At 42.7% G+C, this 282942-nt stretch overlaps 2 protein-coding genes and 1 long non-coding RNA gene across 4 annotated transcripts; 1 reads left to right on the plus strand and 2 right to left on the minus strand.

Moving 5' to 3' along the window:
* Positions 1–34501: 34501 nt before the first annotated feature.
* Positions 34502–36263, minus strand: LOC130121461 (uncharacterized). The gene is made up of 3 exons (XR_008811071.1): positions 36228–36263; positions 35841–35999; positions 34502–34683 (listed from the first exon to the last, which is right to left on the minus strand). It is a non-coding gene; the product is annotated as an uncharacterized LOC130121461 (long non-coding RNA).
* Positions 36264–51622: 15359 nt separating this feature from the next.
* On the plus strand, positions 51623–56828 carry klf4 (Kruppel like factor 4). Of its 2 annotated transcripts, none has more exons than XM_056290777.1 (5): positions 51623–52158; positions 52289–52400; positions 53250–54108; positions 55023–55193; positions 55752–56828. In XM_056290777.1, the coding sequence occupies exons 1-5, from the start codon at positions 52121–52123 to the stop codon at positions 55925–55927; spliced, it is 1356 nt and encodes a 451-aa protein (XP_056146752.1). In that variant the 5' UTR covers positions 51623–52120; the 3' UTR covers positions 55928–56828. The 2 variants fall into 2 exon arrangements, with proteins under 2 accessions (XP_056146752.1, XP_056146753.1); XM_056290778.1 differs by having other exon boundaries at positions 53535–54108.
* A 64999-nt stretch (positions 56829–121827) lies between these two features.
* Positions 121828–219124, minus strand: znf462 (zinc finger protein 462). The gene is made up of 13 exons (XM_056290832.1): positions 219039–219124; positions 178101–178342; positions 171193–176429; positions 170852–170986; positions 164986–165404; positions 161086–161212; positions 150561–150750; positions 143370–143625; positions 135986–136125; positions 135365–135588; positions 128754–129051; positions 123650–123779; positions 121828–122562 (listed from the first exon to the last, which is right to left on the minus strand). Exons 2-13 carry the CDS (start codon positions 178303–178305, stop codon positions 122355–122357), a joined length of 7569 nt encoding a protein of 2522 aa, XP_056146807.1. The 5' UTR covers positions 178306–178342; positions 219039–219124; the 3' UTR covers positions 121828–122354.
* Between the last annotated feature and the right edge of the window lie 63818 nt (positions 219125–282942).

The following is a 282942-nucleotide window of genomic DNA, read 5'->3' on the forward strand; positions in this document are numbered from 1 at the left end:
TAATTTGTACAAGCATCGTTAAAAATCTTGCAGCATGTCCTACCTGGGTGCAGTACCCCGCTGACCCAACAGCACTGGCAATAAACGACAGGCCAGACAAGCTTCATAAACCACAGAATTGAACTTTTAAGAGCAAAACTTTCTCACTTCAGTTGTTCGAACACACACCCTCCCTTCTTCATGTCATGTTAAAACGAGAGACACAGAGAAGTAAATTCATAAATCCTGGTTGTTCAGACACCAAAACATTACACACACTGATGGTGCACAATATTGCCCCTTGAGTGAAACCAAATCCTCATCAAAACGTCACTACTATGGCTAAAGACATAACCGTTGTCATGAAATAAAGGAAATGCAACTGGTGTGTTTTGTTTTGATGCTTTGTTGTCCTGAAAACAAGCCCTGTGGGACACCAGTCTTCTATTTTATTTTTGTCGTCACAACGACAAATTAGCATTAGATAATCTGCAGAGTGACAGGGACATGATCTTTTTTTGTTTTTTAAACAGGAGGAAGGATGTAAGGATTTAATAAAAGCACATTGGGGCGTAAAAATATGTTAACTTTATTTGCGCAACCATGAGATTTTGAAAAAAAAGAAGTATTTTTTGTCGCTTCTCTATTTCTTTTTCTTTTACTTTCTCTTTCTCTTTCCCAATGTCATTAGTTACTTTTCTCTGGAATGGAGTCACACATGGCATGACCCTCTTAGCAGGACCACTGCCCACTCTCACTTCTGACACCACACACACACTCACACACTACACTATGGTTCACTAAAGTAAAATTACTTGTTTTTCTCATCAGTGCTTTATCAATGTTAAGTTTTGGTTTGTGTAACCCAATGGATATTGCACATTGGGAAAGCACGTGAAGTTATACTATCAATATTTTCATACTGCATCCTATTCACATTGATCCTAGTGTTGTGTAGTCATTTGGCCTTTATAATCTAGTGTTGTTGTTTTTTTTGTTTGACTCGTAATTACTTCCCAAAACATGTTGTTGTTTTATGACTCAAAAGAACATTAATATGCCAAGCAGAAGTCAGAAATCAAGATTTGAATGGCAAACTTTATTCATACCCGTGTAAAATAAATGTTAACTATGTAATTTTTATTTAAAAAAAGCAACTTCCTGCCAAAGTTCTTTACGAGGGCGAGGGGGGGGCAAGATTAAAAATGCAAAATGAAAGATTAAAAGTTGGGAGTGATTGCAGTGGCATTCTCAGTCGATGTATCTGATGGATTGCTGTTTAGAGTAAATTACTTTTATTGTGCATCATACCACAGATGTTGCCTGATGTAACAGTGATGAGTTCATACCACTGGCCCAGTGACAACTCAAGCTCCTCTCCACTCGCACAAAAAAACCTTCTCTCATGTGATCGCCTGAGGTATTTGCGAGGATTTTTCGTCAGCTGAGACTTTTTAACCCATGACCTCGGTAAGAGAAGCTATATCGTAATATGAACACGCATTCACAGTTAGGGTCCTCGGAGCGGCCTGGAGGTGACGTGTCAGGTTAGGAATCTGCTGATTATGGATGTGGTGAATGGCAACCATGATGATTGTCAAATCTGTACTGTGCTCTTATTGAAACCATATTTCACTCTGCAGGAGAGCCACTATTCATTTTGAAGAAGGCCTTTGAACCACAGCAAAAGTAACAGTGGATAATTGGTAGACTTTGAGTGGTGATTTAAAAGCTTGTTAAGACTTGATCCAGAACAACACTTGGATCGGGTAATGGTGGCACATGTTCAGAGAGAATAAAATAAAGTGATTATTCTCTGTGACTATTTGGGCCTCTGTGCTCTGTTTTTGATCAATTTATCTATCAGTTTCTCTTTTTTTCCCTGCAATGATCCCCCCCCCTCTTTTTCTCCCCAATTGTACCTGTCCAATTACCCCACTCTTCTGAGCCATTCCAGTCGCTGCTCCGCCCCTCTTGAATCGCCAGCCGCTTCTTTTCACCTGGCTGTGAGGAGTTTCACCAGGAGGCCGTAGCGTGTGGGAGGATCACACTATTCCCCCCAGTACCACCTACCCCCCAAACAGGGGCCCCCACTGACCAGAAGAGGCGCTAGTACAGCAACCAGGACACATACCCACATCCAGCTTCCCACTCGCAGACACAGCCAATTGTGTCTGAAAGGACGCCTGACCAAGCTGGAGGTTACATGGGGATTCGGACCGGCGATCCCCATGTTGGTAGGCAGCAGAATACACCGCTATGCTACCCGGACGCCCCCTTGCAACTATTTGTAACCACTTTGCCGTGCACTTGAATCCCTAGATCATGCTTAGTAGTCTATACTCAGATTTAACTCTTTGCATTACCAATCATCGATTCATAATGATCATGCAAACATATTTATCTATCTAACCAGCTCCATCTGCAAACGTCCTTGTTTGTCTCAGGAGAAATCACATTACCTTAAACTGTCAACAAAATTTTACATCGTGCAAGTTTTCTGTGTGTTTACGCAATGGGCCTCCATTCTCCTGTTCTTCCTCATCATCAGAGTCCTTCGGGAGAACTTTCTCTGTCCAAGCGGATGAATGTGATGAACTCTTCATTGCTGTTTCTTTTGTAAAATTTCAAAGTTAGTCTAATTGTACAACAGACCCATATTGAGGCTACTAAATGCTTAAAATGTGATATCAGTTTGTATAAAATGTGTTTTTTGTATTTTCGAATTACAAATTACTTGTAGGGCAGAATAGTTGCGCAGTGGTTAGCACAGTAGCCTCATAGCAAGAAGGTCTTGGGTTTGAGCCCTGGGGTAGTCCAACCTTGGGGGTCGTCCCAGGTCGTCCTCTGTGTGGAGTTTGCATGTTCTCCCCGTGTCTGTGTGGGTTTCCTCCGGGGGCTCTTGTTTCCTCCCACAGTCCAAAGACATGTAGGTCAGGTGAATCCAACCATCCGTCCATTATCTGAACCACTTATCCTGCTTTCAGGGTTGCTGGGATACTGACGCCTATTCCTGCAGTCATTGGGCAGCAGGCGGGGAAACACCCTGGACAGGCCGCCAGGCCATCACAGGGCTGACACACACACACACACACACACACACACACACACACACACACACACACACACATTCATTCCTAGGGACAATTCAGTATGGCCAATTCATCTTACCTACATGTCTTTAGACTGTGGGAGGAAACCGGAGCCCCCGGAGGAAACCCATGCAGACATAGGGGAGACCATGCAAACTCCACACAGAGGACGACCCGGGATGACCCACCAAGGTCGGACTACCCCGGGGCTCGAACCCAGGACTTCCTGCTGTGAGACTACCATGCTAACCACCGTGCCACCGTGCCACCGGTCAGGTGAATCAGCATTACTAAATTGTCCCTAGGTATGAATGTGTGTGTGTGTGTTTGTGTGTGTGTGTGTTGGCCCTGTGCGATGGCCTGGCAGCCTGTCCAGGGTGTCTCCCTGCCTGCTGCCCAGTGACTGTTGGGGTAGGCTCCAGCATCCCTGCAACCCTGAGAGCAGAATCTGCGGTTCAGATAGTGGATGGATAGACATTACTTGTATTTTGATTAAACACATTTTCTCATACCAGTATTTTGTATTTAATTTTGAGACATTTGATGAGTAAGTATTTGTAATTTGTAACAAGACACTTTTATTTATTTATTTTTGGTAATTTTCACCCTTTTTCTCCCCAGTTGTATCCGGCCAATTAACTCACTCTTGCAAGGCAGCCCGGTCGCTGCTCCACCCCCTCTGCTGATCCAAGGAGGGCTGCAGACTACCACATGCCTCCTCCGATACATGTGACATCACCAGCCGCTTCTATTCACCTGACAGTGAGCAGTTTCACCAGGGGGATGTAGACCGTGGAAGGATCGCGGTATTCCCCCCCCGGTTCCCCCTCCCCCCTGAACAGGCGTCCCAACGGACCAGAGGAGGCGGTAGTGCAGCGACCAGGACACATACCCACATCCGGGTTCCCACCCGCAGGCACGGCCAATTGTGTCTGTAGGGATGCCCGACCAAGCCGGAGGTAACGCGGGGATTCGAACCGGCGATCCCCGTGTTGGTGCCACCTGGACACCCATAAGATATTTTTGATGTATTTGTGCCAATCTCTGACAATGAGTAATGAAATGAAATGAATACTGATAATTTATGGTTGATAAATAAACACTACAAAATATACTGTATAGATTCACACTGTTTGTTGATATACAAGTCCTATGATGCACTCTATAACACCACGCTAACATAATACAGTAATATCTTCTAGAATTCATAAAGGATCAATGTAATTTTTTTCCTTTTTTATTTTTAATTTTTCCCCCTTTTTCTCCTCAGTTGTATCCAGCCAATTCTCCCATTCTTCCGAGCTGTGCTGGTTGCTGCTCCACCCCCTCTGCTGATCCGGGGAGGGCTGCAGACTACCACATGCCTCCTGTGACACAAGTGTAGTTGGCAGCCGCTAGAGTAGCCGTTAGTTGCCAGCTGTTATCCTCCCGCAGTGCGGGAGGATAACACTATTCCCCCAGTTCACCCTCCTCCCTGATAAGGTTTCCGACTGACCAGAGGAGGCGCTAGTGCAGTGACCAGGACACATACCCACGTCCAGCTTCCCACTCGCAGACACGACCACTTATGTCTGTACGGATGCCTGACCAAGCCGGAGGTAACGCAGGGATTTGAACGGGCGATCCTCGTGTTGGTAGGCAACAGAATAGACCGCTACGTGACCCGGATGCCCAATTTAATAAATTTGCTGTTTGGAAAATGGCCTTTAACCAGAATTACTGATTACTGGCAGCATTTCCCCCCCCCCCATGGATAACTGCCTCTGTCGTTAATGAATGTTACATATCTATCTTATCTATCTATCTATCTATATCTATTGTAGCGAATTCGGGGGGCAGTCCAGAAGACCGTCATCAGAGGCGGGGCGCGAACCCGTGTTTCCCGCTCCGCAAGCGACAACGTTAACCAGTCGACTAAAGGGTCCGACTTGTTACCCAAGGGCTAACCTGTCTACTTATCCATGCACGATACAATATCTATATATCTATATCTATATATATAGATATATAGTGGGTTTTTTTCCGGAAAACATCCAACAGTGTTGATAAAAGTGCTCAACAAATGAGAAGCGGAATATTAAGATAGATGTAGAAAAAAACCTTTAATACATTTCAGTATGTATGTGATGGGCTGGCGGCCTGTCCAGGGTGTCTCCCTGCCTGCCGCCCAATCACTGCTGGGATAGGCTCCAGCATCCCCACGACCCTGACAGCAGGATAAACGGTTTGGATAATGGATGTATGGACAGTTCAGTACAAGCTTGTTTCGTGCGTCACGCACTCATAAGCTGCCAATTATTTATTCTTTATTTCAGATCCCCATTAATCACCGCCTCAGCAGGGACTATTCTTCCTGGGGTCCAAAGTGTTTAATCACATTGATTCATAAGGTGTCCTTGAGTGCTCTGAAAGGCGCTTACAAATAAAATGTATTATTATCACACACACACACACACACACACACGCACACACACCATCATCATCAGCGGTCACTCGGGGTCGAGTATGACCTGTCCTCCTTCTTGGTCTTTGTGGGTCTTCAGGTGGGTGAAGAGGCCGATCCTATTTTGGTGCAGTGTGGTCAGGGGTGGGCGGTGGTAGTCGTGGGATTGGTTTGGGCCTTTTTGGTGGAGCTCCCTCCTTTCTGAGTCTGCACTTGTCTTCTGCAGTATGGCGGAGATCATTATTATATAGTGCAGCGCCTTCCCGGACAAGTTTTCTCCAGGTCGCCCTGTTGCTTGCTGTGTCCCCCCAGGTCTTGGGGTCTATGTAGCATTTTTTGATGTTCGCTTGGATGTTATCCTTATACCTTTTCTTTTGACCTCCCGGGGGCATGTTGTCCTGTGAGAAGCTGGGAGTATAGGATTTGTTTTGGAAGGCGAGAGACAGGCATACGGATGACATGGCCAGTCCATCTGAGCTGGTGCTGGGCGATGGTGGCAGTGATAGTGGGAATGTTAGCCTCCTCCAGGACGCTGGTGTTGGTGCGTCTATCTTCCCAGGTGATCTTGAGGATTTTTTGGAGGCACCTCTGATGATGTGCCTCTAGTGCCTTCAGGTGCCTGCTGTATGTGGTCCAGGATTCTGAAACATACAGTAGGGTGGGCAACACTACCGCTCTGTAGACCAGAATTTTCATCCTGGCCTAGAGGTCAGTTTTCAAAGATCCTTTCCCTCAGTCTTGAGAAAACCCCACTGGCACAACTGAGGCGGTGGTGTATTTCCTCATCAATATTAGCTTTGGAGGATAGGAGGCTTCCAATACACACACACACACACACACACACACACACACACATATATATATATATATATATACATATATATACATATACACACACCCATATGACATATTGGGCTACTAATTGTCATTGATTTAGAGTTGTAGTGACATGCCGCTCCTTAAGGGGCGCACTATGCAACTCGCTACGGTAGAGACTGCTACACGCAGTCGTCATGTTTTTTTCTTTTCTTTTTGTGCGCTTCCTGGAAATTGTGCTCGTGGACTGACGGCTGGATTTAATTATACGTAGCCTCAAAAGGTTAGAGTATTGACATTTTTTTATTCTGAAAAGTGTTATGCATAATCAGAATCTCACTCTCTGAGCTTACGAGACGAATGTCTTGTCGAGTTTTAAGTATTTGGAACTCCGATTGTTTTTTTTTTTTTGTAGAATTTGGAAGATTGTGATGGCGAGCCCAGCCCAGTGAGACTGGACGATCATAGAAGCGGTGGCCTACCGTAGGATCTGTCCCAGGAAACATCTGACAAGCCTGAATCATTCATCCAGACACCAGATAAGAACCCATACACACTAGCCTATTTCCTCTACCAGGGTAGAAATAGTCATCGTTGAAGTATATTCAATACACTCACGGATCAGGAACTGAACTCTTGGACCAACACATACACTCAAGGACAAGGAACTGAACTTTTCTTTCATCTCAAACTGCTAACACTCGTTGAGGGTTTTGCTTTGAATGAGGTTTTCTTTGGTTTAGTATTTTATTTACTTTAAAGAGCTCTTTTTATGTAAAAGTCGGCGTTGTGTATATTTTGCTGTTGTGAGGCAATGAAATTGCCAACTGTTCAACTACACGTCAAATCCTCTCGTGAGTTAGTCAAGGCAAACCCCTCACCGAACCTAGTTAGACGTTAGCGCCTTTACTGCTACCCCTAGTTTGCACTGGAGGCGCTACACACACACACACACACACACACACACACACACACACACACACACACACACACACACACACACACACACACACACACACATATCAAATCCAGTGAGTCCAGTAAATTCTTTATGAGACAGTACCAGCCTGTTTCATGCCATAAGCAATCATCAGCTGTCAATAAAGCTACACGGGAGAGAACATACCATTTACTTCCTCGTCATGCACATCACTTGCACAGCGTCCAATGGGGAAGGGAGAGGTGCGATTCTTGTGTTGTGGGACGATATTATTTGTTGAATGTTAGGCATGCAGCTGTAACTAATTTTGATGGTGTTCCTATTGAATATCTTCCTCAGTTTGATGGTCCGGGGTAAAGCGCTTATACAAAAGCAAAAAATAAAAAATAAAAAACTGCTTACAAATGTTTGTGGCCACGGTATCACTGTAGGGTGGGTTGTACCAGGCGATGTTTCGTTTTCTGCTACCTTTGTTGAGTTGCTGGCAGTCAGTATTTAATGGTGGGTTGTACTTCAGCCTGTTTCGTAATGCATCTTGGTATGGGGGTGTAGCTTCATTGAAGATGGACTCACTAGATGATAATTTTGAGAGTCTTCTATTAATGCTTTCTGGGATGTTCTTCAAGATGGAGGTGGGTGGTTACAAAGTTACAGCTGCATGCCTAACATTCAACAAATAATATCGCCCCACAACACAAGGATCCTGAACAAATCATTGAAGCCTTCATCACAACTGGACTCCCCCAACTGCAACTGCCGTGTGAACGACCCATGCCCCCCCGAAGGAAAATGCCAGATGACAGGAGTTATCTACCAAGCTACGGTGACGAGAAATGACAACGGCAAAATAGAGACATACATCGGTCTAACGGGGGGGACCCGTTCCACAAGGGGTTTAATGCACACATGTAGCTTTAGAAACAACAGTTTAAAGAATGTAACATCTTTACGCCGTTATATTTGGACATTGGCGGACAGAAACATTAATTATTCACCCACCTGGGAAATCCTCTCAAAGAACAAAGCATATTCAACCAGCAGTAAAATGTGCAATCTCTGTCCAACTGAAAAATATTTTATCACTTGCAAACCAGAAATGTCCACATTGAATAACAGGAATGAATTGGCCAACCGTTGCAGACATAGATATAAGCTCCTATTTTGTAATTATATATAAATCATGCCAATAGTCACATACCAACCCCCCACCCCCACGCACTGGACCGTTAGCGATCGCGTGTTTTTGATTTTTGAATATCGCACCTCTCCCTGCCCCATTGGACGTTGTGCACGTGATGTTTGTGACGAGGCGGTAGATGGTATGTCCTTTCCCGTGTAGCTTCACTGACAGCTGATGATTGCTTATGGCATGAAACAGGGTGGTACTGTCTCATAAAGAATTTACTTGAACCACTGGATTATTTTGCTCCTCATTTGTTTGAGCACTTTCCCTACCGTTGAGTGTTCCTTTCAACAAAGTTACTTCACTTAGTCAGGCATTTTCAGGGATAGCTCAGAGATTAACTTGTAATGCTGTACATGGAAAACCTTGATATAGTACACGGATTTAACAAAATCCATGACGTCTATGCTTTTGCTTATAGGTCAGTATGGGCTCATTCCTACAGATTCAATGTGAATTTTTGTGTGTGTGTGTGTGTGTGTGTGTGTGTGTGTGTGTGTGTGTGTGTGTGTGTGCTCATGTACGTCTGTCTTTGTGAGTCCTCACTTCTTTAAGGGTCTATTTAAGGTCAGGACTTGGGTTAGGGTTAGGATTAAGTTAAGGTTAGACATTTAGTTCTGATGGTTACGTTTAGGGTTAAGGTTAAGGTTAGAGTACAGTTAGAAATATGTGTTTGTTTGCATCTTTATATTTGTGTTTGTGTGGTTACATTAAGTAAGGACTAATCATTTTAGGTCTAATTCTATCATCTCATCTCCCATTTAGTATCATACAAGGTATATGATGCTATCTATGGCTGTGGTACTGTAAACTGCAACCAAAGCAATGTCTTTGGAAAAGTGGCGAAACAAATTTTGAGAAGTTTTACAGTTATGGTAAAGAAACATAAGAACTTAAATCACATTTTCTGTAGAACTTTTTTACTCTTTGCATCAGGGTAATCAGTAGCATTATCGACCACAGTGGATTTAAAAAACAGCAAATTAATAGCTTTTACATCAATCATTTGTCAGTAAGTACATTGAGTTTTGTAATCTCGGGTTGTCTGTTTAGACCTGAATATGATGATACAACATCGAAACTGCTACTATGAAATATGTGATACAGCAGTTCACTATTGAAATATACAATCTCATATTTACAGTGTAATAGTAGCTTTTAGGGAAACGTTATTTTTTTCATTTGTTTTATATTGAGCATTACAAACTACAATGGCATCCGCATGTAGTTAAGCCCCAAATTTTAACCCATGAGTCCTTCCATCCATCTAAAACCTATACTCAGTTACTTTGATTCGGGTGAAGTGCTCTGGGTGCAAGGCAGGGCATCACCCCGGTCATTTCGCCAGGCCATCACAGGGCCCACACAGTCCCTCACACACCATCAGGTCATTTTCCACCAGCGGAACTACCCGAACCTTTTAGGGGGCCGGCAGCTTTGCTCGTGTTTCCACTAGAGGAACTACCCCTGACCGGAACTCTTACTGGGACTTTTATGTGAACGTCTGTAGTCCCTGTTCTGGGGTAAGTACTTCTGAGCGGCCCTTAAAACCTGCTGGGCGGGACTCGACGCTGATTGGTTGAATGTCAGAAGCAACCAGGCTACTACTTCGGTGTTCAACAAACGCCATTTTTATAAGCCAGCAACCAACCTGTGTGGTAGCAAGCACAACACGAGAGAATTTCGATCAAGTGAAACGGAGAAATCAGCCGATAGACTAACACAACAAACAGCAGTGCTGCATCCATCTCAGTTCCCTCCATGTTGATCTGTTGTTGTCATAGGCACTGGGGTGCGCTGTAATTACGTCGCGGTGAAAGCTGTCGCAAAATGTTGACATCAACTCATTAGCCTGGTGGTTCCTACATCGCTATGGAGACACTCGAGAGGGCCAACTACGGGTTTGTTCCACTTGTAGTTCATGCCAGCCTGGGAGTTCATGTAGTTCTTCCTATGGAAATTTGCCTATTCACACCTATGGCTTAATTAGAGACTCAAATTCACCTCACCTTCCAGAGGAAACCTATTCAAATATGTTAAAGAAGGTTCAACTGGATACAACTTTTATTGACAGATATGTTTCATCACCCAACTAAGTGACATCTTCAGTCTAAACTGACTGCAGGTATCCCCACCCTTATGATCAATACAGTACAATACAGGCGCATAACGACCGAAACCAAAGACCAGTTTCATACGCAAATGTGGGTGTGACCATTAACTAGAGTTTCAATGACCATGGAGGGTACGACCATCCCTGAACGGAGGGGATGGGCCGCAGAGTACATCTGTCACCATGTTACAATGCTGTGATTGCAACCATTCCCAAGTCCACTGTGAATAGTACTCCTGGCCATTGAAACTCTAGTTAATGGTCACACCCATATTTGCATATGAAACTGGCCGTTGGTTTCAGTCGTTATGCAACAGTGTTGTACTGTGTTGTTTATAAGGTGTGGGGATACATGCGGTCAGTTTAGGCTGAAGAGGTCACTCAGTTGAGTGATGAAAGTGCAAATGCTACACTCCATACAAAGTCTGGCTTGTCGACCTGGAGTGGGTGGCACGACACTGGACAACTATCTGTCCTGAAAGAGTAATCTTTCCTTTCAATATTCTTCCTGAGGTTCTTCCCATTTTTCTCCCTGAAAAGTTTTTTTCCTTTCTGGGGAATTTTTCCTCATCCTGGACTGTATAAATAAACATGACTCGACTTAACTCGACACAGACCTCTTAGGTATGTATGCATTTCCAGTTTCTTATGGCTTGGTAGCTGTCATTCACGGCCTATGTTGGCAAAGGAATATGCCAGTTTCCTCAAGCAAAGCTAATCCTTTTACTCCCTACTTACCACAAATGCCAAGAAAAGAGTCCAACTTTGGCTCTTCAAGAGGGGATCCTATCCAGGTCCTGGTCTCAGTGGCCAATCTTGTTGTAAAGTAATTCAATAACCTTGGGGAAGATGGATATCACTTTCAGTGTGCATGAGACTTTCCTTGAGGAGCTATAGCATAAAAAAAAAGAAAAAGAAAAAAAAGATGTATGTGATCAGAATATGCTCACATATAAATTAGTTCATGTTAATACTTCCAAATGAGACTTAATAGTCAGACACTAACTACACGTTTAACAATACTATAAGCTGTTGTTTTAGACATAAATGTTTAATGTCAATCTTAATTATGGGGTAGGTTTACCACCATTACCAACATTCACTTACCAACATTAAATATGTGACAGTAATTATTTCCTCTTCACCATGCAGTGTTTATCATGTCTGGTATGCATACTGTGTCTAGACTTGATTTGGCTGCATAACATTTACACCTGACATTGTAATGTGTTTTTGGCATTGTGAACCAAAATCATATTTCCATTTCATAGTCTTCGCATTAAAATAGGTGCCATGTTGGGGCGTCTGGGTAGCATTGCGGTCTATTCCATTGCCTACCAACACGGGGATCATCGGTTCGAATCCCTGTGTTACCTCCGGCTTGGTTGGGCGTCCCTACAGACACAATTGGCTGTGTTTGCGAGTGGAAAACCGGATGTGGGTATGTGTCCTAGTCACTGCACTAGCACCTCCTCTGGTTGGTTGGAGTGCCTGTTCAGAGGAGGAGGGGGAACTGGGGGGAATGGTCCTCCCATCTGCTACGTTCCCCTGGTGAAACTCCTCACTGTCAGGTGAAAAGAAGAGGCTGGCGACTACACGTGTATCGGAGGAGACGTGGTAGTCTGCAGCCCTCCCCGATTCGGCAGAGGTGGTGGAGCAGCGACCAGGATGGCTCAGAAGAGTAGGGTAATTTGACAAGTACAACTGGGGAGAAAAAAAAAGGGGGGGGGGATAAAGAATAAAAATAAAAAAAGGTGCCATGTTTAGATTGTGAACAGAGTGTGTTTACACTTTGTTGATATGGCCCAGTGTAGGATTGACCACCTCCTGAGATTTTTTTGTGTAAGCAGATCAATCTGTCTTGACTGCACCTGCTCCTTGATTTGCATATTTCTTGCTCTATCCAATTACAATCTGATCTTTTAGTCATATTGGGCGACACGTTATTACCATCTACTTTTGCATTGCCATTGTGGTTAAGGTGATTCCCAAGCGAATCTATTTTGGTTCAAACAATTTTGGTCTGAGGTTCTTAATTTTGTATTTTGGTTCCCAAAATCAGCACCTCTCCAACGCTACTTCTCACCGGTAACATGTCCCCACCTTCCCCTGAGTTTGTAGCTATAAACCTGATAGTGCCAAGTCCTAGCATAGGGTGAAGGAAACGGGTACTAAATTAAAGGCCTCGATGGATTTGGGTGGCTGGATCTGAGTCTGATGCATTCATGTTCAAGCATGTTTGAAGTCCAAGGACCACAAAGATGGTTTACAAATATGTACCAGAGCAGACATTCTTGCTGTTAAATTACTATTCTATCTTGATTGAATATTTTGTTGAGACTAAAAACTTCGAGACGCATGATTAAGAGCCACCACCGCAATAGTCAGGATATTGTGTGTCTGACCCAAACCCCAAAGTGACAGAGACCTTAGGGAAGATTTGTAGATTCGTTTTTAATGAATTGCTAAGCGGTGTGAAAGATTCACTCTAGGTGAATATTAAAGCAAATACTATGGTTTGTGCGTTAGAAAATGTAAACAGCCTGGATTTAACTCATATCTGTGCCTCTATGTCTCCCTTACTTTGTTTCACTATCTGCATGACTTAAGATGATTTACACCAGCTTTTAAAAGTGATCTTGAATTTAATTGCTTGCTTATTTGGCTTCTTTTTCTTGAACACTAACACAACAAAATCCAATTGTTTCACTATTAACATGCTGTAAGCTCAACAGGGATGAGCCAATGTATTGGCTTTGTGCTTTTGGATTGCCAAGAATAAGCACGTTGTTAAGATTTAAAGATAACTTGCATTATTATATCGATAATACCGCTTCTTTCATTCCTTTTATCACATATGATATTGTGGTGAACCAGTGGGGAAGAATGAGTCGAGAGGCAGAGATTTCTTTTTAATCGCAACTCTCGTGCCCCATACACCACACAACCCAAGGAGTGCTCTTTTTTTCCCACACCGGCTAGAACCGACCACAACACAACAATTTCCCCCCTGATGTTGCAACTGGTGACATCAGTCTAAGTCACGGTCCTAAGGTCAGTCAGTCAGTAACAGTCCAACAGTCCATATGGTAGTCCTTTACCCAGTCCAAGTCAAACCCCAAAACAAACACCACAATAACCCATATATAACAATATATTTTGATAAAAGAAAAAAAGAGATCGAGGTTGACTTCTATGTCAGGGAAACGTTTTGTAATACAGGCCAATTTAAATTCATGGTAATAAAACTGACTCAATATCATAACAGCTAAAGCAGGACACAGAAGAAGAGGAGATAAATAGACTTACAGAAAGAGAGACAGAGGCAGAGGTATAGATAGAAAGAAAGACATATACTAGAGACATTAAAATGTGGCGGTCACAGATACTGGTGAAATCAGTCTAAGTCACGGTCCTAAGGTCAGTCAGTCAGTAATAGTCCTCTACCCAGTCCGAGTCAAATCCCCAAACAAACATCACAATAACCAAAACATAAACGCAACATTTAAACACATAAGTCATAACAATTTCAATAACATCAACAGTCCCGTGAGCCCCTGCGCTTCCCTGGCACGGAGCCGCTGACAGTCACAGCAACCGCCTCTTGCAGTCGCTACATAGCCTCCACCCATCACCCAACACATACTCCCTCAAATATCCATGGTTTTGCTGCTGGCGAACAGCCTGTCCATCACACTGTGTGGCGTATGCCTTCTTCTGCCACACTTTGGAGCTGGCCCGGGCCCAGCAGGTGCAGGAGTCACAGCATTGCACATACAGCTCCATGTCTCATCCACAGCTAGGCCAGTAGAACTGCCCCCAGAGATGGTGGAGGGTCTTGGCATTCCCATAGTGCCCTGCCCCCACCGAGCCATGAACCATCTGGATAACCTGAAGATGGCGCACACGGGGCATTAAAAGCTGCCTCCTGCTGCTGCCTCAGTTGCTGCATGGTCAATGGGAATCACCTCTTCTCGTTGCTGGCAGTGTGGATGGCCGCCACTGTTGTTGTCATCTGACCCTGTGCCTCTTGCCGCTGGCAGTAGCAGTACTCAAATGCCGCACTGAGGCTCTGTGCCTGCTGAGCAGCAGCTGCTCAGCTACTGGCTTGCGGGTCCCTGAGCCTGCTCCTGCCCCGGCCGGACTGGAGAACCACGATCTTTGTGCCGAGGGTGATGGTTGCCTCCAACATGGTAACAAGGGCTCCCCAGTGGGTCAGCAGGGTCCAGGCCAATGATGCACGGGTCCTGGGTGTTGGCAAGCCAGAACTCATGTGTAAGCTCCTGGTAACAGCCTGGATTCACAGTGACCTCTTCCCTCTCATACCAACCTTCTCCCCTGTCACCGTCATCAGCTGGGTGTTGATTGAGGACCATGCCACTGAGAGGGGCCAGTGGTGCCTGAGAGAATGCCAGGTCGAACCAGGGAAATGGTAGACCCCGTGTCTACCAGGGCCAGGCAGGATTCACTGTCGAGTTGATAGTTCAAATACAGTCCCTTGGTGTGAACTAGGTGGCCAACCAGCGTGCATTGGTCTTGAAGGGTGGCTGGACACTGGAGTGGCAGTCCCCTGACTACGTCACTCAGCCGTTGTTTCCTCACTGGCCGGTTGACTCTGTCTTTTAGCGCCAGTGCTGGGAAGTCACGGGCTATATGGCCAGATTTGTCACACTGGTAACAGTGGTCAGTCGGTCGGGTGGACATTGCCTGGATGTTGGAGGCCATTGCCGAGACTGCTGTGGTGGAAGCCAAACTTGGTAGACCTCTTCTACCTCTTCCTTTTCATCATTGTTGGCTAACCTGACATGCAGTTGGAGAGCGGGGGCCTTCTGTTTGGTAAGTCATGGAGAGTACCAACATGACCCATTCAACTTCACAGAGAGCCTCGGTGAGGGACTGGGGTATGGAAAGGTGAACATGTTGGCACAACTGCTCCAGCGTGTGGGAAAGCATGTTGGGCCAGCTCCTCTTGGGCGGCTGCATTGAACTGCAGGTAACCATGTTGGGCATGTAGCTGTACATCTGCGGCAAAAGTACCCAGGCTCTCTCCCTCTTGGCAGTGGCAGCTGGCTAGTTGCTCCCTGCTCTGTTCAGTGAAGACTCATTGCCTGAATCTCCTCTCCAACGCCATGGTCAGGGCTTGGAAGTCCCGCTGCTCTGCTGGGGCTAGGTCGAGGAGCCCCTGCAAAGTCTTTCCCTCCAATGCCAGGGCCAGGTAGATGGCCGCTTCCTCGCTGTTCCAGTCATTGTGCCATGCCTCTAATTGGACTTGCGAGAGGTACAGCTCTAGCTAGCTATGTCATCCCATTGTACTTTGGCAGCTTGACTGGTGTTCTATGTGCAGTATCTCTCCTGCTCACTAGGGGGTAATCGGTGGCAGCGGGCAGCATGTGCTTCCCGGTACTGGTCCTGCTGGCCTCTAGAGGGCGATCAGTAGTGGTGGGAAGCATGCACTCCCCGGTGCTGGTCCTCCTGGCCTCTAGGGGGCGGCACTGGAGCCATGGGCTGGAAAACTTCCATCTCTGGTGGACTCCGTCTTCTGCCATGCCAAGTTTTCCAAAATGCAATGGGTCTGCTCAATGTCCCGCTCCAGTCTCTGGATTTTTTTCTCCATTCTTTAGGTCAATTCCATTTCTGACACCAATGTGGCGAGCCGGCATAGAAGAATGAGTAGAGAGGCAGACATATCTTTTTAATCGTTACTCTCGTGCCGCATAAACTGCATGACCCCGGGAGTACTCTTTCAATTACACACCGGCCAGAACCGACCACAACACAACAATTTACCCGCTGATGTCGCAACTTGTGACATCAGTCTAAGTCATGGTCCTAACGTTAGTCAGTCAGAAACAGTCCATATGTTAGTCTTCTACCCAGTCCAAGTCAAACCACCAAAACAAACACCACAATAACCCATATATAACAAGATATTTTGAGACAAGAAAAAAGAGAAAGAGATTGACTTCTATGTCAGGGAAATGTCTTGTAATATAGGCCAATTTGTGTTCATGGTAATAAAACTGACTCAATATCATAACAGGTAAAGCAGGACAGAGAACAAGAGGAGAGAAATAGACTTACAGAAACATAGGCAGAGGCAGAGGTATAGATAGAAAGAAAGACATATAGAGACATTAAAATGTGGAGGTCACAGAAAGCTGACCAGCATTTTATTACTATCATCTATCAGCCACATATGGTCCAGATATTTTGAGGTCAGGGTCATCATGCATCTTAATTTGCCTATAATATGTATCAGCACAATCTCTCACCTCCGCCATCTCAAACATCTAGACTCCAATATATTTTGTTTTTCTCCATCGTTGTGCTTCATCAAAACTTGCTTCTCTCTTATACTTACACCACAAACACCCTTTTCTTTACTAAAAATCGCCTTTATTCCACAGTGGTAAGTTAAAATATACTTCTCCCTTTTTAAATATCCAAACAAAGATGAGGAACTATTGGAAAGAGAAGGTACCAAAAGAATGCAAAGCAATCCTCATCTGTCACTCCCTTCTCAGAGGGAGGCCTTTAAAGAAGATACACATGTACTGAGAAGAACTATTAAGACTGAGCCAATACCATAAAGAAGGAAACACGCAAATATGACACCCTCAAGAGAGACAAGTCCAACAAGCCCTCATAAATCTGTGTGTTTAGCAAATGTGATTAGGGATCAATTAGAAGGAGAACATTTTGACATGTGTCACATATTTGGGGTGATAAGAATCAGTTATCAGGGATGGGGGGGGAGATTGGATGGACAGTTGAGGTGTGGTATACTGTTAATGGTATAGTGCTCAAGATAGCAGAGTAGACACCGTAGCTTTATACTTATGTTTAGGTCATTTGAGTTCCTTTTGTAATTTTTGATTGGTTGACAAAAAACAATCATCACATTTGTGGCCTAGTTACAATAAATCTGACCTGCTTTGATTCTGCAAGGCTTTAAATACCCAGCCCACAATATTGTTTCTCATTTCTTGACTAAAACTATTTTCAGTGCACTGAACTATTATGGAGGTGCTGTTTGATTTCACAAAAGCACCTGAGTGCTGGCATTTGTGGTCTATTCCGTTACCTACCAACACGGGGCTCGTCGGTTCGAATCCCTGTGTTACCTCCGGCTTGGTCGGGCATCCCTACAGACACAATTGGCCGTGTCTACAGGTGGGAAAGCGGATGTGGGTATGTGTCCTGGTCATTGAACTAGTGCCTCCTCTGGTAGGTCGGGGCACCTGTTTGGGGGGGGGAGGACTGGGAGGAATAGCGTGATCCTCCAACACGCTACATCCCCCTGGCGAAACTCCTCACTGTCAGGTGAAAAGAAGCGGCTGGCGACTCCACATGTATTGGAGGAAGCGGAGGGGGTGGAGCAGAGACTGGGACAGCTCGGAAGAGCAGGGTAATTGGTTGGAAACAATTGGGGTGAAAAAGGGGGAAAAATCCCCCAAAAATACCAAAAAACCAAAAACTATCTTCAGTGCACTGAACTTTTATGGAGGTACTGTTTGATTTCACAAAAGCACCTGAGCGCTAAGCTCAGCTGAGTTCGATTGTCAGTCAACAAGGGAATAATTATTCTAAAACTATTATATCTTCAGGAAATCCTGGTAAGAAATAGGATTAACTTTTCTTGGGAGGCAATCCAAACCATTGTAAATCCCGGTGAGAAAGTACACTTACACATGACCTCACATTTCTACACACATACATAAAGCCAATAATATGCTGGATCCTTCTACGTCACTGAATAGCTCTGTGAAACCACAAAAGCAGAGTTGGAAGTCTTGTTTTGGTAAACACTTCTCTAGAAACCACCATGATCAGAATGTTGCTCAGCTGCTGCTGCCAGAATTAATAGGACGTTAATGGCATGGTTTGGCCAGTTTCTTGGTACCATTGATCAAATGTGGGTTCTTCCAATCCGCTTTATTACCCTAATGTAAAACATTTGCTGTGGAGGATTCTCGCTGTTCAACTCATCTGAATAGAAGGCGAAGCTTTCCTCTGCCAGCAGCAAGATTCTCAGATGCAAAATGCATATCAGATATATCAGAAGTAGCAACAAATTTGCATCTAAATGTTTTGTTGGTCAGCCATTGGTTATACACTTAGTATTGAAAGGGTGTTCCTGTGGCACATATTATGCAACATTTGGTCATCTTCCAGTGGCTAAGTGACCATACAGTACAAACCTTTTTGATGGTATATATATAGGCCCCAATCCATTACCAAAAAGACCGCAAAATAGCACAAAGCAGGTTCACTGCATTGCAATTTACATCTAGCAGTATATGCCTGGTCAGACAGTACTATATCCTTAGTGCAAGTGAACAGAACGCAACAACATCTGGAGGTGATCTATGGGGAATGGCAACATGATGTTAGTGCTAAGGCCTGACAGCCGGCAGGATGGAGAGAGGGTCCCTAAAGACAGGCTGTATTACTTGCTCTGAATGGAAACCAAAGAATTATCTATCAAAACATAAACATAATCAGTCCCATCACTCAATCTTCACAGAGCCTTCAGAGACACCTTGCAGCGCTTTTGTCTTGCATTCTTCAGCAACAAGATAGGGACACTTAAGGGAACCCGGCTGCTATGGAAATCCCCCTCATATGTGGGACTGTGAATCAAAATGATCAAAAATTAAAACCCTAATCTGATTTTATAGTGTAATGGGTCTGTCATATTTTTTCTAAAATTCATTACTTTTTATGATACACTTCCAAAGATAATTAGTCCTTTCCAAAAAAAAAAGAAAAAAGAAATGCCCTCTTTCCTCTGGAGCCCATCCAGCTGGGAATAGTTGAGTTCATGTATTACGAGGTTTTACAGCTCATATTTTTTCAGGGCAGCAGACTTCATTTGCAGGCAGAAGAAGCTATGGGCCACATAATGACGCAACAGTGAGAGCTGAGGTGCCGTCAGAGGCGTTTAGGTTATAAACTCTGCCGTTGCCCCAACCCCGGTCTGGCTCCCTCCCTCTCTCACTCTCTCTCTTTCTTTATTTCTGAGTGTTTTCTCTTTCTTTTTTGTGTCTTCCTGATCTTTATTTCTCTCTCTCTCTCTCTCTCTCTCTCTCTCTCTCTCTCTCTCTCTCTCTCTCTCTCTCTCTCTCTCTCTCTCTCTCTCTCTCACTCTCTCTCTCTCTCTCTCTCTCTCTCTCTCTCTCTCTCTCTCTCTCTCTCTCTCTCTCTCTCTCTCTCTCTCTCTCTCTCTCTCTCTCACTGCTCCAACTCTCTCTCTCTCTCCCATTCTTCCCCTCTATCGCTCTGTCTCTGGGCTTGGCTCCAGGTGTGTTGTAATACTTTAGAGGGTTTCGGGGCAGGCGCCAAAGAGCTGGACTTCCTCAAGATAACAATTCATGAGCAGTTGGTTTGGACTGACCAGAGCTCTGTGCAGTGCACAGCGACACAGAGTCACCTACTAAGTACCACCAAATAAGTTTGCGGATTCCAGTTTTTTTTTTTCCACATCTGTGGAAAACTTTTCTGTATTGAATCCACATAGAACTGGTTCTACTCTTAATCGCTTACCTCATTACCTAAGTCTTAGATGGTAATATATAATTAAGATAATGAAAAGTGTTGTGACCATGAAAAAGAGTTAGAAAAAGAGTTAAATAGAAATAAATGAGTATACCTTAATGTATGCTGAGATCTAGTACTGCAGGTGTACTCAATGGATCGCTCATTCTGGTTCCTCTGATCTTGTTCCCTCCTCTCGAGTCGGTCCATATATCCTCTCTGAGTTTACTTCTGCTGCCTTGCCAAGCCCTCCTCTTCAGCGCTCCTCTCTCTTTCTTAGGTTTTAACCTGTCCTGTCCTGCCCTGTTCAGTGCAGCACTACCCCATCATGCCCAATTTGCCCAAATATACCTTACCGTGCCAGGCCCTGTCCTGTCCTATCATATCATTTTCTCAGCCCAGCCCCTATGGCATCCCATTCCAGTCTTGTCATAGCCCTATCATGTGTTGGCCTTGGTTTACAGCTAAGTTTATCCTATCCCCCTCTCCTTTCTCCCATCACCGCCTCACTGATTCCTTTTTCCTTCCCCTCTATCCCCCTCTTTATCCCATTTTTAACAAGAAGCACTGTCACTGTAATATTTACCTTACAGTTGAAATATTGAAAAACAAGACGTGAATCTGTCCAGAGAACCCATTATAAACAGGGGTAAGTAGCCAAAGAAAGCCCAGCTCCGTCTGGTTCAGATTGTTTGAATTAGAGCAATTGCGTCTTTTAGACTCCCCTTTGCTCCCCCTGCATATACCAACACACACACACACACACACACACACACACACACACACACACACACACACACACACACAGGTTCTAGAAAACATTATGGTCCAGCTGCCTCCCATCCGGGTCTCATCTGCCACTGCCAAAGGACAATGATGCTGATGATGAAGTTGCACTGGACTTCATGTCTTCACTGGTCCCATGATGACATCACAGACTGATGTCATGTAGACGGGTGTGGTGATTGGACAAGCAGCTGAGTAGTGTTATGTGTGTGTGTGTGTGTGTGTGTGTGTGTGTGTGTGTGTGTGTGTGTGTGTGTTCTAGGGCAGGGTAAAAACTATGCACTTTTCCCTGGGGTTCTCTGTAGTCAGTCAGATTTCTGGATGAACACTCTATTACGTTTGTGGAAGAGGAGGAGTTAAAAAGACGAGGAGGAAAAAAAGAGTGTAGAGGGCAGTAGGAGGAATCAGGATGGTAAGTGAGGAGGCAGAAAAGTAGAAAGTAGAAGAAAAGTAGGCTAGCTGGATACCTCAGTAGGTAAGAACACCGGCTTTCCTGCTGGAGTGCCGGGATTTAAACCCTGGTTGAGATGAGTCTCCAGTAAGAGTCTGTGGCTTACACTGCTAATGCTGTACAAGCCAACTGCCTCTCAGATGTCTGTCGCTTTGGATAAAAGTGTCTGCTAGATGAAATTGTAAATTGTAAAAAGTTGGACAATGGATAGAGAAATAGGATGTCAACAGGGGAAAATATGTGGGGGCGTCCGGGGAGCATAGTGGTTTATTCCGTTGCCTACCAACACTGGGATCGCCGGTTCGAATCCCCGTGTTACCGCCCGCTTGGTCGGGCGTCCCTACAGACACTATTGGTCCTGTCTGCGTGTGGGAAGCCGGATGTGGGTATGTGTCCTGGTCGCTGCACTAGCGCCTCCTCTGGTCGGTCAGAGCGCCTGTCCGGTGGGAATAGTGTGATCCTCCCATGCGCTACGTTCCCCTGGTGAAACTCCTCAATGTCAGGTGAAAAGAAGCAGCTGGCGACTCCACATGTATTGGAGGAGGAGGCATGTGGTAGTCTGCAGCCCTCCTGGGTAAGACGCTAAACTGCAACCGCAGGCTGTAAAGGGGTAGCACCTTACTTCAGCAAGGGAAAGGGCCCTTTGGCTAAGGACGATGTCCCTACTGATAGATCTACACTCATTGGCCACTTTATTAGGTACACCTTGCTAGTACCGGGTTGGACCCCCTTTTGCCTTCAGAACTGCCTTAATCCTTCGTGGCATAGATTCAACAAGGTACTGGAAACATTCCTCAGAGAGTTTGGTCCATACTGACATGATAGCATCACGCAGTTGCTGCAGATTTGTCGGCTGCACATCCATGATGCGAATCTCCCGGTCCACCACATCCCAAAGGTGCTCTATTGGATTGAGATCTGGTGACTGTGGAGGCCATTTGAGTACAGTGAACTCATTGTCATGTTCAAGAAACCAGTCTGAGATGATTCGAGCTTTATGACATGGCGCGTTATCCTGCTGGAAGTAGCCATCAGAAGATGGGAACACTGTGGTCATAAAGGGATGGACATGGTCAGCAACAATACTCAGGTAGGCTGTGGTGTTGACACGATGCTCAATTGGTACTAAGGGGCCCAAAGTGTGCCAAGAAAATATCCCCCACACCATTACACCACCACCACCAGCCTGAACCGTTGATACAAGGCAGGATGGATCCATGCTTTCATGTTGTTGACGCCAAATTCTGACCCTACCATCCGAATGTCGCAGCAGAAATCGAGACTCATCAGACCAGGCAACGTTTTTCCAATCTTCTATTGTCCAATTTTGGTGAGCCTGTGCGAATTTTAGCCTCAGTTTCCTGTTCTTAGCTGACAGGAGTGGCACCCGGTGTGGTCTTCTGCTGCTGTAGCCCATCTGCCTCAAGGTTCAACGTGTTGTGCGTTCAGAGATGCTCTTCTGCATACCTCGGTCGTAATGAGTGGTTATTTGAGTTACTGTTGCCTTTCTATCAGCTTGAACCAGTCTGGCCATTCTCCTCTGACCTCTGGCATCAACAAGGCATTTTCGCCCACAGAACTGCCGATCACTGGATATTTTCTTTTTCAGACCATTCTCTGTAAACCCTAGAGATGGTTGTGCGTGAAAATCCCAGTAGATCAGCAGTTTCTGAAATACTCAGACCAGCCTGTCTGGCACCAACAACCATGCCACGTTCAAAGTCACTTAAATCACCTTTCTTCCCCATTCTGATGCTCGGTTTGAACTGCAGCAGATCGTCTTGACCATGTCTACATGCCTAAATGCATTGAGTTGCTGCCATGTGATTGGCTGATTAGAAATTTGCGTTAATGAGCAGTTGGACAGGTGTGCCTAATAAAGTGGCCGGTGAGTGTAGTCCTCCTGCAGGCCTGTATGGTACTTCCCATGGTGCCCTGTCCAGCCAACACATTGGGATAGGAGAAGGGAACTCTGAATTCAAACCCCCAGGCACAGTCTACTCAGCTTTCAGTACTCGGAAAGGGTAAACCATTCCCCGGGCGCTGCACGGCGGCTGCCCACTGCTCCTAGCTACACAGCTAGGATGGGTCAAACACAGAGAGTGAATTTCATTGTATGTATGTACAACTGACAGATAAAGTGTATTCTATTCTATTCCCCGGATTGGCAGAGGGGGTGGAGCAGTGACCGGGACGGCTCGGAAGAGTGGGGTAATTGGCTGGATACACCTGGGGAGAAAAAGGGGGGAAAAAATCCCCAAAAAAAAAAAAACAGTGGAAAATATGGAGGAAACTCAGGATGAGAAAAGAGACCAAAAGCAAGAAAGAATCACTGGCGAGGTGCCTCTGGGCCTCTCATTTGTTTACTTAAGGAGAGTCAAATAAACCATATATCAGCTGCATCATGCCTCTTTTAGAGAAAATTATTTGTGTTACTTTCACTTATATGGTTCTCTCTGCACCGCTACAACTACCTGTATAGAGAACACGAGGGATTGTGTTATTTTGCTCAGTTTTACAGAGATTGATATCAAAATGGGGGATTTTTCCTGACTTGCCCTATTAGCAAGTCACTGGGCGTAATTACAAAAGTATAATTTTGTGAGGAACCTTCATTGACTATCCTCACTCCCTAGCTCTTAACCCTTACCTTAACCAAACTGACCCTAACCTTAACCCAATCCTAATTCTAACCTAGCCCTAAACCCAAGTGCTCATCATCATCAGCGGTCATCAGCGGTCACCCGGGGTTGAGTATGACGGTCCCGGGGGGACGCCTGCGCGTGACAGCTTTTTATGTGGAGTGGCTGATGTGCCTGCAGCCACCACATAGACCTTGGCAGGGGATGTCCGGAGTCCAATGGCATGTACAACCAAGACAAACCTTCATCCATCTTCACTGGCATGGAGACATCTTCCACCAGTTCCGCTGTTGAGGAACTGGACCCTTTGTCTGGACCCTCCTCCTTGACCTATCCACCTTAGGTGGCTCTACCAGGAGCCAAACTCCAGACGGCATAGCTCTTGGGATCATCGGTACACACAAGTCTCTCCGTGGCGATCCAGGTGCTAACCCTAAAATGGACCCTTAAAGGAAGCAAGGCCAAAATGTCCTCACTTTGTAAAAATGTCCTCACTCTGATGTTTAAAAACTTAAATTGGCACTCACAAAGATAGAAGTGCACACACACACACACACACACACACACACACACACACACACACACACACACACACACACAGCTATAATCCTATGTCACACACAAATCGATCTGGCTAATCTAATCTCCCGCCATCTTCCCTCACAGACACGAGGGCTCTTCGGTTTCCTTACAGCTTGTTGTTCCAGAAGTCTCTGCGTGAGTAGGGCGTACCTGATGGCATTGGTTAGATGTGAGTTAGCCTCCCTGTGGGCGTGCAACATGCCACAAGCATCCCACGCAGTCCACAGACAATAACCCATATCAGCAGTTGTGCTCATATACCGGTGTATGTTGTCACAGCAACTCGGTAGATACACATACACAAATCATGGTACAGCCGATGTATAAAGTAGAAGAGAACAAGCTAAACAACTTGTTTTAAGGATTTTTCTTTCTTTGTTCCCCCATTTTAGCCTTTATCTAATGACAATAATAGAGAGCAATTGAAGAAACTGGTGGAAGAAAGGTGGAGTGGCGGGGCGTCCAGGTAGTGAAGCAGTCTATTCCGTTGCCTACCAAAACGGGGATCTCCGGTTCAAATCCCCCTGTTACCTCCGGCTCGGTCGGAGCGTCCTTACAGACACAATTGGCAGAGGGGGTGGAGCAGCGACCGGGACGGCTCGGAAGAGTGGGGTAATTGGCCAGGTACAATTGGGGAGAAAAAGTTGGGCAACAAAAAAAAAGAAAGGTGGAATGGCATGCTGCAAAGGCCACATGGCACACATTTATCTGATTAGGCCGCCTGCACGGCCTGAACTACACAGCATTTATCATTGGAATGCATGTAATAAAATGAGATACAAGCACGAGTGAAGGTAGGCAGCCAGGTAGGCAGGTACACAATCCCAGTTGTCAAGATGGAAAAAAAAAGGATCATAAACGTTTTACTAGGTGACAGTTCAGTGATGTCATATCCAGGTTAAAGCAAAGAAGTAGGGCAGGGTTAGACCGATAAAGACGGGTTCAGCGAGACGTCAGCACGGTGTTCATATCTTCTATCAATCACGATGGTAGACCAGCAGTTTAAGTGATTGCATGCTGCAGGGGAACGTGTGTGCGTGGGCATGTGTGGCATGTGTGTGCGTGTGCTCGCTTGAGGGTGTGTTTGTGGGTGTGTGTGCACGTACAGTCTGTGTAGGTCAGTAGTCCCAATTCCAGCGTTGAAGCATTGCCATTACCAACTTATTTCTGCAGATCACAGCTGCATGTTATTTTTTCTGGACAAAGTCTAGACCGGGGTAAATATTAGGTCATGTCCTTGATTTTGAAATCAAGGGAGTTGCCTGCTCAGGGATACCTGTGGGATTCACAGAGAGCTTAAGTGAGTCAAAAGGAGCATTGGTTGTGTCAGCAGGCTCTGATCTACACATTCATTTTTTTCTCACTCTTCATATTTGTGCCTACAGTGCCTGCAGGGCAGTCAGGAGATGGCTGGTTTTAAATTAATGCAATTACGAATTGACTCACATCCAATTCATTGCTAAACTGAATTTGATAAAAGTGATTTAGCGTCACTGCAAGCTTTGCTCAATCTAGTCTAACTCATCTAAATATGCAAACAACATCAAAAACATGGTCAAATGTCAAACACGGACGCTAGCGAAAGCTACAATCATGGACGAGATGAGCACTTATGTGTTTCAGTCAGATCCTCTGGATGTGTTTCACAACATTAAAGGAATGTGAACGTTGTGAAACACAAATGAGAAATCACACATTACTGGTGTTTTCTGACAGGGAAGCTCTGTGGTGAAAGATAAAGCCGTGACAGGCTTTTGTCTTCCATGGCCCATTGACGCCAACACGATGCTAATGACTAGCCTTCAATCACTGCTCGTGACTCTTCCTCTGACATGGGTCATGAAAATTATGTTAATTTGCTTAGACTGTAATGATTTATAGGACACTATTTTTCTTCCCAGTTGTACTTGGCCAATTACCCCACTCTTCCGAGCAGTCCACCCCCGCTGCTCCACCCCCTCTGCCTTTCCGGGGAGGGCTACGGACTGCCACATGCCTCCTCCGATACATGTGGAGTCACCAGCCGCTTATTTTCACCTGTCGTCCTCAACAAGCGTCCATATGTGACGAGCTGGGAGTGAGAATGTGTAGGACAGTGAGGCGTTTCGCCAGGGGGACATAGCACCCAGTGGGACGGTTGCTTTACTCCTGATCGATACTGTTGAGCTCTTTTTTTAAATTTTATTATTACATTACTACAGAGGAGGCTATGTATTAAATCAGGAATCAGGCATCAGCAATCAGGAACACTTTATTTGTCATTTCATTTCAAGTACTTTCATATACATGAAATGAAACGAAATATTGTTTCCCCCAGCCCACAGCAATGCTACACAAAGACAAAAACACATCCAAAAGCTACAAGAACAACAAGAACACATATATCCAAATTACACAACGAAAAAAAAATCACCATCCAGGGGAACGAACACCAGGCGATGACTGTCGGAACTGCCGGTCTGCATGGGATAGCAGTTAGCTAAGCCTGCCCCGCTTCCACGTCCTGTCAGACCACCCTTGGTGTTTCCTCTTCAGGCGCAGCTCCGGGCAGGGCCGTGGTCCTTGGTCCCACAGGACGCAGCTGACCAAGCTCCCTAAGCCGATCCAACACTAGCTCTCCCGGCCAGACACCTTCGACGCCCTCCCTGCACTCCACACGACGAGGCTAAAAACACAGCCAACGCTAAGCGAGGCTGCCGCCAGACCACCCTCGGTGTTACTTCCTCTTCATCGTAGCTTCGGGCAGGGCCGTGGTTCCTGGGCCCACAGGACGCAGCAGACCAAGCTCTATCAGCCGATCCAGTGCCAGCTCTCCCAGCCATCAAACGAAGAATCAGACTTAGAGACTCAGATGTGGACAAAGACTGCATTATCGGTACTGGGTGAGGCTGCCGCAAACGTGAATTTGTGCCGCCATTTTATCAGAATAGGAAAATAAGAATCTTCTCAAAATGGTACAGCTGAACCAAAGCAGATGCTGCTTTATACCCTGATTTTGTTTGACTCAAAGTTCTGCATCCCTCTACAATGCATTAATATTTTGTGCTTTTGAGCTGAGAAAACCATGGCTCTGAGTCTTACACAATTAGGGGGATTTTTGCTGCCGTCACATAACTCCAAATATGGCCCAGCACACCCCGGAGGTTAGTTTATGGACTTGTAATTTACATTTATAAGCTCAGCTTTAGTGGTTGGAAGTTGAGGGCGAAGACAAGAAAACAATTCTGACAATGTTTGCTTGGCCCATCTTGGCAGGGCAGTAGTGTTTCACAGCAACATGACAAAATAGATGTGACACACTGTTGACGCATCAGCTCTTGAAATAAGAGGATATTAACATTGAACCACTAAAATATGTTTTCAAGTGTTAAATTGATATCAGACATTGTTCAAGTGTGAATATACCCGGGACTCTGTAAATATGTGCATTTAGCAGCTGTGTAAATCTCTACATTGTCTGTATTCTACATCTGTTCTACATCATCTCTACATTAGAGACTTATTTTTAGACAGGAAGACTTTTGACACAAAACTGTTGTAGGCAACCGGGGGTTTTCAGCCTGTCTGCATCAGTTATGCATCTAGAAAACAATAAAGAAAGAAAATAAAGAGAGTGAGGTCTGACAGCGAAAGGGGGTTTGTGTATCTATGACGGGAAGGCACATTTCATATTTCAGTCTTGGTCTGTGCTGAGAAGTGTGACACTAAAGTCTGACAGCAGTATCGCCACTGAGGGACCTCATGTTGTGCAAGTCTTAGCTCATTCAGCATCACTTCTGTCGGATGTTGAATCACAGGACCATTTAGGTTTGGTAACTTTCAGGTGTCCAGGTAGCGTAGCAGTCTATTCCATTGCCTACAACACAGGGATCACCGGTTCAAATCCCCATGTTACCTCCGGCTTGGTCGAGTTAACACACAACAGACACAACTGGCCGTGTTTGCGGGTTGGAAGCCAGATGTGGGTATGTGTCCTGGTCGGTCGGTCGGGCCGCCTGTTCAGGTGGGAGGGAGAACTGGGGGGAATAGCGTGATCCTCCCGCGTGTTACGTCCACCTGGTGAAACTCCTCACTGTCAGGTGAAAAGAAGCAGCTGGCGACTCCACATGTATCGGAGGAGGCATGTGGTAGTCTACAGCCCTCCCCCGGATCGGCAGAGGGGGTGGAGCAGCGACTGGGACGGCTCGGAGGAGTGGGGTAATTGGCCGGGTGCAATTGGGGAGAAAAAAAAGTGGTGAGGGGAGTTTTTTGAAATGTAATCTCCACTGGCTCCAGAAAAAAAAACCCCGAGGCAATGGTCAAGGAATGGCAAAGGCACCACCCTGGTTAAACATTGTAGTTTAGTTTTGGCATAGTGCCAACTAGCTTTGAAGCTAACCGCACACATACATGAGCTAACAATGCATCATTCAATCTCTCTGATAATAGTGTACATTTAGTAAATTGTGTTAATGAAATCATCATATATATAATCAAGCAAATGCCACGTGGAGCCTCTTAAAACTGTTTGTACAAAAACGAGAATAACAAGGAACGAGGGAAATTCCATAACATCACAATGAAGTAAAATTATGCATGCTTGGTCAGTATAGCTATCTCTGACAAAAGCTTGAACATTTGCGGCATAGGAGTCCACACATCACTGGATCCACCCACTCAGAGTAAGGAGCCGGTAGCTCAGAACTGGTTTAAATGCTCTCAACATGACAAAACCTCAAGGCAGCATCATAGACCGGGATCGGAGCGGAAGTGTTGCTGATTGTTTACTTCCAGTCAGCGAGGGGCTCAAGGAATTTCTGCCAAATTAGCCAAGTCAAATTCAAATAAAGCCAGATTTATTTGTATCGTCCTGTATCACTCTGTCTCAGACAGCTTTACAATCACACAACATTCTCCAAAACAGGTTAATGAAGTAAATTACAACCTACGGCAGACCCTGTCCTTACACTCTCATTTCAGATGGGAAAAGCTCCTCAGTAAAATGGTCAGATTGACATTTTTCACCAAGAAATTACATACATACATGTGAACTTGGATTTTAGGAATAACAAGCAACTAGCAAAATCTTTTAAAATCTAAAAGTTCAGCATGATGAAAAAACAAATAATGTGGGCTCAGTCATTTTTTTTTCTTTTTTACCCCCTTTTTCTCCCCAATTGTATACAGCCAATTACCCCACTCTTCCGAGCCATCCTGGTCTTTGTTCCACCCCCTCTGCTGATCTGGGGAGGGCCGTAGACTACCACATGCCTCCTCCGATACATGTGGAGTCGCCAGCCGCTTCTTTTTCTCCTGACAGTGAGGAGTTTCCCCAGGGGGACGTAGCGCATGGAAATATCATGCTATTCCCCCCAGTTGCCCCTTCTCCCAAACAGGCGCCCTGGCCGACCAGAGGAGACGCTAGTGCAGCGGCCAGGACACATACCCACATCCGGCTTTCCACCCACAGACACAGCAAATTGTGTCTGTAGGGACACCCGACCAAGCCGGAGGCAACGCGAGGATTCGAACCAGCGATCCCCGTGTTGGTAGGTAACAGAATAGACCGTCCGCCATGCCATCCAGACATCCCAGCTCAGTCATTTTGCTGGCTTATTGGTTCACGTTCATGTTAAAAACAATTGCCTCAACCATTTTTGAATTTTAGACTTTGAAGGCAGAGGCTAATAATGGCTAGCGAAATCCTGAAGGGTCTCCAGTGGCATATTATACACTTTTCCTTTGCATAAGACAACATATCAGTATATCAACGCCAAAAGATCTTATTTGGCAACTTAAACTGCAATGCAAGAAAAGCACCTGATCAATAATACAACCCACAAAGTGGTTATCGTCAGCGTCTGAAAGAAGCTGTTCACTGCCCACATACATTTGAAGCCATGGGTATTATGAACTGGTCATCAGATTGGCAAGCTTGGCAGACAGACAGGTAGTGAGGTCTGTTGAGTTTGATTTCAGGCCAGAAGGGTGTTGGTTCTTTTTGTCTGTCAGCTCTCTGGCGCAGCACTCCATTTCCTCAACTGGGTGGAGAGATCAGCTTGGTCAGCTGCTGAACTGCTCTGTCATGATAGAGGAATGAGGGAGAGAAGAGAGGCTGAAGTGAGCATGTTTTACACTGTGCGCATGTGTGTGTGTGTGGTGTGTGTGTGTGCGTGCACACATATGAGGATGAGGAGAGTAGTTGGATTGGGCATTTTCTTGCATTGGGTGTATGTATGTGTGAGCATGTGTGCATGCACCCATGCGTGTGAGTAAGCATGTCCATGTGTGTGTGTGTTTGTGTGTGCATGTGAGGGTGAAGAGAAAAGTTGTACTGGGTATGTTCTTGCAGTGCATGCATGCATGCGTATGAGTAAGCATGTGCATGTATGTGTTTGTGTGTGTGTGCGTGCGCGTGCGTGTGCGCTCCTGGTTGTATGCAGATTTTTGCAGTGAAAAAAATACATATGTATGCAGGAACTTGTGCCTTGTACAAGTAGCTGGGCGTGCATGCATTCCTTTATCAGGGCTGGGCCTTCCTTGTGTATATCCCTCCAGCTGACAGTAGCTTCCTGTTGTGGTAATTGTCTTTTTATAGTCTGAGGCGCCCCTTGCTGAGGGCAGACAGACAGACTTCATAATCAGCTCCTAGTCAATAAGAAGGATTAGGTAAGAGAAACGATCAGAAAAGTGTACGGTTGCGAGCAAGTAGCTAGTAGTGTGTAGCTACAGCAGAATTTCAGAAAGTTGAAACGATGCGAGGCTCTAAAGACAACTCTGCCAGCCTGAATCAGCAGTTGTGCCTCAAAAATCATGTAATTTCTGCTTCATGAGTGCTCTTGAACCTCACCCCCTTAATAGGATCCCTGTATTGTTGGCTTGGGAGTATTAACAAGATTAGATTTTGTCTGTGTGTGGAAAACCCCCACCTCTGTGCTACTCATTGTCATAGTCATGAGGTAGAGAGGATAAAGCAGTGGCTATGGCCTTATCCTATGCTCCCCTCCCTTTCCCTTTCCGTCCTGCAAAAATCAGATCGGAGTGTTGGCCTGTCTCTCTCTACCCCGGCCCCCTAGAGAGAGAGGAGGATCTGTCTATCCACACTGCTCCCTTCTTGGCCCTGCTGACTTGGGTGGCGCTGGTTTCTGTTGCGTAACTTCAGGTTGAAGGCACAATGTGATGAGGTCATCATCCTGTGACCAAAATTAATCCTGCCTACATTTCTTAAATTGAGCTCATAGTATTGCTCATACGTTGCTGGTTCCTCCTTTTCTGTGTATCCAGTGATGTAGTGAAGGTAGGCTTCTCAAAGGATGTAGGTGCTGAGGCTGTGTACAAACATGATGATATTAGGCACTATGGTCTTTCAGATGTGTAACTTTCCTCTTCAAATCAAGTTGAAACTTGAATGCTTATTTTCAGCCTTTCAAAAATCATATTTTCCTTTTAACAGTCACTTTATTGAAGCCAGCAAAGACCCGAAAAGACGCAAAAACGTTGATTATGCCACCTTCCCAAAACTCATGCACCAGCATGGAAATTCACTCTTTTTAGCTGGGCTTTTTTCATCTCTCTAGAAATAAAACTGTATGCCTTTGTGCTTATCAATTGAAGCATCTACCAACCCCAATCAGGAAGTAGTCCTAATGGCCATGCTGCCCCTGTACCGTAACGCCGTATTAGCCTAGCCAATTAGCTGCCAATAAATACATGCTTATGTGTCTTTCAGAAATGGACCTTGGCACTCAGTACAGTCTGAGTATTGGTCTGGTCCAGACAGTGAGGGACGGAGTCACATAAGCGTTCTTTGAGAAGCTAAATTTTGTCATTTTGCAGCCCGTAGCATTATCAGATGAGCCGTGAGGCAAATCTAGCTTTCTGTGGTCCACGCCACCATTGCCTATTACCCTCTCAAAACTGTGAGATTTTGTGTCACAAATGGTTGCAACATGGAAAAGAGACTGACTGGCGCACATAGATGGTGATAAACATCAAATTGCCCATGTCAGTGACAGAAACTGGCTGTGTTCTCTCAGAGCGAGCTACTCCAGCCTTGGCCCTGAGAAGAAGGATGCCTTTTGAGATCAAGGTGAGCAGGATGTGGATGGAAAATTGAGAGAAAAGCTATTAAAGCAATTAGGCAAGGGGATAATTAGACACCACAGCATTTACATAACGTGCTGCCATGCATTATTGACTGCGTTTAATATATCCGTCACTTATCCATCACTGGGATTTTTTTATTTTTTGACATTTTTGATGTCAATAGTGTCAGAGCCAACCTTGATGAAATTAAGTATTCAAACGGTGAATGTGGACAAAAACACACTTAAAGGTAGAGTTTAAAGGAACTTAAACAGAAAGGTTGGTTATATTTATGATCAAAGGGAAACAATAATGATTTTCAACACTATCTACGTATATGTTGTGGGGATGATACTCCTTCAGCAACCATAATACTGTCGCATAATACGTAAGTATGCGTGTATCTGAAACACCACCAAAATTGGGCAGAAAAGGGGCATCCGGGTAGTGTAGCGGTCTATTCTGTTTCTTACCAGCTGGTTCGAATCCTCGTGTTGCCTCCGGCTTGGTCGGGCGTCCCTACCGACACAATTGGCCGTGTCTGTGGGTGGGAAGCCGGATGTGGGTATGTGTCCTGGTCGCTGCACTAGCGCCATCTCTGGTCAGTGGGAGCGCCTGTTCGGGGGGGGGACTGGGGGGAATAGTGTGTCCTCCCATGCACTACGTCCCCCTGGCGACACGCCTCACTGTCAGGTGAAAAGAAGCGGCTGGCGACTCCACATGTATCAGAGGAGGCATGTGGTAGTCTGCAGCCCTCCCCGGCTCGGAAGAGTGGGGTACTTGGCCGGATACAATTGGGCAGAAAAAGGGGGAAAATACCCCCCCCCCCCGAAAAAAAAGTTTTAATTTTAAAGAGAACATATGTCATGACAAACTGATTAAATGTCTTTAACACTGGCCTTCTAAGGGTGCTCTACAAACCAGATCACCCTGTGGAGGAGGCTGGTTACCTGACTGGATAAGACGGGGCACAGTTCATCTCGTGTTCTGAGCACGTCGACTTGCGCCGTAACGAACTCTTAATTCAGGCGATCATTTTCGGTCAAATCGTTATGTACTTTATTTGCAAATTGTGTCTTTGGCACGACATTTCCTCCCGGTATTTTCACATAGCTTAAGGACACTACATCGGTCTGTTCTCACAGTTGCGTTGGGGGTAATTATTCTCTTGTTTTAGTGTGTTACAGAGCCACTGTGTGCATAGCTTTAGATAAAAGGCTGCTCCTATCAGTGGCACAGGGTGTGTACACCAGATCAGCACATAGATTATCATCAAGTGAATATTTACTCTCTGGCCTGCTGCCTTTCAGCCAAGACTTGGTGTTGTTGTGTCTGCATTGTGTAGGTCTTAAAGTATGGGCACTGCAGTTCTTTATCTGATGCCAAACAATATGTTTTATTCACTCTTACACCCTCCCCTAATTTTACGACTCGGTGTCGTCAACAGTGTGTCGTATATTGTCACAGTCGAACTGACACAATGACAGTCTACAATGCACTTCCTGAAGCCAAGTGTAATAGTGTTGCTGACAGTGTCTAATATGACATTATAATGGAAGCAACACCCTCATTAGGGGTTAATGGGGTTATGAGGGTGACATAATACTACAGAGACCCGCAGCTCAATGGAAAACCCCTCTAAAATGATCCCTGCGTGACCCGGAGTTGAGTAATTACTTCTCTCGTTCTTGCCTGTCACCCTCTTACTTTTTTATGCTTGCACTCTCCTGCATTTCTCACTTTCTCCTTTCCCTCTATCTCTTCTTTCCTCCACCCCCCACCCCCCACCCCATCCCCCCCACACACACCCCTTTCCTCCCCTTTACCACTTGTCAGTTCTGTTACTTTTAAATCTTTCCGCGTTTTTCCATCTGGGCATAACTTCACCAGCTATATGCTCTGGTAATTTCGCTTGTGCCCTTTGACCTCGGCTCGTGATTCCTCTCCCGTTCTCCGCTTGTCCATTACCGCTTGTTTATCCCCGATCCCCCCGGTCCCGCACTTCTTTCGAGCTCCCCACGTTTGCCTGCGCTGAAAAAGAAAGCATGCACCACGCTGGAAAAAAAAAAAAAGAGAGAGAAAAGAACCGGTTGAACATTTCCATGGCGATGCATTATCTACGTTATGATCTAAGCCTTGGCCGATGTAACGAGTTGCTCTTTGTTTTGAACACAGGCGCCGTTAACACCAGTGAGGCCCAGCCTTGCGCGGGGGGAATGACAGCGATGGTGAGGAAGATGAAGACAACAATGACGGTAAGAGTAATGGAATACTACTCGTATGTCTGCTTACGCACGGATCAGCATGACTCACGGGGAGTGGGGGGGAGGGGTGTCCCTCTCTGTGCGAGCTGTGGTTAAGTATTAAAATAGTGAGGAGAGAAAAAAAAAAACAGGTTCGGCAACCACTTACTCAATCTGTATTCTCGGGAGGGAAACAGGTAAAGTAGTTCACATAAGTCGACGTGTCAAGAAGAGTAAACACGGCGCAGTGCTGTACCTGGGCCAGTACCTGGGTAAGACTCGCATAAAAACGGGAGGGGAGCATGAAATGTGATGGTTTTAGGTGATTTTTCAGTTTTCGAAGTATGCAATTACATGTTGGTGTGGTGCAGTAAGTCATACTCTTTTTTTATATATATATATCCACCCCCCCCTTTTTTTTTCTCCCCAATTGTACTTGGACAATTACCCCACTCTTCTGAGCTGTCCCGGTCGCTGCTCCACCCCCATCTGCCGATCTGGGGAGGGCTGCAGACTACCACGTGCTTCCTCTGATACGTATGGAGTCGCCAGATGCTTCTTTTCACCTGGCAGCGAGGCGTTTCGCCAGGGGGGCGTAGCGCGTAGGAGTATCATGCTAATCCCGCCAGTTCCCACTCCCTCCCGAACAGGCACCCCGACCAACCAGAGGAGGCGCTAGTACAGCGACCAGGACAGACCCACATCCAGCTTCCCACCCGCAGACATGGCCAATTGTGTCTGTAGGGACGCTTGACCAAGCCAGAGGCAACACGGGGGATTCGAACCGGCGATCCCCGTGTTGGTAGGCAACGGAATAGACTGCTACACTACCCGGACGCCCCGAGTGATTTTCTCATCCTACTTGGGTACTCAGCAAGGTATTAAACGTGCCCATATACACCCTTAAACATGAATAAGATATTTTACTTGGTGAGAATAGTAGGCTGTTTTGTCATGAGTTCAAATCACCTGGTCCAAAGTCGTAGTCCAAAGGCCAGGTCCAGAGGCCTGGTCCAAAGGCCTCCTGATCACATTGACGTACCAAGGGACATGCGGTGAGTTAGTCCAAAAATAGCCGTTTATTTGATAGCTTTGCTTGTGTGTCTTCCCTGCAGTGGTTCCCAGCTCCTCGACAGATGTGAGAGAATGACACAATAACCCATGTTCTTCCAGGGCATACACCTCTCACTGCTCCACTGTTTCACACACACACACACACACACACACACACACACACACACACACACACACACACACACACACACACACACACACACACACACACAGTAAAGATGCACACATGCACCCTGAAGCACAGACCACGAGGGAGACTCACAATGGCTCCTCTCTACTTACACTGCATAGGCGCACAGTAAACTAAGACACCAACAGTTCGGCTCCAGTGACACCTCAGTCACAACAGGTAGGAACACTGCTGCACTGTTCTTCTCCGTGACGTCATGCTGCACTACACGCAGCCAGTTCCTGCACTTATTTGCTTTGCACAGGAAGGAGCCCCTGACTTATTTAACCAGAAAATACAAATAAAAGGCTCGCTGAATAGGACCTTTATTGTTCGCGAGGGTGCGCTTTAAATAGCAAGATGACTTCTACTTGCCACATCTGAATGTGGTGACATTGGTACCAAATCCTCCAAGACAAACAAAAAGATATATTTTCCCCCCCAGCCAAATACAGCAGAGGTGTATTTCTGTGTGTGTGTGTGTGTGTGTGTGTGTGTGTGTGTGTGTGTGTGTGTGTGTGTGTGTGCTGACATGGTGTGTGCATACCCACATCTCAGTGGCTTTCTGTGAAGTTCCATTATATGTAGACATTTCAGCACAGCTCACTATCCTGCATCACATTTTCCCTGGGCCAAGCGTTGCTAGCTCATGTCTGCCATGTATGTGAGCAGGCGTACACAGCTGTGCACAGGGGGGGTAGTGGAACAACTCGGCACACAAACACAAGTCAGAAGATGGAGAGAGTCCATTCGGACTGTAAACCAGAGCAGGGCAGCAGGGTCACATTGTCATAAACACGGCTGTCATGCGAGTATCACAGCACTCAACATGTCAGGTGGGTGGCTTATGATGCCTCTGGAAAATCACACCTGCAGTCAACATTACACCGCAAAACAGCTTGATGTTTTACAGGAAACATGCATGCACCTTTTTACCTTTTTTTTTGGGTGTGGGGGGGATTCCCCCCCCCCTTTTTTTTATCCCCAATTGTACCTGGCCAGCAGCACGGTGGCACAGTGGTTAACGCGGTCACCTCACAGGAAGAAGGTCCTTGGTTCGAGACCTGGAGTAGTCCAACCTTTGGGGTTGTCTGGGGGGGGGGGCGTCCTCTGTGTAGAGCTTGCATGTTCTCCCCGTGTCTGCGTGGCTTTCCTCCGGGTGCTCCGGTTTCCTCCCACAGTCTAAAGAGATGTAGGTCAGGTGAATCATCAGCACTAAATTGTCCCTAGGTGTGACGTGTGTGTGTGTGTGTGTGTGTGTGTGTGTGTGTGTGTGTGTGTGTGTGTGTGTGTGTGTGTGTACACCATGTTTTTCTATACTAATGGGGTCCAAATGTCCCCATTAGTATAGAAAAACCAGAAACCACCTAACTTGTGAGGCCATTTTATGGGGCCCCACAAGTAAAAGGGTCTATTTTAGGGTTAGGACTTGGTTTTAGGGTTAAGGTTAGAATTAGGGTTAGGTTAAGGTTAGGGTTAGGCATGTAGTTTGCGCAGTTAAGGTTAGGGTTAAGGCTAGGAAGTGAATATAGTCAATGAGGGGGCCCCACAAGTATAGTTTTGCGAGTGTGTGTGTGTGTGTGTGGGCCCTGTGTGTGTGATGGCCTGGTGGCCTGTCCAGGATGTCTCCACGCCTGCCGCCCAATGACTGCTGGGATAGGCTCAAGCATCCCTGCGACCCTGAGAGTAGGATGAGCGCTTTGAATGATGGATGGATGGATGTACCTGGCCGATTACCCCGCTTTCCGAGCCGTCCCGTTCGCTGCTCCACCCCCTCTGCCAAGCCGGGGAGGGCTGCAGACTACCACATCCCTCCTCCGATACATGTGGAGTCGCCAGCCGCTTCTTTTCCCCTGACAGTGAGGAGTTTCGCCAGGGAGACGTAGAGCGTGGGGGATCATGCTATTCCCCCCAGTTCCCCCTCCCCCCTGAACAGGCGGACCGACCGACCTGAGGAGGCGCTTGTGCAGCGATCACACATACCCACATCTGGCTTCCCACCCACAGACACGGCCAATTGTGTCTGTAGGGATGCCTGACCAAGCCAGAGATAACACGGGGATTCGAACCGGCAATCCCCATGTTAGATGCATGCATCTTGCTCTATTTTTGCACTGTCACCTGATGAATTGATTCTTAGAAAATGATTTTTAAGTACTGGATTTAACTTTCAAGTCATTTATATTCCAAGTCACTGCAAATTAATTTGCACTTGGCTATGATATTGATCCGTGGAAAGAGGGATTTTGAAGATGGATGGCTAATAACTGCTGTTATCACGGATATATACCAAGTCCAGTTGCACTTGATTCAACTCCTTTGGATAACCATGACCTGGATGATGAGAACATTCACAGACAACTGCTGTTACGCTTTTGATAGACAGGGACAATTAAAGCCAAAAGCCCAAATCAGGGCATTATTTGAACTCCATAATTTCATAATGTGTATAAATCTGTCACTGGCAGAGGGAGAGACTGTCAAGGCATTTTTTCTTTTAGAAAATCTTCCAGTAGCAGTGACGGAAAAACTCTATCTCATCTAATCACATCTCTCATAATGAGGCAGATTGTCTTTGGGATTTTTATGCAAAATTTGTACAAATAAGTCACAAGGTCTTGTAAAACACAACGGAATCATGGGAAAAATCAAACTTTTCAGATTAGTAAGACATATTTTAGTTGATGTCCAGAACTTAATAATAACCATACTTTTGACATATTTACGGATATTTATGTAGAAAATGTTGCCAGGGAAATCCTAATTTAATTCACAAATACTTATCAGTGTTTGCTGTCTTTGATTACAGACATGTATCAGACAATCCATGGCGCGAGTGGTCATTAACTCCTGCTGAAAAGAATTAAATGCCTCCGCAGTCCCCTATTGATCGCAGTTGGTATGAAATCAGAAGTCTCTGATGTCTTTTCAAAAAAACTGCGCAAATGAAGATTGTTTTGCTGATGTGGCAAATCTCCCATCATGGCTATAAACAAAACATCCATGTGAACCTACTAATTTAGCTCTCTTTTATCAGCCCATATTCTTTTCAGACACATTAAATCCATGTGTCTAATGAACAGTATTGTGCATGTGCGTCTGTGCATATGCGTGTGTATGTGTGTTAGTGCGTGTGTGTGTTTTCACAAATATGGTAAGAAGTTGCATTTTCTACTAAGAAATGTGGTGTAAGTGTAGCAGATCTTTGTTGACCTCGGTGTGTTTATGTGTGTCAAAGAGTTCTATTATGGTGTTTGTGTGTGTGTGCGCGTGCGCGTGAGTGCGTGCGTGTGTGTTTGTGTGCGTGTGCATGAGTGTGCGTATGTGTGTGTGTGTGTGTTTTCACAAATGTTGGAGACATGCTCCTTAGTGGAACATTGTTATGCTCAACAGGGAATTCACTCAGCTGTCTCACAGTAGAATCAGACATGGAATCCATGGAGTTTAATTGTGAAAAAATGCCTATCTGCCAGTTTACATGGCCTTAACGATGAATGGTCGGGTATCAGATTTCCACGATCAATAAGACTTTCACTAAAAAGGTCAGTTTTATGAGCTTTGTACATAGTTACGGTATCCCACTGTGGGGGGAGGGGATGTTGTATATGAGCTGGTGGCCCATCTGGTTCGAGTTACCGAGTCCCCCTCGTCAATTAAACTCAGCATGATGTCAATAAAATGTCAGGCTGGAGAAGCCATCACTTAAATTAGGCCTGTCAAGTATTGTTCTTTCCTCAGCATTCCTGCAGTGCTGATCAGTTTTGAAATGATTTGTAGTTTGATTAAGGTTACCACAATGTGGCATTTCTGATTTCATTTAGTCAATTTGCCTTGAGACTTCCTCAAAAACATGTTGTCTTGCTAAATATGAGGACAACCGCCCAATGGGGTCATTTTCGCACTTTACGTGACAAAAAAAATAATGATTTTTTTTTTCAGTGAAAAGAGAATGTAAACATTTTCATTTCTCCTTTTTGATCTGCTAATTGATTTTCTGTGACCATAATTTTCCATACCTTCAGAGCTTTCAAACATTACAGTAAACTTACAGTAAACCATACCAGGGTTTAAGAAACAGCAGTGGGGATTTTTAGTCCTCCTCTTTCATTGTAAATGAAATTTATTGGGCGTTTCCTGGTTTTTAGTGAGGGGAGTTACCCTTACAGGGCTGCCCTTCCCTCGCCTTCAAATGATGGATCATCCATCTATCTATGTGCTGATATTCAAGATCACCATTGTCATTTTACATTTCTGGATGGCTGAAATAAATCCAGGCATGTTTCCAGGCCTTCAATCCAATCCTGAAAAAAAGCAACAAAAAAAAAACTGATCCATGGAAAAGGTCACACATTCCTAACCACTCCCGGAGGGAAAATAGGGGAGTCCACACCTTCTCAAGAAGGCCCAGGCCTAGTGCCCTGAAATCTGACAGCAATTACCACATGAGTTTCTGCAGATTATAATGCCAAACTTTATCTGCAGTCCTCCACTCAAGAGTTCTCAGTCTGGAGTACATCATCAGAAAGAGAGGGAGGATGTGTGGGCTATTTGGATGCTCTGTAACTGCACAAGATTCAGCAATCCTTTGAGCATAGGTCACTATGATGAAGACATACAACATCCGCTTCTGTCACATCAAATCACTGTATTTTGATTCCACATCTCCAAACTCATACTGGAAAAAGTCTAAATCTATTGTGTCATGAAGATACCCCACGTGCACAAAAGCTACAGGTATATATGCAGGCAACCAATTAGACTGCCTCATAGTTCTTCACATTTCCTTGTGTTTCAATAACACTAATTTAAATAAACCTAGTCATGGGCATCCAGGTGGCATGGTGGTCTATTCCGTTGCCTACCAACATGGCGATTGCCGGTTCGAATCCCCATGTTACCTCCGGCTTGGTTGAGCGTCCCTACAGACACAACTGGCCGTGTCTGCGGGTAGGAAGCCGGATGTGGATATGTGTCCTGGTCATTGTACTAGCACCTCCTCTGGTTGTTTGGAGCGCCTGTTCAGGGTAGAGGAGGAACTGGGGGGAATAGCGTGATCCTCCCACGCGCTACTTCCCCCTGGTGAAACTCCTCACTGTCAGGTGAAAAGAAGCGACTGGCGACTCCATTTGTATTGGAGGAGGCATGTGGTAGTCTGCAGCCCTCCCCGGATTGGCAGAGGGGGTGAAGCAGCGACCGGGACGGCTCAGAAGAGAGAAAATTAAAGGGGGAGAAAGGGAGAGAAAATTAAAAAAAAGAAGGGGGGGCTCTGAACGGATGTCCTCAGTAGAATCCTCATTCATCAACACGTTGGCAATCAACATATTTTGGTGCTTGCAAATATATTGTATACAAACGTTTTGTGTGTGAGACTGCGCTGATTTATACAATTATTATGAAAAACTGAAGGCTATAGTCTGCTGGCAGTGTGTTGAGCTGTGAGGCGATAGATGATCCATTAGCGGCCTCTGAATCGGTGCCAGCAGGCTCTTGACTGTTTCAGACTGCTGGTGATGATTGCTGTGCAGTAGGGCCCTGATTTCTGGGACTCTTGCAGAACCTTTAGGGGAAATGAAAAAGGGGAAAAACAGTAACTATTCATTTGTTTCTATAGGAACCACTCTTAACGTTGTAAAGATGTGGTTTTGGAATTATTGAGCCATATTCCTTACGTTTTGGATTTAATAGTCCAATAGGCTTGGTATGGGTACTGATATGGGTACTTGGCATGGTTTTTATGATCCAAGCAGGACTAAAATTGTTCATTTTAGATTAGATCATCTTACTGATGCATATGTACACCAGTAAGAAGAGGTGTATGTGTGTGTGTGTGTGTGTGTGTGTGTGTGTGTGTGTGTGTGTGTGTGTGTGTGTGTGTGTTTGCGTGCATGTGCATGTGCATGCATGATGGGGAGGTTTCTTCATAGAAAAAAATTCAAGAAATAATTATTACTGCTTCTATACTCCAATTTTCCATGTAACTACTGCAATAGATGGAGGTTAAACACTATGGCTTGATGGCTGAAATCTTTTCTTTTCTTTTTTCTAATTTTGTTTATAACTTTTCTCATCAGGAATCCCAGCTGGTAAAAAGAGTCTGTTAAAAAGACTTAAAAAATACATTATTATTATTGTTATTGTTTTTATTATTGTTATTAGTAGTAGTAGTAGTAGTAGTATTAAAAATACTTAAAAATGTATCGTATTCAACTGATTATTTTTCAATAAACTGGAAGTGAAAACAACTTTAAGTACTCTGCAGAAGTAGCTACATATACAAAGGTTAGTACTGCCTGGAAGGCCCAATGTTACCTTCATATTTTGTGGTAAATTTGCAAAATGTGACCCAAAAAAAAAATATATATATATATATATATATATACACACACACACACACACACATACACAGGCAGATGGATACAACGATAATTACTTACACACATGCACACTTACATGCACGCAACACACACTCACAGACACACACACACAAATATATACAGGAAAATATATATAAAATATATACAAAAAACATATATACAGGCGAGTGAATACAAAGATAAGCTAGATAGATAGATAGATAGATAGATAGATAGATAGATAGATAGATAGATAGATAGATAGATAGATAGATAGATAGATAGACAGACAGACAGACAGACAGACAGACAGACAGACAGACAGACAGACAGACAGACAGACAGATAGATAGATAATTTTATTAGCCACGCGACCAAGGCTGGTGGAATTTGTTTTTGTTTTTGGTACAAATTCCACACACACACACATATATGTGCGTACACACACACACACACACATGCAGACACACACATCTCCTTAACTTTTGTTCTCCTTAGCAATATTTCTGACCTAGGATGATGGTCTCTATTAACCATGTAGCTCAGATGATATGGTTTGCCAGAGGACATCGACTCCCAGTCCTTATTTGCCAGTTAAAGCTGACTTAAACTCAGTACAACACATCTACGTGTCAATCATTTTAACATCGAACCAACACTTATCAAACATTTAAAACCCATTTTGAAACCGAGGGGTGGACGGGTTGCAATAGTCAAAACTAAAAATGCTGACATAACAATATACCGAAAATACGGGACGATAATTAAAGGTAACTCATTATGGGCTGATAGTAATGTTATCCACAGCGTTCCGCAGCCGTAATGTTCTCAGCCGCACCGGGCTGAATGAGGCCATTATCCCCCGGAAACCACACAAATGTTCTGAGCCTGGCGTCTCCATTGGCAAACAACTATAAATAATACCTGTCGTTACGCTTGTCAGCGATGCGTTGCTGCCCCACGTCTCCCCGCTCACCCTCGCACTGACGTAATGTGGTCCACACACCTGCGACTTCACCTACTACAGACACAATGTAAATATTACACTTACCCTAAAATTGTAAAGTAACATGTAAGCACTATATTATTATAACACATTTAACACATATAACGTGTGTGTGTGTGTGTGTGTGTGTGTGTGTGTGTGTGTGTGTGTGTGTGTGTGTGTGTGTGTGTGTGTGTGTGTGTGTGCGTGTGTGTGTGTGTGATTGCTGTAGGTTCAGCACATAATAGATGTTCAATGTGAATGTCCAATAGCAGAAGTTAGCTCAACACAGACTTCACGGCCCAGGGTGAGTACAGGTTTGGGTAATTGGGAGGTTAGTTTTGTGCGTATCTGGTACGTTCTCGTTCTGTATGTTAGCAAAAATGACCTCATGGGAAGACCTTAGCTGTCGTTTGTCAGACAGACAGGGACACATGTTCTTACTCCCGGCCAGGCAGAGAACCAAGTCCAGCCATCCAGCGCTGGACCTTTTCTTTTTAGAGCTTTCTAATCCTGGCGGGGCCCGGGTCTGACGTCACGGGCCTTCCACTCAGCCCTCCGTCTGCTGCGCGCCGTACCCACACTCTCATTTCCTCCACAGCTCACCGGCACCAATCTCCTCTGTTTGTTTGGCTCCTGACATCCAAGTGTCTTGATTAAAACGGGCTTAGTACATCTGAGGTCCCGGCCGGTCTGTCTGCTCAGACACCGAGAAGGTGAAACTATGAAAAGAGGAAGAGCTGGTGTCTGTATGAGACGCGGTGCCAAACTCTCTTTCCTCCCCTCCTTCATTCTTCCCCATTTCCCCTGTTGTATTCCTCTCACTTGGCTGCCTGCCCTGCGTCATGTGACCAGGAAGTGTGGCTCACATCCATTTCCCCTCCTGACAGAAGGGAAACATTGTAGGAGTGGGCCGGCACAGGGCCTCGTTACGTCGCCGGTTAAAAATAACTGATATATTTAAGGCTGCCGAGGAATCCCAGGGAAGGCAGAGACTGGACAGCCTGCCGCCCAGCAGGAGCTCTCTCCTCCCTCTCAGTCTGTCTTCCTCTCTATCGCTCACCCTTTCTGTCGCTCCGTTTTCTCCTCTGGCTCACTTTCACTTAATTCAAGCATGATCCCAGCCATCCAGGCTCCCCCACACCGGCTTCCTCACAGCATTAGAAACCCACCACTCAGTCATATGGAGTGATGCAAGCACGGAGCCGGCTGGCTGCATCGCTACCAGCCGGCTGCCTTGCCCGGCTGTTGAGGCTTGGCCGCGGGCCTATAAACAAAACAGCCCCCATGGGGGTCAGGGCAGCACATCCATATGCATACCATCACAAAGCATTAAAAAGCTATAAAAAAAAACCCTTGGTGTTGTTTTTTTATTCAGGTTTTCCAACAATTTCTGTTCTTTTTTTTTCTTTTTTTTTTGGGATTTTCCCCCTTTTTCTCCTCAATTGTATCCGGCTAATTACCCCACCACATGTCTCCTCCGATACATGTGGAGTCGCCAGCTGCTTCTTTTCACCTGGCAGTGAGGAGTTTCACTAGGGGGATGTAACCCGTGGGAGAATCATGCTATTCCCCCCAGTTCCCCCTCCTCCCTGAACAGACGCCCCGACCGACCAGAGGAGGCGCTAGTGCAGCGACCAGGACGCATACCCACATCCAACTTCCCACCCGCAGACACGGACAATTGCTTCTGTAGGGACGCCCGACCAAGCCAGAGGTAACACGGGGATTTGAACCGGCTGCCACGCCACCCGGATACCTCAACAATTTTTGTTTTGTCATGAAAAGCACCACAACCAGTCTTCCACTGGCGGGGGTTGAGCCATGTGGTTATGTTTGGTGGTAAATGTCAGCAGTAAAGGGACAGATATGGTGACCACTCTGTTGTACATGTGCCATAATGAGCATAATGGTGTTAAAGACCAGGTCGGTTTTTGTAATTATCCTCTTAAGGAGCCAGATATGACATTTCTGTGATAATGAATGAAATGGCTTGGTCACTCGGTCCAACTGTGTCCAGACAATTTGTTTGTATGTGCCGAAATCTGTAAAATATAAATATAAATGAAAATTTGAGACCAAGAATGATATAAGTCCATGCTAAACACCCAAAGATTAATTAAGCACTTGTTTTTATCTTTTTTTCTGCCCACTCACATTTTGAAAAAGGTGCGAAGAAGGTGGTGTAGATGTAGAGGTGGGGTGGATTAGACGGAAGGTGGCAGGGTTGTAGTAAAACACCTTGCCTCAGCTTCTCACAAGTCTACCCAGAGTTTAGGAGTTAGCCAACTCAACTCAGTTAGCCAAGTTAGTTTAGTTTGCCTGTTGCCTTTCTACTCGCCGTTTTGCCTACATCACATGGGCCTTGGGGTCTTTAATGCCCCCATACTAAGTAGGGAATTCAGAGGGCATTGACCTTAAGGCCCAAATGCACTGAAAGCGATAATTGACACACCTCATTTGATGCGCATCATTTGATGCTCCTGTGGCATACTGCAGGCATCAGATTTGAAATGCCAACACCACAGAACCGGCAGTATTCTGGGAAAAGGCCGCTATTCATATGTAGGCAGGCATGAGTTTGTATGTTTTACAGATATCGCCCATTAATTTTGTTACATTTTTATTTCAGTAGCCTATAACATTCACTTTTGGACAAGAACGCCCCTAAAAATCAGTTCAATATGGCCATATCTTATACAATTTTTTTTTATCTATTTATTTTTTAGTATTTTTATTATCAATAGTTTATTTCTTTAACAAAATATTGTACTAGGGGGAAAGAAAAAAACTTTACCTTTTTATTCCTTTTAGCGCTCTCCAAACAGGTACTGTGGCTGAAGAAAGCACAGCTGTGGTCGCTGGGTCCTCAGTTGATGCTCAAAAAACATAACAAGGTTGGCATAGCAGCGTCAAGGCAGTTCGACACGCCTCATAATGCTTCTGGTGAGTGTTCAGCCATTTAAAACAATAGGTGTACTTCACAACGCATCCAAGAGCAATCATACTTAATAGGTTCTGAAATGCATATGTTACCCAAAATAGGCCATTAAAACTATGCTCGCCTGAATGCACCACAGTTTTATCATACAAGCCTTATTCATCATCAGAGGTAATATTACAACCACCAAGACAAACACTGACAGCATTGCATAGCCTGGCATGGCGATCACATATTCACACACACACACACACACACACACACACACACACACACACACACACACACACACACACACACACACACACACACAGATGCAGCAACATCAGCATAAAATCCAATTGTACACCCAACAAAATTGCACCCAATAGACAATAACATTGAAATGGGCAATAGGCTACTACGGTCTGAAATTGTAAATTAGCTTACTTTTGATGACTACTGCAGGAGATGACGTGTCTTGGTGTTGAACACTAAAATGATTTCATTACAGTCCAGTGATTCAGGCAGTTCTCTTTCAAAGGAGAGCAGGGACAAAGAGTTTAGTCTGTACGTCATCATTGATGCCCTGATACCAGTTTTTATCCAACTGCCAGTTGAAAATCTTTCAACAGTAGAGCTGCTGATGGGGAAAGGGCTGAATTAGCGGCCACATACGTGTCGTAACTGCTTGGCACTTGTTGAGAAACTGGGACACAAGTAGGTGTCTGGGTTGAGAATGATGGCTGAACTTGAGTTGTATTCTCATTCTCGCGCTCCTAATGTGTTTTTGTGACAAACTTAAGCAAACTGCTTTGTTTCGCCATAATCTTTATCTTAACCTACATTATAAGCAGCTAGCTAGCAGAAAGTAGGCTTCTGTTCCACGCACGGGCTGTACACTCAGTGAAAGAGGAGGGGCTGCTCACAATCTGGCATTTGTAAAATGCACTGCCACTCATAAAAACTGGCCTATCATCATCGCATGGTAAACAAGAAGCAAGAAACAAGAAGTGTTCTATTTTTTTTTGGTTGCGTCAGTTTTTTCTAACTAATTTCAATAGTGTAAGAGTTAATAGGAAATAATTTTAAGATTTCTTTTTTTTTTAATTTGCAGCTAACTCATACATTTTTTATGCATGCTGGGGTGCCAGCTTGAGATTTAGATGACACAGGCACATCCAGGTACACCCGTGGCTACGTGGTTGGAGCATCTGTATCAGACACAAATGATCAGGGCGCAGTAAAGAAAATGTCCTTTTCTAAATTAAGTTTCCTTTGTTAATCTCCATTGAAATTAATTTACTGCAAATTAACCCATCCTAGCTGTGATCTGTGTAGCTGTGTTCATGCTGCACCCGGGGACCAACTCCAGTTCTTTTATTATTGTCTTGGTCAGGGGCACAGACAGGAATATAAACCCTAACATGCATGTTTCTTTTGATGGTGGGGGAAACTGGAGCACTCAGAAAAAACCCCACCACAGACACAGGGAGCAAGAGGATGACTGGGGATGACCCCCCTAAGGTTGGACAACCTCGGGGTTCAAATCCAGGACCTTCTTGGTGTGAGGCAACAACACTAACCACTGGGCCACCTTGCTGCCCACTGAGATGGAGTGGGATAACCACCATCCAACGCTAACTCTAACCTTACCTACAACCTAAGCTTAACCCTAATCAATACCACTACCTAACCTGCATGCAATTGCTAATAAAAAATCTGAGTGGAGGTTTCACAGTGGAGTCTATGGTTCATGCACTGTGTTTCTACGCAGACACCAGAGGACTCCTTCCACACAATGTATCAGCGTTTGGTCAGTAGGTATGACCCCACCCATAGGAAGATACCACGTTGGGTCTTAAAGTACACTTTCCCCTAGAAGAAAGCCACCATGTGATTTCATCTCTTATTCCCGTGGCGCATGCGCAACTGCCACCATGGGCTATGCAGGGCAAAATTGTGATCATTCACCCACTCACTTACTCACTTATTCACTCACTCATGGACGACCTGAGAGGGATGTTTAGTAGGGATATTGATAGGGACATTAGTAGGGATGTTAGTAGGGACGTTAGCAGGGACAACGCATGCACAACTGCCACTGTGAACATGGCAAATTGTAGTCACTCACTCACTCATGGACAAGCTGAGAGGGACGTCTGCTGTTGCCCCCTTTCTCTTTGAACACTGCCTTGCTGCACCTACACCTGCAGTACAGGTGCACCGTGAGTCTGTATGATTTCCTGCTTTTTTGCTATATTCATCACCAGGGCAATCAGTTCTACTGTCCTTGTCCCAAACCAACATGTTTTCAGCTCAAAAAAAGAAAAATTTCATCACCGTTTTTTTTTTTTATCAAGGGCTGATGTGTTTTATAATCTGAAAGATTCAAACACAGTTCCAAAGGTGTGCTGTGACTTGATGATTATCATGATTTTAACAGACTTGAGTGTTTTTAGATCATGATCTCTGGTCTCTTGAAAGCAGATGCTGATATCAGCAGATAAAGCAAAGTCTTTAATAAACAAGTAATCAATTTGCCTTGGAAGGGCTATGTTTAATGTAACTATAACTATAAAACTCTGTTTTGTACTATACGAACTGGACTTTCTTTACCAACGTAAACATACTTGGTCTTCGATTTAAAAAAAAAGGATGTTAAAGAAACGTTCCTATTCAGGTCTGAACATACAAACATACCTGAGGAACTCATTTCAGTGATTATTATTTGACACGCATAACCTGCCTTGTGGCTTACGTCATTCTTGGATAAACAGTCAAGAATTGCTTGGGTTCAACCAAGGATATGGCATTGGATGGGGGGACGGGGACATAAAGTCACGACAACTGTAATTGTGTTAGATCTAATGTGAGGTGATCTGAGATGGAAGGGAGGAAAGCGCGGCAGTAAGAATTAAGAAAGCTTGAGTCAGCTTTCAAGAATTAAGGGAAGAATGAAAACTATTTTTTAATTACTGAACAGCATCTGGAAGAGGGTGCTGCAAACCTCAATATGTAGAGTTATGATCCACTGATACTCATATTGACTTGGATGCTCTCCAGGAGAACTTGACAGAGGGACATTGGTGGAAGCCATCTCACTATACCAGAGAGGACAGCCAAATACTTGGAGTAGTGCAGCTGGGTTAGTTGCTTGTTTATGTGCAAGTTCTTGCAAAATAAAGACAGCGTCAACATATATGACTGAGTCAATGCATTATCATCTACATTAAAGCATAATGGAAATATCAGGACAGCCATGACAGGGAAAAAAAGTGTTGTGGAGGGACTGAAAACACAACGTCTTTCATCAGTGGAAACTTTATTGACAGAGCTCAGAAAAACACTTGAGCTCACCTTTAAAACAGAAACTGTGTCCAAGGTAGGGATAAAAAGTTGCTTGCACTCCTACATCTACTCTCTATGTCACTAATCAAACCATTCTGATAGGACAAAAGTAACACAAGTGTAGTTTCACAAAGTAATCGGCATACTGTTTGAGTGAATTAGGGGACAATATGACACCTCCAAACTAGCAAGTTAGCATCCATGATTATGCTTGTTGAATCTTTAAAATTATTTCAAATTTTCCGCATCCAGTTCTTGCAGTTACATCATCAATGTCTCTAACATAAAGCTAGTGTGTTGTTTTGATAATAGGGGCCTGTGTTGTTTCACTGTGCACAGTATCAGAACTTGTGCTAATTCTGAACATTTTAAAGTTAGTTCAGATAAAATGTAGCACTGGAAATTTAACCCAAATAGCTGGTTGAAGCGAGCTAGTTTGCAACCATGACTTCATTGTGACAGGGGAATGTACAACAGTGCCATCATCTTTCATTATCTCCTTTCAATCTTATTTTCTCTATTCTTCTCTACTGTTTTTCTCACAATACTAACCACCTCCACTGTGAAAGTGAATCCTTTCTTTTGAGGCTCTTATACAAGGCCATTATCCTCCGGTATAATGAATTTGGCTATGTGTAGATAGGTCCTACTGTGTTTCCACCTAATGCTGGAAGGCCTTAAAAACAACAAATACAAACAAAGTCAAATGTATACTACTAGTCAAAATGTATACTACCAGTCGAAATGTGTGTATGCAATGTGTTCATGTGATATGTATGTAGGCCAAAATATTGTCATTGTGAATACATCAAACATTTTGTGCCACTTTATCTTGCAGGATTTATAATCCAAAGAAAAAGTTCTCATGGTGTTGTGTATGTTTTTTTTTTAACCACATTTCGTTTGCCAACCAAAATGATGGTGTAGTTATGCAGGGGAGTACTTTGAATTAAAATACCAGGGTAAAGAAGTGTTCCTATTTGAGTGTGTTCAGCACGAGATGGGACGTTTATTGACATGCCTAACGGACAAGATCCTGATGCAGCAGGATCAGGGGCAAGCGCTTTGTTTGCTCTTGCGTAAAACTCTCAAGCCAATGCCTCTTATTATGCGAGATAGATAGGTTTATGTTAGCTTGCTAGCTCTGAGCAAACATTGACTAAATCCACTTCAGATTCCACAATATGAGTAAGCAAGGCAATTTTGAATAGATTAACATTTGCAAGAGCTAGGGTTGTTTTATTCAAAGCAATATTAATGACTCTCAAGTCTCTTACAGGTACTAAATTATGATGGTGGGGGAGGGGGGGGTTGACTGGACGGGCAGGCTGATGAAATACACTGTGCTTGAGAATATTCTCAGCAGACTTCTGTCGCTTATGGATACACTTACTATGCAATTATCATCCCAAAGCAGCAAGCAACTTCTCTGAGAAGTACGGACCCGCAGGGCCAAGAAGTTACAAGCTTTGCTTTAAGATTTCGCATTACCAACATGAAGCCCAACAATAAAAAAAAAAGATGCCTAACAATAAAAAATGCAAATAAAAAGTGATTTCTGATCATCAGTGTGGCAGAAATCCATAGATGTCCACGATGAGCGATGCGGATGTCTGTCTGCCATATGTAACTCACAATATCTTAAAGACCATCAGTCAATTTATCAAGCCGGTTCAAGTCTTTCCCGGGTGCTGGGGTATGGCTGCATTTGGGTCTGGGCTCCGGGACGAAGCGAAAGTCAAGTCCCGTTCCCATATCGGCCACATCCACGGAGCGCAGCGGTGATGCGCTTCACCCACGCTGACGTGAGCGACGCAGCCGTCAAGACGAGCGCCGTTGCTAAGAATACAAACAAACGCCCCTCCCCCCTCCGCGCTCTCTCCCGCCTCACCCCACGTCTACCTCCTCTCGCAAATGTTTTTCCTGCGGGCAACTGTTGCCCGGTAACGAGGGCGTGCCCACCGGCGGCGATTTAAACAGGGATGCCCGTCTCACGCGCCCGACAGCTCACTCTCGCTCAGGCTGCCGGGCTCGCGTGGCAACGGGACAGGGAATCCCCGCGTGTAGCCTCCTGATCAGTAGGCATCAAGCAAGCGCCTCCTCCTTTCTTCTCCACCGGCTCCTCCACCTCCTTGTTCCTTCACCTCCTGTTCCTCCGGCTCCTCAACCTTCGGCTCTTCCATCTCCGGTTCCTCCAACCTTCTGTTCCAGCACCTCCGGCTCCGACTCCTCCACCTCCGGACTCGTCCGTCTGCGACAGCATGGCTCGGACCACAATATAAGTCACAACGCGGACCATAAACTTATTCCGGGGGGTGGGGGGGTGGGGGGGGGAGGACGGCGCCAACAAAATCCGAGCGCAGAAATCATTTCGCCTCACACCGACGAACACATTAGATGATAACGACATCACCGGGGAAATTGTCATTGATGAGGTTGTGGGTCTTAAAAACAACTTTTAAACTGAAGTTAATCAAGGACGTTTTACTTTTTTGGACTATTATAGGCTGCTTGTTTCTGTGAGGATAACGCCACTTGGATTGGTAATAATTTGTTTAATTTCAGGCAACCACCAAATGACTTCGAGATGGCATTAAGTGGGACGCTTCTGCCATCCATATCCACATTTGCCAGCGGCACGACTGTCAAGAATAAAATCATAGGACCTGCCAATTTAGTGAGTACGGTCAGTTTTATTGTGTGTGTTTTTTTTGTTCTTTGTTTTTTGGTCACGCAAAATAGCCACGGGGAACCACAACGGTCATAAAGAATACATGATCTGAAACGATACGCTTATGGGTGGTTTCTCGGCTATTCCTAAAGTTGTGTTATTGGCACGGACTACGCTTCTTGCGGCTGTATTGGGGCGTGTACCAGTCTCTGACACTAGTAAGATTTTTTTTTCAGTGGATACAGTTGAATGGACAAACGCACATGGGCTGTTACACAGCAAAGGAAAGGGTCCTGCCCCCTTCACAGCACACAAGTCTGCGGTTTCCACGTTTGGATTTATTCGATGCGCTGTCAGATCGGCTCCACGGATTACCGACAAGGACACCGAGAAGCCTGATATTCTCGCGCATACCGGCAGGAACTCGGAGACACGTGTTCCCTGTGTCATAGCATTTACAACATTACCATTTCTCTTAAATTGCCGAAAAGGATAAGCTGCATTTTGCAGTAGCCAGTATTCTGTGCCAGGGACACATGTCCTTATATCAGTTTCTATCAAACTAAATAAATACATAAATAAAACGATAATTAAATAAAAAAAACCTCGAGTACATTGACTAATCATCCTGCTTGGATCTGAAATGTCTTAAAAACAGAATCATCAGATACCTATAAAACAAGAACTATTACAGAATATATTTTCACCTGTTTAGTGATATTATGATAACATTTCGACCGGGCTTTGGTTATTTGGACTGTATTCACTAATGTATGAGTTCCATATAGTCATGTGAAATGAGTAACTTCAGATATTTGTTGAATTGCCACTAATGTACATGTGACTTTCCTCTAGAGATGGAAGGAGGAGTTGTCCCATCTTAAGAGACCCAGCGTGCTAATTGGAAGCAGTTGTTCTGACTTAGAACATCCTGATACCAACACCACCACCACAAGTCCCAACATGGCCAAAAAAGACCCCGAACCAGACCTTGACTTACTGGACTATGACTTCATTCTGTCCAACTCCATGCTCCAACAGCAGCAGCAACAACAGGAGGCTATGGCGAGCAGTTCAGCGCGGGCCCTGTCTCCCTCACCCGGTTCTTACTCATCATCCTACCCTCTCCCTTCTCCACAGGGCACCACTAGCGAACTCCTCTACACCATCCCTGACATTAGTGATGTTTCCCCCTCTGGAGGTTTTGTGGCAGAGCTCATGAGGCCTGAACTGGACCCAGCATACCTCCACCCCGCTAGCCTTCATGGGAAGTTTTTGGTCAAGACCACTATGGACATGGGAGAGTACACCCAAGGGGTGAGCGTGAGCAAAGCCTGCGTTAATAATTCCCCAGAGTCCTCTGTGTCTTCTTCCACCCCAACTTCGTTTGCATGCCACAGGATAAAGCAGGAAAACCCCAGTAATTGCACCATCTCACAACCCATGGACCTCCATCTGCCTGGGGTGAACTCTCAGAGTCGAGGCCAGCAGCGGACCAGTCATCTAGAGCAACATGGGTTCCCTGGTGGAGGACGTTCCATGGCAGGTGGCCGACTAACCTCATCTTCCTCCCTGTCCCCGGACCACAATCTGGGTCGAGAGCACCAGGTGCTGGGCCATCCCCACTCCCAAATCTCTCTACCTCCCCAGGGCTTCTCTCATAGCTCTCCGCAAGGCTACTCTCCTTTCGCTCAGCCCTCCATGCAGTTCCAAGGTCAGTGCCAGTATCAACACGCATAGCTTTACACATCTCTAAATCTGCCTCTCCTATGAAGTCGCATCATTGCTTCCTGAATTGTGTTATCTGCTCATTTTAAAAGTGGTAATTGTTAGGTAACATGATCCATATCCAACAAAAGGGATAGAAAACCCTTCCAAATGAACCAGACAGGACTACTGGCAAGAAAATAGAAACAGTTGTTTCAAGAGTCCTTATCACTTCACTTACTCTTTAATCATACCTCAAAAAACAAGAATACAGTAAAAGTTGTTAATCATCATGTCCCAATTTTTATACAAATATTTCACAATATGCTATTTCAAAAGATATTTGACATTAGGAAAGAGGGATAAAATCCGCCAAATTAGATTGAAAGAAAATATTTTAATTCTCTATATTAATGACCAAATAAGTAGCTTTCTTGAACTTTATTTTTGAAGCATTGTACATTGCTTCAAAAAAAAGTACTCAGTGGCATAATCAAGATTATAATGGATTTGACTTTCACGTACTTTTCAAGTTCACGTACAATATAATCATTAAGAAAAAAAAACAACTCTGTTCGTATAAAGCATTTTTGTCGCTAGATTCAGAGAGGCTAGCATGTGGGCTGAGTCAGCGTCTTGACAAGTGTCGACTCCCGTCAAAAGAAAATAAATTAACAGTGAGACAACAACTGTTACATCAGCTTATATTTTGAAATTAAATGTATTTACGTGAATAAGCGCCCACTTGATTATGTGACATGCCGAAAAATGTAAACAATTATATATTTGAAATCTCTCGTCTTACAACACAATCCACCGCTTGTGTTTATCCAATGCTTACTTGTAGCATTTGCATGTAGCACGTCTGTGTGGTTGAATGATAATGTGAAGTAATGCTTACTGTGGCCTTTTTGACCCTAGAGTCCCTCATGATCTCCGGCGGGGACTGTTTGCCGGAGGAACCAAAGCCCAAACGCGGTAGGCGCTCCTGGCCTAGGAAGAGGATCGCCACGCACATATGTGACTATGTTGGCTGTGGGAAAACCTACACCAAGAGCTCCCACCTAAAAGCACACCACCGTACACACACAGGTTAGTTGGCTGCACAACTGTCCCATCTTTTCCATGGATTCATGCAAGAGTGAATTTGCATAGGTTTATTACAAAAAGAAATCCCGTCTTTATGATTCAATTTCCTGTCATTTTGTGATCACTTCTTATCAAATAAGAGCATTGAGCTGTTAATTTATCTCAATTTTTGTGTGTTGCTGTGGACAAGAATTGACATAAATCCATAAATTTTGTCCTAGGGAGAAAATACCGTTGTTATGTTATTATTTGTTGCTCCATATTCCAGAGTTAGTTAAACATATTTAGTAATTAACACGGCATACAGCATCAAACCCTTGAGTTTGGCATGGGGGCGGATGCACTCCCAGTAGCTCTGAAACTCTGACAGGGTGGGGTTGGGCTGGCAGGTGTTAGAACAGGTTGATACTTATCCCCTTTTCAAATTCAAACCCCAGCCTGATTACCTTGCCCTTTACACAACTGACAGGATGGACCTTTTTCTTCTTCTGAGGTGGGGACGCTGGGCCGGTTTAACCTGGGGGATTAATGCTGACTGCTGTGTCTTGTTTGTCTCCCCAGGAGAGAAGCCCTACCACTGCGACTGGGAGGGCTGTGGCTGGAAATTTGCCCGTTCAGATGAGCTCACACGCCACTACAGGAAACACACAGGCCACCGGCCCTTCCAGTGTCAAAAATGTGACCGGGCCTTTTCAAGGTCAGACCATCTGGCTCTTCACATGAAGAGACACTTATGAGATTGGAATAGAGAATGGACGAGGACTGGGGCCGTGGATGTAGACTAAAGCCAAAACAGCCATAAAAAGAATGATATCAAAACTCTCGACAGACATGTGACTTGCATATTTCAAAACCACATTTTGCCTTCAAGCTGTTGACAAGCATCAAGACAAGCTGTGTTGTTCACAGCAAAAAGAACCTTACTCCATAAAGAGCCTAGAATATTTCTTAAAGACTTATCCTGTCCTCCGACGTTGGGCAAGTTATGTGACGAGACCTCTCAGTCAGGGCAGTAAACTCTTCTTTAGGGACCAAACTGGAATTTGTCCTGTTTAACTGACAAAACTTGGGGGACCAAGTGCCAACAACCTATGACTCAAAATGTAGTATTTTCAGGAAAACCAGGAACAACAACATACAAACATCTCTAAGAGGCCTTCTACTTGCATCATTCTATTAGCCTCATCAACAACACACTGTTCAACATTCATACTGTATTAAAACTATAGACAAATAAAACCTGTAATGCCATGAATTAATTTCAGGTACAATTTTAATTTATATATGTTACAGGATGGTGCTCGGCAACTCTGAATTAGGGTTGTATGTAGAAATGGTACCAAAGATTAAGGAAAAATGTAAAATTGCTTCTTAAAAACATGAAAAGTGCCAAATGATTGTTTGTGTGTTTCTTGGAGACCTCCTCTTCCACAATCTGACTTAAATCAGGTAACACTTTACTTCTCAATGGTGATGGCAATCGTCAATGCACTGCAGCTGCAAAGTGCAATAATTTATGTAAGACATTCATAGTTTTGTATCAAATGAGTAACTCTGAACAAAGATTTGTTTATAGCCAATATATGTAATATAATCATGAATTTTGTACATTTGTAAATAAAAAAAATCTTTTCCTAATGTTTCATATTCTATGTATTTTATAGTATATTAAAATTTGTACATGAAAATAGAAATGATTGCTATTTTATCTAGTCTGTGAAACCTGTATGGTTGTAAACAATGTCCTCTGCAATATTGGTGTGTACATTCCTTTAAATCCAAACAACTTTTGTATTTTGGATTACAGCAGTCACAGAAAGTCAAACCAGTTCATCGGAACACGTTTATTGAGACAAATCTTTCATCACTCATCTAAAAACAAAATGTCTTGGCTTCTTAAATGGAAGTCAACGAGGCACTTTTTGTAACCCAGTATATCTCTAGAATTAAGGATGTTTTATCTCGAGTCTAGATGTAAAAAAAAATTGTTTTGTGGTTATATGTATTTAGTCTCTCCCCATGGTTGTGTAATGGATGAGCACATTTAAATGACAATAGCTTACAGGAGGCTCGCACACAATAACCGGCCAATGACAGAGACTGCCAAGGGCAAAACTAGCACGTTACTGCTAAAAGGATGTTAAAAAAATACACCTCTAACATGTCCCGTTTCCATGGGGTTCCCTTTCCACCTGTCAGCAGGAATAATAGAGGAGAAAGACAAGCTACTGGCTGACATTCAGTGGTGACACCAAATCTGATCACAACTGTGGCTGGAGCCATCAGGTGCAATCTTGCAATCCATCCTACTAAATTGGTTGCCGTAAATTAGTGTCCACATATTTCTGCTTCAACGCATAATTACAATAATGGATGTGTATCAAGGCCACAACCAACCACATCGCTCATGGATCATCGCCACCATTGTTTTTATTTTTATGTATTTATTTATGTTTTTTTGGGGGGAGGGGGACTTTTCCCCCTTTTCCTCCCCAGCTGTACTGGGCCAATTACCCTATTTTCCAAGCCATCCAGGTCACTGCTCCACCCCCTCTGCCGATCCGGGGAGGGCTGCAGACTACCACATGCCTCCTCCGATACATGTGGAGTCGACAGCCGCTTCTTTTCACCTGACAGTGAGGAGTTTCGCCAGGGAGACGCAGCACGTGGGAGGATCATGCTATTATCCCCAGTTCCCCCTCCCCCTCCAAACAGGTGCCCTGACTGACCAGAGGAGGTGCTAGTGCACCGACCAGGAGACATACCCACATCCGGCTTCCCACCCGCAGACACGGCCAATTGTGTCTGTAGAGACGCCCGACCAAGCCGGAGGTAATACGGGGACTCGAACCGGCGGTTGGTAGGCAACGGGATAGACAGCTACGGTACCCGGGCGCCTTGTCAACCACCATTGTTTTTAATGTACAGCAGTTTTCATAAAGTACCCAACTAACGCCGCCAAATTAGTTAAGGCCCGCAACGAGCGGATTGAGACGGTATCACGGTGACTTTATCAGAAACACATCTATGAAATTACATCATTAGACTCAACATCCTCTTAATCGTTGTCAGAGTGTACGTCACTAAACTTGAAGACAAAAGAATAATACTGCTGGGGGGTGAGAAAGGTCATCCCATGCAGAACTATGAAACCACAACGGAGGCCAAGCAAATTAACACCATAGATGTAGCATGATGAAATCGAGGTGGAGGTATCTGCTAAAAGAGATTATCGAGAGAGTTTTCGTTGGAACGTTAAAGGAAAGGTGTGGTATTTTTGTTTAGGGGACTTGACCGCAGTGCAAGTTTACTGCTGAATTAAACTGAACTGATTTTGAGTCTAAAATGACATTTTATGTTTTCTCTTCTTAGACGTTAATGCTTGAATGATCCAGTTTTTTTTTTTTTATAATGGAACTGACAAAGCCACATTCTACAACATATCTGCTTCCAAAATCTTAAATAAATCTGTTTTATGTGTACACTGTGAATCAGTGGCGGTATTCACAAGTGCTCAATTCGGCTGTTTAAATTACACTGGGTTGCAAAACATATAGGAACTAAAGGAGGTCAGAATAGCAATGGAAAATAGACAGGTCAACAATTATTCATCACTATTATTCCAATAACTGTCACTCAAAATTATGAGTTAGGGTTGTGTCAAAAAGTCAAATTATATTCTATAAGACATATTTCAATTGACTTTTATAAATTATTTGCCTGATCCCATGCTATTTTTTTTGTGTGAATGATTGTGGTATATCACTTTATCGTTTTTCAGTATATTTCAGCCATACACTGGGGTGAAAAATGATACATCTAACGTGTGAGAGGTGACTGAAATTGACATGTCAATTTTTAGCGGCCAATGCTGCCCCCTGAAGGTTCACATGGTTTCCAACAAATCTTGAGCTACATATCTAACATCTGATTGTCTCACTCTGGGAATGTGACCTGCATATATATGCACATCCCTGACAAATCTGAATACAAAGAAATCTGAAACCATAGTGAGTGAATCTATCTGGGCAGATCAGATTGACAGAAAAAAGGTTTTGTCTTGGCCAGAGGTTCAAACCATGGATTCCAGGTGGTATAACAGCATTATGTATGTACAGTAAGAAAGGACGGACATGTTATGAGTTTCCAGGAGCTGAAACAAAGCTATACATTAAACAACCGATACTTCTTCAGATATTTACAATTAAGGGACTTTTATGACAGAGAAATAAAGCACAATGTACGTATATTTAGATAAAAATTGAATAATTAGAACCACAACAGTGTTTACAATTCAAAGAAATGTAGAATAATACCTACATTATATCAGCACCTAATGGAGGGAAGAGGAAACAACAGTATATGTAAATCCAGAATGGGACAAGAACTAGATGTGAATATCCCAGAAGATGAGTGGTTGCATGTTTGGAGAACACAACAGTCTACAACGTCCTCTCGTACCTGGAGAGAACATTGTTGAAAGAATTGAATTAGATTCTTTATTACACCTAAAATTAAGAGTCAATACTTGTCTATAGCACAATCATGTTGGAGACTATGTGGGACAATAAATGTAGGCCATTCCTATGTATTTTGGCTTTGTTCTGAAATTGTACATTCCTGGGAAAATATTCATATGGTTATTAATGATATCCTGGGCTGTGATGTACCTGTCATGTATGTTACTGTACTTTGGCAATATGACAGGAAATATTGTGTAAAAAAAAAAGACAGATATTTGTTGAAAATCTTGTTGGCAGCTTGAAAAAAGCGCATTACGAAAAGATGGTGCAAGGCAGAACCAACACAGGATGAATGGCTGAAAATAGTGAATGCAATAAGTGATAAGGGACTGTTAAGTTACAGCACACGAACTCAAGAGGGACGATGTCAACAGAAACAGGAGAAATGGACAGTTTACATGTCAACGACTATAGTGATATGCTGAATATGTCACACACAATATATATATAGTATATATATATATATATAACAGTGTGCCATACCATAAAACACCTGGCGGCACAGTGGTCCAGTGTGTCTGTGAGATATTAGGGCACACTAATATTGCACTCCCAATAGGAGGGGCAATACTTGTGTGCCAAAAATGGAAAGTGGCCGTGCTTTAACTGGGCAGAGGACAGTGAATGTGCTTCGGTGGCACGGTGACACAGTGGCTAGCGCTGTCACCTCACAGCAAGAAGGTCCTGGGTTCGAACCCCGGGGTTGTCCAACCTTGGGGGTCATCTCAGGTCGTCCTCTGTGTGGAGTTTGCATGTTCTCTCCGTGTCTGCGGTGGGTTTTCTCCGGGTGCTCCGGTTTCCCCCCACCATCAAAAATACATGCATGTTAGGGTTAATACTCCTGTCTGTGCCCCTGACTGAGGCATGGCAAGACGAACTGGAGTTGGTCCCCGGGTGCTGTGCGGCGGCTGCCCACTGCTCCTAGCCACACAGCTAGGATGGGCTAAATGCAGAAAAGGAACTGCCCCACGGGGTATTAATAAAAAATAATGAAAAATGTACACGCAAATGAGCAGTCGTCACAGTAAGGCTTGCATTCACGGTTTCTGCACTAACCAAAGTACAGAAACAAACAGCAGAGCAGATATTACCCTTTGTTGTGCCCTATGTTTGTTTTCTATGCAAAAATTACAGCTTTAAAAAATAAAAACTATAGACACGTCCTAATATGTATAGAGAATTTTCTTGTTATGCAGATTGTTATCTTTTTTGCCCCTTTCCACGCATCTTTAAGCAACATGTTGATTTGCATGCATACAGATGCACGGTGCGTAATACAAAAGTGTACCATTTATGTTGCTTGTTTGTCCTGTTAAAATCAAAGTTTAACCCTGGGAATACAAACTAGCAATCACATTAGAGAAGCAAATCCTAATGTCTATAGAAACAGACCTCTGCAGAAACAGATAATTTTACCCTCCACTCAACCTTGACTCACCCCCTTCAGAAAGGACGTATTCATTTTGAGTACCTTTAGAAATAAAATACTAAAATAAAATTCAAGAAATAAACTAGTGACACGAAAGTGATTTTTTGATGGACAAATTTTTATTTCCTTATCAGACTGAAGGTCCATTTTTGCTTCTCCAAAGAAAAAAAAAACACAAAAAGATGGCTTTTAAGTATTCTGCAACAGGTACGTTGCTGCATGAGCACATCCTTCTGAAAAGCGACGAAGACCTCAATGACAAATTCCTCAGGAATTTCAGAAAGAAGAACGGTTCACCAAACGAATTAGACAAGTTGTACAGTTAACACAAAAGGGTTATATTACAAATATTTGACAGTAAATTCATACTATCTGAGCTAGTATTCACATGTAGTTTTGCAGGTTTTACCGTGCCTTATGCAATATGCATGTATTTACTAAAACTGTTGTTGTACGTTTTGTGTTTCATTAGGTCACACTAGTGATGTGGTGTTTACTCCTCACCTGCTCAATGGCGTGCTTCTCCAGGGACATAATCTCTGCAAAGTAAATATTTCCTCCTTGAGGGGATTCAGCTGCCATTACACTTCCTCTAACAGCACCCTCCTGAACCGTCAGCGGATTACGCTCATTCAGCAACTGATTGAACTCCATCTCGGGACCACTTCTCTGCTATTGAAGAGAATAGAAAAATTCGGCTGAGTCATAGCTGCAAGAAACTGGTGTGGACCCAAAGCACCTACCCTAATTTAATTTAGAAGCACTTCCCTAAATTCACCTATAATAATAATAATAATAATAATAAAAATTAATAATGATAATAATAATAATAGCCGGATGTGGGTTTAAGTCCTGGTTGCTACACAAGCGCCTCCCCTGGTTGGTCGGGGCGCCTGTTCAAGGGGGAGGGGGAACTGGGGGGAATACAGGAACAAGGCCGTTTAAGGGCTTGAAAGTGAACAATACATTTTTAAAATCAATTCGAAATATAACAGGGAGCCAGTGTAGGGAGGCAGGCACAAGAGCGATATGGAGTGGTAATGAGCCAAGCAGTGGAATTTGTACCAGCTGCAGATGGTGGAGGGAGCCCTTGCTGATACCCAAGTAAAGAGTGTTACAATAGATACAATAAAATCATGTACAACTTTTTGCAGACCAGCAATTGATAAAAATTACCTAAGTCTGGAGATTACCTTGAGCTGGAGAAAGCATGACTGAACAACATGTTTGATTTGATTATCAAAACCGAGGTTGGCATCGAATATTACTCCAAGATTCCCAGAGGCCTGCTTAAGACTACCTGACAGACCACCAAGATTAATACCAAAAGGGCTGATGGAATTTGGGGGGCTGAACAGAATGACCTCAGACTTATCATTAAATTTGAGAAGATTGTCGGACATCCAGGATTTAATGTCAGATAGGCAAGTTGTGAGATTTGCTGGGGCGTTAGAACCTGTGGGTCTTAGCGGAATAGATTGCGAGCCTATAACTGAATCAGAATACACCTATGGTATTGTAGCCGGGGAGTATTCAGCCCCTTGGAATTTGCAAATACAGCCGGCATTTTTAGGGTCTACTGTATATAATTGCTCTAGGCCTATATTCTTTACCAAGTCTTTGACTCACAACTGTTCATTCACTTGGCCTACTCTGTGTGCATGCACTGCCTGATGTTTTTCTATGTATACAGGACCCCAGTTGTGAAATCACAGCAGACACTACTCGCTGTAATAGGACAGTTAAAATAACATTCAGTAAGCAGCCCGCACTGCCTGAAAAGGTCTACCTGATTCGTGGCCTGATTTAGGCCTATAGTTGTTTCCAGGGGAAAACCCACAATCGGTGTTACTTTGTATTTTTGGTGTCCTTAATCAGACAGGTGCCAGCATCAGAATTATCATCACTCTACTGCAAAGCTAAACGTACCTTATCAACTGTTCAGCGCACATTTGGCATATTGATACCCTTGTCTGGTATATACGTTGCCCAGGACGTCAAGTCACTGATCAAGTCACTCTCTACCCTGTTAGAACATCACATGAACATCTCTACAGCCGCCGTTACAGCCACGGCGAGACACTTAGATGATGTCGGATGCGTAGCAACTGAACATAGGTTGGCATTGGATCCTCTGTTAGCCTCACAGGGGGCTGTATGTAAAGTGATCTCCACTGAATTTGTGCATATATTACTAGAAATGATGCTGAAATATCTGAATTGAAATATGACACTGAACAAAGGGTAAAGGATTTAGACTTAGACTGCTTTTATTTGTCATTGCCTCTTATATGCATGTCTCGTACATACAAGGGAATGGGATTACGTTTCACGTGGACCACAGTGCTACATAAAAGCAAATAACACACAATAAATATTAAAAACAAAAAGTGCATTAAAAAAATACTTCCAGACATAAACTTCATAAGCACACCTGACACAGACAGTGAGTAAGAAGGTCAAAAAGTCATTGTGTGGGAGGTCTAAGTGTTCAGGCTGTTGAAGAACCTCAAAGCTGGAGGAATGAAATTGTTGTATAGTCTTGTGGAGGCAGCACGGATGCTCTCCTGCCAGAGGGTACGAGGGTGAAGTGGATGTGGGAAGGGTGGGTGGGGTCCTTCACCATGCTGAGAGCCTTCTGGGTTGCACCGTGCATCATAGATGGCCTGGATGGATGGGAGAGCAGTTCCTATGATCTTTCCAGCTGTCTTCACTATCAGCTGTAGGGATTTGCGGTCAGAGGCCTTGCAGTTCCCATGCCAGACAGTGATACAGCTGGTCAGAATGCTCTCTATGGTGCCTCTGTAGAATGTGATGAGGATGGGTGGGGGGAGACTTGCCTTCTTCAGACACCACAGGAAGTGAATATGCTGCTGGGCCTTCTTGGAGAGCGCAGTGACATGTAAGGACCTGTGATGTCAACTCCCAGGAACTTAGCACTGCTGACTCTCTCCACATCCATACCATCGATGGTCAGCGGGGTATGGTGGGTGCTGGTCTTTCTAAAGTTAATAATAACCTCCTTAGTTTTCTCTATATTTAGGGAGAGGTTGTTTTTTTTTGCATCATGCTGCCTCTTGATCCACTTCCGCTCTGTACGAAGAGTCATCCTTGTCACTGATAAGACCTACCACTGTAGTATCATCAGCAAACTTTATGATGAGGTTGGAGGTGGATGATGCTGTGCAGTCGTGAGTCAGCAGGGTGAACAAGAGTGGACTGAGCACACAGCCCTGTGGAGTGCCGGTGCTCAGTGTGATGGTCCTGGAGGTGATCTTGCCAGTTTGCACTGACTGTGGCCTCCCCGTGATGAAGTCCAGTACCCAGTTGCAGAGGGAGGTGTTATGACCCAGCTGGCTCAGCTTTCTGATCAAGTGTTGTGGTATGATTATGTTAAAAGCTGAGCTGAAGTCAATAAACAACATCCTCACATAGCTGTTTTTCTTTCCAGGTGGGACAGGGCTGGATGAAGGGCAGAGGTAATGGCATCTTCTGTGGAGTGGTTAGCAGGGTATGCAAACTGGAGAGGGTCCAGTGTGGAGAGGAGACTGGACTTGATGTGCTTCATGGCCAGCCTCTCAAATCACTTCATGATGATTGGAGTCAGTGGAATGGGGCGGTAGTCATTGTGGCAGGACACAGGGGACTTCTTTGGCACTGGTAGGATGGTTGTAGACTTGACACACGTGGGGATAACTGCCCGGGACAGTGAGATGTTGACGATGTCAGCAAGGACATCTGCCAGCTGCTCAGCACAGTCCCTGATGGCTCGGCCTGGCATTCTGTCTGGACCCATAGCTTTGTGTGGGTTGACTCTGGAGAAGGTCTTTCTCACGGCATCTGCAGTCACCTGCAGAACCTGGTCTTCCATCAAGGATGTAGTTTTCACCACCGGCACATTGCCCAGTCTCTCATATCGTACATAGAAGTCATTCAATGCATCTGGAGGGGTGGAGGCACTGCCACAGGTCGGACAAGGAGGCTTGTAGCTAGTGAAGGCCTGGATGCCCTTTCACAAGCGCCGTGCATCTCGGTTATCAGTGAAGTGGCTTTACATACCGTCCATGAGTGGGATCGCTTTTCCAAAATGTTTGGCCCCCTGGAATCTGTGGGTGCGTCATTCATTCAAACTCTGATTGTCGGTATTGTTCTGCCTTTCATTGTTGTTTTCATCATTACTTGTATGATTGGGTTGATCCGTAAATATTGTATTAAGACCATGGTGGTCTTATAAAGTGGCTTCCCCATGTGAACAAATAAAGGCCTATTGTTGACTGTTGGTTGATAGCAGAGGAGTGTATGGGAAACTCACTGAATGTAGCAAGTCTGTACACACTAATTGGAGAAATGGCCTTGGTGGGATGAGAGCTGGAAGACATGAGATAAGGAGGGGAAGAACAGACAAATGTCCTATAAGAGAGACTGTACTGTATCGATCGGCACGCATTCAAGCATCTAGGCTTGTGCGTCATGTTAATGAACATATTATATTATATTATATTATATTATCCCCGCGACCCTGACAGCAGGATAAGCGGTTTGGATAATGAAATAGATGGAATATTATACTATATTATATTATATTAAAGTGTGACAATGCTGTAAGAGATTTTTGTCTCGCTCCTCATTTTATGTCAGAGTGGAATTAAATAATTGCTGCGACTCTCTCTCACTCTCTCTCTCTCTCTCTCTCTCTCTCTCTCTCTCTCTCTCTCTCTCTGTGTCTGTTTGTCTGTCTTCCTGTCTTGTCTCTGTCTCTCTCTATCTCTCTCTTTTTTATTCTGTCCTTCTACATAATGCTACTAAAGAAGTACTTTGCTCAAATATGTCTGTGTCTCTCTGTCTCTGTCTCTGTCTCTGTCTTTCTCCGTCTCTGTCTCTGTCTCTCTCTCTTTCATTCTGTCCTTCTACATAATGCTACTGAATATGTACTTTGCTCGAATATGTCTCTCTCTTTCTCTGTCTCTCTCTCTTTCTCTCTCTCTCTGTCTCTCTCTCTCTCTCTCTCTCTCTCTCTCTCTCTCTCTCTCTCTCTCTCTCTCTCTCTCTCTCTCTCTCTCTCTCTCTCTTCATTCTGTCCTTCTACATAATGCTACAGAATATGTACTTTGCTCGAATATGTCTCTGTCTCTCTGTCTCTGTCTCTCTCTATCTCTCTCATTGTGTCTGTCTCCCTGTCTCTGTCTCTCTCTCCCTGTGTCTGTCTCCCTGTCTCTGTCTCTCTCTCTTTCATTCTGTCCTTCTACATAATGCTACTGAATATGTACTTTGCTCGAATATGTCTCTGTCTCTGTCTCTCTCTATCTCTCTCATTGTGTCTGTCTCCCTGTCTCTGTCTCTCTCTCCCTGTGTCTGTCTCCCTGTCTCTGTCTCTCTCTCTTTCATTCTGTCCTTCTACATAATGCTACTGAATATGTACTTTGCTCGAATATGTCTCTGTCTCTCTGTCTCTGTCTCTCTCTATCTCTCTCATTGTGTCTGTCTCCCTGTCTCTGTCTCTCTCTCCCTGTGTCTGTCTCCCTGTCTCTGTCTCTCTCTCTTTCATTCTGTCCTTCTACATAATGCTACTGAATATGTACTTTGCTCGAATATGTCTCCGTCTCTCTCTATCTCTGTGTCTGTCTCCCTGTTTCTGTCTCTGTCTCTCCCTCTCTTTTTCATTCTGTCCTTCTACATAACGCTGCTGAATATGTACTTTGCTCGAATATGTACTAGTGTTATGCTAAAAATGATGCTTAGATGTAACTGCAGCAATTTGTTTCTCTTTCTGAAGGTACATTAAGGAAATACAAAGGACACGTTTTCTGATAAAGAAGTTTTAAATGACTGGTATAAACTACCTCTTCAAATTAATGGACGACTTGTAATAGTGCATGCAAATGTCAGACACTGCCCTTGTACCTGAAAAAAGGGGAGTTTTGAGATGTTTGGGACGAATCTGGGCTTTTCTGTTCAAGTGGCATAAAAGGGGCATGGTCTTCTATTGCACAGGGTATTTGGTGGGGACAAGATGGATATATGAGATAAAGAAGTGACAAAGGATTATGGGCGCCGAGTTCCTTAGCGTGCCTTTAAAGCTATCAATCCTGCGACATAATGACAAAGTGTGAAGTGTTTGTTTTTTGATGGAGTGGTCTTCTAGCGCACATCAAGTATGAGCCATCTAAGTTTTTCTGTGCTTTATTTTCTTCAGAGATAAACAACCTAATTATAAAACTCATAGGAACAGTAGACCAGCTGCAGGTTCTACTGTCAAAGCAACATTGACTGTAAGACAGTCTCCTGGAAGATATGCCAAAGGCAAGTCCATGATGTCCACACTACTACTACTACTACTACTACTTTCGGCTGCTCCCGTTAGGGGTCACCACAGCGGATCATCCGTTTCCATTTCTTCCTGTCTTCTGCGTCTTCCTCTGTCACACCAGCCACCTGCATGTCCTCCCTCACCACATCCATAAACCTCCTCTTTGGTCTTCCTCTTTTCCTCTTCCCTGGCAGCTCCATATTCAGCATCCTTCTCCTAATATACCCAGCATCTCTCCTCCACACATGTCCAAGCCATCTCAATCTTGCCTCTCTTGCTTTGTCTCCAAACCGTCCAACCTGAGCTGTCCCTCTAATATGCTTATTCCTAATCCTGTCCTTCTTTGTCACGCCCAATGAAAATCTTAGCATCTTCAACTCTGCCACCTCCAGCTCCACCTCCTGTCTTTTCATCAGTGCCACTGTCTCCAAACCATATAACATAGTTGGGCTCACAACCATCTTGTAATCACTCCTGACAGTCTTCTCCACCCACTCCACCCTGCCTGCATTCTCTCCTTCACCTCTCTTCTGTACTCCCCATTACTTTGGACAGTTGAGCCCAAGTAGTTAAACTCATACGCCTTCGTCACCTCTACTCTTTGCATCCTCACTATTCCGCTGTCCTCCCTCTCATTCATGCATAGGTATCCTCACAGCAGTGCAACACAAAGACAAAAACACATATCCTAACTACAAGAACACATACAAACTACAAAAAAAATACAGAAACTGGAAAACTACAAAAACACATATATCCAACATACCCCCCCCCCCAAAAAAATCACTGTCCAAGAGAACGAACGCCAGCCAGGATGACTGTCGGAACTGCCGGTCTGCATGGGCTAGTACGGTGTACCTACTAACACAGTGTTACATAACACAGTGTTCTTCTCTATCCTATGCATTCTATGCATTTTTTTTTTTGGTAAGAAAAATCTCAACAAACTGACATTTTTATTTTCAGCACCAAACACAATAAACTGCACCTTTGAAATAAAGTTTGCATGTGATGTGTGTACGTTTATGGGCGGCATGGTGGCCCAGCGGTCAGCACTGTCACGTCCCAGCAACAAGGTCCCGGATTTGAACCCCTGACCAAGGCAATGGGAAAATAACTGTATCTGGTGCCCGGGCGCTGCATTAAGGCGGCAGCCCACTGCTCCTAGCTATACAGATCACAGCTAGGATGGGTTAATTCACAGCAAATGAATTTCCCCAAGGGGATTAATAAAGAAAGCTTAATTTCACCTTTAAAGGCAGGATGCTATTTAAGAAAACTCTTTACACAAGTCTGTATTTACATAACTCCTTGGCATTTCTTTCCTTCTTTCTTTTTTAATGTCCCCCCTTTTCTCCCCAATTGTCAGGTGTACTGGGCCAATTACCCCACTCTTCCGAGCCATGCCGGTCCCTGCCCCATCCTCTCCCCCCTTTTCTGCCCAATTGTATCCGGCCAAGTACCCCACTCTGCCGATCCGGGGTGGGCTGCAGACTACCACATGACCCCTCGTGATACATGTGGCGTCGCCAGCCGCTTCTTTTCACCTGACAGCGAGGAGTTTCGCCAGGGGGACATAGCATGTGGGAGGATCACGCTATTCCCTCCAGTTCCCCCTCCCCCCGGAACAGGCGCCCCGACCGACCAGAGGGGGCGCTAGTGCAGCGACCAGGGCGCATACCCACATCCGGCTCCCCACCCGCAGACACGGCCAATTGTCTCTGTAGGGATGCCCGACCAAGCCGGAGGTAACACAGAGTTTCGAACCGGCGATACCTGTGTTGGTAGACAACGGAATAGACCCCTTGGTATGTCTTTTAACATAGACACTGGATGTAAATAAGGTTACATAAACTGTAAAATAACCCTATGACTGATACTTTTTATACACAGTTCTGTTGTTGGTAGGCTACTGGTGTATAGTTAAAGAGCCTAACTCATACTTACAGTACATACAATACCCCCCCTTCCCTTCTTTCCTCCCATAGCCACCATGCATACAGTTGCTAGATCACATGTCCAAGCTGATCTCTGTGGGAAGATGTGTGTATATTCAAGTCATTATACTTTAATCATTTTAGCATGTGAGCTGCCAAACCTGTTATCAGTGTCACTGAACTGTTTCAACTTCGCTTATCTGCTGCAAGTTTGTCAAATATTGACAGCAACCATCATCGCAATATTGTGCAATCGTTCACTCTCATTTCTTTTAGTTGTAGTGTATATTGTACTCCAGTGCTTTGGGGTACAGCGATAACACATCAATGCACTATCATGCCTTGCATGAAAAAATGGGAGGACATTGGAGGTGGACCCACCCAAGGTGGGTCATCAAAAAAAATAGCATAATGCTATAGCTAGCATAGTATAACATAGCATAACAGTTTGACCATGCTGAGTTTGGTTAAGAGCTGGATGAAGCCTTGGTTAATATGACGGTGAAGGACACATAGCCATTCACTGTTGTGGAGAATGTGAGGTTTAGGGACTTTGTACACAAATTAGCCCCTGCCCCCCCCCACTCGGCAGGTGTGTATGTGTGTGCACGTGGCAGCTGATGCCACTGTGGACATCCAGCCATACCTGGCAGGAGAAACTACTGGATGATCGGAGGACCCGCATGAATACGGGTAAAGGCAAATTAATTTACCCTCATCTCTACAACCTGACAATTTTTTTTTGTGTACCCCACCCTCATCTGTACCACATGAAAGGCAGGAGAAATCCCCCCAAAAAGAAATCGCCTCAACCCTAACACAGCTGAAAAATTATGGTTCCTAAATAGAAATTAATAAAATCTCCCCTCAACATAATTTTCCTAGTTTTTTTATTTTTATTTTTACTACTTTTATTAATCCCCTTGGGACAATTCTTTCTTAACCCATCCTAGCTGTGTGGCTAGGAGCAGTGGGCAGCTGCCGTGCAGCAGCTGGGGACCAACTCCACTTCGTCTTGCCATGCCTCGGTCAGGGGCACAGACAGGAGTATTAACCCTAACATGCATGTGTTTGTGATGGTGGGGGAAACTGGAGCACTGGGAGAAACCTCACCGCAGACATGGGGAGAACATGCAAACTCTACACAGAGGACGACCTGGGATGACCCCCAAGGTTGGACAACCCCGGGGTTCAAACCCAGGGCCTTCTTACTGTGAGGCGACAGCACTAACCGCTGGGACACCGTGCCACCCAAACACATTCACTGCCCTCTGCCCAGTTAAAGCACGGCCACTTCCCATTTCTGGCACACTAACATTGCCCCTCCCATCATTTCAATAATATGATCAAATTATTTGACCAAACAACTGATTTATAAACACAGTGCATTGCTCGTAAAACAATTATAGTCTACTATACAATTATTTTACACAATTATGATATAATTTCCAGAAAAAAGACACTATATTAATATAAAATAATTACTTTTAGTTTAAGGTTTGTCATATATGAAAAGTAAGTTTACATTTTGCCTCACAATGAAATGTTTGTTTTGCTGGCTCAACACACACATGTGGGGAATAAACATACTCATAAAAGCACTCAGTGAACTCAAAGTGCAAGAACAGGATCCATGTCCAAGAACAGTCGCTTCAGACTTGGATGCACTTTGTTAGACAGTGTGCGACACGAGGCTTCATCTCATCATCGCAAGACATGGGTCGACTTTTGTCACAGGTTCAAAGCTGTAGGGACAGTTCAACATTTGTTGTTATTTTTGTTGTTGTTGTTATTCTTCTTCTTCTCCTTCTTCTTGAGCATCATCATCAGTAACTACCAAACAGGTAGTACCCCTATTGGCCAGATGGTGACGCTATAATTGAATGTCACAATGAAAAAGTCAACACCTCCTCCACTACAGGTCCAGTTTACACAAAACCTGTTACACAGATGTGGTCAAATGTATGAGTCCTTGTTAGTTCTTCAGGTGTTTATGCCAAAACTGGTAAACAGTTAATAAAACAGATACACAAGCTTACTTTATGCAGATTTGTGCAAAGGGATAAACACCCTAGTCACCAGTGAGTGGGAAAGAACTAAAAAAAATAGTTACTGATTTATATTTTTAATCAATTGTCATAAATTAGTAAACCTTGATTATTATCAGCCCTGTGATGGCCTTGCGGCCTGTCCAGGGTGTCTCCCCGCCTGCTGCCCATGGATGGATGATTTTAATCATTGCATTGTGTGCCTTATTTGCTAGGTTATTATTTAAAATCTCGAATAGCTTCAGACTACACAATATAAAAGTGAACAGACCTTCTTACTAAAAATGCCAAATTCCCACTTTGGTGAGCAATGACCAAGAATCAGTTTTAAACCTTTAAGATAAAAGTCCATCCATCCATTATCCAGGCCGCTTATCATGATCAGGGTCGCGGGAATGATGGAGCCTATCCCAACAGTCATTGGGCGGCAGGCGGGGAGACACCCTGGACAGGCCGCCAGACAATCACAGGGTCAACACACACATGCACACGCACACGCACACGCACACGCACACACACACACACACACACACACACACACACACACACACACCTAGGGACAATTTAGCATGGCCAGTTCATCTGACCTACACATCTTTGGACTGTGGGAGGAAACTGGGGCACCCGGAGGAAACCCACGCAGACACGCAAACTCCACACAGAGGACGACCCCCAAGGTTGGACTACCCCGGGGCTCGAACCAAGGACCTTCTTGCTGTGAGGTGACAGCGCTAACCAGTGGGCCACCGTGGCACCAAGACAACAGTCAAACGATATAAATATACCTGTTCATTGACTCCAGGTTATCCAGTAGCCAAACTTTAATTTATGCACCAGGCTCACATTATTATTAGTATAGTTTTATGTCTATTCATAAACAACAAGTAATGGCTCTGACAAGTATGTTCACTTATCAGCTGTGGGTTTACGTCGAGGTTTGTTTAGGTATTCAAGACTGACATTCCTTAAGATTTTGCAAAATGCAGTTCTTTAACTTAATTCTCTTTTGAGAATCTTTGCCATGTAAAATGTATTGAAAACAAAACTTCTTTTGTAAATCATCATTTCATTGTTGTAACTGGAAGCAACCAAACTAAAGAAAAAAATCCCCGTATTAAATCGTATCAAATCAATAGAATACTCAATTCAAAGCTAAACTGTGACAAGGCAAGGCAACTTTATTGTGGCCTCCCTGTGATGAAGTCCAGCACCCAGTTCAGAGGGAGGTGTGAAGACCCAGCCGGCTCAGCTTTCTGATCAGGTGTTGTGGTATGATTATGTTAAAAGGGGAGGGCCGCAGACTACCACATGCCTCCTCCGATACATATGGCATCGCCAACCGCTTCTTTTCACCTGACAGTGAAGAGTTTCACCAGGTGGACATGGCGCAGGGGGGGGGAATCACGTTATTCTCCCAGTTCCCCCTCCCCCCCGAACAGGTGCCCCAACTGACCAGAGGAGGCGCTAGTGCAGTGACCAGGACACATACCCACATCCGGGTTCCCACCTGCAGACATGGCCAATTGTGTCTGTAGGGGAGCCAGACCAAGCTGGAGGCTACAAGGGGATTCGAAGCAAGTCTCAAATCGTCTGGAAGTTTATTCCATCTATTTGTTGCATAGTAGCTAAAAGCCATCAAAAGACATGAATGTTAGGGCCAACAGGCCCGCCTGTGGCCCTGACCAAGGCAAGGCAGGGCAAGGCAAATTTATCAGTATAGCCCATCCCCGCAATGAGGCAATGCAAAATGCTCCACACAAAACACAAAAGGCACCAAGAGAAGCAAAATAAGGCAACAAATAAAAAGAAAACTCAAAAACCAAGAAAAAGAGAGGAGAGTTACAGTGCAGTGCAAGATGAAAATCAAAAGCGTCAAGGTTTATTTAATAAAAGGCAGCAGCAAAGAAGAAAGTCTTGAGCCTAGATTTAAAAGAACTGAGAGTTGCAGCAGACCTGCAGTTTTCAGGAAGTTTGATCCAGATATGTGGTGCATGAAAACTGAAAGCTGCCTCTCCATGTTTAGTTTTGACTCTGGGGACAGAAAGCAGACCTGGCCCAGATGATCTGAGTGGTCTGGATGGTTCATAGTGTAGCAGTAGATCAGAAATGTATTTTGGCCCCAAACCATCTGGTGCTTTATAAACCAAGAGCAGAGTTTTAAAATCAATTCTTTGACGGACAGGAAGACAATGAAGCGACCTCAGGACCAGGGTGATGTGACAAAACACAAAAGGGATGCATAGAGTATATTTTGCAAAGGAATCCGGCCCTCTGAATGGCTGTACATCCTATAAAATATACGAGAATATAGATATGGACTAAATCTGCTCTTTTCACAAAAGCTTTCCATTCCTTTATTGCCCGCTTCTCAAAGACTGTACCTCCCTCAAGCATCAGTTGTGACGTGTCATCAAGCCGGGGCTTGGTATTCAGAGGCTGTAGTGGTTTTGTCCTGTGTGCTGCCAGGCTAAGCTCTTACTTTAAGAGCACTGTTCAGCATGAGGTATTATGTGATGGAGCTCAGTGAGGTTTCATTTCCATTATAGCACTCTCACACTCTGCAACCTCCGAACGCTCAACACCAGAACAAAGCATAGTACCTCCAACTACGTCTCCATTTCCCTGTTCTCTTTTTTTCTCTATTCCTCCTCTTCCTTCTCCTAACTGCGTGACACCCTTCTCCCCCAACAGCACTTGCTTGCTTTTCTCTTACTTGATCTTCCTTCGCCACTTTTTCTCTCTCAACACTCCCCATTCTCTCAAACAGGCAATCGTGACAATAGCAGCATTGCCTCCGTCTGCCTTGGCCAGCATTCACTCATCAGCCATTCCTTACGTTGCTCCACGCAGCAACAGCGGCACTGTCCTCCTTTCTCCTTTCTCCACTGTGGCTGTTCCTCTTGCTCTGTCTCCAGGGGTCGTCAGTCTGCCGACGGCCCCGTCTGAAGTGGTGAGCTACGGAGATTACTGGCTAATCCCTGGTGATTTTGAGATATTTTTAAAAGATGATGTTAGAACTGTGAAATAAAGCAGTGCCCCTGGAGCAGAAGATGTTTGTGTGTATATGCATGTGTGTGTGTGTGTGTGTGTGTGTGTGTGTGTGTGTGTGTGAGAGAGAGAGAGGATACTACTAAATGAAGAAAGAAAATGACAAAAGTATTATAGATTAAATCAGATCATATGTAACTATAATGAATAATAATAATAATAATGATAATACTAATAATAATAATGTTATTTATATAGCACCTTTCTAAAACAATGTTACAAATTGATTCACAAAAGCAAAACAAAAAACAAAAACAGATAAAACCAGACAAGGCAGGAAATAAGAGTAAGATCAAATAAGAGTAAAAATAAAAACAGTAAAAATAAAAACAAATATCAAACATTTGTAAAAGCTTTCATAAAAAGATTTTTTTAAGACGAGATTTAAAAGAAGCTAGAGACTTAGTTCGTCTTAGCTCAGCAGGAAGAGAGATCCATAGTGTGGGGGCTCTAACAGCAAAAGCCCGATCATCCTTTGTAACCAACCGAAACCTAGGAATAACTAGCAGGGCTCCATCTGCAGACTTTAATGGTCGAGGGGGGGGGGGGGGGCGGGGGGCATACCAAGTCAGTAAATCACGAATGTAGAAAGGAGCAATACCATTTAAAGCCTTAAAAGTGAGCAGTAAAAATTTAAAATCAATTCAAAATATAGCAGGAAGCCAGTGTAAGGAGGCAAGCACAGGAGTGATATGGTCATGCCTCCTTGTCCCGAGCAGCGGCATTTTGTACCAACTGCAGACGGTGAAGGGAGCCCTTGCTGCTGATACCAGAATAAAGTGCATTACAGTAGTCGAGGCGAGAAAAGATAAAAGCGTGTACAACTTTTTGCAAGGCAGCAATTGCTAAAAATGATCTAATTTTGGAGATTAGCTTGAGCTGTAAAAAGCATGATTGAACAACATGTTTAATTTGATTGTCAAAACTGAGGTTAGCATCAAATATTACCACAAGATTCCTAGCAGCCTGTTCAAGACTACCGGACAGACCACCAAGATTAGTAACAAATGGACTGATGGAATTTTTGGGACCGAAGAGAATGACCTCAGACTTATCATCATTAAATTTAAGAAAACATTTGGACATCCAGGATTTAATGTCAGTGAGGCAAGTTGTGAGATTTGATAGGGTGCTACGATCTGTGGGTTTTAGTGGCATGTATAACTGAGTGTCGTCGCATAAAAATGGTAGAGCGCATTGTGATTTTGAATGACCTGGCCAAGGGACAGAATATATATAGAGAAGAGAAGGGGGCCAAGAACTGAGCCTTGAGAGACACCACAACTCACCTGAGCCACTGAGGAGGTAGAGTTACCCAGAACAACAGAAAAAGAAGCCTGTTGCAAACTGATGCAGAGACTGTAATACACGCATTTGTTTCATTCAGACTTGATTACTGTAATGTCCTGTTTTCAGGTTTGACACATCACTGGACAATGAAGATTTTGCTTCCTGAAAACCTTAAAATGTTTCTATCACATACGGTTTTCTAGATATAACATATTTTTGTGATTCCCCATCATATTTTAAGTCTGCTAGTATATTGCCCACAAAGCAAGCTATTTTGTTCAGTCCAAACATGCCTGGATATGCACCCAGTGTAGGTGCTATGCAAATGTTGTGTTAGGTGTGCCTGGGCATGCTTAGTCAGGTTAGATGCTGACAGACATGCTATAAAAGCTGCTCACATTCACAGATGCTGTTTGGACGCATGTTGATGCACATGTTCTTCAGGCAGTAGCATACTGAACATACTTAACAATATGATTTATTGTCTTCAGGAATATTTAATACAGCAGCAATGTCTCATCAATGTTTCAACAGCTGGAATGCATTCTGTTATATCTGTGGTGAGTATACGCTTAAAGCTCAAAGACAAACCGTGACTGCACTTGTTAAGAAAGCCTATGAGCTCTGCTTCGGGTGTAAAATTGGTGACCAAGAGAAACCCTGGGCTTCCTCACATTTGCTGTGCAACATGTGCAGTCAATCTGAGAGCTTGGCTCAGAGGTACTCGGAAGTCAATGCCACTTGCAGTCCCAATCATATGGCGAGAACAGATGGGACACGTGATGCACTGTTACTTCTGTCGGACCAATGTATCTGGCTTCTCTACTAAAACTAAGAAATCCATTGAATACCCAAATCTGCTTTCAGCCATGAGACCAGTGCCACATGATGATGGTTTGTCAGTACCAAAGCCACAAGAGACATGGGGCCTAGATGAGGCAGATGAAGATGCCACAAAGCATGAACCAGATGTCGACAACGGCACTGATCCAGATGTTTAACCCTTTATGCCTGGTTGTCCTAATCTGATAAATCAGCCAGAATTAAATGACCTGGTCAGAGACTTAGATTTGTCAAAAGTTAAAGCAGAACTACTTGGTTCAAGATTGCAAGGATGGGGTTTGCTGTCATCACGAAAATTTATATTTTCGGGACTGTCAAGAACATTTGAAAAACTTCTTTACGCAGATCGACAACCTCTGTTTCTGCACTGACATTGATAGTTTGTTCGTGGTTTTGGGTTGTGTGCATGACCCACAATAATGGCGTCTTGTAATAGAGTCGTCGAAGTTAAGCCTGAAAGATGTCCTGTTACACAATGGCAATGTCCACCCTTCAGTACCCATTGACTATGCAGTACACATGAAAAGCACATACAATAACACGGAAATGTTGTTGAAACACATACAGTACAAAAATTATGACTGGAACATCTGTGGGGATCTAAAAGTATTGGCACTGCTACTAGGAATACAGCTTGGATCATATAAAGTACTGTGGTTTCCTTTGTGAATGGGATAGCCATGCTAAAGAGTCACATTACATTAAAAAGAACTGGCCGCTCCATAAGCATTTAATCCCAGGGCAGAAAAGGGTGGTGCATAAACCACTTGTCGACCCAACAAAGATATTTCTGCCTCGTCTTCATATAAAATTCGGATTGATTAAAAAAATGTTGTGAAAGCAATGAACAAAGAAGGTGATGGATTTCACTATTTGAGACAGATGTTTCCAAGAATAACTGATGCCACTATTAAGGAAGTCATTTTTGTTGGTCCACAAATCACACAGGTCATCAAGGACAGGGAGTTAGAAGATCTGCTAGTGGGGCCAAAGAAAATAGCATGGAAGGCATTTAAGGATGTTGTTGAGAATTTTCAACCACAGAGCACCAAACTACACTGTGCCGCTTGACAACATGCTTAAAGCATACAGAACCATGAAGTGCAACATGTCATTGAAAATTCATTTTCTGCATTCACACTTGGACTTCTTCCCTGCTGATCTTGGTGCAGTCAGCGACCGACATGGTGAAAGGTTTCACCAGGACATTGCGACCATGGAAAAGAGGTAACAGGGCAGTTGGAATCCATCGATGCTGGCCGACTATTGGACACTGACATGAGAGGCACCAGATGCTGAGTACAAACGAAAATCAGATGCAAAACATCTTACTCAGTTGAACCAATACAATGTGTCAGCATCATTATGCAATTAAAAATGTTAAATTTAATAAAAGTTATTTTAATGTTTCTCCAAATTATTAAGTGATACAGCAAATCTGAAATTATTTTTGTGTTCAGCTTGACATAATCTATCATAATCTCTCATTTTTTTTCAGGAAGCAAAACGTTTTAAAAAAATGTTGTCCAGTGAAGTCTTCAGATGGTTCAAAATGCTGCAGCTAGAATCCTAACTAAAACTAGGCATTTTGATCATATTACACCGATTCTTGCCTCCCTTCATTGGCTTCCTATCCATGTTAGATCAGACCTCAATGTGCTTCTGCTGACTTATAAAATCCTAAATGGCTTGCCCCATCTTACCTGTCTGATCTCCTTAAGCCATATAGTCCATCTCGAGCTCTACACTCTAACAATACAGGGCTTCTGTGTGTACCCAAATGTAAAAAGAAGTCAGCTGGTGGCAGGACCTTTTCCTATCGGGCCCCGTTGTTGAGGAATAACCTGCCTGCTGCCATCAGACAATCAAGAGTCTGTTGAGTCCTTTAAACCCGAATTTAAAACTCATATTTTTGCCTTAATTTACAATTAGTTGCCTTTAGATTGAGTACTTAATCATCAGCTGTCAATCGACAGCTGATCATTGCTTGTAGCAGGAAACAGGCTTGTACGGTCTCATAGTACATGTACTTGACTTAATGGATTATTTTGCTCACTGAGTGTTCCTTTTTACAAAGTTATTTATATTTTTTTTTCAACAATTCCCTACTGACAAAGTTTTACAAAATTAATGGGTTTCAAAAATGTGGAGGGATCTTGGGTCACATTTCAAGGTAATAGCCTTTCAGGCAATTAATTTAGCAAAGCTGGCTACAATACTGTCTTTGCTTCTCTACTCAGAGATGCTTTGGTTATTGCTGTTCATGGGGGGGGGGGTAAATAAATTGAGGACTGAATGAACAAAACAGCCACTGTGTAAATGTGGTTAATTGAATGATGTCAACTTAATAACTGTATACAAGAGGTTAACAATTGGAGATGCAATAGAACATTTGATGCGTTGGATAAAACAGTAATGGGTGGGAGAAAACAAATTCAACTAATGAGACATGTTGAGTTATGTAAAACAATGTCACACATTTTACCAGTTTCTAAGACATCATCCATATGCCCATGTTAGGAGTCTTCAGTTGAACAACATTTACATGTTAGAAACATGTTAGAAACAACATGTTAAAAAACCCAAATGTTAATTTTGATCACAATGACATACACCCCAAATGCCCCCACATCAACCAGATAGCTGGGAAGTGGAGGTCCATGGTGCTGTAGCACGGTGCAGACCTGCTTCTGAGTATCAATTTATGGATATTTTAAAGAGATAAAAAAACCGTAATAAAATAATCTTAGACGACACCTCCCAATTTAAGCAAACAACTCACTCCTCCACACTGGGCAAAATGTTTTATCTGAGGGATTTTAAACATTGAGCTTTCCCAGCATCTCAGAAACAGCTGTAACCTGTGTTTTTCATTCACCAAACGGTCAAACATTTGAGACAACAATCAACAAAAAAACACTTGCGCCATTTTCTCCTTTCTCTTCTTGTGTGTGTGTGAATGGTGTGATGTGAGTCTCCCTTAGGTGCATGGGCAGTCTGTCCTCCTCCCAGGTCTCCATGGTGGTGTCACCACCTGGACACTGCCTGGCATCACACTCATCACATTTTATTTTAATATATCTTATAAATCCATCTAATTTTGTTATCCTGTTTCAGTGTTATAGCCTTCTTTCACCAAGACATGACTAATCTGTTCTTTTTTTTTGTCTATATGGTGTAGCTGGTCACGTGGCTCAGGTCCTGGGCTGTTCCGGTGGCATCTGGACACTGCTTGACATCCTCCTCATCATATTATTCATTCCATTATAATTCTGTTATCCTCTTTCAATGCTGTATTCTGTAAATTATGTTTTATTCTGCACACACAGCATTCATTGCACGTTGTCCATCTCGGGGGGGACACCCCTCCTCTGTTGATCTCCCTAAGGTTTGTTCCTATTTCTTCTCCCTGTTAAAGGGTTTTTAGGGAGTTGTTCCTTATCAGATGTGAGGGTCTAATGCAGGTTTCCCCAATTAGTTTTTCCCAAGGGCCAAAATCCACAATCTTGGAAAGTGAGAGGATGCCTGAGCCTGACTAGTGGAGAAGAAGTATACTGGTACTGATTTTCAAGAATCAGAGCGATGTGCAGAACTGTAGCAACTACAGAGGTATAAAGTTGATCAGCATGAAGATATGGAAAAGAGTAATAGAAGCTAGGTTAAGAGGAGAGGTGACGATTAGCGAGCAGCAGTTTGGTTTCATGCCATGAAAGAGCACCACAGATGTGATGTTTGCATTGAGAATGTTGCTTGAGAAGTATAGAGAAGGCCAGAAGGAGTTACATTGTGTCTTTGTAGATTTAGAGAAAGCATATGACAGGGTGCCAAGAGAGGAGGTGTGGTATTGTATGAAGAGTTCCAGAGAAGTATGTAGGAGTGGTGCAGGATATGTATGAGGGAAGTGTGACAATGGTGAGGTGTGCAGTTGGAATGACAGATGGGTTCGAGGTGATTACACAAGGATCAGCTCTGAGCCCTTTCTTATTTACAATGGAGACGGACAGGTTTACGGACGAGATCAGGCAGGAGTCTCCGTGGACTATGATGTTTGCGAATGACATTGTGGTCTGTAGCAAGAGTAGGGTGCAGGTTGAGGAGAGCCTGGAGAGTTGGAGGTATGCACTGGAAAGAAGAGGAATGAAAGTCAGTAGGAGCAAGATGGAATACATACAGTACACCTGGAAAGTATTCACACCCCTTCACTTTCCCCACATTTTGTTATGTTACAGCCTTATTCCAAAATGGATTAAATTCCTTTTTTTCTCATCAATCTACATACAATACCCCATAATGACAAAGTAAAAAAAGGTTTTGTAGAAATGTTTGCAAATTTATTAAAAATAAAAAATGGAAATATTGCATGTACATAAGTATTCACACCCTTTACTCAGTACTTGGTTGAGGCACCCTTGGCAGCGATTACAGCCTCAAGTCTTCTTGGGTATGAAGCTACAAGCTTGGCACAACTATATTTGGGGTATTTCTCCCATTCTTCTCTGCAGATCCTTTCGAGCTCTGTAAGGTTAGATGGGGAGCGTCGCTGCACAGCTATTTTCAGGTCTTTCCAGAGATGTTCAATGGGGTCCAAGTCTGGGCTCTGGCTGGGCCACTCAAGGACATTCACAGACTTGTCCTGAAGCCACTCCTTCGTTGTCTTGGCTGTGTGCTTAGGGTCGTTGTCGTGTTGAAAGGTAAACCTTCTGAGGTCCTGAGCGCTCTGGAGCAGGTTTTCATCAAGGATCTCTCTGTACTTTGCTCCATTCATCTTTCCCTCGATCCTGACTAGTCCCCCAGTTCCTGCCGCTGAAAAACATCCCCACAGCATGATGCTGCCACCTCCATGCTTCACTGTAGGGATGGTATTAGCAAGGTGATGAGAGGTGTCTGGTTTCCTCCAGATGTAACGTTTGGCATTCAGGCCAAAGAGTTAAATCTTGGCTTCATCAGACCAGAGAATCTTGTTTCTCATGGTCTGAGAGTCCTTCAGGTGCTTTCTGGCAAACTCCAAGCGGGCTGTCATGTGCCTTTTACTGAGCAGAGGCTTCCGTCTGGCCACTCTACCATAAAGACCTGATTGGTGGAGTGCTGCAGAGATGGTTGTCCTTCTGGAAGGTTCTCCCATCTCCACAGAGGAACGCTGGAGCTCTGTCAGAGTGACCATCGGGTTCTTGGTCACCTCCCTGGCCAAGGCCCTTCTCCCCCAATTGCTAAGTTTGGCTGGGCGGCCAGCTCCAGGAAGAGTCCTGGTGGATCCAAACTTCTTCCATTTACGAATGATGGAGACCACTGTGCTCTTCGGGACCTTCAAAGCTGTAGAATTTTTTTTGTACCCTTCCTCAGATCTGTGCCTCAATACAACCCTGTCTTGGAGGTCCACATACAATTCCTTTGACTTCATGGCTTGGTTTCTGCTCTGACATGCACTGTCAACAGTGGGACCTTAGACAGGTGTGTGCCTTTCCAAATCATATCCGATCAATTGAATTTACTACAGGTGGACTCCAGTCAAGATGTAGAAACATCTCAAGGAAGATCAGTGGAATCAGGATGAACCTGAGCTCAATTTTGAGCGTCATAGCAAAGGGTGTGAATACTTTTGTACATGCAATATTTCAGTTTTTTATTTTTGCAAAAATTTCTGCAAAACCTTTTTCACTTTGTCATTATGAGGTACTGTGTGTAGATTGATGAGGGAAAAAAAGAATTTAATCCATTTTGGAATAAGGCTGTAACATAACAAAATGTGGGGAAAGTGAAGGGGTGTGAATACTTTCCAGATGCACTGTATGCGTGAATGAGAGGGAGGACAGTGGAATGGTCAGGATGCAAGGAGTCGAGGTGATGAAGGCGTATGAGTTTAAATACTTGGGGTCAACTGTCCAAAGTAACGGGAAGGGCAGAAGAGAGGTGAAGAAGAGAGTGCAGGCAGGGTGGAGTGGGTGGAGAAGAGTGTCAGGAGTGATTTGCGACAGAAGGGTACCAGCAAGAGTTAAAGGGAAGGTTTACAAGATGGTTGTGAGACCCGCTATGTTATATGGTTTGGAGACAGGGGGACTATCAAAAAGACAGGAGGTAGAGCTAGAGGTGGCAGAGTTGAAGATGGTAAGATTTTTATTGGGAGTTATGAAGAAGGACAGGATTAGGAATGATTATATTAGAGGGAAAGCTCAGGTTGGATGGTTTAGAGACAAAGCAAGAGGCAAGATTGAGATGGTTTGGACATGTGTGGAGGAGAGATGCTGTGTATATTGGGAGAAGGATGCTGAATATGGAGCTGCCAGGGAAAAGGAAAAGAGGAAGGCCAAAGAGGAAGTTTATGGATGTGGTGAGGGAGTGCTTGGCAGGTGGCTGGTGTGACAGAGGAAGATGCAAAGGATAGGATGAGATGGAAATTAATGATCCGCTGTAGCGACCCCTAATGGGAACAGCCGGAAGTAGTAGTAGTAGTAGTAGTGAATTCTTGGACTTCTTGGCTCTGCAGTCTGGATAAAAAATGACACAAGCTCATCACGCAGGTCGCACACCCTCTCCGAAACATTGCCTTTGCTCAGCAAGCGAACATCATTATGCAGCAAAATATCTTTGTGTTCTGCTGACATTTCCTCCAGCAGTGCTCTGAAAAGGTGATGTTGCAGACTAGAACTCTTGTGAACAAAATTTACCACTCTCGTCACAGTGTCCATCGCCTCTTTCATTTCCCCACACAGTTTAGCACTCAACACTAATTTGGGAATAATGCAGTGAAATACTAAGAGCACTGGCTTACCAGTGGCAAGCATGCTTACCAAGTCCTTGTGTTATCGCACCATTGTTGGAGCCCCTTCGGTGACAATGGACACAATTTTGCTCACATCCAACCCATTCTTCTCAAAGACCTGTGTTAATTCATTAAAGCTGATTTCCCCAGTTGTGCGCACAGGTAGAGGACGCAACCAAAGTAGATCTCCTTGAAAGGTCTTTCCATCAAAAAATCTTGCAAACAAAGATAGCCGTTCAATATCGGTTTGGTCACAGGACAAGTCTATGGCTAGTGAAATGGCTTCTGCTTTCTCGAAATTGGTGAGTAGATTGGAAAAACACTTCTCCGCTAACAGCTCTACTCTTCTTGTTGCCGTACCCGCTTTAATAGCTCCACAACTATTTTTTGTTTTCCTCATCATGACTTAAAACTTCACTAACATAGTATCTGTTGCACACATTTTAATCAACTCAGCATCAGTTAATGGTTTCTTAGCTTTAGCAAAGTTCCATGAAACATGCAATGGCTCTGTTGCACTCTCTTGTGCTGATGTTGATTTACAGATCGCAGAAATGGAGTGCTTGTATGATATCATATTTGCTATTTTTTGTTTGCGGGGATCTGATTTTGTAGGGCAGTTGACACTAAAAGTGGCAGCATGCATGAAGCATGAATTGCCACTTTAGATTTAAATCGATTTAGATCTGCTTTGCAGACAGCTATGGTCTGTATACATATCAAGAATGTTGCTTTGGCATTGGCATTGCCCTTTAAAGTAAAACAAAACTGATCAGTCCAGTCAGATTTGAACTGGTCGACTTTCCATTGTTCTTTCTTGCTTTAGGACAGTTACTGATTTTCTGTAACTTAGTTGATGAGCGGCTCTGTCTAGTCAAGGACCGTAGAGCTCATGGAATATGTCTTACACCTATGCGTGCTCTACAGCATAGGTCAAGTGTACGGTGTGGGTGAGGTCAAAATTAAATAGAGCAGCACACACTTGATTTCACATGTTGCGCACTTTATTTCACATTATGACAAGTGTGCTAGTGCCAATGGGCCGACGCTGGCCAAACATTTGGCACTCGTGGGCCGGACCTGGCCCGCGGGCCGCTTATTGGGGTTCAGGTGTCTAAGGACAGGGAGTTGTATTGCTGTAAAGTCCACTGAGGCAAATTTGTGATTTGTGATAATGGCCTATACAAATACAATTGACTTCACTTGACTGGACAAGGTATGGTGTCAAGGAGAGGAATGTGGAAGGACAGATGGTGGTGGATTTTGCAAAAAGGATGGCAATGTTTGTGTTGAAAACATATTTCAAGAAGAGGGAAGACCACAGGGTGACATAAGTTGAACCAGTTCGTCTGGGCACAATGTTTATAAACGTTGAGTTCAGATTAACTGTCAATTTTCCATGGTGAAGGAGACAGTTAGGAAGGTACTTTTTGTGTCACCTGGACAGAGGAAGGAAGACAAGGAGACTTGGTGATTAAATGAGGAATTACAGGAAAGTAGGAGTGTAATGGCACGCAAAAAAATCACGGTGCGGTAGGTATCTCGATTTAGTAATGGTTCAGTATGTTTTCAGTGCAGCAGGGGGAAACAAAACAAAACTTAAAATTGCTTTTTTTTTAAAAATTAAACAGTGGTTTACTGAACAAACTATGGCTGTCTTTCTTAGATAAATAAAGTCTGTTAATACTGCTTCAACTGGCTGCAAACTACTAAAATATAATATAATATAATATAATAGAATATAATAGAAGAGAATAGAGTAGAATATAACTTTTTTTGCCATTGTACAAGTACAACGGAATTTGAAAGTGCAATTCTTATCAGTGCAAAGAGCAGTATGAAAAGAAAATAATTGAAAACATAAAACACAAAAACACAAAAATGTTATTTTTTTACTAATAGAAAAATAACATTTACTTAAAATAAATCAAAATAAATGTTTTCTCAAATAAATAAAAATATGCTATAATGAATATACATTAAGGTGCAGCATTTAGAAAATGAACTGTACTTGACTTGTACTGTACTTATAGTTAGATTAGCAGCTTCACATTTGGACTGTGCAACATAAATCTTTCCTCAAATAGATACAAAAAATGTGATAAAATAAATATCCACTAAGGTGCAGAATTTAGAAAATGAATTGTACTTGAGCTGCACTGTACTTGTATTCACATTAGCAGCTTTCAGCTTCACATTAGGACTGTGCAACAGTCCCTGCTTGTTTTTTTAATTGTATTGTATTTGTAACTTAATGTTTTGGTTTTTTTTCTTCAGAAAAATTAAATGTCTACATTGTTTGCAGAAAGGACAGATCTGCAGGCACTAAGCTCTGGTTTATCTGCATTTGTCTCAGCTACGAGACGGTGCTGTGCTAAATTACCTGCAATGTCTCTGGCGAGCACGTGTGTGTGCATGCTTTAGTAGGTTGCTGAACGTACAACATCCAGCGAAAGTTGCTAGGGGGGTAACTATGAGTTCTAAATTAAATTCCACACACAACATTTCCGCACGTGCAGTGGTTAAAACAATGCTGCATTCGTTTGTTACACAGCCATGCCAAACCAAAAGACCCATACCAAATATTTTCAGCACAAATACATGTACCATTACACCCCTACAGGAAGGAATACAGGGCTCGTGTATTCATTCCAACTCCTCCCTCCTCATTTGGAGGAAGAGGTTGGCGAAGAAGAAGTGGAATAGTCAGAGAGATGAAAAAAGTACACATGAGTGCAAGGAGATGCAGCATAAAGTGAAGAGAGGAGTGGCAAAGGAAAAGGAAAAGGCGTATAGCGAGTTGTATTAGAGGTTGGACACTAAGGAAGGAGAAAAGGACTTGTACTGATTAGCTAGACAGAGGGACCAAGCTGGGAAATGATCTGATGCAGGTTAGGGTGATGAAGGATTGAGATGGAAATGTGCTGACAAGCGAGGAGTCAGTGTATGTTGAAAAGGTGGAAGGGGTACTTTGAAGGGCTGTTAATGAGAGAGGGAATGGTGGTTGATGTGAGGATAGTGAATTAGGAAGTGCAGTGGATTAGCAAGGATAAAGTGAGGGCAGCTATGTAGAGGATGAAGAGTGGAAAGGCAGTTGGTCCAGATGGCATACCTGTGGAGGCATAGAGATGTTTAGGAGAGATGGCAGTGGAATGTTTAACTAGATTGTTTAACATCATCTTGGAAAAGTAAGAGGATGCATGAGGAGTGGAGAAAACGTGTACTGGTACCGATTTTCAAGAATAAGGCTGATGTGCAGCGCTGTAGTAACTACAGAGGTATAAAATTGATCAGCCACAGCATGAAGATATGGGAAAGATTAGTAGAAACTAAGATAAGAGGGGAGGCGGAGATTAGTAAGCAGCTGTACGGTTTCTTGCCAGGAAAGAGCACAAGAGATGCAATGTTTGCTTTGAGAATGTTGATGGAGAAGTATAGAGAAGGGCAGAAGGAGTCACATTGTGTCTTTGAGAAAGCATATGGCAGGGTGCTGAGAGAGGAGGTGTGGCATTGTATGAGGAAGTCGGGAGTGGCAGACAAGTATGTAAGAGTGGCACAGAATATGTATGAGGGTAGTATGACAGCGGTGAGTTGTGCAGTAGGAGTGACAGATGGGTTCAAGGTGGAGGTAGGATTACATCAAGGATTGGCTCTGAGCCCTTTCTTGTTTGCAATGGTGAAGGACATGTTGATGGACGAGATCAGGCAGGAATCTCTGTGGACTATGATGTCTGCGAATGACATTGTGATCTGTAGTGAGTATGGAGCAGGTTGAGGAGAGTCTGGAGAGGTGGAGGTATGCAGGAATGAAAGTCAGTAGGAGAAAGACGGAATACATAAGTGTGAACAAGAGGGAGGACAGTGGAATGGTGAGGATACAAGGAGTAGATGTGGCAAAGGTGGATTAGTTTAAAGTAACAGGGAGTGTGGAAGGGATGTGAATAAGAGAGTGCAGGCAGGGTGGAGTGGGTGGAGAAAAGGAGTGACTTGTGACAGAAGGGTACCAGCAAGAGTGACAAGGAAGGTTTATAAGATGGTAGTGAGACCAGCTATGTTATATGGTTTGGAGACAGTGGCATTGATGAAAAGACAGGAGGAGGTGATGGAAGTGACAGGGTTGAAAATCTTATGATTTTCATTGGGAGTAACGAAGACAGACAGGATTAGAAACAAGTATATTAGAGGGACAACTCAGGTTGGACAGTTTGGAGACAAAGCAAGAGAGGCAAGATTGAGATAGTTTGGACATGTGTGGAGGAGATTTTCGTTGGGAGTGATGATGATGGAAAGGGATTATGAATGAGTATGTTGGAGGGACAGCTCAGATTGGACGGTTTGGAGACAAAGCAATGGTGGAGATGGTTTGGACATGTAGGGAGGAGAGATGCTGGGTATATTGGTAGAGCGATGCTGACGATGGGGCTCCAAGGCAAGAGGAAAGGAGGAAGGCCAAAAAGGGGGTTTATGTAGTGAGGGAGGACATGGGGGTGGTTGTCATGACAGAGGAAGATGTAGAGGAGGATGGAAATAGATGACCCGCTGTGGCGACCCGTAACGGGAATAGCCAAAAGAGGTAGATGTGCATCTTTCCTTGAGTCCATGGTATTGGTAAATGAACAAGAAAATTATCAGATAGCATAAAAGAGTCCTTTAAAGCCAGGCGAAAATATAAGTAGCTCATATTCTGAGACAAACGCACTGGCACTTGGTACAATTGATCAAGGACTTTCCAAAGCCAGATATCAAAGAGTGACTGCACATTAGTATTCTCCATGCAGTGGTGTCATAAGAGTGGAGTGTGGTCTGAACAGAGGGTAAGTGAGCATGCCAGGAGGTAATATTGGAGAGCATTGACTACACTCTGGATAACCAAGCACTCCTTCTCTACCCTGCCATAGCACTGCTCCCGAGAAGAGAGTTTCCAACTGATATAGGCCACTAGGTGTTTGACTCCCCCCACCACTTGGGCCAAAAAGGCTCCGACCCCTCTGTCTGGTGCATTTGTCTGGAGACAAAAAGGGGAGAGACATTTTAGGTGTGTCTAACAGTGGCTCACCAGAAGTTTTCACATTCTCAAATGCCTGCCGTCAGTGCTCCATCCACTGGAGTGTATATGAAGCACCCTTTCAGGTGAGTTCCAAGGCACTGACCAACACTGCAAAGTTTGGTATATAGCAACAATCAGAGCCTGCCAACCCCATAAACTGCCTCACATCTTTTGTATACTGGGGCTTTCAGCAGGGTGCGGATGCTGCTGTTTTGTTACTCTGGGCTGATTTTTTCCTTGGTCCAACCAATATCCCAGATACCATACCCACACATAATTACACACTTTTTTTGTTGGCCATTCACAAGGACTTCAGATTCGTGGCTACTTTCTGCACATGCTGCGCCAAACTGTCTGCCACATCTAAAAAGGTTGCAGCACTGTAGAGTAAAGATGCAGGATCCAGTAATTGGAATGCTTAGATATAGACTTAGACTGATTTTATTTCTCATTGCCTCATGTGCATGTCTCATACATACAGGAGAATGAGATTACATTTCACACAGACCACAGTGCCCCATAAAAACAAATAACACATAATAAATATAAAAAAGTGCATTAAAACCAAAACTACTTCACAGACATAGTCATCAAAAGCACATCTGACAGACAGTGAGTAAGAATGTCAAAAAGTCATTTTGTGGAAGGTCTAAGCATTCAGGCTGTTGGGGAAACTCACAGCCTGAGGAATGAAACTGTTGCATGGTCTGCTGGAGGCAGCACGGATGTTTCAGTACCTCCTGCCAGAGGGTACGAGGGTGAAGCGGATGTGGGAAGGGTGGGTGGAGTCCTTCACCATGCAGAGAGCCTTTCGGGTGCACCGTGCGTCATAGATGGCCTGGATGGATGGGAGAGCAGTTCCTATGATCTTTCCAGATGTCTTCACTATCCACTGTATGGATTTGCGGTGAGAGGCCTTGCAGGTCCCATGCCAGACAGTAGTACAGCTGGTTAGAATGTTCTCTATGGTGCCTCTGTAGAATGTGATGAGGATGAGTGGGGGGAGGCTCACCTTCTTCAGACGTCGCAGGAAGTGGAGAGGCTGTTGGGCCTTCTTGGAGAGTGCAGTGACATGTAAGGACCAGGAGAGGTCCTCTGTGATATGAACGCCCAGGAACTTAGCACTGCTGATTCTCTCCACGTCCATACTATCAATGGTCAGCGGGGTACGGTGGACACTGGTCTTTCTGAAGTCAATAATAACCTCCTTAGTTTTCTCTATATTTAGGGAGAGGTTGTTGTTTTTGTACCTTGCCACCAGTTGATCCTACACTCTGTGTGATGATTCATTGTTGTTGCTGATGAGACCTACCACTGCAGTATCATCAGCAAACTTTATGATGAGGTTTGAGGTGGATGATGCTGTGCAGTCGTGAATCAGCAGGGTGAACAAGAGCGGACAGAGCACACAACCCTATGGAGCGCCGGTGCTCAGTGAGATGGTCCTGGAGGTGATCTTGCCAATTTGCACTGACTGTAGCCTCCCCGTAGGAAGTCAATCACCCAGTTGCAGAGGGGATTGTTTAGGCCCAGCTGGCTCAGCTTTCCGATCAGGTGTTGTGGTATGGTTAAGTTAAAAGCTGAGCTGAAGTCAATGAACAACTCCTCACATAGCTGTTCTTTCTTGCCGTGTGGGACAGGGCTGGATGAAGGGCAAAGGTTATGGCATCTTCTGTGGAGCAGTTAGCGTGGTGTGCAAATTGGAGAGAGTCCAGGGTGGAGGGGAGGCTGGACTTGATGTGCTTCATGATCAGCCTCTCAAAGCACTTCATGATGACTGGAGTCAGTGCAATGGGGCAGTAGTCATTGTGGCAGGACACTGGGGACTTTTTTGACACTGGTATGATGGTGGTAGATTTGAAACAGGTGGGGATGACTGCCTTGGAAAGCGAGATGTTGAAGATGTCAGTAAAGACATCTGCCAGCTGCTCAGCACAGTCTCGGCCTGGGATTCTGTCTAGACCCATAGCTTTGTGCGGGTTGACTCTGGAGAGTGTCTTTCTCCCGTCATCTGCGGTCACCTGCAGAACCAGGTCATCCATCAGGGATGTAGTCTTGACCACCAGCACATTGTTCAGTCTTTCATATCGTGCGTAGAAGTCATCCAGTGCATCTGGGTGGGTGGGGGCACCGTCACAGGTCTGAGGAGGGGGTTTGTAGCCAGTGATGGCCTGGATGCCCTTCATCTCTGCTAGCAGTGAAGTGGCTGTTGATTCTTTGTGCATATTGTCTTTTGGTCTCCTTGATGCCACACGACAGGTTGACCCTTGCTGTCTTGAGGGCTGCTTTATCACTGGATCTGAATACAGCATTCCGGGTCCTCAGCAGCGCCTGGATTTCTGCTCTCAGCCAGGGCTTCTGGTTGGCCAGTGGAGAGATGGTTTTGGTGACTGTGACATCATCTATACACTTATTGATGTAGGCGGTCACTGCACTGTCACTGTGTATTCCTCCAGATCAATGTGCTCACAAGAGGAGGCTGCCGCTTTGAAAATGCCCCAGTCAGTGCTCTGAAAGCAGTTCTGAAGAGCTGAGATAGACCCCTCTGGCCAGACCCTGATCTGTCACTGAGCTGGTTTGGCAAGTTTCAAAATGGCCTGTGTGCTGGAATTAGCATAACAGAGATGTTGTCTGAGATTCCAAGGTGGGGGCGGATGAATGTCCTGTATGCATTCTTCTCATTAGTGTAAATGAGGTCCAGTTTGTCGTTTTCCCTGGTGGCAAAGTTGACATGTTGATGGAATTTATGTAATACAGTCTTTAGGTTTACATGACTGAAATCCTTAGCAATAATGAAAATTCCATCGGGGTGAGCGGTTTGTCGTATGCTGATGCCATTGTGTAGTTCATGCAGTGGCTCTGATTCATTGGTGCTCAGGGGCAAGTACATGGCCACAACAACAAGAATAGTGAATTCTCTCAGCAGATAGTATGGCCGGCGATTAAAAATTGTGAACTCCATGAGTGGAGAGCATTGTTTGGAGACCATCACAGTGTTTGTACACCATTCCTTGTTAATGTAAACACACAAGCCACCACCACAGGTTTTACCTGACAAAGATGATGCTGAAATACAGCTAGGGCTACAAACAACCCAAAAGGATGAAAAGTAACCTGGTAGGGCAGAGAAAGCAATTTCACTTTTCCTTGAGTGCTAGTTGTTGGTAATCTGGGTTACAGGGGAGTCTGCCTTTGCTCAAATCCAATGTCACAAATATAAAAGCCTAGCCAATCCAATGGGTCACAGGGCACTAGGTAGACTGCCTCCTGCAGTCAAGTCAAGTAAAGTAAATGTTATTTGTATAGCCCGATATCACAAATTACAAATTCGCCTCAATGGGCTTTACAGCATCCTGTCCTTAGACCTTCGCATCATATAAGGAACAACTCCCTAAGAAAACACTTTAATGGAGAAAAAATAGGAATAAACCTCAGGGACAGCAACAGATGAGGGATCTCTCTCCCAAGAAAGACAGATCTGCAATGATGTTGTGTGTACAAAATATGACACAATTTACAGACTAGAACATGGAAAGAGGATAAAATAATTATACTGAAATCATAAGATATATGAAGAATATGATGAGGAGGATGCCAAGCAGTGTCCGGAAATCATTGCATGGGACCTGAGTCACGTGACCTCATCATCATATAGTCCTGACAGCTGGACAGACTAAACATGCACACAAGAGAGACTCACATCACACCATTCACATACACAGGAGAAGAGATAAGAAACTGACCCACTATGCACTACAAGTCGTGAAGTACACAATTTAAAGGCAACTAATTTTAGGTTAAGGCAAAATTATGAAATTTAAGTTTGGATTTAAAGGACTCAACAATAACGGGCCCTATAGGAAAAGGCCCTGCCACCTCCATCACACACAGGACCCCTATATTTTGAGAGTGGATAGCTCAAGATGGAATGTACACTTTGACGAGATTAGACAGGTGAGATGAGGCAAGCCCATTTAGGATTGTAAAAGTCAGCAGAAGCACATTGAAGTCTGATCTCACATGGATATGAAACCAATGAAGGTAGGCAAGAATCGGTGGTATAATTTTCTAGGTTTAGTTAGGATTCTAGCTTCAACAGTTTGAACCATCTGAAGACTTGTAGGACTAGCATGTGGCAGACCTGAAAACAGAACATTACAGTAATCAAGTCTAGATGAAAACATTGCATGTATTAGAGTATCTGCATCAGCCATGGACAGGAAAGATAAAATTTTAGTTAAGTTACTTAAGTGAAAAAAACAGTCTTGGTGATGTCTTTAATATTTTTATCAACGGAAAGGCTGGGATCAAATGTAACACTAATATTTTTGGCTGCCACACTTTGTGAAATCAAAGAGTGGTCGGGTGTTACTGCTACTTGATCAAATTGGTGTCTATGTCTAGTAGGGCCAACGAACAGCATCACAGTTTCATCGTGAATTTAAAAGCAGGAAATTCAGTGACATCCAGTTTTTCACAGCAGCCAAGCAGGCTTCTAAATTAATAAATTATGATCATCAGCTCTTATAGGCACATACAGCTGAGCATCAACTGCATAACAATGGAAGTTTAATCTATGTCTACGTATAATTTGGCCAAGAGGTGAAACATAAAGAGAGAAAAGTGGCGAGCCAAGAACCGAGTCCTGAGGTACACAATATTTAACGTCAGATAATTTGAATGTAGTATTATCATAGCAGAAATACTGTGTTCTTCCATATAAGTAAGACTGAAGCCAAGACAGACCTAGGCCAGAGACACCAACATTACAATTTATTTTCTCTAATAGCATACAGTTGTCAATGGTGTCAAAGGCTTCACTGAGGTCCAGTAGAAGCACAGAGGTGGAATCAGAGTCCATTACAAGTAAAATATCATTTACCACTCTGGTTGAAGCAGTTTAAGTGGAGTAACAGGCCATGAATTCCGATTGAAAAAGTAGATAGTTTTCTTCTCTATGGGTTGAAAGTTGTTGATACACAACTCTCTCTAGTACTTTGGAAAAAAATGAAAGATTAGAGACTGGTCGATAGTTATTAAGAGACTCTGGATCAAGGTGTGGTTCTTAAGTAGAGGTTTGACCAAAGCTGTCTTAAAACTGCTGGGAAAATGCCAGTAGTAAGTGATAAATTAACAATGTCTAACATTGTAGGTCCCAGGAAAGACCAGAGGTTTTGAAAAAGTTTTGCTGGTAAAGGGTCAAGTAGGCAAGTAGTTGGTTTAGAACTCTAGTAACTCATGGACTGAACAGTTAATAGATGGCTGTTTTTTAGTAAATTTAGCTACAGTATCAAAGAGAAATCTAGAATTTATGTTTATTAATAGTGATTAAGGGAGAGAGACATAGTGCTTTTGCAGCAGATAAAGCACACTTGTATTTCAATTAACACTCATTCCAAAATAGGTATAAAACTTAAAATTTTTAATTTTCACCATTTACGTTCCAGTCTCCTGCGGACCGGCTTAAGAGCAGGTATCTCATCGTTAAACTAGGATGCAAGGAAAGGCAAGGCAAGGCAAGGCAAATTTATTTATATAGCACATTTCAGCAACAAGGCAATTCAAAGTGCTTTATGTAAAACATAAAAGGTATTAACGGAAGCAACATAAGGCAACAAAAAGACATTTAAAAACAAATAAAAAGATAGTTAAAGTTACAGTGCAGTGTAAGATGAAAATCAAAGCTTTAAGTTTTATTTAATACAAGGCAGCAGCAAAGACGAAATTCTTGAGTCTACATTTAAAAGAACTGAGCGTTGTTGCAGATCTGCAGTTTTCTGTGAGTTTGTTCCAGATATTTGGTGCATAAAAACTGAAAGCTGCCTCTCCATGTTTAGTTTTGACTCTGGGTACAGAAAGCAGACCTGTCCCAGATGGTCTGAGTGGTCTGGATGGTTTATGGTGTAGCAGTAGATCAGAAATATATTTTGGCCCTACACCATTCAGTGCTTTATAAACCAAGATCAGAGTTTTAAAATAAATTATTTGATGGTCAGGAAGAACAATGTAACGACCTCAGGACTGGAGTGATGTGATCCGCTTTTTTGGTTTTAGCAAGGACTCAAACAGCAGAGTTTTGAATCAGCTGCAGCTGTTTGATCTTTTTTTTTTTTTACAAAAAGTTTTGCAAATTACATTAGTCGAGTCAACTGAAAATAAATGCATGGACAATTTTTTTGAAATCCTGCTGAGACATAAATCCTTAAATCTTGATACATTCTTCAGTTGATAGTAGGCTGACTTTGTAATTGTCTTAATGTAGCTATCTACATTCAGGTCTGAGTCCATGACTACACCAATATTCCTGACTTGTTTTGCAGTTTTTTCTTCCTTGGCTCCAAAGACAATTAATTGAGTTTTATCTTTGTTTAACTGAAGACAATTCTGAGACAGCCAATCCAACCGATTTGTTCAATGCACTTGTGCAGTGCTTGTATGGGATTATAGTCTCCTGTTGATATGGTTATGTAAATCTGCGTGTCATCTGCATAATTAGGATAACATATTTTGTTGTTTCCCATAACTCTGACTAGTGGGAGCATATAAATGTTAAACAGAAGTGGCCCCAGAATGGAGCCTTGGGCAACTCCACTGGTCATTTTTATATGCCCAGATTTGCAACTACCTATAGACACAAAGTAGTCCCTGTCATTTCGATAGGATTCAAACCAGTTTAGTGCTGTGCCAGAGAGTCCCACCCTGTTTTCCAATTGGTCTAGTAATATGTTGTAGTCAACTGTGTCAAATGCAGCAGTGAGATCCAATAATACCAGGACTTAAACACTGTGTGTGTTTAAGTGGATGTAATTAAAGACCTTAACAAGAGCAGTCTCAGGGCTATGGTGTGGTCGAAATCCTGACTGAAAGACAGCGACAATGTTGTTTAGTGCCAAAAACTATTTGAGCGGAAAAAACAGCTTTTTCAATTATTTCACTTAAAAACGTGAAGTTTGATATGGGCCTATACCTGTTCATTGGTGAAGTGTCTGGATTATTCTTTTTTTAAGAGTGGCTTGATAACTGCAGTTTTCAGGGCCTGTGGGAAGAGACCTGACAGAAGACATGTGTTGACAATTTGTAGAAGATCTGACGACATGCTATTAGAAACATTTTTGAAAAAGCCTCTTGGTAGAATATCAAGGCAGCAGGAGGAGGATTTCAGATGTTGTATAATGTCCCTGAAGCTTTTATGGTTGATGGGATTAAATAGTTGTGACATACTATTTGAACTGATTTTAGGTGGGCTTTGGGACAACACATGCCCTGTACCTATAATATGGAGGTTCTGGCTGCCTGTCTAATTTTCTGAATTTTGTCATTAAAGAAGGAGGCAAATTCACTGCAGGCCCTGGTAGACAGAAATTCAGAGGCTACTGCCACTGGGGGGGTTGTTAGCCTGTCGACAGTAGCAAACAAGGCACGTACATTATCATGATGTCAGAGAAGTAAGACCGCCTTGCTTTTCTCAGTTCCAAATTATAAATGCACAATCTCTCTTTATAGAGTTCATAACGAACAGTAAGATTTGTTTTTCACCACCTGCATTCAGCTTTATGACACTCTCGTTTTTCTGTTCTGACTGGCGTGGCACATCTCCATGGAGATCTTTTCTTACCAGAGACCACCTTCACCTTGGTGAGTGCCATTAGCATCGATAACATCTGCAATTTTAGAATTAAAATGATCTACAAGCTTATTGACTGAGACCCGAGAGAGGGCAGGTGTGGAAGAGAAAGCCTGAATTAATATTTTACTGGCGCTTTCACTGATATACTGTTTTGCGGTTACCTCTGAGCACTTGTAGGCGCGGAGGAAGTACTCTCAAAGAAAACAGGAATGATCGGAGAGAGCAGCATCAATCACCACAACCTTAGAAATGTTCAGACACTTGGAGATAATTAAGTCCAGAGTGTGCCCCTTGTTGTGTGTAGGCTCTGTCACATGCTCAGTCAGTCCATAGTTATCAAGAACACCACACAGTTCTTAAGTTCCTCTGTCCTGGGGGTTGTCAGCATGGATGTTTAAATCACCAGCAATAACTATACTGTCAAATTCAATACATATTATAGACAGCAGCTCAGTTAAGTCATCAAAAATGTTTGCATTGTATTTAGGTGGCCTACATATATTTAGAAATATAACTCGAGAAGAGGAATTCAACTGAAGAGCCACATATTCAAAAGAATCAAAATTTCCATAAGATACCTTCTTGCACTGAAGCAACTCATTAAACAAAATGTCAACTCTACCTCCTCCCTTATGCTGTCTGGTTTCGCTCACAAACCTGAGGTTGGCAGGGGTTGACTCAGTAAGAACAGTTGCACTGTTGTCCTGGTCTAACCAAGTTTCAGTTAAAAACATAAAATTCAGGCAGCTGCTGGCAAAATGCAGATACAGTGGATGGACCATTGTGGCAAGTGGCAATTACATCTATTCTGACATTAACGGGACAGGACAATGACGCTTCAAATATAATGAGAAAATGATCTGACATAGTGGAAGTAGTTGGCAAGACATTCAGATCAGAAACAGCTATCCATTTAGATAAAACCAGATCAAGGGTGTTACCACTGCAATGCATCGGCTTTTGACAAACTGGGGAAACCCAAAAGTATCAACAAGCACCAGAAAGGCTTTACTTAGACGATCAGCAGCCTTATTCAGATTAATATTGAAATTACCAACACTTAGAATCTCATCAGAATAAGTAACAAGACAAGAGACAAATTCTCTAAATTCTTTAAGAAATAGTAAGGGCTAGGAGGTCAATTGAGTATCACAATGTGGACTGAGCAAAGTCTGTTCATGGCTGAGGGAGAGAGAGTTAGAATAAGAGCATCAAACGAATTGGATTTAGAGTTTCAAGTTTAGAAGTTAAATTGAAAATAGACATATATTAAGGTGACACTCTGTCACAGGGTTCTATTTCAAACTCCTCAAACATTGGCAAAACACAAGCGTAGTTGGACTATATGATGATGGTGTGATTTATTATGCTGACCTCTCAAGTTCCAGACAGTGAAAATATTTACCAATAAATAAATAAAAATAGAAGAATAAATACTCTAGTTACCAGATTACAAAAGGGAGTTCCTTATTAACTCACCTATTTTAATAATACAATCCAAAAGTGCCATCTGAGAATTCAATAGATGTTACCTTCTCTGTAACCACACCAAGACTGACTCCACCTGGACCCAAGGGAGCCCTTTTAAACCAGTAGCCCCTACCACTAGGCTTAATAATTATCATATTTTCCTACCAAATAAAGCATGTAGAGCTTCTTCAACCCAAATATATTTTAAACAAGGATTATCTATATTTTCATTTTTTTTTTCTGAAACCAAACCAAGTTATTTGCAGCAACAATTAATATTATAATGGAGCGGTGTATTCCCTTGTCTACCAACACGGGTGTAACTGCCTTACATTGTCAGTTGGGTTTCTAGTTTGGCACCTTTTGGGCTATTTTTTGCTTCCTACCTATAATATAGTAGTCCTTGAGGCGAAACTGATTTCTGCCGCTTCAGTGTTCTGCAGGTAATTAATAAAGCCAAACGCCTTTTGAGAAAAATGCAAAAAGCACCAAAATAACACCAGCAAGATCTTAGACAAGAACAAGGACGAAGCAAGCAAGATTTAGCCCCTCTTAAATAGTAAGCAGCCGACAAGTTATGTTTGAGTTTAACTTAATTTCGTTGTGATTTTCTATGACATATTTAATGCATAATTTGCATATACTATAAATGTGTCAGCTCAGAATGCTGCCTATTGTATTGCTGTAGGGGAATTAAGAACTGTGAATGCAAGAAATACATACATACGTTTCATTTATTGTATTTCTTGTCTTTTTTAACCCAGTTCTCACGGGTTGGTCCGATAGAGGAATAAAGACCCGTTTTTTAACCATGATCTCGTGCCTCGTGTCTATTACTGCAGGGCGCTATAACGGGGATCGCCAGTTCAAATCTTCGTGTTACCTCCAGTTTGGTCGAGCCTCCCTACAGACACAGTTGGCCATGTGGGAAGCCAGATATGGGTATGTGTCCTGGTCTCTGCACTATCGCCTCCTCTGGTCGGTCGGGCCGTCGGGGTGACTGTTCCTGGGGCGGGGGGGGGGGTTGGGCTGGGGGGAATAGCGTGATCTCCCACGTGCAACATCCCCCTGGCGAAACTCTGCAGCCCTCCCCGGCTTGGCAGAGGGGGTGGAGCAGCGATCAGGACGGCTCGGAAGAGTGGGGTAGTTGGACAAAAAAATCAACTGGGGAGAACAAAGGGGAAACACAGAAAAAAAAGAATATTATAAACAAGAAACAGAATCATACAGTTCATGTGACTATGATAGCATGCGAGAACGTTCTGTAGTGGATTCAGGGGGACAGCCGGGAACCGCCACAGCTGAGTCGCGAACGCGCGTCTCTCGCACCACGGGCGACTACGTTCACCAGTTGACTAAAGGGTCCGACTCGTTAGCCAAGGGCTAGCGATTCTATTTATCCGTGCACGTTACGCTACCCCCTTCCTTCGGAAAGCACGTCCCCACGCTTCAGCATACCAGCTCCCTCACGCGTCTGGGCAAACGCGCTTCCGATGGCCTCACGGTCTCACTATCCAACTTCTGACACCAATGCAGCCAGGACGCGAACCCGGATCTCCCACACCACGGGCGAGAACGTTAACCAGTTGACTAAAGGGTCCGACCCGTTAGCCAAGGGCTAGCGAGTCTATTTATCAGTGCACGTTGCAGTACTATTTAACCGAGGCAAATGTTACAGGGGCGTAACATTTGGGATGGGAGACGCTGGGGCGAATATGCAAAGCGCGACAGGAAATGGTAAGCAAATACAATATTTGTGTGAAAGTACGTGTACATCACAATATAACTACCAAGTGTGCACCTTTGGTTGCGGTACTGAAAGGGAGAAGGAAAGAGGAATACTAGTGAGGTTTACTAACTACTTCAGGGATGGGAACTTTGATGATAGAGATGTGATGATTGGATGTTGTTACATGTTCTGCCCACTAGGTGGAACTAGCTGTTAGTATTTACCTGAGCGAACTAGATAAGACTAGATGACGAAGACACACTAAGAATGCACACGGATGTAACTGAACGAGTTGTTTAATAAACGAGTTAAGAGTGGAATAAAACAAGCCTCATCCTTCTAAACCCAAACATAACATGGTACCAGGAGTGGGGTAACTGGACAGGTACAATTGCGGAGAAAAAGGGGGGAGCATTTCCAAAAAAAATAATAATGAAGGATTGTATATTGATCAGTGTTTTGTACATTGGTCAATGTTGGTAATGTGAACAATTGTATATTGGTCTTGTTAATGGGAAAAACTGCATATTGGTCAATGATGTTATTGTGTTCTTGCAGTCCTTGGTGTTGGCCTAAATGTATGTTTATGCAGGTTAATTCATGCTATGTATACTGCATATACGCTTTAAGGTTATGTTAAATGAGAAATGGTTGAGATAACTGACACTAGTGATTTGATAGGTTACTTCTGTTGCATTTTGCCTCAAAGAAATGGGGATGGGACGATTGGATGTTGTTACACGTTGCGCCCACTAGGTGGAACTAGCTGTTAGTACTTACCTGAGAGAACGAGATAGGATTAGATGAAGACACACTACGAACGCAAACGGAAGTAACTGAACGAGTTGTTTAACAAATGAGTTAAGAGTGGAATAAAACAAGCCTCATCCTTCTAAACCCGAATATAAGAGAGGGCCACAAAAAGTTTATCCTCACTACCAGAGGGCCAGATTGTGACCGTGCACTTTCACCAGTGGGATTCTGGAACCCCCATCACTCAATTAGCCAATTATAGCTGCTAATTTAATGAAAATAATTAAATATATACCGTTAATCAAAGTTTATTATACCAACATTTCTATTTCATGAGCTTACAACAGAAAAAACGTCCATATTCCTGAGAGATATACCTTCATTTTAAGTGCAATGGGGTCTCAAAAATCATCATCCAATAATGGTACAAAAGTTAACATTCCCACTAAGTGCAACAACTATGTAATATCCATGTTTGTAGTGCATTTCTACTCTGCCCTCCCATTCCATGACATGTTTCAAATAAACATGCAATTAGCTCAAAATGGTAAAATGGTAAATGGACTACATTTTATATAGCGCTTTTCTAGCCTACGGACCACTGAAGCTTTTTTTTTTTTTATTACAATGTATGCTCACATTTACCCATTCACACACACATTCATACACTGATGAAGCCTTTGAAAGCAATTGAAACTCACCCGCAGATGGATCAGTATGAAGTTCTGTCTTGATGAGATACGTGTGACCTCTCTTGCTGGCGTACAATAGACTAAATGTCAGTATCAATGTTTGTGCATCCAATCTGCATGAGCTGGAACAAGGTTTCATCTGTCAGCCTGTTTCTCTCTTTTGACTTGATGTGCTTCATTGTTGAGAAGCTGCCGTCACAGATTTAAGTGCTCTCAAACATGCTGGCCATTGAGAGTGCAAAATCTCTTTGGAGTGGAAAGTGGAGCTCGGACAGTGGTCTCCAAAATTAAATTCCTCTTATTGTGCTTTACTTGAAAGAAGGGGTCTGACTGCAAAGTTCAAGCTGCAACTCTGGGGGTTGCTCACTGACAGCAGCAGAGAGGGCTTCAGTGAATAATGCAATTTGTGTCTGCATGGCGTGGAAATCTTGAAAACGTTCCTTGAACTGCTGCTGCAGTGTTTCTATGTCTGCTCTGTACTTGAGAAATGTTTTATCACATTCGGGGAAATCTTTGCACATCTGTTCACAGGCGGGACAGTGTGTCAAACGTGGATGGTCAGATGAAAATCCCTCTTTGAAAAGGGCTTATTTTAGGCCGCAAGGAAGTCCATGTTGCAGAGAAAATCTGTATCCCTGAGTTTACTGCAGTAAGCACTTGTATCACATCTAATGCTGTCCTCCAAGAACACTGGGATTTCAGTGCGCAGCGCAAAAAAATCCTTTTCAAGCACTCCCGTGACTCATCCATCTGATTTTAGTGTGCATCTGTAAATCCCCATAAGCAGCACTCACTTCATCCAAAAAGACTCCAAACTTCCTATGATTGAGAGACCTGTTCCCCCTCGAATGAGATTGGTAACCTTGGTAACTAAATCCATGACATGGCTGAAGTTCATTGTCTTTGCACAGAGAGCCTCCTGTAAGATCAAAATTAAATAGGATTTAGCCTATGATAAAAATTCTCACAAAAACAAAAACACATTCATACCTATATATTGATAATTAGCTAGCAATAACATTACCCACCTGATGTATGATGCAGTGCAATATTGGACAGTCAATGCCGCTCTGTCGGAGGAGCCCGGTGAATACAGTGCATCTTCCTCACATTGATGGTGCGCCATTGGTAACAAGAGCTGAAAGCCTTTCAAAATCCCCATGCTCACTTACAACACTTTTAATGGTGTTGAAAACATCCTTGCCCTTGGTAGTGTCATGCAAAGACATCAATTTCAATAACTCTTCATGCACTTCAAATGAACTGTCAATGGCTCTTGTGTAAATGAGAAGCTGGCTAACATCCACCACATCTGTACTCTCATCCAACTCTAAGGAGTAGTACTTGCAGTCATGTATGACTTTTTTTTTTAGCTTTCCTTCAACATGATTTTGGATGTCAAAATTCTTCGCGTCGCTGTGCGACGGGAAAGAGACTGCTTCAGAGTACTTTGCACAGAGCTTCACTGTTTCACCATCTGACAAGGGTTCATTCCTTTCGCAAGCTCAAGGGAAACAGCATAAGATGCCTTGAGAGAGGACTCCTGTGTAGACGTGGCCTTGGTAGAAAGGCTCAGCTGTCAGTGTATTTTTCCTTTGAGGTCAGCAAGAACAGCAGCTGTGGCATTTCCACTGTACATGCCATATTTGTCTTTGTGCGTGGTATTGTAATGGCGACTCAATGGTGACTGGCATGGGTGCAAGTCCATTAATACTGGGATGGCATCCAGCACTTTACCTGTGCCCCTGTCTGTAGGGTTAGTGATTGTGTCAGGAAGGGCATCCGACATAAAATTTCGCCAAATCATTATACGGATTGACAAGACCGTACCGGATCGGTCGATGCCCGGGTTAACAATTGCCACCACTGGTGCTGTGCCCTCACAGGGTACCAATGGAAACTATAAAATCCGCTCTGGCAACCGCTGACAAACAGGGAACAAGCCGAAAGAAGAAGATTGTGGCGATTCAAGTTGAAATCCTTTATGTCTTGTTTCCAGGCACACTAAACATGTTTACCTTTGAATTCTGTAAATATATTCTGTTTCCCATCTTGCTTGGAAGACACAGTTCTCTAGGTCAAGTTTTCTTTTTTTGCCCCTAATGTCTCTCCTCGTCATGTGTCGTTGCGGAGGAGGCCCGCCGAGACCAAGACGAGACCATGTGCAAGCAGTTGCTTGGCTACACGCCTCTTGTGTTTCGAGGGAGCGCCCTCTATCAGTGGACAGTATAATTATAATTGGGATCCAGTTCAAATGTTGTCGAATGGCTCGCTTGCTTCTAAGGGAAAGAAAACCTTTGGTTTCTGCCATGTTTCACAAAACCCAATTATTTAAGGATTCAGATTATTTATTAGTAAGGCTTTGGTAGACAGTGATCTGATATTTATGAAACCAAATTTAAGCATCTTGTTGCAGTGATCATTTGAAGGCAGAACTTTAGAGGTACCACAAGTAGAAACATTAATTGGAATTAGACACCTTCTATTATTAGTGTGTGGTCACACTTGATAACAGCAGATGTTTGGTTCTGTGTATTATTATGTGTTTTGTTGCACATTTCACCACCACCAGTGGTAGGAATGATTATTAGATTATTGTGATTCACACATTTAGGAGAGGAGAGCTTGGGAGCAGTACAGCGGGGAAGGGAGACAGTCTCAATGTTATAGACCAAGCTGCCAGCCTGATAATCTGTTCTATAAGAAATTCCCTGACAAGACACATTAACAAAACTAGTTGACTCCACATCTGCACTAGGTTTAAATCTAGCAGGCTCTCTAATCAACTGCAACCTGCTGAATGATAAGTCCCTAGTGTCAAACTAAATGTAGACACCTATCTATATTGCTAGACAAAAGAGTGGCCCTGTCCCCAGGAGGGTGAATTCCATTCACATTCTGCAGGTAAGGGAGGTGCCAGAAATAAAGCCAGTTATCAATAAAGCTGAATCCCTGCTCATTACAGTAACGAACCAGTCAGCGGTTCATTGATGTGAGCCTGCTGTACATCTCATCATTACCCCTCACGAGTAAGGGAGCAGAGACAATTAATTGATACCGACATCTTTTTGGCTAACTCAAGCATCCTGACTAGGCTGGCTTTTGTGATCTCTGATTGCTTCATCCTATCATTACTGGTACTGACATGAATAACAATGTTGCTAAGAGTAGTGGTGCTGTGTGCCTGGGTTCTCTGATTCTCCCTCCATGACGCCAGCAGCCTAAGATTATTCTATATTTCAGAGACGCTGGCCCCGGGTAAACAGTGTACCAAGGTTGGTGAAGCTAATCTGATATTGCAGGTAATAGAGTCTCCCATCCCTAGCGTTTATTGCTTTACCCTGTCAACAGGAGCAGGAGAGGCACGCTGGCTGGCAGAACTACCAACAGGGCTGGTGAGGGGCGAGAACTGGTTTGCAGTCGGGAGAGGTGACTGCAGACCAGGCCACATAACTGGTAGCTTGCGCTTGCGAGCTCACTCATGCCGGCAAACAGGGACAAACTTCGTCACATGATGCTGAGCTAGGGCTAACAATAGCAGGTCTGCTGTCAGGTCCGGAACTATCTGGAATGCCCATCATATCTAACACAATCCTAGCCAAAAAAAAAAGCTGCTCTAACTCACGCACACATCTTTCTAGTAAAGACAACCTATCTGTTACCACGGAACAGTCACCACACACCATCGTTTTTAGGAGGCTGCTTTGACTGCAAATGCAATATAAAGCCAACTGCTAAGCTAGGCTAAACTCCAAGCTAGTAAACAGAGTAGGAACGAAAAGTTGCCCACTAACACAATAATCATTTGAGAAAGAAAACTAGAGAATCCAACAATAAGTGAACTAAGCACAGAAATTAGCGTAATCCGTAGGACAATGAAGAGGTTAAAGAAGAATATGTAAGAGAAGAGAGAGCAAGATAATAAACAGAATTTATCGATCTCACGAAGCCAAATCTGATGAAGCTGAAGCTGGAAGTCTGAAGAAAAAACACTGTGGGCCAATGGCTGACTGCTGTCTTGTAACAGCGAGCTCAGCAGATCAGAAACCGAACCTTACTATAAAGTTTACTGCTAAACTAGGCTAAGCCCAAAGCTGGGAAACAAATTAGGAATGAAAGGCAACCCACTAACACGAGTCATTTGAAAAAGAAAACTAGGGAATCTAGCGATAAATAAAGGCATAATTGTGCCTTACTCACCACTGCTGAGGTGCTGTCAACCCAGGAGAGGTCCTCTGTTACATCTTTTCCACCAGAACGGTCCCGGGGTCGGTGTTGGTGCCGGTGCCGGTGCGGAGCAAGTTCTCCCTTGGTGCTTTTTGAGAACTGGCCCTCATTTCGTCCGGTTTGAGAACCAAACTGAACGTGATGTAGCGGAAGTTGGGGTAATTTCCGCGGGGGGGAATCGTGGCGGACAGAACGCATTTGCTGGGCTTGCTTTTTATAAAGTCACTTTTAATGTCATTACATCTCGCATTTGAAGGTTGCCTGTGTGTAGCGACCGCAAACAGCATTGACAGCAGATGGTGCCAGCCAAGTTCCCTTTCTATGTGGACCCCTAAATGTTTGTAGGAAGTGACCACTCTGATGTCATGACCATGCATGACAAGAGGTATGATCTCCAGAAGACCTGGGGTCTAATACAATTTCCTTTATTTTACTGACATTAATGCGCAAGTGCTGGTCATCACACTAGTCTACAAACTTGTCAACTTCAGCTTTATAGTTGCTAATGTCAGAGTTATTGTCAAGTAGACGGAGAATGACTCTCATCAGAAAATTTAACAAAATATTGGTTGTCAACTGTCCCGTAAAATATGGAATCGTTCCACGATTGGAAACTAAAAGACGTGCTCCATATTGAACTGATACGGGACGCGCTTTGTTCCGTATTTTTGAGAATCAATTCAGTGCAATGTGAGACAAATATTACAGGTTAGGCTATTAAGACAGGCCAATTTGTATACAAGGAAACACCCCGGTTATCCATCAGCCTGTCTGTCATGTTATGTTCCACTATCCAGTATTCGCTTCTAAACTTAGCACAAAAAGTAAGGAAATTTTTGTTTGGTAGATTATGTCTTTGTTGTAACAATGCTTCTTGTCAATAAATCGTATATTGTGGGAGTGCAGGAATGAGGAGACGGAGAGATCGAGTCGAGTCAATTTCGTTTACTCGCCGCACAAAACAACACCGATACAGCACAATCTCTCGTGGCAACCAGCTAACCGCGAGGCCGCTGCAAACATGGCTCCACCCCGGAAACTCCAAGCAGTGTTACGTCAGCACTATAAAACGTCTGCCTTAAAGGAGAAGCAGCCCCTGGAGAACCTACCCTCAAATGCGTATCACCACAATATCAGGCACCTGATTGTCAGCACCTGGGGTACCAGAAGCTCAAAACAAGAGTCAATAGCAACAGCAAAATAACCTGTTTGGCAAAATTTTCATGGGCGCAACCCACATACTCAGCTCTGCTGCTCATCCCACAAATGCATGTTCCCTACAAATGTGGCGCCACTTAAAAGGGAAATAAACAGGCTTTCCAACGGTATAAGATTTATTGCCAAGAAGCATTGTTACAACAAAGAAATAATCTGCCAAACACAAATGTCCTTACTTTTTGTGCTAAATATAATTGGTTGTGAGTCATAACCAATGAGAAGCGCTGTGACAGCAATGCGATGATACCACTACAGCGCCGCGATATTTAAAAATGGCCATTTGCAAGCGGAGTCTACTGGAAAAAAGAAGAAGAGATTACAAAAAAACAGAAGGGAGCGGGAAAATAATTACCAACGGCAGGGATGCGTACAGGCCAAATGCACCGTCTGCCACCGGGATTTCACCATTAGTCATGAAGTAATATGTGACATCAAAGAACATGCATTGGGAGAAAACCATAGGCGGAGTGGACGGTATCCTGTTCAAAGGTGAGAGAATCATTGTCCCCCAAAAGCTTTGCAAGGACATGATACAGCGCATCCATGCCGGCCACCTCGGCGTGGAAAAAAGCAAATGCCGAGCAAGAGACTTACTGTTCTGGCCTGGCATGGGGAAACAGATCGAGGATGCGGTAGCAGACTGCAGCATATGCCAAGAAAGGCGCAGCGCAAATGCAAAGGAACCAATGATGTCACACGCCATACCCGAGCGGCCGTGGCAAGTGATAGGCACAGACCTATTCACATGGAACTCACAGGACTTCATAGTCACTGTGGACTACTACTCCAGATTCTTCGAGCTAGAGAGACTTTACAGCTGCACCTCATCTGCCGTCATCATGAAGCTGAAAGCAGCAATGGCTCGACACGGAATCCCCGAGACTATCATCAGCGACAACGGTCCGTGCTACAGCTCTGGTGAGTTCCGCAACTCCTCACAGACATGGGGTTTCTCACACACCACCACAAGCCCCCACTACCCACAGAGCAACGGCCTCTCCGAGAAGACTGTCCAGACGGCCAAACGCATCCTGGACAAAGCCAAAGCTGAGAACAAAGACCCCTACATGAGCTTACTGGAGTATCGCAGCACACCGGTGAACAACCTGAAATCACCGGCACAGCTACTGATGAGTCGGAGGCTGCGGTCCATTCTCCCATCAACAGCAAAACACCTGCAGCCACAGATCGCCAGTCAGGAGGATGTTCACAAAAGGAGAGAGGTATGTCAGCAGCGCCAGCAGGCGTACTACAACCGAACAGCCAAACCTCTGCCCCACCTGCCCGCAGGCACACCAATCCGCTTCCGGCAGGAGGATGGATCCTGGAGACCTGCAACTGTGGAAAGACCAGCGAACACAGACAGGAGCTATCACATCCAAACCAAAGAAGGTCAGATCTACCGACGCAACCGTCAACACCTGCGACAAAGCAGAGTGAACACTCACACTACACACACACACACTTCACAGCAGACTGTTACCAGCGCTAACAACAACACACAAGCCCATCAGCAAGAGCATGCTGAACCTCCAGACACGAACAATCAGCGACAACCAGACACACAGCCTGGTTACACCACGAGGTCAGGTCGCACGATCAAACCAAGACAAGTCCTTGACTTATGAATGTTAAAAAAAGAAGAAGAGAGAATTGTACACCTACCTGTACTATACCTGCAATGTTCATGCACTACTAGTGATGAGGAAAGAAATGTTCGCACTTACCTCTTCCTGAAATGTTCATGCATTACTTGTGACGAAAAGAAATGTTTACAGCGTTCACTTACCTTGTGTACCTACCTGCTATGTTTGCAGTTACCAGTAATGAAATGGAAAAAAAGATAAAATGTTATTACGGTGTCACATTTAGACCAGTGAAGGAAATGTTTTGCACTACTTTGTTGCAGTCCAGTTGTATAAGAGTTCCGCTTTCATATTCTTTCTTATTAAGATTGTTATTTGCTTATAAACGTGCTCAACGTGGTCTGTATCCCTCAGAGAAAGCAGCACTTTTCAGAAAGAGGGAGATGTAATATTTGCTAGTAATATTTGATCTGCTAATGTCCCTTACGGCTTTCCGTAGCACCACAATAAAGTCACGTGATGTACGTAACAACGTCAGTCGGAATCCGGTCGGTGAAGAAACACCCAGCACGAGAGAAGTCGTCCTTGCTTTATTAATGTTATAAGTTAACATAGCCAGAGGGCACAGATCATTACACAAAGCACCTGGCTCAGACGGGATCCCAACAGAAGCAGTCAAAGTAGACCTGAACACTACCATCAACATACTATTCAGCCTATTCGAAACAGGACTTATCAAAATCCCATAGAAAGGGGAACCACGGGAATGCGGAAACTAAAGGGGAACAACACTCCTATCTGTAGCGAAAACGGTCTCCCATAGGGTCATCCCTGAGAGACTCAAAACAGCAGTAGAATCCAAGTTGAGAGACCAACAAGAAGGCTTCCGCAAGAACTGATCTTGCACTGACCAAATCGCCCCTCTCTGCATAATAGTTGAACTGTCTATTGAATGGAACTTGCCCCCATATGTCAACTTTGTATGCTATGAGAAGGTGTTCAATAGCCTTCACAGAGAAACACTTTAGGACTCTGGCACTACAGTATACCTGAGAAACTTGTGAAAATGATAAGAACCAGCTACAAGAAACCGACATGCAGCATGGTTCATGCTGGCAGGCTGTCCACACCTTCCAAAGTGCTGGTGGGTTTGAAGCAGGACTGTCTTCTGATCACTCCTCTTCTTTTCCATCAACTGGGTAATGAAGAAGACCACCAAAACCAAAAACAACGATATCCAGTGGTCTTTATGGACTCAAATGGAGGACCTCAACTTTCCAGACAACCTAGCTCCTCTCTCACATGACCGCCAACAGATGCAAGATGAAACAACCAATCTAAATGACATATTATCACACACAGAACTGAACAGACACAAACAAAACCAAGATCATGCAGCTAAACACCAATTCCAACTCTATCAACCTCAACCACCAACCACTGGAGGATGTCAGCTCCTTCAGTTGCATTGGGAGCATGTTAAAAGACATGCAAGTTAGGGTTAATACTCCTGCCTGTGCCCCTGACCAAGGCAATGGACAGAAGAACTAGAGTTGGTCGCCGGGCACTCCAGTTGCCCACTGTTCCGATGCAATAGGATGGGTTAAATGCAGAGAACAAATTCATCGCATGAATACACTTCGTCGTAAGAATACAATTACAAAATAAAGTGGCTTTCTCTTTCTCTCTACCTTGGGAGCATCATCACTAAGTGAATTGTACGAAATGACTGTATTAGACACAGCAGGAATCTTCTACTTTCGGCTTATTCCCTGTTTCTCAGGGGTCACCATAGCTGATTTTATAGTTTCTATCAGTACCCTGTGAGGGCACAGCACCAATGGTGGCTGTTGTTAACCCAAGCCTCGACCAATATGTTATGGGGCCTCGACCGGTCCGGTATGGTCTTGTCAATCCATACAATGATTTGGCAAAATTTTACTAACCCTATGGATGAGGGCACAGGTAAACTGCTGGATGCTATCCCAGTATTCATGGACTTGTGCCCATGCCTGTCACAAACTTTATTATCATGGTATAAGGCCTTAAAATCACACTGTTTTAAGTTCTCAACCAGATGACTCTAAGTCTGACTGGCAGGGTGACAGGAGAGCTGCTAATAATAGAGAGTATCAAAAGGGAAAAGTATGTCTCTAAATTCCAGATATCCTGGAAGTAAAAATGTGCTTTTCTTACAGATAGTTTTAAAGGAAAGGGTTTTCTTTTCTGTGAATTATTCTGGTGAGACTTTTCAATAGATGTGTGAAAGCTGGGCGGCATGGTTGCTCAATGGTTTAATTTTCTCCCCATAGGAAGAAAGTCCTGGGTCCTGGCTCATTCTATGTGTAGTTTGCTTGTTCTCCCTGTGTTTGCATGGGTTTCCTCCCACCGTCCAGCTCAGGTGAATACAAAACTCTAAATTGCCAATAGGTGTGAATGTATTTCTTTGTTCTTTTATTTATTTCATTTCATTATTATTTATTCCACTCATGGTAATGCACAACTCCAGAAAGAAACAAGCAAATCATGATCAAACACAGCTCAATTTACACATTCGACGATTGAAAAGGAGCAGGGAGAAGAAAATGTTATTTTGCCTGGCCCTTACTCAAACATAAATAAACATAGAATACATGGTCTGTCAGTCAGTTACTCAACAACTAATACTTACAGCAAGATGAGAAATAAAAAAATCAAAAAGTCATCCACAATAATTCACCATCAACTGGAAACCCATTACCTGACAACTCCATATTGTCTAATTATTCTTTCCTTATACCAGAGGGGAACCCTTAGGGACTTCTAGGACTTCAGAGAAGGCCCAACATATCAGCATTTTAAATGCTATATTTAAAATCTTTAATTTAATAATAATTCTCTCTTCTAATTCTAAGTTTAGCCCGAGTTTCTATCAAGTTTACTTCAGTAATGAAAGGGTTACTGTCCTGAAACCATGAAAATCGAGTTATCCAATCAGGTTTGTTGTTGTCTCTTGGCAGAGAAAGAGTTAGCTGGCTGGCTCCTTCATTGGTTAGGACTGCTAGAAGTCCTGTGCCTGTGTGTTTATTTAAAAGTGACAGGTGAATCAGCCAATCATATTTTACTGTTGCAGTGGGTGGGACAAAAAATATCGCCTACGACTTCTTGAAGGCCAGACCTATCCAGACGTGGGCTCACTCATATAAAAGAATGATGTGCGGTTGCTGAGGAGTCATTACTTGTGATTGACTGACTCTTTAACATCAGTGATCCAAATCTACTTGTTCATTTAAACCAATCGAACTGCATATCCATCCATCCATCCATCCATTATCCAAACTGATTATCCTGCTCTCAGGGTCACGGGGATGCTGGAGACTATCCCAGCAGTTGTTGGGCAGCAGGCAGGGAGACACCCTGGACAGGCCACCAGACCATCACTAACGTATCAGACGAGTGATACGAAGTTTATGAAGCATGGCTACAGGAGAAGACGAGAGCAATGTTGTAGCTAGCTTGTTGGCATTACCCTTCTCAAGATGTGCTTTCAGGGAAAAGCAACAAGTGATTAGAAATGGAAGGCCAACTCCCACTCTCGTCGCACCTACACTACCGTTCAAAAGTTTGGGATCACCCAAACAATTTCGTGTTTTCCATGAAAAGTCACACTTATTCACCACCATATGTTGTGAAATGAATAGAAAATAGAGTCAAGACATTGACAAGGTTAGAAATAATGATTTGTATTTGAAATAAGATTTTTTTTACATCAAACTTTGCTTTCGTCAAAGAATCCTCCATTTGCAGCAATTACAGCATTGCAGACCTTTGGCATTCTAGCTGTTAATTTGTTGAGGTAATCTGGAGAAATTGCACCCCACGCTTCCAGAAGCAGCTCCCACAAGTTGGATTGGTTGGATGGGCACTTCTTTGAGCAGATTGAGTTTCTGGAGCATCACATTTGTGGGGTCAATTAAACGCTCAAAATGGCCAGAAAAAGAGAACTTTCATCTGAAACTCGACAGTCTATTCTTGTTCTTAGAAATGAAGGCTATTCCATGCGAGAAATTGCTAAGAAATTGAAGATTTCCTACACCGGTGTGTACTACTCCCTTCAGAGGACAGCACAAACAGGCTCTAACAGGTACTATTTAATGAAGATGCCAGTTGGGGACCTGTGAGGCGTCTGTTTCTCAAACTAGAGACTCTAATGTACTTATCTTCTTGCTCAGTTGTGCAACGCGGCCTCCCACTTCTTTTTCTACTCTGGTTAGAGCCTGTTTGTGCTGTCCTCTGAAGGGAGTAGTACACACCGGTGTAGGAAATCTTCAATTTCTTAGCAATTTCTCGCATGGAATAGCCTTCATTTCTAAGAACAAGAATAGACTGTCGAGTTTCAGATGAAAGTTCTCTTTTTCTGGCCATTTTGAGCGTTTAATTGACCCCACAAATGTGATGCTCCAGAAACTCAATCTGCTCAAAGAAGTGCCCATCCAACCAATCCAACTTGTGGGAGCTGCTTCTGGAAGCGTGGGGTGCAATTTCTCCAGATTACCTCAACAAATTAACAGCTAGAATGCCAAAGGTCTGCAATGCTGTAATTGCTGCAAATGGAGGATTCTTTGACGAAAGCAAAGTTTGATGTAAAAAAAATCTTATTTCAAATACAAATCATTATTTCTAACCTTGTCAATGTCTTGACTCTATTTTCTATTCATTTCACAACATATGGTGGTGAATAAGTGTGACTTTTCATGGAAAACACAAAATTGTTTGGGTGATCCCAAACTTTTGAACGGTAGTGTATGCTTCATCACCTCACCTGTCTGGCGATGACCATCCCCATATCCGCCTGAAGCACATCAAGACGCACACCAGAAACACAATGGGACAGGATTGACGGAGAGCTTTGGCACTGATGTCCATAGAAAAAGGCCTTCTGATGGTACTTAAATCCAAGGACAAGCTGCATGATGCTGCCATTGCCCGCTTCACAAAGAAGGACCGACGGATTTACTTTATATTCAAGTAGCATAATAAGTTAAGCTGCTTGATTTTATTTTATTCCAAATGAAAGCTGGCATATTCATTTTACATATTGTGATGGCACTTCATAGCTGGTTAATACCACAGTTTGCTCATGTAACGTCAGGCCTACTATATTCAATACTGTGGCGTAATATTTGGTATATTTTGCATATGATTGTATTGCGACTTTGCTCATGGCATATTCTGCACGTGAAGGTTGATTTTATCGTTATTTCTGTTCTTTGCTCATAAATCGCCTTGACTTGGTCTGGTCAGTTTGCAAAGAAGAGGTTTTATGATGATGCATGCTAGCACTGTCCATGGTGATGTTATAGGTCAGAAGCTGAGGCCATGTCATGTGCATTTTCATTGTTTTCCAAGTATGGAGAGAGACAAAGGCTATTTGATATCCAATCGGTTTGATTTTTGTAGATCTTACGGCACTGAGTTACTGGCGGTGTGTGTGTGTGTGTAGGTGAGCTGTGTGTGTCGGAGGTTTTCACCTGTGGTGCTGCGATGGGTGCACTTTGTGTGTGTGCGCGCGTGTGTGTAGGTGAGCTGTGTGTCGGAGCTGTTCACATATTAAAAAATACCCCAAAAATTTGACTGATTACAATACCATGGCGCCGTTGAAGGCCCACTGCCAGACCCCACGGTTTGCAACTGCCATATACTTTTTCTTGAACTGACAGATATTTATACAACCCTTTAGATCGTTCTCTAAATAATTCTACAGTTTGACGCCACATACTGAAATACACATCTGCTTTAAAGTAGTATGTGCATACTGATGTTTAAAATTAAATTTCCTTCTATGGTCCTCGTCCTCTGAACTAAAAACACATGTTTTTTGTAAATCTTCTGGTAATATTCTGCTTTTTGCCCTGTACATAACTAACAATGTCTGTAACTCAACTAAATGTTTAAGTTTCATTAATCCTGACTTAATAAACAGTCCGTTGGTGTGTTCTCTTGGATCCACTTTATGACTAATTCTCACTGCTCTTTTCTGTAGTATAACCAGTGGCTTTATGTTGGTCATGTACGTGTTGCCCCACACTTCCACACAGTAACTAAAATATGGCAAAATAAGTGAACAGCACAGAATTCACATTACCTTGTAATCTAACACATACTTTGCGCTGTTCAAAACAGAAATATTCTTAGACACCTTTGATTTTACATGTGCTATATGAGATTTCCATGTCAGTTTGTCATCCATTATTACACCCAAAAATCTAAACTGAGATACTCTTTCAATATCAACTCTATCTATAGACAGTAAAACATTCTCATCCTTTTTTCTGTTTAGCAAAAACCATAAGCTTAGTTTTATTCAAATTTAATGATAACTTATTTTCATCAAACCATCTTTTCAGTTTGACCATTTCATTTACAATTGTTTTCTGCTACACGTTTTAAACCATCTCCTGAACTAAAAAGCTAAAAATAATTAAACATAGTTTCATCTGCAAACAGAAAAAACTGCAATATTTTTGACACTTCACATATGTCACTGATATATAAAATGAAATGTTTTGGCCCCAACACCGAGCCTTGTGGGACTCCACATTCAATCTTCATGCATGCAGATGTATTGCCAGCAAACTGTACACATTGTTTTCTGTTATCTAAATAACCGCTTAACCAATTTAAAGCGACTCATCTCACACATATATGTATATAATTTAGAAATTAACATGTTATGATCTATTGTGTCGAATGCTTTTTTTAAATCAACAAATACACCTATTGTGTATTTCTTACATTCTATTGCTGTTGTAATCTCTTCCATTATTTTCATTAATGCTAAAGATGTAGATCAGTTTTGTCTGAAAGCCATACTGACTCCCACTCAGCAATTTGTTATTTTCAAGAAAAGCATCTAATTTTTGTGCAGTTTTTCAAGCACCTTGGAGAATTGTGAAAGCAAAGACACTGGTCTAAAGTTAGTAAAGCGGTGTTTATCTCCCATTTTAAAAAGTAGAATAACCTTTTCTGTTTTCATACTGTCTGGAAAAAAAATACCTGTGCGAAAAGAAAGATTGAATATATAGCTTAGAGGTTTGATTATACAGTCAACAATTATACAGCCATGTAATTTATTTTTTTGTTTTGTTGTATTTTTTTTTTTTTTTTTTGCAGTGAAGTGATGACCCCGGAATGAACCATAACCTAAAGTGGAAATAACTGGATATAGAAAATAAAATGAATGAAATGAGTCCTAAAAAGATATTTCAAATAAAAGTTAAAGATAAAAATGCAGCTGCAGTCTTATTTTTCACGCGCACACGTGCACACATACACACACACACACACACACACACAACAGTTATTGTCCCTCAAGTCTTTGGGACTTCCAAGGTTGGCAATAATGATTGCAGTTCAAGAAAGCTTGTCTGCCAAACTTTGGTATGGAGTTTATCGAGGTAAATTGATCTGTATAGCTGTAAATCACAGTTGCAGTCCCAGAGAACTTTACATTCACATAATAAAACAGGTAGGTACAATGGAGATCAATAGACAACACCCTACCTCTTTCCTAAATCAGTTCAAGAACCAGTTTTGCATTTGAAAAATTACTCAGACAGGACACATTTTTAATTAAACGTTTCATGACACTTCTTATGCTTGTTGCCAAATATCAGGGCTTTTCAGAACGTATTTAGATTTCAGAATACAAATATTTACTCCACAGAAAATACCCCCCAATTGCACCTGACAATTGCACCATTAAAAACTTGAATAGCTGTCTCCTTCTATAAGCAGGTAAGCAATACTGAAACTGTCAATGTATTGAAGTTGGCTTCACTTTCAATATATTGACAGTTTCAGTGGTGTTCAATATATTGGAAGGGACTTCACACATGATTAGCCACACACCTTTTGCAGTGTTCTTTTGCAGCCTGATTTCAGACATGTCCCTTATTTTGTTTAATTTTTTTTTCATTTCATCCTTGAACACAGAAAGCTTTGTCTTTATTCCTAGTCTTGTGCCCTCTAATTACTTCTGCTAAGGAGAGTATCTTTTTGCTCTCTTTTGTCTTTTTTTTCCTCACTGTGCAAATTTTGACAGAGACAGAAATATGGATTCTCATGAAATGTTGTGATCAAGTGGCCCTTTGGCAGAGGAACAAGTGATTGGGTTTTGATGGTTATATTCTGAATAATTTTCAGATATATATCGTCATAGACTGTTGGAGGGGCGTCCGGGTAGCGTAGCGGTCTCTTCTGTTGCCTACCAACACAGGACTTGCTGGTTCAGAACCCTGTGTTGCCTCCTGCTTGGTCGGGTGTCCCTACAGACACAATTGGCCATGTCTGCAGGTGGGAAGCTAAATGTGGGTATGTGTACTGGTCACTGCGCTAGCGCCTACTCTGCTCAGGTCTGGTCGGGGTGCCTGCTCAAGGGGGAGGAGTAACTGAGGGGAATAGCGTGATCCTCCCACACGCTACATCCCCCTGGCGAAACTCCTCACTGTCGGGTGAAAAGAAACGGCTGGAAACTCCACATGTGTCAGAGGAGGCATGTGGTAGTCTGCAGCCCTCCCAGGATTAGCAGAGGGGGTGAAGCAGCAGAAGAGTGGAGTAATTGCCCGGATACAATTGGGGAGAAAAAGCCCCCCCCCCCCGATAAAAAAAGAAAGAAAGCAAGAAATCACTGTTGGAATGTTTGACTCTTCTAATGTGTAGAGGATGATAATTGTGCATTTAAATTTATAATACCAATTTAAACAATTGTAACCACCTTACTGATAATGTCTAGTTATTAGCTCCTTGGGAGAGGTAATGACTTGACAGAATGGGTGTGAGATGTTATCGGGAGAGCTGGTCAGCCTTGGCAGAAGTCTCTCTTCTCTCCAAGTAGTCTTGTTTCCTATTTAGGATGGCCTTACAAAGCTCACAGCAGGAGGAATGGCCACTCCCCGCACCCAAAAGCTCTAGGTAGCTGTTTTAACTGTTACATGTCTGGGGTTCCACACTTTGGAGTTAACAAAGAAGACACATCCACCCTCATCCTTTGCAGTTGTTTCCTCCTGTCTGTGGGCACCAACTGAAAAGCATCCAGTATCCATCCAATCCCAGAATTCCTTGGACCCGAGTTTCTGTAAAACATATTAGACAGCACTCTCGATATTCCCACTGTGTCCAGAGCAAGAACAAGAGCTCATCTATCTTGTTTACCAATGATGTCATGTTCCCCATGACGACGGATGGAGGTTAGCTTCTGAATCCCTGCATTCACCTTCACCAGCGTTGTCTTCTCTCTGTGTTGTGTGGAGAGCTTGGCTGGTAGACGTTCCAGCTTCCAGTCATATTTTGCCTCAGAGCAATCAGCTGTTCTCGAGCACAGGACAGCATATGATAATGAGTAACAGGGGATCCAAAGTGGGTAGAAGTTATAAAAAGGGGACAGAATGTTAAGAAATAAAAGCATTGCCTCCCCTCTGAGTTTTACGCAGACATTATTAAACGAGTTAGTAGGAGCGACTGCGACGGGCTACCTGTGGTTAGACACCAGAAAGACCAGTTGATATCACCAGAAAGTTGATATCAACTCGAAGATATAATGACTTGACGAAATGACAAATCACTGTAAAACTTTCGGTTTTGCTTAGAGTTAGTGTTCTGGCACACTGAAGATGACAATTTCAGCAACGTGTAGTATTTGGTGCAAAATAAACGCACAGTGAATTCTTACACACATCCCCTGGGTCTTTGGTTTTTGTCGGCAGATTTCTTGCAGGGTTTGGAATGGAGCACACAGAAAAAAAAGGCAAATGGTGGAAGGGTGTAACGCAGAGTGAAGGCCACTGGGATGCCTCCTCAGCCTAAAGCTATTTCCTGCGGACAAGCTGCAGAGACTATTATGGGCTACTCCAAGGGCCCCATAGATACATGTTCAAAAGGAAATCTTCTTGGTCACTAAAAAGGGAAACATTACTTGCACAAGCTAGGATAGAAGACGGAGATATTATGACCAAAAAAAAACACAATAAGAATAAATGGCACTTTTGGATATATCTTAAAAAAAAACAAAACAGGAGCTCTAAGATTATTCAAGACATTTAAGAAGACATTTGAGACATTTCCCAAGGTGTTGAGTGTTCATTATTTTTGTGTGTGTGTGTAGAGGGATTTCAGTATGCCAACCACTACCACATTTATGATTAATTTATTTCAGTCAGTATCCCAAACAAACACATAATCAGCCCCTTTAAAACAATAAACCTCTTTTAACTACAGTAGTTATCTCCTGCAGAGCTGGTCAATGCTGCGTTTCCCAAATACCGTCATGGTATGTAATGAGCAACCTTATTACTTACTTATTACTTATTACAGTTTGTTTTGCCCATCTGTTATTACCTCTATTTGACATTGCATGTGCATGGATGATGGATATGAATCTACAGATTTAATAATGGAAACCTTCTCGAGATTTGATCAAGTATAAGAAACCACCAAACCACCTTCAATGAAGACCAAATTTGCACCATGAGAAAGTTCGTGTAATCTTAAGCAGTAGATCAATTTTGAATGTCCAATTAATAAATCATTGAAAAAAAGTTCAATCAAGGTAATTCTGCGAGTCATTAAAAATGAGGAACACTAGAAAGTTGTCCTTGAAATTCAGTCGACTAGACCCCCTGAGGATTTCATGACTCCATCTTTGAAAATGCCTGGTTTCTTAAGTTTGTTCATATTGGATATTAAGGAACCGAGCTCAGCAGGGAGCTTCCAGCCTACAGAAGAAAAAACATTACATTAAATCATCAGAAGTTTTCTAAAGGGTATAGGCGTCCGGGTGGCGTGGCGGTCTATTCTGTTGGCTACCAACAAGGGGATCGCTGGTTTGAGTCCCTGTGTTGCCTCCGGCTTGGTCGGTCATCCCTACAGACACAATTGGCTGTGTCTGCGGTTGGGAAGCTGGCTGTGGGTATGTGTCCTGGTCGCTGCACTAGCGCCTCCTCTGGTCGGTCAGGGCGCCTGTTCGGGAGAGGGGCAACTGGGGTGGAATAGAGTGATCCTCCCATGCATTACGTCCTCCTGGCAAAACTCCTCACTGTCAGGTGAAAAGAAGCGGCTGGCGACTCCACATGTATCGGAGGAGGCATATGGTAGTCTGCAGCCCTCCCCGGATCGGCAAAGGTGCGTGGAGCAGCATCCGGGACGGCTCGGAAGAGTGGGGTAATTGGTCAAGTGCAATTGCGGAGAAAAAGGAGGAAAAAAAAGAGAAGTTTAATGAAGTGTATAAGAGAATTGTGATGCTGTATGAAATGATCTCATAGCCTAATCCTGTCAGTCCCTGATCCAAAGGAGTTGAATCAAGTGCAACTGGACTTGGTATATATCCGTGAAGACGTTTCGCCCTTCATCCAGGAGGCTTCCTCAGTTCGTGCCTTTCTGACTAGACCAATCTAGTCTGACTGGCTGGTGATGAGACTCAGAATTTATCCTCTTTGGAGTCGTTAAGCATGGAGTTGGTAAACATCGGGACACAAAGAGCCATGGACATCAATAGCTCTGACAACGACTCAAAAGAGGATAAATTCTGAGTCTCATCACCAGCCAGTCAGACTAGCTTGGTCTAGTCAGAAAGGCACAAACTGAGGAAGCCTCTTGGATGAGAGGCGAAACGTCTTCACGGAGATATACCAAGTCCAGTTGCGCTTGATTCAACTCCTTTGGATAACCATCACCTGGATGAATGAGAACATTCACAGACACGTCAGTCCCTAATAGCTTCGTGTTACTGTAAGTATGACAATTTTGAGAGGAAACACTGCTGTGTTCCATGGGGACAAAATGCACATACCAATAAACTGTTATCTGGTAACTTTATTATCAAGTTAAAAAAAGACAATGAATTACAATATTTACAGAATATCCAGATCCAAAGATAAATGAATAAAATTGTAAACAATCATTCTAGGCAACATCACAACCAACCATCAGGTAATCAGATTTATATGGGAAGAAAGGCAAGGAGAGAGTCTAGTGTCAAACTATGGAGAACAATATGAAGGAAGAAAAAAAATAAACTCAGTGGAAACAAACTTAACATATATACAAGTATCCAGTGTGTCGTCAACAGGGGCTAAATTGAGGGGTAAAGGGGGAAGCAAGAGCCATACAGTCTTGAGAGGCTGTACACGGTGACAAATTTATAGGGATCATGTGTTAAAATAACCACAGAACAACAACCGATACTGGGTGGACTGCTTTGCTATCTGCAACGTCCCAATTTATCCCCTGGTTTTGAGTGGCCTTGCATGCTGGGGAACAAGTTGCCACTGCAAAGCTTATTTCTATAATAACAGTTTTTTCTAAGTTTACTTTCAAAAAACCTACAGGCTAGTCCTATAAAACAGGAAAAAAAGGGCTTGGAGATTCAGCACCAACTCACCCTGAGGCCACACACCTGGATCTGGTTTGGCTCGTCAGCTGGAGCTCACTGAAGACAGAGAGCTGATGCCCTCACTGTATGTGGCTGGCCGCAGCCAGAGAAGGACTTCATGAATCCTTGATACTGGATTTACTGACTTTTAGATTGGGCTGGCGCTCAAGTGAGCCCAATCCTCTAAATATGTTTGTTGGTTGACTGGTAAGCCAGATGGTAAGCCAGTGTAAGAGCCCAAAGGAAGGAAACATGTTAGGTCGAGGTTCCAAAGGGAACTGTTTTTCTGTGTTTCTTGCCAAGATTCAGTTTTTTTTTTTTTTTTTTTTTTTCCCCCTGCAGTAAAAGCCCTGGCTACTGCAGATCACCAGAGGACTGCATTGCTTGCCTTCATGTGTTTTTATTGTACAACTGCACTGCTTATTATCTGATCATTGCCGTTACAGTACGAAAAGGAGATAAATTCCATTGTAACCAGACATTGTACAACAGCGTAATAACATTTGGGGACTCAAACGGCCCCAAAGGGGTTGTTTATCATATTTTTTTTATTTTTATTTTTTGTCATTTTACTATAACACCTAAAAAAAGGGGTTAAAGTATCCTTTCTGAAACACCACAGATCAAACACTTAACAAGTATTTTCTTTTTTTTTTCTATACACGGCTGCAAACATGTAAATAACCAGGATCCCAACCGTAGAACTCGGGACTTCTGGTTCTACAGCTGCTACCCTTTTTTCCCATACCCATCAATGGTTCAATGATACGGAAAGACAGCAAACATGGACAGGCTGTTAAATATTTAGGGTCACAACTACGTGTATTGTGTTCCTCCAATTTTTGATAGCTCCAAAGAAACGGTTCGATAATTTCAGACTGTTAAACGCTGCTTATTAGTCTTACTGGAATTTGACATAAGTTAACTTAATTGCTATTCATTTCTAATAAGGCTTTGGGGTATTCAAGCAGCAACTTCCAACAAATACAATCTCTGCCTTTATGTCATAAACGACAGCAATAACACAGCTTTGCCTAAAAAGAAGCACACAAATGGGGGGGTTCTGACAATCTCAACACAGAATGGTAGAATACAGGATTTCAAGTTGGGGAACTTGACAAAAAAACAAAACAAAAAAACAAACAAAACAAAACCTGCAAATAAGTATTTAATCCTCAAAATTACAGTCCCACGTTCCCTGATGATGAGAAAGACATCACAACTATCATTGCTACAATGTTCCAAGGTACTCTATACGTTGTTATTAGTCTGACAGATGCTTATATGTCACATCAGTACAGTCATGATATATTAAATATATCTCTGTAATGTAATGTTTATCTGTCAAGTATACCTGTACTATTCAAATCCTGGAAACGAAACAAAATAATGCTTGACAGAGCAGGTAGACATGAAATATTTCCATCATCAGTAAAATTATGGGACAACAACAAAAGTATTACAGGGTTGGAGTGCCAAACGCTGAGGCGTATACGTGGTATAATATTGAGGGACCTATAATATCGCAACTTGCTATAATCTTTGGGGCTGGGGGAATCGGCATTATTTCTATAAATGAAAACAAAAAGAAAAAGTTGTGAGTTAACTAGAATAAATAAGGTGCAACTATTCCTCAAGGAATTTTCCTTTAGCCAACACAATTGTAAGATGCAAAAAAAAAAACTTTTTGCATTCGTTCACCATTCAATAAAAAAAAACAAATAACAGGTAGCTCTACAGTGGGAGGGGATGTAAATGCTTTCACCGGCCTTCACTTCCTTTCATGTAAGGGTACCCCATGTTTAGCTATGCAGAGGGTATTGAAAGGTGCTTTAAAAATAAATGCTTACATTTTTTAATCAATTTGGAGAATATTCTTGATAAATAAGTTAAGATTAGTCTGTGTGGGATCATCCATTGAGGATCTGACCAGAATGTCAGCACTAAGAGTGCTGTTCACTATTGGTTACCAATATATAAAGATATATGTCCAAGGGGACCACCAATTTTAAAAGCTCAGCCATTTTCTATCAAGTAGGATGCAGCACAACCTAACGCTTCTAATATGTAACACAAATCTAAGAATGGGCCAAAACACGAGTGTTTGCTTGAGTTTTTATATCTCAATTTCCATCCGTCCTCTCACATCCTACTTAAAAACCTAACTCAGAATTAATCAAACCAAAAATGGAACAATATCCTGATGGGCCACCTTTCAGGCAAACTTTTAATCTTTTTTGGTCTCGAGCAATTCTTTGTGTTCCGCAAACAAATTCTGACTTCTCTGTGACAGGCCACTGGGGTATCCTCCCTCTGTGCTGTTGCTTGACAGCTCCGATCCCGTGTCCATCATGACGTTTGAGACTATGGGAGGCGGAACTGAAGGCTCTACTCCTGTGGTTGTGCTGCTGTCCACACGGCTGTTATTAACCGTCCTGAAGAGGAGCAATGGGCAAAGATTAGGGATTTTTTTCAATGGATAAAATTAAACATGACAAATGTGTTGATGCATGCTCAATAATCCAGGTAAGAAAATCAAAGAAGGTTGAATGAGTTCATCTGGACATCTTCAGTCTGAAGAGGTCAATTAGATGAGTGATAAAACGTATCTGTCACTAAACGTATCCAGATGAACCTATTCAACCTTTGAATGACAAGACAAACTCCAAGATTGAGGAGATTTAACGGCACAATTCCTTGTATGGCGAGATATGTAATAGACATGGTGTAAGAACTGAGCCTTTGCATCATTATAATTAATATGATTCTCCACTTTAGGGCCTGTAAAAAGTGAATTAACACATGTATGATTTGATATCACAGTTGCCATATTTGCATTGTCATATTTACATATTTCTTCTTTTTCGTTATTTTGTCTGTTGAGCTATGTCAAAGACAATACTGTTACACTGTGATGGATAAAGATTTCTGAATCCTTTTTTGGGGGGGGTTCCCCCTTTTTCTCCCCAATTGTACACAGCCAATTACCCCACTCTTCTGAGCTGTTCAGGTCGCTGCTCCACACCCTCTGCCAGTCCAGGGAGGACTGCAGACTACCACATGTCACCTCCGATACATGTGGAGTCGCCCTGACTGACAAGAGGAGGTGCTAGTGCAGCAACCAGTACACATACCCACATCCGGCTTCCCACCTGCAGACACGGCCAGTTGTGTCTGTAGGGACGCCCGATCAAGACTGAGGTAACACGGGGATTTGAACCGGCGACCCCCATGTTGGTAGGCAATGGAATAGACCGCTACCACTCTGAATACCTTTTATGCTAAGATGCAGATGGAGGGATATTTGTGTAAAAAACAAATGCAGCACCACATCATAAAGGGCTATATTGTGCCCTCAAAAAAGCCAGGAAGACAGCTAATGGTAAAGATGGGTGATGGTGAGCATGAGAGAGGGCTGTGAGGTTTGGCATTGAGCAAACAAGGGAAGGTAAAATAGACACAGCTGCAAAGACAAGAGTAGAACCTGGAACAGAAAACAGCTGAAAAAAAATAGATACTAACATGCCATGACGAAGGACATGTCGTTCCCACTCTGTGCTGTTAGTGAAGCAGCGACCACAAAACTCACAAGGCAGACGCTTTTCTACGCTGCTTGGGCCATTGGTGCTACTGCTGGGAGATGGAAGGACTTCTGGGGAAAAGAGTTGAAATGATTTTACAGTCTTAAACATGTAAAGTAAGCAGAAAAAAACACAAGATTCTAAGCAAAATAAATGTTAACTCATCATTTTATAGTATATAAACATCCTATTATATAGGTCTTGAATAATGTATTCTTGTATGCAACTGTTTCATTTGTTTATGATTAGGTGAATTGTGAATTTTATAATTTGATGGTTTTAATTATGTACTCTCTGTAAATCTTTTGTTGCCACTTTGATATAAGCTACAGATACTATGTTTATTATTGTCACTATTATATCAGTGATTATTGATAAAGTGGTCCGTGTTCAGTGGGCAGTATTATTCAATACACCCTTTCATCATTTTTATCTCTTCAGGCCTTAAGTAATAAAAAAACAATTAAATCAGTCCTTTTTTCTCACTTTTAATTGTGTATAGTAAGCAGCAGAGTCAAGACAAAAAAGTCATAAGCAGCAATTATAGGATTTCAAGCCTACATGGCCTGCTGAGTTGGGTCAGGAGGTAAGGTGGCAGCTGTACCGGGTCAGAAAGACAGGGCATATATGTATATATGTATTAACAGATTAAAACATGGCTCCATTGATAGATAGGCTGGCAGGCAGACAGATAAATAGACAGATTTTCAGTTTTTTTTTAACAAATATTAAGCCTTCGAGCATATTTTTTTCAAGTTTGTAAAACAAATGGTTTGTCAGATAGGATATAATAATCATTACATTTATATAGAAAAACGCTGTTATTATATTTCTGAAGGCAGTGTTGCCCCCTTTTATTCCATTTTAAACTGCTTTTGCTCACTATGTAACTAGCCTTTGTTCAACTACTTCACTAAATTCTTTAATGACTGGGGCATGTCATCCAGTAATGATCTTATTTAAACATCCATCCATCCATCCATCCATCCATCCATCCATTATCCAAACCACTTATCTTGCTCTCAGGGTCGTGGGGATGCTGGAGCCTATCCCAGATTGTCAAATTTACTAAGTACTCTAACAAAATGCCAGCTGTTAAAATAAAAAAAAAAATACTTTTCTTAAGTTATTAAGTTGCTATAAGGAAACTTTTTGTTTTGGACCTGAAATAAACAGGATTTGGGTCTCCCACCCTCTGCTTTCCCCTCAGTTGGGTATTTGTCAAACTCACTGGTTATTGGTCGTTTCTACACCAGACCAGGGGTCGGCAGCCCTTGGCACGCATGCCCACGGTGTCACACAAGGCCATTAAGACAGGCACATGGAGCAATTCAATAAAACATATTTCGTAATATACATTGTATGATAAAAAAACATTTTAATATAAACTATAGCCTAATGATGAACTAAATGAATGATTCGATTTAAAATAATACCGAAATAATTAATTAGTCTCGAAATAGACCATTAATTTGAGAGCATGAGAGCGCACACAGTTGACGTGGTCTATCACCCCCCCCCCCCCCAACTGCCCACGAGCACAGCATTACAGCGGTAGTGAAAACGTAGCATAGCTAGCTAGCTAGCGTTCTTGCTAGATTTACGTCAAGAACTTCGGAGGACAGCAGGCCTAGTGGTTCACCGGGTAGAGCGCTTACCACTTAAAGCTGAGCTACTACTGCGGCGGTCGAGATCGTATCCGGCCCGGGTCCCTTCATGTATGTCAACCCTTGTCTCTCTTTCTTGTCTCTCTCCCGACTATCGCAATCAAATATAGGCGAAAAACGGCAAAAAAAAGAACAACTGACGATAGCAGAAGCAATATTGTCCAATACTCACCTCCTTCAGCTGTCTTGGACAAACAAATTCGGATTTATTTCACGAAAGGACCGAGCTGTGTGCACTCTCTGCTGTGAAAATGTTTTGTGTCGAACTTAAAAGTGTTAAAACACCATTCTGAAACAAGGCAGGAGAAAACCTTCCAAGATAAGGCCGATAACGCTGGATCAGTCAAGAGGGCAGCGGCCCAGTGCGGCAAGCCAAGCGGCGTGTTTACAACCCGATGTGCGCCAAAAACAGAGGGCAGCTATAAAGCCGCGCGATGCATCGTTTAACACGGGAAGCCATTCTCCGGTGAAGAGTATATAAAGGAGGCTTTCCTTAGCAGTTCGCAGGTCATATTTGATGGGTTACCAAACAAAGACATGGCCATCAACAGGAATGACTATTTCTACGTGAACTGTAGGGGCACATTACAGACCGGCTAAAAACACAAGGCACCAACAAACTGTTGCATTGAAAGATGCCATCGGTATTCAGCGGAGTGTGGATGTAAACGACAATCTATTTCTAGCAGTAGTTACCTGATATTGCGACAAACAAGGGTCACACTAAATCGGAAAGATTGAATTAATTTTCTTTTTTTTTTGCCCTTGTAATTTCCATACATGTGCAGAAATAATAATGTAGCGAATTCGGGGGGGGGGCGGGAACCGCCGCAGCCAGGATACGAAACCGGGACTCCCGCACCACGGGCAACTACGTTAACCAGCCGACTAAAGGGTCCGACCCATTAGCCAACAGACAAGCCAGCCTCACCACCCTACTTCTGACACCAATGTGGCAAATTCGGGAGGAAGCCGGGACGCGAACCCGAATCTCCCGCACCACGGGCGACTACGTTAACCAGTCGACTAAGGAATCCAATGGATTGGCCAGCTGGCCAGTGAGTCTATTTATCCGTGGTCGTTACAACAATAAGAGTGTGTGTGTGTGTGTGTGTGTGTGAGAGAGAGAGAGAGAGAGAGAGAGAGAGAGAGAGAGAGAGAGAGAGAGAGAGAGAGAGGAGCGCGGATCTTTTTGAATCTAGACGGGGAGGCAAGCAGCAACAGTAAATGAATAATAGATAAATAAATAGATAGATGCTTATTATGGAAATGAACTGGCACTCGGGTCTGTAATTCTTATTTAAGTGGCACGGGGCATCCAAAAGGTTGCCAACCCCTGCACTACAGGTTTTTAGCACCGTGGTCTACTAAAACCTAACAACTTCGTACAACTATCTAAAAAGCTTTGTGGCATCCCTATGGTTTTGTTTAAACATGCCTTTGTGGAGATATTTCCAAACACATGACGAACTTTATAATGACTGGACAGATGGTAAATGACATAACGGTGGCTGTGTTTTGTCTGTTGGGCACACTTCTCTTGCATAAGTTTTTAAGTATCTTGCTCAAGGATATTTTGACTGGTATCACAATGCAGGAATCAAACCTGGACCCTCCAGTTAAGGGAAATCTTTAACCACCAGGCCATCTCGCCATCCTCTTTACTAGAACTATTTTACAGAATATTTTACATTGAAAAGCGCTTTGAGTGGTCGGTAGACTAGAAAAGCGCTATATAAATACACTCCATTCATTCATTCCAGAAAAATCTGGATGGAAAAAAAATCTAATACTGAGACTCTGGTAACATACCCCAAACAATAGTGCAAGCTTTTGTATATGCATACTACCAAGTTCTGTGAGCAGGCAGATTTTTTTTTTTTGCCACCTTAATTTTGATAAGCAACCTAGGTCAGTTATGGAAATTAATTTAAATGACCGACTAAAATTATACAAGCATAGAAAAGATAATCAGTTCATATTCATAAAACACATAAATGAGTTGTACTGGGTAAACTTTGTTCTGAGTAGGCATACGTATCTCAAACAATAATAAATAACAGTATTTTCCACCAGTTAGTTTCCAACCCACTTAGTGAGTGCATCGTTATATGACATTGTTTTCATTGTTGTATTGGGTCTGCTCTCTAGGTCTGTTTCTCTATTTACACAGCTGTCAAGAGTTTCTCGTCAGTTTCTGTGATTTTTAATAAAGGCAGATGTGAAATGTTGTGTCAGTTCACTTTCAGGCGATCCCAAGAGACTGAAGTCTTCCTTGGACATCACAAACTTTAACAATTATTGTGTTAATCTAATAAATTTTTACTTAATGGACTTTACAGTGGTAGGATTTGACAGTCTGGTGCTAAACAGAGGATTCAAATTTTCTAACAGAAAAAAAAATTGCAAACATCCAAATCTATTTCAATTCAGGACAGTGACAGAAAATATTAAGTATATTCTTGCTCCCAATTCAGTGTCACTGGGACGGCAAATACTTTAGAAACCAATCTGGTCAAATCAAACTCCAAGAGCATCAAGTCCAATTCAATTGAAAGAAAGAAAGCCACTTTATTTTTGTTGTTGTACAGATTACAATGAAATTTGTTCTCTGCATTTAACCCATCATATTGTATAGGAGCAGTGGGCAGCTGCAGCACCCGGGGACCAACTCTAGTTCTTCTTTCCATTGCCTTGCTCAGGGGCACAGACAGGAGTATTAACCCTAACATGCGTATCTTTTTGATGGTGGGAGGAAACCGCAGCACCCGAAGGAAACCCACGCAGACACAGGGAGAACATGCAAACTCCACACAGAAAGGACCTGGGATGGCCTGGGGTTCGAACCCAGGACCTTCTTGCTGTTAGGTAACAGTGCTGGGCCACCATGAGTATTAGTATTAGATAATAATATTTTAATAATAACTAAATAGTGTTATATAAAAAATACAATAACATTACCTTTTAAGGTTTTTCACATCCTGCTGTTGGATATAATTAGTTTATGCAACCTTTTTATGTATATCTCAAACACAAATTCATAGTCTGAAATGTTATAATGGGGTTCGCTTGTGAAGAAAAAATGCCCCCAAGCAAAAGGAATTAATATGACCTCAGCAGTTGAGCTTGCAACAATGAAAAGACAAGTTTGAGCTAAAGATTTTTTGAAATCAACAAGTAGTACTGGTTTTCTCCAATTCTTTCTTTCTTTGTTTTAAGATCATTTGGTGATTGACTGGCAGCCAAGCTATGTTCATCTGAAAGATTGCAAAACCCATGTTAACCACCCCACGTACAATATGCAACATACACCGAAAAACAGCCATAACTAGTATTCAACAAACGAAAAGTGGTTCACTGGTGCTCATCTGCATTTACCTTGTGGGGCAGGCTTCTCTGCCTCCACCACCTCAGCTTTTTTTTCATCCTCTTCTTCTTCCATATCTTCATTTTTAATACCTTCCTCCATATCTTCGTCATCATTATCTCTTTTATCCTGGACTTCATTTTCCACCATTTCCATTCCTTCGTCTTCTTCATCCGTGGGTGCTTGTCCATCGGCTACAATGTCAATCATATCTCTCTCCTCCTCTTCCTCTGCGCTGCTCTCATGTTCTTTCATCATCTCCAACTGGTCCAGGTTGACCCGGCCCATCAGCTCAAAGTTTCGGATAACCTGATTAAAAACAGGAGGTAGTTTTCAGTGTGGTATAGCTTATAGTTTCGCTCTGAACATTTTTACTCTTGGGAGAATTGCTGGGAAATGGGAGTTATGTTTATCTAGACATTTGATGTACTTGAGCTTTTACAGTAGTATTCCTTTTTTGTTTTACATACGTTTGGTGAATATGTGAAAACGATTTATCTATTTAGGGCTTTTTGCAATTAATAAAGGAAAATTATATTTTTGTTACATAAATTATATGGTATTTTTACCTCATCTTCAATCAACAGAAGAAGACAGAGGCAGTGAAGATTTGTTTATGTTTCTTTAGAGGTATTTCAAAGTTTAGTTAAACTATGTCTTGATGCATGCACAATAATCCAGTTGTAGAAATCCCAGAAGTTGAACCAGTTCATCAGAACACAAAGTTTAATGGGAGAAACTTTTCATCACTTATCCAAGTGACTTCATAGGTCCCGGCTGACTGCATAGCATCTCATATTTTAATGTAGTTGTCCTTGTTATATAACACATTTTCAAAATTTCCACAACACAACTTTTTTTATCCTTGTGTATGCGAACACTACAGAAAGTGTCAAACTTGAGCAATAAATGCAAAATCTGGAGCCTCTACAGATACTGATGTATGACAAGATCAAAATGTTGAGTGAGCTAATTTTCTGAAAATTTTCTGGTATATATATATCTGTCAGGGGGTCATTGTAAAATACTATCACCTCCTGCTTATTTTCAAAGACATGATTATGTTTTTAGAGACTGAAACTAGTAAATGTTAGAGCCGAATCACGTGTCTCATAAGTATGGTTTTTATCTGAGGCAAAGAATCTGCAAAAAAAACTTTTAGATTTACTGTTAACTTTAAGCATTAGTTAGAACTTCTGAGACTTATCTCCTCTACGTGAACTATAATAGTGAACGTGTATCCCATGATAAAATCCTATCCCAATCAGTTTGAGTTGGCCAAGAATATATTCTGCCCCACCTCTCTCAAGCAGAAGCAATTTACATTAACTGAATATGTCCAGACAAATTTACCTGAAATTCTCATAGTAATTGAGAGCAGGATTATGAAGGGCAACCAAGCTGAGGAGCTCTTCTAAACAAGAGTTTTTAACAAACAAAATGGGAGAAAAAAAAAGAAAACATGCTGATTGAAGTTGCTACTGTTAGGAGAGAGATGATCAATCAATCAATCAAATCAGTGTGTTAACAGACATTATTTCCACAGCACAACTTATCTCATTGAAAAAAAAGGTTGTTTCCTGCTTCCTTTCCTTTTACTGCAATCTACAACACTTATTCCTCCAATCTTCCCACCAGTGACAATGTCTGTCTTTCTATTCTTCCTATCACTGATAAGCACCACCTTCTGCTCCACATCCCCAAGTTGTGAAGCCCCACTCTCTAATTTCCTCAGGTGGATGCTCTTCCAGGTGACATTAAGATTTTGGATAGAATAATGTGTATATTTTGCACAATGCCGACTCCACATAAATGAAAAGAATCTAATCTGGTGTGCAAAATGAGACCACTATTTTATAATACCACAGAAATAATTTCTGAGAGGGATACACTGACAGGAACTTCATTCTGCACAGAATAGCTACCAACTAGAATCCTTGTAAAGTGGTGGGAAAGTAGTCATGCTTAAAGCAGCTCAGAAATATCTTGATGTTATCTTCCTTAGTCTCTTGATGTTTCTCCTCATGTCATCTGGAGTATAATCACTGATTTACGCAAAATATGTCCGATCACATTCATTACTAACGTGTCTGTGGGTCTCCACAAGAATATGAGCATCTTGGGTGGGGTGCTTAACTACTTGCTAAGAGCAACCCAGAACCTTATAGTACACTGCAACAGATGCTGAAGTTTAGGATGATCATGTATCCTCTTCTCATTTCCTCTCCACTTTCATCTTTGTGAGGAGTCGATCCCACTTGTGTAGAGATACCATGACAAATCAGAACTGTTTTACAGAACTCTCCAAAAGAAATTAGCAGCATTGTGTTCACATCTCTGACAGAAGGGATCAGATCAAGGCCTCTTTCCATCTCCACTAGAAAACATCCGGACTTTCTCTATTTCCCTCTCAGGGATAGTAAGACGCCCCTCCTCCACAAATAAGCCAGACACCTTCTTCCAGACTCATAGATCCCATATTTGTCCACCCATTTTCCAGAGATGTCAGGCCCCTTCTCCAAACTATGTCCACAGATGTCAGGTCCCTCCACTGACCTATATCCAGACTTGAATGATCCCTCCAGATTCCAGAAATATCAACCCCCCCTACCCACATCCTCCAGAGTTTCCAGGTTTCTTTCCACTCCAGATCCAGAGTTGCCAGTCTCACTATCCAGATTTCAAATCAATCAGGGCTCCTTCTCACCTTCCTAATGAAAGCTTCCAAAGATGGCAGAGCTCTCATATGACTCCAACGCAAGTCAGCTACTGTAAGACACACTATTTTGAGAGGAACATTTTAACAGCAAATTTCATTTTATGATCATTTGCCTCACTTTGCTGAATCATGGAAATAAATAATATTTAAACAAATACAAAGGATATATTTTTGATACTCTAACAATCCCTGATGATTAGGAATGACTTTATAGTGGGTTCAGTGCATGTGGTCAGCTAAAACATGGTGCTCCCGGCACTAGTTAGGACTCAACAACTTGCTTAAGCAAATTTCTAGAGGGAGGATCCATGCTGTCATGGGGACTTCACTCTCCGATCTTTTTGGTTGAAAGGCAGTCTTATGCACTTACAACACCACCCCGCTGCTCAACACAACTGCCACTCTGCTTCCCTATCACTAGGTATCCTGATAATTCAAATCAATATGTATACTTTTAAGCCAATTTCTTCTGATGTCAAATCAACAGAAAAAGCTTTTCACCTGTGGTGACTGAACTTCTTCTCCTAATGTCAGATTCCTCTTGCATACATAGTGCATTTCCAATATTTTTTCCTCTCTAAATAAGTAGTCTTCATTCATGTGCCATCAGGGGCCAAACATGTAAGTTATCATCCCAAAAATAAATCCTGCACTAGCTGATCTTGCTAATTAGTTATTTCCCCTGTTGTTTACGAAATAAATATATACTTGTCCAGCTGGCTCTGAAAAAGCACAACATATGTCATATTATGTGGGTCTTAAATTTGTATTTGTGCTTTACATATTAAAGCAATTTAATTGAAAACAGTGGTCAATAAACAGGCAAGATTATTTTTAATAAATTTTGATCTGGTTTCCATTCTAAACAAAATACAAACTTCCATATTTAACATACCATTTTCTCTACTCTAGACTACTGGATTTACAGCTGTGTTGTTATCCTTATTTTAATTGTTATGATAATATTGTTACAGCATAGAAACAAGCTAGACCTAGACCTTCGTTTCAGTGTTAGCAAGCCCTCAGTGTCTGAACCACAGAGGTGCTATCCTTCCCATATCATGAATTTCTTTTAAACCTTGGTTGTTTTGTTTTTCAGTAAAATGCCTTCATTTTGTCAAAAGATAATTATAATTCTTTCTTTTGTACCATTATAAATTAAACTATGATAATGAAGGGATGGAAGTTTTGTTGGTATTTTGGTTGCTTTGGACAGAGTACTTTGATTCATTTTACATAGGCATTCCTGCTCTCCTACTCTCTTTTTTTCCTTATAACATCCATATCAAAGCAAAGGTGTTTTGTGTACACAATCAAATACCTTTACAAGGAATAGGGAAAACCAAGAATAAAAAACAGTCCAGCACACTGAATGGAATGCTCCTTTGCAATACTGTGAAATGTACAGACCAAATTCTCCTTTAAAATGCTAAAATAAAAAAACAAATAAAAGAATAAAAAATAAAAATATAGATAGCATTTTATGGTGTTGTAGTTTTTACAGTTGTATAATTGGACAGCCAGAAACCTCCGTCAGCAGGAAAAACGAGTGCTGCCCACCAAAAATGACAGTGACCTGGTCTCCTAATGAGAGGGCATTGCCATTGGCGATTACTACACTGGGCATACAGATAGGAATAACTTTCTCATTCCCTTAAAATGCAGCAGGTATACGGGTGTGCCCTTTTAAGTTTAATATATACTTCAACCTCCCCAAATGCCAACTGCCCTCTCACAGCATCTTATGCACTTCTACCATGAAGGGAGACTGGGAGATGAGACTTTTTCCACTTTTGAGTGTGCTTTGAGAAGATAGAAGCTTTGGCTATCTAATATGTATTCACTTAGTGAACTTATGAACGGAGGCTCTGAAGGACATGGGAGAAAAATAATTTAAGGATTTTTTTTTGAGTGGTTATCCTATCTGAATGACTTTCTCTTTTGAACTTAGTATCTCGTTTGAACAATTTAGTATCTCGTTTGAATGAGTTAATATCTCATTTGAATGACTTAATATTTAATTTGAATGACTTAATATCTCGTTTGAATGACTTAATATCTTGTTTGAATGACTTACTTGAAAATTACCAAAAAACTAACTTACATTTTTATTACAAGTCTCTGACAATATTACCCGGATCAGAATCATGTTTATTGGCCATGTAGGTTTGCACATAAATGGAATTTGACTCCGGTTTCATGGCTCTCTCCGTGTACATAACAAAGAATAACACCACTACACAACACAACAATTTTCAGATCGTTGTGTTGCAGTGGACAACAGCCCTACAGAAATAAAGTTTTTTCTTTACATTTCACTTCTTCCTGTCTCTGTTGTAACAGTGACACTAGTATTTGTGTACAGGAGCGTGGTTTTGGATGTTTACAAAAGAAGAAGTCATGCCAAATCTTATCAGAGCTGACCATTCATTTGAGCTAGCATAGGAACCGCTAGCAATGATTTATTTCTAAAGTCACGACTGAATATTTAGCTGATTTCGACTATGTGAATGAGGCATTTGAATTTGATAGCTGCCCGCATTTATTTGAGCTAGAGTATACGGATGAAGAGCTCCTAGAAATTGAAGAGGACGATGAAAGAGAGAGAGAGAGAGAGAGAGAGAGAGAGAGAGAGAGAGAGAGAGAGAGAGAGAGAGAGAGAGAGAGAGAGAGAGAGAGAGAGAGAGAGAGAGAGAGAGAGAGAGAGAGAGAGAGAGAGAGAGAGAGAGAGAGAGAGAAAGATAACAGGCAGAGGATGGCGAACCAGCTTTGGCTGACAGTAGTCATCGACAGAAACCGGTGATCACCGGTTTCATATGCATATGTATGCATATGTGCTCATATGCAGGTTTCATATACATATGGACCGTTTCACCTGTTTCACAAACCAAACGCTGGTTTCATAAATAGATCACCATCATTATACATCAGGATGTGATCCCGGAAAGTTGAATCCGTTCACCTGACAAAAGTTTAGTGGGCGAAACGTTTCATCACTCATATGAGTGATTTCGTCAGTTTCAGCTGACGGCAGGTATCCCCAGCCTTATAAAAAGCACAGTTGCATAATGATTCTGCAGTCAGCTGAGACTGATGAAGTCACTTAAGATGAGTGATAAAATGTTCCTACCACTATATATTATATAATAATATATAATCACAATACACCACAGCCTGTCATGAGCTATTGTTTAAGTTTACATCTGAAATCACACCCTGCATGCAATGGTAGCAGCAGTAAAAGGGATGTTACAAGGGATACTGGAAGAAGTGAAATGTAAAGAAAAAGGTCTATCACTGTAGTGATCCTTTCTATAATGTTGTCGGACACTTACAATAACAATGTAGGTGAGTTTATTTGGTAACTTTCAAGTAAGTCATTCAAACGAGATAATAAGTAGTTCAAACAAATTGAAATACAAACCTCTGGCCTAGGAAGCCCCCCCCCCCCCATTAAAGATATTGGCTCTCCCAAATGTCCAATGTCAATGTATTTGAACATTTTGTTATAACAGTCATTTACATTGTTTAAAATGGCACAACCCAGACAGAGGTGGTACCAGGGTTATTTCCCAGCAAATAACCCTGAGATACACCTGTACGTAAAACCTGTTCACGTGTGTAAACCCCAACTAGTAAGGCACTGTAGGAGCAGTTAGTATTCAGAGTCTACAAAATGAAGTCACTCTTCAGTAATATTTTCTATTATTTTTCTGGATTGTAAATGATGTTGTACCACCTGTTCTATTCAGTGTAAAACTAACCTCATACTCAAGTACATGAGGACGACAGGGCTGTACAGACACTTAAACCTATATAAATGCCTAATATCAAAATCAAAGCAATATACAAACATATATGGAGCGAGTGCTCAAAATCAAAACAATGTGGATACTGACTGACCTTATGCTCAAGGCGGAGATGCTCCTCAAGCTGGCTCCGTCGACTGCTGTCATAATAGCAGAGCTGGCACTGATAGGGTTTGAGTTCAGCATGTTTCTGTAGGTGCTGCTGCAGGGCCTGGTCGCTGGAGCATGTAAAGGTGCATTTGTGGCAGCGGAACACTAAGCCCTCAAGATAGCGTGATAGCTTGGAACGGTTCACTTCAAGTGGCACCACACGTTCCTCTGTTGGGGTTGGGGCAGGGGAGAAGGACAGATTGTTAAAGAACAGGAGTTTGGTGAAAGAGGGGCAGGGTGAATAAATGAAGATCTGAATGAAAGTTGATGTTTAGAGGAGATGACCTCTTCTCATGAAAACTGACGATTATAGAGTAGTTAAAAAGCCACATGCGCTATTTTTTATTGATATTAAGCAGTTTCATTCCACCGGGCAAGCTTGATATTAAATGACATTGGCTAACTAAATTAGTGTTAGCACTCATGACACCTTATCTTACCTCCATCTGTCTACTATAGAGCTCATTGAGTATCAGGTATTCTTACAATGAAATTACAAGACAAACTTTTAATTGTGAAGATTACTACTACTTCATGGCATTGGTTCCTTATAACATGGCCTTACCTCTATGCAGGACAATGTGGTCAATCATATTGCTCTTGTGTTTGGTGTGGTACAGACAGAGAGGGCAGCGTAAGTCTTTAGGACCCTCTTCGGGGGCACTGACGGTATGACCTGCCTCCACATGCATGGTGAAGGTATTCCTAAAATATATCCACCAACAGAAATTGCACTGGGTGATTTTCAAAAGGAAATTGTAAGTGCAGAAGACTGTTAAATGAGACATACTGCCATTTTCAACAATTTGAAGTGAGCAGTATATCCTGGGTTCTCTAAAGGGACTCATTAGACAACTGGAAATGTTGTTATGACCATGACAGGTACACTTTCTCTATGTAGAGAGATAACAGTAATTATCACCTTTACCCACACTCCTCATCTCATCAGTCAGTCATAAGGATGTATAAAAGCATATATATATATCTACTCATATATTTTCGTAATGTGTGTTTGTGGGGTGTTAGTGTGTGTGTGTTAGTTAGTGTAGATAGTTAAAGCATTTATGATCCTAATTCTTTTTGGAGGTGGTAGGTATTGTCTCAGAGAGTAAGGGAAAAATCCCAGAAAATTAAAATTATGCATAATTATGCATACATATGCAAAATATGCATTTTTCTAAAAATAGCTAAAAACTACTTTTCTCAGCATTTCAGATGATTCTGAGCATCTTTGATTTTTTTCACCTATAAACTTTTTCTGGGACAGATATGTTTTGGCATTACGCAAAATATATGCATTTTTGCAAAATGCACTTATGATCCTAATTTCTTTTTGGAGGTGGTAGGTATTGTTCCAGAGAGGACCAGAAAAATAGCAGAAAATTCAAATAATTATAATAATTATGCAAAATATGCATTTTCTAAAAATGGCTAAAAACCACTTTTCTCGGCATTTCAGATGATTCTGAGCATTTGGGGGGAGGGAGTTGGAGTGGGGGGGGGGGGGTTAGGGGCAGGGGGAAGGCGGTTAGCTGGCAGGATGAAGAGGAGAGAGATTTAGATGGGTGGATAACCAAACCGCTACATTGTAGCGGGGTTCTTCTAGTATATACACTACCGTTCAAAAGTTTGGGATCACCCAAACAATTTTGTGTTTTCCATGAAAAGTCACACTTATTCACCACCATATGTTGTGAAATGAATAGAAAATAGAGTCAAGACATTGACAAGGTTAGAAATAATGATTTGTATTTGAAATAAGATTTTTTTTACATCAAACTTGGCTTTCGTCAAAGAATCCTCCATTTGCAGCAATTACAGCATTGCAGACCTTTGGCATTCTAGCTGTTAATTTGTTGAGGTAATCTGGAGAAATTGCACCCCACGCTTCCAGAAGCAGCTCCCACAAGTTGGATTGATTGGATGGGCACTTCTTGCGTACCATACGGTCAAGCTGCTCCCACAACAGCTCAATGGGGTTCAGATCTGGTGACTGCGCTGGCCACTCCATTACCGATAGAATACCAGCTGCCTGCTTCTGCTCTAAATAGTTCTTGCACAATTTGGAGGTGTGTTTAGGGTCATTGTCCTGTTGTAGGATGAAATTGGCTCCAATCAAGCGCTGTCCACTGGGTATGGCATGGCATTGCAAAATGGAGTGATAGCCTTCCTTATTCATAATCCCTTTTACCCTGTACAAATCTCCCACCTTACCAGCACCAAAGCAACCCCAGACCATCACATTACCTCCACCATGCTTAACAGATGGCGTCAGGCATTCTTCCAGCATCTTTTCATTTGTTCTGCGTCTCACAAACGTTCTTCTTTGTGATCCAAACACCTCAAACTTGGATTCATCCGTCCACAACACTTTTTTCCAGTCTTCCTCTGTCCAATGTCTGTGTTCTTTTGCCCATCTTAATCTTTTTCTTTTATTGGTCAGTCTCAGATATGGCTTTTTCTTTGCCACTCTGCCCTGAAGCCCAGAAACCCGCAGCCGCCTCTTCACTGTAGATGTTGACACTGGTGTTTTGCGGGTACTATTTAATGAAGATGCCAGTTGGGGACCTGTGAGGCGTCTGTTTCTCAAACTAGAGACTCTAATGTACTTATCTTCTTGCTCAGTTGTGCAACGCGGCCTCCCACTTCTTTTTCTACTCTGGTTAGAGCCTGTTTGTGCTGTCCTCTGAAGGGAGTAGTACACACCGGTGTAGGAAATCTTCAATTTCTTAGCAATTTCTCGCATGGAATAGCCTTCATTTCTAAGAACAAGAATAGACTGTCGAGTTTCAGATGAAAGTTCTCTTTTTCTGGCCATTTTGAGCGTTTAATTGACCCCACAAATGTGATGCACCAGAAACTCAATCTGCTCAAAGGAAGGTCAGTTTTGTAGCTTCTGTAACGAGCTAAACTGTTTTCAGATGTGTGAACATGATTGCACAAGGGTTTTCTAATCATCAATTAGCCTTCTGAGCCAATGAGCAAACACATTGTACCATTAGAACACTGGAGTGATAGTTGCTTGAAATGGGCCTCTATACACCTATGTAGATATTGCACCAAAAACCAGACATTTGCAGCTAGAATAGTCATTTACCACATTAGCAATGTATAGAGTGTATTTCTTTAAAGTTAAGACTAGTTTAAAGTTATCTTCATTGAAAAGTACGGTGCTTTTCCTTCAAAAATATGGACATTTCAATGTGATCCCAAACTTTTGAACGGTAGTGTATATACTTAGCACAAAAAGTAAGGAAATTTGTGTTTGGTAGATTATTTCTTTGTCGTAACAATGCTTGTTGGCAATAAATCTTATACCGTTGGAAAGCCTGTTTATTTCCCTTTTAAATGGCACCACATTTGTAAGGAACATGCATTTGTGGGATGAGCAGCAGAGCTGAGTATGTGGGTTGCGCCCATGAAACATTTGCTAAATCTTCTCTGCCAATGCTAAACAGCTTATTTTGCTGTTGCTATTGGCTCTTGTTTTGAGCTTCTGGTACCCCAGGTGCTGCCATTCAGATTTATTGCCAAGAAGCATTGTTACAACAAAGAAATAATCTACCAAACACACATTTCCTTACTTTTTGTGCTAAGTATATATACAGTGCATCCGGAAAGTATTCATGCCCCTTCACTTTTTCCACATTTTGTTATGTTACAGCCTTATTCCAAAATGGATTAAATTCTTTTTTTTTCTCATCAATCTAAACACAATACCCCATAATGACAAAGTGAAAAAGGTTTTGTAGAAATTTTTGCAAATGTATTAAAAATAAAAAACTGAAATATTGCATGTACATAAGTATTCACACCCTTTGCTTTGACACTCAAAATTGAGCTCAGGTTCATCCTGTTTCCACTGATCATCCTTGAGATGTTTCTACATCTTGATTGGAGTCCACCCATAGTAAATTCAATTGATTGGACATGATTTGGAAAGGCACACACCTGTCTATATAAGGTCCCACTGTTGACAGTGCATGTCAGAGCAGAAACCAAGCCATGAAGTCAAAGGAATTGTCTGTGGACATCCGAGACAGGATTGTATTGAGGCACAGATCTGGGGAAGGGTACAAAAAAAATTCTACAGCTTTGAAGGTCCCGAAGAGCACAGTGGTCTCCATCATTCGTAAATGGAAGAAGTTTGGATCCACCAGGACTCTTCCTATAGCTGGCCGCCCAGCCAAACTGAGCAATCGGGGGAGAAGGGCTTTGGTCAGGGAGGTGACCAAGAACCCGATGGTCACTCTGACAGAGCTCCAGCGTTCCTCTGTGGAGGTGGGAGAACCTTCCAGAAGGACAACCATCTCGGCAGCACTCCACCAATCAGGCCTTTATGGCCAGACGGAAGCCTCTGCTCAGTAAAAGGCACATGACAGCCCATTTGGAGTTTGCCAGAAAGCACCTAAAGGACTCTCAGACCATGAGAAACAAGATTCTCTGGTCTGATGAAACCAAGATTGAACTCTTTGGCCTGAATGCCAAATGTCACGTCTGGAGGAAACCAGACACCTCTCATCACCTTGCTAATACCATCCCTACAGTGCAGCATGGTGGTGGCAGCATCATGCTGTGGGGATGTTTTTCAGCGGCAGGAACAGGGGGACTAGTCAGGATCGAGGGAAAGATGAATGGAGCAAAGTATAGAGAGATCCTTGATGAAAACCTGCTCCAGAGCGCTCAGGATCTCAGACTGGGTGAAGGTTTACCTTTCAACACGACAACGACCCTAAGCACACAGCCAAGACAATGAAGGAGTGGCTTCAGGACAAGTCTGTGAATGTCCTTGAGTGACCCAGCCAGAGCCCAGACTTGAACCCCATTGAACATCGCTGGAAAGACATGAAAATAGCTGTGCAGCGACACTCCCCATCTAACCTTACAGAGCTCAAGAGGATCTGCGGAGAAGAATGGGAGAAATACCCCAAATATAGGTGTGCCAAGCTTGTAGCTTCATACCCAAAAAGACTTGAGGCTGTAATTGCTGCCAAGGGTGCCTCAACCAAGTACTGAGTAAAGGGTGTGAATACTTATGTACATGCAATATTTCAGTTTTTTATTTTTAATAAGTTGGCAAAAATTTCCACAAAACCTTTTTCACTTTGTCATTATGGGGTATTGTATGTAGATTGATGAGAAAAAAAGGAATTTAATCCATTTTGGAATAAGGCTGTAACATAACAAAATGTGGGGAAAGTGTAGGGGTGTGAATACTTTCCGGATGCACTGTATATACACTGCTCAAAAAAATAAAGGGAACACCTAAAAACACAATATAGACCTCAATGAATGAAATATTTCAGCTGAAAATCTTTATTTATTAGACAGAGGAATGTGTTTAGAGCAAAATAACCTAAGAATGATCAATGGAAATCAAAATCATTAGCCCATTAAGGTCTGGATTCAGAATCATACTCAAAATCAAAGTGGAAAATGAGAACATAGGCTGATCCAACTTCTGTGGAAATTCTTCAAGACGATTCAAAATGAGGCTCAGTAGTGTGTGTGGCCTCCATGTGCCTGTATGCACTCCCTACAACGTCTGGGCATGCTCCTGATGAGACGACGGATGGTCTCCTGAGGGATCTCCTCCCAGACCTGGATCAGGGCATCGGTCAACTCCTGGACAGTCTGTGGTGCGACATCGCGTTGGCAGATGGTACGAGACATGATGTCCCAGAGGTGTTTGATTGGATTCAGGTCTGGGGAACGTGCAGGCCAGTCCATAGCATCAATGCCCTCGACATACAGGAACTGCTGACACACTCTGGCCACATGAGGACGAGCATTGTCATACATGAGCAGGAGCCCAGGGCCCACTGCACCAGCATATGGTCTGACAATGGGTCTGAGGATCTCATCCCGGTACCTAATGGCAGTCATGGTACCTCTGGCTAGCACGTAGAGGTCTGTGCGGCCCTCCAAGGATATGCCTCCCCAGACCATCACTGACCCACCGCCAAACCGGTCATGCTGGAGGATGTTGCAGGCAGCAGAACGTTCTCCACAGCGTCTCCAGACTCTCTCACGTCTGTCACATGTGTTCAGTGTGAACCTGCTCTCATCTGTGAAGAGCACAGGGCGCAAAAGGCGAATCTGCCAACCAAGATGTTCTCTGGCAAAGGTCAATCGGGCTGCACGGTGTTGGGCTGTGAGCACAGGCCCCAATTGTGGACGTCGGGCCCTCATACCATCCTCATGCATTCTGTTTCTCACTGTTTGAGCAGAAACCTGCACATTAGTGGCCTGTTGAAGGTCGTTTTGTAGGGCTCCGGCAGTGCTCCTCCTGTTCCTCCTTGCACAAAGGACCAGATAGCGGTCCTGCTGCAGGGTTGGTGTCCTCCTGCGGCCCCCTCCACGTCTCCTGGTGTACTGGCCTGTCTCCTGGTACCTCCTCCATGCTCTGGACACTGTGCTGGGAGACACATCAAATCTTCTTGCCACAGCACGCATTGATGTGCCATCCTGGATGAGCTGCACTACCTGAGCAACTTCTGTAGGTTGCAGATACCGCCTCATGCCACCTCTAGTGGTGAGGGCACTAGCAAAATGAAAAACTAACCAAAGATCGGCCAGAAAAGATGAGGACAGGCAAATGGTCTGTGGCCACCACCTGCAAATCCATTCCTTTTATAGGGGTTGTCTTGCAAATTGTCTAATTTCCACCTGGTGGAAATTAGACAATTTACCAACAGGTGAAATTGATTCACAAATCAGTGTTGCTTCCTAACTGGACAGGTTGATATCCCAAAAGTGTGATTGACTTGGAGCTACATTGCATTGCTTATGTGTTCCCTTTATTTTTTTGAGCAGTGTATATATATATATATATATACACGGTATGAGGGCTCGACGTCCACAATTGGGGCCTGTGCTCACAGCCCAACACCGTGCAGCCCGATTGACCTTTGCCAGAGAACATCTTGGTTGGCAGATTCGCCTTTGGCGCCCTGTGCTCTTCACAGATGAGAGCAGGTTCACACTGAACACATGTGACAGACGTGAGAGAGTCTGGAGACGCTGTGGAGAACGTTCTGCTGCCTGCAACATCCTCCAGCATGACCGGTTTGGCGGTGGGTCAGTGATGGTCTGGGGAGGCATATCCTTGGAGGGCCGCACAGACCTCTACGTGCTAGCCAGAGGTACCATGACTGCCATTAAGTACCGGGATGAGATCCTCAGACCCATTGTCAGACCATATGCTGGTGCAGTGGGCCCTGGGCTCCTGCTCATGCATGACAATGCTCGTCCTCATGTGGCCAGAGTGTGTCAGCAGTTCCTGTATGTCGAGGGCATTGATGCTATGGACTGGCCTGCACGTTCCCCAGACCTGAATCCAATCAAGCACCTCTGGGACATCATGTCTCGTACCATCCGCCAACGCGATGTCGCACCACAGACTGTCCAGGAGTTGACCGATGCCCTGATCCAGGTCTGGGAGGAGATCCCTCAGGAGACCATCCGTCGTCTCATCAGGAGCATGCCCAGACATTGTAGGGAGTGCATACAGGCACGTGGAGGCCACACACACTACTGAGCCTCATTTTGAATCGTCTTGAAGAATTTCCACAGAAGTGCGATCAGCCTATGTTCTCATTTTCCACTTTGATTTTGAGTATGATTCTGAATCCAGACCTTAATGGGCTAATGATTTTGATTTCCATTGATCATTCTTAGGTTATTTTGCTCTAAACACATTGCTCTGTCTAATAAATAAAGATTTTCAGCTGAAATATTTCATTCATCGAGGTCTATATTGTGTTTTTAGGTGTTCCCTTTATTTTTTTGAGCAGTGTATATATATATATATAAATATATGTGTGTGTGTGTCCCTATAAGTAGTTAATATACTTTCGGCTGCAGCATGCACACATATATCTGGAGTGTATAACACTAATACACTGTACCACAATCAAATTTCAACTTCTGCTGTTGTTCTTTCTTACTTGTAGCATGTGAAAAAGGAGCAGTCTTTGCACTTGAAGAGCTTCTTGCCACCATGGCGGTCCCTGTAGTGCCGGCGGAGGCTCTGCATGTAGCCAGAACTGAATTCACAGAACTCACAAGTGAGGATGCCGTCTGGCCGACTGCCAGGGACTAGCGAGCAGCCAGGTGTTAGACCGGAAGACAACTGACTACGGGAGGCCAACTGGTAATGGCTAAGCTGCTGACGAACGTCCGCTGGCTCCACGTATGCTGGATCTATGAGAAGGAAGAGAGATGAGATAGATATGTTTTTTTTGTTATAATTTGCCTAAGAACTCATCTATAGAAGGAGAAGCTACTGTGTATCCACTAGTTTTGACAAGGAAACATTAAACTCCTATTGGGAAGTTTGCCTTTGAGGCTACAATGATAGTACAATTATAGTTGTTTCTGGTTCTGTCTTCATGAACTGGAAACAACTACTCTACCAAGAGCTAGGATCTAATAGATTTAATACAATTCCAGAATAGTGCAGTTAGGTGTCTTTAACAGGTTTTTCCCTCCCTTTTTCATCACAATTTGACATGCAATTTCCTTTTCTCTTGCCGTCCCACCATTGCACAGTCTCTGTGGTTGCTGGGGAGGGAAAAGTCTTCCATGTGTGTCTTCCCAATACATGAGAAGTCGCAAATCATTTTTCATCTGCCAGCTGCAGGTTTCTGCGGGGAAACTTAACATGTGCGAAAGCTCATGCAGTTTGCCCCAGATCTACCCATAGCTGTGCAGACACCCCACCACTTGTGCGAGTCACTTCCTGTAATGGTGGTACAGATTACCCCTGCCAGCTATCCACCTAGGAGCATTGCCAATTGCTGGGGGCAATACTGGGATTCAAACTATCTTAGTCCACTGCGACACCTGGTCGCCCGGTTTAACAAACCACCAGAAGATGTTAGATGTGCCCCAAATATAGCAATTTTTAAATCTAGGTTAAACACATTTATTTTTTTCTTGTACCTATGATTGAGCATTAAAACGTGCACCTTATTCTTACTGCACTTTAATTCTGGAAGTACATCTCTAGTCACTCCTGGTGGGAAAGTGACTATGTTTTTATTTTATTTATTTATTTCTGTACTTTGTATTTTCTTTTTGTAGTACCTGCCTTTTAATTAAATTACTCTTTTTAATTATTATTTCAAAGTACATTTTATGAACTTTGTACTCTTTTAATTACATTTTAGATATGATTGTTCCTGTTTGTTTTTGTTTACTGTCTTTTAATTATATTTTATATGGTTGCTCCTTTTCTGTTTTTATTTGTGTAAAGCACACTGAATTGTCATGTGTACAAAACATGCTATATAAATAAACTTGCTTGCTTTCTTTACCAGTTTCTAAGTATTTAGTATTTAAACACAGAAAGGATACTGTATCAGGATAAGGCAGTGGTCATATCAATGCCCACTAGCCAAGCTGATAGTTACTGCCTGCTAGGGATGCCCATCTAAATAGTTTTTCTTGATTGACATCAACATCACATTGACAAATGATTTCCATTGATCATCTGGTTTTGCATGCCAGATATGTGGCTCGCAAGGTCATGGCACAACTGCTTTACTTAAAAAAAAACAAAAAAAAAAACAAAAAAACATTGTTTACCTCTTTTATGACAATAAGCCAAATAATGTTTTTGATAAAATTATAACAGTCTGTGGTTGATATCAAGCCCATAGCTGGTATTTATTTAATAAAATAAAATAATGAACACTAAGTACAAGTTGGGGGGCTTAAACAGAAATGTTCAAATCTAAATAAAATGAAAACTGTGCAACATCAATACGGAAAGCATACAGTGTCTATATATTTCTGTTTAGAAATGTGAACATATTCAGGGGTAAATCTTACACACAGTCTGTTCACTGTTGGCTCTGCAACTGGGAAGACCCATTGGTCATAATACTGGTACAAGTCATTAATTTTCTGGGATCATTCAGTTGTTTAGCTTGATCGATGTGGTTAAACAACAGCGAACATCAACATGTCTCCTTTAGTCATGTATGTTCTATAAATAAGTTATCTAAAAAAAAAGAGAAAAAAAAGAAAAATATAGAGAGCTGACTTTTCACTCAAACTGTTGAGGCTGCTTCATTGGACTATTTGGGAACAGTTGTAATTACATCAAATGTCCATTCTCCCCACATAAATAAGTTTAACCATAGCTGACTCCATTTCACCCCTATTCACTCCCTCATTTATTCCCTCTCACTATACAATAACATATGAGTGAGCAAGCCAGACCTTTCGTTCTACATTGATACTCCATGACATCAACAAATAAACCACAGTGACTCTAATAGAATGTCTATCCACGTGAAAAATGCTCCATTCAGCACTAGCAATATGAGGTGGCAATTAAAAAAAAAAATCCTTCTTTGACTTTTAATAATGCTTAACATTAAATGTCTTACTTTTGCAAAAGAGGCAGATGAATTCACACAAATCAAACAATACCAAAGCTGATACATGTTTGTAATATTCTCTGTACAGAAGAGATGTATGGATATAAGATGGCATACAAAGCCAAAATATTGTAAAATGTGCAGACGTCCTCCTGTATAGCCAAGGCAGATGTAGTAAAATTCAAGTGAATCAAAGTGCAGGGATGCGAGATGGACATTAACTATAAGAGGTAAAAAGGGAACATAAAACAGTAAATAAAGCTCTTAATATGAGGTGTTGGTGCATTAGTTAAAAAAATAACAAAAACTGCAAAATATCAATGAACAGACCTTCAAAGGGTCTATTACAGTAAACAAGGAGCTAGTCGTGTCATTCCACATATACTACACAATGAAAAATAAGGATATTATAAACTCAGCATTACTTAGGTTTCAGAAATTCAACATACACTATATGGACAAAAGTATTGGGACACCTGGGCATTACACCTACAGGAGCTTTTATGACATCCCATTCTAAATCCACAGGCATTATTATGGAGTTGGTCCCCCCTTTGCAGCTATAACAGCTTCCACTCTTCTGGGAAGGCTTTCCACAATATTTTGGAGTGTGTCCGTGGGAATTTTTGCCCAATCATCCAGAAGAGCATCTGTGAGGTCAGGCACTGATGTTGGACGAGAAGGCCTGGCTCGCATTCTCCGTTCTAGTTCATCCCAAAGGTGTTTGATCGGGTTGAGGTCAGGGCTCTGTGCGGGCCAGTCAAGTTCTTCCACACCAAACTCACCCAACCATGCCTTAATGGACCTTGCTTTGTGCACAGGGACACAATCATGCATCCCAAAGGTGTTGGATTGGGTTGAGGTCAGGGCTCTGTGCAGAGCAGTCAAGTTATTCCACACCAAACTCACCCAACCATGTCTTAATGGACCTTGCTTTGTGAACTGGGGCACAGTCATGCTGGAACAGAAAAGCCCCCCCCCCCCAAACTGCTCCCACAAAGTTGGAAGCATAGAATTGTCCAAAATATCTTGGTATGCAGAAGCATTAAGATTTCCCTTCACTGGAACTAAGGGGCCTAGCCCAACCCCTGAAAAACAACCCCATACCATTATCCCTCCTCCACCAAACTTTACAGTTGGCACAATGCAGTCAGGCAGGTAATGTTCTCCTGGCATCCGCCAAACCCAGACTCGTCCGTCAGACTGCCAGACAGAGAAGCGTGATTCATCACGCCACAGAACATGTTTCCACTGCTCCAGAGTGCACTGGCAGTGTGCTTTACACCACTCCAACACTTGGTATTGTGCTTGGTGATGTAAGGCTTGCATGCAGCTGCTCGGCCATGGAAACCGATTCCATGAAGCTCCCGGTGCACAGTTTTTGTGCTGATGTTAGTGCCAGAGGAAGTTTGGAACTCTGCAGTTACTGAGTTAACACGGCGTTGGTGACTTTTACGCACTATGCACCTCAGCACTCACTGACCCCGCTGTGTGACTTTATGCGGTCTGCCACTTCATGGCTGAGTTGCTGTTGTTCCTAAATGCTTCCACTTTTCAATAATACCACTTACAGCTGACCGTGGAATATCTAGCAGGAAAAAAAAATCACTAACTGACTTATTGCAAAGGTGGCATCCTATGAGAGTATCACACTTGAATTTACTGAGCTCTTCAGAATGACCGATTCTTTCACAAATGTTTGTAAATGCAGACTGCATGGTTAGCTGCTTGAATTTGTACACCTGTGGCAATGGGTCTGAATTAAACACTTCAATTCAATGATTAAGAGGTATGTCCCAATACTTTTGTCCATATAGTGCAAGTATAAGAGCTAGCAACTTTGGCATGGTAGAAAGAAATTAAATATATTCTGCTCTTTCTCAAAGCTTAATCTGTACTCATGGTGATGATGCCTTCAGTTACTGTGGTCCTGCTCTCTGGAACAAGCTGGAACAAGCTGCCTGCTGACCTGAGGTCTACCATAAGTGTGTCCACATTCAAAAGAAAACTCAAAACTTTCCTATTCTCTCAGGCTCATGGTTAATTGGTTAATTACTGTGTGTGTGTGTGTGTATGTGTGTGTGTGTGTGTGTGTGTGTGTGTGTGTGTGTGTGTGTGTGTGTGTGTGTGTGTGGTAGCACTTGTTTCTTATACAGTTGGTTATGTGTGCCTGTATGATAGGTACATATAATCAAACAAATAAATAAAAAACCCTGTTTTTATTTGATTGTGTTGATTTTTCAATCTTCTCAAACCACTTCCGGTGTGGGAAGATTGCAGCACAAATTCACGTTTGCGGCGGCCTCACCCAGCACCCAGTACCATCCATGCGGTGTGTTTTTCAATGTCTGCATCTAAGTTTGTCTTCATTTGATGGCTGGGATAACGAGCGCTGAATTGGCTGGAAAAGCTTGGTCTGCTGCATCCTGGGGACCCAGGGACTACGGCCCTGCCTGGAGCTGCGCACGAAGAGGTAACACCGAGGGAGGTCTGATAGGACGCTGAAGCGGGGCAGGCTAAGCTAACTGCTAGCCCATGCAGGCCAGCAGTTCTGATAACATCGAGGGTGATCTGGTAGCAGCCTCACCTATGTATTTTTAGTGATGTTGTGTGGAGTGCGGGAGATGTGTCGAAGGTTTCTGGCTGGGAGAGCTAGTGTTGGATCAGCTGAGGGAGCTTGGTCTGCTGCGTCATGTGGGCTCAAGGACCACGGCTCTGACTGGAGCTGTGCCCGAAGAGGAAACACCGAGGGTGGTCTGACAGGATTCGGAAGCAGGGCAGGCTAAGCTAACTGCTAGTCGATGCAGACCGGCAATTCCGACAGTCATCCTGGCTGGCGTTCGTTCTCCTGGACAGTGATTTTTTTTTTTTAGTTTAGTTTAGATATATGTGTTCTTGTAGTTCTTGTAATTTTATGGATATGTATTTTTGTCTTTGTGTTGCACTGTTGTGGGCTGGAGGAAACAATGTTTTGTTTCATTTCATGTGTGCCAGTGCATGAAATGAAATCAACAAACAAAGTGTTTCTGATTCTGATGTTTTTTATTGTTGTACGGTATTTTTACTGTACGTTTAGTATATGCTTCACGGATTTCAGTTTCTGCATTTTACTCTTATATTGTTATATTTCTTCTCCTGGATCACCATCTTGCTGTGATGGAGAAGCTTGCATGTACTAATGATCCCAAGAGCTATGCAGTCCGGCATTTGGCTCCCGGTAGGGTCGTCCAAGGCGGATAGGTCAAGGGGGAGATTCCAGACGAAGCACGACGCAGCAAAACTTCAATGCTGGAACTGGCAGAAGATGTCATCAGTTCATTGACAGTGAAAGCGGACGAAGGCTGCAACAGAGGGTGGTCCTCCATCGTCTTGGCTCCCCATGCCATTGGACTCTGGCCACCCCCTGCCAAGGATCGTGTGGTGGCTGCAGGTGCATCAGCCTCTCCACATAAAAACCTGTCATGCATAGGCGTCCACCTGCAAGGATCAACCCATAAACATCCAGGTTCAAAGCCCTGTGGTGATCAGGAAGAGGTGACGGGGGCAGGACAGTGAAGTCTAGCAGCCCCTAACCACAACCTGGCACACAGGTGGTGGGTGTATGATCAGTCGCTAAACCCTTGATACTGAGGCATAGGGACTTCTCGGCTGCTGCAACCACGACTGAGCAGCCCTATTTAGTAACTGTTCTGCTTACCCCAGTTGGGGAGAGGGCTAGAAAATGGTGCCCTGAACATATTCTGCCTCATACCTCCTGTCTGGACCAATGCATCCAGAGGGATCACCACCATGCTGTCAGAAACAGAAACTCGTAATGGAGCCTGGAACATACAAACCCTCATGGACAAACTCAACAACTGCTTCACACCCTTTCCCACATTGCCCCAAAATAAGTGGTTTCAGGATCGACCTCTACACCCACCTGAAGACTCACAAGCACCAAGAAGGAGGACAGTCATACTTCGACCCCAAGTGACTGCCAATGATGGTTCTTATATTTAAATTATTTATGTTCTCTATGTCATGTTTATGCCTATATTTTATATTTCGTCTTTTGATTAAAACACATTGAGCTTACTTGTAATGAAATGTACTATACAAATAAAATTGCCATTGCCACTGCCATAGGGCATAGCAGGCAATGGTGTTTGGTGCATTGAGGAATGCTATCCTGTGCAATTCACCTTGAAAGAAGATTCAGCAGCTGCAGCAGCTAGGCCACAGTCAAGCACAACCGAGCTAACAACTAAACATATGACGTTATCAGCGACTGCACGCCACATTGTCGACAATAACATTAGCAATGGTCGTTTGCAGAGACTGCTAATTCTAAATATTTCATTCACATTTTCTACGCTGGTGCCAGATAGACTAATGAAATACATGAGACTTCAGTGTGACAGGTCAATAAAAGATGAGCCCAAATTAACCTCTCATTACAGTCACTGAAGCAACTCTGAAAACCTTTGTTTGATGATATCACAAACTAGAGTCTTGATTGTCCTGTTATGGACAATCAAGAGAAATGTCCATGCTAATAAATGTTGATTGAACCCATAAATACATTGAAACAGTTATCATAATGTTTCAAGATTGATTTTTACTTTCACATGTAGTTGTTAGAATTAGAGCTTAGCAAGTCTAGTGTGTAATTTTTACTCGGGGATGAGACAAATATACTAAAAAAAGCAAGTGGATACAACTCTCTCTAGATTATTTGCTACTATTGTATTGTGTAGGATCTTTTACCATCTGGGGCTGAAGGAGTCTGCTCTGTGTCGCTGGCTGGCTTCAAGGGCCTGAGTGTGGCATGAACAGGCTGGGTGGCAGCCCGGAGTTTGGGGAGTGTAAGGGTCTCGCCATGGTCTCTCAGAGAGTGCTCCTTCAGCTGGCTGATGGTCATAGAGGAGAAAGGGCATGACAAGCACTTGTATGTGTGCTCACCTGAAAAAAAAAGCAGCAAGGAATCAAAGTCACTTGTTATAACCTCTGTTAAATATCAAAAACAAAGATAATATCAGAAAAAAAACTTATTCAAATGAGTAATAAAAATGTTGTGGCTCAAGAAAAGAGTAGAACTGAGTAAGATGATATAAAACAAGTTTGTATTACATAAAAAGCAAAGCATGTGCATTTATCTGTGATTTTAGTTTTTGTAAGGAAAATGTGGACTATAATCAGAGGTGCGCATAACTGGTGCACAAGGGCGCATGCGTGGTCAAAATAAATGATGTGCAGAATATAATACGAAAAAAGGTGCTTTTGTGTACCAACATTTTTGGGACACAGTTACTTACTGAAACAACAGGATATTCACCATATATCAATGGTAAGAAAGTAATTATGACAAATGGGTCAATTTTAATAATCAGTTGCTTAATAATCAGTCGTGCAACGTTTAGCCCTCATTCTTAAGTGGATCCGGTTTTCTTCCAAGTTAGAAAGGTTAACTGTTAAACCTTGAGCTCCAGCAAATAGTTAGCTTACGTTATAACTAGCTTAATGTTACATTTTTTTTCTCTGGTTTTAGGATTTTCGTCCATTCATCAAAATGTCCAAGAAGCAAGCTACATTAAGTAATTACTTTGGTGTTGCAACACCTCCAAAAGACCCCCCAAAATTCTCACCAACTTCTACCACTGCACCATAGAGAGCATCCTGACCAGCTGCATCTCAGTGTGGTACGGCAACTGCACCTCAGTAGACCAGAAAGCTCAGCAGCGGGTCGTCAAGGTGGCCCAGCATATCACCGGTACCCAGCTCCCAGCCATAAAAGAGATCTATCACAAACGCTGTCTTCGAAGAGGTCTCAGCATCAGCAGAGATCCCACCCACCCCAACCATGGACTGTTCTCCCCCCTGCGCTCTGGGAGGTGATACAGGAGCCTCAGAGCCCGCACTACCAGGCTCAAAAACAGCTTCTTTCCACAAGCTGTTGCCCACCTGAACCTGGCCACCCACTGAATGTCTATAGATATTTTTAAATATTTTGTACTTTTGCTCTTTTTTTTTTAACTTATTTTAGCTTTTGGTCTTCATGTGTGTATATATTATACTGTGTTTGGTGTGTTTGTCTGTGCCTGTCTTGCACTGTTTGGTGAAGCCACAGCCCTCATTTAATTTTTAACATGTGCCTGCACATTGTTTTTAATGACAATAAACTGAATTGAAAAGAAATGCCAGATTGAACCTGTACATAAAAAAACGTGTATTCATGGAAAAGTGGCTGCAGGAAGTAGCCTGGCTCCAAACAGATGACCACCGCACAGAGATGTGATGCAAAATATGCTGTGACAACAATCCCAATCTCGCGGATAAAAGCAGCACCTTTTATATAGGGACAAAAAAATAAAATAAAATAAAATAAATAATAATAAAAAAATCAGTCATCCAACTTTTGAAAAGCATGAGAAGAGTAAAGTAAAGATCACTTGAACATAGTGCAAACTATTGACAACAGGTGCAGCCAGGATCAGAAATCCACTCACCTTCTTGACACGTGGCAAGACAAACTGAATGAAGAACAGCGTCAAGTATTGTGTAATATTTTTTCTGTTGGCTTTTCACGAAGCAAAACATGCACACCCGATGCGTTCATATGAGGAGGATATTGCACTTTTCAAGAGGCTTGGAGTTAATGTTGGGAGTGCATATCATTCACGGGAAGGTGGGACCTGCATCATTCAGAGCATTGCACAGAAATCAGTTTAGAATTCAGCAAAAAAACTGAAGGCAGCTGAATTTTGGGGTGTGCTCTTTGATGGATCAGAAGACATAACACAAGTGGAGCAGGAAGTATGGAGAGTTTACCTCAAATTTCATTGGATTAATAATTTGGGTGAGAACCAAGCGGCACAGGACATAGTGAATGGACTGGAGCAGCTCTTCCATACTTGTGCTTTTGGGGATCAGTGGAAGACGAAGTTGGTCTCGTTGTGTACAGATGGCGCAGCATTCAACGATGGAGTTTACAATGGGGTCGTTCCCAAATTGTGTCAGGTGGTAGCGATCAGGGATTCCCTTGTGCATATTCTGTGTACCGCCCACACCCTCGAGAACTGCATAGTCAGCTGATCGTATAGGGCCATACTGTAAGACATTTAATCACTCCGTTGTCAAGTTGCTGAGCTTTTATTTAAAGAGAGGGGGCGCAAAAAGAACAGAACAACTAAAGAAGGTATGTGATGAGAATGGCATTGCCTTTGTGAAATTAGGAAAGTTTCACAACATCACATGGTCTGCAAGGAGGCAAGAGACTTCAAAACATGGAGGCTATTACCTGCAATGCAAATTCAAGTGGCTACAAGTGATGACAGTGACCTAAAACATATCTGCACAGAGCGTTTTCAGTGTTTCCTTGCCAACATGCTTGACACTGGAAACATTTTACAGTTCACCTCCCTCAGGTTCCAGCAAGATAAACTGACTATTGGTGAATGCAAAGATGAGCTCATGGTAGCTGCTGGGCAGCTGACACTATCACTTGACAGTGAAGGCAAGTACAGGAAAGAGACCGTTTCAAATGCTGATGCTGACAGGGACAAGGCTGATGTACTGAGAGGTCTAATTCATGAGTTTGAAAGCGGATGTGAATCCCTTAAGTCATGTGATCAAATTTAAATTTTTGATCCTTCAACTTGGCCTCAAGAAATGCCAGATCTCCACAGTTTTGGCAACACAACACTTACTAACATCCTCCAGAAATATGAGGCCAGCTTGTCTGTTGACAGAGACTCCACTGTAAGAGAATGGATGTGTTTAAAGCAAGCAAGAAAACGTTTGGCAGCCTCCTGTGTATGACTTGGTCAATACAGTGAATATAAGTAATCCAGATAGTTACTCCAACATTGATAAAGTCCTTCTGTTGTCCCTTACACTGCCCTTGAGCAGTGCTGCATGTGAGAGGGGATTTTCACATCTAAATATAATAAAAAGGAAGTACAGATCCCGCCTGTCAGACTCTCGCCTCTCATCCCTGATGCACATCCCCTTGTCTAAGATGACAACAGAGACTTTTGACCCAAAGCCAGCTGTTGACTTATGGATGCAAACAGCTAATTACAGACTCAACCAGGTAGAAAGAAGTAGGCCCACATCTTCATCTGCCATGTTTGAAAGAGAGGAAGACAGTGAGAAGAGCAGTCAGAAGGGTAGTGATGACTACATATTATAGGATAACCGTGCCGTGTAAAGACTGAGTACCACGCAAAATCTCCAGGTGCCCCCGTGAGAACCAAACCAAAAAAGTTATGTGCACCCCTGACTATAATGAAAAAAGAGATAGAAAAGCAAAACATAAAATTCCTAAGGGCACATTATGCAAGTTAAAGCAGAACATGAGAACAATGTAACGCTAATAAGTATAACACGGAACTATGAAAACTGTTGATACTGAGAAATCTTTGAGTATAATGACAAAATTATTTGACAGTGTTGCACTAGTGCACATGATTGAACACAGTAGCCTGTCAAGCCTCAGGCAAAATAAACTTGAATAATCTACCTTGTTCTCCAATAATTTTATTTTTATATTTTTTGGTGATGACCAGTCAGGGAGCCCATAAAAGTTAGATTGGTCACTTTGATAGCAGCCTGAACAATGAGCTACAAGCATTCGGGAAATAATTTCTGCAGATGACTGTGGTCATGAAAATATTTCTCCATTAGATCTTCATTTTATTTGCTTGTCTATCTTTGGAATCAATTTTCACCTCCTGATCCCTTCAAGAATGTAAACCAGATAATAAATCAAATGAAACAATGACACCAGTATGTAATATATACGGTGGTGCTTGAAAGTTTGTGAACCCTTTAGAATTTTCTACATTCCTGCATAAATATGACCTAAAACATAATCAGATTTTCACCAAGTCCTAAAAGTAGATAAAGAGAACCCAATTAAACAAATGAGACAAAAATATTATACTTGGTCATTTATTTATTGAGGAAAATGATCCAATATTACATATCTGTGAGTGGCAAAAGTATGTGAACCTCTAGGATTAGCAGTTAATTTGAAGGTGAAATTAGAGTCAGGTGTTTTCAATCAATGGGATGACAATCAGGTCTGAGTGGGTGCCCTGTTTTATTTACAGAATAGGGATCTATCAAAGTCTGATCTTCACAACACATGTTTGTGGAAGTATATCATGGCAAGAACAAAGGAGATTTCTGAGGACCTCAGGAAAAAAGTGTTGTTGATGCTCATCAGGCTGGAAACGGTTACAAAACCATCTCTAAAGAGTTTGGAATCTGCCAATCTACAGTCAGACAGATTGTGTACAAATGGAGGAAATTCAAGACCATTGTTACCCTCCCTAAGAATGGTCGACCATCAAAGATCACTCCAAGAGCAAAGCACGTAATAGCCGGCCAGGTCACAAAGGAACCCAGGGTAACTTCTAAACAACTAAAGGCCTCTCTCACATAGCTAATGTTAATGTTCATGAGTCCATCAGGAAAACACTGAACAATGGTGTGCATGGAAGGGTTGCAAGGAGAAAGCCACTGCTCTTCAAAAAGAACATTGCTGCCCATCTGCAGTTTGCTAAAGATCACGTGGACAAGCCAGAAGGCTATTGGAAAAATGTTTTGTGGACGGATGAGACCAAAATAGAACTTTTTGGTTTAAATGAGAAGCACTATGTTTGGAGAAAGGAAAACACTGCATTCCAGCATAAGAACATTATCCCATCTGTGAAACATGGTGGTGGTAGTGCCATGGTTTGGGCCTGTTTTGCTGCATCTGGGCCAGGACAGCTTGCCATCATTGTTGGAACAATCAATTCCGAATTATACCAGCAAATTCTGGAAAACTTTTCCGGAGTTGGCCAAGGTGACAGGCGGGTGTGGGGATACTCACAAGTCCCCGATTGAGTGCCACCATGTTGGCGTTCTCCCTGGAGAATGAGAGGGTCGCCTCTATATGACTGCGAGTTGCTGGGGGGAAGGCTCTGACTGTTGTGTGTGCTTATGCACCGAATAGCAGTTCGGAGTATCCAGCCTTCTTGGGAGTCTCTGGGTAGTGTACTGGATAAGGCTGCACCTCGGGACTCTATAGTTCTGTTGGGGGACTTCAATGCTCACATTGGCAATGATGGAGAAACCTGGGGGGGCGGGATTGGGGGGAACGGCCTCCCCGATCTGAACCCAAGCGGTGCCATGTTATTGGACTTCTGTGCGAGTCATGGATCAGCAATAACAAAGACTATCTTCGAACATAAGGTAGTTCATAAGTGTACTTGGTACCAGAACACCTTAGGCCGAAGATTGGTGATAGACTTTGTGGTCGTATCATCAGCTCTGTGGCCGTATGTTTTGGACACTCGGGTGAAGAGAGGAGCAACGCTGTCAACTGATCACCACCTGGTGGTGAGCTGGATCAGATGGCAGGGAAGGCTGTCGGACAGACCTGGCAAACCCAAACGTGTAGTGAGGGTGAACTGGGAATGTCTGGTGGAGGCCCCTGTCTGTGAGGTCTTCAACATCCACCTTTGGAAGAAGTTCTCATGTATCCCAAGGGAGGCTGGGGACATAGAGTCTGAGTGGGTCACGTTCAAAGCCTCTATTGTAGATGTGGCAGGCAGGAGCTGTGGTCATAAGGTCATCGGTGCATGTCAAGCTGGCAAACTGAGAACCTGCTGGTGGACACAGGCGGTGAAGGAGGCCGTCAGGCTGAAGAAAGAGGCCTTTCAGACTTGGTTGGCCCAGGGGTCTCCTGAAGCAGCAGACAGGTACCGGGAGGCAAGAAGGGCTGCCACTTCAGCGGTCGTGGAGGCAAAAACTCGGGTGTGGGAGGAGTTCGGCAAGGCTATGGAGGAGGACTTTCGGTTGGCCTCAAGGAAGTTCTGGCAAACCATCCGGTGACTCAGGAAGGGGAAGCAGGGCTTGACTCAGGCTGTGTTCAGCCGGGGAGGGGAACTGTTAACCCGGACTGGGTATGTTGTGGAGCGGTGGAAAGAACACTTTGAGGAGCTCCGGAACCCGACTAACATGTCCTCAGTGGAGGAGGTAGAGTCTGAAGACTCAGGAGAAGCCCCACCCATATCGCTGGCAGAGGTCTCTGAGGTAGTTAAAAAGCTCCTCAGTGGCAAGGCACAGGGTGTGGATGAGATTCGCCCTGAGATGCTGAAGGCTCTGGACATTGTTGGGTTGTCTTGGTTGACACGCCTCTTCAGTGTTGCGTGGAGGTCGGGGACAGTACCTGTGGAGTGGCAGACTGGGGTGGTGGTTCTCATATTTAAAAAGGGGGACCGGAGGGTGTGCTCCAATTATCGGGGCATCTCATTGCTGAGCCTCCCTGGGAAAGCCTACTCTAGGGTGCTCGAGAGGAGGGTCCGACCGATTGTCGAACCTTGGATCCAGGAGGAACAATGTGGATTCCGTCCTGGCCGTGGAACAACGGACCAACTCTACCCTTGCGGAAGTGCTGAGGGGGGCATGGGAGTTTGACCAGCCAGTCTACATGTGTTTTGTGGACTTGGAGAAGGCTTACGACCGTGTACCCCGGGGGCACTCTGTGAGGGGTACTGCGGGAGTATGGGGTACGGGGGCAGTTGCTACAAGCCATTTGGTCCTTGTAAACCAAAGTGAGAGCTGTGTCTGCATCCTTGGCACAAAGTCAAACACAATTTCGATGGGTGTCGGACTCCGCCAAGATTGTCCCTTGTCTCCGATTCTGTTTGTGATATTCATGGACAGGATCTCAAGGCGCAGCCAAGGTGAGGAATGTGCCTGTTTTGGGAACCTCAGAATTGCATCTATGCTCTTCGCAGATAATGTGGTTTTGTTGGCTTCATCAGAACGTGACCTCCAGCACGCACTGGGGTGGTCTGAGTGTGACATGGCTGGGATGAGAGTCAGCACCTCCAAGTCTGAGGCCATTGTTCTCTACCAGAAAATGGTGGCTTGCTCCCTCTGGGTCGGGGATGAGTTGCTGCTTCAAGTGAAGGAGTTCAAGTATCTCGGGATCTTGTTCATGAGCAAGGGTAGGCTGGAGCGGGAGATTGACAGTCGGATTGGTGCAGCATCAGCAGTAATGCGGACATTGTACCAGACCGTTGTGGTGAAGAAGGAGCTGAGCTGGAAGGCAAAGCTCTCAATTTACCAGTCAATCTTCGTTCCAATCCTCACCTATGGTCATGACCTTTGGGTAGTGACCGAAAGGGTGAGGTCGCAGATACAAGTGGCTGAAATTACACTGCTCAAAAAATAAAGGGAACACATAAGCAATGCAATGTAGCTCCAAGTCAGTCACACTTTTGAGATATCAACCTGTCCAGTTAGGAAGCAACACTGATTTGTGAATCAATTTCACCTGTTGGTAAATTGTCTAATTTCCACCAGGTGGAAATTAGACAATTTGCAAGACAACCCCTATAAAAGGAATGGATTTGCAGGTGGTGGCCACAGACCATTTGCCTGTCCTCATCTTTTCTGGCCGATCTTTGGTTAGTTTTTCATTTTGCTAGTGCCCTCACCACTAGAGGTGGCATGAGGCGGTATCTGCAACCTACAGAAGTTGCTCAGGTAGTGCAGCTCATCCAGGATGGCACATCAATGCGTGCTGTGGCAAGAAGATTTGATGTGTCTCCCAGCACAGTGTCCAGAGCATGGAGGAGGTACCAGGAGACAGGCCAGTACACCAGGAGACGTGGAGGGGGCCGCAGGAGGACACCAACCCCGCAGCAGGACCGCTATCTGGTCCTTTGTGCAAGGAGGAACAGGAGGAGCACTGCTGGAGCCCTACAAAACGACCTTCAACAGGCCACTAATGTGCAGGTTTCTGCTCAAACAGTGAGAAACAGAATGCATGAGGATGGTATGAGGGCCCGACGTCCACAATTGGGGCCTGTGCTCACAGCCCAACACCGTGCAGCCCGATTGACCTTTGCCAGAGAACATCTTGGTTGGCAGATTTGCCATTGGCGCCCTGTGCTCTTCACAGATGAGAGCAGGTTCACACTGAACACATGTGACAGACGTGAGAGAGTCTGGAGACGCTGTGGAGAACGTTCTGCTGCCTGCAACATCCTCCAGCATGACCGGTTTGAAGGTGGGTCAGTGATGGTCTGGGGAGGCATATCCTTGGAGGGCCGCACAGACCTCTACGTGCTAGCCAGAGGTACCATGACTGCCATTAGGTACCGGGATGAGATCCTCAGACCCATTGTCAGACCATATGCTGGTGCAGTGGGCCCTGGGTTCCTGCTCATGCATGACAATGCTCGTCCTCATGTGGCCAGAGTGTGTCAGCAGTCCCTGTATGTCGAGGGCATTGATGCTATGGACTGGCCTGCACGTTCTCCAGACCTGAATCCAATCGAGCACCTCTGGGACATCATGTCTCGTACCATCCGCCAACGCGATGTCGCACCACAGACTGTCCAGGAGTTGACCGATGCCCTGATCCAGGTCTGGGAGGAGATCCCTCAGGAGACCATCCGTCGTCTCATCAGGAGCATGCCCAGACGTTGTAGGGAGTGCATACAGGCACGTGGAGGCCACACACACTACTGAGCCTCATTTTGAATCGTCTTGAAGAATTTCCACAGAAGTTGGATCAGCCTATGTTCTCATTTTCCACTTTGATTTTGAGTATGATTCTGAATCCAGACCTTAATGGGCTAATGATTTTGATTTCCATTGATCATTCTTAGGTTATTTTGCTCTAAACACATTCCTCTGTCTAATAAATAAAGATTTTCAGCTGAAATATTTCATTCATCGAGGTCTATATTGTGTTTTTAGGTGTTCCCTTTATTTTTTTGAGCAGTGTAGTTTCCTTTGTAGGGTGTCTGGGCTCAGCCTTAGAGATAGGGTGAGGAGCTCGGACATCCGGCGGGTGCTTGGAGTAGAGCCGCTGCTCCTTCGCGTTGAAAGGAGCCAGTTGAGGGGGTTCGGGCATCTGATAAGGATGCCTCCTGGGCGCCTTCCTTTGGAGGTTTACCCGGCAGGGCCAACTGGGAGGAGACCCCGGGGTAGACCAAGAAGTCGTTGCAGGGACTACATGTCCAATCTGGCCTGGGAACGCCTTGGGATCCCCCAGGAGGAGCTGGAGGGCGTTGCTGGGGAGAGGGACGTCTGGAGCGCCCTATTTAGCTTGCTGCCACCGCAACCCGACCCCGGAGAAGTGGGTGATGATGAATGAATGAATGAATGAATCAGCATATTCTTAAGGAAAATGTCAGGACATCTGTCCATGAACTGAATCTCAAGAGAACGTGGGTCTTGCAGCAAGACAACGACCCTAAGCACACAATTCGTTCTACCAAAGAATGGTTAAAGAAGAATAAAGTTAATATTTTGGAATGGTCAAGTCAAAGTGCTGACCTTAATCCAATCAAAATGTTGTAGAAGGACCTGAAGCGAGAAGTTCATGGAGGAAACCCACCAACATCCCAGAGCTGAAGCTGTTTTGTACAGAGGAATGTGCTAAAATCCCTCCAAGCTGATGTGCAGGACTGATAAACAGTCACCAGAAACATTTAGTTGCAGTTATCGCTGCACGTGGGGGGGGGGGTGTGTCACACCAGATACTGAAAGCAAAGGTTCACATACTTTTGCCACTCACAGATATGTAATATTGGATCATTTTCCTCAATAAATAAATGACCAAGTATAATATTTTTGTCTCCTTTGTTTAACTGGGTTCTCTTTATCCCCTTTTAGGACTTGTGTGACGTCTGATGAGGTTTTAGGTCATATTTATGCAGAAATATAGAACATTCTAAAAGGTTCACAAACTTTAAAGCACCACTGTACCTCCTCCTATGTACTGAGTGGAAACTTTTTTTCTGTTGATTGGATATCTAGACATTTATAGGAATATGATGTCCTACCATTGACATAAATCACCTCTCAGGTAAAAAGGTGATATTGTAATAGGCATTTATTACAGCTACCAGTTAGAATATCAAAACAGCCAGTAATTTCTTAAAGTGCAAAATTTACTACATCCAGATTAAGGGATGAGTTCTAAAGCCTCTTATTAAGCAATTCCACGGGAAGAATTGTCTTCGATAAAGAAAAAAAATCAACAAACCATCAATATGTGACAGATGACACCAGGGCAACTATTCTGACCTGGGACTTCTTTGTTAGTCATGAGAAGAGCTGTAAGAAGTAATACTTGTGTGTGTGTGTGTGTGTGTGTGTGTGTGTGTGTGTGTGTGTGTGTGTGTGTGTGTGTGTGTGTATGTGTGTGTGTGTGTATGTGTGTGTGTGTGTGTATGTGTGTGTGCGTGTGGATTTGTGTGCATATTTGTGTGTGCACTTGTTTACCTGCATGAGCTTTATGCAGGTGGCTCTTCAAGCGACTCAAGTAGGAAGATTTAAAAGGGCAGAACTTGCATCTGAAAGGCTTGTGGTGGCCATGATGAGATTGCACATGTCTGTCCAGACTAGGGATGAGAGAGAAGGCACAAATACAGACAGAATGAAAGGGGAGAAGATAGAAAAAAATAAGGGAATAAAAGAGGAAAGATCAAATGAGGACAAAATAATAGGAGAGAAAAATAAGTGAGTGAAAGACAACTAATCTATCTATATCTATATCTATATCTATACAGTGGTGTGAAAAAGTGTTTGCCCCCTTCCTGATTTCTTACTTTTTTGCATGTTTGTCACACTTAAATGTTTCAGATCATCAAACAAATTCAAATATTAGACAAAGATAACACAAGTAAACACAAAATACAGTTTTTAAATGAAGATTTTTATTATTAAGGGGAAAAAAAATCCAAAGCTACATGGCCCTGTGTGAAAAAGTGATTGCCCCCTAAACCTAATAACTGGTTGGGCCACCCTTAGCAGCAACAACTGCAATCAAGCGTTTGCGATAACTGGCAATGAGTCTTTTACAGCGCTGTGGAGGAATTTTGGCCCACTCATCTTTGCAGAATTGTTGTAATTCAGCCACATTGGGGGGTTTTCGAGCATGAACCGCCTTTTTAAGGTCATGCCACAGCATCTCAATCGGATTCAGGTCAGGACTTTGACTAGGCCACTCCAAAGTCTTCATTTTGTTTTTCTTAAGCCATTCAGAGGTGGACTTGCTGGTGTGTTTTGGATCATTGTCCTGCTGCAGAACCCAAGTGCGCTTCAGCTTGAGGTCACAAACAGATGGCCGGACATTCTCCTTCAGGATTTTTTGGTAGACAGCAGAATTCATGGTTCCATTTACCACAGCAAGTCTTCCAGGTCCTGAACCAGCAAAACAGCCCCAGACCATCACACTACCACCACCATATTTTACTGTTGGTATGATGTTCCTTTTCTGAAATGCTGTGTTACTTTTACGCCAGATGTAATGGGACACACACCTTCCAAAAAGTTCAACTTTTGTCTCGTCAGTCCACAGAGTATTTTCCCAAAAGTCTTGGGGATCATCAAGATGTTTTCTGGCAAAACTGAGATGAGCCTTTATGTTCTTTTTGCTCAGCAGTGGTTTTCGTCTTGGAAACCTGACATGCAGGCCATTTTTGCCCAGTCTCTTTCTTATGGTGGAGTCATGAACACTGACCTTAACTAAGGCAAGTGAGGCCTGCAGTTCTTTGGATGTTGTCGTGGGGTCTTTTGTGACCTCTTGGATGAGTCATCGCTGCGCTCTTGGGGTAATTTTGGTCGGCCGGCCACTCCTGGGAAGGTTCACCACTGTTCCATGTTTTTGCCATTTGTGGATAATGGCTCTCACTGTAGTTTGCTGGAGTCCCAAAGCTTTAGAAATTGCTTTATAACCTTTTCCAGACTGATAGATCTCAATTACTTTGTTTCTCCTTTGTTCCTGAATTTCTTTGGATCGCAGCATGATGTCTAGTTTTGAGGATCTTTTTGTCTACTTCACTTTGTCAGGCAGGTCCTATTTAAATTATTTCTTGATTGAGAAGAGGTGTGGCAGTAATCAGGCCTGGGTGTGGCTAGAGAAATTGAACTCACCTTTCCTAAGATGTGATAAACCACACTTAATTTATGTTTTAACAGGGGGGGCAATCACTTTTTCACACAGCGCCATGTAGGTTTGGATTTTTCTTTTCCCTTAATAATAAAAATCTTCATTAAAAACTGCATTTTGTGTTTACTTGTGTTATCTTTGTCTAATATTTAAATTAGTTTGATGATCTGAAACATTTAAGTGTGACAATATATATATATATATATATATATATATATATATATATATAACTTTGTATATAACTGTCAAAAGAAACACTCAACGGTAGGGAAAGTGCTCTCTCTCTCTCTCTCTCTCTCTCTCTCTCTCTCTCTCTCTCTCTCTCTCTCTCTCTCTCTCTCTCTCTCTCTCTCTCTCTCTCTCTCTCTCTCTCTATATATATATACACTACCGTTCAAAAGTTTGGGATCACCCAAACAATTTCGTGTTTTCCATGAAAAGTCACACTTATTCACCACCATATGTTGTGAAATGAATAGAAAATAGAGTCAAGACATTGACAAGGTTAGAAATAATGATTTGTATTTGAAATAAGATTTTTTTTACATCAAACTTTGCTTTCGTTAAAGAATCCTCCATTTGCAGCAATTACAGCATTGCAGACCTTTGGCATTCTAGCTGTTAATTTGTTGAGGTAATCTGGAGAAATTGCACCCCACGCTTCCAGAAGCAGCTCCCACAAGTTGGATTGGTTGGATGGGCACTTCTTTGAGCAGATTGAGTTTCTGGAGCATCACATTTGTGGGGTCAATTAAACGCTCAAAATGGCCAGAAAAAGAGAACTTTCATCTGAAACTCGACAGTCTATTCTTGTTCTTAGAAATGAAGGCTATTCCATGCGAGAAATTGCTAAGAAATTGAAGATTTCCTACACCGGTGTGTACTACTCCCTTCAGAGGACAGCACAAACAGGCTCTAACAGGTACTATTTAATGAAGATGCCAGTTGGGGACCTGTGAGGCGTCTGTTTCTCAAACTAGAGACTCTAATGTACTTATCTTCTTGCTCAGTTGTGCAACGCGGCCTCCCACTTCTTTTTCTACTCTGGTTAGAGCCTGTTTGTGCTGTCCTCTGAAGGGAGTAGTACACACCGGTGTAGGAAATCTTCAATTTCTTAGCAATTTCTCGCATGGAATAGCCTTCATTTCTAAGAACAAGAATAGACTGTCGAGTTTCAGATGAAAGTTCTCTTTTTCTGGCCATTTTGAGCGTTTAATTGACCCCACAAATGTGATGCTCCAGAAACTCAATCTGCTCAAAGAAGTGCCCATCCAACCAATCCAACTTGTGGGAGCTGCTTCTGGAAGCGTGGGGTGCAATTTCTCCAGATTACCTCAACAAATTAACAGCTAGAATGCCAAAGGTCTGCAATGCTGTAATTGCTGCAAATGGAGGATTCTTTGACGAAAGCAAAGTTTGATGTAAAAAAAATCTTATTTCAAATACAAATCATTATTTCTAACCTTGTCAATGTCTTGACTCTATTTTCTATTCATTTCACAACATATGGTGGTGAATAAGTGTGACTTTTCATGGAAAACACAAAATTGTTTGGGTGATCCCAAACTTTTGAACGGTAGTGTATATAATAGAAAGATATTCACCAGCAAGTGCTTGATTCTGTTTACCTCACAAGATAAAGCAATACATTTCCAATGACTACAGAACAGGGAGTTGTGGGATGAACTCATCTACTCACAATCCCCTGGTGGGAATGAGTGTGTGAGTGCCTGTGGGGACTGTGGAAGTGTTTTTAATGCCAGCCTCCTAGGTGGCATGGGAATGCGGCTTCTTTCTGGGTCAGGGCACATACAGTACAGAGGGATTACAAATGGGAGCTGAGAAGAGATGAGGACTCTATCTCCCTCTCTTGCTTTCTCTGTGGTTGTGTGTTTCCATCACTTTATATCTCAGCTGCAGGTAAAAAAAATGTAACTCTTAAAAAAACGTATGGAATTTTAAGAGTAAACAGAAATTGATTAACATGTGCTCTATAAAAGTAGGTATACATCCAACTTGCTCCAGGCTGAGAGCTTAAATTCAACTTCTAGCAGAGCAAGATATTACATAGTGTATTTCAAAGGTTTGCCTACTTTTGGACAAGGCATAGTTCGTGTAATTAACATCTGACCAAGTACTGTCCTCCACACATCAGAAAGAAATGTAACAGAGCATGTGAGCTGGTAAAACTAAATTATTTCGGCCCATTTCCTCTCTACTTACTTGTGTCTGAACGGTGAGGCAAACTGGCAATACTGGCAGTTGTATTTGTCCTCTCTACTGAACAGGGCCATGGCTGAGTGACTTCTCTCATGAGATCTTAAGCCTTGCATGGACATGAAGACCCTGTCACACTGGGCACATGGGTGACCACCTGCTGCTAAACGCTGTTTCCCTAAGATAACTGCTTTTGCTGCAGCAACAAGAGCCGCTGCTCTGCCACCCCCGCTGTCCGTCCGTGCTCCCGTTGTCTCCATGGACACTTGGCCATCTACTGTGTGAGTGGAGACCGCTGCTGGACCCATCGTAGTAGCGGTGGTCTCCATGCAGTCAGCTTCAGCAGCAGCTGCCTCTTCTCCTTCAAGTTCACCATTCACACTGCTCTCTGAGGGGAGGGACAAGGGCACCTCGCTGTCTTCCTGCTGCAGAACCAAAGAAGATTTGTCTCAAATTCCCAAGTATCGTGCTACCTTTTGCCTATGTCGTCCATTATAAATGTTACCTGTTATAGCTTCTAACAGCCTCTAGCATTACAGTGACTGTTGAAAGAAAAAAATAGTCCCCAACTGAACATCACCTTTTGAAAATTTTACTACTGTATTTATTTTATCTAATGCTACCCCTACATGTCTGTCTTCGTTTGGCTGATCAATGAGCTTTAACAGGCACACTCATCATTAGTAAATGCATAATCTAACTTTGTGGTGGCCCTATGATGGTGGCATCATCAACAACTACAAGTTGTTGATGATGCAAATAAAAGTTGGTAGGCCTTGCATGTGCAACTTGCATATAAAATCAACAAAAACAGATTCCTCATTTTGATTCACTACAACTTTGGCCTTTACCTCTTTATTTTTAAATCTGACAGTAAACAGCGTAAAAGATGTCACCTTACGTACCAAACAGATCTCAACAAAACATAATTGTTTACAGTTTACAATTGTTGAAATATAACTTGCTGTCGCTTGTTGCTTGTCTGTCGCTTCCCAAGAATTGTTGCATCAGACCAATGAAATTAATGAAGTTAACCCTAAAAAAAATTAAATATATATAGTATATATAGTATATATATATATAGTATATATAGTATATATATATATATATACACACATACATACATATATATGTATATATATACATATACACACACATCTATACATATATATACACACACATACACACACACACATATATATATATATATATACACACACATATACACACACATATACACACATATATATATATATATATATATATATATATATATATATATATATATATATATATATATATATAAAAACATTAATATTGGACACTAATTTTGACCCTGCTATTGACTTTCTGATAGAACAGAAGCACACCAGTCTTTATGCTTAACCTTCACTCCTTTTCTGGTCAAATGTAATTAGCTATTAGCTTTGACTTGACCACAGTCCATCTATTCCTTTCTTCTCCATGGCATATCACCATGCATTGTTCATCTCTAGGAGAGCATGCTGGTTCCTGTAGTTGTGACAAGAAGAAAGACTTTTTATTGCCTCCAGGAAGCTCATACTGTCTGTGGAGAGACCTGACCCTGCACTTGATACAGCCATAAATAAGATGTGGCATCCACAGACCCAACCCTTCCATCCTGTCTACACTTAGTGCGCTGTCAGCCCATTCTTCACTCAGCCACATAAGAAACAATCCTAGGTTAAGAAATTTGAATTACAAAAAGCTCTAATATGAAATCCAAAATTAATTTGTCATCTTCTTTTTTTTAACTTTTATTAGAAATGACCATGTGTTTAGTGCTTTTATCTAAGGTGCAAAACAGGACCATGAAGGCTAACTTTCAACCCCTTGCACTATCAGGTTGCACTCCCAAGTTCTTCCCTTTAAGCTACACAGGATCATGATTTTTTTCTTAAGATTTAGATAAAAATACATATCAAGATGAAAATATCTCCAGAAATTAAGCCATGTATTGGTGCTACCTTGGGAGTGAAGTGGCCCTTACATTATTTCTGTAGTTTCAGAAGTCAGTATTTACTGGTCCTACTTGCCAATTTAGATATAAAACTTCCATTTATTTCTCTCAAATGAAGCAAACCACTTCATTCTGGACTAAGGAAAAAGTAGATTTTTGAGTATCTTACAGCAGGGCCTTGCAACCCCTTGCGTGAGCCTTGGTTCGCAAGGCCTGTTACCTTGGCCACTGTTAACATCAGTGGAATACTAATCTCCAAATGGTTACCTGCTGCTGTCTTTAAAGTTAAGGCACGCCACACCTTTCTTTAATCCTCACCCTCTCTTGCAATGAGACAGCCTTGCTTCTCGAGGGAGAAACTGACAGACTGCCTATCCAAGACCATAGGTAAGTAATAAACAAAACAGGAAACCGGACCCAGATTCAGTAAAGCAGACAACTACAGAGCTAGATCTGCCAATGAAAAAGGGCGAGAGTCTAAAAAATCTGAGATGAAATAATTAGATCTTAAAATGGTAGTGTGACACAAAAGAAGCAAATACAGCCCCATTCAAGTAAATATGTGGCATATAATTAAAGCCATGATATTGAACCTTTACATATAAATTAATGCCAGTTTCATAACTGTCTATCACTGACTATGGTAAAACAGTAATTATGCCGCTCACTCACAATTCACGAAAGCCATCACTTCTGAAAGTGTTTGCATTAAAAAAAAAACGGTGTTGGTAAGACACTTTTCATGAAAAAATTTCGAACTGCGCATATGAACCATGACAGGAACTGACATGTTTTACTTCATTCAACAGTGGTTGGTCCACCACAGACGATAGGCAGAATTTCCTCTCTCGAGAACCAAACAGAGAGAAGCTCTGCTTGGTCAGGTAAATATAATATATTAACACAAGATAGTAATGGGCATTTTAAGCTAGCAAGCAGGGACTGGCCCAAAAGGAAGGATAAACTGGAACTTCCTCTCTTGTAGATCAACCAGAGATAGTCAACTAGTGAAAGATAGTGATCTAACATCAGTGGAAATCTGAATTTTCAACTTTAATTTTTGATTTAGATTAAATAAGTGCAACTAATGATAGAGAAATCCAAATCTGGCAGTAACAGAGGAAAGGTAAATAGAGAGATAGACTGAAGTGATTGTATAATTAAGCTTACATTGGGACTCAAGGATATTGCAACAAATATATTACAATTAGAGCCAAGAAATCAAGAAGCCAAGAAATCAAGATGTAATAATAATATACTGTAATATAACATGTTGGGTACAGAAGAAATATATGAGAAACATTTATCCACCCGAGATGAACTGGTCTCTCACTACAATGATGGCCTTGATAGTCTTTTAAAGGATCTTGCTCCTTTAAAAACCCGGTCTGTTTCCTTTACCCACTCTGCCCCTTGGTTTACACCTGCACTATGGTAGCTTACAGCTAAACACTGTCACCTGGAACGCCTTTTCACGAAAACTGGCCTTGTTGTTCATAAAGACATGTATAACGACCCCATACTTCATAATAAGGAGGCTCTGTCCACAGCTAAATCATCTTATTATGCAAATGTAATTAGATCAGGCGAAGGGAACACTAGAGCCCTGTTTTCCATGGTAAACAATATTTTACGGCCACTGGACACTCTTGCACCTCACTTGTATTCAGTCGCTCAATGTAATGCCTTCATGACCTTTTTTTAATGCCAAAACTGAAAATATTCATCAGTAATTGACCTCGTCAAACAATACTACATACAGTTAATCTTATTCGCCCTTCTATATTGCCCCCTCTTCTTCACTATCTAGTTTAAACTTCCAACTGTTGCTGAAATATCTGGTCTTATTCGCAAATCCAAATCATCTACCTGTCAGTTACACCCCCTTCCTACTCATTTAGTAAAAGCCTGTCTACCTTCTCTATCCTCTATCCTCTATCCTTTAATAACTGCTATTAAATAATGTACATACTGATCATAAATTCCTCCCTTACCTCTGGTCTTGTTCCCTCATCTCTCAAAACAGCTGCTATAACTCCAATACTAAAGAAACCTGGTGCAGACCCCAACAATTTGAATAATTGTTGCTCAGTCTCAAATTTACCATTTCTTTCTAAAACACTTGAAAGAACAGTCGCATCTCAGGTACACGCTCACTTGACTAAAAACAATCTGTTTGAACAATTCCAGTCTGGTTTTCGCTCCATGCACAGTACCGAGACAGCCTTCGTGAAAATCACTAATGATCTGTTGATGGCAGCTGACTCTGGTCTCTTAACCATACTTGTCCTTCTTGATCTGAGTGCAGCCTTTGATACTATCTCACATAACATCCTCCTAGAAAGAGTAGCTTCCATTGGAATAACTGGCACCCCCTTGACTGGTTTAGATAATATCTCTCTGGCTGCACTCAGTTTGTCCAACTTAAAAAATCGAGATCTCCTTTCCTGTTACTACAGGTGTTCCCCAGGGCTCTGTATTGGGACCCCTCCTATTTATTATTTACCTACTACCTCTTGGCCTCATTTTCAGGAAATTTGGAATCCAGTTTCACTGCTACACGGATGACACCCAACTTTATTTATCCACCAAGCCTACTGCCACTCTTCCACCTGCTTCCCTTTCTGACGGCTTAATAGAAATTAAATCCTGGTTTTCATACCACTTCCTCAAACTTAATAGTGATAAAACCGAGGTCCTCCTAGTAGGCAATAAATCTACTTTGGCCAAACCTGATAGTTTTTCTCTGACTTTTGACAATTCTATAGTTCCTCCATCGCCTCAGGTTAAGAGTCTGGGTGTCATCCTGGACAGCACATTATCTTGTGAAGTTCACATCAACAATGTTACTCAGTCTGCATACTTCCACCTATGCAATATTAATCGTCTTCGCCCATCACTTACACCAAAAAGCACAGTCATACTCACTCACACCCTGAATACATCCCGTATTGACTACTGTAATTCTATACTCTTTGGTCTTCCCCTCAAGTGTCTTCATAAACTTCAATTGGTCCAGAATTCAGCTGCCCATATCATTACCAGAACTCCTTCCACAGATCACATCACTCCTGTTCTTCAGCAACTCCACTGGCTCCCTGTTAAATACTGTATTGACTTCAAGATCCCAATCCTCACCTTTAAGGCCCTTAATAACCTAGCTCCTTCATATCTTTCTGAACTCCTTCTTATCCACATGCCCTTCCACACTCTCAGATCCTCTTCTGCTCTCCAACTCACTACACCATCGGCCCGCTTAACTACCATGGGAACTAGAGCCGTCAGTCATTCTGCCTCCTGCCTATGGAACTCTCCCACAAGACATTCGCAACACTGACTCTATTTTAACCTTCAAATCCCATCTCAAAATGTACCTTTTCAAACTGGCATACTCAGTCTGATCCGCGCTTCATTGAGTTTTGTGCAGATGATAATTTTATACTTATCTGTTGTATTAACTTTTCATTGTCTACCCTGCTTTTTGATTTTATGCTGTCTGATACAGTGCTGCTTGTTTTTCACTGTGTTCTGTAAGGTGTCCTTGAGTGCTCTGAAAGGCGCCAACAAATAAAATGTATTATTATTATTAAAAGCTGGAAGACTATACAGGTGTAAAGAAAAATCTTTTGAACATCTATCCATTTTCTATGCCCATTTTGTCCTTTTCAGGGTCATAAATGAAACAAAGCCAAGTTAAACATAATAACATATGTTACTACATAGCTATTTTTAAAAACAGATACATGAAATCAAATTAAGATTCAGCAAACACAATTAAATTTAATACCAACATGATCTGAGGCTAAAGGTACCAAATTTTCTATTTAAGTGGTGTACATCTGACTAAAACATAATTAAAGCCTGATGAATGTTGAAAGCTACTCTCTTTACCTTTACATGTCCTTCTTTGACCTCTCCATACTGGACATGCTTCCTAAGGTGGTTGCAGATGGCTCGAAGGGTGGGATGTACCTCCAAGCAGAAGTTACACCTAAAGCCTATGGGGGCTTTATTTCCAGGGTTCTCCTATTAAGAGAAGAAATGAGATAAATATCTTGTCACATGCAAAACTCATCTTTTAATAAAACTGTTGTTAACTACATTAGAATCTAAACACGTATAAGGATTTGAAAATTCAGAAAATAATTATATTTTTTATCAAGACCACTGAGCTTTATTTCCTCTGCTTAAGACTTTATGAGAAATAAATCTGACATTTTATCTCCATGTACCTTCTCTAGCTTGGTTTCTGGTAGCTCTGTGGCCTTCTGCTTGGTGAGAAGCTGCCGCCTCCTTTCCTGCCTCATTGCTCTCTTCTGAAACTCGTCATTATGGTTCATCAGATGTTTGGCCAGGATTGGTAGTGCCAAGAACCTAAGCTCACAGTGAGAACACTGATACAACTCTGACCCATCCTCTCCAGTACCGGGAGAAACCACAAAGTCTCTCTTAAGGTCATTGCTATGGTGGTCATTGTAGTGCATAGACAGCAGCTCCACTGTGCTAAAATACAACTGGAAGCATTTTAAACACTTGAATGGAAGCCATTCAACTTCTCTGTCCTGTTCAGACTTAAGTTGGACCTCTGGGGTATCCCTATCTTCCTCTACCGATGCACTGATGGTCTCTGGTTCTTTGCCATAGATCATGGTGAAGTAGCGACCAAGCTTGCTACCATGTTGCTTCTTGGGAAAGACACCTGGGTGACGTTTAATGTAGTGTGAGACAATGCTTTTTCTGCTGAAGGCCTGGAAAGAGCAAAGAGAACACTTTCTCCTTTCCACAGCCAAACGCAAGTCTTCATTCATCTCTGAGCTGTCTCCTCCAGATGACAGGGGTGCTGTCACTTTAGTAGGCTTGTCACTCAAAGTCTTGGAAGCAGCCAAACAGTGGGTGTAATAAGCATCGATGTCATGACGCTTCTGGTAGTGTGCTGCCAGACCTTTGCGTATGGGATTTGTGTACGAACACAGAGCACATTTAAAGACATTGTTTTTCCCCTCTGGCTGGGCACGGACGTTGTTGTGTTTGATTCGGTAGTGACGGGCAATACCCTTCCTGGTGGAGCAAAAGTATTTGCAGAGCTGACACTTAAACACTGTGTGTTTTTCTGTCTTATTAACAGGAAACTGGGAGAGAGCAAGGTCAAAGTCACTGACCTCATGTACCACCAGCGCACTTGATAAACTACTGGCACTGCATTCAGCTATTGGCTCTGTTTCTTTACTTGGGGAGAAGTTTGTTAGAGAAGGAGGGAACATATTGGATGCTGGTTGATTGTGATATTTTTCATAGTGGATTTTGAGTTTCTCCAGTGTTCCATGAGTGTATGGGCACATTTTACATCTGTATGCACCATACCCCTGCCTTTGAGTTTTGCACTTGTCATCTCCATCATTTACATCCGAAATGTGCTCTATATCATCTGCAAAGTCTTCAGCAGTGACTTTAACAAGAGGATGGCGTTTCTGATAATGAGTTAGGACACCATGGATTCGAGAGTTCACATATGGGCAGTGACGACACTTATAAACAGAGCTAGGGTTGATATCAGCCTCCTGTGCAAAATCTGCAGCTTTTACCTTCATGCCTGGGTGCTTCTTACCATAATGAGTAAGGAGACCATGGAGACTGTTGTATTCTGACAGACAAACAGTACACTGATAAGGGCTGTTAGAGATAGAGAGTCGTGGATGGGTAAGGTGGGGGTTGCTTTCTTGAGGTGGGGTGGTAATGACCAATGAACCATCATCTTCAGATTTGCAATTAAAAGTTGAATTTTCTTTGGCCATTGACTGGACCTTTTCTGGCAACTTATTTCCTTTGATGATATCCAGAAGTACAGATTCATCTCCTTTGATGGCCCAGGGGTGAACAGCTTGGTAGTGACTGGTGATATCCCATATTGTACAAGCCTCGAAGGCACAGTCTCTGCATTGGTAGTGCTTGGTGTCAAAGTTTCCCCCTTGCTGTGTCGTCTCTGGTCCAGCCCATAGCTTGCTTGCCATGTATGTGTAGTCTACATTGTGCTCAGGATGGCGTCTTTGGTAATGCAGCAACAGGCCTTGGGGTTCAGCATGGGAGTAAATGCACCACTCACAGTGGTATCCAGCCTCAAGGATACCATCTTGATAGGCCCAGTGTAATATGGTCATGGCTGTAGCCTTCACAGTAGGGTGCTCCTTCTTTAGATGTTTCTTTAGAGCATAGACATAAGGAGATGTGTAAGAACATTGTCTGCATTTAAGTGACCGAAGAGTTGTTGAGTTCTCAGAGTCTGCAGGGGCTGGTGTGACAGCAGATGAAAGATTGCCAGATTGACCCATTTGAGCACGCTCACGCTGACTCCGTACAACTGCAGTGTGACGGCGTACAAGGTCAGCATTAGCCTTTGTGTCCCTATGTTTTTTCTGGTAGTGAATAAGCACTCCTTTTACAGTACGGTTGCCATAATCACAGTGTTGGCAAAAAAACAGCATCTCAGCCTCACCCTTATCTCCACTTCCAGGTTTAGGACTTGAGTTACTAGAACCATCAAATCCATTATTGTGAAATTGCTTCAAAAACTGTTTAGGAGCTGCAATTTGCAATTCATCCATTAATTTCATTAATCCAGGGGTGGGAGCACCATGTTTGATATATTTTGCTGTCACCTTTACCTCTGGGTGTCTCTTTTGATAATGGACTAGCACTCCCACAACAGATCTATTGCTGTACACACAGTGTTTACAATAGTAGATTTCTTCATCAGATCCAAACATTGTGGTACCTGATGACTTTGGGGGTGTGGCTATGCTGAGGTTAAATGAAGAGTTGGCAGCAGACTGTGGTCTATCAACTGAGATTACCTTCATTGTTTTCTGTATACGGAAATATGATGCTTTTTGCTCTGGATGTTTCTTCTGGTAGTGGACCAAAACAGAGTGCATGTTAGGGCTAGTAAATGAACAGACATCACAGTCATATACCACAACATTACTACCCATAGCTTCTTTCCGAACCTCTGTATCAGCACTGGCTTCGGGTGTCTTGGAGACAATTTTTAGGACTGGGCTGGAGGAGGACCTGGGGGTGGAGGAAGATGTGATGGAATTGAAATTCTTGGGGCCAGAATTCAATATTTCTCGCAGTGTTTGAGATTCACTGCTCTTGTGGGGTTGCTCCACCACATAACTGGAGAATATCATGGCATTGTTGATCTTTACTGTAGGATGCATTCTTTGGTAATGAGGCATCAGGCTCCTGACATTCGGACTTGTGTATGAACAGAAGCGGCACATGTAGACAAGATTTGGCTGGTTAAAGTTGAGTACATTGCTTGCTTCAGGGTGATGATCCATATAGTGTTGGTGTAAATCGTTGTAATTTGTGTATTCAATGTAACACTCAAGGCAGCGGAAGACAGCACTCTGGTCTTCAGGGTCCAGGATGTATTTAAAGCTGAACTTGATATAGGGGTGCATTCTCTGATAATGAGTGCTGACACTGCGGGCTGACTTGTTGTGGTAATCACAGTGTTTGCAATAGAAAAGTGCTGTCCCAGGCTCCTCTGAATATTCTGTATTTTCCTGGTAATTGTCTCTACTGTCCAGGTTGCTCTGGTCTTGGAGCTCACTGATGTCGGCAGAAATGTTTTCGCTATCATCTGACAGAGTCAATGAGATGGGAATGACCCTAGATTTTGACTTAGGGTTACTTTTCCGTTTCCCTACTCTGCTTCCCTCATGAGACATTGTTGACTCTCTTATGTGAAGTGTATTGTAAGTGAAGACTGCATTTTTAATGTCGTGGTTATTACTCTCTTTTTCAGTATTGGCATGATTTTCAGTTTCTTCATCATCAACGTCATCCAGATTTATTATCATGTCCTGTTGGCTTTGGCTTATCTTACTCTGAAGGTTGCTGGCAATTTCATCAATTCTAGTTCTCTTCTTAACTGAAGACAAATCCAAAGGCATGTCATTAATTGACTTCCTGGCTCTTTTCCCTTTTACCAAGGGCTTTCTGGTGGTGAGTCCTAGAATGGAGGTCTGGGTTTTTTGTAAAAATATTGGAGAACTGTCACCCTCAGAGTCTAGATGTTCAGCCAATGGGACTTTAAAAACACCAGCCTGTAGATCATCACAATAAGAGTGCTTATGCTGCTGGTGAACCCTCAGGCCTTTCAGTGTTGCGGTAGAGAAGCTGCATAGTGTGCAGCGGTGAGGATTTTGCTGGTCGTTCACTGAGCTGGTTGACTTTTTCCCATTAACTTTGGAACCTACATTACCACCATTGACTGGCTCTACAACACTATCGTCCTGTGGTTCTGGACTATCACTGGTTAGGTCCATTGTCTCCAATTCTGAGGAATTATGACTCTTCTTGTGTGTACCTAGTTTGAGGCGGCTGGTACAAATGAATGGGCATTCATCACATTTATAGACTGTTGTTTTACCAGAAAGGTGAATGTTTTCAATGTGGCGGGAAATGCTCCTCCGGTGCATGGTAAGAAAGGAACAGAATGGGCACTGGAACCGGTTCATGTATTTTCTGAATGGTATCCCTTTAGTCTCCAGCAATTTGTTATCCTCTTCAGTCAAAAGTTGCTTTGCATCTGCTGACAGGGTCCCAGTGTAGCTGGGATCATCCGTGTCACCTAACTCCTCCTCATTATCTTCCAAACTGCTCCTGGAGTCTTCTTCATTGTGTAGGCTAGAATCCATTTCAATGACATCAGACACAGCAACTGTCTTGGAAAAGATGGTACTATCTTTACTATTCGATTTTACTGCATCGATCTGTGGATATTTCATGGAGGAGACCCTAGTAGCTGACTTCTCTGAAGTCTCTTCTGGCGTTTCACTTATGGACCCTTCCTGTTCACTCACATCACAAAAATTCACTTTTGACATAGGTGGGCTTCTGGAAGAGGAAGGTGAGTTTGGTCTGGAAGGGCTTGCACTTGCCTCTTTTTCCAGGTCGTCAACATTGGAAACTATCTTCACTTTATCACTGTGCTCCTTCACCACATGATTTGTCCAGCCATCCTTCTGGTCAGTCTGATAGTCACACCATTCACAGGCAAATGTTCCCTTGAAATATCCACTAGCACACTCAGATTCATCTCCAGCCTCAGCATATTCTGAAATATCCTCAGTGGCTTCTGAATGAACTTTGTTATGATACATTATTTGGTGTTTTCTTATCCTTGCTTTGCGTGGAGATTTGTATGTGCAATACTGGCAGGAATAGACTTTTGATAAGTCATTGTGCATTATCATGGCGTAGCTGGGATTTTTAGGTGTCTGGGAGGAGTTGCTGGCATCTGAATCTTCCTCTCCAACATTATGCACCTTTTTCGTGTGGTTCTTCAAGAAGGACTTAGATCTGAAGTAACGGACACAGAACTTGCACTGGTAAAATGGGAGGAGGGATTCAGCAGTCTGTTTTTGTAATGTTTGGTTGGAACTGTCTGTAGAGTTAGGGCCTATAAAAGAGAAATGTGAAAAGAGCATGTATGTTATAATGCAACCATTAAATGGTACTGTACTAATTAATTAAGAGCCTTATTCTAATTGTTCTGCCTGGAACAACTTGAATGAGGTTGGGGGGTTGGAAAAGAATAAAAACTTAAATAATCACTAGCTCTTTCAATCACTCTTTTAAAGAATGATGATTTTTTTTTGATATCTTTGTTTTGATAATGCTAACAAGTTATGTACAATGAAATTATGGCCCTACAACGGAATTGGCTGGAACTCAATTTCAGTTAGTCCAATCATGATCAAGATTACTCAGTGGGTAGACAACAACTCACTATACTTGTGTGCAAATTTCTCCTGCAGGGTGGAACTATAATTTTTCTACATTCTCATGTGCCTTTTATATGAGTCATTTGTCATCGAGATCTGCAAGTTGCATACAAAACGATTCCTCTGCTAATGCTGGAACGTTCATAGACTTCAACCTAACCTTAACTATGTGACTTTTCTAAAAAAACCAAAACAAAAAAAACCAAAACATAACTCTTCTCATAAAACATAAATCCAACTACTTTGACAAGTTGTCTGTATGTTGCTCATACTTCTTCCCAACTACTTTGAAAGCGTTGTGTTAATTGCTGAATATATGGCAGAGGGAATCTTGAGTTTTGATTATACTGACACAAGTCTGTGAATGTTCTCATTCATCCATGTCATGGTTATCCAAAGGAGTTGAATCAAGTGCAACTGGACTTGGTATATATCCTTGAAGACGTTTAGCCTCTCATTCAAGAGGCTTCCTCAGTTCTTGCCTTTCTGACTAGATGAAGCTAGTCTAGTCAGAAAGGCACGAACTGAGGAAGCCTCTTGGATAAGAGGCGAAACGTCTTCATGGATATATACCAAGTCCAGTTGCACTTGATTCAACTCCTTTGGATACTGACACAAGGCACACAGATGATAACGGTTAAGTCAAATTTTGATCTATTAATTTTAAAGTTAACAGTTCCAACATCACAATATAATAATAAACATTTTATTTAAAGGTGCCTTTCATGACACTCAAAGTCACCTTATATCAAATACAATAAAACAATATCATTGCTTACCAAATATCCTGACTATGCATTATACACAGGAATAATAAATATTATACCACTTCGCTTAGTCATGTCCTTCCCCTAGTGGTTATGTATGCAAAAATCATAACTATCTACATATTCTTAATCATTACCCCCTACTTACTCCGTACCATACAATCAAAGGAAGGTTTTGACATTTGTGTGTCAGTCCATTTTTTACTAAGGACCTGGTAAATTCTAAGTTTTAATCAAAAGTGTAAAATTTATTGAGAGTGTAAGTATAATATACTCTAGCTTATTTTCTCAGTATTCAATAGTGCAAGTCCATTGAATTTTTTATTCTGTTTCAATTAGCTGCAAGCGAATAATTTTTAACATTCCTCTAGCCATATTGTGCAATGTGTCCACAAATGGTCCACATTCTTCGATCCCGTCAATCTACAGTTGCAGCTATTTAATTGTTTTAAGTTTTTATATTTAAACATGTTTATTGGTATAAAATTGGTATAATGGTGGCTAAAATATGTTTTTTCAGATTTGTAAGAAAATTTGAGCTCTAAATCCTCAAACGAAAATTAAATTAGGAATTCATACTCATTCCAGCTTTAGAAGGTGTGCGATCTTTGTCATCATGTTCTTCCTTTTCTTCTTCTTCCTCATCCTCATCGTTCATAGATTCAGGCTCATCTGCATCTGCAGGCTGCAGGAATACTGTGTGTACCTCCTGAATGTGAGTCTTCAAGTCATCGTATGACTCAGCACGGAAGTCACAACCATCACACTGCAACACCTCCATCATTAAGGAGGGGGATGCAGCCCTGGAAAATCAGAGAAACCTACAAAGGGTGAAAAAAGGAAATAAATTATGAGAAAGGTTATCAACACACACCATGCTAAATGGTTCATCAGTCATTGCAAGTGAAAATTGTTTCTGCAGTTCTGTGAATTTTCACAAAGCATTAGGGGTGTAACGGTACACAAAAATCATGGTTCGGTAGGTACCTCGATTTTTAAGTCACAGTTCGCTACGTTTTCGATAGTTTTTTTTCTTCATAAAACAGTGGTTTATTGAACAAACTATGGCTCTGTCTTTCTTGGATAAATAAAATAACAGTGACAATACTGCTGCAACCTATGGTCGCTACAATATTAATTAAAAAAGTAAAATTTACTTAAAACTAAATCAAAATAAATATCTCAGATAAATGAAAATAAAAATACATTAAGGTGCATAATTTAGAAAATTAACTGTACTTGAGCTGTACTGTACCTGTATTCAATTAGCAGCTTTTAGCTTCATGTTAGCACTGTGCAACAGTCTCAGCTTGTACTCAGATTCTTTGTATTTTCATGTTTTCAAAGATAAATAAATAAATAAATAACTTGTCTATGTTTTTTGCAGAAAGGCACATCTAATGGCACTAAGCTCAGGTTTATCTACACTTGTTATAACTATGAGGTTGTGCTGCGCTAAACTGCTTGCCATCTCTCTTTTTTTATAATTCTTTATTTCAAACTGTCAATGTACAAAATAACAAAACCATACAATAGAATCAAATGAATAATGGATAAAATACAACGATCTCTGTCAAACAGAAACAAAGAAAAAAACACATCATGGATAGAGAGAAAGAAAAAAAAAGATGTGAGTATATGACAAGAAATTCACTTAAAAACATTAAAGATATTGCAAACATTCAATGCTTTGATAACCTTTTTTGTTTTGAGAGGAAGAAATTGTTGACACGTATTGTTCCATTTCTTTCATAAATGCAAAGAAATCAGTTTTTTTGTTTGTAAATTTACATTTGTGAAAGTGGAATTTTGTAGGAAGTAGAATTAGATTAATCAGAAAAAATCATTAACATCTTGGTCACTATAATCATAGCATTCATTCATTCATTCATCTTCAGCCACTTCTCCGGGGTTGGGTTGCGATGGTAGCAAGCTAAGTAGGACACTCCAGAAGTCCCTCTCCCCAGGAACACCCTCCAGCTCCTGCTGGGGGATCCCAAGGCATTCTCAGGCCAGATTGGACATGTAGTCCCTCCAGCAAGTTCTGGGTCTACCCTGGGGTCTCCCCCGAGTTGGCTGTGCCCGGAAAACCTCCAAAGGAAGGCGCCCAGGAGGTATCCTAATCAGATGCTCAAACCACCTAAACTGGCTCCTTTCGACGCGACGGAGCAGCGGCTCTACTCCGAGCTCACTCCGGATGTCTGAGCTCCTCACCCTATCTCTAAGGCTGAGTCCAGAAACCCTACAGAGGAAACTAATTTCAGCCGCTTGTATCTGCAATCTCACCCTTTCGGTCAAAGCTCATGACCATAGGTGAGGGTTGGAACGAAGACTGACTGGTAAATTGAGAGCTTTGCCTTCCGGCTCAGCTCCCTCTTCACCACAACGGTCCGGTACAATGTCCGCATTACTGCTGATGCTGCATCAATCTGCTTGTCAATCTCCCGCTCTATCCTACCCTCACTCATGAACAAGACCCCGAGCAAACCATCCAGTGACTCAGGAAGGGGAAGCAGGGCTTGACTCAGGCTGTGTTCAGCCAGGCAGGGGAACTGTTGACCTGGACTGGGGATATTGTCGAGCGGTGGAAAGAACACTTTGAGGAGCTCCTGATCCCAGTTAACATGTCCTCAGTGGAGGAGATAGAGTCTGAAGACTCAGGAGAAGCCCCACCCATATCCCTGGCAGAGGTCTCTGAGGTAGTTAAAAAGCTCCTCAGTGGCAAAGCGCCGGATGTGGATGAGATTCGCCCCAAGATGCTGAAGGCTCTGGATTGGGTTGTGTTGGTTGACATGTCACTTCAGTGTTGCGTAGAGGTCGGGGACAGTACCTGTGGAGTAGCAGACTGGGGAGGTGGTCTCCATATTTAAAATGGAGGACTGGAGGATGTGCTCCAATTATCGGGGCATCACATTGCTCAGCCTCCTTGGGAAAGTCTACTCTAGGGTGCTCAAAAGGAGGCTCCAACTGATTGTCGAACCTCGGATCCAGGAGGAACCATGTGGATTCCGTCCTGGCCGTGGAACAATGGACCAACTCTTTACCCTTGTGGAAGTGCTGAGGGAGACATGGGAGTTTGACCAGCCAGTCTACATGAGTTTTGTGGACTTGGAGAAGACTTACAACTGTGTACCCCGAGGCACTCTGTGGGGGGTACTGCGGGAGTATGGTGTACTGGGGCAGTTGCTACAAGCCATTTGGTCCTTGTATAACCAAAGTGAGAGCTGTGTCCACATTCTTGGCACAAAGTCAAACACGTTTTCGGTGGGTGTCAGACTCCACCAAGGTTGTCTCTTGTCTCTGATTCTGTTTGTGATTGACATTCATGGACAGGATCTCAAGGCACAGCCAAGGTGAGGAGTGTGTTCATTTTGGGAACGTCAGAATTGCATCTCTGCTCTTCGCAGATGATGTGGTTTTGTTGGTTTCATCAGAATGTGACCTCCAGTTTGCACCGGGGCGGTTTGCAGCTGAGTGCGAAATGGCCGGGATGAGAGTCAGCACCTCGAAGTCTAAGGCTGTGGTTCTCTACCAGAAAATGGTGGATTGCTCCCTCCGAGTTGGGGATGAGTTGTTGTCTCAAGTGAATGAGTGCAAGTATAATCATAGCAACCAAATACAATATTTCTACAACACAGAGCAAAATCTGGGAAAACATTAACTATAAAATGATTAACATCTTTCCACAGCCTATATTCAAAAGTACAAGCCCAAAATAAATGGGAACAAGTTTCAGGATGTAATTCACAGAACGAGGTTTAACTGGATAGAACCTATGGATCAACTTAAATGAAACTTCTTTGACCTTATTTGTTAGAAGGAACTTTTGTGGTAAAGACCAAACTTTCTTCCAGCCAATATTACTAACAAAGTTACTCCAATAAAATGTTGCTGGAGGAATAGAAATGATGTTGACCTGAAACAAAGCTCTTATTCTGGAATTCATACCTATATGAAAAGAAAAACAAACTTTTCCTAATGGAGATTGAATTGGGTCAGGGGGTAACATTGACAAGGACAGAGAGTGGTCAACATTCCTAACTAACATGTATATACCAGATGGCATAGCGCTGAAAACTGTAGAAAATTATTTTGGGGTTATTGGTATATTATACCTGGCGAAAAATTCTGAGTAGTTGTACAATAGCCCTTCTTTATTAAACAACTGACCCACTAGTATAATGTAATTGTTAAACCACTTATCATAAGATTGTTGTTCTTATATACAGTACCACAGCTGTTCCATATGGTATATCTCTGCGGTGAGAAGTTATGCTTGTAAATCAGCACCCAAGCCAAAAGAACCCGTTGATGAAAATTTGAACATTTGAGTGGGATGTTTTGAATACCATAGTTACAAAGCAGAATGTCTAAAAAATATGATGAGAGATTACATTCCAAATAGAAGTGGGATTCTTTTGGATATAATTTGATCCAGTTTATTTTGAATGTGTTGTTAAGCAAGCTGAAGTCTATAAAATTTAGCTCACTGTTGTTGTATGTATTTAGAATGACAGACTTTCACATACAGTGGGTTTTGTTTTTCCATAAGGAATTGCCTAGTGCACTGTTGAAAGATTCACACACTGAGCCAACAACATATAATGATTGAGCAGCATAAGTTAGACGAGATCTACCTTCCACCTTAGTGAGCAATTGCCTGCAATCTCTGTGGCGATGCGTGAGTGCCCGTATGCTCAACGGGTGGCCAAACGTACAACTTCAGGCCCTTTGCGAAAGTTGCTAGGGCATAAACTCGGCGTTTACATTAAATTCTGCACACACAAAAGTTCCACATGTGCAGTCCTCCTGTTGTGTTCGTTTCATGTTAATTAATTTTGTGTTACTGATTTAGCAAAATCTGTTTTCTTTTCTAAAAAAAAATATTGTTTTTAAACATTTTAAAAGTAACGTGAATCAGAACTTCAGAAGTGATGTGGATACATCATTTGCAGATCCTTTAGGAGCCTGTATGAAGACACCTTTGCATCTCAGAAAAAACTAACTGCATCCATCCAGCCATTATGCCTACTGCTTATCCTGCTCTCAGGGTCGCGGGGGTGCTTGAACCTATCCCAGCAGTCATTGGGCAGCGGGTGGGGGGACACCCTGGACTGACCGCCAGACTATCACAACACAGGGCCCACACACACACACACACACACACAAACACATACATTCATACCTAGGGACAATTTTTCGTGCGGCCAATTCACCTGACCTTCATGTCTTTGGACTGTGGGAGGGAACCGGAACACCCGGAGGAAACCCACGCAGACAGGGGGAGAACTTGCAAACTCCACACAGGATGACCCAGGATGACCCCCAAGGTTGGACTACCCCGGGGATCAAACCCAGGACTTTCTTGCTGTCAGGTGACCGCGCTAACCACTGCACCATCGTGCCGCAACTAACTGCATACTTCTTTAAAATTTGCAACGGTAAATGGTGATATATTCTTTTTGCTATTTTTGATCAGTTATGCACTTTTATAATCAATCTATATATTCTACGTCTAACAACCTGTAGACGTATTATGTTCCATTCATCAAACTTAAAGAATCACGGTTCACAAACTCACCAAAACAACAGATAAAAAGAAAAAAAAACCATGCACAATGACAAAATTGCCTTATGATTGAATAGTGTGCCATTGGAGTTCTAAATATAAAATATGTGCCACCATAAAAAATAAATAACCTTTCTGAGGGGAAAAAAAGCCTGTGCAGATATCACTTATTTGCCCTGAACTGCCAGATGCTTTTGTTACTGTTTGATTACAATGTCTAAATTTAATTAATTCCATGTTTCCAAATTTACATTTCATACACACACACACACACACACACACACACACACACACACGCACACGCACACGCACACATATACAAATGGGGGATCTCTTAAAATGACTGAATTTTAAGGTTGTTGTCAAATCTGGTACTGAGGATCACAAATCATGGCGGAAAAGAGAATACTGCAGATGCTGCTGTTACTCAAAATGTTAAGAAGATCCTGTTTTTTTTTGTGTGTTTTTTTTAGTGTGGCATTATTCAAAGAACAATGCTGGGACAGAGAGGAGGGATTATGGGTTGATTTGAACCATTTCTATTACCTTGGGATAAGCAACAGATGGAGAGCCAGCTCCACAGCCCAGCATTTATAGTGGAATATTCTGTCAGGTTGTATCAACCACTCTTAAATAAGATGGAATGAATCAGACATGAGAGATGAAGGCTTTATATCTTTGAGCTATTCTACAGTTTGGGGCCGGCAAGGAAAAACACAAGCCATCATTTCTTAGCTCTTTTATGGCATCCTAATGAACCGCTGGTTTCTCTCAACAATCATATTAACATAGCATGTAATTATGATATTTAATGTGGGTTTTTAAAAGGATAGCCTATTTTGAACTCAGTATATTGACGGACATCATTGGTGCTATGCCTGATGTCCTGGCTAACTATTACTTTTAGGATATAAACACCTAAGCCTTTTAAATCCAGGAACTATAGACAATTGAATCCTATGAAAGAGACTGTAGGCTATTTCAGATCATGGTAGTATGAAATATAAATTGTGGTCTAGGTTTCCCATCCCTGAGAAATACCCAAATATCCTAACTACCTTCATGGTAAATGTAAAAGGTGCGTTATTTCCGAAGAATTACTTGTAATATTGGCCCCAGCTAAACCGAGAGAGCTCCATCACACGATGCTGCTACTGGAATGCTTAACATTAGGTACAGTGCTCTGGGTGTCTGGGTAGTGTGGCAGTCTATTCCGTTGCCTACCAACACAGGGATCGCCCGTTCGAATCCCTGTATTACCGCCAGCTTGGTCGGGCATCCCTACAGACACAATTGGCCGTATCTGCGGGTGGGAAGCTGGATGTGGGTATGTGTCCTGGTCGCTGCACTAGCGCCTCCCTCAGTCGATCAGGGTGCCTTTCCGGGGGGAGGGGGAACTGGGGGGAATAGCATGATCCTCCCACATGCTACGTCCCCCTGGCGAAACTCCTCACTGTCAGGGGAAAAGAAGCGGCTGGCAACTCCACATGTATCAGAGGAGGCGTGTGGTAGTCTGCAGCCCTCCCCGGATTGGCAGCGACCGGGACAGCTCGGAAGAGTGGGGTAATTGGCCGGGTACAATTGGGGAGAAAAAAGGGGGGAAGGCCAAAAAAAACACACAAAAAAACACACACACTAGCCCAGGTCTTTGTGTACTTTGTACCAATTGACCCTTTTAGAGCCTATGTAATGATTACGTCAGCTGGAGGCAAAACAAAACCAGAAGCGGTAACGTTAAATACGAGTTACATCCTCAGGCAAGCGTACATCATCTAGCTAACGTTAGCGAACATGTCTTCATGCCGTGTTTTTGGGTGCCAGAATCAGAGAAGTAATAAAATAAACTTGAAGTTTTATCGCATACCAGCTGCCACTCCCGGTCAAAAAGATCAGAGACAACTGTGGTTAAACGCAATAAGACGAACGGATTGGACTGAGGAGATCATCAAAAATGCTCCTGTTTGTAGCGCACACTTCATATCAGGTAAGTAAGGCAACGTTAAACTATACTTTTGTCTGTTTTAGGTATGGATATTTGCCTCCAGCTAAGCTCCGCCCACAGAAAAATGTCACTATGTTTACCAACAGAAATGAGGTCTATACACAGTATATAAAGTCATTGTGCCATAGTCCGATCTGATAACAGATGCCATCAAGTTAATGTAATCTCCTGACCACATCCTGAGCAAATATGTACTAACATGTCTGTGGCTACAATAGAGGACAACAGGCTACTCCATCATGAACTTTCCATTTATCTCAGAGTCAGCATCCATCCATCCATTATCCAAGCCACTTATCCGAATTCAGCTCGCGGGATGCTGGAGCCTACCCCAGCAGCCATTGGGCACCAGGCGGGTGACACCCTGGACAGGCCAGGCCGCCAGGCCATCATAGGGCCCACACACACACACACACACACACACACACACACACACACACACATTCACACCTAGGGACAATTTAGCATGGCCGATTAACCTGACCTACATGTCTTTGGACTGTGGGAGGAAACTGGAGCACCTGGAGGACAACCCCACGCAGAATCGCGGAGAACATGCAAGCTCCACACACCCGGGACGACCCCCAAGGTTGGACTCACCCGGGGCTCAAACCCAGGACTTTCTTGCTGTGAGGCAGCTGCGCTAACCACTGCGCCACCATGCCGTCCATCATTAAAATCATCAAAATTAAATGAAAATTAATTAAAATTAAGCATCATTAAAATGAAATACCTAAACCGGTAACTGTAGAGTTGAGTGTATGTGGGCATGTCATTAGGGTTGTCAAGTGGGCATCCCTTACTAATTTTTTACTGAGTTAGGCCAACAACACCACAAGCAGGTTTAACTGTGAGGGTACCTTTGAACCTGCCTCTCAACCCCACTCTTCACACCAGGTCATGGGTCTTTACTCAAGAACTATCCCCTCATGTTCTGTGTATCTTGAGTCTGGAATTAGGGGGAAACGGTTTTTATTTTGGCTTCATTTCCTTCAATGATTTCCGGGGCTGTCTGGGGGTTTGTCATGTAAAAAATAAAGACTTTTCAATGATATTTCTGTCTGATGGACACAGACCGACTGACAGACACACACACACACACACACACACACACACACACACACACATATACATACGTACAGTGACTACGAAAAACACAGCATGGCAGTTTTTTCATCGAGTTTAGTTTTTCCTTCCTTACAGTCCTTTGTGAGCAGACGGAGCAAGACAATTCTTATTTAAATGTGACTCATTGGCATGCAGACTGGTCACAGCTTGATGAGCACGTTTGGTGGGCCAGACTTAACACTTGCTTTTAAGAAAACTGAGATTTTTTTTGCCTTCCCAAAATGTCTCTAATTTTCTCATTTATGCATTCTGTTAAGCAAAAACTGGATTTTTTTTTTTTATGTATTCAAAAAAGGGATTAGTGGTTCACACCACAAGCATGACCATGTATAAACATTTGCCCTTCAGGGAGAAAATAGTCTAGTGTACATCATAATATTCTATACATTATTTTTCTTTCTATTTTATAATCTCAAACAAATAAGGGCTCCAATAACCTTAGGATCCATTTGATTTGGGTTAGGTATTGTTCAGATTGTTTCGGTTGCGTTCCCGATTCAGACTCTCCTTCTCCAATACAGATCTTCTCTAACCTGGTTTTGGCTCTTATCATTTTTGAGGAAGAAACCAACGTTTTTCAAAGTAAAAAAAAAATCCTCTCTATATAGTATTTGAGGTGTAGGACCTTAGTCATCTCTCTGCAATATTTCACCCAAATTACTGAACAATATTCTATCACTCTTTAGAATTCTGATTCTCATTTTGCTATTATGAAATTTAGCCCACCAACTGTTATATTGTGGGATGATACATGCTGGTCATGTTTTCATACAGTCCATTTTTTTTTGGATTTTTCCCAATTTTTCTCCCCAATTTTACTTGACCAATCACCCCACTCTTCCGAGCCGTCCCGGTTGCTGCTCAGTCCACAGTTTTAAATTATGTAGCCATTGTAGAGTAAAGGCTTTTAACTCAACACTTCACAAAACACAGTGCCTTGATTTTTTTAAGACTAATTCTTAGTTTTTGGATTGCTTTTTTAAAAATTTTGATATACTTTATTAATCCCCCATGCGGAAATTCTGCTCTGCATTTAACCCATCCTAGCTGTGTAGCTAGGAACAGTGGGCAGCCACCGTGCTGCGCCCGGGGACCAACTCCAGTTCATCTTGCCATGCCTCGGTCAGGGGCACAGACAGGAGTATTAACCCTAACATGCATGTCTTTTTGATGCTGGGGGAAACTGGAGGACCCGGAGAAAACCCACCACAGACACGGGGAGTAGATGCAAACTCCACACAGCGGACAACCTGGGATGACCCCCAAGTTGGACAACCCCGGGGTTCAAACCCAGGACCCTCTTGTTGTGAGGCGACAGTGCTAACCACTGGGCCACCATGCCGCCAAAAGGTTTGTCAATTATCAGAATCAGAATCATGTTTGTTGACCATGTAGGTTTGCACTACATGGAATTTGACTCTGGTTTTGTGGCTCTCTCAGTGTACTTAACATTGAATAACAACACTACAACACAACAATCTTAAGATATATACCCAAGGATTGATTATATACAGGCGAAATAAGAGGTGATAAGGTGCAATGGTGCAGAGAATAGATCAGAAATGCTGACATAGATGTTAGCAGGTTACTTACATACATGCCTGAGGTAGATGGACATGACAGAGTGTACCAGTATATGTACAATGTACAGTACAGTACAAAATGGTTGTCTTTATTGACAGTGTTAAGTCAAGAAACTTGTGACCAGGATGTGATGAGTCTGCAGTGATGTTGCCTGCCTGTTTCCTGACTCTGAAGGTGTACAGGTCCTTAATGGAGTGCAGGTTGGCACCAATGATTTTCTCTGCAGACCCAACTGTCCGTTGTAGTCTGTCCCTGTCCTGTTTGTTGGCCGAACCAAACCAGATAACAGAATACCAAATCATGTTCTGTAAACACAGAATATCGGGTGTGTGTTTCGTCTACATTAATGAAGGAGACTAAACAATTGAGAAAGAATGTAACCCCTCCACAACAAATCTTGTGAATGGTAGGTGATAGTCATTTATTCTCTGATCTCATCTGTCCCTTCATTGCAATGGAGACTAGAGTTTCCCTCCCAGGGGCTCTATGGGAGACAAACTGGAGAAGAGGTCATATTGCTCGACGAACTTGTATGAGAAATGAAAAATACAAAATATACAAATATACAAATATAAATATCATTAATCATCTTGACATATAAAAATTGGACATCTGCTGTTTGCGCCATTACAAAAGCAAGATGCTAAAAGTTCTTGTGCTAGCTGAATCCGGGGTGCATACTTCAGCCACCAGAGGAAGCAAATACTTCACCATATTGGAGATGCCTCTTTACTTCTAAAGTAAAAGAAGATGTTTGGACATCAGGTCTGGGCAGTTAAAAATAACTTTTTTATAAACTTTTTTATGTGCAATGCATTACACTAGTCGTCCAAATGCAAGTGAAACTACGCTTTGATAGGCAGCTTTAAAGCTCACGATTCTTAAAAAGTACCCAATTATTGTAAATTTGTAACCGATTCCAAGTCAGAACCGGTTCTTGATAGTCAATCCTTCCTTTATTAATTCAATCGAACAGCTGAGCATTACAAGTTGCAAATTCATTACATAAGATTTGAATTACTGTAGTTATGATATAATGTTTGTAATTAGGGCCATTAATTTTTTCACTACAGATAAAAAAGACATTGTCTTAAAGGACCGGGAGGGGGGGGTATTATGGAAAAAAAATATTTGTCTGGTCTTGGGTGGATTTTGCTGTCAGTGATGAGGTACGACTTTCATGCTTCCACGTCACTTAACATCTCTGTTTCACCTGTTTATTCTTTTACATGACAAATTAAGCATCATTTGTCCAAACCATTCATAACTGCCTCTTGGGGTGATGTCACACGGGGAATAATCAACCTAAATTTTGCAGAAGGTTGCTTGTGCCAAGACCAAGGTAGCCTCTGGTTGAGCAGCCATTGTTTCTGTCAAGGGAGGAGGCGGGGCCTGTAATAATAATGCTATTATTATGTTAATTACTCCAAAACAGTCTATTTCACTGGAGGTACGTGTGGAGTACTGGAAACCAACAACTTCTGGTGAAACTATAAAATATTTGGTAAAAAAAAAGTCACATATATGTTTCATAGTCATACAATACACCTACTACTACTACTTTCGGCTGCTCCCGTTAGGGGTCGCCACAATACACCAATTTGTATAAAAAAAAGTACGAAATAAATCCAACCTTAAATCTATATTAATTCGAAAGATTTTTTTTAGACTATACCACAGCTCTGCACAAAGTTACCTGTCAAAATAGCCCCATCGTGCTATTTTTTTTTAAAATGCTTTAACCAGTGGGCTGATACACTTTGTAATCAAACATCCAATCCAATACCAATCAGATGTCAGCTGAAATGATGTCATTAGGTAAATGAGTCTTTGTTTAATTTTCACAACTTTATTCATTTTAGTATATAATGTGTTTATTTTTACAAAAGCTAACACTTCATGGGTCCTTTAGTTGGCGTTAGTTAATAGGTAATAAGACTCATATAATTCCTTATAAGATGCTTACTAACATTATTATGTGTGCACAGTTAACAGCTAATAAATAAAGAATAAAGGTTTTTTTTAAACCTAATAGAGCAACAAAAAAAAGCTTAGTAAAGGTTTAACAATAATAGAAAAGGTAAGTTAGTAAGACTTGATAAATGTGTTTGTAATGCTATTACAATTATGATAAACTCTAAGGCTTATATTAACGTTCTTAAGCAGTCTATAAATGTTTAACAAGTGTATTATAAGTGTTTATAAATGTCTTATAATCTAACAATAAACATGTTTATGATGTTATTAATAACACTTATATAGTCTTATAACACATAATAATTTCAGTAAGCATCTTATAAGGACTTCTAAGGGGCTCATTACCTATTAACTATCACTTATTAAAGGACCGTAATTAAAGTGTTACAAGCTTTTGACTGAGATTAAATACGGGCAGAAAAACTGAAATGGACAAGGATTCACATAAAGGAAGCATGTGGCCCCCAAATATAATCTGAATCAAATATACCAACAGCATCTACAACAGCAAGCCACACGTCTCATCACTAGGACACAGGCATGATTTAAGACAGGCCTACTGCTGTAAATTGGTCAGCTGGTGACATTATATTTACATGTGCATGTAGTAACTAATCTCGCTTTATAAATTAGCCTACATCCCCGTTGTTCAGCTTAAGCTAACGAAGCATAGCATGTCTTCTTTCTCGTTAGCAGATGAAAAGCTGCTTTGACTGTGATCATGCATGCATGGTGGATCATTATTTCAAAACAAAACTGATAAGCAAATAGGAAGTGCCAGTCTCTTAACACCTCAAGAATTATTTTTTGTTTTTTTTGGGGGGGGGGGTCCACCAGTACACAAACATGTTAATGCAGGCCACTGGACTACACTGCCTACTAAGCATTCATAAACTGATTTGGATTTTTCAGTCTGGTGCTATCTAGTCATCTACATTTCAGGGATGAGCAATATTCGACAGCCCAAAACTTCATCTTTAGTAAGATGGTCAAACACTGGATGCAGCCTAGTAAAAAAAAGCCCTTGTAACAAGAAATAAAGGCCACACTGGTATAGAGGTGCAACAATGACTTTAAGAGGAATCCACAGAGAATAATTAACATCTCTAGGTGAAATTATACTGGAATGCCTGAAAAAAAAAGCTGATTTTGATTATGGAAACCTGATAAAATTCAATATGAAAAAATGACTTTATACACAAACTTATGCAATTATTATCATTATTCTTATCCTTATTATTACTATGAGAACTACTGTTATAAGTAATTAGTTATCATTACTGAGAGTTGGTAATTCACCACTGCCTAAGCACACAGCTAGCCAACACATGAAGAACTCCATGTGAGCAACCCAAGCAGCCAGATTGTCCCTGAACAGCCAGGGGCTCCATTGTTGTTCAGGGTCAGGTTACAGCCCCACCAGGGGCCCCACCCTGCTCTCTGGGCAGTGCTTTGCTGCTCTGAACAAAGTTGCCTTCTAATGCCAGGTTCCTTGACATGGATATCAAGAGAATCCTTTAAGAGAAGGAGGGGAAAGGAATGACTGAGAAGGGAAATACAGCCTCCTACACAACCACCATCTGCTTTAGTGTAGGCTGTGCCTCTTTAGCCAGTCAGTCCCTGTGCCACACCAAGTTAATGGGTGAGATTGTGTAACTGCTTTCATCTGCTCAGCTGGGGCTCTGACTGGCAGCCACTGAGCTGCTCAGATCCTCCTCTGAGCTGAGCTTCAAGGGCAGCCATTTTAGGAGCTGACTATGTGCGCTCAGGTGATCAGCCAGCACACAACATGGACCCAAAGATCTGATCCTCTTCCTCACAGGCAGACAGCCTGTCACTGGAGAGCGGCTGACAGAAATGCATCTGCCAGATGTACAGTACTGTTCCCAAGCCTTATGCCCACACAGCTCAGCAGAAAATACCTCACACTCTTGCCAGCCTCAGTTTGCCTGGCCCTTTTATTTCTAAGGGACATTTGTTATCTCTCAAGTCAAGACATTTTCAGGGAAATACTGAAGAACCATTCCAAGAAGAAACAGTGAAAAGGTCACAGTGAATGGTGCCTTTGCCATACCAGTGCCTCTTGAATTACCAGAACATTAAACAAATATGATTTTAGGAACGGTTATTCTAAAACATGTTTAGCTCCACAAGGGGATTAAAAAAATGCAAAGCATATCTGAATTTATCTTTTTTCAAAGCTTAAGTAGCAGACAAAGAAGGGTGAGAGGAGAAGGAAGCAGTTGAGCAGGTCTTACGGGGAAGGGAGAAAGAAAGGGTTGAAGACAGATGTATCATGAGTGTATAACCAAACCACCTGTGAGACCATTGGTGGTGAGCAACAGAGGACAAAGCCATCAGACTGGGCTCCCTAGATTCCAAAGTCTACCAACATTTGTTAATCACCAACCGGTCTCTCTGCATTGGTGAGCTCTGCCAACAGTCACACCCTCTACTCATACTGGCCTACAGCAGCTGCTCTGTCTGAAAGAGGGCCTTTGAATAAGCCAGCATTAAGCTGATTAGGAGTACAGAGGTTTTTTTCCTTGACTGTTGGTTAGTTCAACTATCTCTTGCAATTGGGGAGAGGAAAGGCTACGGGTATGTTACATTACACAGCCAGCCATACAGTAACAATTTATCTGGCAAACAAGACAGAACGTGGATCTTGTCAACTTGCAGTGCCTCAATAATTAATGACCCATTCATCGAAAATGACAACCTGCTTTTTAAAGGACACAAACAATGGATTTGATAGCAGGTAGTCTCAAACAAGTAAATTGATTTTTGCAGAGATGGCATCATAAAAAAAATAAAAAATCGATAATTCCTTAGTTTCAAGAAAGTTCAGGAAAAGTTGGTGCAAATGCAAAAAAAAAAAAATCAGGTTCTGATTTCTTCAGCTGACAGACTCTTCTGGGTCTAGTCAACCTCGGCCAGACCTCTGAAGCGGTAGAGGAAAGTAAAATACACTAGAGAAAGGTCTCATTGTGTTTGCAGAGGAGAACTAAAGGTCACAGGACTGGGGAGAATTTGGCCTCTTGCACAAACAGGAGATAGAGGACCTGGAGCTCAAGATGGCTGCTCCCACAGTACCCTGACACTTCCTCAATGTCAGCAACACTGGAGAACTTGAATCACTGGATCAACATCTCATAGTGAGCTGTATAGTTCTGCATACAAGTTTTAGATAATCCACCGCTATCAAATCCAGTATTTCTGTGTACTGCCCTCTAGCACAGCTTAGCACACATCTATTTAATACATCTATGTACAATTTTGAATCTGGACATTTATTGATTATTGTTCACCACTGTTTCCTGTCATGGTCATGTTACCATACTGACCCTACGTGCTTTGTCACACCCATTTTTAATCATATCTTTATTTTTATAACACATAGATAGATAGATAGATAGATAGATAGATAGATAGATAGATAGATAGATAGATAGATAGATAGGTGTGTGTGTGTGTGTGTGTGTGTGTGTGTGTGTGTGCGTGTGTGTGTAACTGACAGCAACGTACAAAGGCAAACTCCTTGTATGTAAACATCGCCTATAACACTAACTGACTGACTCTGATACAGTAAGGCAACATGTAGCTACATTTCAAGAATTTCCATTGATGTAGCTTTTAAAAACATTCTTCTAATGTAATTTGGATTTGCATACCTCAACAAAAACTGGTAAGAATCTTGACTTTGTTTCTGTACCGAATCTAACACTGATGGTCATTGTACTGCATAATGGTGTCAGTCATCGAATAAGCACAACTGAGAATGGGAATGTATATAGTATCCACTGTTCATTATTATAATAACTTATTGCTCAAAATAACCCATTAAACTCTCCTCTTCTTTATTTGCCCATAAGACAGACAGATAGACAGATAAGACAACTAGATAGATACAGTGGTGCTTGAAAGTTTGTGAACCCTTTAGACTTTTCTATATTTCTGCATTAATATGACCTTATTTATCACCAGATTTTCATGCAAGCCCTCAAAGTAGATAAAGAGAACCAAATTACACAAATGAGACAAAAATAGTATACCTGGTCATTTATTTATTGGGGAAAATGATCCAGTAGTACATATCTGTGAGTGGCAAAAGTATGTGAACCTCTAGGATTAGCAGTTAATTTGAAGGTGAAATTAGATTCAGGTGTTTTCAATCAATGGGGTGACAATCAGGTGTGAGTGGACGCCTGTTTTATTTAAAGAACAGGGATCTATCAAAGTCTGATCTTCACAACACATGTTTGTGGAAGTGTATCATAGCAAGAACAAATGAGATCTCTGAGGGCCTCAGAAAAAGTGTTGTTGATGCTCATCAGGCTGGAAACGGTTACAAAACCATCTCTAAAGTGTTTGGACTCCACCAATCCACAGTCAGACAGACTGTGTACAAATGGAGGAAATTCAAGACCATTGTTACCCTCCCCAGGAGTGGTTGACCATCAAAGATCACTCCAAGAGCAAGGTGTGTAATAGTCGGCCAGGTCACAAAGGAACCCAGGGTAACTTCTAAGCAACTAAAGGCCTCTCTCACATTGGCTAATGTTAATGTTCATGAGTCCACCATCAGGAGAACACTGAACAACAATGATGTGCAGTTCAGGGTTGCAAGGAGAAAGCCACTGCTCTCCAAAAAGAACATTGCTGCCCATCTGCAGTTTGCTAACGATCACGTGGACAAGCCTGAAGGCTATTGGAAAAATGTTGTGTGGACGGATGAGACCAAAATAGAACTGTCTGGTTTAAATGAGAAGCGTTATGTTTGGAGAAAGGAAAACACTGCATAAGAACCTTATCCCATCTGTGAAACATGGTGGTAGATACATACATACATAGATAGATAGATAGATAGATAGATAGATAGATAGATAGATAGATAGATAGATAGATAGATAGATAGATAGATAGATAGATAGATAGATAGATAGATAGATAGATAGATAGATAGATAGATAGATAGATAGATAGATAGATAGATAGATAGATAGATAGATAGACAGACAGACAGACAGACAGACAGACAGACAGACAGACAGACAGACAGACAGACAGACAGACAGACAGACAGACAGACAGACAGACAGACAGACAGACAGACAGACAGACAGACAGACAGACAGACAGACAGACAGACAGACAGACAGACAGACAGACAGACAGACAGACAGACAGACAGACAGACAGATAGATAGATAGATAGATAGATAGATAGGTCCTTCAAATTGTGTTGGTTGTAAATGTAGACTTTCACAAGTGTGACATATTTGAGGAATACATTGTGTCATCCAAATTAAAATCAAATTCATCTTATTTATTTTTTTAGTTCACTCTTTCTTCACTCAAAGACTTCATATAATATAAAAGTTTAGGCCATTTTAGTTGATGCCTCTGGCTTCAATTTATTTCGTTTGCAGTTCTTCCCTAAAAATATTGATTAGGGCAACCCGAGGTGAGATATGGTGAAACGGTTTATAGTAAGTCAAGTTCATTGTATTTTAATTATTATGAAATGAATGACATTATATATCTTAAGGTATGGCATCATATAATTTAAACATAATAATTATGTCATTGACTGCTAATATTTGCATTAGCATCCAATAATCCCTTTTGTTAAAAAGCTATTTCCAACTATTGGCCTGCCATTAGCTGGATATCCTTTGGTTGGTGGCCGATTCCAAATACACATGTGCAAAAGCTGAATGTGTAAACTCCATTATCTTCACAGTTCTTAACACATTTAAACCAGTGCATTTAAAAGTTCAAGTTTTAAGCCTTAATATCTTCTTTAACCTGTCTCATCTCCTTTATCTTAACTAGTTCAAGTGGGAAGATTTAAAGATGTCTGATCTCACCTTGATTTCCTCATATAAGATGGCAATAGTAGGTTAGGGCAGTGGTTCTCATTCACAATGTGTCTAACATTTACAAAGAAATAAATGTAATAAATCAATATGATTCTACACATTGTGTTTACAAATTTTTTGAAAAAAAAAAACTGTCTTGCAACCACAGTAAAAAATGCTTTTTTTTTCTTTGTAAATATTAGCCACTGAGATGATGCTCCCTTATGCACTGTCAGGCTGGTTCATATTCCTTTTCTCTCCTAAGGTGGACAGGGCAGCGATTGGTGATGCTGAGCAAACTGTGATGTGACTGGCTGAGGTGAATATCATTTAGGGAAAAAAAATGCACTTGTGGATTGGAGGACTTGAGGTCACCACTCAGTTTGTTAACAAACGTGAGCCAACCCACTTATGATTTGTCAGCAACAAATAAATACTCAACACTATAAATAATTTGTCGAATAATGTCATTGAAACTTAGAAATATATGTACAGAACTGTTCTCTCCAGATTAAGTTTGATAGGTATTAGTTTGTGGTAACAAAAATACATTTGGGGTTTACCATATCTGTTAATAAGACATGATGGATGATGTCTTTATGCATGGTCAATGAATCCAGGTAAGAAAATCAAAGAAAGTTGAATCAGTTCATCTGGACACAACGTTTATTGAGAGAAACGTTTTATCACTCATAGCAATATAGTGCAAGCTGTTAAGTGCCAGGAGGATTGCCATGACGTGTACATCGGGGAAACTTAACAGATGCTGGAAAAAAGGATGGCACAACACAGAAGAGTTAATGCGTCAGGCCAGGACTCCGCAGTCTACACCCATTTACAGGCCAGTGGTCACTCTTTCAAGGATGAGGATGTGCACATCCTTGATAGGGAGGAACGCTGGCTTGAACGGGGAGGCCATCTATGTGAAGAGGGAATAACCATCCCTGAACCGGGACGGGGGGGGCTAAGAGTACATCTGTCATCATATTACAATGATGGGATTGCAAACATTCCCAAATCCTCTGTGAATAGTACACATGACCATTGAAACTCTAGCTAATGCTCACGCCTATCTGCATATGAAACCGATCATTGGTTTCAGTCATTATGCCACTGTATTGTTTATAAGGTTGGGGATACCTGCAGTCAGTTTAGAATGAAGAGGTCACTTAGATGAGTGATGAAATGTTTCTGTCAATAAACATTGTATCCAGATCAATTTGATTGAACTTTCTGTGATGATGGATGATGGTAAATCATGTTCTCTTCATTTACAAAATCAGGTTCTATAATCATGAGCTAAACAAATTGAAAGACCCTAAATTAGAGGTATGGCTAAATCAAATAAGTCAATAGTTGAAATAGCTGAAAATCATAGACATGTTGTCTCAAACAGGATAAGACATGGAATTGTTTGGGTAACTAATGTCATCATCAAACCTCTGAATTAATATGAGAGAACTTAAATTACAAAGATTGAGGTTTTCTGACTATAAAAATCTTGTGGGTGCACCACAAATAAGTTAAATTTGAAAATCATCAGGGAGAAAAATGGGATTACGCTATCAGCATCCAACCATTCATCCATCCACATGTTGATACCCAATAACAATGCAAGGATGCTGATGACACTGAATGATGCCCACTGAGATCGCCGGAGGAAGAGACCGATAAACTGCTTTTCACAACCTACAGCTGTTAGATAGGACTCTGGTGCAGAGATAGTGTAAACCTTTTTTGTGGTGGCTGCTTTGTGTTGCTAAACATGTTTGGATTTAAACTTCACAATACAATGTGAGTGTTGAAGGATAGTGAAGTTACAATATTTGAACAGAACACAACAGTTCTGAAGAAACAGTTTAGTGACTATCACTATTGCAATGTCTACAATATACTGATGATTTAGCCATCACAGATGCTGAGCACAAGATTGGTACAACTGAGTCATTCTTTTTCATGTCTGTGTGGCTCTGTCTTGATGCATGCTCAATAGTCAAGTTAAGAAAATCAAAGGTTGTATCAGTTCATTTGAATACAACATTTATTGACAGATACGTGTGTGTGTGTGTGTGTGGGGGGGGGGCTAAGTGTACACCTGTCACCATCTTACAATGCTGTCACTGCAACCATTCCCAAATCCTCTGTGAATAGTAGACATGGCCATTGAAACTCTAGTTAATGGTCACACTAACATTTGCATATGAAACCGATTGTTGGTTTCAGTCATTATGCAACTGCATTGTTTATAAGGGTGGCGATACTTGCAGTCAGTTCAGACTGAAGATTTCACTTAGTTTGTCTTGATGCATGATCAATAATCCAGGTATGAAAATCAACGAAGGTTGAATCAGTTCATCCAGATACATTTATTGACAGAAATGTATCTGACAATAAACTTTGTATCCAGATGAACTGATTCAACCTCCGTTGAGTCCGTGTGGGATACTTAACAGACCTTTGCCAAGTCAACCACTGCAAAACTTATTTAACTACACTGCTCAAAAAAATAAAGGGAACACCTAAAAACACAATATAGACCTCGATGAATGAAATATTTCAGCTGAAAATCTTTATTTATTAGACAGAGTAATATGTTTAGAGCAAAATAACCTAAGAATGATCAAGGGAAATCAAAATCATTAGCCCATTAAGGTCTGGATTCAGAATCATACTCAAAATCAAAGTGGAAAATGAGAACATAGGCTGATCCAACTTCTGTGGAAATTCTTCAAGACGATTCAAAATGAGGCTCAGTAGTGTGTGTGGCCTCCACGTGCCTGTATGCACTCCCTACAATGTCTGGGCATGCTCCTGATGAGACGACGGATGGTCTCCTGAGGGATCTCCTCCCAGACCTGGATCAGGGCATCGGTCAACTCCTGGACAGTCTGTGGTGCGACATCGCGTTGGCGGATGGTACGAGACATGATGTCCCAGAGGTGCTCGATTGGATTCAGGTCTGGGGAACGTGCAGGCCAGTCCATAGCATCAATGCCCTCGACATACAGGAACTGCTGACACACTCTGGCCACATGAGGACGAGCATTGTCATGCATGAGCAGGAACCCAGGGCCCACTGCACCAGCATATGGTCTGACAATGGGTCTGAGGATCTCATCCCGGTACCTAATGGCAGTCATGGTACCTCTGGCTAGCACGTAGAGGTCTGTGCGGCCCTCCAAGGATATGCCTCCCCAGACCATCACTGACCCACCGCCAAACCGGTCATGCTGGATGATGTTGCAGGCAGCAGAACGTTCTCCACAGCGTCTCCAGACTCTCTCACGTCTGTCACATGTGTTCAGTGTGAACCTGCTCTCATCTGTGAAGAGCACAGGGCGCCAAAGGCAAATCTGCCAACTAAGATGTTCTCTGGCAAAGGTCAATCGGGCTGCACGGTGTTGGGCTGTGAGCACAGGCCCCAATTGTGGACGTCGGGCCCTCATACCATCCTCATGCATTCTGTTTCTCACTGTTTGAGCAGAAATCTGCACATTAGTGGCCTGTTGAAGGTCGTTTTGTAGGGCTCCGGCAGTGCTCCTCCTGTTCCTCCTTGCACAAAGGACCAGATAGCGGTCCTGCTGCGGGGTTGTTGTCCTCCTGCGGCCCCCTCCACGTCTCCTGGTGTACTGGCCTGTCTGCTGGTACCTCCTCCATGCTCTGGACACTATGCTGGGAGACATCAAATCTTCTTGCCACAACACGCATTGATGTGCCATCCTGGATGAGCTGCACTACCTGAGCAACTTCTGTAGGTTGCAGATACCACCTCATGCCACCTCTAGTGGTGAGGGCACTAGCAAAATGAAAAACTAACCAAAGATCGGCCAGAAAAGATGAGGACAGGCAAATGGTCTGTGGCCACCACCTGCAAATCCATTCCTTTTATAGGGGTTGTCTTGCAAATTGTCTAATTTCCACCTGGTGGAAATTAGACAATTTACCAACAGGTGAAATTGATTCACAAATCAGTGTTGCTTCCTAACTGGACAGGTTGATATCTCAAAAGTGTGATTGACTTGGAGCTACATTGCATTGCTTATGTGTTCCCTTTATTTTTTTGAGCAGTGTATAACATCCTATGCAGCCAAAACACAATTCAAAATTAGCAACCATACAGTCAACCAACTGTTAACTTTCATGAATACTAACAGCTATAAGAATTACAATCTAGGAGATGTTTAGTGAAAAACCTCTGAGCATGCTCTTGAGCTGTGTTGAGATGCTAATAAAATTTCCATAAGATGACATTAGCAAACACATAAAATGACTTCTCATGCAAAAAGCATGTAACACAGCAGAGGGGAGTTGATGCCTACTACTGTAACAAGCTAGTTTAGGACACAGACTAAATATAAACAGAACTGGTGGAAGTAAAAAGAATCCACCCTCCATGTGGTGGCATCTCTTAACACCATTTTTCATACAGGGTCAGATACATTTATGATATAATTAGAAGCACATTCCAACTGTATTATTTATGGTGAACAGACGCTGGTCTGCTACTGGCCATCAACCCACAGCCAAAGGGTAGCAAGGAAACATAATTAAACTTTGTGTACCACTGTAGTCTTTTATGTAACCGTATGTGCTTAGCGCATACTTATACTGGAGATAAAGTCTACTTGTTCCTTTCAAATCTGTTATTATTTATCGCTTTGAGGAAAGAAGTTTCTTCATTTTTATTTGAAAATTGTAACTGACAACACAACATAAAAAAGTCTAATAATATCTGACAATATCTAAGAAAAATTAAAAGCTAAAAAATGCTGTTATTAAAGTGTATGACCTTTTCATTCCATATCTTCAAGAAGCAGCTTGCTTGGATAACAACAGTATTTATTTTTTTCAACAAGCGTCTACAAACTTGACATACCTACATTTCAGAAATTTCTCCAATTCTTCTGCCCCACAACCTTTGTCACGCTTCCTCTAGTTGCAAGGCAAACTTTGATTGCTACACCTTGAGGCTGGAAACCCCATCCACAGTAAGCAACAACAGACCCAAAACATAATGTTGCCATCACCAGAAACTGTGTTCTTCGGATTATGGGTTGTGTTCCCTTTTGGAATTAATATCAAAATATCTATATTTGTCCCTTGGTTTTGACTGCTCCAGAGTTCCTGTGTCTTCTTGGACAATGGAAGAAGAGGTTTGTGTTTTGCCATCCTACTTCACAACCCATAATGATGGAGAAAACACAAAATAGTGTGGTCAAACAATACCACAGACTTAAAATTATTTTAAGGTTTCCTAATTCAAAAGTGCAAGATTCATCTTGAATATATGGCATGATATTATGGAATTCTTAGTGATACCATCTTCATCCTCGGGATTACAGCCCTCAGACCAGAGTATATTTAAGGTCTTGGGAATCATTTTATATCCCTACTTAATTATAATATTTAAATAAAAAAAGCTTGTAACCATGTTTACCATAATTCCCTCTGTAAATTCCTTGTTTTAACTGATGCAATTAGAATCAGTGAACTGACTTTAGCTGAAGTTAGATCAACATTATGGTACGTTTGAAAAGTATTAACTGCATCCTGAATCATTAACAACCACAGATAACGTGTTAACTACACAACTACAATATTTTACATTTCTAGTACTAATAAACCGTTTGAAGTGAGTAACTAGAAACAGTTCATGAAAAGTTTCTGTAAAATAAATTATTTGAGTTAAGGGTCCATAGTCCTTAGATATATGCTAAACAGTAACTTACTGCACAGATAAATACTTACACAAAGACAAAGGTACCTCCTCTATTTCTCTTCCTGCCTTGCACACAGCATCACCACCAGTGTCTTGATGCATGCTCAATAATACAGGTAAGAAAATCAAATAGGGTTGAATCAGTTCATCTGGATACAACATTTACTGACAGATACGTTTAGTCACTCATCTAAGTGACCTCTTCAGTCTAAACTGACTGCGGGTATCCCCACCCTTATTAACAATACAGTTGCTTAACGACTGAAACTAACAATCAGTTTCATATGCAAATATGGCGTGGCCATTAGCTAGAGTTTCAATGGCCATGTGTACTATTACCAGATGATTTGGGAATAACTGCAATCACAGCACGGTAATATGGCGACAATGGCCACTCTTAAGGATGAGGATGTGCACATGCTTGATAGGGAGGAATGCTGGTTTGAACGGGGAGTCAAAGAGGCCATCTATGTGACGAGGGAACGACCACCCCTGAACAGAGGGGGGAGGGGGCTAAGAGTACATATGTCGCCATCTTACAATGCTGTGATTGCAAACATTCCCAAACCCTCTGTGAATAGTACACTTGGCATTTGTAACTCTAGTTAATGGTCACACCCATATTTGCATATGAAACCGGACGTTGGTTTCAGTCGTTATGCAACCGTATTGTTTATAAAGGTGGGGATACCTGCAGTCAGTTTAGACTGAAGAGGTCACTTAGATGAGTGATGAAACGTTTCTGTCAATAAACGTTGCGTCCAGATGAACTGATTCAACCTTCTTTGATCATCACCACCAGTACCATCACCAGAACACACAATTCTACCTTAACCTTGCTATGCACGTGGTTAAAAACTGGCCTAAAGTTCTTTAAACACACATTAAACCATGGGAATTAAATGCATCACAAGGCATTATTCTCAAAAAAGGATCTATGAAGAAGTTCCCAGTCTATACTATAAAAGTTATTCGGAATCAGAACAGAAATGGTGCACTACCAAGTTACGCAAGCACACCAAAATAACAGTTGAGCCAATCCTTTGGCCTGTATGCAGCTTGCAATGTGTTTAGGCTAGTGGAAGGTTTTGTCTGCCTGCACTGTAACATATAACACTAGTTCAAAAAAAGAAAACTGGCTGACCTGGGTCACCTTCATATGTCAATAAAGTGCCCTGCTGCTATCCCTATACACTGGCACACTGTATTGACAGTTAAAATCACAATAGTTACAGAGGCCTTTGTTGTTCTAATAATCTAGTGCAAGCATTGTGTGCATAACTGTAGAGCTAACACGAACTGATTTTTTTATCGTCATCTTCAATGATCAATAATAACTGTATGTTAAGAAAAACATGCTAACACTACAGTGTACTTTTACTGAAATGTTGATATCATAATCATGAAAAAATACGACTTGAAATAACTAATCTGATGGATAACAAACCGATTACTCTTGTCTTGATGAGTGTGCAAACGATTGCTTCATTACAACTGAGCTTCAGCGTTGGTCTGATAAGGACGAAAAGTGAGATGGACAATGACCTCATCTGTTATCTCTGTACTCCTTCTCTGTCATCAGAGCAGAAGAGCTTCCTTAAATGATGTGATCACGTGACACTGCTCATTTGAGGAAGTCTGAATACACCAAGATGAGACATCGATCCCACCTGGCCAATCAATGGACCAGGCCTGTTTGGAGCAGAGGTGAGAGATCAATAGTGTTCAGTAGAAACGCTTTGTCATAACATTTATCTGACATCTACTGGAATGGAATGAAATAGAGGGGAATGACAAAGAATAAGTAAAAAGAGAAGAGAGGAGAAGATGAGAGAAGCGATATTAACAGTGCATTAAAATTAATATTAAAAACGGATAGTTATTTTTTTGTGCCATATTTCATGCAACAAGATTGTGAAATATGGAATATACAGTGGCTTCTCTGCTCAAAACAAAGTGAGTCTCTATGATGGTAAAAGGAAATCGAGTACTTACATGTCTTCAGAATTAAAAACCTCAAAATAACTTGATTAAATAAAAGATATATTTTCCCCGTTTTGAATTCACAACTTAATGTGGATCAGGTGTATTATATTTTCTTACACTAGTACATTGAAAGTTTATCAAATGTAGATTTGGAATCCATGTTCAATTTCATGATTACACAATACATATCGCCAAATATGTCAGTTCTCACAGCTGAAAATGCAGATCAGATCAGTCCTGCTTTCTCCAAGACCAGAGAACTGTCAGTGGAAATTCAGGATGATGTTGTACGCAGGCCAAAGGCCAATTCTGAGATTGAACAACATTAAGTTGCTTTTAGCTACCTCCATGTCTAGAGTTAGCTAAAAGTGATGTGATCAAATCTGGGACATTTTGGAAGAAGATTTGTTGGTCTGAAGAGACTGAAGTTGAGCCCTTTGACCTGAAAGCAAAGTGCTATGTTTGGCACAAACCAAGCACTGTCCAACACCCTGGTAACATCATCCCTACTGTCAAGCATGGTGTATGCTACAAGGTTGTTTTTCAGCATGGTAGACCGGAAAGCTTGTTGCCACCACGGGCAAGATGGATGGAGCCAAATACAGACAAACAGTTTCAGTCAGCAAGAGGTCTATGTTTAGGGTGATGATTCCTGTTCCAACAGGACAATGACCCAAAGCACACAGCAAAAACTACTAAGGAATGGCTTAACTAAGAAGGTTCATATCATGAAAGGGCCAAGCCAAATCCTAGACTTAAATCCCATTGAAAATCGGTGGCGTGAACTGAAAAATTGCTGTCCACAAATTCTCTACATCTAATTTGGCAAAGGCGGGAAAAAAATGATATTGAGGATTGGGCAAAAACTCCTAAATCTAACTGTGCAAAACTCGTAGAGACATGGTGTGACTGTTGTTAAAGGCCTGTCCACATAATATTGACTCTGGGTGAGTTAATATTTTGTACATGAGTATGTCTTTCATTTCTGAAGATCAATTCTTCTTGAACAATAAACATGTTTGCTTTATGAAATTCATTGTGTTCGTAAAATGAGGGAACAAAGCACTAAGAGTTGGCGGTATAAAGGGGACAAAATGTGAAAAAGTTTAAGAGGGCACGAATACTTTCTGAAGGCACTGACTGTATTAAACAATCAATTACCATCTCAACAAACACATGTTCATAACCTTACGATAATAATGAGACCATCACTTTCACAAAGTTCCAGCTAGTCAGGGCATCCGAGTGGCATGGCGGACTATTCCGTTGCCTACCAACACAGGGCTCACCGGTTCGAATCCCCGTGTTACCTCCGGCTTGGTCGGGAGTCCCTACAGGCACAATTGGTAGTGTCTGCTGGTGGGAAGCCAGAAGTGGGTATTACCAAAAAAAAAAAAATCCAGTTAGTCATGGAGACACTAAACTGACAAAGCATGTCTATAAATGACTGCCACGGATAACAACAAGATGACAAATCATCAACATCCTCTCAAAACCACTGTTTTTCAACAACAGCAAATAAATCTGTTTCAAGAGGCATATGGCATTTAAAAAACCCAGGGTTAGTAAAGCTTTCACCAAAGAAACCCCCCTAGCTGTGCTGTACCAAATAATGATCCTGCATGAACAACAGTAGTCTGCATCAGATCAGCAAGTGAAGAGGAAAAGACAGATATCCATGGCATGTGGAAAAGTTCTTTATCAAACATTATATCTACACACCAGAAGGGCCAATAATTTCAACCACTTTTCTGAGACAGTTCTGTTTTAAGTGTCTCTGTACAGAGGTGGCTCGTACAGTTCAGGCAAAACAAGCAGCTATAATTAGCTTCTGCATCATGTTCTCGGGGAACTACAAATGTTTAGCAAGGGGCAGAATTCTCTGAAATCTGACTGGTTACTGCTACGCGAATTTCTCATGCATCAGGGTCAAAGTTCACCAAGTTCAACTTTTCCCACCACAGCACTAGCTTGCCCTGAACTGCCAACTATCCAATTATGTTCCATCCAAGCAGTTAGCCGCTTCTCGTTGAAAATGAGAAGGTGGTGGTGTTGCTGGCTAGGAAAATAGCTTCTAGCTTGTCTTCATTGTAAGACTGCAAGAAAATTATGCTTAATTCATCTGATGATTAGCCCATAACACTGATTAAGTGAATAAATTGAGACAAGTTCTACTTTTTTTTCCGTTATCCACTGAGAAAAGTGACATGGTTAGTGCCAACTGCTTGCGTACTATTTAAACAATTCTGCCCTAGAAGGGCAAAAGGCAGTAACCAGCAATGTGAGACTGAGAAAAATGGCTTCAAAGTTTTTACATTGTCCAGCAAAAACACCATTTCAAAATTATTTGTAAATATAGGGATTTGGAAGCAAAATTATGCCTAAATAGTTTGTAACCTATTGATGACATTTGACCCTTATACAGAAGGTACTGTATTTTGCATGGTAATGCAAAAGCAAAAGGCCGTATTATGAAACCTGTTTTTATGCATGCTCAATAATGCAGGTAAGACAATCAAAGAAAGTGGAATCAGTTCATCTGGACACAGCGTTTATTGACAGAAACTTTTCATCACTCATCTAAGTGACCTCTTAAGTCTTAACTGACCCTTATAAACAATACAGTGGCATAACTACTGAAACCAATGATCAGTATCATATGCAAATATGGGTGTGACCATTAATTAGAGTTTCAATGGCCATGTGTACTATTCACATGAGGATTTTGGAATGTTTGCAATCACAGTATTGCAAAATGGTGACAGATGTACTCTTATCACCCCCCAAACCCCCCTCGGTTCAGGGATGGTTGTTCCCTCTTCACATAGATGGCCTCTTGACTCCCCATTCAAATCAGCGTTCCTCCTTCTCAAGGGTGTGCACATCCTCATCCTTGAAGGAGTGGCCACTGATCTGTAGGAGGGGGGGCGAAGAGTACATCTGTTGCCATCTTATAATGTTGTGATTACAAACATTCCCAAATTCTCCGTGAATAGTACACATGGCCATTGAAACTCTAGTTTACCGTCATGCCTACTTGCATATATGAAACTGATTGTTGGTTTCGGTCATTATGCAACTGTATTGTTTATAAGGGTGCAGTCAGTTTAGACTGAAGAGTTCACTTAGATGAGTCAAGTCAAGTCTACTTGTATAGCCCAATATCACAAATTACAAATTTGCGATTTTTTTTTTACAATTTATTGAATTATTAAAATTACAAATGACTGATGAAACATCTCTGTTAATAAATGTTGTGTCCAGTGGTGTCCGGGTAGCATAGCGGTCTATCCCATTGCCTATCAGCATGGGGATCGCTGGTTCGAATCCCCGTGTTACCTCCGGTTTGGTTGGGCGTCCCTGTCTGCGGGCGGGAAGCCGGATGTGGGTAACAGTGGGGCAATTGGATATGTACAACGGGGAGGAAAACAAAAAATGGCAAGGAAAAACAAATGCAAAAAAAAAAAAAATTGTGTCCAGATGAACTGATTCAACCTTCTTTGACTATTATGATACCACAAACTGTTTTAAAAAAATAACATCTTTGTGCTACTGACTTTACTTTCTATTTGGAAACAGTTATTCTGATGGTAGAATTATCTAATCTCAATTTTTTTGCTTATACTAAATGTACACACCATACGGCCTACATAAGCCAGAGGAAGCCTCTTGGATGAGAGGCAAAACGTCTTCACGGATATATACCAAGTCCAGTTGCACTTGATTCAACTCCTTTGGATAACCAGTTCTATATGGCATTCCAACAACTGAATGAGTAAACAGACAACTAAGTCTAGGCCCGCTCAAAAACTCCCATCAAACAAAATACTATTTTACTGAAGGGAAAAATGCTTTTATACAAGTATTTGTTTGAAAATGGCTAAATTGTTCAATTTCTAGTGCAGTACCTGACACCATATTATTATCACTGTTCTTATTACACACACACACGCACCCACACACACACAGACATGTGCACATGCACTCACGCAAACACACAATCAATGCACTCACTTTCAAGGAAAAGCTTGCACACACTTGCATGCATGTGTACACATAGACACATTCAAGCAAAGATTCACTTACATCCATGCCTTTATAAGCAAAATACAAAAGTATGGGTGATTTTTCTGGTCCAACTTCTTAAGCCAACAAGATGCTTGGAAGAAGCAAGACCCACGAAAAAAGAAAATATTACACTAACGCTTGCAGCCATAGTGAGAACAAAAACTTTTTTATTTTAGTACTTCACAAAAAGCTTTCAGCATGTGAGCTTATCAATTTGGCATGTGGGCCAACTTGTATACTGATGAAAGCACATTGGTGGTTGTTTTTATTTTCTTTTTTCTTTTTTTTCTTTTTGGGCATTGTAGTCTGAATTGACAAGACAGCAAAAGATAAAAGACAACTGGGCAGATGATTACACGCGACAAAGATCCTGAGCCTGGTTCAAGTACGGGACTTGGTGCTCGCTCTAACAGCTGAACCACCGCGGCAATTTCAAAATTGTGTTGGTTCTTATTACAATACACAGTTTTGATTTGACTAAAGAGTTGCTGGAATCGTACCTTGTTTAATAACAACAAAATCCAGACTATCGTTCGAGCCGCATCAGCGGCACCGGTATGGTCTCTCAAAACGCTTCAGCCCAAAAGCAGCACACAGGAAATGAGGTTAGGGCGATTTGGATTTTATGACACATTTTCAAGTTACCGTGATCACAAATTTACTCTTTAAAGCAACATAATTGTGACAAATTACTTTTTGACAAGATAAACAATAACCTCAAAGAGACAAAAATGGCTACCTCTTCTTTTTCACAAAAAGTGGAGTTACTGCCTTTTGTGTCTTGATGCATGCTCAGTAATCCAGGTAAGAGTATCAAAAAAGTTGAGTCAGTACATCTGGACACAACGTTTATTGACATAAACGTTTCATCACTCATCTAAGTGATCTCTTCAGTCTCAACTGACTGCTGGTATCCCACCCTTATAAACAATACAGTGGCGTAAGGACTGAAACCAACGATCTGTTAAATGGAGTTACAATGGCCACGTGTACTATTCACAGAGGATTTTGTGATTGCAAACATTCACAAATCCTCTGTGAATGGTACACATGGTCATTGAAACTCTAGTTAATGGTCACCCAAATATTTGAATATGAAACCGATTGTTGGTTTCGATCATTAGACACTGTATTGTTTATAAGGGTGGGGATACCAGCAGTCACTTTAGACTGAAGAGATCACTTAGATGAGTGATGAAACATTTCTGTCAATAAATGTTGTATCCAGATGAACTGATTCAACCTTCTTTGATACCCAAAGGAGTTGAATCAAGTGCAGCTGGACTTGGTATATATCCCTGAAGACGTTTCGCCTCTCATCCAAGAGGCTTCCTCAGTTCGTGCCTTTCTGACTAGACCAAGCTAGTCTGACTGGCTGGTGTTGAGACTTAGAATGTATCCTCTAGAAGTCGTTGTCAGAGCTATTGATATGCGTGGTTCTTTGTGCTTCGATGGTGTTTTAAGCCCTTAACGTACTCTTCCAGGCAGCACTGCTGGAAGACAGTTTCCTCCAATCACAGCACTGGTTAGGGTTAGGGTTAGCGCCAGTGCTGTGATTGGCTGAAACTATAGGGGGCGGGGAGTGCCTTCCATGAAGCGCTGCCTTGAAGAGTACGTTGGGGGCTTAAAACACCATCAAGCCTCTTTGTGATCCAATGTTAACCAATGCCCATCGCTAACAGAGCCATAGATATGAGTGGCTCTTTTGTGTACTGATGTTTGGCTGCGCCCGTCGTTATCGGAGCTATTGATATGCGAGCCACGCATATCAATAGCTCTGACAACGACTCCTAGAGGATACATTCTGAGTCTCATCACCAGCCAGTCAGACTAGCTTGGTCTAGTCAGAAAGGCACGAACTGAGGAAGCCTCTTGGATGAGAGGCAGAACGTCTTCACGGATATATACCAAGTCCAGTTGCGCTTGATTCAACTCCTTTGGATAACCATGACCTGGATGAATGAGAACATTCACAGACTTCTTTGATACTGCCTTTTGTCTGTACAGCAGAATTGGTCCGACATTAACTGATTGTGGAAAAAAAACATTACCTAAACTCAGTGTTTGTTAGACAGGTTAGCCTGGCTCTTTGGAACATTCCTAAAATGTTGCTTCTTGAAAGAGGTGATAAACCATTACTCACACTTTTTGAGCTTAATATTGCTAATAATGCTATCTCCCAAAGAGGTAAAGGTATTGCTATGGTCTTCAGCACAAAAAAAAGAAGAAAAAAAAAGACCGTAATACATGACTGCTTCGAACGAAAAAAGCTTCGAACCCCCCCCCCCTCAATTTGCCAACGACATATGAGAGCATCAAACCTTGAATTGCATTGCCAACATGCATTAAACAGCTACACTATCTGGGTAGACTTGAGAGGCTGGGGCATGGTGCTCTATTACAACAGTCCCACCTTCACCCCCCCCCCCCACACACACACACCATCACTTTCTTCTTTTCTCACCTTTTAAAGGTGAGTGGGCAGAAGCAGGCTAGTGTTTACCTATAATTTGAAGATTGTTTCAGCCCACCTGATAAATTGGCCTGAGTAGCTCCTCTTATTACGCATGGAAGCCCTGCAGGTCCACGTGAGCATCGTTGTGTCATACGGTAGCCTGCTAGCCCACTGCAGCAGAATAGTGTCACACACTTTTTCTGCGGTTACAAGTTAGAGTAAAACAAATTTATTTGTGAAGTTTTCTAAGTCTTGTGGATCATGTATCCCATGGGGAAATTATAGACAAAAAACTAACAATGTTCATCTAAAGAAATTATCACGGCATCCTTTCATATTCATTTAGAGCAGCCTAAGAAGAAACCCATAAAGGATCATCGCATCATTTTTATACAAAATGATTAATGCTACTGCACTTAAGCCAGCTGTGTTCACTACCTGTGTTTACATGCAGGGCAATAATATTTTGCTTGAATTTAAAGCTACAGGCCAGAGGATACATGTATTTGTTTAACTTAAGTGTGTATGAATGAATTCTAGACATTGATTTGAAATGAAACACTACAGTTTCTTCTGCATTTAGCTGCTTTGGTGACAATGAATGCTATTTTTCCCCCCAAAGAAAGTCCTACCTGACCATTATCCAAGCAACTAAAGAGGTTTTAATTATTTTGTTACTTGTTGTCTGAGCTATTGTTATAAATACAGCAGAGGGGGCACCCCAGTGGCTCATCTGGCAGAGCGCATACCACATAAGGCTGAGTCCTTACCACAGTGGCCTGGGCTCGAATCTGGCCCGGGCCCTTTACAGCATGTCATCAACCCCTCTCTCTCCCCTGTCTTTTCTGTCTCTCTTTCAACTATCACTATCAAATAAAGGCAGAAAATGAACCCCCCCCCAAAAAAAATTGTTTTTTTAATTAAAATAAAATAAGATAAATACAACAGCGATAGAAAGTTACTATGACAGCATCTGTTTGCATGCAAGTCTTCGGGACTGTACCTTAAGGAGGATTTTTACATGCAATAGGCCTAGGCTTACTAATAATAATGAACCTGCTACGGCATCTTGGTGGCTCAACCAGTTAACCAAGTACTGCACTGGCTCAGAAATGGTTGCAATACCCTATGTGCAAATCCAGCAAGCTGATTCTCATCCCATGGCATCATATAGTGATGCTAAGTGTCAATATATTAGGTGGAAGGTACCCTTCAGCATCCGTGTGAGACGCAGCGCAATCGGGGCATGATAATGACAACTTCTGGTGTGAGTTAAGTGATTTTTATTCAAAAATCAGGGCAGAAGTTTCACATTGGAGTCTATGGAAAACCTGGCATGTCTCTATACAGACACCAAAAAGCACCTTCTGTGTCAATATAGTAACACTTTTTCAATCGCATCAATGTAAGATATTCTCGCCATAGGATGAGAATGTGTGGATCCAGCCCAGGATCTTTGGTGGATGTCTTCCCCTCTCTCACTAACTTATCTTTCTTTTAAAATAGATTAAAAAAAATCTAAAATCTAAAGAAATAGGCCTATATCGAAACTTATGAATATTAATGTTAATACATAATTTGAAATAAAATTTGCGATTTAGCTTTTTTTAAGCTTTCCAAGAAAATACGCTTAGTAATGCCATAATTCCTGCGCAGAGAAGTAGTAAATACAGGTGCAGAGCTTCTAGCAGTCATTGCAGTCCAGAGACCCTCCCTGATCTGTCTACAGTCTGACCTTGACTGATGTCACAATCAGAGGAAGTGAAGAGGAAAACACCTTAGTACAGCCAGAATGAGCGGTCTATGTTTATGAGATACATAAAGTACAACAGCAACTACAGTTTTATGTTAACTGAATGCAGGTTTAATGTAACAGAATGAAATAGAAGCAAGTGAATTCAGAATGTTGGCCCTTTTTCATAATGTCACCATCGCTAACAGTATTTTACCTAATAAAATTTGAGCTATCATCGAGTTCCATGCTGAAGTGCATTATATTCGAAGTTCTACCTCACATTTATGGACTATGGAGGATAACAATCACAGCCTAAAGGGGGGAAGGATTTTGATCTTTGGACCTCAAAGTATTCTGCTGATTGAGGGCTTTAAGCGAGTCTTTACTTCAAACGACAATAAGGGGGAGAGAGGGAGCATTAGTATGGTTTCTTTAGCTGCAATACTATGCTAATCCTGAGAAGTGATGATAATTTGCTATTTCATGTCTGGGTCGTCCATACTGCAAGGTCAGATGGAGCCTGTGTCAGTCTCTTTCTCTCTCGTCCCCTCTCTCTCTTGCTCGCTCGCTCTCTCTGACAGATGGTCACCTGACATCACCCACACAGCCATCCCGCCTTTAATACTTAATATCACCGCTATCACTCTCCTCTTTACAGGGGCCTTCTTGATAAACAAATGACAGTTCCTCTTTCCATCAAGTGGACTAGCTTGCTAAGTCTGTATTTTCCTCTTAAGATGGCGAACACAAACAATGAGGCTGAAGGTCATGGTACAAGTAACCTTGCTCCAAGGGTAGCCTCTGTTCATCAAGTTCAGCTTGCTCCTTCATACAGAGATAGCAGCAATACATGGCTCTCACCATTGTGACACTTGGCCTACATAGTGACCAGGCAGACCAGGAGGACACTTGCATACGGCATGTTGATGTGATCACTGTTTCCAGATTATGTTAAAATTCCCCAGCGCTAATTTCAAAATAGCAGTTCTGTAACAGTGTACTTTCCCCCCCTAATCCATGTCTTCCCATTTTTACTTTTCAATCACAGCCCTTTTTTATATAAATGTCTGGCAACCATTTTTATGTTTATGTGACCTTCAAGCCTAAAATTGCTCCATGCACAAAGCAACAAATCGTGGAGCTGGTAAATCCCTAAGCTAAACCCTGCTTGTTGTGAAGGTTAGATAAGGAGTACCCTCACAATCACTGTCTTATCGCTTACACATTCAGAAATGATTCCAGGATCTCACATCCTTCTGGTCCACCCTTTTAAAAAGGTTGATTTTTAATGTGCTACACAATTTAGTTTAAAAGAAGTTAAACAAAAAGAAAAATATCTGGTTTTAATACTGATGAGACCAAATGTAAAATATTAAGGGAGACTAATGGGTGGATCAGAAAAACGTGTATGGCTATGGTTCATGGTTGATTTTTGAAATCAACTATTGCTCAACCTGTTTTAGTATAGTCACCTCACTTGGCCAGTCTTTCTTCTCTCTCTCTCTCTCTCTCTCTGTCTCTGTCTCTCTCTCTGTCTCTCCCTTGAGGCTGACAGAATTATCTTCTGTATCAAAGCAGAGGCTTGGCCAATGCTCCACATAAAGGGCTCCATTTCACAAAGCAGCCCCACTATGGCCAAGGAGACAGTCAGTCACACGGGAGTACCAGTGGCATGGCCATCCACCATTTTGTGCTCCTCAAGGTCTTAGACTGCCCTGTTCAGCTGAGCAGAGCTGCCTCTGCTTGCTCTGCTATCTTGTTACACATATGGAACTGTTTAGCTTTAAGAGCACAGACTTGGGCAAGCAGCTCCTCTGCTATTGGTTCCTCTGCAGATTGTCATGGCTGCCAGCAAAAGCAGAAGTGAGATGTGTGTTCTGTTTTCAGTGCAAAGATGGCCACCAATAGTGGGGCTTCTTTCTTCTTCTCTGGCTGCACACAACGTTCTAAAGAGGATCTGAGGATCATGACTCCAAATATGGAGCTGTGGGTCATTCTCCCCTGAGATGCTCTTGTCATGGGTTAAACCCAGAGTCTTAAAAAGACATCTGCTAAGGTTCTACAGATGGTAATACAAACACAAAAATACCCCATGAGAAAGTAATGAAATGGCTGAAATAGGCATTTTAAGCACATGTTCAACATACATTTTAACCTTTAAGAGGTAAAATCCATTTTCTAAGAGGGAAAAAAAAATCAGCGGCAACACCTAACAAAATGGTCAATTACATATCAAAACAAAAAAAAGTATTTATTGTCATTTTAAACCATTAGCCATAGGCATAGTTAGTTTTACAATTTTATGTAAGACTGAACCAGTATAAGATAAATCCCTGCATCCTTCTATACAATCTTGAAAATGTTTATACAAAACATGTTTGTAGTCCACCAATTAGCCTACAGCTGAGCATGTCTTTCATTCAGATCTCCCAAAAGGAAACACACAGGACTATGGACAAACTAACTGGCATTGTAGAGACAGGCAACTGAAGGATGTCCAAGGACAGATCCTGGAGAGGAACCAGGAAGTGTTTTTCCACAAGGACAATTACTCCAGGAAACCATACATTCCATGCAGCCATGTAGTCTTTCGCTCTTGGGCAACAATTTCCCGAGTTAGGTCAATCTGTGTTGCCTCATGTAAATTCTACATTATGACAGACTTCATATATTGATGTTTGTAGGTTCACCCCATGAGGAACCAAACTTGATTTGTATAAATATATGTTCAAAATGTAATCTTCGGAGGCCACAATTAAGAAAATATGAAATGTATGTAGGCAATATTCTACAAATGATTAATGTTCACTATTAAATTGCTTTACATGAAAAAGCAACAGTCTAACTATGAATGAATTCTATTCATTTAAATCTTTTCCAGCTATATTGATTTTATAGTGCAATCAAAACTCTAAAGACTGCTTTTAAGTATAAAATCTGTCTCTTATCTGCATTTCCCCTTAAACATTTTTCAAGTTCCAATTAGACTAATATACAAAAAGGGAAATGTGATTACATGAGCTGGAGAAGAACAGAAGTGTGTCTTGTAAATGAGGTTCTGTGGACAACTGCCAGAAAATGCTGCATTGCTGACTTCTTTGCAACCCTGACATGGCAGTTACTACAGTTACATGGAGTGGGTGAGATTACAGGATGGTCAGGATGGAGGATTTCAGACTGACCAAGAAAGAAGGGGGGCATTGACACAGAGCGGAAAATGCATAGTCTGTCCGAGTTTCACTCTTTCAGAAATGATGATAGAAGTACATTCTAATTATGATCTGCTGAAGCTGCTGGTGAGTGTTTAGCCAGGAAATAAGTGAGGTTCCTCTCCAGGTGCACCAAAGCCAATGTCATGAAGCAAGTCGACAAGTTTGAGAAGGAAAGATGAGAGACCCATCAATATTAACTTACCACTGAGACCTCCTTTCCAAGCCCTTAAATATTTAAACGTCCTTGGACAGCTCTGTTGCTTCGTAGGCTGAGCCAGTGGAGCCCTTCTACAAGACCACTCCTGTTCCTGCTCAATGAAGGCCTTGTCCAGTGGCACCACACTGCCCAAGGAACGGGCGTCTCCAAAGAATTCAGGATTTTTCCACCACAGGCTGCTCAAGGCTGACAGAGCTGGTTTACAGTGTCTCATTAAAGGAGGGAAAGAAGCCTGTGCAGCGTTTGATGACTTGATTTATCTTACCTACTTTGCCTATAGATAGACTATAATGCATTTGCATCGAAATACAGTAGACATCTACATATGTGATGAATGTATAAGCAATGTCACTTGTTAAAGTCCCAGAGCCATGAGTTATATTTGTGGAACAAAAATTACTGCTTTCCCCTGCAGAGGTTAAAAAAAAAAAAAGATGGTTGAAAAGTTGAAGTTCTAATGGCAATCTGAGATGAGGAACCAGTTTATCAGTGGTGTTATGTGGCAGCTGACAACAGAAAGTGGAAAACCTTCTTCAGTCAGCCACTTCCTTGTTCCATTCAAAGTACACAACAACGGTTACATTTTAATATTACAACGGGTCTTCCTAGTTAAATAACACTGAGCAATTCAATGAAAAAGTAGGATGCTTTAACAGAATTACTGTTTTACCACGATGGTGAAACAGTAATTGAATTTCAGAAAGCAATGGCAGTATGATGGGGAGAAGGCCATTCACATTGCGAAACAAGATTGTGGCATTTTGCCGTCCTATAATGACAAGAGACCTTTGGAAATGGGGCCAACATGTTTCTGTATACAGGCATGTGTACCAATAGGGCCAAGCTTCATCTCATGAGCTATGCATCATGTCAAGAAAGCACTCACTGGAGCATTTCAATTGGCTTTTGTGTGTCTCCCCAGTCTCCTCCACTGCCCCAGGTAGAGAAGAATGAGGAGTGCATCACCAAATGTGCATGTGTGTTTGTGTGAGCGGGATCGTGCCCGTGTGTCCACGAGACAGGCAGAGAAAAGGAAGATGGTGAGAGCATCAGAATGAGTGATGAGCTCCACCAACCACTTTCTTCCAGCATTCAAACCATCACAGACGTCTCTCTTGTTTAATCCCATACCCTGTCTCTTACAATGGTCACTTTTAGCCTAATCCTGAAATACCTCACAAAAAAAAATCCTGTTATGTAATTTTTTCCCCTTCCAGAAGTAACAACCTAGCATAGTAATGCACTATCTCCTTAAAAAATTGAGCTGAAGTAAAGCAACAACTTGTATCAAAAATTAATTCAGGGGTAAAAGTCAACTAGCGTGATTTGAATAGACTATGTAGCACGCTCCAAAACCATGTTACACAAATATTTGGTCAGTCTCACATTCAGACCACAGTATTAGAGTTATTTCAAGTATCTAAGTAGAAATGGTCCCAAGTAAAAGGATAACTGCTCTGAGAAAATATACAATTTTATAGCCCACACTAAAGATGTTAACTCATTTAGTAATTCATACCCTACAGAGTCCGGACCTTTCACCACCACAACCCAATTAAATACAAACAGCACTGGCCTACAAGAAGCTAATGGAGTGAACTGGGAAAAAATACACCTCTATAATCCACCACTATAAACCAATAAACATGAAATATTTGTAACATTTGAGAAAGAGCAGACTGAAAAGCTATGAGGATGGGGGAAACTTAAGTGCAAAGTTTGGCTAGCATGTCTGCATTCTATGTTGTCTGCTAATCAAAGCTTAATTGACTCAGAGGTTGGTGTTTTTTTAAAATCATTATAATAAAATAGAACAATACGTTCTGCCCATTTGCAGAAGGCCTCCCCCCAATTGAAACTAACAAGCTTGTGACGTTGAGATGCATGTGTCAGAATCCTGCCCAGACATCCCCTATCAGCTCCTCCTTGAGAACCTGTTTGCCCTGCCACACCAGGGAGAAGGAGCAGCGCCACCATTTTGATTGCTCCTCTCAGCCCCACTGTTGTCGCAGCACAGTGTGTCAAGCTCAGTCTCCTTGTCAGCAAGATTTCACACAGTGGCCAGGGGAACTGCAGAGCATAGCACATCAACACACGCACACACACACATACACATACACATACACACACACACACAGAGCAACGGACATGCACAAACCCCCAAATGCATACAAACACACCTCCTTCACTCCCCTCACAGGCTTGTTGGCAAAGATCTTCAGCAAGTAAATTATAAAAAAAAAGTCACCTAAGGTTGTGCACTAATCACGCATCATTAGCTGAGGTTTGTACTAAAACTTGTTACTTATCTCCAAAACAACCAATAAGCTAATGCATTAATCCAAATCACTTCACCGAGTATGAAACTAAAACTAATAACACCACAGAAAGAAGCACAAACATCAAATTACAGGTGTGTGTGTGTGTGTGTGTATGTGTGTGTGTGCACATGTAGCCTATAAGCATACTAAGATAATAAATTGATCTAACTGTATGACTCTTCTGGTCCAGAAGATCAAAGTTACTAGAAAAATAGAACCGTTTAATTTTTTTAATTGAGTCCACCACACAAATGAATCCTGCTCTGATGTAAACTCTTCCTAAACAAACTGCAGAGAATCATCTTGAGAACTTCCTTATAGAAACTATATGAGAGCAATGACTTCTTTCACTGAATGTGAGCGTGGAGATCACTTTGTAGACCATTAACTACCTGCAGGCTAAAGAAAAAAAAACACTGCAAAATTCAGCATTAAAATTCCTATCTCATCCATGTGTCTCTGTACCATCACCATTACAAAGGTTTACTGTAAGTATTAAGTGAACACTTAATACTCCAAAGAAATTACATTGCTTGAGAAAAACTAGTTAAAACGTTTTTATATCTTGCAAAAATAAAGTTACACAATTTGAGGAAAAATATACCTTAACCTTGACTTTCAATCTACAATCATCTCATTTCCCAATCTAACCTCACTTTCCAGAGTTCTTCTCCATCCATAAAGTAGGCAAAGTTTCAAACCAGCAAAATCCAAGAGATTATAGCTGAGATTTTTTATTTTTATTTTGAGGAGGGGAGAAACGAGTCAAAACCTTTGTTCTGGTGTGAGGGATCCTGTCTGTCTGACTCCAGGGCTCTCCTTGGAGACTCATCTGCTTTCCTCCATTTTATGGTGAAGCCCTTCTATATGACATACCTGACTTCAGACCACAGACAAGCAATACGGATCCAAAACAATTCAGCATGAGCGATGAGAAAGACTGTACAGCCACAAAATCGCAAAACGCTGCTCACGTTAATTTCATCGCTAAAGCTACCTGCAATAGCTTGTGAGGAACCATCTCAAATGCCTACCAGATAACAGCAGCGCATAGCCTCCACTGGACATGGCTTTCATGGTGGGTGACTGGACGTGGACCAGCGGCTATGCCTGCTACACTGTGTCGCTAATGGAGGCTGGGCTCCCACAGTGCAGGCTGCCTGCATGGGAGAGGGAAGCAATCCGTGCAATGGCTTCTTCATGAAGCTGCTATAGCACAACAACATGCACGACCAGGAAAGAAGGAGACGTGCGTTAATTCCCTGACCAGACAAGCCGGAATAACAAAACACTTACTGCCAGTGCAGCAACATGCAAGGTAACCTCTACCCCGACTATGTCCATTTCCTTGTGTCACTTTTGACAACAAACCCGAGAATAGGCGACATCGTAGGAAGCTATAGGTTGGTAGGAAATTATTGGGGAGCTAGAAGACCCACTTGACTTTGACTACACGGGTGCCAGAAAGGAGCGCCCACCCGTTTTATTCCTGACCAGACTCCCCTCTCCAAAAGTCGGCTGGTCCTGAACTAAAAAGAAAGGGGGATAAGCTTCTTTCCAGGTCATTCACGAGGCGATCTCCAAATTATATCCCATGATCTACCAAAACGACGTTCTCCTAGACCATGAAAGCCCAACCAAAATCTTGGCAAAACTGGAAATAGGGTAATAAAAACTCACGAGCCCAATCTTCTCCTCGAGCGATCTCCCAAAAAGTTGTCCTCGTATTTCATGCGTGCGCCCGGTCGGTCTAATGGATGATCGCCATCTTTCCTGCTTCTCCTTTGCTGCAGCTGCAGATGACCTGAGATCCGTCTGTCTCTGAATAATGAGCAACCACACAGACAAGGAAGACAATCTGCAAAGCAGGCTACACAAAGAAGTTTGGGAGACTAGCAAGCACCAGAGGGTGCACAAGAGTTTACGATGAGACGAGGGAGCATCGACAGGATGGACAACGTCTACGAGAGAGAAGCTCATCCTTCATCAAGGCTGAAGTCAAAATTGCCCACAAACCTTCATCAGCGGCTCAGACGACCAGCAGTTAAAATGTAGTGACGACGAATTTTATGTCGACTTTCCATACGTCTGCCACGTCATGGGGTTATCCACAGTTCACTTTTTTGTGATGATGCTGATGCACACTTCCACAAGACATGAAAGAAATATATATTTAATAGATAGATAGATAGATAGATAGATAGATAGATAGATAGATAGATAGATAGATAGATAGATAGATAGATAGATAGATAGATAGATAGATAGATAGATAGATAGATAGATAGATAGATAGATAGATATAGATATATCATTTGATTGATTGATTGGTTGATTGATTTGATGATTGATTGATTTTTTATTAGGATGAATTTAAAAAATTAAATGAAAAACAGAATGATGGCTGTTGCTATCTTGCTGTTTGGCTGATTGAAATGTACTACTGCTGCTGCATCTGCTGTTGCTGCTCTTGTCCACAAGCATAGTAACAAAGGAGGAGCCCAGGACAAAAGATACCAGGGTCCTACTCAGATGTATCTTGAGAGAGTGGAGACAGGGAGAAGAACAGGGGCCTGACCAAAAACAGAAAGACAGCCAGAATCACAAAGGGGGGGGAGAGAGAGAGAGAGAGAGAGAGAGAGAGAGAGAGAGAGAGAGAGAGAGAGAGAGAGAGAGAGAGAGAGAGAGAGAGAGAGAGAGAGAGAGACTTATGGAGGGAGCTTTGAACAAGGAGGGAGAGGGAGGGGACAGTGGGCTACCTCATCTCATCAAGGGTTCCAAATAGCATCTAAGCATGCTTGTCTGCCTTGCACTGGTTGATCAACAGTAAGTGTCTGCGTTTCATGATTACAGTCATTTCTATAAGTACTGGTCTTGTATACAGTCCGTAGATGATAAGAGGTAAATGGATATTCCATATTTGTGTTTGTTGGAGTAAAACATTGTTATGATAATTGTAGCCCTCACTCTTCTTATTGCAAGACCACCTACTTCTAGATGCTGAAATATTCATGAAACAGTTAAGATTTGAATGCATTTTGTGATATAAACTCCAAAACGTTATTGACCTTAGGTCATTATTATTTCATGTTTACTCCCCCCCCCCCACCACCACCACCATTAAAAAAAACAAAACATTAAATATGTGAAGCTCATATGTTATATTTCCCTGGGTCTTGGAGTTGAGTGAAGATCTGTCGGTTAGCATTCCTAGAATAAGAAACTGTTAGGTGACTATAAGGTTTCATGTGAAAACATGACATATTGTGTATATTTTCTATATGCCATGATGGTCGGTGTTAGAATGCATAGTTAGCGATTTTACTGTATACACAGAATTTTGCAGAAATACCTTATGACTGAAGACACAAATAAAAGAGGTGTGAGATTGAAATGTCATAGTGAGTATATATATTTTTTTTTTCTTCAGAAGACTAAATTATCTCAAATGGCACCAGGTAACTTTTTTCTTTTCTTTTCTTTTTTTTTTTTACTGTTATCATATCCCCATTAAACTCATTTTGGTAGTGTACAGGAGAGGGACAAAATCGCCATCACAGATCATTGCCCTGGAATCCTTGTTTTCACTGTGTATTTTCTGCCACAGGGCTCAAAACCTCCCGGGAAATATCAAGATTGTTTTACGGGACACACATAAGTAAAGTTATTTTACTTTACATAGTTGCTCTTCTGCAATAGTCTTTTGAGCTATAGCTTGTAAATGCATACACAGATCTTGTTGCTACACAATAAAGGAAAGAAAAAAAAATATCGGTTGTCTCCCAACAGTTGACATAAAAGACATTGTTGAAAATCAAAAATGTACCTGCTGCCGCTTTAGAAAATGTTTCTAATAGTAGATGTGCTCTTCAGTACTTTGAAATGTGGAATTGTTTGTTTATTTATTTATTTATTTTTAAATTTCCCCATTTTCTCCCCAGTTGTACTTGGCCAATTAGCCCACTCTTACGAGCCGTCCCGGTCGCTGCTCCACCCCCTCTGCCCATCTAGGGAGGGCCACAGACTACCACATGCCTCCTCCGATATGTGTGGAGTCACCAGCCGCTTCTTTTCACCTGACAGTGAGGAGTTTCACCAGGGGGACGTAGCGCCCCCAGTCCCCCCCCCTAGTTCCCCCCTCCCCCCTGAACAGGTGCCCCGACCGACCAGAGGAGGTGCTAGTGCAGCGACTAGGACACATACCCACATCCGGCTTCCTACCCGCAGACACGGCTATTTGTGTCTGTTGGGACGCTCGACCAAGCTGGAGATAACATGGGGATTCGAACCAGCGGTCCCGGTGTTGGTAGGCAATGGACTAGACCACCACGCCACCCGGACGCCCTGAAATATGAAATCTTATCAGTTCTTAAGAAGTTTGTTATTTCTGAAAAGCTATGAGCATGCAAAATACTTTTTTTGTAAAACATGTAATTTTTATATACTTTTGTTGTACAATTGATTCCTATATATATATATATTTTAGGAAATAGGGTACAGAGTAATTGTTTGCGTTTGTATATTGTTAGCCATGGGTTAATGATGCTTCTCGTCGTATCATAGTACACATTTTGTAGATTATAATTGGAACGCTTTTGACTGGAAATTATACTGACATCTAGTATCACTCTTTGTGTCAGAAATGTGCTATCCATATCACCAGTCCTGGTTTTGGGATTGATTCTTTGCAGTAATGGTAAACTGATTGAGTCATTGGATTTGTAAAATATTTTACATCTTCGTAACTAAATAATATGTGAATGGCAAATATGACCATAGAATATGATATTAAAAATAACATGACAGATGGGAACAGGACTAGGCCCATATTTATGCAAGTCCAAAGAGGTAGTACTTCTGTTATAGTGACGTACGTAGCCCCATGTATTTCCCCCAAACTTTGGCAGGTGCATACCAGGCCCTCTTCTCAGGTTTATGCTATATGGTTGCTTTTTTTTGGATTTTGAGATACCTCATAGTATTTTTGTAGGATTTTATCCTTGTTGGCTCTGCAAAACTGGCAGAGAACAGAATCACATATATAATGTACCCCGCAGGTGTATGGTGTTAACATTTTTGATGTCTCAACAAGTCATTAAAGGAATGTGTCTGGAGACACCATGTGTGAAATACACACATACACTCACGTACACAAGTGCACACAAACATGCACACACATACACGTGCACATGCACGTGCACGCACGCACGCACACGCGCGCGCACACACACACATGCACACGCACACGCACACACACACGCACACGCACGGTGTTGACAGAGCGTCCTGTGGGTGCCGGGTAGCAGCCGGGGTTTATCATGCTGCTTGGACATATGGCTGCTGCAGCAAATCTGATTAATATGGGAGGGCCAGGAGGCCAGTGTACTGCATAGGACAGACTGCACGAGGACAACCCAACTGGTCCGGCCTCCCCCGCGCACCATGCCAGGACTCCATCCAGCATAGCTAAAAACAGACCAGTCGTCAGAGATTCAGATGGTTTAGGCAGTGGGAGAGGAGAAAGAGTGGGGGGTTTGTACAGATTTAGAAGGTGACCAATGACTTATTGGACACATTAGAGTTCATGTATCCCAATTTCACCAAAGAGATCTTGGTATTTATCATGAAACATGCTTGTTCAAAGGTTAAGTGTTTTAGTCAAGGTGACTGTCGACGGAGGCGGATTGGTGGAAAACATCTCAGTGTTGAATTTTACATTCTTAAGTGGACTTATTTTTGTTATTTATATAAGTAAGGCCCAATCGAGCCTTCTTGCAAAGGCTGCAAGTTTGAAATTGAGATGCTTTGGTCCTCTCTCTGTCTCTCTCTGTCTCTCTCTGTCTCTCTCTCTCTCTCTCTCTCTCTCTCTCTCTCTCTCTCTCTCTCTCTCTCTCTCTCTCTCTCTCTCTCTCTCTCTCTCTCTCTCTCTCTCTCTCTCTCGCCCTCTGTATCACCATCTCATACATGCAAAAACACAAACACACAAATGTAGCTTGTATGATATGACAGTTGCAGACACAAAGACACGAGCATCATCAACACAAAGACATGAATACATACAAATACACACACAGGCAGAAAAGGGAGTGTGTCTGAGTTGAATTCGATAATCTATTCACACATCTGTGTCGTCAACATACAGAATGAAAACAGAATGTGTGGTGAAGACTCTGACAGACGTTACAGCCGTCTCCGCTGCACTTGAAATATGATTTGATTTGACAAATAAAGGAAATGTGACTTAAGAAATTCAGATGTTTTGTTATGAGATGATGATGAAAGAAATTGTAATAGAAATTGTTTATTTCATTAGCATCTGTGTTATCACCTCAAAATCATGTCATTTTAATTTTTTTTATCAGGGATATAAAATAATACTCCAGCTAGGGGTATTGTGATGAGAATACTAATACCATTTACTATAAGGACCCCCACCAAACTCCTGTCCGTAAATTGTAAAATGGAGATTCAATCATCCAAACAGTTATGATATAGCTATAGGGTTGATTTAATAACCATCTATGTGAAGAGGGAATGGCCTTCCCTGAACCGGGGGGGGGGGGGGTAAGAGTACATCTGTTGCCATATTGCAATGCTGTGATTGATACCATTCCCCAATCCTCTGTGAATAGTACACATGGCTATTGAAACTCTCGTTAATGGTCACTGCAATTTGCATATGAAACTGATCATTGTATATGTATATATTTATGCAGGCAATCCTCCTGGCACTTAACAGTGTACACTATATTAATTTGTTTGTGCCGGGGGACCCAATCCTTGGGGCGGACTAACTTCTGGCACAGCGTGTTTTCGGGTCTGAAAGCAACTGAGATGCAGTGTTTGGAAAATACGCGTCTCAACTTTTCCGACACTCCCGCCACATACAGAATCACCACTGGTTTACACTTAGGCAGCTGTTTCTCTTCTTCTCTCTTCGATTGGCTGGTGCACTGTTTGGGTGTCTTCCTGGGTTTGACAAACGCCCAGTTAGGACAGCCACACTTAACCAAGGCCTGCTTAATGTGGGATTTCTCCCCTTCCCCAGCTGCTGTGTTGGTGGGGACATTGTCAGCTCAGTGGTACAGCATCCTGATGTCTCCTAGTTTGTGCTCCAGTGTCTCCCTACAGGAAGACACACTTTCAGAAACAGACACACTTGGTTACACTTGCTCCTGAAACTGTCTTCAGTCCATGTACATCACATACAGGGGGCAGTACTATAGGCAGGGTGTTTTGGGTTCCCCAGTCTCACCTCTAGTGGCCAACTTGTATATGGAGGAAGTGGAAAAGAGGGCTCTGATGTCCTATCCAGGGACACCACCTAGCCATTGGTTCAGATTTGTGGACATTAACTCTGTGGACAACAAAATCAAGTTCATCCTCGAGGATGTGAAAAATGACAGGTTAACCTTCTTAGATTGAAATTAAAATTGGTGACATTAGATTGTTGATGTTTACCATAAACCAACACATACTGATCAGTACTTAAGGTTTGACTCTCATCATCCACTGGAGCACAAACTAGGAATCATCAGGATGCTGTACCACCGAGCTGACAATGTCCCAACCGACGCAGCAGCCGGGGAAGGGGAGAAATCCCACATTAAAACAGGGCCTGATTAAGTGCAGTTATCCTAACTGGGCGTTTGTCAAAGCCAGGAAGACGCCCAGACAGTGCACCAGCTGATCGAAGAGAGAACAGCTGCTTAAGCATAAACCAGTGGGGATTCCTTATGTGGCGGGAGTGGCGGAAAAGTTGAGATGCACATTTTCCAAACAACGTCTCTCAGTTATTCTCAAACCCCAAAATACGCTGCACCAGAAGTTGGTCCATCCCAAGGAGCAGGTCCCCCGGCTAAAACAGAGCAATATAGTGTACGCTGTTAAGTGCCAGGAGGATTGCCGTGACTTCTACATTAGGGAAACTAAACAGACGCCGACTAAGAAGATAGCACAACACAGAAGAGCTAACACATCAAGCCAGGACTCTACAGTCTACACCCATCTACAGGCCAGTGGCCACTCTTTCAAGGGTGAGGGTGTGCACACCCTTGATAGAGAGGAATGCTGGTTTGAATGGGGAGTCAAAGAGGCCATCTATGTTAAGAGGGAATGACCATCCCTGAATGGGGGTGCTAAGAGTACATCTGTAGCCATCCTACAATGCTCTGATTGCAACTATTCCCCAATCCTCTGTGAATAACACACATGGCCATTGTAACTCTAGTTAATGGTTATGCCCATATTTGCATATGAAACTGGTCGTTGTTTTTATTCATTATGCAACTGTATTGTTTATAAGGGTGGGGATACCGGCAATCAGTTTAGCCTCAACAGGTCACTTTAGATGAGTGATGAAACATACCTGTCAATAAACGTTGTATTCAGGTGAACTGATGCAGCCTCCTTGGATTTTCTTACCTGGATTATTTAGCATGCATAAAGACAATTAGACCAATAATTTGACCAAGGCAATGCAAAGAAGAACTGGAGTTGGTCCCCGGGTACTGCAGCTGCCCACTGCACCTATACAATAGGATGGGTTAAATGCAAAGAACAAATTTCATTGTAACCTGTACAATGACAAAACAAAGTGGTTTTCTTTATTTCTTTCTTATCAATGTTATTTTCATTCTTCTCCACAAAATTTGCCAGGATGTTACATTAAGATTTTTTTTTTTGTATTAGCCCAGACATGACAGAACCAGCATGTCATCAGGATGCCGAATGATTTACATAACCCATCTACACCTCATTTGGCTATGATATCCATCCATCCATCCATCCATCCATCCAGTATCTTAGCCGCTTATCCTGCTCTCGGGGTCGCGGGGATGCTGGAGCCTATTCCAGCAGTCATTGGGTGGCAGGCGGGAGACACCCTGGACAGGCCATCACAAGGCCAACACACACACACATGCAACACACCCATTCATTCCTAGGGGCAATTTAGTACAGCCAATTCACCTGACCTACATATTTTTGGACTGTGGGAGGAAACCGGAGCCCCCGGAGCAAACCCACGCATACATGGGGAGAACATGCAAACTCCACACAGAGGACGACCTGGGATGAATCACCAAGGTTGGACTACCCTGGGGCTCGAAACCCGGCCCTTCTTGCTGTGAAGCGACTGCGCTAACCACTGTGCCACCGTGCCGCCCTTGGCTATGATATCGTAATCTCTAAATGTTGTTACTGGACATCTTGTCCTTTCAGGAGATGGAGAATTAATCTGCCAGTCCTGCTTATCCTCTGCCTTACTAGTGGCTGGCAGCAACTGATTCTCTGTTCTGCTGATGATGGCCAGGACTGATGTGTACTTGTGTTGTATGAAGAGCTGGGCATGACTTTCTACCATACTTTGTGTTTTGCAGAGTTGGATCGCTGCTCTTTAGGTTGTTCCTCATCACTGCCTTGGCAGCTCTGGATTTTCTCAGTTTATCATTATTCAAATTACAAGTTTAAAAGAAATGACAGAATTACAAACTCACCTTAAATGGGATATTTCTCCCTAAACAGACTGATATTTGATTGTATGACTGTAACACAATCTCACCACCACTTTTCTAGCTATGTGATACAAAGGCTAGCAAACTGAGACACCATCAAGTATTAAGGATTGGCTCATTCTTGTGCTAGATGCAAGTCCATATGTGCAGACAATAGTTACCTGACCAAAGCATTTGATTTAATGCTCTAAACATATTTTTCACTTTAGATAGATTCTTTATTGTCCGTTTTGAGGAAATATGTTGCTACAACCTTCACATCAAAGTACAAGTGTACCTCCATACATATTTACATAAATGCATACATCTGTATGAGTACATACTTGTTCTTTGATACACGATGTGCTGCAACCTGGACACATCGTCAGTAATGAACCCGGGGTCATCAGGTGTTTCGAGTTGCAATCTAACATAGTAACTCCTCATCCTTAATTCTGGATCTGGAGTATTGGTTTCTCAAAAGTTGCTCTATCAATTGAGTAGCTAAAATGTCCTAGCTTGGATGCTGAACACGCCATGGTCACTTTTGCTCTACTCAGTGCTTTGTAATGATGTTGAAATACTGAAGGTGTTCTGTCAGGCCTTGTACAGCTGAGCAGTATCTGATGTTAACTGATGCGCAGTAGCAGCATTCACTGAATAATATACATTCAGAAGGCAACTTCGTCAGACCAAAGACAAAGCAGCTACAGGAGAGGAGATAGGATCCGGTATAACAAAGCCAGAAATACACTCACAAAGGAGATCAGAGTGGCAAAAATGTGCTACTCTGAAAAAAAAAAAGATTTTCCGCCAACGACCCATCATTAGTCTGGAGTGCTTTGAAAGACATTACCAACCACAGGAGACCATCCCCCCCATACTGCAGAGAACCATCAACTGGCTGACGATCTAAATTGATCTTACTGCAGGTTTGAAAAGAAAACTTTTACGCCCCACATCCTCTCCAGGCACATTACACAACCAACTGGACCCACTGGCCAGCCACTCTCCCCTCCCCAACGAACCCCCACCCGCACTCAGGATATGTGTGGAGGACGTGCACCAGCTCTTCCAGAGAAAGAAGACCAGCAAGGCATCGGGCCTGAATGGCGTGTCACCCTCCTGTCTTAAGGTCTGTGCTGACCAGCTGGCCCCCAGTGATCCTCAACAGATCACTGGAGCTGTGTGAAGTCCCCTCCTGTTTCAAGAGCTCCAATATCATTCCAGTCCCCAAGAAACCCTGTATCAATGACTAAATGATGACTAAAGGCCCATTGCCCTAACGTCTGTGGTCATGAAATCCTTTGAAAGACTGGTGTTGGCCAACCTGAAGGAAATCACAGGCCCCCTGCTCATCCCCCTGCAGTTTTCCTATCGAGCAAACCGGATGATGCAGTCAACGTGGGATTTCACTACATCTTCCAACACCTCAACTCCCCGGGACATACGCAAGGGTCCTGTTTGTGGACTTCAGCTCAGTGTTCAACACCATCGTTCCAGAAATTCTCCACTCCAAACTCATTTGGCTCACTGTACCAGCCCCCATTTGCCAGGTGGATTTAAAACTTCCTGACGGACAGGAGGCCGCTGGTGAGGCTGGGGAAAATCACATGTGCTCTCCCCTCTACTCTTCTCCCTCTAAACAAATGACGAGTCTGCAGGAGACCTGTCTGTTAAACTTGCGAAGTTTGTGGATGACACAACCATCATTGGCCTTATCCAGGAGGGTGGCGAGTGTGCATATAGACAGGAGGTGGAACAGCTGACCCTCTGGTGCAACCATAACAATCTGGAACTGAACATGCTCAAAACTGTGGAGATGACAGTGGACTTCAGGAGGAGTCCCCCAACAACACTGCCCTCGCTATACTCTTGAAGTTCATCAACTCCATATGAAGGAGTTATTATCAACATTGAATCAAACTATTAAATATTTGGGAGCTGCTTACTTCTCTGACATGAATGAGAGTAATAATCATAACCCTAGGTTTCTGTTTATTACAGTCAATCAGCATATGAATCCCTCACTTCCTACCATTTCCCCCTCTTCTGTTAATGACTGTGAACAATTGTTGTCTTTATTTGTAGACAAGATTGATGCCCCCCGCCCCACCCCTTTCAGCCGTCCAAATTTAATGTTGGAATTTGCTCCCATTTCTCTTCAGTTACTTGTTAACACTGTAGCCCTTATGCATCGCTTCTCCAGGCCCTGTGATATAGTTCTGACAACATTTCTAAAAGCCATCCTCCCTAGCTTAGGTCCCAGCCTGCTCTCTATCATCAACTGCTCACTCACATCTGGGTCCCTACTTGACTATTTAAAAATTGCCTGTGTTCAGCCCCTCCTCAAAAAACCCTCTCTTGATTCGACAAGGGTAGAGAATTATAGACCAATTTCCAAACTTTACTTTTTTATCCAAAATCCGTGAAAAAATTGATGCGGACCATCTCCTGCAGCTGACTGAAGGTCATAACATTTTCGATAGATTTCAATCCGGCTTTTGTCACAAACATAGCACTGAGCCTACATTATTAAGAGCATCCAATGACATCCTTGTGCATGCTGATAAAGGTGAACACTCCATTCTTACTCTCCTACATTTAACCACTGCTTTTGATCCCATTGATCATGCCATCTTACTTGATAGGTTGGAGAACTGGGTTGGCATTTCTGGAACAGCATTAAATTGGTTTCGCTCTTATCTGATTAATAGATATTTTATTGTTTGTATTAGGCACGAAGGTGCAGTGGTTAGTGCAGTTGCCTCACAGCAAGAAGGTCCTGGGTTCGAGCCCCAGTGTAGTCCAACCTTGGGGGTCATCCCAGGTCATCCTCTGTGTGGAGTTTGCATGTTCTCCCCGTGTCTGCGTGGGTTTCCTCCGGGTGCTTTGGTTTCCTGCCACAGTTATGTAGGTCAGGTGAATCAGTCATACTAAATTGTCCCTAGGTGTGAATGTACGTGTGTGTGTGTGTGTGGGTGTGTGTGTGGGTGTGTGTGTGTGTGTGTGTGCCCTGTGATGGCCTGGTGACCTGTCCAGGGTGTCTCCCTGCCTGCCACCCAATGACTTGCATGGATAGGCTCCAGCATCCCCACAGCCCTGAGAGCAGGATAAGCGGTTTGGATAATGGATGGATGGATGTTTGTATTAACAATAACAATCTTGTAACCTTGTCATCTACCCTATTGTGTGGAGTCCCTCAGGGGTCTGTCCTTGGGCCAATCTTCTTCTCTTTACACATGCTTCCTCTGGATCAATTGTTTAGTGATTTTCAAGACATCTCATACCACTGTTATACCGATGATACTCAGATTTCTCTGCCAAACCCAATAACCTGAATCAACTGTCCTCCCTCCATGATTGCTTAGCTGCCACCAAACGCTGGATGCCCCTTTATTTCCTCCATCTAAACCCCGACAAAACGGAAGTTCTCTTAATTGCTCTTGAGAATATTGCCACTGCAATTGATCAGTTTAGTTGTCCACTTCATTCAATCATCTAACCTACTGCTAAAAATCTCGGTATCATCTTTGACCAGAATTTGTCTTTTGATCACCATGTTACCTAACTTGTCCAGTCCTGTTTTCTTCAGCTAAGAAATACTGCAAAAATCATAAATATTTTGTCTTTTAATGATACTGAAATATTAATTCACAATTTAATTTTATCCCGTCTAGATTACTGTAACTCCCTCTACTCTGGCCTCAACCAAGCTACTTTAAATCATCTACACTTGGTTCAGACAGGAGCTGCTAGACTATTAACTAGAACTAGCCATAGGTCCCATATTATCCCTATTTTTTGCATCCCTCCATTGGCTTCCCGTAAAATTTAGAATAATCGATAAGATCTTATTGATTACATTTGAAACTCTGCATAATCTCCCCCCCCCAATTACATTTCTGATCCTCTCCTTCCTCATTCCACTTCACAACCACTCCGATCCTCAAACCTCGGTCTTTTAGCCATCCCTCACTCCAACCGCAAAACAAAAGGTGACCGCACCTTTGCAGTTTTAGCCCCAAGCCTCTGGAATAATCTTCCCCAATCCATTAGATTTGGTGCATCTTTGGACTGTTTTAAGCAGCTTCTAAAAACCCATCTTTTCAGGCAAGCCTTTTTATAGATCACCACCCTTGCCCTCTGTTTTGGTTCGTTTATAGCTTGGTCTGTTACTCCTTATGCCATGTTTTATATTCAATTAATTTTATGTATTTATTCGTATTTTCGTTACTGAGTGTAAAACACTATGTAACCATGTGTTTTTAAAAGTGTTATATAAATAAAAATTTACTTACTTACTTACTTACTTACTTACTTACTTACTTACTTACTTACTTACTTACTTACTTACTTACTTACTTACTTACTTACTTACGTACTTACTTACTTACTTACTTACTTACTTACTTACTTACTTACTTACTCAACAACATGGTGTCTGCAGGGAAAACCTAGAGATTTCTAGGATCCACAATCTGCCAGGACCTAAGGTGGACATCCAACATAGACACAATCATCAAAAAGGCCCAGCAGAGGATGTACGTTCTCTGGCAGCTCAAGAAATTCAACCTGCCTCTGTCAGTACTGAACCACAGACTTGGACTCAAAACGCAGACTCAGTCTCAGTTCACAAAAATCAGTCCTTTTAATAAAATGAGGTCGGTACACAGGTGATCAGATAACAAGGCAACAGTGTCCAAGTCGGCAAGTGAAAGGCGAGGTCAAAAAGGGCAAAAACAGGTCAGGAAACTATAGGGCTCAAGAAACTCCCACAAGGAAACAATGCTGCAACGCTGTCACAAGGAACAAGACAAACTGGCACAGAAGGAAGGGAACACTAAGACTATATACTCTGGAGGACGGGAGACAATGAGACACAGGTGCAACACATTAGGGCAGGGCAGGTAATCACACAGGAGGGAGACACATGAGGGCAGGAAGTAAATGACCTGAAATGAGACAAGAGGTGAGTATCAAAATAAAACAGGAAGTACAAGACAAAGAACACTGGGAGAAACAAAAGATAACTTAACTATCCAGATGGGGTGTGACAGTACGCCCCCCCCCCCCCACGGCCGGCTCCAGACAGCCCAGGGTCGCCAGGGTGGGCCTGATGGAAGGCCTTTGATCAGGGAGGGGTCCATGATGTTGATGAACGTTCCTCCGGGCTGTATCCCTCCCAGTTGACCAGGTATTGGGAGCCCCGGCCCCGTCGCTGGACCGCCAGGAGCTTGCGGACAGTGTAAACAGGGCCACCATCGACGAACTGGGGGGGAGGAGGGAGCCTGGAGGCAGGGACCAGAGGGCTTTCTATGGCCGGTTTGATCTGACTCACGTGGAAGGATGGGTGGACTCTCATGGCTCTGGGGAGTTTGAGTTTGACAGCAACTAGGTTAATGACCTTGGAAATAGGGAATGGCCCCACTAACCTGGGAGCGAGTTTCCGGGACTCCACTCTGAGAGGCAGGTCTTTAGTGGATAGCCATACCCTCTGGCCGCTCCTATAAGTGGGGGCAGGGATTCGCCGTCAGTCAGCTGCTTTCTTGTAACGCTTGGAATTGCGGAGCAGGGTGTGTCGGGCCCGGGCCCAGATGTGGTAACAGAGGCACACCAGAGCCAGTGCAGAGGGCCCACTGACCTCCCTCTCCAGGACAGGGAAGAGAGGAGGTTGACATCCATAGGCACATTGAAAGGGGGAGAGACCAGATGAGGAACATGGGAGAGAGTTGTGTTCATACTCAACCAGGTGAGCTGACTGCTCCATGTGTTGGGGCTCTGGGAGGCGAGGCCACGCAGGCTGGTCTCCAGCTCCTGGTTCAGCCGCTCCGTCTGACCATTGGTTTGGGGATGGTGGTCAGATGAGAGGCTGACGGATGCTCCCAGGAGTGAACAGAAAGCCCGCCAGAACTGTGCCACACACAAACTGCTCAGACACAATGTCCCTGGGGAAGCCATGGAGGCGAAAAAACATGATGCAGCATCACCTCAGCTGTCTCCTTCGCCGAGGGCAACTTGTGCAAGGGAACAAAATGAACCATCTTTGAAAATCTATCCACCACCGTGAGGATGGTGATGTTACCTTTGGAAGGGGGGAGACCAGTCACAAAGTCCACGGAGATGTCTGACCAGGGTCGATGTGGCACAGGGAGTGGGTGAAGCTGACCAGAAGCTGGGCGTCGGGAGACCTTACACACACCGGACAGGCTGCCACGTACTCCATCACCTCCTTCTCCATGACTGGCCACCAGAACCGATGTCGTATGACAAACAAGGTCCTGCATACACCAGGGTGACAGGATAACCGGGAAGAGTAGGCCCAGTGGATGACCTGTGAATGCAAGACAGGAGGCACAAACAGTCGGTTCGGCAGGCAGCCGGCTGGAGGTTAACAGCTCACATTGGCCTCGTTGACCCTTCTCTCAATGTCCCAAGTGACAGAACCCACAACACACAAGGGAGGAAGAATGGGAGTAGGATCTTTACAAGAGTTCTCGGAGGGAAACAAACGGGAGAGAGCATCAGGCTTTAGGTTATTGGAGCCAGGGTGATAAGACAGGGTGAAACGGAACAAGTTGAAAAAGTACTCAAGACTTCTATGATCCGTCCAGATGAGAAAAGGCTGTTCAGCCCCCTCCAACAAGTGCCTCCACTCCTCCAATGCCACCTTGATGGCAAGCAGCTCACCGTTGCCAACATCATAGTTTCTCTCAGAGGCCGACAGCTTGCGGGAAAGAAAGGCACAGGGGTGTAGCTTATTGAGAGAGAACAGCTCCCACCCCCACATCGGAGGCATCCACCTCCACCACAAACTGCAGGTTGGTGTCAGGCAACGTGAGGACAGTAGCTGAGGTGAAGCTGGTCTTCAGTCTCTGGAAAGCAAGCTCAGCCCGGGGGGTTCCACTGGAAGCTAAGCTTAGAAGAGGTCAGTGCATGAAAGGGGGCAGCAACAGAACTAAAATTTCTGATGAACTTTCTGTAAAAGTTAGCAAACCCCAGGAATCATTGAACCTCCTTACGGCTAGTGGGAGTGGGCCAATCCACAACAGCGCTAACCTTTTTTGGGTCCATCCTGTCCTCCCCCTCAGACACAATGAACCCTAGGAAGGACACGGAGGGCATGTGAAACTCACACTTCTCAGCTTTGACAAAGAGTTGGTGGTGGAGGAGGCGCTGGAGGACCCGCCGGACGTGCTGAATATGAGTTTGCTTGTCAGGGGAGAAGATTAAGATGTCATCCAGGTAAACAGAAACAAACTCATTGAGCATACCCTGGAGGACGTCGTTCATCAGGGCCTGAAAGACAGCTGGGGCATTGGTAAGTCCAAACGGCATGACCAGGTACTCAGAATGACCACTGGGAGCGTTAAATGCTGTCTTCCATTTATCCCCCTCCCTTATTCTAACTAGGTGATAAGCATTCCTTAAGCCCAGTTTAGTGAAAACCTTAGCACCACCATTTAGTAGTTCAAAAGCAGTGGAAATTAAAGTGAGGGGGTACCTGTTGTGAACGGTGATCTCGTTGAGTCCTCTGTAGTCAATGCAAGGCCGCAGGGTTTTATCCTTCTTATCAATGAAGAAGAACCCAGCGCCAGCGGGAGAGGAGGAAGGCCGAATAATCCATGCAGCCAGGGATTCCTCAATGTACTTTCTCATGGCCTGGGTTTCAGGAGCTGACAGGGAATACAAGTGACCCTTGGGTGGTGAAGTTCCGGGGAGCAGGTCAATGGCGCAGTCATAGGCGCGGTGCAGAGGCAAGGATATGGCACAGGCCTTCCTAAAAACCTCCTTAAGGTCATGGTAGCAGAGGGGAACCCGGGAAAGGTCGGGAAACTCTGGATCCAGGCTGGGGGTGTTCTGGGAGGTGTCAGGATATTGAAGCTCTGACAGGAAAGGTTGAGAGGGTGAGAGACAGTTCTTTGCACAAGTCCTTCCCCATGAAATTACCTGCCCTGTTTTCCAGTCTATATGGGGGCTGTGGAGTGTGAGCCAGGGGTATCCCAGGACAAGTGGGTGCTGAGGAGCTCGAAAGACATGAAAGCTGATTCTTTCGGTGTGAGAGTCGAGAAAAGACAGGTGCAGTGACTGAGTGTGATTGTGACCTTACATAATAGCCTGCTGCCCAGGGCACAGGCATCCAGGGGCTGGTTGAGGCAGAAGGTTTTGAGGCCCAGCTTCCTGGCTAGATCAAAGTCTATTAGGTTTGCATCTGAGCCGGAATCAACTAGGACTGGATGCTTAAGAGAAAACGCAGTGGAGATGAGCGACACTAGAGGTTGCAAACGAGAGGGATTAGAAACAGTCAAAGTACGGCTCACCAGTGCCCTCACCTTCACTGGTGAGCCCGGTCTTTTAATGGGCAGAAGCCGATGAAGTGGCCCAGGTGGCCACAGTAGATGCAGCGACCCTATGAAACTCGTCGCTGGCGTTCCTCTGGGGTCAGATGGGTTCGGCCAAGCTGCATAGGTTCCTCCGTGTCTGGGGGAGGCGATTTGATAGAGTCAGCAGGAGGAGTGCGTCGCCAGGAAGAAAAAGAAGAGCTGCTGACCTGTTGCCTCCGCTGGAGCGGCGAGGAACTGCGGGGTCTGGTTCTGCCGCTCTCTCTCTCATACAGACGCTTGTCAGTCTTTATAGCCAGGGCTATAAGGGAATCCATCTCTGAAGGAAGGTCCAGGGGGGCTAATTGGTCTTTGAGAGTGTCAGAAAGTCCATCAAGAAAAGCATCAAACAAGGCTGGCTGGTTCCAATCACTCTCTGCTGCTAGAGTGCGGAACTCTATGACGTAATCAGAGACCCTATTCTTACCCTGTCGCAGTCTCACCGGGGCTCGGGCTACCTCCCGTCCAGGGGCTGTCTGCTGCTAGATCTCGGTGAAGGTCTTGGAGAACAGCGACAGTGAATTGCAGACAGGTGATTTCTGACTCCACTCTGCCATCGTCCAGGCCTCCGCTCTCCATGTCAGGTGAGAAATAATATATGCAATATTTGAGCGGTCAGAGGGGAAGGCAGCAGCCTGAAGCTCAAAATGCAAATCACACTGGATTACAAAAGCTCTGCAGTCACCTGTGTGTCCGGAGAAACACTCTGGTCTGGAAAGGTGGAGAGGCAGGGATGGAGTGGTGGGTGCTGGAGAAGCAGCATTGGACCCAGAACCAGGAGGTGCCGCCGGTGTCGATTCGCCAGAGGTTCTGCATCTTCCGCATTTAGTTAAAGAGATGGTTGAGCTGGGTGCCGAAAGCTGCCAAGAGCTACTCCTGACGGTCTGTCAGCTCCTTCTCTTCATGGTGAAGAAGACTGATCTGTTCATCTTGACTCTGGATCTTGTGAACCTGTGCCCGGAGCACAGAGCGTACTGTATCTGAGTCTGCTGAGTCCATGTTATGGCCAGTTCATACTGTCAGTACTGAACCACAGGCTTGGACTCAAAATGCAGACTCAGTCTCAGTTCACAAAAAATCAGTCCTTTTAATAAAATGAGGTCAGTACACAGGTGATCAGATAACAAGGCAACAGTGTCCAAATCGGCAGGCGAAAGTCGAGGTCAAAAAGGGCAAAAACAGGTCAGAAAACTATAGGGCTCAAGAAACTCACACAAGGAAAAAATGCTGGAACACTGTCACAAGGAACAAGACGAACTGGCACAGAAGGAAGGGAACACTAAGACTATACACTCTGGAGGAGGGGAGACAATGAGACACAGGTCCAACACATTAGGGCAGGGCAGGTAATCACACAGGAGGCACATGAGCGCAGGAAGTAAATGACCTGAAACGAGACAAGAGGTGAGTATCAAAATGAAATAGAAAGTACAAGACAAAGAATACTGGGAGAAACAAACGATAACTTAACTATCCTGCCTCAGGAACTGTCAATTCAGTTGTACACTGCAATAATCTGTCCTCTGCACATCCATCACTATCTGTTTTGGTTCGGCCACCAAACAGGAAAGGGACAGACTACAATGGACAGTTAGGTCTGTAGAGAAAATCACTGGTGCCAACCCGCCCTCCATTCAGGACTTATACACCTCCAGAGTAAGGAAATGGGTAGGCAACATCACTGCAGACCCATCACACCCTGGTCACAGCCTGTTCCAACTCTTCCCCTCTGGTAGGCGCTACAAATCTTACTTTGTTCAGACACAAAGCTAGGTCCATGTTAAAGATAACAACAAAGAAATACAACACAAGACAAAGACACAAAAATATAGCTTAATAACAGCAGCTCACAAGTCCACAATGATTAAAAGCTATACAGACATCTGTTCCAATGTTTCCAGAAACAAGAGGAGTACCTGGTGTCACTTTGTGTAGGCTCCGTTAACAGCATTATAATTACATTCTTAGAATAAATTAATTGACACATAAATTTGGACATAAAATTCCTCAGCACAGCAGGAAAAGTGGGAACATTACTAGTCACAAACATATGACTTGCACTTGTCCATCTTGGAGGCTTGAGCAAGAATCTAAATGTATCATTATATGCTACCTGCAGCTTTTTCATTTTTGCTTGGCTATGATTGCACGACAAGTGGGCTGTATAGAGAGGAGTACAGTGGGCACTAAAAAGAGGAGTTTTAACCTCATCTGAACACATATGAACTTTGTGTGCCAGCATATTTTTTGTGCATACAGTTTGCAACACTGGCGCTGCACATCATCGTCATCACAGAGATCATCCCTGATGATGTGACCCGGATATCTTACTTTGTTCACCACATTTAGTGCTTGGTCTGCCAAGAAGAATGAGGGAAAATGTTGCTTCTTATCCTCCTTGGTTTTAGCAATCATGACAACACTCTTTTTAGAGTTAAATTTAATGTCATGCTGCACACCATAACTTGAGCAGACTCTGAGCAGTTGCTGTAAGCCAGCACTATAAGGGGACAGTATGACTAAGTCATCAGCATACATCAGATGGTTAATAAGACTATCCCCCACCGTGCAGTCAGTCTTACACTCTTTTAACTTTTTGGAGAGATCATCCATATACATATTGAAGAGAACAGGCGACAGTATTCCACCTTGTCGGACCCCATTGGTCACTGGGAAGGGTGCAGAGCACTGTACCTCAAAAATGCAGAGCACTGTACCTCAAAAATCCAGATATAAAAATAGTTTCTTTCCATGGGCTGTCATTCAAATAAACACTTAACACAGTCTACAAATCCATCGTTTTTGTATAGACTTCACTGTACTTTGTACTTATACTGGTAAGCTCTGTCATGTCCATCAACCTCAGGCATGTATGTGAGTATCATGCTAACATCTATTTCAGCTTCTCTGATATATTCTCTGCACCATTGCACTTGATCACCTCTTATTTCGCTTGTATAAGTCAATGCTTGTGTATATATCTGAAGATTGTTGTGTTGTAGTGTTGTTATTCTATGTTCAGTAAATTGAGAGAGCCATGAAACTGGAGTCAAATTCCATGTATTTGCAAACCTAAATGGCCAATAAACATGATTCTGATTCTTATTAAATATATTCAAAATTAAACCAGTGACCATGTGTTTTTTGTGCAGTAACACCACTTTTTTTTTTCCTCTGGATGTGTGCAGGCAGATAATTTCTTGTCAAGTGGACTGTAATTACTTTCAGATTTCTGTTTCCTGATCTCAAGAAATTGATTGCTTCTGATAATGCTATTCACCACAGCAATGCAATTCTTTGAGACACAGTAAAGAGACTAAGAGAGGAACATTTTTATTAATGTTGGGATTTGTGGCTACTTCTCTTTTTCATTTATCAAAGGGGAACAATTTGACACATTTAATTTGTTTATGATTAAATGAATCCAACAATGATCAGTGCTCACCTGCTAAGCCTTTCATTTGTATTCCAGCTGCTGAAAAAGACCCAGACAAGGCTGGCAAAATGAATGGGTAGCAATTGACTTATAAATGATTGGAATTCCAGCATCTTGTTTTTTTAATTTGTCCCTCATAAACAGTTGTCCTTTGTTATCTATTTTGCCTTCCTCCCGGCCATATAGTTACTGAAGGAAATGACAGAAACAATATTCAAAGTGATGTAATTCATCAAGCCCTTGAGCAGTTTTATTCAAACAAATAGATGCTATTTCATAAATGTGGGTCAAGGTACTTACCTGCTGAATTTATTTCAAATGGTATTTTATCTTGGTTATAATGGACTTTTCTTCTTAATCAGTTTGGGATATTGATAAGAATGTCAGTAAGTGATGTGGGTTTCTGGGGACAGAGTATTCCCAGTTACATTGTACAGTAAATCATTATTCCCTCCATGGGTTAAGTCAATATTTTTGATCAATACAAGGAGATTTATGCTTTTATATAGGATAAGGGAATGAACAGAATTGAGCGGTAACTTGGTAAAGCTTTAAAATAATAATTTTTTTTTTACAATTTAAATAATTTTTAAAATATTTTTTCGAGTAATATATAATAAAAAAACATTCTAAATTACACAATGATATCCAATTTAGTAATATTAATTTCCAATCAAGCACATTTGTTTGTTATCAACCTCGCTAAATATCTATTAGAGGATGCCTTATCCAAAAGCTATTAATCTCAGTGTGTTCTAATTTATTTCAGTCATCATTACTTGTCTCCTTCTTTCAGATGAGGCAGGAACATTGATAGTCTCTTTTGCACAAACTAAACCTTCATGAACTAACTTAGATTAAAAACTGCCATTGATGGAAATTAATTTGTCATCCCCATTATTCAGATGGAAACACAAAGGCGAGGTAATTGAGTTGTCCCTACTTTCAAAGGTAATAGTTTGCAGCTCTCAGTTCAGGGGTATGCTATGGAAAGTTAATAAAACAATGTAATATAAAAAGTTGATAACATTGTCAATGGATAGTTTTAAAATAACTAGCAAGTATTGTGTAATGTAATCTATTAATGCAAGTAATGTATTACTTGCTTTGAATACTCAGTCAAATTGGTGGTGATGGTGATGAATGCCATAAATCAGTGAACAAACAAATGTATGTGTGCATGTGTGTGTGTGTGTGTGTGTGTGTGTGTGTGTGTGTGTGTGTGTGTGTGTGTGTGTGTGTGTGTGTGTGTGCATGCGTGCGTGCATGCATGAACCAAATGCATCTGTATGCTTAAATTTTTATGATTTTGTCTCATAATTTGAAAATAAATCTTTCTGCTCACATTTCCGTGTCATCTTTGCCTCCTTCCAGTCTGTTGTACACATCTCCCTTCAGACAGTATCCAAGGTGCCTGGTCCTTATCCCCATCTATGTAACCATAAATCTGCTCTGCCACAGGACCTAAAAAGTCCCCAGGTGAGAGCTTGCAAGGAGGCGCTCCTATCAGGGAACAGCCAAGCATACAGTGGACAGTGGCGTCTCCAGGATTAAAAACTGCTGCATCCACTGTTCCCCTGGCCCATTGACGGATGGATAAAGCCTTGGACTTCACCTTATTGAAAGAGGGAGAGAGCGCCCGGGGAGCCATGAAATCCATAGACCCTGCTTTAAATGGGTTTGTAAGAGGCTTCCGCCCAACAGACAACGGCTGAAAGAGCCCATTAAATAAAGGCTAGCTCCTCAACAAGGAGCCGGGCAGATTCATCAGGGAAGAGAAGGCAAAGATAATGATAGCTCATGGCCAGATGTGAGACGTTGGCTTCGCTGGCCTGCCATGTAGGACCCTGTCAATAACAACAGACAGACAAATAAAACAGGCAGTCTTTGCTTTTTTTTTCTCTAGTCGCTAGTCATGTGTGTCCACACACACACACACACACACACACACACACACACACACACACACACACACACACACACACACACACACACACACACACACACACACACACACACACACACACACACACACACACACACACACACACACACATATGCACAAAAACCACAGATGTTTAAGACCGAAATCGGGAGTCAACTTCTCCAGTGTGGTACCTTGACTTAGCTGATCATAACGGGCTTCATCTCGTGTTAGCTACTCTCATCTTCTTTCATCATAGATCACTGACCAGTGAGCTGGATATAAATCCTGCTTTAAAAACATTGAATCTCACATATGGTATGTACTCCATCATTTTCATATGTCTGGGTGAAGAGCAAGAATCAGGGCAAGGACATTAACCCACCTTCTTTCTCCCTTGGTGGGGCTGTCATGGCAAGGTCCTCATGACGAGAGAGGGTGGACTGCTGCCTGAGCAGATTTGAATATCAATGTGGCCAGATTGGATGGAAAGGTGTTGGAAAGAGGGAGGAGGGCCAAAGAGGGCCTCTGCCAGGACAGTGGGAGAGATGGAAGGAAAGATGCAGGAATGGAGGGAACGATTTGTCATTAGCTCTCAGTTCCACCTGCTCCCCTGTCATGCATTCTGCCAGAGGGAAAATACTGATGTCTGGGGGGTGGGGGGTGAGTTTAAGGGAGAAAATACATAAACTAGAGAGAGAGGAGTTACCAGAGAGCAAAAAAAAACAACAAAAAAAACAGAAGAGGGTGAGATGGAGAGGATCAAAAGAAAGACAAAGAGAGAAAAAGAGAGAGGGAGAAATAAAGAAGGAGCAGGGAACAAGAAAAAAATATATGCATACCATTGTGCATTTGTGGTGCCAAGTCCTGAGATGCAGTAACTACAGGGGTTGGCAGGTATGCAAATAGGAGGATGTACCAGTGCGCCACCAGATTACTTTTCCCGCATTTGCTATTCATATATTTGCAAGGTGACTCACTTCAGACAAAGCAGGTGATCAAGAGCTCTCCCGTTCCCCTCTCGCGCTTTCTCCTTCTCTCTTCTCCCACTTCTGAAAGGCACGGAGGAGAACGGGGACGGCATGATGGATCCACAGCCTCAGCAGAAGTCATAAGCCTTTCAAATGCCGCAGCCCACAATTGCATACCCACAGATCCGATATGTATTCCGTCAGCAAACTCCATTTAATCCATTTTGCTGTCAGCCCACCTCGAGAGCATCTCAACTAATACTGGGAAAATGTAAAGTGGAGGAGGAAAAAAAAACACGACACATACATGTGTAGGTAACAATCACAACCAAACCATTCACACTTGTTGTCTTCTCCTCACCTCTCTGATTTGCTTTTGCCCAAATCTCCCTTCACCTGTCACCTCTATCTGTCAGAAGGTAGGAGATTTCACATGCTGGACTGAGTTGCACAAAATCATCTCAGCACTGACATGTTATCATTGTACAATGATGGTGCATGGTAGAGGTTTTTTTATTATTATTAAATTATTTTCATAAACAAGACCCAGAATTATAATGTACTTTACACTGGGAAGATGCTTGTAAAACACGCACGACACATTCCCAAAGAGCCCATCAGAGCTCATCAGCTCTGTATACAAACACAATCAACATCCTCTGACCAAAACAAGACTGTCTGTCTCAGATATGTGGACGTAGCACAAAGCTAATCTCATTGGTCGGTTGGGATAAAATGTTAGTGCTGAGATGCTTCCTACAAAGTTAGCCCTGCATGTGTGATTATATCTGCTTTTCAATGCGTATGTTTTAGAAGGATGATTGACGTACTGTCCTAGATACCAGCCTCTGCACAAGTCTCTGAGGACTTTGTCTTGGAAGATATCATTCCTCCTATTCTGCTTCATTACAACCTTGTAGGCCCACAGCAAACACCAGGGTATGGACTATGAGAGCAACACTGAATTTCCATGTGAAGTTCAGAATTTGTAACATGTTACCCTAATATAAAGGCATACTTAGAGGGGCTATTTCTGATGTACTGACAGCATTACCAGGTGCTGCAGTCTCCTCAAGGTCATACTTCATCTCTCCGTCTGTCACGTAATACCAAAGATAATTTCCCTGGAAAACATGGAGTCTGACAAAGAGCAAAGTTGCAACTAACCATTTACTGAGATTGTGTGAGTCTCATTTTATGAGCATCCTTTGAGTACCTTGGTTTTATTAACCATAGTGCTGAGGGGATTTTGGAAACCCTGCACTAGCTTTCATAAAACAGAAATATCCTATATGCAAATTAGTCTTAAAAAAGTAGAGGAACAAATTCAGCTGTACATACTCTCTTCCTATGATCTTGGAGAGCTCGATCAAAATCCTTGAACATGCACATTCTCTACAGAAATGTGTTCATCATTCACATCATCCATCTATTGTGATCATCATGTTTCCAGAAGATTTTTTTTTCCAAAGGAAAGAAGGCATTTTTTTTATAGATTCATAACATGTTTTTCTTAGAAAAATACTCTTATTATCAAAGTGCCAATAAAACTTCAAATATTTCATGCCAAATATCTATATAAAGTGTTTGTTAGTAACAGGGAATATTAGATTCATATTTTCAAATGTATACTTAATTGTTCAAGACTATATAAATTACATATATGAAGAGTTTTATCGACACATTTAGCAAAAGTCAAAACCTTATTTTCCAATTTCATCAAATTTGATTACTGTATTTTCCAGACTGGGAGGCTGGAGTCGTCTTGGGGGGGCTGCTCAGGCTCCCAGACTACATTATGTCAACTTCGCTGAGGCCAGACATAGGCTATCATCAGCCTCTTCAAAACAGGTGCTCCTTATAGAGCTGATGGATCCCTGGGAGGACCGGATGGAGGAGGCAAATGAGCGGAAGCGGTCCAAGTACCAGGAGCTGGAGGATCAGTGCCGGAGAAGAGGCTGGAGGGCGCGTTGTGAGCCCATTGAAGTGGGGTGTAGAGGCTTCGCTGGCCACTCACTGTGCAAGCTCTACACTCTACTTGGCATCACTTGGGGCTGCTAAAAGGAAAGCCATCAAGTCTTCCATGGAGGCTGCAGAGAAGGCCTCCAGATGGCTTTGGATCAGAAGGAGTGATCTGTGGGCCAATGCTGCTGGGACACAAGCCAGGGCCTGATCAACCCTGGCTGAGTCGCCTGAGAGAGGGTGTATGATGTTGAAAGTCCCGAAACACCCAAAGACCTCAGGAAACATCACTGATGATGTGTACCAGTGCATCCTAGTATGTATTTTCGAGCCCAGACTACAAGTTGCACCAGAATATAAGCTGCAAACAGCAAAAAATGTGTTGTTGCAAGGAAAAAAAAACATATCATATATAAATGGCTTAAGTGTATGTCCCATTTATATTGTGGTACAGTATTTTCAATTGCGTCACAAGATTAAACAGTGTCATCTAGTGGCCTTAGTTGAAATGCAGTGTATTCGTCCGGCAAAATTACATTGTATAAGTCGCTATGGAATAAACAATGATCAGCCAAAACATTAAAACCACCTGTCTATTAATGTGTAGGACCCCCTCATGCTTCCAAAACAGCTGTGACCCATCGAGGCATGTACTCCACAAGATCTCTAAAGGTGTCCTCTGGTATTTGGTACCAAGACATTAGCAAAGATGCTTTAAGTCCTGTAAGTTGCAAGGTGGGGCCTTCATGGATTGGAATTGTTTGTCCAGCATATCGATGCTTGGTTGGATTGAGATCTGGGGAATTTGAAGGCCAAGGCAACACCTTGAACTCTTGGTCATGTTCCTCAAACCATTCCTGAACAATTTTTGCAGAATGGCATTATCCTGCTAAAAGAGGCCACTGCCATCAGGGAATACCATTGCCATGAAGGCATGCGTACCTGGTTTGCAACGATATTTAGGTGGGTGGCATGTGTAAAAGTAACATCCACATGAACACCAGGACCCAAGGTTTCCCAGCAGAACATTGCCCAGAGAAATACACTGCCTCCGCCAGCTTGCCTTCTTCCCATAGTGCATCCTGGTGCCATCTCTTTCCCAGGTAAACAATGCACACGCACCTGGCTATTCACATGAAGTAAAAGAAAGCATAATTAATTAAACCAGGCCATTGCTCCATGGTCCAGTTCTGATGATCACATGCCCATAGGGGCTTTCAGTGGTAGGCAGGGGTCATCACGGACACTCTGACCAGTCTGCAGCTACGCAGCTCCTTATGCAGCAAGGTGCAATGCACTGTGTTCTGACACCTGTCTATCATAGCCAGAATGAACGTTTACAGCAGTTTGAGCTACAGTGGCTCTTCTGTGGGATCGGACCAGACGGGCTATCCTTTGCTCCCCATGTGCATCAATAAGCCTTGGGCACCTATGACCCTGTCACCGATTCACCGATTGTCCTTCCCTGGATCACGTTTGGTAGGTACTGACCACTGCATACTAGGAAAATGCCACAAGACCTGCCATTTTGGAGATGTGCTGACCCAGTTGTCTAACCATCATAATTTAGCCCTTGTCAAAGTTGCTCAGGTCCTTATGCTTGCCCTTTTTTCCTGCTTCCAACACATCAACTTCAAGAACTGACTGTTCACTTGCTGCCTGATACATGCCACCCCTTGACAGGTGACATTGTAATGAGATAATCAATGGTATTCATTTACCTGACAGTGGCTTTAAGGGGCTAAAGTTTGCTGTCAAATCCCGCTAGTGGAACTGATCACAGCCACAGAATCAGCGATCCGTAAAAACAACATCACAGACCCAGAAGCGGAGCAACTGCGGACGAAAGTTTCAGCCTGCCACAGCAATGTCAAGGTGCCGTCATCCAACATCAGTAGGGATGAGAGGAAAGCTCTCATCACCCTCAGTAAGGACGATAACATCATCAACCTTTCGGCAGACAAAGGCAGATACACTGTTGTATTAAACCAGACAATCATACAAAAAATGTGATGTTACTTAGCTACATAAATACTTATGAGTCCCTAAAACGAGATCCAGGCAGTGGTAGTGGTTACAAGAAAATGATGATAGTTTGTCTGAACCTGTTAGAACAGGACAATGTTATTGACAGAATTTTGTACCATATATTGTACCCAGGGGAAGTTACACCTAGTCTGTATGGTTTACCTAAGATACATAAACAAGCTGTGCCATTATGGCCTATTGTTTGTATTATTAACTCAGTGACCTATAAAATTTTTAAGTTTCTGGCATCTATTCTTAACCCGTTGGTAGGCAGTAATGAACATCACATTCAGGACACTATGGATTTTGTGGATAAGGTGAGGGATATCATTATGTAGGAGGATGAAACAATGGTCTCTTATGATGTTAAGCCTCTCTTCAGGTGCATTCATGTTGATGAAGCAGTGGAGGTAGTCTGTATGAAGTTACAAAATGAGCCAACCCTTAGCAATAGGACCACCCTTAACATTGACCAAGTGTGTCTACTCCTGAAGCTGCGTCTTCAGTCCACATACTTTACATACAGGGGGCAGTACTATAGTCAGAGCCATGGATGTGCTATGGGTTCCCCAGTCTCACCTGTAGTAGCCAACATGTATATGGAATAAATAGATAAGATGGCTCTGTTGTCCTATCCAGGGACATCACCTAGCCATTGGTTCAGATTTGTGGACGACATCTGGGTTAAAATTAAAACTCATTAACGATGTGTACAACCACATCAAGTTCACCAGGGAGGATGTGAAAAATTAAATGTTAGCCTTCTTAGACTGTGAAACTGAAACTGGTGATGGGGGATATTTGATTGTTCATGTTTACCGTAAACCAACACATACTGATCAGTACTCGAGGTTTGACTCTGATCATGCACTGGAGCACAAACTAGGAGTCATCATTAGGACACTGTACCACCAAGGTTACAACATCACCATTGACACAGCAGCCAGGGAAGGCGAGAAATCCCACATTAAACAGGCCTTGCTTAAGTGTGGTTATCCTAACTGGACATTTGTAAAAGCCAGGAAGATGCCCAAACAGTGCACTGAGATCTGTTTATTCTTGGTATATGACATTAATAATAATAATAATCATCATCATCAACATCGTCATCATTACATTTATATAGTGCTTCTCTAGACCCCCAAAGGACTTCACATTGAAGGGGTTAAACTCCTTCAACCACCACCAATGTGTAGCACCCACCTGGGTGATGCACGACAGCCATTTTGCACCAGAATGCTCACCACACGTCAGCTTGAGGTGGAGAGGGAGGAATAATTGAGCCAATTACATGGGGGGATGATTAGGTGGCGATATTGAGCGAGCCAGGTTGGGAATTTTGCCAGGACACACGAGAAGCCCCTATTCTTTGTGATAAGTACCATGAGATCTTTAATGACCACAGTGAGTCAGGACCTCGGTTTAACGTCTCATCCAAAGGACGGCATCTCCTACAGCACAGTGTCCCGTCCCTGTCTTCCATAGGGAAGACTGCCCCCTACTGGCCCACCAACACCACTTCTGGCAGCAACTCAGTTTTCCCAGAAGTACTAGCCAAGCCCATACCTGCTTAGCTTCTGTCATTTGGCAGAGCCAGGGTACATGTTGGTATGGCTGTCGGTGTCGGCACTTGAGCTACTTGCCCTATCGGATGTGCTAGGGGTCCTGCGACTACAGATGACATCACTACTTCACGCATTATGATTGGGTAGGGGCTTGGGTAGGGGCTAGTTCAGTGTAGGAACAGCGGGAAACAGTAGAGTGACATTAGATGCAGCTCGTGCCTTCAGCCCTCACGCGCATTCGCTCGTCCAGGACTGAGCCTGCGGCCTCGCTCCTTAGATGCAGCTGGGGCCTTCGGCCCTCGTACCTATACTAACCAGCTCTATGTCAATGTGGATTGTAAAAAACACACAGTTAAATAACTATAAAGCTAGCATTAAACGACGCTAGTTAGCAACATAATCCATGATGTCATTTGTAGTCAAAGGACCCTGAGTTGATATTGTACCCGAGCAGAAATGGAACCCACACCGGCAAGGATGTGCACATCCTTGATAGGGAGGAAAGCTGGTTTGACCAGGAAGTACAAGAGGCCATCTATGTGAAGAGGAAATGACCATCCCCAAACCCCAAAACATGCTGTGCCAGAAATTGGTCCACCGCAAGGATCGGTTCCCCCGGCACAAACAGAACAATATAGTATAAGCTGTGAAGTGCCAGGAGGATTGCTGTGACTTGTACTCTAGGGAAGCTAAACAGACACTGGCCAAGAGGACAGCATAACACAAAAGAGTGTCAGGCCACAACGCCGCAGTCCACACCCATCTACAGGCCTGTGGCCACTCTTTCAAGGCTGAGGATGTACACATCCTTGATAGGTAGGAACGCTGGTTTGAATGGGGAGTCAAAGAGGCCATCTCTGTGAAGAAGAAATGACCATACCTGAACCGAGCGGGGCCAAAGAGTACATCTGTCGCCATATTACAATGTTCTGATTGCAAACATTCCTAAATCTTCTGTGAATAGAACACATGGCCATTGAAACTCTAGTTAATGGTTACATCTATTTGCATGTCAAACTGATTGTTGGTTTCAGTTGTTATGCAACTGTATTGTTTATAAGTGTGGGGATACCTGCAGTCAATTTAGACTGAAGAGGTTACTTAGGTGAGTGATGAAACATTTCTCTCAGTAAATGTTGTGTCCAGATGAACTAATTCAACTTTCTTTCGTTTTACTGTGACACAGGGGATTTCTCCGAATGGTCAAAAAAGTTTCAGTATCAGTATTCATGAAACCAACAATGAGGCACTTCTGCTTAAAAACTGACTTTCAAAAATGGACATGTATGCTCTTTCTTTTAAATTATTCACATGAATCTTGATCTTATATAATAATTTATTTCTTTACGCATGCTCAATAATCCAGGCAAAGAAAATCAAAGAAAGCTGTGGGCCCCAGGGATCAGGTCCGCTGGCACAAAATTAGCAATAAAGTATGCCGGGGGACCCAATCCTTCCAAACACCACATCTCAGTTGCTTTCAAACCCCAAAACACACTGTGCCAGAAACTGGTCCACCCCAAGGACCAGGTCAATATAGCAATATAGTGTATGGTGTTAAGTGCCAGTAGGATTGCTAGGATTTATACATCCAGGAAACTAAACAGACGCTGGCCAAGATGATGGCACAACACAGAAAAGTGAACACATCAGGCCAGGACTCTACAGTCTACACCTATCTACAGGCCAGTGGCCATCCTTTCAAGGACGAGGATGTGCACATCCTTGATAGGGAAGAACGACCATCCCTGGGGGGGGGGGGTACATCTGTCACCATCTTGCAATGCTGTGACTGCAAAAATTCCTAAATCCTCTGTGAATACTGTGAATAGTACACATGGCAATTGAAACTCTAGTTAATGGTTAATGGTCATGCTCATATTTGCATATGAAACTGGTCGTTGGTTTCGGTCGCTATACAACTGTATTGTTTATAAGGGTGGAACTCCTGCAGTCAGGTCTGTGAATGTTCTCATTCAATCAGGTCATGGTTATCCAAAGGAGTTGAATCAAGTGCAACTGGACTTGGTATATATCTGTGAAGACGTTTCGCCTCTCATCCAAGAGGCTTCCTCAGTTCGTGCCTTTCTGACTAGACCAAGCTAGTCTGACTGGCTGGTGATGAGACTCAGAATTTATCTTCTAGGAGTCGTTGTCAGAGCTATAGATGTCCATGGCTCTTTACCAACGCCCGTCGCTAACAGAGCCATAGATATGAGCGGCTCTTTTGTGTACCGATGTTTGGCCGCGCCCGTCCTTATCGGAGCTACTGATATGCGTGGCTCTCCTGTGCTCCGATGTCCAGCCGCGCCCGTCGCCATCGGAGCTGTTGATTTGCATTTGTTTAGCAGCGACGGTGGTTGGGGTGTTAGTTTGGACTTCATTGTTCAGTGGTCATGAGAATCGTTGGAGCCGTTAGTGACCGACTGTTGTTCTTGGAGGCTAGGCTTCCTGAGTCTCCTGGGTAGAGATGAAAGGACGGCATTGTAAGTGGGAGTCAATTGAGATTGAAGAAAAAAACATGCTGATCAAAGGTTGTTATACCTCTGTTAAAGCTGAAACAAACTGCTAATTAGCTTTCAACTTAACACCGCTCACCTGCATAAATGTCTTTATAATTCTGCTTTAGTCATTCCAAGGTAAAACTTTTTTTCCTGTGGTGGTGTTTTAATTTGGTGCCTTTGGCTGTCTCCTAAACTAACCTCAGTTTTCTCTGACAATTTAGAAATGGTTTAATATATGAATTCTTAACATTTAAATTTTTAAAATTGAGAGAAATTGCTCACAGTTTCAAAGAATTAAAAGATTAAAAGAACACTTTGGACACATTGGATTATAATTATTCAACTGTACAATAATGTTTGCAAAAACATGTCTGGAAATTGAGTTAAAAAGAAACCGTGGATACATCGTTTCATGGACTGATTATGCTACTGATCAAAAGCAATCAAAAATCAATAACCTAAATAGAAGAGATTTTAAAAGAATACATTTTCCTATGAGTCATGTTATGGCAATCACGGGACTCGTCAAGAAGAGGGAAAGAAACCCCTCTGTAAAGCAACACTTGGTGACATAGTCCTCCACTTTGATTTCTTGTCAATTGCATAGCCAGTGCGGTGCTTGGATCCCATTCCCCCGAGGGGTTAGAGTGGTCAATAAAAATATATGGAAGATATGAATGTAGGTATGAAAGATAAAAGCCAGAATGTAACTCCAGGAAGCACAGAAGATGTTGGCATTTAATTTCACTTCTTTGTTGAGATTTCTTCCTGAGACAGTTGGTAGTGTCAGCAGATTCTCGCCGTTGGCACTGAATTCATGGGACAAGTGTCCATGTCAGCACTTTCTCCCCCTCAGCCGGTGTGTAAAAAGGACATCACACTTGTCAGCTGCAGTAAGGCAAAATTATAAGGACAAATAAAATGGTGTGTCTGTATCTCTGAGCAGTGCTTTTCAAAGAGGGTGTCTTTTTGGTGGAATGATATAACTTATAGAGGGTGCTCACATGGTGTGACACCCAAAATCAAAATGGCACACTGTGAGATATAATAACTTGTATTTTATTTGTGAGTGCAAATAAGGCTCTGTGAGCATGGGTTGTTATCATATTTCTCCAGTTAAGTTCTGATGTGTTTGTGCTTTTGTGCTTGGGTGTGCATGTTTAAATGTTGGCAGTTTTTTTGTTGTTTGTATTAATGTGTGTGTTTGTCTCTGCACATGGGTGCATGTGGCCTTTTGGGTTATATGTATATGCATGCATGATGCCTACATGTATGACAGCACATCAGTTTGAGATTTTTTTTTTGGGGGGGGGACATTTTCCCTTTTTTTCTCCCCGGTTGTACTTGGCCAATTACCCCACTCTTCCAAACCAACCCGGTCGCTGCTCCACCCCCTCTGCCGATCCGGGGAGGGCTGCAGACTAACACATGCCTCCTCCGATACATGTGAAGTCACCAACCACGTCTTATCACCTGACAGTAAGGAGTTTCACCAGGGGGACGTAGCGCGTGGAGGATCACGCTATTCCCCCCAGTTCCCCTTCCCCCCTAAACAGGCGCCCCGACCGACCAGAGGAGGCGCTAGTGCAGTGACCTGGACAGATGCTCGCATCAGGCTTCCCACCCGCAGACACGGCCAATTATGTCTGTAAGGACGCCCGACTAAGCCGGAGGTACCACGGGGATTCGAACCGGCGATCCCCGTGTTCGTAGGCACTGGAATAGACCACCACGCCACCCAGAGGCCCCCCGAGGTTAAGAATTCCAGCATTTACGTCCACGTTTACATTACTATATGTTTAGACATTCGAAATAAAATATTTTCTGCCACCGTTAAAAAGACTTGAAGCTCATGCTAGCTGTGTGTGAAAAGTTATGAGCCATATGAGGATTAGAGTCTAACTGAAGTCGCCATATCAGGTCCAGAATAAGGTTCCCAATACTTCACAGCACACTGATTTCAGTGAGAGGTGAAGGTGGGAGAAGACAGCCATGTCGTTCAATCTGATACCGGAAGCAATGCAGTATGAATATTTTTAAAATATTGGGGGTATCTTATACTTTTAATGATTTTTGACTGTGGTGTGTTTTTATTGATTGTTTTTTTATTGTTTTTATTGATTCTGTATCATATATTATTGCAAATAAAGTTCCTTTCTGCAGTGACGTAGGCAGTAAAAAAATGCTAGTTGTGTGTGTGCGTGTGAGGACATTTTGGTTAGAATATGGTACATTTTTGTTTTTAGTCATTAAACAACGCTGCGAGACTATAATCTGCATTCTCTTCTACAGTTTAAGCACAATGGAAAACACAGTACTCACGTTGCGTGCCAAGATAGCGGTGACCTCTCGTCCATTTTATGTTTTCACCTTACACATATACATACTGATGTAACTGGGTGGACATGACAGGGGGGCTGCAGGAGCTGGGTATGTTGAGATTAAACCCGGGGGTTGGTTTTAACGTGGCAGTGTATGAATCTAGGCCGTGATTGCGTTTATATGGGGCTTTACTTTTTCTTTTTTTTTTATTCAATTTAGTTGGTAAAAAGTGATCACGTGATTTTGCTGCCAAAATGCGCGCGCATACTATGCGTGCCGTAGGTCATAAAAAGGGTCTAATGTTCAGTTTAAGCAACAGATTTAAATGAACAAAAACAGAATTAATTTACCCGATATAAAATGGGCGCCGCATACGCGTGCATCTTTAATGATGTCTTCGGTCCAGTCCAATCGTTTTATAGATCCTTTTTTTACAGTTGGTAAACAGTGATCACGTGATTTAGTATGCGCGCGCATTTTGGCAGCAAAAAATGCTGGAAGTCTATGCGTGACGTAGGTTATAAAAGCGTCTATGAGGTGGAGCTGAAGTCGACTTCGGTTGGACTCTAATCCTCCCAATTCTATCAGATGCTGCACAGAAACCAATATGACATTATCGATCTAATGAATGGCCACGCTGAATATCACTTCGAAGACAGAACCATTTTATTGCTGTTATAAAGTATCAGCTCAGCGTGTACTGTGGAGTAGTACAAACAGCTAATAAGGAACATTTATACTCAGGAGGGGTAGAAAGCTTGTGATTATATCTTAATCAACGGACATTTTCTCAAGACACACAATATCTGGGCCACTCTGATGGCCGAGCGGAATAAACCGCCGTTCTTGCAGTCCCCTCGTCATGTGGCTGGGAGGTTCGTATCCCAATCTCGCCGTAACCGGTCACGGCCAGAACGTCCACTGGGTAAGGCATTCATTAGGCCACCTTTAGGGATAGTGGGTATAGATCGGTGTAGATTGGTGTAGTGTTCGGGGACTCGTCGTTCTCCAGCGACCCCTCTGGCCCACCCGGGCGCCTGCAGCCAAGCAACCCAAAACATTCTCCCTACGTCTCCTTCGCGGCCTGAAGGTAATGCAATCCATGCGAGGCTTCAGCGTGGAAAATAGCGAGAGCAGCCGACACGAGTTTGAAGGAAGCTGGTGTTACGACTATCTCCTTCCTGTGGAAACGTGAGCCAGGGGAGTTATTCGACAAGAGTTCCGGCCATATGCCATTGGGTTAATCGGGTGGGATAAGGGGAAAAACTAGAAATAAATGTATTTAAAAAAAAGAAAAGACACAAAATATCTAATAAGATAATATATAATGTTATGAATTCTCGTGAGAGGAAACCGTTGACATAGACAACATGTGTGCCCAGTCATAATCGATATTCAGGAATTAAATACTGTCCATGTCTCTTTTTACACCAGTCTGGTCAGATATAAGAAAATCCAGTATAAAGATGGAGTCTTGCAAGCTCAGTGAAGCCATGTTTATACAGTTTTTACTAAACATTCATACTGCAAGTGTTTGTTCTGCTATCAATCACAGCTATTGTGAAATAATGACTTGAGACAGAAACTTAATTTCTTGCAGACACATACTATGGCTAACATCATGGCAGTCCCTCTTGCCCTATTTTATTCCCTATTCATGTGAAAGAATAGGAGAGACAGGTTGTCACATTGATCATCATTGTGTATTGCTTATGCATTTGTTAAATGGTTGTGAAACTAACGAATTTGCAGTAAAGTACAATTTTTATAATAAACATCTTATTTGATATCTTGAACCTCTGACTGAGAAAAACAGGGGATCCTTTCCCCACTTTTTCTCCCCAGTTGTTCCCGTGCAATTACCCGAGCCGTCCCGGTCGCTGCTCCACCCCGTCGGTCGATCCGGGGAGGGCTGCAGACTACCACGTCTCCTCAGTTACATGCTGAGTCGCCAGCCGCTTCTTTTCACCTGACAGCGAGGAGTTTCGCCAGGGGGACGTAGCAATTCCCTACAGTTCTCCCTCCCCCCTGAACCGACCAGAGGAGGCGCTAGAGCAGCGACCAGGACACATACCCACAGACACGGGCCAGTTCTGTCTGTAGGGACGCCCGACCAAGCCGGAGACAACACGAGGATTCGAACTGGCGATCTCTGTGTTGACAGGCAATGAAATAGACCACAGTGCTTACCGGACGCCCAACAGACATGTGACTCTAAATCTGGTAAACTCTAAAGCCCATTTCCACTATAGAGAAATGTAATCTATTATTATTATTATTATGAAAATGTCATTTAAGTTCATGTCATAATACAACACAATAATAATAACAATAACAATAACAATAACAATAATACAAGCCTAGGCCCATCTAGGGTTAGAATGAGGTATAAGTGTATTTGATATATAGTGCCTTTCTTAGGATATGAGATGTTCCAAGTAGTGCGATCTTCTGTAGTTCTTGTATTCTGATGTTACCCGGGATCCGTTAGGTGTATTTCTCCATCCCTATTTTTACAAGTCCCAGGGCTCCTATCACTACTGGTATTGTTGTGGTTTTCATTCCCTACATTCGTTCAACCTCGATTATTATTATTATTATTATTATTATTATTATTTAGGAATCTATGTACACATATATCTATAATGTTTTCTTTTCTTAGTTCACATCTGTCCACCAAAGATGTGCTATAAACTGAGCAAAGTTTTCTCATTTACACAAAACTAAGGTAATTTTTAGGATACATTTCTGTAATAAATAACAAGTATGCAATGCAGTCATGCAGTCATGCAATTCAACACAAAAATATCTTGAACTATTACCATATGACTGTCCAATAAAAGCCACCCTACCTCTAACCTCCTAAAATAAAATCAGGTGATTAAGGAAAGGGCAGTCACCATGAAGAATTAAATTTGGGGATAAGGGAGTTTTCAGGATTAATGTAACAGAAGCCAAAACAACATCGCAGTAATGCCATCGATGAATCCAAAGTAGTCTGTAAATTGTAAACTGATAAATATCCAGCTTACCTCCAGAAGTCTACCAGACTTATGGAGCAGCAAGGTTAGCATATCTGCCAAAAACTTGCAAAACCTTTGTCACTGTAGTCAGATAAATCTCAAAGGAGCTGATGCTAAATGCTTCTATGTGTCTGCATTTTTCAAGCATAACGTTTTCTGTGAGTTAGATACAGATTCCTCTTGGGCTGGGAGCTTTTTTTTTTTTTTTTACTTTTGAAATCTTGGAGTCATATGGAGAGGGCAACATGCAGAACTGATATGATTGCTTGGCAGTAAATGGGTCCCGCCCACTTCTCCTGCCCCAAACAAACTTCAGCAGCAAGGTTGTCTGTGAGACACCTTATCTAAATTCAACACCACAGAAGTTGTTGAACTTGAATTTGTTCGAAAACCAAGAACTGTAGTGAGGCTATATCATATGGTGATATCATATCACCTGGAAAGAAGAACTGGAGTTGGTCCCCGGGCGCTGCAGCTGGCCACTGCTCCTATACAATAGGATGGGTTAAATGCAGAGAACAAATGTCATTGTAACCTGTAAATGATAAAATGAAGTGGATTTCTTTCTAAAGAAATAAAAGGAAAGTGACTTTCATATCCAAACAAAACAATGTACTCTCTATGCCACAGATCTGCATCCTCACCTAGCCACCACATGAATCTGTATTGTGCAATGCAACTGATTTACATACATGTCCCAAAGAACTACAGTTGTAGACAAATGTAGACATTTGCAGCTAGTTCCAAAGTCGCTGGTTTTAGTCCCTTGTCGAGGAATAGACTTCCTACAATTCATTAATGTATTCCACTTCATTCAAGATGAAGTCAGATGTATACCGTCCAGAGCACACAGAAGCCATTGAACCAAGTTTAACTACTGCACACTTTCACGAATAAACTGGATCAATAGTTTGAAATTATGGAGCTAAATCTGGAACAATAGGGGTTCAATAATTAAAAAAAATGTAGATGAAAAACTAAAATATTAAACTGAATGCTCAAGATTTGATCTTGAACTTTGTTAAATACAATGTATTCAAACTAAAAAGTCTAGGTTTTTTTTTGTTTGTTAAATATAACTTTGATTCAGTTATGGATTTTTTCTAATACATTATTTTAATTTTTCACTTTCATATACATGTTTATATTTGAGGTCTTGTTTTTTTCAGCTGTATGCTTCATATTTTTAGATACAGATCTTATTTTTTATAGTTTCAAATCTGATTTTTTTTCGGTTTCAGATCTTTTTTTCACTTTCAGGTCTTTTTTTTCAACTTTCAGATTGTATTTTTTTCAGTTTCAAACTTTTGCCCTTGATCTGGCATGGGGGCGTGGTATCAACCGAGGTGGGCGTGGAATCATGAGTGACAGGAGACTAAGGACCTTCCTCAGTCACGTTGCTTTAAGGAAACAGACTCATGGATTTTGAGGTGCGTTCCCATTAAATCTGTGAGGGTTTAGGGCTGTCCCACTGTCAAATCATCAAGTGCATGAGGGCTGTCTCGCAGACATTTTGAGCCCTTATGCACACTTTCAGTAAGTCTGCATTTCAGACTTTGTCTGAGGGAATTACCCCACAGTTAACAGCGCTGTGAAGCCTGAAAGCATAAAAAAAGAAAAGGTAAACAAACAAACACGGAAGGACACATGGGCACATGGTTGTTAAGCCTTGCATATTGGGTGCGGTGGTATGCCTGAATTTACAAAGAAACACTACATTAACAAGGATTTAAGAAACAAAAACATAAAAACATGAAATCAGATGAATAGCTAAAAACTGGAGCTCCAGGCCTGTCTTGACTGCGCCGATAAGAGAGTTTTTCAGGCTGCATCTACAGACTTGGACGAACATACTGACATTGTGATATCTTACAGCAGCTTTTGTAAGGACATGTGTGTGCTCACCAAAACTTTCTGTACCTTCAACAACAATAAGCTCTGGTTCACTACAAAACTCAGGCAGCTTCGTCACGCCAAAGAGGAAGCTTACAGGAGTAAGGCCTGTAAAAAATGCCCAGCAAGGATACGTTCTCCGCCAGCTCAGGAAGTCCAACAGGCCTCAGGAACTGATGATTCAGTTCCACATTGCAATATTCCAGTCTATCCTCTGCATACCCATCACTGTCTGGTTTGTAGTGGCCACCAAACAGGACAGGGACAGATTGGACAGTTAAGACTGCAGAGATAATCATTGGTTCCAACCTGCCCTCCATTCAGGATTTATACAGCTCCAGAGTCAGGAAACGGGCAGGCAACATCACTGTAGACCCATCACACCCTGGTCACAACCTGTTCCAACTCCTCCCCTCTGGTAGGTGCTACAGAGCACTGTACACCAAAACAACCAGATATAGAAAGAGTTTCTTTCCACAGGCTACCATTCAAATGAATGCTTAACATTGTCAAATAAATCCAACCATCATCATCATCATCATCTTCATCATCATCATCATCATCGTCATTGGTCACTCGAAGCGAGTATGACTGTCCTGAAGGATGCCTGTGTGTGACTTGGGAGACTGGTGCCCAGACATCCACCACACGTTCCTTGACAGATCTGGGTCAGGATCCAGTGGCATGGAGTCCAAGACGACTGGGGGCCCATTTCTGCTGCAGCCTTCATCTTCCTTCCCCGCCATTGTGATGCTTCTCTAAAGTCAGCCATCATCCTCCTCCTGTTCCACCATTGAGGTCTTGTTGGATTACTCTTTGTCAGGGGCCTCCCCCTTGACCCTACTGCCATTGGAGACGCTACCAGGAGCATAGCTCCAGACGGCATTGCTCTCGGGATCTCAGGACCATGTAAGCTTCTCTACAATGACAAGGTGACAATCAATGGAGAAGATATCCAACCATGTTGTATATACTGTACATTGTACATATACTGGTACACTCTATCATGTCCATCTACCTCAGGCATGTATGCAAGTAACCTGCTAACATTTATTTCAGCATCTCTGATATATTCTTTGCACCATTGCACTTTATTGCCTCTGATTTCCCCTGTATATAGCGAATCCTTGTGTCTATATCTGAAGATTGAAGGTTGTTGTGTTGTTGTGTTGTTATTCTATGTTAAGTACACTGCGAGAGCCACGAAACCGGAGTCAAATTCCATGTGTGTGCAAACTTGCATGCCCATGAAATCTGATTCTGATTGTTAATACAAGCATATGTTATACTACATACCTGTTTTTTTCATCAACCATGAAATCAGAGGAATGCAAGTGTAACCTACAAAAAGACTCACTGGTTGATCCTCAGGGGGTCGGCCCCCTTTAGTCGGGTGGTTAGCCATGTCGCCTCGTGGTGTACGCTATACTATACACCTTGTTTATTCATCAACCATTTCTTTTATTTTTTGCTTAATGGTGCTGTTTTGACAAATGAGTAAACTGATTATTTGACAATTACCTCTCATCCAGGCTGTAAGGGAAAAGTCTAGAGTATGCTAAAATCAGACAGTCAGTCCCTTAAGTGTCTTGGCCATGAAGAAATTAAAAAAAAGAAAAAAAGAAAAAACGTAAAATGAAAAGTTCCAAACACACATTAGTATGAAACATACACTCACTGGCCACTTTATTAGGTACACCTTGCTAGTACCGGGTTGATCCCCCTTTTGCCTTCAGAACTGCCTTAATCCTTCGTGGCATAGATTCAACAAGGTACTGGAAACATTCCTCAGAGAGTTTGGTCCATATTGACATGATAGCATCACGCAGTTGCTGCAGATTTGTCGGCTGCACATCCATGATGCGAATCTCCCGGTCCACCACATCCCAAAGGTGCTCTATTGGATTGAGATCTGGTGACTGTGGAGGCCATTTGAGTACAGTGAACTCATTGTCATGTTCAAGAAACCAGTCTGAGATGATTCGAGCTTTATGACATGGCGCGTTATCCTGCTGGAAGTAGCCATCAGAAGATGGGAACACTGTGGTCATAAAGGGATGGACATGGTCAGCAACAATACTCAGGTAGGCTGTGGCGTTGACACGATGCTCAATTGGTACTAAGGGGCCCAAAGTGTGCCAAGAAAATATCCCCCACACCATTACACCACCACCACCAACCTGAACCGTTGATACAAGGCAGGATGGATCCATGCTTTCATGTTGTTGACGCCAAATTCTGACCCTCCCATCCGAATGTCGCAGCAGAAATCGAGACTCATCAGACCAGGCAACGTTTTTCCAATCTTCTATTGTCCAATTTTGGTGAGCCTGTGTGAATTGTAGCCTCAGTTTCCTGTTCTTAGCTGACAGGAGTGGCACCCGAAGTGGTCTTCTGCTGCTGTAGCCCATCTGCCTCAAGGTTCGACGTGTTGTGCGTTCAGAGATGCTCTTCTGCATACCTCGGTTGTAATGAGTGGTTATTTGAGTTACTGTTGCCTTTCTATCAGCTCGAACCAGTCTGGCCATTCTCCTCTGACCTCTGGCATCAACAAGGCATTTTCGCCCACAGAACTGCCGCTCACTGGATATTTTCTCTTTTTCGGCCCATTCTCTGTAAACCCTAGAGATGGTTGTGCGTGAAAATCCCAGTAGATCAGCAGTTTCTGAAATACTCAGACCAGCCCGTCTGGCACCAACAACCATGCCACGTTCAAAGTCACTTAAATCACCTTTCTTCCCCATTCTGATGCTCGGTTTGAACTGCAGCAGATCGTCTTGACTATGTCTACATGCCTAAATGCATTGAGTTGCTGCCATGTGATTGGCTGATTAGAAATTTGCATTAATGAGCAGCTGGACAGGTGTGCCTAATAAAGTGGCCGGTGAGTGTATTTTGGCGTTGTCGAGGTAATGTGATGTGTTGCAAAGTGCCATCCCATTCCTATTTATACCATTTTGAACCCTTGCAGCCTCACACTCAAACACTTACCTGGTGATGTCAGTTAAGTCCATGAGGTTTGGCTTAGGCCTTACGGGCGACATTGGATTTGGGTTTATGAACACAACTGGCCGTGTCTGCAGGTGGGAAGCCAGATGTGAAGAGTAAGATAATTGGCCAGGTACAATTGGGGAGAAAAAAAAGCGGGGGGTCAACATTTTCTATACACCATATTTGTATAATTAGCAGTGAAAAAACTGACACCAGTGACAAATCTCCATTTAGCAAGCCTTTTTAGACCATACTTGGCACCACTTGCAGTATAAGAGCACTAAACTATGCCAGATTGTGCAAGTCCTACTTCCACGCGTGAACGCAGTGTAATATCCACTTGCAATGGCGCCCGCTCCACCAGGATAAACTGCTGGCGCCAACACATGTAAGAAATGTTAACTGTTTTTGGAATAGGTACTCTGGGAAATTATCCTAAATGTTGTAATGATGGGTAGTTTTTATAACATAGGGCCATAGACAAAGGGAAAATATTTATTTAGATGGGGAATTTGCCAAAGCTGGAAATTAAGACTAGGGCTAGCATTAACTAGCTTTATGCTATTAGCTGTGGGGTGCCAAGTGTAACAGACCCCCCATACAAAATCAAATCTCTTCACTATTTTGTGGACACACTGTTAACGTGTTTGTTTTTTGTGGACAAAAGTTGTTACGGTGCTATATGGTTTTGTAATGAATTTATGCACTTTGTAGCGCATTCTGTCTACGAAAAAGGGTCTGTTATACTTGGCGCCCTATAATTAGCCAGTGTTTGTGAATTTTACACTCCTTTCAGTGTGAAGCTCAAGTCGTTGCATTTAATATCTATTGTTTTTGTTAACATATTTGTTTGCCAGAATATTGACGATAATTCGACAGTGGCTGCAGCTGCGCAGAGCCTTATAAATTTGCTCACACAGAACGTCTCTCTAAATATGATGATGCTTGGTAATAACTAAGTTAGTAGTGTCACCTCTTCATAGTTAGTTTACATAGCGTAACCTTCACAGTCCTCTTTGTTATTGTATTCTGAGACATAAGTTAGGCCATGGTAGACACATGCTGCATGTTAACTATATGTGTGTGTGTGTGTGTGTGTGTGTGTGTGTGTGTGTGTGTGTGTGTGTGTGTGTGTGTGTGTGTGTGTGTGTGTGTGTGTGTGTGTGTAACAAATCATTTAATCAAGCCATTGCAGTACTGTAATGTGATGTGCAATCATTGCAAGAGCAACTGAAAAGGGAGTTTCTTCAGAGACTACTGACTAAAGTTTCCCAGGTCATGCAAAGACTTTCCCTAGATGTGGATTATTTGCAGTTTGTAGTCAACCAGGAAATGGTTCTTTTTAGGTCATTGTCGGGCCAGGTTGAGCAGGATGTCATTAATGCTTTGACCGAGCTGTCAACGCTTGTCAATATAGAGGACACCTCTAGTCTGACCCCTCATCAGTTGCCAGTGCTGCAAAGAGAAATGGGATGGCCAAAATATATTGTCTCTCCTCATCATTTACAAAGCCTGATAGAAATGTCCTTACCAGTGTCTTGCACTGCAAAACTTCTGGGTGCATCTGAGAGGACGGTGAAACGGCACATACATGACAATAATGGCTTTCCATAGTGCAGTTCTACAATAACCTAACTGATGGACAACTAGAAAATTTGGTGAGGTCAGTGAAGACCAGGACACCACATATAGGATACCGAATGATGAAAGGAATTCTGCAGGCCATGGGGCACCGTGTCCAGTGGAAGAGAGTGTCTTCATCCATGCGTCGTGTAGACTCTGTTGGTATACTCTCAAAAAATGACAAGGATGGGGTGTGTTGCAAGAAGGACATATTCTCTTCAGGGTCTGCTGCACTTGATATATATCAATAAAAATCATAAAATCATCAGCTAGGCCATGCATTTGATGTTTACATGCTACATACACAATACTTTGGCTAACTAAAAGATGATACACTAAAAATTAAACATTTAATATCTTTACAAATTCCCTGTGACACATTTTTAACACTCTTCTTTTGCATCAGCAAATAGATGCTAATAAATGTACACATATGCTAATTTAAACTGATTTTGTGGGGCTTTCAAAGTCATAGCCTTTTTATTTTTGGAGAGATTGATAGCTTCGCATGAAGTGTAATTTCTTTTTCACCAATAACCATTACTTATAGACTGAGATGATGGCAGTTGAAAATGACAGATATCGGTGTACTGCTAAGCTTTCTGTATGGTGTACAGGTCCTTTTAAATTATGTATATTTTGTCAGTATCCATCTTAAACCATGTAGTAACAATCCCTACTGTGAACAAGCTTGTATTTACACATTTGCAGGTCTGAAAAATGCTTTTAATTATTTCCGATGAATGATATTCTCCACTCCAGATCATGTACCTGGGTGCTGCGACCACTAATAAAGCATTCACTGCACTTGATTGCTTCTGGGACGCAGTTAAAAAGTATGGCTTTCCATTAAGATAAGACCAACAGATAGGTGTGGCTCACCGTGGTACTCATTCCTCAGTGATTTATATAGTGGTTTTTAATGTTGGGCATCAAACAAATGATATACTGGCCATCAGCTCCAGTATTTGAATGGTTTGATCATTTTGCACATCACTGAATAATGTTTTTACCAGTGAGATGAGACCAGAGAGAATTATGCGTAACTAAGACATGAAGTAACTAGGACCGACTGTTTTTCTTACATTAATTCAATTACGGGCTGCACGGTGGCACAGTGGTTAGCATGGTTGCCTCACAGCAAGAAGGTCCTGGGTTCGAGCCCCAGGGTAGTCCAACCTTGGGGGTCATCCCGAGTCGTCCTCTGTGTGGAGTTTGCATGTTCCCCCCATGTCTGTGTGGGTTCCCTCCGGGTGCTCCGGCTTCCACCCACAGTCCATAGACATGTAGGTCAGGTTAACTGGTTGTACTATATTGTCCCTAGGTGTGTGTGTGTGTGTGTGTGTGTGTGTGTGTGTGTGTGTGTGTGTGTGTGTGTGTGTGTGTGTGTGTGTGTGTGTGTGTGTGTGTGTGTGTGTGTGATGGCCCTGTGATGGCCTGGTGGCTTGTCAAGGGTGTCTCCCCCACCTGCCGCCCAGTGACTGCTGGGATAGGCTCCAGCATCCCCGCGACCCTGAGAGCAGGATAAGCGGTTTGGATAATGGATGGGTGGAGGGATAATTCAATTACTACATTATGTTGTTGAGAAATTGCCAATTTAAACAAATCCTATACTTCATTACTTGTCTAGATAAATCGAAGTGAATCAAATCACTATATGTCTAAATCCCTGTTGATGATTAAATGTATAATTATAGCAAAAACGGTTGAAATTATCAAACCGTTTAAACAAGAATACCGGTGCTGATGGCCAATATAAAATTAGTTTGACACCACAAATAAAAACCATTATACATACATCTTTAACTGACAGCTATTGCACAAATCACTGTGGAATGAATACTACGGTGAGCTACACCAATTTGTTGGTCTTACCTTATCAGGTTGTGTAGTTGCCTAGGAGACACCGTATGTTTTGGCCGTCCCATTTCTCCTTGCAACATTTGCACTTGACTTAGGGGTCGGATTAGAGGTGTCCTCTATATTGACAATCGCTGACAGCTCAGTCAAAGCACTGACGACATCCTGTGGCATCTCAACCTGGCCCGACAACGGCCTAAAAAGAACCATCTCCTGACTGACAACAAACTAAATAATCCACATCTAGGGGCAGTCTTTGCATGACCTGGGAAGCTTTAGTCAGTAGTCTCTGAAGAAAGTCCCTTTTCAGTTGCTCCTAGAATAAACAAACATCAAATTATAGTATTGCACTGACTCGAATAAATTATTTAAGTTACACACATACATATTAAAAAAAATGTGCAAGTTGTCACTTAAGACATGTGCAAAGTGAGCAACTTGGAAGGTGTCTGTCCACCGTAGCCTAACTTACATATTAGAATACAACAACAAAGATGACTGCAAAGGTTATGCTATGTAAACTAACTCTATGAAAAGGTGACTAATAACTTAGTTATTACCAAGCATTATTATATTAAGAGACATTCTGTGTGAGCATATTTTAAGGCTCTGTGCAGCTGCAGCCACTGTGAATGAATGAATGAACGAATGAATGATTTCAAACATGTAAATAATCAGGATATAACATACTGATAAGCCAGGGAAGCTTATCAGTATGTTATATACAGGAAGTCATATACAGGAAGTTATATACAGGAAGTATACACTTATTTTTCTGACCCCTTCTGACCTACTCCTACATTAATTCCGCTACAAACTCAATTCCAACTGTACCGTATAGTTCAAATACAATGCAATTTGTGCTGCACAATACAAACTCAACTACGGTAAGCAATAAGAGATTAAAAAAAATTAAAAACACATGACAGAAAGAGAAAAAAAAACATCCTAATCATGGCAGCCATAACAACATGTACCCTGGCTCTGCCAAATGACAGAAGCTAAGTAGGTATGGGCTTGGGTAGTACTTGGATGGGAGACCTCATTGGAAATGAGCTGCTGCCGGAAGTGGTGTTGGTGGGCCAGTAGAGGGCAGTCTTCTCTCTGGTCCTAATAAAAGCAAAAAATATCAAATCCCAATGCCCCAGTGCAGTGATGGCGTCACTGTCCTGTAGGAGATGCCGTCCTTCAGATGAGACGTCAAACTGAGGTCCTGACTCACTGCGATCATTAAAGATCCCATGGCACTTATCACAAAGAGTATGGGTTTCCCCAGGGTGCTGGCAAAATGTCCAACCTGGCTCTCTCAATCTGACCACCTAATGATCTCCCTATGTAATTGGCTCAATGATTCCCCTCTCTCCACCTCAACTTGATGTGTGGTGAGCATTCTGGCACAAAATGGCTGCTGTGCATCACCCAGGTGGCTGCTACATATTGGTAGTGGTTGAAGTTTACTCCCTTCAATGTGAAGTGCTTTGGGTGTCTAGATAAAGCACTATATAAATGTAATGATGATGACGATGATGATTATTACTATTATTATTATTAATGTCATAACCAAAAACAAAAGATATCAATGCTACATATAACCCAAATATCCACTCAGTGTCATAGAAAGAAAATTGTAATAAGAAATATTTAGCAATAAACAAAACTTAGACAGTTAACACAAGTCTTCCTCATCCCTATACCTCATCAGTCCTTTGTACTTCTTCTTGAACAGCGTAATGTTTGTACATTGTTTGAGTTCTGTGCTCAGACTGTTCCACAACTTTACCCAACAGATTGAAATGCCCATGCTCTTCAAAGTTGTACGAACACAAAATCTCTTGAAGTTTATTTTCCCTCTCAAATTATATTCCCCTTCTATAGAGAAGGCGAATATTTTTCTTTGTATATTACTCGGTAGTAGAATGTTTGTTGCTTTGAACATTGTTTGTGCTGTGTTACATTCTACCAAATCCCTGAACTTCAAGGCATTTGATTTTATAGATAGCTTGTTGGTGTGTTCATGATATCCTACATTGTTAACTATCCTTATGGCTCTTTTGTGTAGTATACATAATAGTTGTAGGTAGGTTTTCTAACAAAAATAAAGGAACAATACAGAGTGTACAATGATTTTTGATTCAGAATATGTCTTGCTTTTCCCATGACTGCAATGCTCCTTACCAGCTTTGCTTGCATATATGCTATGTGAGGTTTCCAGCAGATTTTGTGGTCTAGTATCACACCGAGAAATTTATTTTCATATACTCTTTCTAGTTGGACATTGTCTATCACTACTTTTACTTTGGTGTTTATTTTATAATTTTCAAACAACATGAAGTTTGTTTTGTCCAGATTTAAGGATAATGTATTTTTGTCAAACCACCATTTTAATTTTTCAATTTCTATTGCGGTCACCTCTGAAAGCTGCTGTAAGTTCTCGCCTGAACAAAATATATTTGTGTTATCAGCAAATAAAACAAAATTTCAATATTTTTCATATCTTGCATATATCATTTAAGTACAGAATGAACAGTTTTGGACCTAAAACTGACCCCTGGGGTACACCACAAGTAATATCTATGCATGACGATTTATGTTCGCCTATCTTTACAAACTACTGCCTGTTACTTGAATAGCTTCTTAACCAATTATGCACCACTCCTCTGATACCATATCTTTCCAATTATTCTATTAATCTATTGTGATCAGTAGTGTCAAAAGCTTTTTTTTAGATCTATACATATTCCCACAGTAAACTTTTTTGGTCTATGCAATTAGTTATTTCTTCAATTAATTCAATGCGCGCCAGAGATGTCAATCTGTTTGGTCAAAACCCGTACTGGCTATCGGTCAGCAGATTGTCCTTCTCAATTAATTTGTCTAGTCTAGCAGCAAATAGTTTTTCCAATATTTTGGAGGATTGTGACAATAATGAAATCGGTATGTAGTTTATAAATTGGGTCTAAGGTATGACTTTTGCGATTTAATTTTGCTTGGAACTTTACCAGATTGAAAGGACAGGTTATAGGTGTGAGTAAATTGTTTTGTGATACCTTTGATTCCTTTCTTAACTATTGTCATATCAATGTCGTTCCAGTCAGTGGATTTTTTTGTTGTCACATTTGTTTACAATGTCCACGATTTCCTTCTCTTCAACCGCTCTAAGATAAATGGAACTTGGATTTCTGCCCCCATAATCACTCATTCCCTTCTGTGATTGTTTGTGTTTCACTGATTGTTTTTTTCTGCCAGTTTTTGGCCCACACTTACAGTTTACAAAGAATCTGTTGAAGCCATTGACCATGTCTCCCATGTTATTTATAGTCTTATCAATATCTTTAAAATATTGAGGGCAGCTTGGTCTTCTAAACTTAGCACAAAAAGTAAGGAAATTTGTGTTTGGTAGATTAATTCTTCGTTGTAACAATGCTTCTTGGCAATAAATCTTATATCAGGCACCTGATTGTCAGCACCTGGGGTACCAGAAGCTCAAAACAAGAGTCAATAGCAACAGCAAAATAAGCTGTTTGGCATTGGCAGAGAAGATTCGCAAATTTTTCATGGGCACAACCCACATACTCAGCTCTGCTGCTCATCCCACAAATGTATGTTCCTTACAAATGTGGCATCATTTAAAATGGAAATAAACAGGCTTTCCAACGGAATAAGATTTATTGCCAAGAAGCATTGACACAACAAAGAAATAATCTGCCAAACACAAATTTCCTTACTTTTTGTGCTAAATATAGATCCATTTCTAATAATACTATTCAACACATTCAAAGGAATTGAATCAAGTGCAACTGGACTTGGTATATATCCTTGAGGACGTTTCGCCTCTCATCCAAGAGGCTTCCTCAGTTCCCGCCTTTCTGACTAGACCAAGCTAGTCTGACTGGCTGGTGAGGAGACTCAGAATTTATCCTCTAGGAGCCGTTGTCAGAGCTATAGATGTCCATGACTATTTGTATTCCGATATTTACCAACGCCCGTCGCTAACAGAGCCATAGATATGAGTGACTCTTTTTTGTACCGATGTTTGGTTGCGCCAATTATCCTTTGGATAACCATGACCTGGATGAATGAGAACATTCACAGGCATATTCAACATATTCCATATAACTTTGGTGTTGTTTTTATTGGTCTCTAATTCTTTACTGTAGTATTCTTTGTTGCATAGCCTCATAATGTTAGTTAGTTTGTTTTTATGTTAATGCTAGCCCTATGCTTAATTTCCAGCTCTGGCAAAATTCCCACCTGAAGATGTTTTTTCTCTTTATATATATCCCTATGATACCAAAATTACCCATCATTATAATATTTAGGAACATTTCATAGAGTATCGATTCCAAAAATAACCAACATTTATTACCTGCCTGTTGGCGCTAGCGGGTTGTCTTGGTGTAGCGGGCGCCTCCACAAGCGGATACTACGCTGCGTTCACAGTGGTATGTGGAAGCGGGAAATGTCAAGCCTTGAAGTGTGAACAGTTCAACTGCACAATCTGGCATAGTTTATTGCTCTTATACTGCGTTTGGTGCCAAGTATGGTGTAAAACAGCTTGCTAAATGGAACTTTGTGGCTGGCGTTAGTTTTTTCATTGCCAATCATGTAAACATGGTGTATAGAACGTGTTGAGTCATACTTTCCGCGGTACCAAAGTTTCCTGAAGGCAGCGTGATTGAGCAAGGTCCCGAACCTTCTTTGTTATTCTGTCACTAAAGATTCCACACTGCTCTCGGTTGATGCCATGCCCCCCATGCCAAATCAAGACCAAAACTCTGAAAATTAAAAAATACGATCCAAAAATGAGTAGACCTGAAAGTGAAAAAAGATCTGAAACCAAAAAAAAAAAAAAAAGATTTGAAACACTGAAAAATAAGACCTGAATCTGAAGAAAAATAATGTATTAAACATAATTCTAGAACTGAATTAAAATTATATTTAACTTACAGAAACCTTTCCTACACTTATTTTTAGTTTGACTACAATGTTGTATTTTTCAGAGTTCAAGATCACACCTCAAAATTTCAGTTTCAAATTGTAGTTTTTCAATTACTTTTTTTTTTTAACCTGTTGGCCAGGATTAAGGCGGCACGGTGGCGCAGTGGTCAGCGTAGTCGCCTCACAGCCAGAATGTCCTGGGTTCCAACCTTGGGGGTCATTCCAGGTCATCCTCTGTGTAGAGTTTGCATGTTCTCCGTGTGTGTTTCCTCCGGGTGCACCGGTTTCCTCTTACAGTCCAAGAGACATGTAGGTCAGGTGAATCAGCTATACTAAATTGTCTCTAGGTGTGAATGTGTGTGTGTGTGTGTGTGTGTGTATGTGTGTATGTGTGTGTGTGTGTGTGTGTGTGTGTGTGTGTGTGTGTGGGCCCTGTGATGGCTTGGCGGTCTGTCCAGGGTGTCTCCCCGCCTGCCGCCCAATGACTGCTGGGATAGGCTCCAGCATCCCCGCAACTCTAATTAGGATAAGCAGCTTGGATAATGGAATGGAATGGAATGGCCCGGATTTAGTTCCATACCTCTCTCAGAGCAGCATTACACTACTTACTGGTTAGGAGGCTCTGTGACAGGGATACCCAGATTATTTCAGTCTCTTTAACACAGGGAGGGCAAAAAAGTTTTTAAGTAGTATTTGAACAGCGCTGACCTGACCTGTTGTCTGTTGTTGTCTGTGACTGACTGAATATATATATTCACATTTTCCCCGTCAATCAGCACAACTCAGAGACTCTGAAAGCAAATAAAATGCCAGGATTTCCAGCCTGCAATATACTCCTACTTTAAAAATTCATAGAACAAAAAATGTGAAGATCTGAGAAATTAAAATCTATAAATCCTTTTCTGATGGTCTGTTTTGACACGTTCTTGTTTTTACGGCCACACACACAAATGGCCCTCAGGTCCTCTGAACAAGGCCTGCTAGTTGTACCTTGTTCAAGACTGAAAACACGAGGGGACCGTGTCTTCACTGTCCTGGGTCCGAAGTTGTGGAGCAATCCCCCCTTGTGAGTCAGGTAAACAACCTGTCTTGGGTGTTTTAGTCATACGTCATGGATTATTGAATCGCTCACTCACAGACCACAACATGTCAGGATAGGTAACCGTTCATCTTCAACCCCCATCCTGAAAACAGGTATGTCGCAGGGCTGTGTGCTCAGTCCAGCCCTCTTCACCCTTTTCACCCATGATTGCACCTCCATTCACTCCTCCTACACTATTGTGAAGTTTGCTGATGACACCACGATAGTGGGATTCATAACCAGCAATGAGGAGACACACTACAGAGAGGAGGTCCAACATCTGGCTGGGTGGTGCTCAGACAATAACATGGTCCTGAACACCAGTAAAACAAAGGAGATCATTGTGGACTTTAGGAGATCTAGCAAAGCCCCCCCTCACCCCCCCCCCCCCCACACACACACACGCTGCACATAAACGGTGAAGAGGTGTATATTGTGGATAACATCAAATTCCTGGGAATCCACATAACCAAAGAGCTCACATGGTCACGCCACACCTCCCACCTGGTGAAGAAAACACAACAGAGGCTTTTCTTCCTCAGGAAAGTTAGACAAGCCGGCCTGCCCTCAGCTGCTGGTCAACTTTTACAGAAGTACAATAGAAAGCATCCTCTGTCAATGTGTCACAGTGTGGTATGCCAGCTGCACAGCAGAGAACAGGAAGGACTTGGCCCGGGTGGTAAAGACAGCACAGAGGATTGTGCGAGCTGTGCTCCCGGACCTGGATGCCGTGTATGCTGGCTACCAACAGAGGAAAGCCAGCAACATCAGCAAAGACCCAACACACCCAGGTCACTGTCTGCTTGTTCCCTTGCCACTGGGAAAAAGGATTCTGCTCCATCAAAACCCGGACTAACAGGCTGAGGGACAGCTTCCTCCCCACAGCTGTAGCCCCCCCCCCCACACACACACACACCTGCCTATAGCTGCGGAGGACTAACTGGTAGAATATGGACAGTGATGTACATTATCTACCATATCTCCCATGCACTGCATTGCACTAGCCTATCGTAGCACTATTCTGCTCTTTAAAGCCATTGCAATATGAACAACTATGTGCAATAACCCAACGCATTAAAATCCGCTGCTATCTTTTATTGTCTCTTCATCATCTTTGCTACCTCACTTATTGTTGCTACTTCACTTATTTATACTAAATGTTGTTTGTCATTGTTTTTATCTTGTTTTTTAATCATTTACCTTGTCTAGTGCTGCTGGTCTGAGAGTCACCAAATGAAATTTTGGTATGCATACAATGACATAAAGTAACTTATCTTATCTTATCTTATCTTATCTTATCTTATCTTTTTTCGAAGTGCTTTTGCGTTTGAGTCATGTACACTATTTTGATTTGTGATGCCTCTGTTTTTGTTTTGTATTGTGCTGTTGTAATGTCTTGTTGTAATATTTGTGCTGTACTCATCTTTGTTTCTTTAACATTTTATCCCTTTTAAAGGTGCTATATAAATAAAAATGTAATTACTTATTTTACTTAAAGATGGCCCAAAAACATTTGAAAATATGAGTGTTGCAAATAATGCAGGAAGGCCAAGATGTCAGGATTGCTGTTCTTCCCCCTTTGTCTTAATGGAAGATTTTCAGTGAACAGGATTTTGCTGGGGTCCTATACTCATACACATCACCTGACACAAAAACAGGTGAAACAATTTAGCAAAATTTCATTTTCTGTACGGGTAACAGTCCGGAGATAACATGGGGATCGCCAGTTCAAATCCCTGTGTTACCTCCGGCTTGGTCGGGCGTCCCTACAGACACAATTGGCCGTGTCTGTGAGTCGGAAGCCGGATGTGGGTATGTGTCCTGGTCGCTGCACTAGCGCCTCCTCTGGTCGGGGCCTGTTCAGGGGGGGGGGGACTGGGGGGAATAACGTGATCCTCCCACATGCTACGTCCCCCTGGAGAAACTCCTTACTGTCAGGTGAAAAGAAGAGCTGGTGACTCCACATGTATCAGAGGAGACATGTGGTAGTCTGCAGCCCTCTGCGGATCGGCATAGGGGGTGGAGCAGTGACTGGGATGGCTACGAAAAGTGGGGTATAATTGGCTGGATACAACTGGGCAGAAAAAAGGGAGAAAATGACCAGTGACCAGTCTTGAATCCAGGACTCTGCTATCAGACCTGAGCCTGCACAATATGTGCCTAACTAGGTGAGCTACCAGAATACCCCCGGTCACTAATATTCAAGGATGTTACAGTAATCATGCCCACTCCCCTTGGGACTACTGTTGCCATTCTTGTCTTGAGTGGTAAAACTGGCACCTAAACATCGTGTTTTCCCCTGTTGCACCCCTCAGGGATGGATGTGTGCTCTCCCCATTGCTCTTCTCCCTCTACACCAACGACTGCACCTCAGGAGACCCGTCTGTTCAACTCCTGAAATTTGCAGACGACAACAGTCATCGGCCTCATCCGAGATGGAGATATCAAGTCTGCATACAGACAAGAGGTCTAACAATTTGCTCTGTAGTGTGATCACAACAACTTGGAGCTGAATACACTCAAAACTGTGGAGTTGACAGTGGGCTTCAGTAAGAGCCCCCCCTCACCATACTCAACAGCCCTGTGTCGGCTGTGGAATCCTTCCGGTTTCTGGGTTCTACAATCTCCCAGGACCTGATGTGTGAGTCCAACATCAACACAGTCATCAAAAAGGCCCAGCAGAGGATGCACTTCCTATGCCAGCCCAGGAATACAACCTGCCTGAGGAGCTGCTGATCCAGTTTTACACTGCAGTTATCGAGTATGTTCTCTGCACTGCCATCACTGTCTGGTTTGGATCGGCCACCAAACAGGACAACAACAGACAGCAATGGTCAGTCAGGAATGCAGAAAAGATTATTGGTGCTGACCAGCCCACCATCCAGGATCTGCACACCTCCAGAGTCAGGAAACAGGCAGGGACAATCACTGCAGCCCACTCACACCCTGGACACATACTGTTCCAAATTCTCCCCTCTGGTAGGCGCTACAGAACACTTTACACCAAAACAACTAGACACAGGTAAAGCTACTTCGCCCTCGCCATCACACTTCTGAACAGTTAACTCACTGTTGCACTGCACCATAACCTGGAACACTATCACACCCTCTATACCTAAAAATAATTTATATGTAGTTTAGTCTAAAGTACAAATGTGCAATAAATTTCACTCACTGCTGTTTATCCCAACAGGCTGTATACTGTACATAACCACCTACTATATGTACATAAAGTAATGCACTTTGTACTGTTTAATATTTATCTCAGCACTCCTTACACTCTTCACTTCTTCACTTATTACTATCCTGTTTACAGTTCACCGAAACGGTTTCATCTGTATGTAGTCATTCCTTGTATCTATTCCTGAAGACTGTTGTGTTGTTATTCTGCGTAGGTACACTGAGTGCCACTGAACCTGAGTCAAATTCCTTGTATGTGCAAACATGCTTGGCCCATAATGACAATTCTGATTCTGATTCTGATTAGACTGAATAAAGACTAATGATACAAGAGTTTAAAAATGGCTTCTCAATAAAAAAAAACCCCAAAAAACAAAACAACAACAACACAGTGACATTTACTTAGAATGACAACAGCAAATACAATGACATAGGCAAAGGGGTTTAAGGAGGATTATAAAAGTTGGGAAGTTAGAGGTTTACCCTGCCTTGGTAGAACCCTGGCTCTGGCAAGTGTGTGTGTGTGTGTGTGTGTGTGTGTGTGTGTGTGTGTGTGTGTGTGTGTGTGTGTGTGTGTGTGTGTGTGTGTGTGTGTGTGTGTGTGTGTGTGTGTACATGTTTAACTATCCTAATGTGGACCAAGTGTCCTCATTAGGATAACACATTAGGATAGAAAAACCAGAAACCACCTACCTTGTGTGGACCTTTTAGAGGTCCTCACAAGGAAAAGGGTCTATTTTAGGGTTAGGACTTGGTTTCAGGGTTAAGGTTAGAATTAGGGTTAGGTTAAGGTTAGGGTAAGGGTTAGGGTTAGGCATGTAGTTTGCGTGGTTAAGGTTAGGGTTAAGGGCTAGGAAATTAATGTAGTCAATGAGGGGTCCTCATAATGATAGTGAAACAAGTGTGTGTGTGTGTGTGTGTGTGTGTGTGTGTGTGTGTGTGTGTGTGTGTGTGTGTGTTCGTGTGTGTGTGTGTGTGTGTGCTCACGAACATACATGTTTAGGGGCAATGTTGGTATTGGGATATAAACCCTGCTTAGTGAAAAAGCACAGTGCATGTGTGACTGGGGTGAAGGGTGACTGGTGTGGTTGGAGTTTTTACTTGGTCTGGATGCAACATGTGATATGGCTAAGAGGAGAAGAAAGGGTCCTGAAAAGTACTGATAAACGTATAAATCAAAATATAGACAAACAACATGCTAACAAGTACACAATATATATATACACACACACACACACACACACACACACACACACACACACACACACACACACACACACACACACACACACACACACATATATATATATATCATAAAGTAAATGCTGAAAAATATTTATAGCAACACTCAACACTTAAGCAATAAGATTATAAAGGGCACATTTTCACAAAAAAAACACAGCATAATCAAATGTCAATAAATGAATTAAAACATGAAACTGATTCTACCAACCTGAATTCTTTGAGGAGGATGTCAAACAGTAGGTTTTCCGACAGCCCCTCAGGATTTTCAGGTTAATCTGTCCGTAATGGGCTGAATCCATGCGTTGTATCCATATTTAAAAGTTGGTTGGTGTACAGATGTAACTGTGTTGAAGAAATTATGCAGCTCTCCCTCAAAGACCATTTTTCATTGACTTTAAACCACTTTATTCACCGTGGGAGTTTTCATCATTTATTCTGCTGGTTGTCTATATTCCACCCCAGGCCTGTGTTAGTGAGGCATTACAACACCTGGCTGTCCAGATAATAAACATGGAACACAAATATCCAGACTCCCTCCTCATTATCCTTGGGGATTTTAACAGAACAAACCTCAGCCACGAACTGCCAAAACACAGACAGCATGTTAAATGTCCCACCAGGGACAAAAACACACTGGATCATAGCTACACAATATTAAAGGACGCCTATCGCTCTGTCCCACGTGCAACCTTGGGACTCTCTGATCACTGTCTGGTTCATCTTCTCCCAACCTAAACCAAGGTCCTGACTCACTGTGGTCATTAAAGATCCCATGGAACTTATTGCAAAGGCTTCCCCGGGTGTCTTGGCAAAAATTCCCAACCTGGCTATTTCCATCTGTCCTAATCATCCCTCCGTGTAATTCGCTCAATGAGTCCCTCCCTCTCCACCTCAAGCTGATGTGTGGCGAACACTCTGGCACAAACGGCTAAAGTGCATCACCCAGGTGGGTGCAACACATTAGTTGTGGTTGAGGTGAGTTTCTCCCTTCAATGTGAAGTGCTTTGAGTGTCAAGATAAAGCACTTTATAAACGAACTCTATTAATAAACCAGAGGCAGAAACTAAATCTGCAAAGCCTGTGGTTAAAACTGTGAGGAGATGGATGAATGAGTCAAAACTGGAGCTTCAGGCCTGCTTTGACTGCACCTATTCGAGTGTTTTTGAGGCTGCATGTACAGACCTGGATAAGCTTACTGACACTGACATCTTACATCAGCTTTGGTGAGGACGTGCGTGTGTGTGTGCCCACCAGAACTTTCTGCACCTTCAGTAACCATAAGCCCCGGTTGACAGGTTCACAGCAAAACTCAGGCAGCTTCGTCAGGCCAAGGAGGAGGCCTACAGGAGTGGTGATACGATCCTGTACAAACAAGCCAGAAACACACTGACAAATGAGATCAGAGTAGCAAAAAGGGGCTACACTGAAAAGCTGAAAATCAGGTTTTCAGCTAATGGTCCTGCGTCTGTGTGGAGAGGCCCACAGGACATCATCAACGACACGAGACCATCCCCCCACTCTGCAGAGAACCATCAACTAGCTGATGACCTGAACATGCTTTACTGCAGGTTTGATAAACCCACTGTCAAACCCCTCATCCTCTCAGCCACATCACACAACCAACTGCACTCCGTGCCAGCCCCTCACCCTTCCCCACTAAACCCCCACCTGCACTGATGAGCCGTGAAGAGGATGTGAATAAGCTCTTCCACATACAGGAAATCAGAAAGTCACCAGGCCCAGATGGCGTGTCGCCCTTCTTTCTGAAATTCTGTGCTGACCAGCTGGCCCACATCTTCACATTGATCTTCAACAGATTACTGGAGCTGTGTGAAGTCCCTTCCTGCCTCGAAAGCGCCACTACCATTCTGGTTCACGAGAAACCCTGTATCTCAGGATTGAATGACTACAGACCCGTCACCCTGACATCTGTAGTCATGAAATCATTCAAGAGACTGGTGTTGGCCCACCTGAAGGACATCAGAGAACCCCTGCTGCACCCCCTGCAGTTTGCCTACTGAGCAAACAGGTCCATGGATGATGCAGTCAACATGGGACTGCACTACATCTTCCAACACCTCAACTCCCCAGAGACATGCACAAAGGTCCTGTATTTGGACGCCACCTCAGCTTTCAACACCATCATCCCAGACATCCTCCACTCCAAACTCACCCGGCTCACTGTACTGGCCCCCACCTGTCAGTGGATTAAAAACTTCCTGACAGACAGGAGGCAGCAGGCGAGGCTGGGGAAAATCACATCCAGCACCCGGACATCAGCACTGGTGACCCCAAGGGATGTGTGCACTCCACTATGCTCTTCTCCCTCTACACAATTGACTGCATCACAAATGACCCATCTGTTAAACTCCTGAGGTTTGCAGACAACACAACGACCACTGTCCTCATCCAGGATGGTGAAGAGTCTGCATACAGAGATTGAACAGCTGGCCTTCTGGTGCAGTCACAATTACCTGGAGCTGAACATATTCTAAACAGTGGAGATGACAGTGGAATTCAGGAGGAAGCCCCCAACCCCCCCCCCCCCCACACACACACACACACACACACACACACACACACAAACACCATACTCAACAGCAATGCGTCTGCTGTGGAAACCTTCAGGTTTCTGGGATCCACAATTTCCCAGGACCTAAGGCGGGTGTCCAACACAGACACAATCATCACAAAGGCCCAGCAGAGGAGGTACTTTCTCAGGAACTGCTGATTCAGTTCTACACTGCAGTAAGCCAGTTTGTTCTCTGCACATCCATCACTGTCTGGTTTGGATTGGCCACCAAACAGGAAAGGAACAGGCTACAACTGACAGTCAGGACTGCAGAGAAAATCATTGCTGCCAACCTGCCCTCCATTCAGGACTTATACGTCTCCAGAGTCAGGAAAATGGGGAAGCAACTTCATTGCAGACCCATCACATCCTGAGCACAACCTGTTCCAATTCCTTCCCCTTGGTATGTGCTACAGAGCACTGTAAACCAAAAAAAACAGACACAAGAACGGTTTCTTTCTGCAGGCTGTCACCCTGATGAACACTTAACACTGTCATAATAAATGTAACCTTTATATATTGTACATATACATGCATATATACATTAAGTTCAAATTCAAGTTTCACTTTATTGTCATATACATATAAAAAGTACCATGTACCTTCGAATGCAATGAAATGCATGTGTCCCAACTCCCTCAGCCCTTAAAATTCATACACAAGGAAATAATAAATAGCCACAAAAAAATAAATAAGAAATCAGAAATTCCACAAAATAATAAATCACTGAAGTCATGTAAGGTGCCTACTGTTCATTATTCTGGCCGCCTGGGGGTAAAAACTGTCTTCGTCTTTTTCATGTCTGTCTACCTCATGTATACAAGTGACCTGACAGCATATTTATTCCAGCATCCTTACTCTCTGCATCACTGCACTATTGCCTTCCTGTTTCACCTGCATATAGTCACTCCATGTATATATGTTCCAGAAGATTGTTGTGCCGTTATTGTATGTAAGCACATTGACAGCCACTAAACCGGAGTCAAAATCTGTGTATGCATAAACATACATGGCCAACCACAGATTATTCTGATTCTGGTTCTGATTCTGATTGTGAAGTCACGTGATAAACCAACAGGTAAGCGATGAAGTTGTGCAACATTTGTGCAAATTGAAGGTGTTTGAGAGATTTCTGATTAAGGCAGGATTACAGCAATAAGCAACACTTTTGCATCTGCTGGCTGTTGGACCATGCTCTGTGGCAGGGTCTGAAGAGGACGCTTGACACGCTTTTGAAGTGGAAGCTCAGCCTCTTGATACGTGTATCCATGTCTTTGTGTTTGTGTGTGTTTGCTGTAATGTATGAACATGGAGCTTTACATGTTCCTGCTATTTTATCCTCTGCATACATTCACATGGAAGAATACTAAAGCAACTTTAGCAGCATGTCTCTATCTGAAGGATTTGAAGTCCTTCAGATGAGCCCCTCTTTTATGTTAGACACATAGGGGGCAGCTCGTCAGAAATGTGGTGTTTTATATGCTGAAGTAATATCTGGACTCAGATGAACAGAGGAGCACAGGTGCCTCCTGTCATTGTCTGCTGAATTCAATCAAAGCCAAGCCAGAACTATTGCCCCCTCCACTCGCTTCTCTCTCTCTCTCTCTCTCCCTCTGTCTCTCACTCCTCTCTCTGTCTTTCTGTCCTTCTCCTCTCTCTTTTTCTCTCTCGCTCCCTCGCTCGTTCTCTCTCTCTCTCCCTGTCGCACCTATTCTCTGTGCCGCTGTCACTCACACTCACCATTCATTTGTCTCACTTCCACTGTCAGGTAGAATCAATCATTCCAACAAAATGATTGCAGCATCGTCTCGTGAATATCGACATACGAGGATGCTTTATCACTGGTATCAGTTCATTCAAAGAATTTGTAATGATGAGAAAGTAGAGCAACTTTTTTTTTAATCTAAACACATTTCTTGTTTTTGGTGGAGTTTACTCAAATGATGGGGCTGTAAAGAAGAAGAATCTACTTAACCAGCTATGCTACTTGGTATATTTGTGTTGTTTTGTTGTCAGTTTGTGTGTGTGTGTGTGTGTGTGTGTGTGTGTGTGTGTGTGTGTGTGTGTGTGTGTGTGTGTGTGTGTGTGTGTGTGTGTGTTTGTGTTTGTGTTTATGATGACACTTTGTTGGGGGGGAGGAGATTTTCTCTCTCCATTTGGGCCAACAGTGATTAGATGAGTCTATGTCTGAGAGTTTAATCATCGTTTGAAGGAGCACCAAGTTGCATGCTACACGCACACTCTCTCTCTCTCACACACACACACACACACACACATACACACACACACACACACACACACACACACACACACACACACACACACACACACACACACACACACACACAAATGTTATATGGTGACTTTGACACAGACTTTGTAAAACAGACCAAGACATATAGAAATAATAAGCATGAGTTCAATACACCAGTTTTACTTAACCATTTTCTCCTTTATTCCTCTTTACCTGCTCCTTCTTTTCCCTCTTCTTACGCTCCGTTTTCTATATTTTTTGTCAGTGTTGCACAGAAGAAATTTTGATTCCCAGCACTTCTCAGTTGAGGACGCTATTTAGCAATAGCTAACACTGATAGCATGTGTCGGAGGGGTCATGTGGTGGTCTGCGGCCCTGCCCGGATCGGCGGGGAGGGGGGTGTGGGGGGGCGGCTTGGCGGCTTATAAACAATACAGTGGCATAACGACCCAAACCAACGACCGGTTTCATATTCAAATATGGGTGTGACCATGAACTGTAGTTACAATGGCCATGTGTACTATTCACAGAGGATTTGGGAATGGTTGCAATCACATCATTGTAAGATGATGACAGATGTACTCTTAGCCTCACCCCCTTCACATAGATGGCCTCTTTTGCCCCTTTTCCGCTACATGGTACCAGCTCAACTTGACTCAACTGGACTCGCAGAGTGTCGTTTTCCATTACCGTAACAATACCCCCTCAGCGTAGCTGGTCTGCATTGACTTTGGTACCCACTACAGTTTTTTTGGAACCTCGACAAAGGTGGTTCCAGGAAAGTGGTGTTACCAAAAATGACGGTACTTTCCAGTAATGGAAAACGAAAAAGTAGCGTCGAGTTGAGCCGGTACCATGTAGTGGAAAAGGGGCATTTGACTCCCCGTTGAAACCAGCGGTCCTCCCTATCAATTGTACACATCCTCATCCTTGAAGGAGTGGCCCCTGAAACATCCCCAAATCCTCTGTGAACAGTACACATGGCCATTGAAACTCTAGTTAATGATCAACACCCATATTTGTAGATGAAACCGTTGCTTGGTTTTGGTCGTTATGGCCCTGCATTGTTTAAATGGGGTGGGGGTGGGGTACCTGCAGTCAGTCTAGACTGAAATGGTCACTTAGATGAGTGATGAAACGTTTCTCAACACGTTTCCCAAACGTTGAGTCCAGATGAACTGATTCAACTTTATTTGAACAACATGTTAGACAAAACTGAAAATCACGGGCATCCGGGTAGCGTAGCGGTCTATTCCATTGCCTACCAACATAGGGATCACTGGTTCGAATCCCCGTGTTACCTCCGGCTTGGTCGGGCTTCCCTACAGACACAATTGGCCGTGTCTGCGGGTGGGAAGCCGGATGTGGGTACATGTCTTGGTCACTGCACTAGCGCCTCCTCTGGTCGGTCGGGGCACCTGTTTTCAGGGGAGATGGGGAACTGGGGGGGGGGGAAGCGTGATCCTCCCATGCGCTACATCCCCCTGGTGAAACACCTCACTGTCAGGTGAAAAGAAGTGGTTGATGACTCCACGTATATGAGAGGAGACATGTGGTAGTCGGCCCTCCCCAGATAGGCAGAGGGGGGTGGAGCAAAGACCAGGACGGCTTGGAAGAGTGGGGTAAAATAATGGGGGAGAAGAAGGGAAACACCCCCCCCCCAAAAAAAAGAAACTGAAAACCACACGACGAATGCTGTATTTGTCCTTTCTGAGAAAGAAAGAAAAAACTGCTAAAGTAAATACAAGCTGCAGCATATTTGCTTTATTCTGTAATTCTTTCTTTGTGCAGAAGGACAGGATGGGTTTAGCATAATGCAGGTTATTTACTGTACATTAATATTCATATTTAGAAACTCCATTGTTGTTTTCAACCCCTCCTGCACCTGGCAGACATCTGTGTCAGGGCAGCTGCCAGAGTGTGTCCTCATACAAGCACATTCCTTCACAGAAAAATGTGTTTTTGCTTCTGCGCTATCTTTTTCCTAGTAAAGTCCAATTAGAAACTAGGTTCAGGGTCGGGGTAAAGGTTAGAAATAAGCTTCCCAGATTCCGCTGATATTTCCCCACATCCAGTAGGTAGCAGTGACTTCTCATTTACCTCTCAAGTCCCATCCTTTGTTAAGGCAGGCATTTTGTTTTGAAACCCGAATGACCGGATAAATCCTGACGCTTTTCAAAATGCTTTGAAAACACTCTACACGGGAATAACTATTTTCTTACTTTGATTACCATGAAATCTGAAGCAAGTATAATAATCCCTGCTAGCATGAGGTCAGTGGTGTCCGTTTGCTAATTTAAAGGCAGAGAAAATGTAATGTTAATGAATGCATGGATTAAGACCTTAAAATATTGAGAGTCCTTAATACAAGTTCCAGGTGTGTTTGGCCATTTATAAGTGGTGAGTGTTTTTGTATCGACACTGTAATGCCACTAGGAGGCACTCTGCGGTCTGCTGGCTTGATGAAACTCCACCAGTGTCACTCTTCAATACAGAAGGGGTGAAATGCATAAACTGAAATGAAGTTCTGCAGACAAGACGACGTGACTCAGAAGGCAGCAAGTATAATTTAGATTAACAGCGTCCCCTCCTGGAGCCAGACCTGGGGAGGGAGCCCGCCAGCGTGTGTCTGTTGGCCGGGCCTTGGCCCATGGGGCCAAGTCAGGCCCAGCTTGAAAAAACAAAATGGAGCCACCACCCCGTGGACCCACCACCCACGGGGATGAGTATTTGGGTAGGGTGCAATGCAGGCCATGCGGCAGGCAAAGGCGGGGACCGGGGCGTGCCGAATTCCGGCATCGCAGACTGGTCCGGGAGAACCAACTGGGAGGAGACCCTGTGGTAGACCCAGAGCTCGCTAGAGAGACTACATGTCCATTCTGGCCTGGGAACGCCTTGGGATCCCCCAGGAGGAGCTGGAGGGCGTTGCTGGGGAGAGGGATGTCTGGAGTGCCCTACTTAGCTTGGGCCCTACTTAGCTTTCTGCCACAGCGGCCCGACCCCGGAGAAGTGGCTGATGATGAGAGATCAGAGTGTCCTTTAACACAGGAAAAAGGTGTAAAAAATAGTTTGCCTGGCCTGCAGTCCCCATGCTTCAAGTTTTATGTAACATGTGACATTTACATAAGCAAGCCAGCGATTCAGTGAAATCACCCCTGATGAGGGAATTCTGCTTAGAAACTGACTTTCAGAGACAGATGAGCTCCGTATATCAATCACTTGCATGGATCTTTAGTTTAGATCATACTCTATCTTCCCAACTGTATTTTCACAATGTCTCTACTTTTCTTTTACTGTGTGTGAGAAGAAACCTGTCGGTACTTTACCTCTGCTTCTTTAACAAAACATGATCTGTTATATTGCAAGCTGTGAATTACTTGTAAGTTTAATATATATAGAGTAAACCTATGGACAAGACATAAATTCAAGGCACTTGGTGGCATTTTAGACTGATGTGTGAACTGTGTTTCCCTCAAACAGAACAACTGTACAGGGTCAAAACTGCCTGTAATAAAAGACTGATAAAAAGAAATAAAAAAACAACTTGTGAGCAGTAGGCAGTCGTTAGCCAGGGCTAAGATTGGCATAATGAGTTAATGGTAATTGATTAGACTGTCCTCACGAGTTTTTTTTTTTTAATTTCCCCCTTTTCCCCCCAATTGTACTTGGCCAATTACCCCACCCTTCAGACCCGTCCACGGTCGCTGCTCCACCCCCTCTGCCAATCCAGGGAGGGCTGCAGACTACCACATGCCTTCTCAGATACATGTGGAGTCACCAGCCGCTTCTTTTCCCCTGACAGTGAGGAGTTTCGCCAGGGGGACGTAGCGTGTGGGAAGATCACGCTATTCCCCCAGTTCCCCCTACCCCCCCGAACAGGCACCCCGACCGACCAGGGGAGGCGCTAGTGCAGCAACCAGGACACATACCCACATCCGGATTCCCACCAGCAGACATGGCCAATTGTATTTATAGGGATGTCTGACCAAGCTGGACGTAAACGGGGATTCGAACCGACAATCCCCGTGTTGATAGGCAACTGAATAGACCTCTACGCTACCTGGACGCCCTATACAAGTTTTTTTTAAACAATTATAATTTATATATATATATATATATATATATATATATATATATATATATATATATATATATATACACTACCGTTCAAAAGTTTGGGATCACCCAAACAATTTTGTGTTTTCCATGAAAAGTCACACTTATTCACCACCATATGTTGTGAAATGAATAGAAAATAGAGTCAAGACATTGACAAGGTTAGAAATAATGATTTGTATTTGAAATAAGATTTTTTTTACATCAAACTTTGCTTTCGT

Source organism: Lampris incognitus, chromosome 12 (genome assembly GCF_029633865.1).
Source record: "Lampris incognitus isolate fLamInc1 chromosome 12, fLamInc1.hap2, whole genome shotgun sequence".
Taxonomy (NCBI): Eukaryota; Metazoa; Chordata; class Actinopteri; order Lampriformes; family Lampridae; genus Lampris; species Lampris incognitus.

Bases quoted from the DNA above. Each gene is read 5' to 3' on its own strand.
- klf4 (XM_056290777.1), top strand. From the start codon at position 52,121: ATGATAACGACATCACCGGGGAAATTGTCATTGATGAG. The intron at 52,401-53,249 runs GTGAGTACGGTC...ACTTTCCTCTAG, and splicing joins TCATAGGACCTGCCAATTTA to AGATGGAAGGAGGAGTTGTC. The intron at 55,194-55,751 runs GTTAGTTGGCTG...TTGTCTCCCCAG, and splicing joins ACACCACCGTACACACACAG to GAGAGAAGCCCTACCACTGC.
- znf462 (XM_056290832.1), bottom strand. From the start codon at position 178,305: ATGATGGAGGTGTTGCAGTGTGATGGTTGTGACTTCCGTGCTGAGTCA. The intron at 170,987-171,192 runs GTACATGGAGAT...TTCTCTTAATAG, and splicing joins CAGAAACCAAGCTAGAGAAG to GAGAACCCTGGAAATAAAGC. The intron at 135,589-135,985 runs GTAAGGCCATGT...CAACCCCAACAG, and splicing joins CCACATTGTCCTGCATAGAG to AGGAACGTGTGGTGCCACTT.